Source organism: Alosa pseudoharengus, unplaced genomic scaffold, assembly GCF_046254945.1.
Source record: "Alosa pseudoharengus isolate Yale_2024_CS ecotype anadromous, Long Island Sound unplaced genomic scaffold, YU_APseudo_1.1 YU_APseudo_1.1_scf_2, whole genome shotgun sequence".
Lineage (NCBI taxonomy): Eukaryota > Metazoa > Chordata > Actinopteri > Clupeiformes > Clupeidae > Alosa > Alosa pseudoharengus.
This window is the reverse complement of record NW_027468663.1, coordinates 24325425-24590512: the sequence shown is the minus strand read 5'-3', so window position 1 is coordinate 24590512 and position 265088 is coordinate 24325425. Positions and strand designations below refer to the sequence as shown.

General features: G+C 40.9%; 3 protein-coding genes and 5 long non-coding RNA genes across 9 annotated transcripts; 4 read left to right on the top strand and 4 right to left on the bottom strand.

The window, feature by feature from the left end:
• Positions 1 to 3285: 3285 nt before the first annotated feature.
• On the top strand, positions 3286 to 4071 carry LOC143135145 (uncharacterized). Its single transcript, XR_012988813.1, has 3 exons — positions 3286 to 3432; positions 3592 to 3653; positions 3832 to 4071. It is a non-coding gene; the product is annotated as an uncharacterized LOC143135145 (long non-coding RNA).
• Positions 4072 to 24752: 20681 nt separating this feature from the next.
• LOC143135144 (uncharacterized) lies at positions 24753 to 172290 on the top strand. The gene is made up of 4 exons (XR_012988812.1): positions 24753 to 25180; positions 171494 to 171640; positions 171743 to 171798; positions 172199 to 172290. It is a non-coding gene; the product is annotated as an uncharacterized LOC143135144 (long non-coding RNA).
• Positions 27534 to 159328, bottom strand: LOC143135143 (uncharacterized). Its single transcript, XR_012988811.1, has 4 exons — positions 159094 to 159328; positions 29121 to 29270; positions 28951 to 29006; positions 27534 to 28116 (listed from the first exon to the last, which is right to left on the bottom strand). It is a non-coding gene; the product is annotated as an uncharacterized LOC143135143 (long non-coding RNA).
• LOC143135142 (uncharacterized) lies at positions 98079 to 101825 on the bottom strand. Its single transcript, XR_012988810.1, has 4 exons — positions 101759 to 101825; positions 100831 to 100864; positions 99362 to 99427; positions 98079 to 98794 (listed from the first exon to the last, which is right to left on the bottom strand). It is a non-coding gene; the product is annotated as an uncharacterized LOC143135142 (long non-coding RNA).
• An 8213-nt stretch (positions 172291 to 180503) lies between the features above and the next one.
• On the top strand, positions 180504 to 185339 carry LOC143135141 (uncharacterized). The gene is made up of 5 exons (XM_076295869.1): positions 180504 to 180569; positions 180930 to 181340; positions 182796 to 182942; positions 183045 to 183100; positions 183494 to 185339. Exons 1-5 carry the CDS (start codon positions 180533 to 180535, stop codon positions 183626 to 183628), a joined length of 786 nt encoding a protein of 261 aa, XP_076151984.1. The 5' UTR covers positions 180504 to 180532; the 3' UTR covers positions 183629 to 185339.
• Positions 185340 to 204006: 18667 nt separating this feature from the next.
• LOC143135140 (uncharacterized) lies at positions 204007 to 214935 on the top strand. 2 transcript variants are annotated; one of them, XM_076295867.1, is made up of 5 exons: positions 204007 to 204104; positions 204287 to 204637; positions 205495 to 205626; positions 205763 to 205824; positions 214274 to 214935. In XM_076295867.1, the coding sequence occupies exons 1-5, from the start codon at positions 204077 to 204079 to the stop codon at positions 214316 to 214318; spliced, it is 618 nt and encodes a 205-aa protein (XP_076151982.1). In that variant the 5' UTR covers positions 204007 to 204076; the 3' UTR covers positions 214319 to 214935. The 2 variants fall into 2 exon arrangements, with proteins under 2 accessions (XP_076151982.1, XP_076151983.1); XM_076295868.1 differs by lacking the exon at positions 214274 to 214935 and adding an exon at positions 205992 to 206357.
• A 3623-nt stretch (positions 214936 to 218558) lies between these two features.
• LOC143135139 (uncharacterized) lies at positions 218559 to 220336 on the bottom strand. The gene is made up of 3 exons (XR_012988809.1): positions 219760 to 220336; positions 219585 to 219640; positions 218559 to 218674 (listed from the first exon to the last, which is right to left on the bottom strand). It is a non-coding gene; the product is annotated as an uncharacterized LOC143135139 (long non-coding RNA).
• A 20068-nt stretch (positions 220337 to 240404) lies between these two features.
• LOC143135138 (uncharacterized) lies at positions 240405 to 244187 on the bottom strand. Its single transcript, XM_076295866.1, has 5 exons — positions 244119 to 244187; positions 243344 to 243754; positions 241730 to 241879; positions 241560 to 241615; positions 240405 to 240743 (listed from the first exon to the last, which is right to left on the bottom strand). Exons 1-5 carry the CDS (start codon positions 244153 to 244155, stop codon positions 240606 to 240608), a joined length of 792 nt encoding a protein of 263 aa, XP_076151981.1. The 5' UTR covers positions 244156 to 244187; the 3' UTR covers positions 240405 to 240605.
• Between the last annotated feature and the right edge of the window lie 20901 nt (positions 244188 to 265088).

Sequence of the window (265088 nt, the reverse complement as noted above, 5' to 3'; positions counted from 1 at the left end):
CTCCACAGGTATTGCAAAATCTGCAAAACTATTGCTTATCTCAAGTATCAAACAGCTATAGAGCTGGACAATGACATACTGTACACAGCAAGACAACAGGAAACCCACATAACCTCTGGTGCTCAAGCCTCTGCCTCTCAGTTCAACCACACACCTCACCAGTGAAGCTGCTACTCTCATGACTCTGTTTTCTGTTTCAGTACACTGTATCTTCACTTGAAGGTATTTAACAGTGTTAACTAATTCAACTAAACATTTGAATGAAGTGCAAAATATAGTTGTGGTATAAACAGAGACTAAGGATATATTATATTAAGCATTTATTGTTACCCTACGGCCTTCTTTATGGTGTAGCCTGAATGTAAGTCCTCGTAAATCACTTTGGATAAAAACATCAGCTGAGGGAGTTAATAAGTGAGTGGGTGGGTGGGTGAGTCATTGAATAAGTGTGTATGTATAAATCCAGTATGTGTGTGTGTACATATGCATGTGTATACAGTATATCATGTCTCAGCCATTTTAATCCCAGCACATGAGTCTGAATCGTTGTCTGTTTGAATAGGCTCAAGATATCTTGACTGTCCCACTGTAGGACCTAAGCTGATCTACTCAGCCCTACTCAGAGTCAGGCAGTAGGGGGGCTACTGTATGGCTGTTAGTGGGCCTCTATCCTCTAGTGGAAGTACCCTCAGTAGACACAAGATGGCAGCAAGCATTTTAACTGCTGTTAACATGAGGTGCATTATCATTGTGCTGCATTACCACCACATACTGGTGGTCTGAATGGCACAAAGTCAATTATAAACTAGATGTACCGCAGAGCGGTACAAAATATGACTGCCGCCCAGTCCAGCACATTTTTTCCACAAAAATAAGTCACATTTGTCAAATTGTGGAGGCATACAGAAACCAATCAAATCTTACGATCTCAAGATCAGCAGCTTAAGAGAATCCGACCATGGGCTTTACTACTGTAGCCTGGTCTGAGGCCATGGTAGCCTACGGAGGAAGGTCTACAACTTCAGCAAAGATGCCATTTGGGTCTCTGTCACAGGTGGGCATGTAGTCCACTTGCATACATAATACGAGTGCTGACATAGCACACGACTGATTATGAAATATGATGCTGAAATTGATAAACTGTTGCTGTAATACTTGACAAATTATCTTCAAAGGCCTGGCATATAGTAACTTTTCACATAGGCAGTGCTGTTCATAATGGAGTAGGTGATAAGTGGCATGGGATCTTTAATGACCATGGTGTGTCAGGACCTTGTCTCATCTAAAGGACAGGCATCTCATATAGCACAGTGTCCTCCTCTCTGCACTGGGATTTCATTTGATTTAGCTAGAGGGAAGAGTGCCACCTACCCAACTTCCAGCAGCAACTTAGTTTTCCCAGGAGGTCTCCCGTCCAAGTACTAACCAAGCCCACAGCTGCTTAGTTTCAGCAATTGAGTAAAGGGTATCTGGCATCAGGTTGGTCTGGCAGGTGTAAATATGCATTGTTCATGACTAAACAAACTTAGTTAATGTTTATGTTCTTTATGGACTAAAATGTAAATTAATGTTGTCAGTGTTTTTTCTCTCTCTCAATAACTCTCAAATTCATTCAGTCATCAGATATAAGACATCATTTCTCAAACAACCTCGAGGATTTAAGATACTCAAATAGGAAGAGGCCTGTGGGGGGTGGAGTCATGACTGACAGACCACACCAGACCACACAGTGATAATGAACACACTGCTACACGAGATGTGGTGCACTGCCCACCCAGTCACCCAGCCACAGCTGGCTGTAAACGCATGCAAAACAGCAGCTGTAGTGTGTGACAAGAAACCAACAAAACCAAACCAGACCAGCAGCCTGTCTTTATAAAGTCTGTCTTTATACTCATAGTACTTCAATCATGACTTACATTGCCATGACATGCACTCTGATAGCATACACAAAGTGCTGTTTGTGTGGAAACTTTTGTGGGCACTGAAAGAAGGTTACACTAGTCTGGCTATTTTCAATGATCTCTCTCGCCTGTGCAGACAAAGGCAAAGGCAGGAAACCACAATCACCTCCCTGCTTTCTGCTGTCCTCTACAGAAATAGTCTTTCTCGTTGTCACACTGTACTCTTAGCTATTGTTGGGCTTTGACATAGACTGTAAGGGGCTATTTAGAAAAAGGCTAATAAAAGTCAGCATGATGAGTTTGCGTGGCTGGTCAGCTACATTTAAACCATGGTGTGGGCATTTTGGGAGGATTACCAGGCATAACCCAACTCTAAGGTCTCCACACACTTCTGGTCATTTAACAGTAACAGTGGCTGCTACACATGCCGGGACATGAACAGAGACTACTGATGCCCACTGCTCTGCCTCAGGCTCTTGGTTCTCTGTCAACCCAGTCCATTAACAGTTTTAAACTGTGTTTTAGTCAAAATATCAGCATATGCTGAGGAAAGTTGGTCAGCATATGAAAGATGACTATGATCAATACAGTATAAGTATGTATAAGTATATATACTCTTTTGATCCCGTGAGGGAAATTTGATCTCTGCATTTATCCCAATCCGTGAATTAGTGAAACACACTCAGCACACAGTGAACACACAGTAAGGTGAAGCACACACTAATCCCGGCGCAGTGAGCTGCCTGCAACAACAGCGGCGCTCGGGGAGCAGTGAGGGTTTAGGTGCCTTGCTCAAGGGCACTTCAGCCGTGCCTACTGGTCGGGGTTCGAACCCTCCGGTTACAAGTCCGAAGCGCTAACCAGTAGGCCACGGCTGATCAATATACCACAGTGGAACATACTGTAATCTCAAATACTTTGACACAAGGCCACCTTCATGAGCTGTAATGTCACTATTGCAAATGTTTTACATACAGATTAAGAGTTGTCTTCCATAGCAAAGTGTAGATAATACAACCATAACAATCAGGCTCATGAGTGCATAAGCCACCAACTCTCAGTGTACAATCTTATGCATAACTTGTATGCGAGGTGGCAACTCCATATTGTAAAAACTTGTAATCAATATATGATGCATTCAGAATCAAGAGGAAGACCATTAGTTGCTCCCTCTTACTAAGTGCCTGTAGCTATGTGTGTTGTACTGGAACTAAACAGAAGGAAAGTAAGATGCTGGTGGTTGCATTTGACAAATGCCTATTTAATGACTTTACGTGTTGTTGTTGTTTGTTAAATCAATCTAGCAGTTTGTATTTGAGACTTTACATCCTTGTAGATGTGTGCTGTCTTTAATATTCCCTTCTGTATGTGACCTCAGGGTCCCACCCCACTCCTCCAGCCTCCAGTACTCCTCCTCCCCCTGATGGTGGTCAGTGCTGGTCACTGCTGGTCATCTTGTGTCCCGTGTGTACTCTACTCTCTGCCCTCATCTCCTCCACCTGTGTGTACTGCCACTACAACAAGGCCGGTACGGTTCAGTTCCCTCTCTCACCCAACCCTCCTTCCGCCCACTTGTCCTCTTCTTCACTACCAGAGTCATCATATGGACGCTGTCATTTCAGTCATAATCATACACCTCAATAATGTGTTAATGTCTTTTGCTGTCTGCCTAAATCTTTGGTATCAGGTGGTCCACAGTTGGAGAGCCAGAGTGACAAAGACACCAGCCAGAGCAGGAGCACAAAACAGGTTCTGCATAATATTTAATTATAGAGATCATACATGCACATGTATAATCATCAAGCTATCATCTATATATTGTGATTTTAATGTAAATATGCAAGCAAGTAGCCTTTGCCACTCCTCTTTCCTTAAACATATCCCACTATATAAAAACAAGCTTTAATATCATGCTTGCCAATTGCAGGATGAAGATAAAGATGTGTGCTACGCTGCACTGGAAATCCCTACCAAAGAGCGCAGACAGAGACCCAAGAAAAAGAGAGCTGAGAATCCTGACCTCTGTACTTACTCAGAGGTCAGGGCTTATCAGTCCCAGAGAGAGTGAACATCACAACACAACACTGTGTTTTTTATCTGAATACCAATTTCTTTGGAAATGTGTTAAAACATCAACAACAAATAATGATGATTACACTCATCTTAACATTGTGACATTTGGGAACCTTTTATCCCAAATGACCATCAAATCTCCAAAACCATGACAAAGAAATACAATAAACAGGTGTGATTTAGCATTGTATCTTGGCAGTAATTCTTGAGAAAACCAGGACGTCATATGGAACAGAAAGGGTGTATGGTTGATGGGAGTGTCACACAGGTTTGTGTAGACAAGCAGATGTGGTAGCAAATGAGCGCTGCTAAAATTAGACAGCGTGGCAAACAGGAAACCTACAACAGACCTCTCAGGCCTCTGCTGCTGTTTAGCTCTTACTGGTGGGGAAGTCTACTATGAAACAATAACAGTCATTGGGGAGGCTTAGTTTGCAATCTTAGCAAGGTGCAATACCAATGTTTTTTCTTGCCAAACTATGTAAAGGCTTTTGACTTAAATGATCTGTATCATATTTGGTATGTTACACAATTATCTTGTATTCTGTTTCAGTTATTCAAAGATAATTAGACACAGTAAGATATATTTTATGTCAAGGTGATTGACTCTTTATGAACAAGAATAACTGCAGTAATTCAAACCAAGCACTAATCTATGTTTGAACCAAACAGATTCTTGGATCCAGAATCAAGAATGACGGGAGGTGTCCATGGTACTGAAAGTACCCTTTAGAAAACAAAAGAAACTGAAGTTACACTGAAGAGAAATTTACATTACTAAATCATAACCTCCAGAGGAATTGCAAAAACTGCAAAACTATTTCTCATCACAAACAGCATTAGACTAACCTAGAAATCTAGACGCGCCCCTAGCGGCAGCGAATTACATTTGCTGCCAGGGCTAGTCTAGCAACTCTCCGTTGGCTTGTGAGCTCCAGAAATCGAAACTTAATCAGGCCAATGAAATCGTGTATAGAGTTGTAAGTGGGCTTAACATAATGATTGATGGCAGAGTTGCAACGGTTTGGCTTGAATTCCCTGCTACTTGAAAACAAATAAGATGGATGTTGCTGCTGGCGAACAGTGTGACACGAGTTAAGCTTTTATTAAGTTGGCAAACGTTGGAACTAGCCAACTAGCTCCGCTGGTGGGAAACGCATGGGACTCATAGCGCTGCCGCTGTCCTATTGCGTGCAGAGGGAAAGACAACTGATTATCCCGCCCCTCGGACTGAGCACTGCGAACGGTGAGTGTCCAGACCCAACATTTTAATGTGGGTCTGGCTCGTCAGGCTAGCATTAGACCTGAACAATGCCCAACACAGCAAGACAACAGGAAACCCACAATCACCTCTGGTGCTCAGGCCTCTGCCTCTCAGCTCAACCACACACCTCACCAGTGAAGCTGCTACTCTCATGACTCTGTTTTCTGTTTCAGTACATCTTCACTTGAAGGTATTGAACAGTGTTAATTAATTCAACTAAACATCTGAAGGAAATGCAAAATATAGTTGTGGTATAAACAGAGAGTAAGGATATATTATATGAAGCATTTATTGTTACCCTAAGGCCTCCTTTTATGGTGTAACCTGAATGTAAGTCCTCGTAAATCACTTTGGATAAAAGCATCAGCTGAGGGAATGAATAAGTGAGTGAGTCGGTGGGTGGGTTGGTGAATGAATGAATAAGTGTGTATGAAGAAATCCAGTATGTATGTGTGTGCATGTGTATACAGTAATGTCTCAATCATTTTAACCCCAGCACAGGATCTGGATTCAGGTCTGAATCGTTTTAATAGGCTCAAGATGTCCTAACAGTCCCACTGTAGGACCTAAGCTGAGCTACTCAGTCAGGCAGTTGGGGGGCTTCTGTATGGCTGTTAGTGGGCCTCTATCCTCTACTGGAAGTACCCTCAGTAGACACAAGGTGGCAGCAAGCGTTTTAACTGTGCTGTTAAAATGAGCTGCATTATCATTGTGCTGCATTGCCACCACCTACTGGGGGTCTGAATGGCACAAAGCTAATTATCAATTCAAGAATTTCTAAAAGAGGCATACCTATACACATGGTTACACATTTAGATGTCAAGCGTCTCTCTCTCTCTCTCTGTCTCTCTCTCTCTCTGTCTGTGTGGGTGGATAGTATGGATCAAGATAGAGAGCTTATCAAGATGCATGCATGGACTCCTAATAAACTGTCTGAATATGTGACTTATAGTGACAAAATAGAAACATGTTAATAGCTAACTTGTGTTACCCCCCAAACTAAAGTTTTATCAATATGATACACTTATATTTAAAGGTTTAGAGGTCCCTGAGATAACTATGCCAACACTAGAGGTTCCCGAGATAACCACTGACACTAGGGGTCCCTGAGATAACCATGGCAACACTAGGGGTCCCTCCTAGCTGGCCGCTACCTGAGTTCTCAAATGCAACAGTGGTGTACTGTACTGTAGACCTACATAACATTGTGCTACCAAGAGTTTGAGTCATCAATTAACACATGTGGTAATTGGGATTTGTTCCACAATACATAAGTTAGGTTTCAAATGGGCAAATACTTTACTTTAAAGTACTTGTACAAAGTCTAACACATGTCTAACTCATATTAGGCAGTGGGCCGTATTTGTTGGAATAAGACCTTGTATGAGCTGTTGTTGTTATGGTTATTGTCATTTTTCAGCATGAGTGTTGTTTGATGATATACTCCTTTACCCACTTATGAGCAAACAAGTACAAATCATGTACTGCTATCATATATTGCTCTTTCTCTCTTGAAATACCCTACCTTCTATATAAGTTTTGTCAGCCTTTTCCTTCCTGAGGATGGTTTGTAATGCTAGGTGTAATCAATGTATCATATCATGGAGATGTTGCTTATTACACATTGTTGAAGATTAACATGTAAGTGCAAGTGCAAGTGCAAGTGCAAGCAAACTACATTCACATCCTGTAGATATTATAATGAAACATACCTTGCAACCACAAACCACTTGTGATGGAAATATCTCGTGTTTTTCATGAAAGTGATCACAAAGGTCTCTGAAACAAATCATACCCTCCCCTTACAGTTACTGCAACCAAGGACAGGAAACCCACGTTGACACTGGCTACTGAGACACCACTGCAGTGCGGTCCTTTTGCAACGTGATAAACAGAGGACCCTGCGTTCTGGTACAAAACATTAATTCATCATATGGCATGAAAAAAAACTCATATTTAAAATGTGGGGCTGGGGTCTTTAGTTGCCAGTTATGGGGTCAACAGAGTGACCACAGCCCAAAACATCAGCATCAGGTCACAAGCAGAAGGTTCAGAGATAGGCGACATGTTTTAGATTGTTTTTAATATGACACTGAGAAAAGCAAAAAAACAAAACAAACAGGAAGCCCATAACCACCACTGAGGTTCAGGCCGCTCCTCTTCTAACCTGCACTCATACACACTGTCCTTCAACAGTTTCTGTAGAATCTACAGCAATTCAAGTGCATAAATGACTGATTATCATTATGATCATGGATATCTGTTTGCTGTAGAAATAAATGTGAAGTTCTTACTCTTAGAGGGCCTGACCTTCCTCTTTCGGAGTGTCTATTTACACCCCTGGTACGTATAGCCTTGGCCACACAGCTGAGCTATTCATATGTGACATAACAACAAAAAGACGTTGCTCACGTGCACAAAAAACATGGCGGACATTCGTTTTTTCGTCAGCAGAAAGTGAAGAATTCTGAAAGGTTTTGCCACTAATATATGTTCAAATTTAATTTTAGATAGAAAAGTTGTGTTTTATTTTCATAATCTTCGTTCAGTGAACACATACAACCTTCAGTTTGTTAGATAACAGAAATTTCATGAAATATGATGCTCAGACTCTATACATACTATCGCAAGCCGATTGAGCATTTATTCAGATATCTTGATATCAGGCATAATTGTCATGTACATGCAAGCCATTTCTGTCCACTAGTTAACTAGTGAGCCATTTCTGTGTGAACTAGTTAACTAGTGACAGCCAAAGTGCACTAGTTAACTAGTAAGGCCCAAATTCTCTCTAGTTAACTAGTTCATATGTTTCATATCTGACTAGTTAACTAGTAATGCTCTGCATGTTCACTAGTTAACTAGCGGACATTGCAATGTGCACTAGTTAACTAGTTTAAAGACTTCTATATATTACTAGTCAACTAGTAAGGTACAAAAATGTTTACTAGCTGACTACTGTATGTCAAATTCCCACTTGTTAACTTCTATGTAATTTGGCCAGCCACTTGAGCATTTATTCTGATATCTTGATATCAGGCCAACATGCAAGCCATTTTTGTCAACTAGTTAACTAGTGAGCCATGTTTGTGCACACTAGTTAACTAGTGGTAGCCAAAAGGCTCACTAGTTAACTAGTGAACACATTTTAGCTTCACTAGTTAACTAGTGAGAGCCAGAAATGTCTACTAGTTAACTAGTAAAGGCCAAAATGCATACCAGTCAGCTAGTTGAAGGCTTTTGGGTCTCACTAGTTAACTAGTGACAGCCAAAAAATTGCACATGTTTACCAGTGAAGGCAAAACACCTCACTAGTTAACTAGTTGCAGTAGGTCAATGTCACTAGTTAACTAGTGAACCATAAATGGCTTACTAGCTAGCTAGGTGATGGCAGCAGGCTCACTAGTTAACTAGTTGATGCATCATTTGTCCAAACTAGTTAACTAGTGAGGTCATAAATGTATACTAGTAAACTAGTTCGAGACAAAATTCACACTAGTCAACTAGTGGCGCAGAATTCAAATTAGGAGGCGGAGAATTCTGGAAATTGAGGCTTTCTATTGGCTCCCTATGTCCAAATAGAACATGACAACCAATCACAGTGCTGAATTTCACGAAATCCCACCCACAACATTTGCATGTGGCACACAAGTTAACATGCTGGCCAAAGGAACTCTAGCTAGTAAACTAGTGGCTTCAGTGTGACACTTACATGTAAACTAGTGAAGGCAGAACTGCTCACTAGTTAACTAGTGAAGACACAAATGCCCACTAGTTAACTAGTGAGGTCTAAAAAGTGTCACTAGTTTACTAGTGTGCACCAAAACACCCACTAGTGAACTAGTCATGGCAATTTCCATTCGACTAGTTAACTAGTGAGGTGCAAAAAGTGTCACTAGTTTACTAGTGTGCCCCAAAATGCCCACTAGTTAACTAGTGAAGGCCATTGCAGCCCCACTAGTTAACTAGTGAGATGCCAAAACGCTCACATGTTAACATGTAAAGGCCAAAATGCCCACTAGTTTACTAGTGAGGGTGTTGTGGGCCTTACTAGTTAACTAGTGGCATGCATATTTTGTTCACTAGTTAACTAGTTACACCTAAAAACACAAACAAGCTGACCGTTTTTGTCCACTAGTTAACTAGTGGAACAATTTAAGTCTCACTAGTTTGCATGTGTGGCAGTACAGCAGCTCACTAGTTAACTAGTGCGCACAAGACACACACTAGTGGCTGTTTTTGGAGCTATCTAGTTTACTAGTAATGCAAAAGGTACTCTTACTAGTTAACTAGTGAGACATTGGCCTTCACTAGTTAACTAGTTGACATGTTTGGCCTTACTAGTTTACTAGTAATGGAACAGGACATGCTTATTAGTTAACTAGTGAGCATATCTGCATTATTAATGCCTTTCACTAGCTTATAGAGGGCATTTTGAGCCTTACATGTTAACTAGTGAGGACAAAACACTGTCCATAATGAACTAGCAGGAGAAAAATGCCCCTCACACTAGTAAATTAGTGGAATTTGAATAATCCGGCTGTGTGCTGAGTCTGGTCCGGCTGTGTGCTGAGTCTGGTCTTCGCTTTCTTTTACTGTCTATGGGTCTTCGTCGCAAGCCCAGTCTGCGCAGCCTGGTCCTCTGGTCTTCGTGCGTTGGGTTGAATTGCACGGCTCGGCCCTGCACACAGCCGGATTCGAACCTGCGAACAGCTGCCCCTCGGAGCGGAAGTCGAGCGTGTTGACAACTGAGCTAAAATCCCCCGGGTTGCTCGCGAAAAAAAACCCCCACCAAGATGTGGCAGCTAACCATAGACGGCAGTTCAGGGTTTGTGGCCTTATATTTTGTGAAACGTAGCGAGATATAGGCACTATTAATCCAAAACTTTGGTTTGATAACCAAATAATACTGCTGAGCTTGTGTAAGCTACAATTTAGTTTGACCAGACCTAACTGTAGTAAACAACGTCTAAACGTCTCTCTTTAGCACCCCCGCTGGGTTGCTTGGCTAGTTTGCAACTCAGAAACGTGTCTGGTGGAACGTCTAAACGTCTCTCTTTAGCACCCCCGCTGGGTTGCTTGGCTAGTTTGCACCTCAGAAACGTGTCTGGTGGAACGTTTGGCTGGGTTTGCCAAAACGTTCCCAGGGGAACGTTTCCCTAATGAGACCAGGTTGGTACGAAGCAAGCGGTGCTCTTCATGTTTTGGTGTGAGTACATGCCTTTAAAAACATTAAAATGCCTTTTTGATTACTTTTTTCAGATCTACTGAGTATACTAATAATTACATGACCTGCTTTAATAGATGAAACCGTTGGCTCCCACATTTATACAGCTACTATAAGACCAGATGTGGCCTACTGGTTAGCACTTCGGACCTGTAACCCGGATGGTTGCCGGTTTGAACCCCGACCAGTAGGCGTGGCTGAAGTGCCCTTGAGCAAGGCACCTAACCCCTCACTGCTGCCCGAGCGCCGCTGTTGATGCAGGCAGCTCACTGCGCTGGGATTAGTGTGTTCTTCACCTCACTGTGTGTTCACTGTGTGCTGTTTGTGTTTCACTAATTCACAGATTGGGATAAATGCAGAGACCAAATTTCCCTCACAGGATCAAAAGAGTATATATACTTATACTATATGTGATATGTTTAATCTATTGCAGATGTGGGCTCCAGACTGGGTATGGTCTCAGGACTACGAGTTGAGGAAATTTCACCAGGAGGCAATATCACTCTATACTGTGATTGTCCAAAAAATGACAAAACTAAGATTGTATGGTTTGGAGAAAGCTTCCATTTAAACCGACCTCCACTGATGTTACCGTCTACCAGAGATCCACAATTCAAACCTGTCCCTCGCTACCGACCCGTCTGGAACTCCTCCAGTAACTCCTATGATCTCATGATTACAAACGTCTCTGAATCTGACCTGGGCCTCTACTACTGTGTAACCATGGACACAACAGTACAGCTTGCAGTTGGGGCACACATGACTTATATCTGTGTATCTAACCATTCTATCGTATCTTATCCAGGTAATTATCAATTAATTTTACTTCTTACAATCTTATGGTATATTCACATTGTGTCAATGCATTGTATATCTATTTGAATAAGTGTTACAGCATTTTTGGCCTTTTCCAAGACATTTGGGTTTAGCTTAATTTCACACATGAAACCTCTAAAATTAGGTAGGTGCAGAAAGATTGAAAAAACTCTCTCTGGCTCTTGGGTCTCTGTCAACCCAGTCCAGTGACAGTTTTAAACGGTGTTTTAGTCAAAATCAGCATGTGCCGAGGAAAGTTGGTCAGCATATGAAAGATGACTATGATCAATACCACAGTGGCGCTGACCACACTCCAGTACTCCTCCTCCCCCTGATGGTGGTCAGTGCTGGTCACTGCTGGTCATCTTGTGTCCCGTGTGTGCTCTACTCTCTGCCCTCATCTCCTCCACTTGTGTGTACTATCACTACAACAAGGCCGGTATGACTCAGTTACCTCTCTCACCCAACCCTTCTTCCGCCCACTTGTCCTCTTCTTCACTACCAGAGTCATTATATGAACGCTGTCATTTCAGTCATAATCACAACTACACCTCAATAATGCGTTTTGCTGTCTGCCTAAATCTTTGGTATCAGGTGGTCCACAGTTGGAGAGCCAGAGTGACAATGACACCAGCCAGAGCAGGAGCACAAAACAGGTTCTGCATCATATTTAATTATATAGATCATACATGCACATGTATAATCATCAAGCATCTATATATTGTGATTTTAATGTAATATGCATGCAAGTAGCCTTTGCCACTCCTCTTTCCTTAAACATATCGCACTATATAAAAACAAGCTTTAATATCATGCTTGCCAATTGCAGGATGAAGATAAAGATGTGTGCTACGCTGCACTGGAAATCCCTACCAAAGAGCGCAGACAGAGACCCAAGAAAAAGAGAGCTGAGAATCCTGACCTCTGTACTTACTCAGAGGTCAGGGCTAATCAGTCCCAGAGAGAGTGAACACCACAACACAACACTGTGTTTTTTTATCTGAATACCAATTTCTTTGGAAATGTGTTAAAACATTAACAACAACTGAAGATGATTACACTCATCTTTACATTGTGACTTTGTGTAACCTATGTCATTTTATACCAAATGACCATCAAATCTCTAAAACCATGACAAACAAATAAAATAAACAGGAGTGATTTAGCATTGTATCTTGGCAGTAATTCTTGAAAAAATCAGGAGGTCATATGGAACAAAAAGGGTATATGGTTGATGGAGTGTCACACAGGTTTGGTAGCAAATGAGCACTGCTAAAATTAGACAGCGAGGGAAACAGGAAACCCACAACAGACCTCTCAGCTCAGGCCTCTGCTGTTTAGCTCTTGTGGTGGGGAAGTCTACTATGAAACAACTAACCGTCATTGGGGGGACTTAGTTTGCAATTTTAACAAGGTGCAATACCAATGGTGTTTCTTGCCAAACTAAAGACTTTTGACTTAAATGATCTGTATCATGTTTGGTATGTGACGCAATTGTCTTGTATTCTGTTTCAGTTATTCAAAGATAATTAGACCCAGTAAGATGTATTTTATGTCAAGGTGATTGACTCTTTATGAACAAGAATAACTGAAGTAATTCAAACCAAGCACTAATCTATGTTTGGACCAAACAGATTCTTGGATCCAGAATCAAGAATGTCAGGAGGTGTCCATGGTACTGAAAGAACCCTTTAGAAAACAAAAGAAACTGAAGTTACACTGAAGAGAAACGTACATCATAAATCATAACCTCCAGAGGAATTGCAAAAACTGCAAAACTATTTCTCATCTCAAACAGCAGTTACCTGGACACAAACACAGCAAGACAACAGGAAACCCACAATCACCTCTGGTGCTCAAGCCTCTGCCTCTCAGCTCAACCACACACCTCACCAGTGAAGCTGCTACTCTCATGTCTCTGTTTTCTGCTTCAGTACATCTTCACTTGAAGGTATTGAACAGTGTTAATTAATTTAACTAAACATCTGAATAAAATGCAAAATATAGTTGTGGTATAAATAGAGACTATTATATTAAGTATTTATTATTACCCTAAGGCCTCCTTTTATGGTGTAGCCTGAATGTAAGTCCTCCTAAATCACTTTAGATAAAAGTATCAGCTGAGGGAGTAAATAAGTGAGTGAGTCGGTGGGTGAATGAATGAATGAATAAGTGTGTATGTATAAATCCAGTATGTGTGTGTACTGTACGTATGCATGTGTATACAGTATATCATGTCTCAGTCATTTTAATCCCAGCACAGGAGTCTGAATCGTTGAATGTTTTAATAGGCTCAATATATCCTGATAGTCCCACTATAGGACCTAAGCTGATCTACTCAGTCCATTCAGAGTCAGGCAGTGGGGGGTTTCTATATGGCTGTTAGTGGGCCTCTATCCTCTACTGGAAGTACCCTCAGTAGACACAAGGTGGCAGCAAGCATGTTAACTGTGCTGTTAAAACATGGTGCCTTATCACTGTGCTGCAGTAAAACCACCTACTGGTGGTCTGAATGGCCAATTCAATGAATGATCAATTCAACAATTTCTAAAAGAGGCATCCCTGTACACATGGTTACAAGTTTAGATGTCAGGAGTGTCTCTCTCTGTCTGTCTGTCTGTTTGTCTGTCTGTGTGGATGGATCAATAGTATGGATCAAGATAGAGAGCTTATAGACTCCCAATAAACTGTCTGAATATGTGACTTACTGTATAGTAACAGAATAGGAACATGTTAATAGTTAACGTGTGTTACCCCCCAAACTAAAGTTTTATCAATATGATACACTTAAATTTAAAGCAAAGCACCTGATATAATCATGCCAACACTAGGGGTCCCTGAGATAACCATGCCAACACTATAGGGTCCCTGAGATAACCATGCCAACACTAGAGGTCCCTAAGATAACCATGCCAACACTAGTGGTCACTGAGGTAACAATGCCAACACTATAGGGTCCCTGAGATAACTATGCCAACATGGTCCCTGCGATAACTATGCGATAACACTAGTGGTCCCTGAGATAACCATGGCAACACTAGGGATCCCTCCTAGCTGGCCGCTACCCGAGGTCTCAAATGCAACAGTGGTGTACTGTACTGTGGACCTACATAACATTGTGCTACTAAGTGTGTTTGTGTCATCAATCAACACGTGGTAATTGGGATTTGTTCCACGATACATAAGTTAGGTTTCAAATGGGCAAATACTTTACTTTAAAGTACTTGTACAAAGTATAAATACAAATACTTTAATTTAACTAACACAGGGGTGTCTAACTCATATTAAGCAGTGGGCCGTATTTGTTGGAGTAAGACCTCGTAGGAGCTGTTGTGTCATGGTTATTGTCATTTTTTCTGCATGAGTGTTGTTTGATGATATACTCCTTTTATGCCGCCCTTAGTCACAAATCCGAGGCCAGGTTCTTAATACTGATGTTTATTTTCTCCAACAAACAACGTAGAACTACACAAACAAGACAAAACATACAACAGTCAATCATACATTCACAAACACAAACTCAACCTTGAACGTTATTAAAACAATAACCAAAGCGTAACATACCACTTTGCCGGCTTGTAGACCAAGAGAGGATGTTAAGTTGTTGTTGTTGAGTTGGACATAAGGCGCTATAAACTTGAGGTAACTCTTGTAAGCATTAGAGACGATAAAAACTTGCAGTGCATCAAACAGGTAGCTCCTTGTAGCCTCACGAGCTCATTCATTAGGTTTTAAACATTGACAGGAAGTGACATAGATATAGGCATCATGGGAGATTGAGTCCGTTCAATATATTACAACGTTAATCAAATACATCATTACAATATCAATACATCTCAGATAAATCTATACATTACAACGGTATATAAAATAAGATACATTATTATATTAATTGTGCAAATATGCGAAGATGGTGCAAAATATACAAAGCTGGTGCAAAATATGCAAGACTGAGAGGAAACCATTAAACTCCTATGGCTGCAGCTACACTCCCACCATCACATAAGTGTGATTCTGGAAACCCCAAGGTAAGTTCCCTCACCCACACACACAATCTTTCACATGAATATCAAAGATATATAATGAATTTACATAATCTGTGATTTAGAAATCACTCAAGTAAAGATATTGTTTTGTGTACAGGTCTTTCTAAATACACTGGCTTAGTAGTGCGTGCACCTTTACCATCTAGTGTTGCATCACTGACTAAAAGTTTGACCTTCCTAACCCGCCCATCAGATCCCGGGAAGACTTCAACAACTTTGGCAAGCTTCCAACGGTTTTGTGGTGCCAGGTCATCTTGAAGTAGGACAACATCATTGACCTTTGTGTCTCGACGGTTCTTACTCCACTTACTCCTTTGTTGTAAATTCAAAAGATACTCCCTCTTCCATCTCGCCCAGAATTCATTGGCTAAAAATTGGACTCTCTTCCACCTCTTCTTCAGATCTTCCCTAGAGAACTCTCCAGGTGGAGACACAATAATCTCTGACTTCATTGTTAATATGTGATTTGGCGTCAACGGCTCTGATGCCAACGGATCATTCAAGAATTCAGAGGTCAGGGGTCGACTATTCACTATTGCCATGGCTTCATACATGAAGGTTCTCAGTGAGGAGCTGTCCAAGGTTCTGGCAGACTGATCCAAGATGGCTGTCAAGACACTCCGCACTGTTCGGATCTGTCGTTCCCAGACTCCACCCATGTGACTGGAGGAAGGTGGATTGAAGATGAAACGACAGCCCAGATCCTTCATGCGCTCTTGAGTAAATCCTTTCATGAGGTCCATGAACTCTTTCTTCGCACCAACAAAGTTAGTGCCTTGATCGCTACGAAGTTGACTTACGTTGCCACGGATGGAAATAAGGCAGCGCAAAGCATTCAGGAATGCATCAGAACTGAGGTCGTCAAGTACTTCAATATGAACCGCTCTCGAACACATGCAAGTGAATAGAAGGCCATATCTTTTCAATTCTCTTCTTCCATCCTTCACATAGAATGGTCCGAAACAGTCCATGCCACTGTACGTAAATGGAAGAGTAGTCTCTAACCTTTCAGGCGGTAGATTAGCCATAACTTGTTCTTGAGTGCCTTTACGAAACTTCCTGCATTTTACACATTTGTAGATGATTGAGGATACTTCACTGCTACATCCCAGAATCCAAAAGCCCTTGGATCGGATCTCATTCATTGTCATGCCTTGTCGACCTTGATGGCAAATTCGCTCATGAAAATGTTTTATGAGGAGCCGGGACACATGATGGCCCTTTGGAAGAATAGCAGGGAACTTGACATGGGGATGGAGTGCCGCTTTGGTCAATCTTCCTCCCACCCTCAGAATATTGTGCTCATCTACAAATGGGCGTAGCTTGTACAGTCTGGAGAGCTGGTTTGATTTCACCTCTTTCCTTTCTTTGAGAGCCTTGATTTCTCCACTGAAAATGTCTTCTTGGACTAGGCGGATTATGAATAGTTCAGCATCTTTCCTTTCATCAAGTTTTGTAGACTCTGATCTTTCTCCTAGCCCCTTTACATTCCTTGCCCAGCACTTCAGTCTTGCTATGGCCTTCACCATTCTTCCCCAGTCTGAAAACTTCTGCAAACGATTCAACAGAGGCGTCTGCTCTGTCACTTTGGTTGTGAGGACTTGGGCCCTTCTGAGCTCTGGGTCGCCATCACTTACTTCTGCCTTGACCTCATCTTTGGGGAGTTCTCTTTGCCACAGAAAACTTGGCCCAGTGAACCAGTTAGACTCCATAAGTTCCCTTGCTGTGAGCCCACGGGATGCATGGTCAGCTGGATTATGTTCTGTGGCCACATACCTCCCTTGACAAGATTCTGTGCTGGATTTGATCTGCTGAATCCTATTGGCTACAAAGACTTGAAACCGTCTTGCCTCGTTATTAATATAGCCCAGAACAACTTTGGAATCAGTCCAGTAGAACTGACTGAGCTGATCCAACTCCAGTTCTCTTCTAAGCAGATCACCTGTTCTGGTGGCAACAACAGCTGCTGAGAGCTCCAGTCTCGGGATAGTTGTCACCTTCGTTGGGGCCACTCTTGCCTTCCCCATGACGAGTGTGCAATGCACCTCCCCGTTCACAGTCACTGTCCTGAGGTAAGAGCAGACTCCATAACCAGTCACACTGGCATCAGAAAAATTGTGCAATTCATAACACTGAACATCTTTACATACTGGTGGCACATAACAACGTGATACCTTTATAGTGGACAAGTCTAAAAGATCACGGAGCCAGACCTCCCAGTGTGGCTTGAGGTCTTCTGGAAGCGGCTCATCCCAGCCTACCTTATCTCTACACATGGCTTGCAGGATCCTTTTCCCAATCAGAATGAAGGGTGCCACAAACCCTAGCGGGTCAAAAATTGAAGCCACTGTGGAAAGAAGGCCTCTTCTGATGAATGGGTTTTCCTTTACAGTTACTCTGAACTGGAATGTGTCAGATGCCACACACCACTGTACTCCGAGTGCCCGTTCTACCTTGGCCTGTCCTAAGTCGAGGCTCAAGTCAGCAGCACTTTCCACGCACTCTTCTGTTGGAAGAGAGGCAATCACCTGCTTGCTGTTGGAGACGAACTTGTGCAAGTGAAGCTTACCAGACTTGCAGAGGTCTCTGGCTTCTCTCACAAGCTTAATGGCCTCTGTGTCGCTTTCAACACTTGTCAAACCATCGTCGACATAAAAGTTACGTTGGATGAACCTTGCAGCGGCTTGACTGAACTCACCCTCACCTTGAGCAGCGAGATGCTTAAATCCAAAGTTTGCGCATCCAGGGGAGGAGGCAGCTCCAAAGAGATGAACACGCATGCGGAATACTGATGGTCGTGTTTCCAGCTCACCACCCTCCCACCACAAGAACCGGAGGTAGTCTTGATCTTCTTGGGCAACATGAAACTGATGAAACATGTGTTCCACATCGCACATAATGGCTACTTGACCCATGCGGAAACGACACAGGACTCCTATGAGGGTGTTTGTGAGGTCTGGCCCAGTCAATAGATGTTCATTCAGGCATGTGCCCTTAAATCTTGCGGAGCAGTCAAAAACCACCCGGATCTTGCCAGGCTTCTGAGGGTGATAAACTCCATGATGCGGGATGTACCAGACAGGCTGACTGTTAATCTCTTCATCATGAACCTTTTCTGCATCGCCACGAGCAATGATGTCCATCATAAAGGCCCTGTAATCTTTGAAGTATTGTTCATCTTTCCTGAAGCGTCTCTTCAAGCACTGGAGCCGGTGTTCAGCACAAGTTATGTTGTTTGGCAGAGCTGGTCTCTCCTCTTTAAAGGGCAGCGGCATCTCAAAATGGCCATCATTCTTTTGCTTGATGCCCTGTTTCAGTTTGGCCAAAAAACGAAGGTCCTCTTGAGACATGGCTACATCTTCACCAGTCCTTTCTGTGAAATCTGACTCAAAGATCTTCAACATGTCCACTGGGGTAAGCATTTCTTTCACTTTAGTTCGATACACAAAGTGGACTTCAGACTTAAGTGGTTGAGGTGATCGAGTGGCTGAAAAGACTTCTCTTGAGAGGATTCGATGACTGATCCCAATTTCATCTGCAAACTCATTGTCAAGGTTGCTGTAGCCAATAATGCTCCACCCCAACACAGATTTCTGAGCAAATGGTTGACCTTCCTTGCCACTGACCACATTTCTGGGAAGCAAGACTTGGGGACAGTTATAACCGATCAGCAATCCTACTTCACAATCGAGTTCAGGTGCCATCTCATCAGCTAGGTGTTCTAAATGAGGCCAACCTTTTGCGGTCTTACAGGTGGGTATGTCAGATTTATTTACAGGTATATATTCTCTAGTGTATGTAACTGGAAGGTTGATTCTTTCTTCAGACCTCAAACCTCTTACTTGTTGTCCATACAACTTATTGCTTGACACAACCATTGTCCTTGATGTAATTGTGGAGATCTTGAGCCTCACAGGATCTTGCTTTACATGCAACCGATCAGCTATATCCTTCAGAATAAAGGTAGTGTCGCTCTGAGTGTCGAGCAAGGCGTACACCAAAATATCTTCCTTGGGATTAGCTGCTGTTGACACGTACACAGGGAGAATTGATGACGTGTGGGTGTTTCTGTCATATTGAATGACCCTGTTGGAGGTTGCCAGCTGCGTCTCTAGATAGTTATTGGGTTGCTCACATTTACTTTCTGCAGATCCCTGGCTGACAGCGGATTGCATCTGACGACCTTCAAGTCTTGGGGTTTTCCCTCGGTCTTGATGTAGACAGGTTGGATGACGTTTTTTACATTTCTCACAAACACTTCTGGAGATACAGTGCCTGGAGCTATGCCCAATCTTGAGACAACCGAAGCATAATTTCTCAGAATGAACAAACTTCACTCTCTCTTCAACTGGCTTTTCCATGAATTTCCTGCATTTGTGCAAAGAATGTCCATGCCTTTTACAAAACACACACACAGGGTTGGTCTTCTCACTTGAACTTGTGGTGAAAGTTTTAGCAGTAGAGTTACGATTTCTGTGAAGCTTGTGATCTGGATCACTCTGTCTAGAGTTTTCTTGTTCTGTGGACTTCAATGCTTGGAATGAGGTAATGGGGTTACAGGCGATTCTGGCCTCTTTGTTGAGAAACTGAACAAACGACTTGAAGTCAGGAAAGGCATTGTGTTCTTCTTGGAAAACTGTAGCTGTTCTGTTCCAACGAGAGCTCAACCAGTCAGGCAGCTTGGCTGCAATTCTCTGGATTTCAACACAGTCGTTTAACGTTTGCAAGCCCTGAACATAAGGCATGGCAGTTGTGACACTGGTTAAGAAATCAGCAAACTCACGAAGATCTTTACTATCTTTAGAGGAGATCTTATGCCATGACTGCATCTTGTCTCTGTATGCTTTGCCAACTATAAAGGAATTGCCAAAACGGTCATCAAGTATGCCCCACGCAGCACAGTAGGCATCCTCTGTTCCGACTAAGGAGTATCCTTCGATAGCTCTCATAGCCACGCCTCCTACATACTTTCGCAGAAAGAAGAGTTTTTCTTGAGCTGGCAAATTCTTGCGATTGATTAAGGTGTGAAAGGACATCTTCCAGTCTGTATACTGCAATGGATCTCCAAAAAAGATGGCAGGCTCCGGAATTGGAATCCTGTTTGCTGTTATTGCCTCTGCAAGCATCTTCACAAGGTTGTTGGTGGCTTCATGTGAAGTAGTATTTGCTTGAGGTACTACTGCCTCAATACCAGAGTCTTGTGGGAGGGTAGAAGAAGATCTACTAGGTGGGACCTTACCTTGCAAAGACACAAGTGGAAGGACGACAGGGCCGGACATGTTGCCTTGAGGGGTTGACGCAAGGTCTTGTGGGTCTTCCTCAGCATAAACTTGCAGTCTGGCCTGTGCAGCATTATGCTTCTTTAACTCCTCTAACCGTTCCACCTCTTTTCTCTTTTCCTCCAATTTCCTTTTCCTTTCAGTGCCTTCTGCTATGAAGCGAGCTCTTTGCCTTGCTCTTTCTGCCTCCATTGCCCTTTCTTGTACCTCTTGCTCAGCGGTCACCTTCTTTTCTTCTGCTTCCAGTTCTCGGATCTCCTCTTAACATTGGTGTTGGGATTTCATGATTTTAATTACCTCTTGAGTTGCTGCCACTTCGGCTGCAGCTTGCTGCCTTTTCTGCACGGACTTAAGAGAGGCCCAACTGGAAGGTCTAGATGCCGGAAAAGATCGAACAGAGACAACGCTAGACTCTGTAGGATCAAACACCGAATCAGCCTCAGGCCAGGGTATATCTTCTGGATCACCTGCAGCAGTGATGAAACACTGAGCCTTTTCGTTTGCCGTTTTAGTGATAGCATAACATGAATCGTTCTTTCTCCTAATTTCAAGATCAGGGACTGCTATGGCTCTGATTCGATCATAGATGGCATTCACATCAGTCTGATGGGCATTAACAGCAGTGACAATTTCAGTAACAAATTCTGGATCTTCTTTGTGTTTCATTGATCTCTTCAACCCATTGATATGGTACTTCCACCTTTTATACATACGTTCAAAGGCTCTTTTCAAATCATTCAGTTTAGCATCTTGCAATTGCTTTCCCTTTTCTGAGAGGACGCGTGTACGTTGACTTCTCCGAATGTCAGGTGGAATAGAATCGCCGATCTCTGCATCTTCGTTTGTCTGAATTTCTGTAGGCTCTTGAACTTGCACCAAATCTTCAGCTTGTGCATTCTCATCAATCGGTCCCTTATTTAAGTCTTCTTGGACAGGAATATCTACCTTTTCTTGTGTGTACTTTAATGTGGTTTCACTAGAGTTTGACATTTTTTAACTTTCTGTATGTTATAATAACTGTGCATGAAATAAACTAATTTGTTATTAAAATGCTGCAATGCACTACAGTAAGCTACAATATAATAAAGTGTTTGAACATTAACCTTATTTATAACAAGATAAGATTGTTGTGAATTTATAGATAAACTTCAGAATTGCAATAGTCTACAAGCACAAATTTGCATTGGACTAAACTGTAATATAATATCAAGAAACACTTTAATTGTAGACAAAACAGGCAATTCAGTAGAAACAGACTTAATTAGAATTCAATGCAAGTCATGTGCAATAGGCTACAACAATACATTAATTCATTCAACATTCAAACATGAATCAAGGCAAACTGCAATTTCAAAGCAATCCCAATAGCTCACTCTTAAAGTAGTTCGATGAATCGGAATGTTCATAATCCTTTAGAACGCACGGGAGGAAAACGATAAAGGTTCTGACGGCAATTCACAGATATGCTGCGCGACTTCAAGACACCGACCTTAAGTGCTTGCTTGCTCGCTTAGCCTTACTTGTCTGCTCGTTGCTTCAGTCTCTTAAAAGAAATCCATCCCGGAATGTGTAGACCACTTCTTGCCGAACACTTGCCGCAGTCTCTTAGTGGCTTGCCGAATCCGCGTGCAGGTTTGGCTACTTCTGGTCCTCGATTTCACCGTAGTGTTCTACTATGCCGCCCTTAGTCACAAATCCGAGGCCAGGTTCTTAATACTGATGTTTATTTTCTCCAACAAACAACGTAGAACTACACAAACAAGACAAAACATACAACAGTCAATCATACATTCACAAACACAAACTCAACCTTGAACGTTATTAAAACAATAACCAAACAAAGCGTAACATACCACTTTGCCGGCTTGTAGACCAAGAGAGGATGTTAAGTTGTTGTTGTTGAGTTGGACATAAGGCGCTATAAACTTGAGGTAACTCTTGTAAGCATTAGAGACGATAAAAACTTGCAGTGCATCAAACAGGTAGCTCCTTGTAGCCTCACGAGCTCATTCATTAGGTTTTAAACATTGACAGGAAGTGACATAGATATAGGCATCATGGGAGATTGAGTCCGTTCAATATATTACAACGTTAATCAAATACATCATTACAATATCAATACATCTCAGATAAATCTATACATTACAACGGTATATAAAATAAGATACATTATTATATTAATTGTGCAAATATGCGAAGATGGTGCAAAATATACAAAGCTGGTGCAAAATATGCAAGACTGAGAGGAAACCATTAAACTCCTATGGCTGCAGCTACACCTTTACTATACCCACTTATGAGCAAACAAGTACAAATCATGTACTGCTGTCATATATTGCTCTTTCTCTCTTGAAATACCCTACCTATACGTTTTTTCAGCCTTTTCCTTCCTGAGGATGGTTTGCAATGCTAGGTGTAATCAATGTATCATGGAGATGTTGCTTATTACACATTGTTGAAGACTAACATGTAAGTTCAAGTGCAAGTGCAAGCAAACTACATTCACATCCTGTAGATGTTACCATGAAACAAAACCTTGCAACCCCAAACCACTTGTGATGGAAATATCTCATGTTTCTCATAAAAATGTTCACAAAGGTCTCTGAAACAAATCATACCCTCCCCTTACAGTTACTGCATCCAAAGACAGGAAACCCACAACTTTGACACTGGCCACTGAGACACCACTGCAGTGCGGTCCTTTTGCAGCGTGATAAACAGAGGACTTTGCGTTTTGGTACAAAACATTAATTCATCATCTGGCATGAAAAAAAGCTCTTACTAAAAACTTGCTTTATTTTCATTAGACCTGGGGCTAGGGTCTTAAGTTGCCAGTTATGGGGTCAGCAGAGGAGAGTGACCACAGCCCAAAACATCAGCACCAGTTAGCTTCCACTACTCAATCAGGAATAAGAGGAAAGATGAGTTAGCTGATGGGTGTGGAGATCTGCCAACTTGGTCACCTTTGAATAAAATGGGGGCCCTATCCCTAAAGGGGCCCTGAACAAGAAAAACCTAGGCACATGTAAAGCACAGCTTTAAAGTCCCAGGCAATGACTCAAGTACAGGTAACAACTCAAGTGCAAGTACAAGTAACAACTGAAGTAACAACTGGTCAGCTTGATGGCATGTGCTTAGGATTTTTATTCAATAGTATGTCATTTGAATATTATTGGTGTACGTGTTCAGGCTAGGTTTTTGATTGCAACTCCTTGTCAGTCAATACGGAGAAAGAAAATAACAAAGTGTAAGACTGTGTTTTGTTGTTGCCCATGAGTTCAAATAGTGCAGATGTATGCAGACCTTTTAGTAAAGTGATCTTTCGTGGACATTTTGACTGGACAAGCCCTAAATGCACTCAAACCACCAACTTACGGTTCAGAACATGTGTTTCAGACCATCAAAATAGGGCCCAAGCTAACTGCTAACTTCAACAGTTTGCTTTTGTTATTGTCTCTACATATATTTTCCCCACACTAAAGCATAATAAAGTTACTGTCTGAAATGTCTCAATTACAAACCTATGCCTTTAAACCACAGAGTTAGAGGGCATGTTATAGAAAAAAAATCAATCAAATAACTCATTGATCCGTTGTCATAATATATTCAATTTGCATAATTATGACCGCCGCTAGCGAAGCTAGCGAAGCGGTCATATAGGGATTGTCAAAGTTTTTTTTTTTTTTTTTCCCGTCATCTACTTCCTAAATTTTTGGTCAACGATGCCCGGGACACCGAACCACCGGGACACATGAAATTTGGTGGGTATGTAGCCCCACTAGACTTTTACGGAAAAATTTCGTTTCGTCCCCGGGGTCCACTCCCCCCCCGTGCTGGGCCCCCCGAACCGCAAAAAAAGCAGTTTTTCCAAAATAACTACCTGAACCGTGGCACCGAGGATGAAGACATTTTTATGGTATGTTGGTCTCAAGGGCCCACATCAATCTGGCCCATAATCACTCATTTGTGATTTGCACCCCCCCGGTAAAAAATGAAAATGCAATATTATTCTGCTTTAATCGCCCCTATCTTCAGTTAAGATGTTCAGAACTGCACCAAATTGTATCTGTATGATTGACCTGGCATTCTCTGGGGGTATGCCAAGTTTCGTAGAATTTCATCCATGGGGGGGGTCTTAAAAAAAATAGATTATGTGTACATTTAGTGACTGTACACTCATTGGCCTGTAGATGGCGGTGCACACATATACACATGCACACACACACAGGCACCCACATACTATCGGTATTAGAACGGCCGATACATAATTACAAATTCAGTAGGATTAAAAGAAAGCCAAAATATATATTCATCATCACGGCTGCATTTCCAGTATTGGCGATAAGTAGTCGTTTGTCCACTAGATGGCGCATCGTTGCAGTGAGACGTAATTTTGTTGGAAGTTAAACGTGGGTTGGAATAACAATGGACACTTCCTACAAGGACTAGTTTACCGCAGAGAACGTCTAATAAGGATAGGATGATGTTCACATGAAATGTAATTCCCATTTCTTCTTGAAGCCGAAATAAATCTGAGGATGTTTATCGGACATGCTTGGTTTTTACTGCAGGTAAGTTAATCTTATAATATCAATAAGGACCTAGGTAATGTTACCGTTAGCGTTGGTTGAGTGATGGAGGCCAATTTGATTGATTGCATTTGTAGAAAACTATAAATGCGGTTATACCAAGCAAATTGATAGCAGCACTGTAATTGTATCTTTCGACTGTCATTTGTTGCATGTGCTACAAAAATCATTCTGTGCAGTGGAAGATTTACCAACGTTACACCGGTCTGATACAGTTTTGCCTACATGCGTGAGACTGAGACGCCTGTTTATTTTGTGTATAAGTCCGTGCAGGGTGTGAGAGGGGAATCGATGTGCTTTGATTCCAGCTTGGTAGTTGTAGTCTGTGAAATTAAAAAGCACGTGTGTGTGAAGTATCCAAACAATGACACCTTCATTTCATTATGGCTGCTTTAGCAACACACCTTAAGCTACTGTGTAGTGGGTCCCATTTAGAAGTGGCTACTTCATTCGCGCTTTCCTTGACTCATGGAGCGTGAATTTTATTACAACTTTTTTGCCACGATATGGCAGTTTAAGTCCACTTGATACTGTAAGGCGTAAGCCATTGGTTTCCAAAGGAGATTTTATTTGTGTCGCCAGCATAGCCTATTGACAATTTATGTTGTAAATAGGCCTACCTTATAAGCCTACCTGTAGCTTAGGGAAGATAACAGCTTTCTATTAGGATCTAGTTTGTTAGTTACAGTTTTGTCATAACTCCCTGATGCATTTTTGCATTTAGAATAGCCAGAGCGTGAACAATATCGGGTGCCTATGGACTAGGCTTGGTGAACCCAGCGTGATCTGCCCGCTATTTATTTTTTGATTTCTTAAAAGATTGAGGTTGGTCTGGTGAAAGCCAGACTAGCCATGGACCTCAGTTACACAATGCAAGGGAACATGAATCAGCCTATATTTGCACGAACAATAACGGACAACAGCTCTTCAACTTTGGCCCGTTAAAATGTGTATGAACAGTCTAGCGACGAATTTCATCAAGGCCCATTTGGACATGTCAGTTATTTCCACTAGATGTAAAACAGCATTTCGTTTCAGACTACTGTTACTTAATTTGTGCATTAACAATAACATTTCAGACTACTGTTACTTAATTTGTGCATTGACAATAAAGTATTACATGAACTAAAGATGACTAAAATCTTATGTAGAAGAAGAAACATTCACAAAAAGTCCATCCATCCAAAAATGACCTTTGTTTTTGATAGCTGTTGAAAACGGCATGGAACTGACAGAGATGTTTTTGTTTATAAATAAATAAATAAATAAATAAATAAATAAATAACATTATGCTGATACCTTTTGCTTTTCCCAAATACAATGTAGCCTACAGGTGTAAGTGACCTTTCATCAATCCAGTTGCAATGGATGAACTGTGATGAACTGCCCTACTTGTGATTGTTTAGAGATGTTTAGAGAAGGTTTTATAACAATGCTACATCTTCTTTGGCTATTCTACAATCTATTCACCTTTTCAGCACCAGTAGGCTACTCTCTGTGCAGCCGCGCACACACACACTCAGGCATGCCAAACAAGCATACACAAAAGTTTCAAGAGTGGGGGATGGAGTAAAATATGGAGACAAATTGAAGTGTGATTTATTTTCGCGGAACGGATGTACAGGACTGAGCGGCGGTCATATTTTGTACCGCTATGCGGTACATCTAGTTTTTAACTTGATTGCAAGTATCCTGCATAGTGTCATATTTATTACATGATTTTGCAATACAGGCATTATATGTAAGTGCATTAAAAGGCATGCTAATACCTGAGATATTACAGAGCCTTGTTCTTATGTCAGTGAACTAGTGTGGACATTCATAGCCATAACTGTGGCTGGCATTTGGGCCTTGTGCTCTACACCCCACTGTACAGCAAGCCCACAGGCCAGCTCAGACAGTGATGGAAACATTTGTGGTCACAAGCGGACAGTTCAGAGACAGGCAACATGTTTAAGATTTTTTTTAATGTGACACTGAAAAATGCCAAAAAAATCTACATATATAAGCAATTCAAGTGCATAAATGACTGATAATCATGATTATGGATATCTGTGCTGTAGAAAGAAATGTGGAGTTCTAAGTTTTAGAGGGCCTGACCTTTTTTCTTTTATATACATGAAACTGAAATGTAACACTTGTCCAAGAGCACTTTGCAAAAGCTTTCTTGCAAAACCCACAAATGTTTCCATCTACCTCTTACACCGATATATAAATAGCATGTGTGATACTGCAAAAATGGGGTAAGTGACAAAAATAGCAAATATGACGACTACATGCAATTTCAATGTGGCTATACTTACAATAGTAATGCAATTGTAATGTGCATCTTTTTGTATGGTTATTATTATGATGATGAGTTGTAGTTGTAGTATTAACGTGATCAGTGGAAACATCACCAGCACTGCTGCTGCTTTGTTTGGTGTCTGATTTTGTTTCAACTTTTTGTAACATTGCTGACACAAAACATGAACTCAAGCTTCAGAAACAGTTACAAGATTTATTTGTGAATAAAAAGCAATAGAGTTAACTAGACAGCTCTTCATGGATGGACACTAGTCATGACGATCCATTCAGACTGTAAGTGAAAACCAACAAGAGGCCATGTAATGTTGATAAGCGATTACAGGCAAAATTATTACTGGTCAAATCATACTAATCATTTAAACTTTTGAGGCAAGCCACAGGTAATAAGCAAATTGTCGTATGTGTCAATGGGGCCATATTCTCCAAAGAAGTTTGATTGAACATGTCCTTTTTAATTTTCAATTTGATGAAGTTCATACATGATAACTTCGGACCTCGGAATAGGTACTGAAGTCAGAGTTTTGAGTTTGATTTCTTGTTCTCTTGGGTTTTGCTTTGTGTGCTCTGGCTGGCATATCCAATGAAGCATAACACAACTCTTTGTCTTCATCCTGAAACACAGGTAGGTAATATATCAATAACCATTCCTTTGATCTGCTAGGAACAACTAGGGAAGGGGAATTTAGAAGGCGCTAACATTTTCACAAGACATTTTATCTTCCCATCTTAACAAATTACTATCTTTATTTGAACAGACATCCATGCAGATGATAATGAAGTATACAGCTCCCTTACATATAAGACTGTGTAAGTGTCCTGGGTAAGATTATGTCTATGTGCACTGTAAGAGACATCTTAATGACCACACTATCATTCATAATGGCAAATGTCTTCTCATGGCTTATACTTTTGTAGATCAGATCAGATTGTTAAGGTATGTAATACCATACCCCAATAAAAACAAGCTTGTTATGATGTTATGGTTAAACATATCCAGCCGAGGGCAGCTGTGGCCTACTGGTTGGCTCTTCGGACTTGTAACCGGAGGGTTGCCGGTTCGAACCCTGACCAGTAGGCACGGCTTAAGTGCCCTTGAGTAAGGCACCTAACCCCTCACTGCTCCCAGAGCGCCGCTGTTGCAGGCAGCTCACTGCGGCGGGATTAGTGTGTGCTTCACCTCACTGTGTGTTCACTGTGTGCTGAGTGTGTTTCACTAATTCATGGATTGGGATAAATGCAGAGACCAAATTTCCCTCACAGGATCAAAAGAGTATATACTTATACTTATCCTACATACTTAAGATTTTATACCACATTTTAATGAAAGGAAGTTTTATGCATTAATTCTCAGGTTATTGCCTGTTAAAGACATCAACATCTGAGACACTGCTCATATTTTTATTAGGTTTACCATAAACTTCATTAGCAATCAATCAGTAAAGTACCTGTTTTCCTGTTCGACTTTCTCTCCTCTTTGAGCGCTCCCCAGGTTCCACTGGTGCTGTAGATGTTGAATAACATCAGCTTCATAGTAATGCTACGAAGTTATGCCACATGGGAATAAATGTAAATTGCAGTGGTGCTCTACAAGGATTTAGGAGATCTTGAGTCAAACCTGTCTTACAGCGGCAGAAGCAGTACACACAGGTGGAGGAGATGAGGGCAGAGAGTAGAGTACACATGGGACACAAGATGACCAGCAGTGACCAGCACTGACCACCATCAGGGGGAGGAGGACGGGTAGGTGCAGGGGAAGAAGCAGTATCTGTTCAAATAAATCAGCAGTGATATACACATGATGGCACAGGAATATGTTTACAAATCTACAAATTTACACGGAAAGGAAGACTTTTATCACATTTCACTAATTGATTAATGATTATAGTGTAATGTACCACATGATTGTTGTTTTTATTTTAACTGTGTATAGCGTGTTGTGAATAATTTATTTCTGTGAACCATTATAGTTAAATGAATGTCATGTGAACCAAAATAAGACACCAACAGAACTGGAAAAAAATAGAGAAAAATAGTCAGAAAGAGAGAATCAAATTTTTCTTGACTCTGGTTTTGATAGATCTTACTCTACTGGACAATATCCCAAATTATTGTATTATAACCAATTAGTATATGATCACTTCAAAAGTGAACTCAATATTGAAAAAATGTTGATAAGCAATTCAGGCAAACAGAAAACCTGAACTGAGGTACCATAAAACTACACACAATGTTTAATGTCCATTAAAACCCTTGGCCCCTGGTAAGAGAAAAAAGGGGGTAACACTCCATAATAAGGTGCCATAATAAATAGCAAACTAGTAATTACCTAACCCTTTGTTAATATTTGTTAATTGTTACTAACATATCTATTTAATAGTTTTTAAATAATTAATTAAATATTAGTTGTTTGCATAAAATCTGTATGTTCATGTTTTAGCAAATATATTAACTAATATTGTATTAATATGTGTTAATAGTTAACTAAATGTCTTTTTGGCACTAATTAACAGTTATTTCTTGCATCATTTAAATGTTAAATGTTTATTTGCAAACTATATGTTAATAGAAAAGTTAATGACTTATTATTATGACCGCCGCGTCATATAGGTTTAGTCAGAATTTTTTTTCTTTTTCGCATGCCCAAATTTCCGTCAATGAGTCCCGGGACACTGAAAGACCGGGGTACACGAAACTTGGTGGGCATGTAACCCCACATGGATAGCATGGAACCATCGTTTTTCGTTTTGATCTGTAGCCCCCCCGCTGGACTGGACCCCCCGAAAGGAGGGTAGGGCAGACACAGTTTTCTGTGAATATCTCGAAAACCGTAGGGTTTAGTAGGACCATTTTTTTTTTGTATGTTGATCTCAAGGGGCCATGTCAACCCATTCCATAACCTCATTTCATGTATAGCACCACCTAGTTAAACACAAAAAAGTAAAAATGAGGTGTTGTAATCACAGGTATCTGTGACCTAACATAGTCAAAACTGCACGAAATTGGAAGTGTAGGATCATTATGACACCCTCTGTATGCACGCCAAATTTTGTGGAATTCCGTTCATGGGGGGCCACACAATAAATTAATTTATGTTACTATACACCAACTGGCCTGTAGGTGGCCGGAGACAGTTTTCTGTGAATATCTCGAGAACCGTAGGGCCTAGGAGGTCCACCTTTTTTATGTATGTTGGTCTTAAGGGGGCATGTCAACCCATCCCATTACCACTTATTTCATGTATAGCGCCACCGAGTTAAAAATTAAAAAGCAAAAAATTAGGTGTTTTCATCACAATATCTCTGGCTGACAAGGTCAAAACTGCACGAAATTGAAAGTGTAGGATCATTATGACACCCTCCAAATGCATGCCAAGTTTTGTGTACTTTCGTTCATGGGGGGCCTTACAATAAAATAATTTATGTGTTCATTTAGTGACGTACACCAACAAGGATTCCCGGGACACTGAAAGACCGGGGTACCGGAATTATGAACAGGCAAGATGGAGGTGGTGTTGTATAAAATTAATTTTACATGTGAAATCTATGAACTAATCATGTTTTGGTACTTGTTGTCTAGCAGATACCAAGAATTGAGTGTGGATAATGCAATTTAGTGAGACAGTTAGAATCATATAGGCCTTTCAGCGTGATTTCTTTTTGTGGAAAAAATGTGCTGGACTGGGCGGCGGTCATATTTTGTACCGCTCTGCGGTACATCTAGTTATTTAACTAATTGTTATTAAACTGTGCTTCTGCCTATCCCAATATGAACCGCTCTCCATAGGACCCTTACAATAGATAGATAGATAGATAGATAGATACTTTATTGATCCCCAAGTGGAAATTCAAGAAAAAAACACGGAGCTACCTTGACATGCTGCCACTGTTGTCGGCGCCGGAACCGCTTGCAATAAAGTTGGTTAAGTTTAATTAATATATATTAGTAGTATATAGCTATAAGCGTGGGGCCCCTTATAATAAAGTTGGTTAAGCTTAATTAATATATTAGTAATATATAACTATCAGTATGGGGGACCCTTATAATAAAGTTGGTTAAGCTTAATTAATATATTAGTAGTATATAGCTATCAGTGTGGAGCCCCTTATAATAAAGTTGGTTAAGCTTAATTAATACATTAGTAATATATAACTATCAGTATGGGGGACCCTTATAATAAAGTTGGTTAAGCTTTATTAATATATTAGTAATATATAACTAGTCAGACGGTGAAGGGACTGAGACCAAAACTGGCTTATCACATTATTCCTTTAGGAAAAGTTAAAACAAAACAACAAGTAGTTGAATGGGCTATATTACATGTATCATTCCTATACCATCACTGTCAGCCCTACTAGCAAGGGAGACATGCGACATGGAATGTTCAGGTGCACAGAACGACAGTTTATTAATATTCTGAGACTCACTAAACACTCACAGACGTAGACCATACGGAGGTAATGCATAAACATAATGCTAAACTAAATGTACATTCATTTCCTGCTAGACTGAATTGCACTTTCCATGCACACTAAGATAAACTACACTGAATGCATGGAAAGTTGCTAGCGGAGTTTACAGCTAGTCACGTTAGACTCAGTGTGTATGAACTCGTGGTCATAATGAAAACATTAATAAATGTTCTCTAAGTTGCTAGAATTGCACCCAAATCTTAACAATACATGTAAAGTAACATAATACAGGTGGTATATCAAAGTTTTCAACTTAAACAACATTTTACAGTTACAAAATTAAAACAAAGTGGGGAGAGCTTTATACAGTCAACCAACACAATGCAAAGCATACCGCTTCTGATCGGCTATGGCAACAATACAAGGACAAAACGCAGCAGAGCTGCAGTATAGCGTTTCTCCAAAGGGGGCTCCAAAACACCAATCTCAATAAAGCTGCTTAAACTAGGCTACACACCAAAAGTTTACCTGATCTCTCTCGGTGAACGAACCGAGGCTTTTCTCACACTTTGGACACAAACAATCATACACACAAATGCACCGGTGCACCAATAAAATAAAACTTAAAGCCGGCTATAAAAGAAAACAACAAACGTTGCAGGCCTGTTAGGAGTTCTCTTAAAATGTCTTTCCCATTCGGTAGTCAGTTTTTACTCACGATACCGATGACTTGCAAACTGTAGGCAAACGGTGATGTTACCACCGCATCCAAGATGTCGTCCTGTACACACGAGCCTCCCTCGTAGCCGGGTCGCCAGTGGTGCTATCTGGGGCGCGTTGATCCCTCGTCGGTTGCTTGGTGGAACCACAGATGTGTCTGGTAGTCTGAGGCGCTAACCAAGCAACAGTCGCTGTCTAGTATTACTGTATATGCGCACCAACAACTACAACGATGCTGCACACTTTGTGTTAATCTAACTAGCTGCACATTCACTAATCTCACACCGAGCATATACTAGTGCTACACAGATAGGGAAAGCAGGGCACTCTATCACTGCCACAGCATAGACAAAATGCTCCACGTCACCTAAATATATTCTTTAAATAACCAAAACTGACGTTTTCGTAGGACTACGCAGCTATATCTCAACTCCTTGTAACTGTTTCCCGTTCTCTTCCACCCTTCTTTGTTCTGTTTCCCGCTTCTCCCTCTTGATGAACTCACGCGTTAACTTCACAAACTCACATGCATTTTCCTGTTGCCCTTACATTTAATATATGTCATCTTATTACATTCTATTTAGCATAGAGATGTTTCATTCTACTTAGTATATGAGATGTTTTTAAAACTAATAAAAATTATGTTGCTCACCATGAACTTAACCATCTATTTATTTATTGCTGAAAATGAAATGACATATTGAAGTGCAATTTAGTGACCCGTGGATTCTCCCGGGTTACATAGCCTACTATTAATAAGATAACTCATGATTAGATGATCAGGTTTCAAGATTAGATGATTAGGTGATCAGGCCAAGTATACTTGCGTATTCAAGGAACTTGGCCTCTGCATTTATTTATCCGTGAATTAGTGACCACAGAGCACACAGTGAGGTGAAACGCGCACACTAACCCAGAGCAGTGAACTGCCTTTCTACAGCGGCGCTCAGGGAGCAGTGAGGGGTCAGGTGCCTTGCTCAAGAGCACCCACCGGTTGCAAGCCCAAAGCCCTAACCAGTAGGCCACAACTGCATAGAATAGAGCCTGCAGTTGCAGATAATCAGGTACAGTGCAGCAGGATTGAGCTTGCTGTTGCAGATGCTTGGGGTCAGTGCAGTGGGACCAAGCTTGCCGTTGCAAATGTTCAGGGTTAGAGCAGAAGGAATAGAGCCTGCAGTTGCAGAAGCTCATGACACATGATTCAATGCATGGTGGCCCGATTTGGCCTGAGCCCAATCACGCACAGCCAGCACCCACACACAAGCGTCTGCAGAGCATCCCACATCCGCCTTGACTGGCCCAAGTTGGCCTGATTCGAGCAGCGGCACTAATGAGACAACCCACAAGCCCCAGACCCAAGGCACCAGCTGCACAAAAGCGACCGAGCCAAAGCCCTGGAAACAGACAAGACAAGCGAAGAAGAGATGAATAAAGTATGAATACATTTAGATAATAACCACCACCAGACATTTGCAAGAGAAAGTACATGATTACAAGACAGAATATATCCGATTTAAAGACGACCCCTAATAAAATGTGATGACCGTTTCTGTGAGCAAGCCGCATCCTGCAACAGAATGAAGCTAAAGCAGACCCAAGGGTAAGGTGAAAATGAGTGAGGTACGGTGTACATTTTAGGACATCCTCAGCTGTCAGACTCAAGTGTCAGACATCAGATGAAAAGGCAGGAAAATTCTGTCAAGTTTACGGAATTACACAGTCATGTCTCAGACATCAGATGAAAAGGAGTCAGGTCTCAGGAAAAGCGGAGTCAGACGAAAAGTTCTCAGATGAAAAGTTCTCAGAGTCAGGTTTCAGATAATTTGACATTATTGTTTATTATTGATATTCTCCTTAATGTACTCTTAGCATGTTATTGTTTTTATATTATTGATTGAATTGACATTATTGTTTTATTATTGCCTTTCCCTTTTTTTACATTGCTTTTTTATTAGGCTATTGATTGAATTGATATTATTGTGTACTACAACTATTCTCCTTACTATATTTGACCTAGTTTTTAATCTGTTCCCTGTTCATTTTTTAAATATTATTATGTTGTTTTGTATTTATATGTCGCTTTGGACAAAGGCGTCTGCTAAATCCATAACCATAACCATAAAAAGAGTCGGGTCTCAGGAAAAGCGGAGTCAGACAAAAAGTTCTCAGATGAAGTTATCAGAGTCAGGTCTCAGAAAAATGAGAGTCAGACAAAGAGTTCTCAGATGAAAAGTTCTCAGACTTTTTCTCAGATTTCTGTTAACTGGTACAACAAGCAAACTTATTTGTGATATAATAGGCTACGAAATAGTTGTTTTCTGAAAGCTAGTTCACTCGTGTGTAGGCTAAAATAAACCCACGTTGCCATGGATACTACAAACAAACTCGGCTGAAGAATCATAGAATCACGTGAACTTGAGCAGTGCTCAAACTAGCTTGCAGAAAGAAACTATTTAGTATTATATCCATACAGTCTATGATTATATCACAAATATGTTTGCTTGCTGTACCAGTTTGCTTGCTGTACCAAACCAAACGTATTTGTGATATAATAGCCTAGCCTACTGTAAGGGAAGCTACACTAGGAGAGTGGTCTATTTTTTTCGAACGTATGCGCCGCTATCACGTCTGGTGTAGCTATTTCCATTGATTATAGTGGAAGCTTTGTTGCAGCAGATGCAACGCTTCAGTTGTGTAGCTTCCCTAAAGATTGTCTTTGGCTTCCCTGTAATACGAAATAGAATTCTTGTTTTCTGCAAGCTAGTTCATGTTATGATTCTTCAGCTGGATTTGTTTGTAGTATCCATGGCAACTGGAGGACTAAACGTGGCCTACACGAGTGAACTAGCTTTCAGAAAACAACTAGCATTTTATTTCGTAGCCTTTTATATCACAAATGAGTTTGCTTGTTGTACCAGTTAACAGAAATAGCTGTTTTTCTGAAACCTGACTCTGATAACTTTTCATCTGAGAACTTTTCGTCTGACTCCTTTTCTTCTGACAGCGGTTTTCCTGAGACCTGACTTTGATAACTTTTCATCTGATAACTTTTCGTCTGACTCCGCTTCTCCTGACAGCGCTTTTCCTGAGACCTGACTCTTTTTCATCTGATGTCTGAAACCTGACTCTGATAACTTTTCATCTGAGAACTTTTCGTCTGACTCCGCTTTTCCTGAGACCTGACTCCTTTTCATCTGATGTCTGAGACATGACTGTGTAATTCCGTAAACTTGACAGCGTTTTTTTCTGAGACCTGATGCCTTTTCATCCGATGTCTGACACCTGAGTCTGACAGCTGAGGATGTCCTAAAATGTACACCGTAGTGAGGCCGCTTTTGCACCTTGCTCTTGGAAAGGCCTCCCAAAATAAGATGAGCAGCATAGGTAACGTTAGCTAAACAAGACAAGAAAACATGAATCGTCCTGCCGAGTCGTCCTTGATGAGGCCTATATGTTGATGTCGATTGAGAAGTGTTGTGCTTACTAAGAAGTGATATTGAAGAGGCATTAATTGTTGAGACTAGCTGTGCCGTGGTTTGAGCTTGCAGAAGCTGACCAGGGGCGGCGGTGCAATTGTGACTATTATGTTCGAATACTTAAACTCTGTGCCTAAGTGCCGGCTGTGTGAAGTGACTGAAATAAGAATGGCTTGGGTCGATCAAGATTAAATATGCTTTAGCTAAGCTGAAGAACCACCATGAGACCTTTGCAAGGTAGCTTACCTTAGATTCTTGAGAGCGCTACTTGAGCATCCAGAATGGTTTGATCCTGAGATCTTATATATGATTCATAAGCAGACGAGGACCACCTCTCGAACGACTTGATTGAGGAGCATCCTAGTTCAGCTGCTGTTGTGGCAGCACCAATACAAAACGAACAACCAGTATAGGCTGAGAGGCCACAACTCCCAACCATGGCAGTTAATTGAATTGTGAACCATTGTTTAGGCCTAGGCGTAGAAGAAGGGATGCATTAGTAGCATGAGGTTAGTAAACGAGACCAGAACCTTGTGAATGTAAATAAGGGAAGACCTACCGTAAATCCCATACGCACCTGGTTGAACCCATTGAACACAGAGCTGCTGAAAGAATGCTTGCAGAGCTCAGAACCAGGGTTAACTAACCAGAAGCAGACCTAAGGGCACAACATAACTTAAAACAAGACAAAATACAATCAACAGATACATAGCTGGAGTACACTGGCACTTATGGATGCTCGCTGAGGATGATTTAGCATATAACTTAAATAAGGACATGAGATAGAAGAGTAATCCTCATCATGCTGACTGGGTGAAATAAGATTAAATGAGAGCAAAGAGTAAATGGGTGTTTATTCTATGTGAACCAGCACCACTGTCCCTGTAAAGAAGTAGATAGTTAGAGTGAATTGGTGATGTAGTCTAATAATTGCTGATTGACAATTGATTGATTGATTGATTGATTGATTGATTGAGTTGATTATATGACAATTGGGAATTATGCGATTGAGATTCAGGGACATATGGATATTCAAAAGTGAATTGCAAGGTCTAATGGTTTAACAATGCAAGTTCACTATGCCACTGCTCCTACTGTGGTGGGATAAAGACATGAAGACATGAAAAGTACAGGGTTAACGTATAGCTTAGATAAGGAGGTAAGTAAGTTGTAACACCACATGATCTGGATGAAGTAAGATTAAATATGAACCAAAGCACTGTCCCTCAATTAACTTTTTGGCTATAGGCCTACGTGAACCAACCCCGCATACAGGGGGCAGCCGTGGCCTACTGGTTAGCGCTTCGGACTTGTAACTGGAGGGTTGCCGGTTCGAACCCCGACCAGTAGGCACCCGAGCGCCGCTGTTGTTGCAGGCAGCTCACTGCACCAGGATTAGTGTGTGCTTCACCTCAATGTGTGTTCACCGTGTGCTGAGTGTGTTTCACTAATTCATGGATTGGGATAAATGCAGAGACCAAATTTCCCTCACAGGATCAAAAGACTATATATACTTATACTTATACGTACTGCATCCCTGTGTGAAGTAGATAGTTACAGTGAGTTAGGGGACTAGTACTCCACTGCCGACAGATGCATACCCTTAAATTAAAGAGAGTGAGGCATTTACATTAAATGAAGAAACTGAAAGATTAAGATGTTAATGTAATTAAGAACTGGAAAGGAATGTCATCCCTGTGTTTGCGGCTGCCGTGACGTAATGGGAGATTACGAATGATGACAAGCAGAGTGCATTGTGCTAGGAAAAAAGTGTATGAGTGGGTGCAGTATTGGCCTGAAGGATTCTTTGTGCCTGCTAGAGGTGTTGCTCTTTCGGCAGAGAAAAGAGTTTGTGGAAAGCTCTAGTTCTAGTAGTCTCTACAGCAGGGGTATTCAATTAATCTTCAGCGAGGTCCAGTTACAGAAAATTTCCTTAAGCAAAGGTCCGGAGCATCATAATGTTTAACGTTTGTTTAGGCTATGTATATGTATGTATGTATAATATTAGGATGGATGGATGGAGCCTAGTTGTAGATACTTTATTGATCCCCAAGGGGAAATTTAAGAAATAGAAGATTGTAGGCCTAGGCCTAATGTTTAATGTGAAATAAAATAAGTAGCCTAAAAGGCAACATTCAAAATGAGGAGAAATAAGGCAAGATGAGAGTAAGAGTTGGGGAGAAAAACTGAGTAGCCTTGGCTATTTTTAAGATCTTAACGTGCACTTAAAATAAAATTTGAGCTGAGACAAGGATGGATATTCAACAGCTGGTTTCTTGAACCCATTAATCAAGTTAATTAATAAAAATTGAAGTTTAGTTTAGTTTAGTTTAGTTTAGAAATTTAGTTTTTTTTTATGTTGACCCGAAATCCTGGAAACCCAGGAATATCACGTTGTTGGGCAGAATGCATGTAGGCTTAACTAGATTGTGGTGGATCAATCATATTGCCTTCTTAAATTGTAAAATATTCTGTGGTCTCAGTTCACTGTTAAATGGGCCTAGCCTACCCTATGCTTGCTGAAAATATATGCTTTGTCTAGTAGAGGTGCTTCAAATTGGCACTTAAAATCGCCTGTCTCAGATAGAAGAGGTCCAGGGCAATTCCGCGCAAAACTGTCACATCCATATTTAGGTTGGCTTTACGGACGTGACAGTTTTGTGTGGTATTGCCCCCGTATCGTTTAATAAAGCTCTGTTCTCGCTGTCTAGCTTTCTCCTCTTTGAGCAATCGATGATTTGAAAATAACTTACTTATCGTTAACTTAGATATCCATCTAATTGTTTCTCGTCCCGTCTCCTCTCCTCGCTCGTTTCAGGCTATCAGTCTCTTCTCCATAGTAGGCTACTTTACTCACTGACTCGACTTTATCAGAATTCACAGATTTTACTGGCTGAGTAGCAGCAAGCGAAATGATGGTTCCTGAAGCTCCTGGAGTAAATGCTGTTATCCTAACCAACGAAACATTTAGCGCAGCTTTGAAATCTTACGTGAAAATCTAAATTAGGCTATTATGGTCTGGGTCCGGATAGGATCACGTCACGGTCCGGACTCGGACCGCGGTCCTCCATTTGATGATGGCTGGCCTAGGCAGAGCCAGGGATGGATTACTGTACGGGCCTACCAGGCCCAGGGGCCCAAGGGGTCAGGGGGCCCTGAAGCCCAAGCCATTGCATGGAATCATTGCCTCAATATCAACAAATCAGGATGTAGGCTATGAATCTGATTGAAGTTAGTATTAGCCATCCCCAAAATGCACCAGCATACAGGAAATCACATCAAACAAATTAAAACATTTCTGGGGGAGGACCCTCAAACCCCCCCTCCCACATATACGACAATAATTGGGGGGGCCCTTAATACATCTGGGCCCAGGGGCCCAAAAGTTCATAATCCGCCCATGGGCAGAGCCCGTTTACGGAGAGCCGGATCACTCCCTATTAACTCCATTGTACCTGCAATCTGCTGCAGTTCCGCTAGGGGCGATCACGAATAAGTGCAAAAACAATGGGGGTCTATGGAGCTAGACGGCTAAATGTGTCTCTTTCACCTGGTTGTCATTGAAAAATCGAAAATTGAATTGTGGTTTCTGCAAGATCAACATGGATTATAGGTCAAAAGTTGAATGAACGAGTACTTACGTCCTTTCGATTTCTTACAGGTTGGGTTGTTGTTGCCCACAACTCACTAGCTTTCTGCTAATGAATGACGTCATTGACGCATTTGAAAGGCTTTTTAGAACAAATAAGTGACTCAAAAAATATAATACTCAGCGTTGTGTATTTTCTCTGCTCCCTCTTTCGCATGCAACATTTAAATTTCTGGGCAAAAAATTATATCCTGAGAAAAGTAGATTTGAGGGGTACAGCTCCATAGACCTCCATTCATTCTGCACTTATTTGGGAGCGCCCTCATGTGGAACCAGAAAAGGAACTGCAACCAGTTCAGAAACCAGAAGTTTCCCGAGAGTGGTGGTTCTCCCCTTATTAGACATTCTCTGGCCTAGGCTTACTGCCGATCCGGTAGCGGACTACATTTCCCAGGGGCCCTGGTGAGACCGATACCAAATCCCCTTGGAACAGTTGATTAATTGTTTTTTGTTTTTTTTTAATTATTTCCTTTTTGGGCGGGAGGATACCGGCCAATGGACAATAATTTTCTTTCTATTCTTCTCTGTGTTTTGTCAATATTGTGTCCTATGTTGGTGGGCTGCAGTGCCCTGGGCAACGGGTGGAGTTGTAGTGGGCAACGGTTAAGGACCTTTTTTTAGTGTGTGGGCGTGATGTCACAAAGCATTTACTGTGTGCTGTGTCTTTGGATTGTGGAATTATAATATGTGGTGATTTGTGCTTATGACTTTTGAAGTGCCTTGTGGTTCTGAGATGGGATTGACTACATGTGTGATTTGTGTGATCGAAAACTCATGAAAACGCACAATCTCAACATTTTATCTGGACATTTTATCATAACTCGGTTGCCGCTTTGGGTCGAATCAGTGACGCATGCACGTCAGGTCAAAACCAGGCCATTTTTGTGGGTCTATTACTAGGTGGCATTCTCGCCAGGTCTCGCTGATCACTTCCCGGAAAGTTTACACAAGTAAGTAACAGGCAACACTTCATATTTCATGAAAGACGTTATATCTCCAGCAATTTTGATGAAAACTAGCCACTGTTTAGCTTGGGATTTCTCAGGAACAGAGGCGTGTAGAAATACACGGTTTACACCCAAAGAGAGCTTTAAGTCTCACCTTTTAATCGAGCTATTGTATGTGTTCATAGCTAAAACACAGAATATGCTGTGGCTGTACAAAAATCATCAACAATGGTCTAGATTGCTGGCACTCTAGGACAAAGCTCCTGAAAACAGCTTGGCATTCAATGAGTTAATTCATTGGTTAGGCTGACATTGTACATTAATGACTGCTTTGAATTAACTTTTATACATGTGTTATTTAAAACTGCTGTTGAAACATTGTGTACTAATGAATACATAATTTATTATTTACCCCCTATTTACACATGCACACCGTTAGCTCTGTGGCGCAGTGTGCTAAGGCTGGCTGACGATAGCCTGTGGTATGCAGCAATTGAAAATCCCTATCCAAGGGTTTGAATCTGGGTTTTACTACATATATTCTCACCATTGTTTACTTGTAAGTCTATTGTGCAGAGCATATTATCCCACTCCATGAAAATGTTAAAATCTAAGACAACATTCTCAACAGAATATGACCGTCAACTCATTTGAATGTCACTCAGCAACCGTATATATGTGTGTGTGTGCGTGTGTCAGACAGAGCGCCAATATGTCTGATAATCAGGTGGCGTCAAGACCAAAATAAGTTGATTTGAATAGTAGATTCATAGTTTATTGATAAAGGCAGATTGACAGTGACCCTCAGAAGGGTGAAAAGCACTTTGGCGACACCCATAGGTGTTGGGTGTCATGGCAACACTTCACAACAACACTTGCAGACTGTGAGTGTACTTTATGACTGAGTTGCTTTGATAAAGTATTTCAGGCATTACAGTTCCAGAGGTCAATTCTGCAATGCTCGTACATCTGAATAAGTAACAAAGTCTTCAGTGCTACACTTCTTCTTTGGCCTTGGCTTGCGTCCACTGGTAGGGATATCCAGTGTAGCATAATTCAAGTCTTCAACCTGTCAGAAGAACACATATTTGTTTTTTATGTATTTTTTGGGGCTTTTGCCTTTATGTAGATATGGAGAGAGACAGGACGAGGGGAGAAATGCGGCCTAGCCACATTTGGGTAATGGTGAAAGCCAAAGCTCCATGTCTGACTGATATGCTACATTCTCCATTGAAATTAGTAGCCTACATAGCATCAGTCAATGGTCCAAATAGCTATGGAATGTTACCCTGGAAATCCAGAGTTCTCGCGAGAGCACAATGGAATTGTCTCTGCGAGACATTCTGGCAATGAGCAATGATGCACGTTACTTTTACCCCTTGCATCCCAGGGAACCAGCTAAACTGATGAAGACAGCGCTGCAACGTTGGAGGACAGTTTATATTGGTCGTAGTGTTATCCGATTGCGTTGAAGTCCGAAATCATCCAGAGTAAACATGGATTAGTGTTATCCAATTGCGTGCAGTAAGATTTTTAAATGCATGCTTGTTGCTGCCCCTCGAGTTGGGCCATTACATTGTTCGTGGCCAGACCCTTAATCTTTCTAGATTATCAGGGTCTGAATTTTCCATGCTAATGGAACGTGTCATATCTTCACAAAGAAAGCCACAACAATGCTAAATAGGTAGTTTCATAAGCAGAGTAAGTGTCAGGGTAGTCCACATCTCTGTTCTCTCTCTCTCAAAATACTGTATATGATTACGTTTGATAACATTTTCAAATTGATAATCTCAAATTGAAAATGAATTAACTCATTTTTAAACTACTCCACTTCCACACATAATATTAACAAAACTTTACTATGAGCATACAATTGGACCACACCCGTATGCTACAATTATGATGTCAAAAGTAGGACAGAATTTTCATAATTTGAAAGGAAATGGTGGGTGTTATAAAATAGGCCTAGCTGAACTGGTTGAACTTATTTTGCAGAGAACATGCTCCTGATATGCATCAAACAGCCTATCAACCAAACTTACAGATACAATTTGCTCATAATAACTGATATAGTTGTACACCTGAAAGTGTAAAGGAACTATAATAAACAATTTTGTTACAATTGTTTTTTTCCTTTGACGGATGCAGACCGGTTTCAGGTCCCTAACCATCGTTAGGACGGACTCGGAGGACAAGCAAACCCAGAGCCGTATAGCAAGATATTGAAAGAAAGACACAAGGTGCTTGAAAATTGCTAACTTCTGGCTGAGAAAAGCAGACTGAATTTCCCCGGTGCGGTACAGGAGACATCTAATTTTTTTTGTGAAGTGTCAGTTCAAAGCTAAAAATGTTTAAAACACCAATAAAGTAGGCAGGCCTAGGTATTAGGCTAGGCATTTGGATACGAAGCATGCATTATGAAGCTACGAAGTTATGCCACAAATGTTATCTTCATGCTCAAGAGGAAAAACTGAAATCATGTAGGCTAAATGGCATAGGGTAGTAACATTAACAAAGTGTTTTATCATATTCTTCAGCATATAATTTTAATAAGAGACTTATCGATATGATCAATGAGAACGCTAAGCTAATCAGTCATGTAGGCTACTTTCCTGTCAGTTAATATCCTGCACAATGCATTTTGTGCATTGTATTTCAGTCAATCGTTCAATGTGTGGCCAGTGGCATAGGCTACTTTATCAAAGTAATTATCCTCTGACATCAGGGGAAATGATTGCTCACCCCTGTCATTATGTAGCCTTTGAGTAGGTAATGTTCTCACTTTAATCTAAACTAATTGTTTGTGCAGTCGAAGCCATAACATTAGCCTAGGCCTAACCTAACTTTACAGTGATTGGCCAAATGTTTAGCCCATAGACTGTAGGCCTATATATAGAACAGTCTATGGTTTAGCCTACCTTCCGTAAAACATCTGTTTCTTTTTCAAAGGGAAACCTGCTACACCTCTAGGTGAAAACAATCCAGACTTGGCTACACCGAAATATTTAGGCAATATGCTTTTATTCTTCATCTTATATCAAGTTCAGCCAGCTTGCTTTCTACGTGCTGTCTGTGTAAACAAACTAGTGCTTGTCCTCCGAGTTCGTTCTTGACTACGGTTGTTAGGGACCTGAATCCGGTCTATTAAAGAAAATATATAAATGATATTTCAAGATGTTTTGGAGAGAGTCTGACCAGTTAATCAGGTAACCTGTCCCATCTCACCAAGGCTCAACGGTGAAAGGTAAGTCTTTGAACTCTGTAACGAGGGGCACTGCTAGAGATTTTGGGCCCTATGAAAGAAAATAATTTTGGGCCCCCTAAATGCGCAAGTATTTTTTTTTTTTTAAATAATGCCTTAATGATTTCATACATCATAGCACATTACAATACAGCCTATTAGGCCTAAAGGAAATCCACACAGGTAATTACATTCAACTCATTTATAGAATAGCAAAGTAGTCTATATACTCAAGACTACCGTTAAACCATATAGGGGTGAAATATAAATGCTATCATGATTATTTTGCCAACCATGGATTTGTTTAATTTATAATATGTTTTGTTTAACAAAACAACACAAACACTACATTATTTGGCCTACTGGTTGGGGGCCCCCTATCAGTGCTGGGCCCTTCTATAGAATCCCCCTCTCACCCCCTCAATGGCATCCCTGTCTGTTACTGTCTGTCTTTAATCACTAGAAAACTAGTATTTAACAAATGAACACAATCAAATTCATCATACTGTATGAATACTCAAACACCAAACCTGTTCTTTTTGGTGCCTGGAGCCCGTAATCTTTGCATGATGACGTTGAAATTGTGATTCTGATCCTGATTGTGAAACACAACAATCACACACTCAAATGACAAATAATATGTTTTATGAAAATATAATCACTGCAAATGACAGAATGACATGATAGTATTGTATATGAGCTTATTACACGGCTCTTCATAATGCTGCAGAATGCATCTATTCACTTGAATGGGCCTTCCCAACGTTCGGTGGTCTGATATTTCTTGATCAGTATAACAGACCGTTGTCAAGGAAAATGGGTTTTGTGCTTCTAATTCACGTCTTTCATATCACTCCGCAAGTACTGGAACTTCATTCAAAAGTGAAAGCAGACGGTTGATCAGCTGTGTTCTAAAGAATGTTTGATTCAAGTTCAGCGATTCAAGTGTTATGAACTTGTTTCTCAGCATAAGCCACGCTGAAATGGTAACAAATATATGTAGGCTAAAGAGTCATATCGTGGGCAGTTTATTTTTTCGTTTCGGCAAGTAGCCGTGTAATAAGCGGGATAATGTCTGGAACACCGGTCATTATCGGGAAATAGGTCCCGACAGGGCGAACCGGACCCTGACACGCAGCGGAGGGGTCTTGTTCCGCCCTGAAGGGACCTATTTCCCGATAATGACGGGTGTTCTATACATTATCCCTTACATGTTATATGTGAAAGAGAGCCGCAGTGATAATACCAGTTCTGCTGCAGAAGCAGTAAACACAAATGGAAGCCATGAGTGCAGACAGTCCAGTGCACACAACACACATGCTGACCATCAACATCCAGCACTGCCTACAGTCAGGGGGAGGAGGACAGGAGGGCTGAGGACTTGAGGATTCTGGTGCTATAAAATAAAGAATAGATGTACTCAGGATGGGTTAAGCTATGGGCCATATCTTGCACCCGGCACAATGTGGCGCAAAGCGTGACACAAGTAATATTCATATCGTACACCCAAATCAATGATGAATTTCTCGCCATGTGCCCCACTTTCATTGAACATTGCACCCACAGATGTGTCAATGAACGAACATAGGTGTGATCTGCAGACATCCCAAGTGGTCTTTTTTTTGTACCTCCCTGAAATGGCTTTTCGCAGGTTGAGATTTGGGTCTGGCGTTTGATCCAAAAATCGCTATCTTATACCCAAGAAAAACCTGGTCTATTAGCGAAAAGCGCCCTTAACAATGAATCCCAGGCAAGACTATTTTTCAGGATGAATAGGCTATCCGTAGGATTTTTCATTCGAACATTTTTGTTTTTTTTCAAACACTTTTAGTTTTCATGTAGATGATGAATGCATTTTTAGGACCCAGCTTTTAAAGTGTGGCCTTCTGATTTTACAGTCACAATAGCCATTTATAAATAGACAGCAACAGCAAACTGAACAGATACCACATAGAACTGCAGAGGCGTCAACACATATGGTGGGATTCCTGCCCCTTGTCACCTTAGCTGAAGAGTCTATCAGATGTCTGCAGAGACATATAAGACCATGTACTCACTGTCATGAGAAACTACAGACGTTTCCATCACTGATGTGTCAGGATTGGGCCATACATTTGGGTGAAAGCAAATCAGAGGGCCACAGATCATGTTTCCATTGGCCTAGCACATTGTATTTTGATTAGGGCTGTCAAAATAACTGATTAATTTCGATTAATTAATTTGAGAAAAAATAACTGATTAAAAAAATTAGTGCAGATTAATCGATTCCGTATGCCCTTTGACCCCAAGCCGTTCTAGTCTGTAAAATGAAGGAGAGATAAGAAAACGTGCTGCCTGGATCATTGATTGGAACATTTACTTTTAAAAAATGGCCTGATGGTGTTGATAAAAATAAAGTGTTGAAAATAAAGTCCTCTGCAATCTGCAGCAAGGAATTTGCATATCACCGGAGTTCATCAACTCTATAGTCGCACATCAATGCAAAGAAATAAGTGTTGACATTGAGGGGAGTGTTAATTTATTTTCATTGTGTCCCCTAGGTTATATCTGTGGCCTGAAATGCCTTGTATGTGAAAAAAAAACTTCTTCCCAAAGCACTGTTGAATTTATTTCCTCAGCATATTAGGTCATATTATTATGGCCATTATTTGAACAGTGAAAATAACTAGATGTACCGCATAGCGGTACAAAATATGACCGCCGCTCAGTCCTGTACAGCTGTTCCGCGAAAATAAATCACACTTCAATTTGTCTCCATATTTTACTCCATCCCCCACTCTTGAAACTTTTGTGTATGCTTGTTTGGCATGCCTGAGTGTGTGTGTGCGGCTGCACAGAAAGTAGCCTACTGGTGCTGAAAAGTTGAATAGATTGTAGAATAGTCAAAGAAGATGTAGAATTGTTATAAAACCTTTGAAATCTCTAAACAATCACAAGTAGGGCAGTTCATCACAGTTCATCCATTGCAACTGACTGATGAAAGGTCATTTACACCTGTAGGCTACATTGTATTTGGGAAAAGCAAAAGGTATCAGCATAATGTTATTTATGTATTTATTTGCTTGTTTGTTTATGAACAAATACATCTCTGTCAGTTCCATGCCGTTTTCAACAGCTATCAAAAACAAAGGTCATTTTTGGATGGATGGATTTTTTGTGAATGTTTCTTCTTCTACATAAGATTTTAGTCATCTTTAGTTCATGTAATACTTCATTGTCAATGCACAAATTAAGTAACAGTAGTCTGAAACGTTATTGTTAATTAGGGCTGAACGATTTATTGCATTTGCGATAATATCGCGATATGATGAAACACGATTTTCAAACCGCAAAGGCTGCGATTTGTAATATGTGACGTCACCAAAACGCATTTATACTTGCGCTTGCCGACGCGCCACCGACTCTTTCTCCAACCATTGAAAAAGCAAAAAACGTAAACAAGGACCAGCTAACAGTGTCAAGAAAGGTCTGATCAGTAGAGCTACTTTGGTTAAAAATAAACCTCTTCATTACCTTTTGCCTGAACCTGCCATGTCCCTGGTTCTAGTTCATAATTCCCCTGTGCTGCTACTCTGGCTGGTAACTTCGTTCACTTGTCCAGCTGACGATTAAAACTCCACGACTGTTTAGGCTGCACAGCAGCCATTCACCTGTGCACTGGGGACTTTGTTTACTGGAGTACAGTGACAGTGGGGGCATTTGCGACAGGTAATGAATTGATGCATAATGTTATCCGCAAGTAGTTGACACAGCTAACCACCAAAAACCCAGCTGTTACATTAGCTTACCAGCTAAGGCTCTAGGCTACATACATGCTGCTAACTGCTGATAACTTTGCCTATTTAAAGAGTTTTGTCTTCGCTATTGGCTTTGTTGTGATATGAACAAACTAGTTAATTTGCATGCATGCGTTTTGCGCTGCGGTGTTGATGATGCTAACCTTTAGTTAACACCGAGCCGAACGGTCATTCGGCCGCATTTATTTGCGCTACAACAATCTACAGTAGTTTGTTCCAATTCACGTGCAAGTAGCCTACAGAGGAGAGGAGCGGGTCTGTGTGTGTGTGTGTGTGTGTGTGTGTGTGTGTGTGTGGGCGTGCGCGCGCGCGTGTGTATGGAGAGCACAGGACAATGAGAAGCCGTGTCAGTGCCACTGCATGTATTTGTTAACTAATGAAAGAAGGTCATATCTACATGAAATAGAAACAAAATAGAAACGAATCAGAATTATTAAATGTTTACAAGGCTGGAAGTTCAACAAATATAGGTCTACTAATGTGATTAAAATAGTTTAAATATATAGTTTAAATAAAAAATTCATCAATCTTATTCAATGACCTAATGCCATCATAACATAGGCCTGGGCTCCAGGAAAGAACAGTTTATGTTTAACTTATCTAATTTTGTGTTGGTCATACTATAGAATAATATATTGCTTGTCTTTGTTGAATAAGACAGAAGATAAAGAGCTTAAAAATAATCGCATATCGCATCGCAATCGCAATATTGGTGAGAAAAACCGCAATTAGATTTTTTTCCAATATCGTTCACCCCTATTGTTAATGCACAAATTAAGAAACAGTAGTCTGAAACAAAATGCTGTTTTACATGTAACCAGTGGTGCAAATAACTGACATGTCCAAATGGGCCTTGATGAAATGCGTCGCTAGACTGTTCATACACATTTTAACGGGCCAAAGTTGAAGAACTGTTGTCCGTTATTGTTCGTGCAAATATAGGCTGATTCATGTTCCCTTGCATTGTGTAACTGAGGTCCATGGCTAGTCTGGCTTTCACCAGACCAAGCTCAATCTTTTAAGAAATCAAAAAATAAATAGCGGGCAGATCAGGCTGGGTTCACCTGGCACCCGATATTGTTTAATTTTCCGATTGAGATATCCACGCTCTGGCTATTCTAAATGCAAAAATGCATCAGGGAGTTATGACAAAACTGTAACTAACAAACTAGATCCTAATAGAAAGCTGTTAGCTTCCCTAAGCTACAGGTAGGCTTATAAGGTAGGCCTATTTACAACATAAATTGTCAATAGGCTATGCTGGCGACACAAATAAAATCTCCTTTGGAAACCAATGGCTTACGCCTTACAGTTTTAAGCGGACTTAAACTGCCATATTGTGGCGAAAAGTTGTAATAAAATTCATGCAGCTCCATGAGTTAAGGAAAGCGCGAATGAAGTAGCCACTTCTACATGGGACCCACTACACAGTAGCTTAAGGTGTGTTGCTAAAGCAGCCATAATGAAATGAAGGTGTCATTGTTTGGATACTTCACACACACGTGCTTTTTAATTTCACAGACTACAACTACCAAGCTGGAATCAAAGCACATCGATTCCCATCTCACACACCCTGCACGCACTTAAAACGAAATAAACAGGCGTCTTAGTCTCACGCATGTATAGGCAAAACTGTATCAGTAACGTTGGTAAATCTTCCATTGCACAGAATGATTTTTGTAGCACGTGCAACAAATGACAGTCGAAAGATACAATTACAGTGCTGCTATCAATTTGCTTGGTATATCCGCATTTCTAGTTTTCTACAAATGCAATCAATCAAATTGGCCTCCATCACTCAACCAACGCTAACGGTAACATTACCTAGGTCCTTATTGATATTATAGGATTAACGTACATGCAGTAAAAACCAAGCATGTCCGATAAACATCCTCAGATTTATGTCGGCTTCAAGAAGAAATGGGAATTACATTTCATGTGAACATCGTCCTATCCTTATTAGACGTTCTCTGCGGTAAATTACAGTCCTTGTAGGAAGCGTCCATTGTTTTTTTCAACCCACTTTTAACTTCCAACAAAATTACGTCTCACTGCAACGATGCGCCATCTAGTGGACAAACGACTACTTATCGCCAATACTGGAAATGCAGCCATGATGATGGTGATGAATATTTATTATGGCTTTCTTTTAATCCTACTGAATTTGTAATTATGTATCGGCCGTTCTAATACCGATAGTATGTGGGTGCCTGTGTGTGTGTGCATGTGTATATGTGTGCACCGCCATCTACAGGCCAATGAGTGTACAGTCACTAAATGTACACATAACCTAATTTTTTTAAGACCCCCCCCATGGATGAAATTCTACGAAACTTGGCATACCCCCAGAGAATGCCAGGTCGATCATACACATACAATTTGGTGCAGTTCTGAACATCTTAACTGAAGATAGGGGCAATTAAAGCAGAATAATATTGCATTTTCATTTTTTACCGGGGGGGGTGCAAATCACAAATGAGTGATTATGGGCCAGGTTGATGTGGGCCCTTGAGACCAACATAACATAAAATATTCTTCATCCTCAGTGCCACGGTTCAGGTAGTTATTTAGGAAAAACTGCTTTTTTTGCGGTTCGGGACGCCCAGCACGGGGGTGGAGTGGCCCCCGGGGACGAAACGAAATTTTTCCGTAAAAGTCTAGTGGGGCTACATACCCACCAAATTTCATGTGCCCCGGTGGTTCGGTGTCCCGGGTATCGTTGACCAAAAATTCAGGAAGTAGATGACGGGAAAAAAAAACAAAACAAAAAAAAACTTTGACAATCCCTATATGACCGCTTCGCTAGCGGCGGTCATAATAATGAAAGAGTTTTTGAACTTTAATGTCAGTAATGCTGATTATTCAATGATTCATTTGAATTTAAATATTTAAAATACTTTCACAGCAAAGATTATATGCGATTAATTTAGATTAATTAATCACCGAGTATGCAATTAATTAGATTTTTTTTTTTAATCGATTGACAGCCCTAATTTTGATAGTATTTATTAATGCAGTGTAAAAATATATGTCTCAGATAGAGCCCCATTACCTGTAGGCCTATGTCTTGTAGTCAGGTGCTGGATAGTCAAGACCAAAATAAAAAGGTGAATTGAATAGATTCAGATTTCATTTTATTGGTTTGACATACCGAGGTGAAGTTAGTTTGATATTCGGATATTCAACAGATATTTTTTTTTTTTAAAGCCTGTGTTGCAGGTTAACCACCACTGTTGATTAATGGGTACATAAAGCACTCAATATATGTATATCATTTTAAAAAATGTCTCAATGGTGTGTAATTACAGTTTTTGTTGTTTTTAGCATTAGCGGGGTTTTTTTACGCAATTTGGTGATGACGTCATGTTGGGGACTACATGATCTGCACTTCATTAATTTCAATGCATTCCAATGGACATCACGGTTACACTTTCAACATAAAGTTTGTATATTTACACTTCGAATTTTGTCACAGCATTTATATCACAGCTACCCTAAGATCTACCAATGGTAATAACGGTGCCTGATATCAATTTAGTATTTTTTTCTGAATTTCGGGAGGTCTCGTTTTGGAGGGTATGTTTTACATTCATTCCTATGGGAAACAGTCGCGGTTACACTTTCAACAGTTTGTATATTTACACTTCGAATTTCGTTACAGCATTTATATGACAACGACCCTATGGTCTAAAAAAGATAACAATGTCTTCCGATTTTAGTTTAATGCAATTTTCTGAATTTGAGAGGCCTCGTTATGAGGCTACATAATGCACCTATTCAGTTCAATGCATTATGTTATGACACTTTTTTTGTTACTGTCAGTGAACAGCACCGAGTGAAAGTCAACATGTTCTTTATATCTAGTGATAGTGATCATGTCGTCAGTTCAGATAAGTAGGCTACCGGGTAAACTTAGTCAGAAGATCAGAATATAAAGCATCATGATAGCTAGCTATGGGCTAACTTTCCAGTCCCACCTGTAAGCCACCCCTGTTGTTGCAAACTTAGCCGCCGCCGATAAGGCTGGTCGTGTCTTCAGCATGAATATTTTCGATAACTACTCCTCGTGATTGATTGTCATTGACATCGTCAGGGTACGGCTTACCAAAGAGGGAGATAATAAGGGCTAGTCGCAGTTTTGCTGGTGCTTGTGTGGGCTGTGCCATCCCGATGGAAACTGCGGTGGAGAGCTGCAGTAACTAGGAAGCAAGTGCATTTTGGCCGCTGGTCGAGGAGCTCCCCCCGCGACCAGCATGACATGATCTATCTAGCTATCTAACTACCTGTCTATATACATATCTAGGCTATCTATATCTATGTATCTATAATCTGCGCTATCTACTGCTGAACATCCCTTACTCGACTCTCTTTACTCCTCTCTCGTTACTCTCAAGGGTCTCAAGGTGGGCTTTGGTCTGTAACCTCCCCAAGGTGACGTAATGCAATGCATTGTGGGGGAAAGGAGAATCACTTCAAACCGCTGTGAAATAGTACCTGCTTTTTCGTATTTATATTCCGTTTTGTGATACCCAACAACATCAAATACAGTGGATACCAGTTTAAATGTTTATTACCAACAAGCAAATTGTGCAAATTCGTTGGAAAATGAACCATGCAACACAGCCTTTAATGAGGCCGGTTTCACCCTAGTACAGTGTCTTGTGTAATTCCGCTGGATTTTCTTGTAAAAATTGATTTTTTTGCATATTTTGCTAGTATAGAGTCTAAGGAACAAGATTTTTTTTGTCTTCAAATTTTCACGTTCCATTTTCACACTTAGATGACATCATCATTTATATAATGCATAATTAAGACTGGGACTACTATCACTTGGGGGTCAAATGTGAGAAAACACTGGTTAAGAGGGTATTCTGCCTAATTTTTGGGTGCTGATTCTGAATATCATATTTACTTAGCTGATTTTTTAGTTTTAAACCTGCTAATTAGCATTTGCGGCCTAAAACTGGCCTCCATAGGCAACATAGAACGGGTGAATAGGGTAACAAATGTAACTCCTTGATATTCTTATGAAACTTTACTAGTTTATTTATGTAGAGACAATATTTTTTTGCATTACAAGTTTTCTGAAAATATATGTTTATGCATGTAATTTAACAATATCGTCCCTTTATCTTAGAGACGGATGCATGCCATGCAGGATTGGGAGCAGTTCTGTCACAGGAGAGGGATGGGTTACAGCGACCAATAGCCTTTGCTAGCCGGGGCTTGCGGCCAAGTGAGAGGAACATGTCAAATTATAGTGCCATGAAACTCAAACTCCTTGCAGTCAAGTGGGCAATCACAGAAAAAAATGGCAAGTATCTCCTGGGCAACACGTTCACCGTACACATGTACACTGACAACAATCCCCTCAAATACCTGCAGTCAGCAAAACTGGGCACTCTGGAACGTTGCTGGGTTTCTCAGCTTGCCCTCTTTAATACAACATCAAATATTGTCCTGGGACAGCTAATTGCAATGCCGATACCCTTTCTAGGCTTCCCACAAGCCCCACTAACACTTTGCTATCTGTGTCACATGGCCTGGACGTCCCCCTGCCGCTTGCCATAGCCAACATGCAAGCCTCGAGTGCACCTATCCAAGACTCTTGGATGACAGAATCTTGTATGGTGGACACCATCCCTGGTCGAACCAAAAGAGACCTGAAAGTCCTGCAAGGGACTGATCCCTGTATTTCCAGATACCTGTGGTTTTGGTGACAGGGACGACCACATACCCGTTAAGACAAGTGGAATGAACCAAGGGAAGTCCGCAGTTGATAAAGCAGTGGTCCCAGATACAGGAAGTGGATGGGACCTTGTACCGAGCGATCCAGGCTCCTCCTTCCAGGGATCCAGTGCTGCAGCTTTTACTGCCAAAGGTGTTGCGAGTCAAAGTGCTCACTAGCCTACACAACAACCACGGCCATCTGGGGGTGGACAGGACCACAGATTTGATATGACAGAGGTGCTACTGGCCCCAGATGTGGCATGAGGTGCAAAAGTGGTGTTCTGAGTGTGAGCACTGTGTGGTTGCTAAAGCAAGACAACCCAAGCCAGAACCTTCTTGGGAAATATGTTAGCCACTAAGCCTTTGTACATAATCTCCATTGACTTTGCTCTCTTGGATTGGGCTAGCACAGGACAAGAGAATGTTCTGGTAGTCACAAATGTTTTCTCAAAGTTTACCCAGGCCTTTCCCACCCCTAATCAGAGAGCCTCCACCGTAGCTAAGATTCTAACTGAGAGATGGTTCTATGTGTATGGCGTGCCAAGGAGAATCCACTCTGATCAGGGGCGCAGCTTTGAGGGGGAGCTGTTGAAGCACCTGTGTGACACCTACAGTACATCATAACAAAGACTAGAACCACCACTTATCATCCAGAGGGGAATGGTCAATGTGAATGTTTCAACAGGACATTTCATGACTTGCTCAGGACCTTACCCCCTGAAAAGAAGCGTAAATGGCCCCAGTTGCTCCCTCAGCTCCTGTTCGCCTATAATACCACCGTGTACCAGTCCACACAGCACTCCCCATACAAGCTGATGTTCGGTCAGAAGCCACAGTTACCAGTCGACCACCTACTTGGAAATACTCGACCACAGGGACAGTCCACCGACTGATTGGGTGGTACAACATCAAGAGTACCTGACTTCTGTCTATGCTAGTGCTAGGAGACACTTAGAAGAGGCTGCAGCATATCGTGGCGTGGTGGTCCTAACACTGTAGTCCTCTTCAAAGTGGTTGTATGCACATCCCACCTCACTGGGGCCAGGTGCAGGACAAAAAAGCTTATCAAGCAAAGAAGAGTAGTTGTCCGCACGCTGCAATCATAACACATAACGCAACGTTTCGACCCACCAGGGTCATCATCAGGCCTGATAAAGACCCTGGTGGGTCGAAACGTTGCATTATGTTTTTAACTCAATAAATGTAGTTCTTCTGGGAGATTGCAGTGTGCGGTCCTGACCCTGAACCCATATTACCACATGGCACTCTAGTGTTTTTCTAGTGGGCAGTGGTAGTGTAGTGATTAAGGAGCTGGGCTAGCGTGCAGTAGCCTGAAAGTTGTCGGTTCAATTCCCGGCTTTCACTGTTATGCCCTTGAGCAAGGCACTTAACCCCAAATTGCTCCAGGGACAATGTGATCCCTTGTAATATAGCTGACATACAGTATGAAAGTGACTTTGGTCAAGAAGTGTCTGCTAAATGTAATGTACACTCTTTTGCAAGAACCATTTCATGGTCGCTACAAAATCCAGGATACATGGGTGTCTACCAAGTATGAAATTGTGGAGTGTCTTGATGGAATTGGCACACACTATAAGATCAGGCTGTATGGGGAAAAGGGCCCCCTTAAGACGTTCCACTCATAATACTGCCAGACAGCATTCAAACCCCTTCCACCACCCACAGTCTGTTTCACATGAGGTCTCTGCCAGTGTAGCAGATGTAAATATTATCCCCGTCCCCTTCAGGCCTTGGCAGTAGATAGGTATGCTACCAGGATGGTGAAAAGCCAGGTGTGTATGCAGAAAGGCTGACCTGCAGCGCTGGCACACACGCCCACCCGTGGGTGGTGATCATATACGTAGCATCCTCTCTGGGAAAACACAGCCGGTCATTTGATATTTTTGCAGCATGCGTGTTTGTGGTTGTTGTTGGAAGAACATGGCTTTATTCTTAATTCCAAGACTTCATTGCTTCTCTCGCACGCCCGGCCTGTTGGCTGTGGATAACCCGTTGCTTTTAAAGAGAGCAAATGCATATGGTTTAGTGTCTGAGCAATATTTTCCCTTGAGTTATTTGTTTTTTGTATTAGTTCAGGCTGTGAGAGGGCCATCCATGGTTTATCTGTTTGTTTGTACCTTATATTCTTTTGTTGTTAATTTTGCCTACTGTTACCAGGGCTTGAAAACGAAATTATTTTTCAAACGTTCCGTTCCGAACGGTTCAGGTAGGCCTATGTTTAACGTTTTCGTTCTTGCATGCGTTCCGCCACCAACATATCGGTCCTGAACCGGTTCGGAACGCAAAATATCGTTCGTTCTTAAAGTTCCGGCAGTGTTTGGCGGGCCTATCAAGTCTATTTTTGTGGACTTTACCTTAGAATAGACATACTCATTATTTCCCATTGATTTAGCCTATACTGTACCGTAGCTATGCCCAAAAATAATAAATCACAGGCGGCATCAAAAAACATTCAGATGGGCTATCCATCCCATAGCCTACAGACTTACTGTAGGCCTAACCTATGCCTATAAATAATTTCTTATCAAAAATATTTCTGGATACGTGATAAACTCCTTACCTGGTTGTAGCCTAAGTTTTATCCATATGGAGATCTTCAAAGGCTTGCGCTATAATTCCAACCCTGTTTATAAACGAACCTGTCTGTTGCTGACAAGGCCTATCTCAAATTTTCCGTTTAACTCTTCTACATAGAATAGGCTATAATTGCACAAACATTTCAAATCCCGACTTTAAAACGACAAGGCGTGGACAGGCAAAATAGGCTAAAAAACCCGTTATTAACCGGTTTTGTGGATTTCAGAATAACGTTTCTGTTCCGGAACAGTTGAAGACCATTTTGTTTTCGTTTCCGTTTCCGCTCCTCGTAAAATTCCGTAAAATTCCGTTCGTTTTCGTTTTTCGTTTTCGTTCCTTGAACCGGTTCGGAGCCCTGACTGTTACTCAACTACCCATGCCTATGACACCTAGTGGTGTACTGTGTTGCCTGTACTACTATAGATTATTTCCAAGACAAATTTCTCTTAAGGTAGACAATAGAATGATATCGCAGGTCAAGAAAAGCAAAGATTAAGAAATCGTTTTTGACATAGGCAACAAGGGTGGAGGTGTTTTTACACTTTTCAGACACTCAAAGTTTGAAAACTATGGATATTGTTTTAGAACCAACAACCTTTCTACATTATCTGGGGGTTTTGTGTGCAAAAAGTGGAATTCATTGTCAAAAAATTAGAAGAAAATGTGAAAATCACTTTTCGGACTAGATATAATCGCTTATTTTAAAACATACAGAAAAAACACTAAAGATGGATCGTGAAAATTTGAAGACAAAAAAAATCTTGTTCCGTAGACTGTATATTAGCAAAATATGCAAAAAAATCAATTTTTACATGAAAATCCAGCGGGACCCTATTTTCCAAACACAGCGTACTGTACTACCCCGTGTTTGCAGACAATGTACAAACAGATGACCTGTCTACTTGCTCCCAGCCGACCTACTTAGGGACCATCTATAAAGTACCTTCTGAATTACCTTCATAGTCTTTTTTGTCAATAGCTTTGACATCATGTGACCTAGTGAATCCAAACCAATGCAAAATAGTTATCCTATATGAGACTCATCAGACACACCTCTTTTTATAGCCATTGTATGCATACTGTATTTTACATTAATATTTTAAAGAAAATACATTATTTCATATAAGAATAAGTCTCCTTTTTTTCAATACCTCCCAAGCCATGTGACCTAGTGACTCCAAACCAATGCAGAATAGTTATCCTATATGGGACTCATCAGACACACGATATATTGTCACAAGCTGGCAGAATAGGCAGAGTTTGCTGCTGATATTCTGGGGATAGGCTACAACATAGCCAATGTACGACTTTAGCCTTTTAATATATTTGCTGCATTGGATCAGTCTTTCTAGAACAGGCAAGGGCTTTCTAGCCTCACGTCAGCAGCGCTGCATCACCCATATAGCCTACATTAAAACAACCAGCGGATGGTGGGCGGGTGCGGTTTTGAAAATTGGTCAAAAAACTTTGGTGCTGATGGCTGATAAGTTTTGCTATGCAGTTATGGTTGAAATAATAGCCCATCAGCGCATATCTAGTGTGTGTGCCTCTCTCTCGCTCAGAGGGGAGGGGGAGGCTGAGGGGTCGATCAAGCATGGATTCTAAACTCTGGTGGATAGGATCTACAATTAGGTGTTAATTAATATTACTACGCTAGGTCGAAGTACTCCCAGTGCTATTGCGCCACACATTGTAGTTCTCCTGTTTATTTTCTTGGAAAATCGCCACGTTTCATGTTGTGTGACCGTAGACATTTTTATCAACTACTCGTGCAACTGTATTTAAGTCGGGAAAACGTGGATGTTTTTGATTACTTCTACGTCTGGCTACGTCTGAGCCCACTAGCATAGCATCTCCGTTGGCTTGTGAGCTCCAGAAATCGAAACTTAATCAGGCCAATGAAATCATGTATAGAGTCGTTAGGTGGGCTTAACATAATGATTGATGGCAGAGTTGCAACGGTTTGGCTTGAATTCCCTGCTACTTGAAAACAAATAAGATGGATGTTGCTGTTGGCGAACAGTGTGACACGAGTTAAGCTTTTATTAAGTTGGCAAACGTTTGAACTAGCCAACTAGCTCCGCTGGTGGGAAACGCATGGGACTCATAGCGCTGCCGCTGTCCTATTGCGTGCAGAGGGAATTTGAAAGACAACTGATTATCCCGCCCCTTTGGACTGAGCACTGCGAACGGTGAGTGTCCAGACCCTACATTTTAATGTGGGTCTGGCTCGTCAGGCTAGTAAGAACATATATTACTACTGACATTGGGTGGCGTGTTCCTTTAAGCAAACGTCATGGGCCGTTAACTGTATTAACATAGGCTAGTGGCTATGGCCGAACAACACCCATGGGAATATCCATTATCAATCCCACTCTCACTCATGCTATATTGCTGAAGTAAACCTCCGGTAATGTTATACATTTACTGAGAAGTGAAATTTCACAATAAAAATACTGAGTGGGAAAATTATTTTACAGTTGCTTACTTAAGACACTCTGTTCTTATATAGGCCTACGTATAGACCATGTCAATCTGTCCCTACAGATTGTAATGTAATGTAATGTTCAAAACCAACGCTTATACTTTGAAATTAAAATGAATCAGACTTTAGCGTAATGTTCTAAAAAATGTCCCCAAGTTACAATTAGCTCAATGTTGTTTTATGCACCACCAGAAATGCCTTAGAAACACAGCTGCTTGTTTATGCAGTTGAAAGTTTTTTTAAATTTATTTATTTTAACCTTTTCATGATACATAAAAAACTGAGAGGGGGTCTTACCTGCATAGATCAATTTAGTGTGAGTACGTCCAAATTTAAGAACAAGGAGGTCCGTCGCTTCCTGTGCTATGTTTCCATGACAGTACACACACAAATCAGACTCAGTGATGTTTGTGATCAGTAAATTAAAGCAGTCTTTGTCTTTACTCTTGATAAAGCTAAGCCTGTGTTTATCCTTTACAAAATCTTGAGTAATAACCTGAGATGGCTGACCAGAACACAACTTAATCCACACTGCACGAGATCCAGTAGTCATGGTTGCAGAACAGTCCAGGGTTATGTTTTCTCCTGGTACCACAGTCCTCTTCAGTTCTTCTCCTGTAAGCTGTTTAATAATGCAGCTTAGCAGACCTGAGGAGGAAGTTGAACTATGAAAATGGGGACTCATATGGCACATGACATAAAAGTGTCAGTATGTTAAATATTACCAGTACTGTATGTATCAGCATGCCAAAGACTATTGTGAAAACAAAGTTATGTTAAAATACACTAACAAGATTTAATATGGCAAGGTGAAAGAAGAGTTTACTCACAAAGGAACATGGCAGCAGTGATGTCCATCCTCACCCCCTCTGACAATGCGCTCTCAGAACAGACTGTGAGTGCTCATCAGAATTACACGTTTAAGTATCCTTCCAGCCCTGCCTCCAATAGGCGTTTGGATTGGTTTTTAAATGTCAGATGTTTCTAATGCTGTCTTACCACACACAATACACACATATGACAAGGAGGTATGATAGAGGGCTATTCTATCAGAAATATACATTTTCACTTTAAAAAATAAAAATAGAAAATGGGAATAAATATTCCTATTCTTGAAACTGAACACTGAATCATATGAAGAACATTTTAAACCATGAGGAACCCATTGTTCCATCTCAGGATGTTTTTATTCTTGAATAAAATAGATTCTTGGATGCATTTTTTTAAAATAACTACAGTAAGAAGGCAATTTTTCAGGCCGTGTCACAGGTTTGTCAGGCCCCATCACATTGGGCAGTATAGCAGGACTGTGACGGGGTCTTTGAACATGCTACAATCAAAACTGTTTGCATGTAAGCAGGGATTTAGTAACTTTTTAAACATGTTTTAGATATACAACAAACCCATTTTAGGGCAGAGGGTCTGCACTCACCTTACTGTTTTTGTTTTGAATGTGCATATCACATCATCATTCCAGATTTCATCCATAAAACTGTATCTCTTGTGCATAAAGTTTGTGGATAGGCATACAGGCATATTGATGGCTTCTACTTTACATGACTGAATGGGCTGAATATATTTACAGAGCGCAGTGCGTCTATCACTTAAATTGACAGATTTCCCACCCACATACAGTAGTTTTAGTTTCATTTCATATGATAGCAGTAGCTGACACGTTGCGAAACTTAATGTTGTAGATGTATGTGAAGGATCAAGCAGTCGGCATGGGACGCAGAGGCAAAATGTTGATCAAAAAGAGAATTTATTTCTCAAAATTAATCTAACAAAATAACATAGAGGTTCTGGGCCCAAAATAAGGGAACTTAAACAGAACTAAACTTAAGCAAACAAAGCACAAGATACCCTAACCACTGTCTCTCACACTGTGACAAAGGGCAAACTTAAATACTAGTGACCAAAACCATAATTAACACAAAGGGGAAATGCCTAAATCAATTAAGACTGTGAGATAATAAAACCATTTCAAAGAAACCTAAATAATTCTATGTGACGAAATAAACTATATTAAATGAAATAGATAAAGAAATACAGAATTATGTAATACAAAACATAACACAGAAAATCCCAAATCCCAACGAAAACTTCCCCATGACTAGACTAGAAGGTGGACTTGGCTGGAGCGCTCTTAAGACAGCGGAACGTTTGGCTCCGTCTTGACAACCCAATGTTCCACCCGGAGACAACATCGCGACACACCCGGCAAGTTGGCCAGACTCGGTCCAGGAATGGTGCGGTCATGGTAAAGCAAACAAACATAAATTAATGCAATGATATTAATGAAAGTGATAACGTAAATAATACTTAACAGAACATAATCAACCAAATGCGTGCACTCATTTTAGTGACCATGTAATGCTAAGAATTTTAATAAAGTTTGAATGTGTAACGAAATCAAATGTGTCGGTTTTAACTGTTTTAACATGGGCATGTTTGGATGTTTTTGTGATGTAGATGTTGAGATGTTATGTAGTGTATGTATGCCTAATGCAGTAATATAAATGCATAAATGTACAAACTTATGTGGAAACAAAAGAAACGTGAGTGAGTGCAACGGGGAGGGGTTACCGACAGGTAGGCTACTAGCGTGAGTGTGAGGATGCGGCTGCGTCCATCACAATGTAGAATGTCTAGCCTAAGCATAGCAGGCGTCTTTTCGATGGTGTCGCTGTGTCGAGTAGCCTTGAAAGTGAGTGGTTCACGGACATAACTTAGTGTTTAGAGTGTGATTCGCTTAGCACTCTTGATGGAGTACTTTAACTCCAGTTTTGTTTTTGAGTACTCCTATGAGGGAGTATATTTACAATTTAAGACAAACAAACTTTACACAGACAATAATGGGAGAATGATTGTTCTACAGACTGAAATTGAAGGTCATCCATACATTCTTGTTAACATATATGCCCCCAACTTAGATGAGCCCTCTTTCTTTAGCGCTATGGAATGCAAAATAGCTGAAATTCAAAATGGTCAGCATTACCCTATTATAATTGGAGGGGATTTTAATCAAGTATTTGATATGGTTCTAGATCGTAGCCGCCACTCTAATTTCAAACAGCGCAGATCTGTGGAGATCTTAATAAACATCTGTAAAGACTTGGGCCTGGTGGATGTATGGCGATTACTGAATCCTAATGGCAGGGACTACACTTTTTACTCTGCTTGTCACCACATCTATACTAGGATTGACTACTTCTTGATGTCTCATTCCCTTATCCCATATGTGAGCTCATGTACCATAGGGTCTATTTTGGTGTCAGATCATGCAGAGATTGCCCTCCGCATGCGGCATCCAACCAATACAAACAAATCACGAAGATGGCGTTTAAACTCCTCCTTACTTAAAGATTCTAATTTCAGATCATTATTACAGGAACAGATTGCACTGTTTAAAGACACCAATATTCCAACAGCCCCCTCTCCAGGGGTAGCCTGGGAAGCGTTGAAGGCTTTTTTGAGGGGATTCATAATTCAATATGCCTCCAGTAAAAAAAAAAGAAAAAGCAGCAGAATTCCTAAATCTAGAAAAAGAGGTTAAGGAGGCAGAAGAGCTTTTTAAAGCTAATATGTCTGAAAACAACTTGCGCAAACTTTCCCAGCTCAAATACAAATACAACAACTTATTATCTGAGAGAGTAGAATTCTCACTTTTTAGGGCTAGACAACGTTTTTTTGAAGGAGGTGATAAGGCTGGGCGTATGCTAGCCAACTATATTAAAAAGCAAGAAGAATATATGGCTATTCCAGCAGTATATGACCAACAGGGTGTGCTGCATACGAGCCCTGTAGACATTAACAGCACTTTTAAGGCTTTTTATGAGAATCTATACAGCTCAGAATCAGTGGCGAGTAAGGCTGAGACTGAGGCTTTTCTACAAAACTTAGATCTCCCAACTTTGTCACCTGAACAAAAACAACAGCTCAATAGACCAATAACTGCTTTAGAAATTCAGGAAGTTATTAGGTCCCTGACCACAGGCAAGGCACCTGGCCCTGACGGTTTTACTGCAGACTTCTACAAGTGCTTTGCTCCCGAACTAGCTCCATTGATGCTAGAAATGTATATGGATTCTCTTAAAAGGGGAACATTACCACCTACACTCTCACAGGCCGTCATTACACTCATTCTGAAGACAGATAAGGAACCCACAGATTGTCGTAGCTATAGACCTATATCCTTAACTAATTATGACAGCCGCATCTTGTCTAAAATCCTTGCTAGTAGACTGAATAAGGTCGTGCCCTCCCTGGTTCACCCCGACCAGGTTGGGTTCATACGAAATTGTCACTCCTCAGATAACCTACGCCGTCTGATAGACATAATATGGGCGGTCAGGAATGATGCAGCTCCCGCTGCGGCCCTGTCGTTGGATGCTGAAAAGGCCTTTGATGGGGTCGAGTGGGAGTATTTATTTCTGGTTCTTGAACATCTGGGTTTTGGGGGAGTTTTTCTGGATCTGCTACGCTTAATCTATAAGGAGCCCACTGCAGCTGTGACAACTAATGGTCTCACCTCCCCATATTTTAAATTGCACAGAGCCACCCGCCAGGGTGACCCTGCCTCCCCAGCCATTTTTGCCTTAGCTCTAGAGCCCTTGGCGGCTGCCATTCGCTTAGACCCTAACTTCACTGGCATACGTGTGGGGACCATTACACATAAGGTGATGCTATATGCAGATGATATCTTGACCTTTGTTAGCCGCCCTGATACCTCCATCCCAGCGCTGCTATCCCTGATCAGCTCTTTTGCCAAACTCTCAGGATATAAGATAAATTGGTCCAAGTGTGAAGCCCTGGCCTTAACAACATACTGTCCAAAAACGCTATTCCAATCAGGCAACTTCAGGTGGCCAGTTCAAGGCATTAGGTATCTTGGAATATTGTTTCCATTTAACTTGTCAGATATTATGAAAGTAAATATAGAACCATTACTTGAAACATTTAAATTAGACATAGAAAGGTGGTCACCCCTTCACCTGTCCTTATGGGCTAAGGCTAATGTTTTGAAGATGAGTGTAGCCCCTAAATTCAATTATATCTTGCAGTCCCTTCCAGTAGATGTGCCTGTGAATTTTTTCGAAGGTTTGATAAATTATGTAACCTGTTCCTGTGGAATGGAAAGCGAGCAAGAATTCACCTTAAAAAACTTCAACAAAAATGTGATCAGGGAGGCTTAGGAATTCCAAATCTACTGCTACCACTACGCATTTTTTCTACGACACCTGGCACAGTGGTACCTACCCCCAGAATGGGCTCCACCATGGTTCACTGCAGAGGCTCATTATTGCCCTGATCTCCCATTGGCTGCACATCTTACAGCCACACTTCCCCCCGCTGCGCAGGACCATCCTGTTCTCTCATGTCTTAGGGGAATCTGGAGAAAAACTGCAAACAATTTAAATTTTGACCCCTTCTTAAATATGACATCTAGCATATGGTACAATCCTTGCTTAAAAATTGGGAAATCTTCTTTCTATTGGAAAGAATGGGTACAGAGAGGAATTTTAACACTAGGCAACCTCTATGAAGGAAGAGACCTCAAAACTTTCAATGATCTACAGGTGGAATTCCACTTGCATAAGAACAATTACTGGCGATACATACAAATTCATAGTCTCTTAAAGAAAAAAATTCAACCTCCCACAGCTCCACTTAGCGCAGAGACTCCTTCCCTCATTATAAAAACATATGGAAAGGGTCATGAGGCATCTCTTTATTACTCAATGCTGCTGCAGAGACACGGCACCATGGCCTCATTAAAGAAAGTATGGGACAGAGACCTTGAAACTACGCTAACAGAGGAAGAATGGACCAATATAATTCGCAACTTGGCACGTGATCTTCGCACTAGACTTATTCAGTTCAAGATAATACATAGAATGTACTGGACTCCCTCTAAATTGTACAGGCTTAAGCTTACTGCTAACCCAGGGTGCTGGAAGTGCTCAGATGATGGCACACTAACCCATATGTTGTGGCACTGCCCAAAAGTGCAAGACTTCTGGTCATCAATTCATGAGTGCATTCAGAAAGTCGTGGGCCTAGAGGTTCCCTTTTGCATTCGATTATACATTACATTACATTACATTACATTACATTTGGCTGACGCATTTTTAACCAAAGCGACTAACAACATGGTAAACAGTTTAAGTTTTAGAGCAATTCTCAACAATATTAGGACAATTTAAATACCTAAATTATACCTATTAGGAGACCCATCTACACTAAAAGATGGCATTGCGTCTGTCTATGCAGAATGGGTCCAGACAGCTATTATGATTGGTAGGAAACTACTTGTCCAACAGTGGAAGTCAGCCCATGCCCCATCAATCACAGATTGGTACAATGCTTTGACTACAGTCGCTACATATGAACGAGTATCATTTACCCTGCTGGATAGGTTAGATTGGTACTACTTCAAATGGCAAAACTTTCATCAATTTATAAATGACCCTCAGGGGTGAACTGCAGGCTTAGCCCCCTCTTCACACCATACAAGAGCTTCTATTCACATCTAGCGCAGGCCTCCTCCCTATGTTTTTTATTTTTGTTGTTGCTGCTGTTATTTTACTTTTATTTTATTTTAGTTGTGGTCTTGTCTGGTTTCTGTGTGGGTATATACTGTGTATATATGATGCATGATTTACCCCCCATGTTTGTTTATTTGTGTAAAGAATATTTTCATGCTTTTCATTTGTGACTGGTAACTTGTACTGATGTTTAAAACCAATAAAATTTCTAATCACAAAAAAAAAAGAAAATAAACGTATTGGTGTGTTGTGCTCTTACCACATCATCTCAGAAGCACAGCAAACTTTCTTATAAACAAAGGTTTGAAATGCAGTTTTCTATTCCAAAGAAAATACAAAACCATTTCTGTTTTATCTTGTTGTCATCAGCACAGCCATTGGTTGTGTTGAATGCACTATCTGTCATCATATAAAACCTAAACCTGCATAGTATACCTTTAATAACTGCCATTAAATTCCTGACATCTTATTTATCATTTTAGCACTGCCAAATGGAAATGAACAAAGACAAACCTGTGTGACTACACAGCAATGATTGCTGCACATACTTAGTAATTGGTGTTAGCTAAATTCATTTTTATGAGTTATTTATTAGCTTGTTTTTATTTAATATGCTCATCACATGCTGCTTTGCTTGAGTCACTGTAAATGTTAGTGTGTGCAGCTGAAAGTCCATGAATCAACAGGCTCTCCCATAATAACATGTTTAGTTTTCATGTGATGAATGCAATTTTAGGACACAGCTTTTAAAGTGTGTTACAGCTTTTAAAGTGTATTACAGTCACACTATAAATAGACCCCCATTTAAGCCAACTGAACTGCTACCACATAGAACTGCAGAGGCATCAACATATATGGTGGGTTTCCTGTCCCTTGTCACCTAAACTGAAGAGTTTATCTTAGATGTTCGCAGTAGAGACCATGTGCTCACTGTCATGAGAAACCACAGATGTTTCCACAAGTTTCCACAACACAAGTTGCCTTTTGTGTATCAACATCACTCAATATCACTTTATGTTATGTGTTAATTACTAAATTTCTTCTCTAACAATTTGACAACAGCTAGTTCTGAAGTAGGTTATTCAACTAGCCTGCTTGCTTGCGAGACTCAGTGGCTGCGCAGTGTGCAGTGCACCCGTTTCCTTATTTGGATTTTGGGTTGCCAGGTTTTATGACAAAAAGGGTTGAAATTTAAAGTTAAGTGATTGTGTATGTAGGGTGTATTTGATACAGAATCTGGCAACCTGAGAAATGTCAGACTAACAAAAAAAATGAATGGAAGTTTGATGGTCATGCAAATTCCAGGAGAAATAACAAAACGGTAGGGCGCCGGGAGATGACCTTGAAATACGGAAGAAACCCGGGTAAAACGGCAGTGTTGGCAGGTATGGACCGAGCCCCATATGTCTGATAGTCAAGTAGTGGATAGTCAAGACCAAAACTAAAAGGTGATTTGAATAGTGGATTCATAATTTATTGATAAAGGCAGATTGACACAGTAGTAATAGCTTTGCCCACATTGTCTCCGAACTTCCGATTGAGCAGTACATCCATTGCGATACATTGAGATAGCAGAGCTCTATCGAGATGACTGGCATCATATGTTATGGGTCATCATAAAGTTAGGAACGTTTATTAAGGATTTTGGTGACTTAAGACATTTCTGTTATACACCTTTCCTATCTGAAGTTAGGAAAACACTGACTTTGGAGCGGCTGTTCTGTAATGGCTTTCTAAACTAGTTACCATAGTTACCAAACAGATAAGGATTTGCGAGTTTCTCCATACGATAGAAACTCGCATATGTCTACCCACTCCGTAGGGGTGAATAGCCTTGGGTAGCTAAGTACAATATTGCAATCTGACGTCCTGATGGCATTTGTCGTTTTCCTCCCAAGTTAGCCTCTCTATCCTCTTCTGCCGTGTTATCCCAATGAAGCTAAATAGACATAGCTAGCCGACCGGAAGTTTAAAGACAACGTGGAATTTAAAAAAATGGGCGGAGCTGAATAAGGTGAATAAGTAATGAAGTCTTCAGTGCTACACTTCTTCTTTGGCCTTGACCTGCGTCCACTGGCAGGGATATCCAGTGTAGCATAAGTTAAGTCTTCAACCTGTCATAAGAACAGTTATTATTATTATTATTATTTAAATGTAGCTTTTGAGCTTTTGCCTTTATGTAAACAGGACAGTGGAGAGAGACAGGAAGTCAGTGGCAGAGAGAGATGGGGTATGAAATGACCACAAGTCGGAATCAAATGGGCACTGGGACTGGGATAGTGAGTATGCATAGGGTGGAAATGGGGCCTAGTCATATTTGGGTAATGGTGAAATCCAAAGCTCCATGTCCGACTGACTATATTGAAATTAGTAATACATCATCAGTCAATGGTCCAAATAGCTGGAGTAATGTGTCATATCAAAATAAGCCAGAAGGATGCTAAATAGATAGTTTCATAATCATAGTCAGGGTAGTCCCTAAAAATATGTGATTATGTTTGATAATGTTATTATTAATGACTAGACTATTGGAAAAAAAGTATAGAAATTGTATAAAAACCTGTACGATTCCTCAGATTGATCTTTGATTCCCCGAAATTGCACTGTGCCTACTTCAAAATGCTTGACCTATTTAGAAAGCTGTGACCCTGTAGTGCAGGCGTAGCTCGAACACCCGCTGAAGCACCTTCCCACGGGAGAGCCACCTCACTTCAGAATGGTAAAATTTGCTAACACCTGAAGACACACAACGCACGTCGGCTTCCCACCGCTGTTCTCAATAAATCCATAGACAAAATAATTTTCACCGTACTTCCTCACTTTGCTGTTTGTTTGTTTGGGATTATCAGTACTTAACTTTTTAAAAATATTCATCCATTGTGGATTCTTTTCAGTATAGACTAGTAACTGTAGGCTACTAAGCGTTTTTAGACTCTGAGAGTGCTTTGACAGATTGAAGTAATGTAACAACAGAGTTTCTATTGGCCCAAAATTAAAGCGCGGGGAGTGCTGAACATAATGCGCCTGTTTAATTGGCTTTCATTTATTCATTCATTAGAATTCCAGCTGTGAGACGTGAAGTTAAAGCCTAAGGGAAATGTTTTAGCAGATTGACGTAATGTAAAAGCCGATTGCTCATTGGTCTAACGTTACACACACGAGAGTAATGACGATGGCCCCTGCACTTTCTCCGGGTATGTTTATATTTTGTAGCAAACTTTCCACGGACCTCCAGGCAGTGTGTCACGGACCCCTAGGGGTCCGCGGACCCCACTTTGAGAACCACTGCTGTAGTGTTTAGGAAACAATCAGAATAATTGTGTGAAGTACTGGTGCAGAGTTACAGAGGCTAGAATATTGTTTTTTCTTTCTACCTGGTTACGAACATCTATGAACTGACTACATTTCACTTGAGTCACTTGAGAAACACAACTGAGCTCTAGAACCAGGTAAAAGTAGATCAATATAGAGGAAAGGTAGTTTACACAATGATTTGTAAAGGTATGTCCATGCATTTTGCTATGGAGACCAGGGCTTCTGTTGTCTGGTAATTGCCGGACATTGGCCGGAAAAACAATTAAATGTCCGACAAAATTAAATCTCTCCGGTCAAATTGTCCAATTGAAATTGGCTAATAATCCTGTCCCTTTAACACAATCTGAATTTGAGAATAAGCCTAAAGACTAGCCTGAAAAGCTTTTTTCAGAGGCCAGTCGCGATGGATGATGGTAAATCGGTAACACCTGAAGTCTCAGATGTCCGGTCAGCTCCACCACCACCAGAGAAAAAGCCAAAATGTCGGGCGTATCTATCCAAATCAGTGACGTTGGAAGTGGAGGAGCAGGGGGTGTGGCTGCACCAAGACACTTGTCATTCTCAGTAGACAGACCCATGGCTACACTGGACATGCAACTGTGTTCTGTTCCCAGAGCATGCTTTCTCTGTCTATGATCTGCAGGGTTAGGGCCTCCTCAATGAGGAGATTGCTGGTCCATGGATAATTTGCAGCACAATCGAATGAAATCATTGAACCACGGACCGAAAGAAAAAGAAACTAAACATTTTCCAGAATAGGAAATATTTCTTAATTTTGTGTTATCAAATAAAGAGGCATAGCATTAGGGCAGGGGTCTCAAACTCCCGGCCCGCGGGCCAAATCCGGCCCGCTTCTGGTCCAATTCCGGCCCGCGACCTATTTCAAAATAATAATGTAATCCGGCCCTTGAGGGTATTTTTAATTGCGACAAACAACGATACTGAATAAAATAGAAGATAGATCCAAGTACTGTGACAAATCTCCTTTGTATTCTCCTCCACTATTTGTTAGACATCCAGAGCTTGATTCAAACCCAAAATCGCTGCACAAAGTTTTCAGAAAATACTTGCATTTGGACTTGCATTCAGAAAACGTGCATTTGTCCGTAATGACGCAGAAGCGATGCAGGCCATAGTTTTGCATAAATTGAGGCAGAAATAGGCCTACACCAAATGTTGAAAAACGTTGTGATGAAGTTTTGGGTAGGCTATGTTATTCACCTATTCTGATTCTGAAGGAGAATATCTGCCTTTTGGAGATTATGATCGATCGTCTATTGATAGTCACGGTACGTCTGTGAATGGAGGTCTTTGCGTGTATATGACAGTGTCCACTAAGCATACCATGCTTATTTCGATTCTCTGCCCAACATAGCTTGGAGGTTGCAGGGGTAATCGTGATGATAGTGTCCGTAATGGACGTAGTACAGACAGCAGGGGTAGTAGAAATAGGGCTCTGAAGAACTACAAAGTCACCCGCGATAGGAACTGATTTGACCAGGATACTTTATTGTAGGCCTTGTGGTTATAGGCTAGTAATAGTTTACTATTGTTGGTATACATCTTAGGCCCAGTGTTTTCCCGTTAATTTGTTATGTGGGTAATATGACAAAAAAGAAAGTAAAAAGTTTCATCCAGTATTTACGGAAAGGTGCATAATTTGAGGTGCTTGCCATCCAGTGGCAAATTAGATGGGTAAATTTACCCCCTTCATAAACTTTTGTTTATACTCAAAGATTTTTACATTTACAGTAGGACTTTATAGGACCACTTTCAAGCAATGGCCTTTTGAAATTTTGATACAAAAATCCAATGGTGTTGCTTTCTTAACCCTGACATCTAGTTTGCCAGGTTTGAAAAAGGTATGAGAGGAAAATATTTTTATTTGGTGGCTAAGGTTGCTAGCACATGTGTCTAAACATAGATAAAAAGACTGCACTTTATGTTTGTAGTTTTGTGTTACAGTATTACAGTATTTGAAAAAAAAAACATTGCATTTTAGGAAATAGCCGTTCTTTTTGTATTATTCTTTAACACTGACGTGGCCCTCCAATCAGATGACGTTAGCAGAAGTGGCCCCCAGCTCATTTGAGACCCCTGACTTAGAGAGATAGAAGCTGCTTTCAGACATAGGTGTAAGTCCACATGTTCTGCAGATATCAAGCGGTTGGGCCGTGTATCTGAACAAAATAACCAGACATTTGGAGGTCTTACACTACTCTCCTATTATGTAAAGGAGCTCATGTCTGAACAAAGCGAAAAACATGCAGAGATTCTGTTCACAGGGCCGTTGGACTGGGGGTAAAACCAGATTACTAGGGCCCCAAGGGGATGGAAGGCCTATTTCCTAATTAAATTTCATAAGTGAATACATGAAATGTTCATGTAAATGGCTAAATCACCCGAAGGGTTGGACATCCGTTTGACAAAGATCAAGACCTTTGTATAGTGCAGAGGATGTGTCTGAAAGCAGCTATAGAGAGAGAGAGAGGAGAGTGTGTGTGTGTGTGGTGCAGGGAGGGAACACTAGGCCTAAGTGTCAGTCCCTTTTTATGGCCCCCTCCCTGAGTTGCATGTCAGCTTCTTTCAATTTGTAAAAGTTTTTTTTAGAAATAACTTAGTATTTGGTATAAACAGCAAAATGGCTGTGGTTTGAATTTAATTTCACCTTTGACTCATGACTGGTCTGTGACACAACAGCCCTTTGTGATTTCCTTTCGATGTTGATTTGCACCCATAACCTCCCCACTTCTGAGAGTGGAAATATATATATATATATTTTTAAATATATTTTGTTGGCACTTTTTATGCCTTTTTATTTGATAGGACAGTGGAGAATGACAGGAAGCGAGTGCGAGTGGGAGAGGGATAGTCGTGGTGGGATTGGGAAAGGACCATGGGGCGGGAATCGAACCCAGGTAACCGGTTGTTATGGCCCCCGAAGTTACTTATGATTTACCGTTATGATTTTTGGTAGGGGTGCTGTTACCTGCCATTTTCTATGCTTTCTCCCTAAACAGGTGATCCATTAGTCAGGATGCGGTGCACCTGTCCAGCCTCTTCAAAAGGCACATTCTGGACCTGGCCTGCAGAGCATTTTCTGGATTTTTCCTGCTGGTTGCAATCACCCCGTCGTCTCCAGTTTTTCAATGCTTTTGAGCATTTTTGCCGGTTTTCAAGCCTGCTTTTTGACATTTTTAGGGAACGTAAATAAATACCCCTTTTGAGCCTTAACCCAGTTGTTGTTCTCCCATTTATATTGCGGTTTTCCTCTGGGGAACGGTAACACCGGCGTACGGTGCAGGTGCCCCAGCCAGTATTTAAGTGGAAATATTTGACCATCGACTTCATAGAGGAAAGCAGATACAGTTCATATTGTTTTACTTGGTAGTGATAGTAAAGATTCACATACAGCTGTTTCCTGTTTTTGGGGGCCAAGCAGCGAAGCTGCGAAGGCACCCATTGTGTTTCTATGATTTCTTATTAAGTGTGCTTGCAAAGCAGCACACTTATTGTTCTTCTTAAGTTTTCTTCTTCTTATTATTATTATTAATATTATTATTATTCCCGTCTCCCTTAAATTTTTTCTCCCTGTGCCTAGGCCCTTTGAGACAGAGACACCGTTCCAACTTTAAAACGTCCGGGCAGTACCGGTGTAACTTGCTCGAGAAGATGACGTCAAGTGGGCGTGTCGTTCGTCCGCCATATTGGATTAAATAGAAAGCGAAACTAAATTTTCACATGTCACAAATTTGGTCCGAACGCCACGAAACTTGACGTACATCATCATTGGACCAAGCCTCACAAAAGTTACTAGAAGGATTTTTGATTTTCGAAAGCGTTTGCCCGTCACAGCCAAACGAAATCGGCGGCGAAGCTCCGAAACAGGAAGTCGTCCATATCACAGGAACACTGTCACATATCGATACCAAATTTTGTATATGAACTGGGGACTCCAGTGTGAGGGTGCATAAGCTAAAAAAAAAAAAGAAATATTCCAAAAGTTTCCATCATTTGGCAAACCACCTAGAGGTATTTGGTAACTCTCCCCATTCACCTTTACACCATTCACCTTCTATCACAACGCCTTCCGAGTATGCTCAATCAATGCCTCTGGGTATCCACAATGTCTCCGGGCAACCTTGCCCAACCATGAAATCCTTGCTCTGCCATGGGATAGTATGGACTTACGAACTGAAATAGCAAGGAGAACGGTAGCTATATATAGCTTACATAATAGAGTTGTTTTCACATTGACGGTATTCAAATAAAATGTTTCATTATTGTTACATATCATGATGGGAGAGTATTATTAAAAATGTTACAAGTATGCAAATGCATATGTTTACGGGCATTTAGGTTTTACTGTGTTGTTTTGTTGTAAAGACATGCAAGGCATTCTGGGCCATGTAATAGACAAACAGTGGTCGGCAGCTAACTTGATTTCCATACGTATTAATATGAATAGGTGTTTCTGTAAACCTAGGGACAATAAACAGCTATCTCTGTTACAAAAACGAGCTGGTAATCGCTCATTGAAGAGGGAACTATGATAAATGGATTTGACGACAGTACTTGCAGGAAATACCTTGAAAAGACTCTCCGTTTATTTGATGTTGCCATAGCAACGCAGCCTTCAGAGCAAAGATTCTAGAAGAGCTTCAGGGAGACACGTTTTGAGTTCGTGGCCAAGTACCTAAAATATCGGTTTCCATGTGTATGTGCTGGATGGCGTGCTTCATTTATGAAAGTAAGTGTTTTATAGAGTTACAGACATAATGAGTCATGTTGTAGTGGTCAACATAAATGTGCCCCTTCTGTTATTAGAATGCTAAGCGGAGATTTAAAATCATTCATTTCTTGTGTGGCTAGAAGCTAGCTAGCTAGCTATGTCAGGGAGGAGATGTTGCTGTAACGTTAACGTTATGAGATTTATGTTGCTTGATATGCTTGTACTCGTAACTTCGTCACTCGTAACTTTAGGACTCCTATTTTTTTTTACTAAGAGTAATTCAGGAAGCATTTTAGCCCTAAGTAGCGCCTGAGTCTGTGACAGCTTAAGCGAGGACTCCTAATAAGACCGATTCACAAACAATGTTTTGTGGTGACATTTCACGTCGCGATGTTTTGAAATGCGTCTAACAATCACGAGGGAACAATTTTGCATTGTAGGCATAATAACTAAGGGATGCAGTAACACCACCAACAACAACCAAAACTAGCCTACTCATTGTTTACATGTACATTAAATGTAACGTTTCATTGTGAATCAAATTAAAAGATTCTCCTCTTTGCAAACGTTGGCATAGGCATATGGTGACAGATTAATTTAATAATGCTGCTGTATGAATCACGGTAAGCACGAATGAAGTGGCCACTTCTTAATGGGACTCACTGTATGGAAGTAGGCTAAGTAAAATAGAGATGTTTAAAATAAGATAAAGTTAGGATATGCCCGCTTGACAACAGCAGAGATAACTGTGGCCTTTGGCCATAGCAACCATCCATTTAGAACGACTGGCCTTCATAGCAACCAAGGATCTTAGCTGTGATTCATGTAGCTACAGTATGCATGCAATGTGATGCAAAGTATAGAAAGGTGATGAAATATACAGAGACAGGTCAAGAAATATAGTGCAATGTAGACAGTAGTATACAGTTGATTTACAGAAGGTGGTTTAGAGTAATATGAATTAAATATAAATATGTGCAGTGTATTAGCAGTTCTCATACTATAAGTAGAATAATGTATGTAGATGTAGCAGTAACATTATAATAGTAGAAATAATAATATAGATATATGCAGTGTATTAACAGAATACAATAAAACAGAATAAATATGGATATTCAATATGACAAATATATAACAGATATGTAGCCTACATAACATACAGCTATGTGCAGTGTGGAAACAGTGTCATTGTAGTGCAGAAACAACATTATAAGAGTAGTAAGAATAAGTCTATGTGCAGGATGAATAGTATAAAGATCAGTAGAATAACTATGTATAAATGTAATTACAGTAGGTCTATGTACATTTGTAAATAAATAGAAAACTATGGGTGAGAGGGATAAATTAATTTTATTTAATCGTAAAAGTAAATTGCATTCAATTATATTGCAATTAAAAATCTTTCCAGTAGGCTTTAATGTCACGCAAAAAGTACAACCAAAGCTGAGCTTGATCACCTAGAACGTCTAAAGAACCAGAACTTGATTGTTGTTTTTTGCTGGGTCCCAGGCCATGTTGGTCTGAGGGGAAATGAGAAAGCGGACAGTGCTGCTAAGCAAGCCCTCAATGAAGAAGTCACAGAATGTCAAATCCCTGCCCCAGACCTTAAACCTATACTGAACTCTTACATCTCAGATAAGTGGCAATCTGAATGGGATTAATGTACCAACAACAAGCAAGGAATGTGAATTTTGGCACATTTTCATGATCCACTGGGTCGTTATGGGCCACACAAAATATGGTGTTGCTAAAATTACTCCTATTGTGGCTATTAGAGACATGCGTTCATGAGTATCCAGCTACATTCAATGAGTTAAATACATTCACACACACACAAAAAACATCACTAATGTTGTGGACATTCCTTTATTCTGAGATACATCAATAGGCTCTCAAAACAATCCCAAACAGATATAAGGTCTTTATAGAGCAAATCCATATAGATTATTTGTCAAATAAACCAGTAAAACAGAATTAGGGGATGGAATATATAACATTCACACTCATAGCTCATATTTTTAAAATAAATCAGTGAAAAGTATCCTGACAAACAAGCAGCATTTTAATGCCTTAGTCATATTTTATAAATTCAAATTTTTCTCTAGGTTACCTGATAGCCCAGTTTGAGAGGTGCAAGACGCGTGACATTATTTATTTTTGCAGCCAATCACTGCTGTTGTTTTATTTGATTGATTTGATTTTAGTCATAGAAGCTAAATTCGAAGGCAGGCCACAGGTAAAAGCCAACGAACCGCATTCACCCCGCAAGGCAATAGTTGAATAGAGCTTTTGAGGTATTGCCACTGCTCCAACACTGAAAGGCACTGTTAGAATGCTTGGATCAAGCCAGGTTCAGCATAGCGTATGTCACTGTCTGCTCACGTTGGTGACCGGACCAGGGCAAGCACACTTTCGCAGTTCCCGCCGGAAATGCAGTCTAGTTATTATTTAACATCTTTCTTCCGCCATGGGAGTCTATGGCAGCCCATAGAACCGTCTGGTAAAAAGTTGTGAAATTTGGCACACCGATTAGGGACAGTCCCATGATTAATTTTACCAAGTTTCATGTCGGCACCTCCAGGACTCTAGCGCCACCAACAGGCCAAAGTTGGACGTGCGTTCACGCACGTAACTTTTGACCTGTTGACCCGATTTTGAAAAATGAGGTACCGTTGGAATCCTTGGACCAGGCCGAGTTCAACGCACCCTATGACGTCATTTTCCGCCATGATGGATTTTCCGCCATATTGGATTTTAGTGAAAGTGAAACTAATTTTTCACAGGTCACAAATTTTGTCCGATCGTCACCAAACTTGACATACATGATCTTCAGACCAAGCCTCACAAAAGTTGTGGTGTTTTGTCTTCGGAACTAAAACCGTTCGCGCGTAACAGCCAATCGAAATTTGCGGCGAAGCCGCCAAACAGGAAGTGAGCTCATATCTCAGCAACCCATTCATCTATCATAACCAAACTTAGTCCATGGACTCAGGACCCAATCACGGGGACGCTCAAGAAATCTGGTGACCTTTGACCTCTAGGGGGCGCTGTAATTAAGAAACATGCCTTTTGGCCTGTAACTGCAGTTGTGCTTAGAATTAAAACACTCTAGTGGTGTCTGGTAGTACTGTTGGAGGTCCTTAGGCCGACCCAAGCCAATTTGTGATGTCATCGTAATTGATTCGGCCGCCATATTGGATTCAATCAAAAACATCAAAAAGTTTTCGCAGGTCACAAATTTCAGCGGATCCTCGCCAAAATTGGCAGAGACCATCTTCAGACCATGCCTGATGACTGCTTTGATTTCTGGAACAATTGCCAGAAGCATTGGCCCGTAACAGCCTTTCGAACTTTGCGGCGAAGCCGCCAAACAGGAAGTGAGCTCATATCTCAGCAACGCTTAAATGTATCAAAACCAAACTTGGTACATGCACCTCTGAGCCCATCGGTAGGACGCTCAAGAAATTTGGTGACCTTTGACCTCTAGAGGGCTCTGTAATTGACAAAAATTCATTTTGGCCAGTAGTTGCTGATGTGCATTATTCTGCAATGGAAGTCAATGGCAGCCCATAGAACCGTCTGGTAAAAAGTTTTACAATTTGGCACACTGATTGGGGACAGCCCAATAATTAATTTCACCAAGTTTCATGCCGGCTCTTCAAACGCTCTAGCGCCACCAACAGGCCAAAGTTGGACGTGTGTTCACAGACGTAACTTTTGACTCGTTGACCCAAATGTCAAAATATCATTGGAATCCTTGGGCCAAGCCGAGTTCAACACACCCTATGACGTCAATTTTTGACCTTTGTGTTTAAATCACAGCAAGTGTGATCATATCTCAGTCAATCTTTTATTTTTGATGTGAAACTGATGACAGCAAGTTACATCCAGTTCATTCTAATGCGTGCGTGCAAGGGTGGGACGGGGTGGGATGGGCAGGGGCAGTTGCGGCGGTGGGCTGGCTGGGGGAGGGGGAGGCGACACTCAGCCCTGGTTCAGCCACACAAAATCAGTTATGTTTTGATGTGAAACTTGACCTTGTAACTCAGCCAATCTTGGGTTGTATGGCATGGAACTTGCTGTGACTGCTTTAGGCTATATGTCTGATGCAACGGCATTGACTTACATGGCAAATCTGGCCTGCTGAACTGCCTGCTTGGCCCCCTCATTGCTGCTTGCAGCTATATTTGGGGGCCAAGCAGCGAAGCTGCGAAGGCACCCATTGTGTTTCTATCTTTTCCTACTATTATTAGGGGTCCGAGCAGCGTAGCTGCAGGAACCCTATTGTTTCTGTACCGTTCATTTTTTGGCCAAAATTCTGTAAAAGTCATACTGCAGCCTAAACCGTAACTCCAAAACTCTTGAAATTTTCAGGTATGGTTACCAGTACCCCCCTCTACCCATAACTCAAAATTTGGGGTACTGCACCCAAAGGTGGCGCTATTGAAAAAAAAAGTTAATTATGCTTATTTCTCCTTACCAGATTCACCTAGACTCAAAATTATTTCAGAATATTAATCTCTAAACTCAGATGCATCTTTTTGGCCCTGGTCTTATGGTCTACAAATGTTTACTTTTTCCACAATTTCATGGAAAAGCCAAACATTATAAAAAGTTTCACACTCTTCAAAAATAATCGAATCTTCACCAAAATTCTCACAGACAATGTTTAGACCAAGCCTCACAAAAGTTATCGCTCAGAATTTTGATATTTTGTTCCATTTCAGAGATATAGGCCAATAAAGTTAGACCACTTAGGCCTTTTTTCCTAGATCACCTATATTCCTATAAACCGTAAGTCCTAGAAACTTGACATTTTCAAGTATTGTTACCAGTACCCCCCACTACCCATAACCCAAATTTGGGGTACTGCACCCAAAGGTGGCGCTCTTGTCAAAAACGCTTATTTCTCCTTACCAGATTCACCTAGACTCAAAATTCTTTCATCATATTAATCTCTACATTCAGATGCATCTTTTTCACCCTGGTCTTATGCTCTAAAAATGTTTACTTTTGCCACAATTTCAGAGAAAAGCCAAACATCATAAAAAGTTTCACAGGCTTCAAAAATTATCAAATCTTCAACAAAATTCTCACAGACAATGTTTAGACAAAGCCTCACAAAAGTTATCAAAAGAATTTGGATACGTTGTTCCATTTCAGAGATATAGGCCAATAAAGTTCGACCACTCAGCCCATTTCTCCTATATCACCTATATTCCTATATGAGTAATTTTTTTTTCTTGGATAACAACCATACAAACATCATTAGGTGGATACCATTAACAGTGCACATTTTCAGATATGTACTCTTTTTTATAAAGCCCTTAATTCTATTGTCAAATGTATGCTAGGAATTTTCTTGATGTTGTGTGTTTGCCAACACACATTTTCACCATTTGAATGTGACTGCTCAATGTGTATGATTGTCAGTGGCTGAGTGGGATAATGCCTAGTGCTGGTGTTTGTTAGGTTGAGAGTTCGAATCCTGCTAGAGCTTTAGGCTCAAGATGCACATGCTATTGGTTATTGAAGATTCACACTATTGAACAGCACCTGAATGACATCAGACAATTAACATTCACACTCATTAGTTGCCAAGAATCAGAATGCCGACACACTCTATGACATATAGGGGAACTTCTTTGTTTACTATTTTTCCTTCATCATTAAGTCTATCATATTTATATTTCATCCATTACTGTTCTTCTCTATAAATGTCGAATTGCCCCAGAATATCCAAAAGTTTTCAGGTGTACTCTTTCAGGAAAGCCCTTCATTTTATTGTCAAATGTATACTTGGAGTTTTTCTTGTGTGTTTACCAACACACATTTTCACCATTTGAATGTGACTGCTGAATGTGTATGATTGTCAGTGGCAGAGTGGGATAATGCCTAGTGCTGGTGTTTGTTAGGTTGAGAGTTCGAATCCTGCTAGAGCTTTAGGCTCAAGATGCACATGCTATTGGTTATTGAAGATTCACACTATTGAACAGCACCTGAATGACATCAGACAATTAACATTCACACTCATTAGTTGCCAAGAATCAGAATGCCGACACACTCTATGACATATAGGGGAACTTCTTTGTTTACTATTTTTCCTTCATCATTAAGTCTATCATATTTATATTTCATCCATTACTGTTCTTCTCTATAAATGTCTAATTGCCCCAGAATATCCAAAAGTTTTCAGTTTTCAGTTTACCAACACACATTTTCACCATGTGAATGTGACTACCCGGTATGTAGGATTGTCAGTGGCTCAGTGGGATAATGCCTAGTGCTGGTGTTTGTTAGGTTGAGGGTTCGAATCCCCGGTAGTGCTTTAGGCTCTAGCTCGAATACTATTGGTTATTGAAGATTCACACCATTGAACAGCACCTGAATGACATCAGGCAATCAACATTCACACTCATCAGTTGCCAAGAATCAGAATGCCGAGACACTCTATGACATTCAGGGGAACTTCTTTGTTTACTATTTTTCCTTCATCATTAAGTCTATCATATTTATATTTAATCTATTAGTGTTCATCTCTACAAATGTCTAATCGCCCCTCCATGCTTGGAGTTTTTCTTGTGTGTTTACCAATACACATTTTCACCATGTGAATGTGACTGGCCAACACGTAGGATTGACAGTGGCTCAGTGGGATAATGCCTTGTACTGGTGATCCTTAGGTTGAGAGTTCAAATCCCACTTGAAGCATTAGTGAGTTGTGGATGTTAGCCTACTACAATAGAATGCTGTTGGGTTGTGGAGGATAACACACTATAACATTACAGCTACTTGTCAATATGGACTTGTAGTGCAAGGCAAGTATTACTGTATAATTATAAGCTGTAGCCTATAATTATTTGTTATTCTTATAATATTTGTCATTTCTTATACATATTTAGTCGGCTCTTCCACTTGACAGAACAACTCTATATCGGTTAAGGATGTCACGCATGAAACAATGCTGCAGAAACATGAAAATACGACTTTGAGTTTAGTAGGCTATAATTTTCAGTTCCTGTTTATCTATTGCACAATGGGTAATAATTTAAAGGAATCATGTTGCAGTCTTGTAAATAGTGACCCTGCAAGATCCCTAGTCATTGCAAAATCATAGTCTGTGACTTAAAACTCTACTACTTGTCTTTAGATGTGAGAGGGTCTGAGACTGTAGTCTTTCAAAAATCTTTTCCAAATCTTTGCAAATCTTTCCAAAGTTTACCCGCTGGGAAACCCTGTAGCTCCGGAGCAGGGGCTCAGACCAGGATAAATTGTTTGCTCGCCCTCAGTTCGCTCTTTTGTTCATCTCAACCCAGCACTCCAGTGTGTCCTGCTCTGTGTGCATCTTTGAGTTAACGTAAGTCATCACTTTAATCACCCTCACTATGACTTTTGTGATGTTTATCAGTTTGTAGAGTAGCTCTGCCATCATGTGTAAAGTTAAGGTCTTTGTTTGTTGGTTTGGTGTGTTGGAGTCCCATGTGAGAGATGATTAGGTGATGTTGGTTGACTTGGGATGTCAAGTATTGTTTAGTTGTACCTTATATAGCCATATGATTTCAGTTTATTGTTCAAATGTCAATTGGTTTGTTTGTGAGTTGGGATCTGTACTGATTTACCCCATTTCACTGATTACTCCATTTTCTGTTTGTTTCCTCTTTGATGCAGCACACATACAAGTAAAGAACAAAAGAACAGATGACTTGAAACTCAAATAAAGTTAACTTGTGTTGCACCGAAACCTGCCATCTCCGTGTCATCACTCCATACCATTGAGCCTTCTGAGTCACACCATTGAACAGCACCTGAATGACATCAGGCAATTAACATTCACACTCATTACACACTGCTGGTGTTTGTTAGGTTGAGAGTTCGAATCCTGCTAGAGCTTGAAGCTCAAGATGCACATGCTATTGGTTATTGAAGATTGACACCATTGAACAGCACCTGAATGACATCAGGCAATTAACATTCACACTCATTAGTTGCCAAGAATCAGAATGCCGACACACTCTGACATATAGGGGAACTTCTTTGTTTACTATTTTTCCTTCATCATTAATTCTATCATATTTATATTTCATCCATTACTGTTCTTCTCTATAAATGTCTAATTGCCCCAGAATATCCAAACGTTTTCAGGTGTACTCTTTCAGGAAAGCCCTTCATTTTATTGTCAAATGTATACTTGGAGTTTTTCTTGTGTGTTTACCAACACACATTTTCACCATGTGAATGTGACTGCCTAATATGTCGGATTGTTAGTGGCTCAGAGGGATAATGCCTAGTGCTGGTGTTTGTTAGGTTGAGAGTTCGAATCCTGCTAGAGCTTTAGGCTCAAGATGCACATGCTATTGGTTATTGAAGATTCACACTATTGAACAGCACCTGAATGACATCAGGCAATTAACATTCACACTCATTAGTTGCCAAGAATCAGAATGCCGACACACTCTATGACATATAGGGGAACTTCTTTGTTTACTATTTTTCCTTCATCATTAAGTCTATCATATTTATATTTCATCCATTACTGTTCTTCTCTATAAATGTCTAATTGCCCCAGAATATCCAAAAGTTTTCAGGTGTACTCTTTCAGGAAAGCCCTTCATTTTATTGTCAAATGTATAATTGGAGTTTTTCTTGTGTGTTTACCAACACACATTTTCACCATGTGAATGTGACTGCCTAATATGTCGGATTGTTAGTGGCTCAGAGGGATAATGCCTAGTGCTGGTGTTTGTTAGGTTGAGAGTTCGAATCCTGCTAGAGCTTTAGGCTCAAGATGCACATGCTATTGGTTATTGAAGAGTCACACCATTGAACAGCACCTGAATGACATCAGGCAATCAACATTCACACTCATTAGTTGCCAAGAATCAGAATGCCGACACACTCGAAGACATATAGTGGAACTTCTTTGTTTACTATTTTTCCTTCATCATTAAGTCTATCATATTTATATTTCATCCATTACTGTTCTTCTCTACAAATGTCTAATTGTCCCAGAATTTCCAAACGTTTTCAGGTGTTCTCTTTCAGGAAAGCCCTTCATTTTATTGTCAAATGTATACTTGGAGTTTTTCTTGTGTGTTTACCAATACACATTTTCAGCATGTGAATGTGACTGGCAAAGATGTAGGATTGACAGTGGCTTAGTGGGATAATGCCTTGTACTGGTCATCCTTATGTTGAGTGTTCAAATCCCACCTGAAGCATTATTGTTAAAATACTGTTGGGTTGTGGAGGTTAGCATACTAGAATAGAATGCTGTTGGGTTGTGGAGGTTAGCACACTATAACATTACAGCATTACAGCTACTTGTCAATATGGACTTGTAGTGCAAGGCAAGTATAACTGTATAATTATACGCTGTTTATCTTATTGACTCCGACACAGAACCCACCACCACAAATACAATTCAATTCTGTGGGAAACACTGCCTTCCATTATCAAACCCTTCATCTTATCCACAACAAATAAATAGTCCTGTAGAATCAAGTATTGTTAGAATACTGTTGGGTTGTGGAGGTTAGCACACTATAATGTTACAGCACAGGGTAATCCTAATTTTATGCATCAAATTTATTCCAATCCAACTCAAAAGTGTTGAACGACATAAAGTGAAGGTTTTATCCAGATCAAAACCAAGAATAGATTATGTGATCTAATCCAATTTCAGGATCCTTGTTTCCCTTTGAACAACCCATTTTCAAGATTTGATCCAATCCGATAGCTGAAATCCAGTAACTGAAATCCGATAACCGAAATCCGATCACGTTTCTTTTGAACAATTGTGCCCAAACAATCAAAGCATATGTAAAACTAAAAAGCTGTGCCATCATGTTCGTTTTGCTCGGACCCCGTAAATCACCGCTTGCGGTTATATTTATTATTATTACACATCTTTCCTCTGCCATTGAAGTCTATGGCAGCCCATAGAACCGTCTGGGGAAAAGTTGTGAAATTTGGCACTGTAATTAGGCAGAGTACCATGATTAATTTCACCAAGTTTCAAGTCCGCACCACGAGCGCTCTAGCGCCACCAACAGGCCAAAGTTGGACATGCGTTCACGCATGTAACTTCTGAACCGTTGGCCCGATTTTAAAAATTGAGGTACCATTGGAATCCTTGGACCAGGCCGAGTTCAACGCACCCTATGACGTCATTTTCCGCCATGATGGATTTTCCGCCATATTGGATTTTAGTGAAAGTGAAACTAATTTTTCACAGGTCACAAATTTTGTCCGATCGACACCAAACTTGACATACATGGTCTTCCGAGCAAGCCTTACAAAAGTTGTGGTGTTTTGTCTCCGGAACTAAAACCGTTCATCCATAATATCCAATCGAAATTTGCGGCGAATCCGCCAAACAGGAAGTGAGCTCATATCTCAGCAACCCTTGCATGTATCAAAGCCAAACTTGGTGCTTGGACTCAAGCCCCAATCAGGGGGAAGCTCAAGAAATTTAGTGACCTTTGACCTCTAGGGGGCGCTGCAATTAAGAAACATGCCTTTTGGCCTGTAGCTGCTGTTGTGTTTAGAATTAAAATGCACTAGTGGTGTCTGGTAATACTGTTCGAGCTCTTAAAGCCGGCCCACGTCACCTTGTGATGTCATCGTAATTGATTCGGCCGCCATATTGGATTTAATCAAAAACACGAAAAAGTTTTTGCAGGTCACAAATTTCAGCTGATCCTCACCAAAATTGGCAGAGACCATCTTCAGACCATGCCTGATGAGTGTATTGCTTTCTGGAACAATTGACAGAAGCATTCGGCTGTAACAGTCAATCGAAATTTGCAGCAAAGCCGCGAAACAGGAAGTGAGCTCATATTTCAGCAACCTTTGCATGTATCAAAGCCAGACTTGGTACATGGACTCAGGACCCCATCAGGGGGATGCTCAAAAAATATGGTGACCTTTGACCTCTAGGGGGCTCTGTAATTGGCAAAAATGTATTTTGGCCTGTAGTTGCTGATGTGTATTATTCTGCAATGGAAGTCAATGGCAGCCCATAGAGCCGTCTGGTAAAAAGTTGTACCATTTTGCACACTGATTGGGAACAGTCCAATAATTAATTTCACCAAGTTTCATGCCAGCACCTCGAGCGCTCTAGCACCACCAACAGGCCAAAGTTGGACATGTGTTCACTGACATAACTTTTGACCTGTTGAACCGATTGTCAAAAATGTATCTTTGGAATCCTTGGACCAAGCCGAGTTCAACGCACCCTATTACGCACCCATATTGGGGGCGCTGCAATTAGCAAAAATATATTTTGGCATGTAACTGTTGACATATGTGGAATTAAAGCTTACAAATGGTGTCTTTTAATACTGTGGGAGTTCCTCAGGCCAGTTCATGCCAACTTGTGATGTAAATGTAATCAATCACCATATTGGATTCCATCAAAAATGCAAAAATGTTTTCAAAGGTTACAAATGTTGCCCGATCTTCAGCCGTGGCCTACTGGTTAGCGCTTTGGACTTGTAACTGGAGGGTTGCTGGTTTGGGTGAAGTGCCCTTGAGCAACGCAAATACCCCTCACTGCTCCCCGAGTGCCGCTGTAGCAGGCAGCTCACTGTGTTGGGATTAGTGTGTGCTTCACCTTACTGTTTGTGTTCACTGTGTGCTGTGTGTGTTTCACTAATTCACGAATTGAGATAAATGCAGAGACCAAATTTCCCTCACATGATCGAAAGAGTATACTTATACTTTCACTTATACTTAAAACTTGGCTCATGGAAGTGAGGTCATATTTCTGCAACTTTTTCTTTTATCAAAACCAATCTTAGTACATGGACTTCAAACCCCATTATGAGGATGCTCAAGAAATGACCTTTGACCTCTAGGGGCTGCTGCAGTTAGCATAAATGCATTAACTGTTGTAAAAATGTAGTAACTGTTGAATTGTCTGGAATTAAAACATATTAGTGCTGTCTGTTGGAGTTTTTAAGGCTGATACATGCCAACTTGACACGTCAATGTAATTGATCGGACAGCCGTTTTGGTTTTAATCAGAAACACAAAATCATTTTCACAGATTCAATCATTTCCACAAATGTTGTCTGTTCTTGATTACATCTGGCACAGATAATTTGCAGCCCCAGCCGTAGAATAACATTGAATAGCATTTCCCCACCAAAGCCAATCAGCAAAGCCGCCAAACACTCTGTGCATACAAAAATACGCTATATAAATAAAAGTGACTTGACTTGACAAACAGGAGGTGAGCTGATATCTCTGCAATTCCATGTATCAATACCAAACTTACTATGTGGACTCTGGATTTTGAGAACAAGACATTTGGTGACCTTATACAACCCATAGACAACTTGACATGTTTAAGTTTATTTATTTCAAGAAGTCACTTAGTAATCAGTCTTTTTCACTCAAGAATAAGGCAAAACACATTTGTACTTAATTAATCACACTTTGATTAGCATAGCCATTGTTATTTAATTCAATCTTTCACATTTAGATGAGTAAATCTCTGAGTGTGTTTAGATGGTTACCTTTCAGGCTGTTTATGGCTGAAAGTCATTACTGCAGTCATTGATAATCTGCTACAACTCTGTGGTAGACTAAAACAATATTTTTCTCATGTCATTCTCATAATACTTTTTCTATTCTATTGTATAATATATAAACATGTTGGTAACATATTTTCAGAATTATACTGGTTTGTTATCAAAACATTATTGAAACACAATGAGTGTCACAATTGAAGAGTTAGAAGTTACATGATGTTATGCAAACAAATACCCTGAAAACAAACCTGCTGGATGTATGACATTTCTTCTCAATTATTGTGTCAAATGTTATGTAAGGAATAGAAAGTTCCACAAAAAAACAATGAAACAAAAAGTAAACATGCCCAAAATTGTCTGACAAAATGCAAAAACATATATAAATACTTGACATCCCAAGGGCAAAACATGAAGTTGTTAACAGTTTAATCCTCATACTCCGCCGGCGGGACGGTTACCCCCTTCCCCCACCTCCCCCCAACATTCTAAATCAATTGTATGCACCATATTGCTATGTAGCATAGTAATGTTATACACCATTTCAAAGCTTTGGCTCTTGGGAATCCAAAAATGACAACTTTTTTCATGTACAATCTGTATAGTCCTTTACATTTTCAGATTAATTTTATTATGCCTCAATTAAATTTGATCCAAAATGCCCCTGCCCCTCCTCCGCTTTTGGTGCTACCCTGACTTCTGGCTGCAGTGTAGCTGCAGCACCATGAGTAGATGCAACATATTGGGTACTGAAATATTCACAAGAATCCATAGAAATTGAATCTTCATGTTGTATTATCCAGTATTAGTTGTACAGATGTATAGTTTATCTTATACACACTCATTGAACCAACAAAGTAAATGCAAAAATAGAGACTTTTGTAATTATTCCATATTTTGTGTAGTCAGTCTATATCAGAACACCTGACATACAATCTAAATGGTCCACAAGAAACCTCAAAGTGTTACCTCATCATTTGAGACCAGGATTATGCTTCTACACAAAGGGGTTCATGCGCAGTAAGCATTTGAGTGTCAGTATGCATTTTGGATAACAAAAAGTCCTATGGGCATTTTACAAAACGCATGAGCATACCTTGGCAAATAATGGTCTAAAGCACTCATATTTTCATTCTATATTGATTTACTTTTGCACACAACCTCACAAGACCTGGTGCTAGGGCTCAGTTGTGTTTCTAAGGGATATCAAGTGACCCAGAGGGCTGAAATGTGGTCAGTTCAGAGATGCTTGTAATCCGGCAGAAAGAAAAAAGTATATTCTAGCCTCTGTAACTCTGTGTGAGTACATCACACAATTATTTTGACTGTTTCCTACGAAAAACTACAGGTTCTCAGCTTTCTATAGAGGTCCAACATTTGATGGTAGGCCCCAGAAGAGGTGGGAACAATGCCCTTGTAAATAGGCACAGTGCAATTTCAGGCAAAAACTTGAAATTTGTATTGAGATCTATGTTAACTGGGCTTGTCAGCCCTTAGTAAGTACTGTAGATGGCTACATCTACAGCTCATTGCCCTTTGAAATGCTGTCCTGTAGTGCTGTTGTAGATTGCCAAGATCAGCTATGAGCCTCAGCAGGCCCCAAGACTGGTGAGGGTCTGTGAACCTCAACAGGTTCTCTGACTGTTACAGGTAACTACTGTTGGTTGTAAGACTGATGGAGGTCCATGAACCTGGTTGCAAGACTGGTGGAGGTCCATGAGCCTCAACAGGCACTCTGACAAGTAAAAGTCCCTCTTTACCATCACAACCACCAAGGGAAAAGGAAGATGAGTCTCAGCAGGCTCTCTATCTGGTACAGGTGGTTCGATAGGCTGTGTGGCTTGTGAATGTCCATGAGCCTCAGCAGTCCTCACCATTGGTGTGTCCCATGAAACAGACGCATGGACTGTGCATACCTGTGGCAGTGGCCACACCACAGCTTTGAAACATCTCAGCAGGTATATTCTTTGAAACTGGGCAAACATTATCTGTAAGGTAATTTTAGAGCAAATGTAAATTTACAATAAAAGTCCTACATTCTTTCGTTTCACAGGTGTAAGAAAGCAAAATGTCTATTCATTAACAGTGTATAAAATATACATCCTACTAAAATATGCATAAACATTTAGATTGCATCTTTTGGAAAAAGAAAAGCACGGATACTCACATAACGTGATAAGTTCTTGATAGGCTGAGTTGCTGGTGGATGTCCGTGATCCTCAGCAGGCCCTGTGTCTGGTGCAGGTCACTCGGAAGGCTGCGTTGCTTGCAGATGTCCGTGATCCGTAGCAGGACTGGTGCAGGTCACTTGGAAGGCTGTGAGGCTGGTGGATGTCCGTGATCCTCAGCAGGCCCTCTGTCTGGTGCAGGCCACTTGGAAGGCTGTGAGGCTGGGCCTGGGCCAACATTTTCTGTAAAGGTCTACATGCTATTTTTAGACAGGTGAAATAAAACAACATGTCTTTTTCTTAAAGTTTACATCCTGTCAAAAGTGCATGAATCACAATTAGGATGCCTGTCTTTGAAAATGTACAGTTAAATATAATGGGTACTCACATAATGTCAAGAAGATCTGATGACAGCATTTCCGACTCCACACCTCTGAAGTGGTTGGTTCAGTTTTGTCTTACAAAGTAAGACTTCTTGCACTCCATATTCAGTCCATTGTTTTGTGGTGGTAAATTTTACAGATCCAGCAGTGAAATTTAGCAATGTGTTAGTGAACAGATTCCATATATCCCATTATGAAATGAAATTCATAGAGCATCAGTAACTCTTCTTATATAATATCAATAACTCTTCCTTCTGTTTCCTTCTTTGTAATTATCCATGCCAAAACATACTTCACAATAATTGACAATAATATAACAAAACAAAACAAAATAATAATTCATGCAATATCAACAAGTGAAGTAACATATTACACACTATCTAAATGACCCTTGGTGTGGTAACAAAATACTTATAGTACAGTCATAGCAAAAACAAATCAGTCCCACACAAAAGAACAGCCTAATACAAAATCAGGCCCAAATGAAAAACAAACAACACATCACACCGGCAGAAAAAATAAAACTTAAACCATTAAATATGTCTTATTTTAAGTAGTTGTACAGGACTAATGGCTGAAAATTGTGCTGGGTTGATTATGTAGCCAGCTGAATTGTCCTCACCCAGTTTAAGACTTCTCTGAATTCTTCATGTCAAAACATAGCATTTTTACATAAACAAAATAATTATCTAAAGTCTGTCAATATATTGTTATACATTTGTAAATGAAATGATGAACTGATGCATATTTTAACAATGCAATTTAGCTTGATTCACCATGTGTATTACACCCTGTTTACAGTACAAAACTGCATACCAAGTGGACAGTGCTGAATATGTAAATGACTGCTAACATGTATTTTCATCACTCAGACAAAAATGGTAAGGTGTTTTCCTTCTACTATGTAAAGCGTCCTTGGGTTTAAGAAAGGTGCTTTATAAAATAAACGTATTATTATTATTATTATTCAGTTCAATTGGTATGAAAGATACACAGTGCTAAGATGCCACTTGTCAGTCTCGTAGACTTAGAAATCACTGCTAAAAATGGCTGTGTAGTCCGACACAGGAATAATGGCTGTTGCTTTTTTTTAATCCAAATGGTATTCTTCTGAATGTGTCCTCTGAATTTCTCCCTTTACACATCACCTGTCTCCAGCAAGCGTGTTTACTCAAATGCTTGTCTCAGCAGACTGCATTGCTGTCCATGGCTTTCATGTCCTTCAACTGCCCTGGTGCTGGTGGCAACTCCACCAAACAGAATGTCCTTGGAGAACCTGCCCTTTTCCAAGAAATATTGATGTTGCAGCGAGATGTAGGCTGGGCCTCTGACCTGTGTTATCTTAAAGGCAACAGAACTGATCCCACAGTAAATAACAGAGGTTGTCTGTAATCAGCTCTAAGTGATCTTGTACATATGGTATAATGACTTTACTGTGCCAAACCATATGTCAGTAAGACAACAATAAGGGTGAAGCAGAAACATTTTTTGTGTCACACAACTGTATATGTTGAAAACTGTAGCTTAGCTGCAAAGTGGTGATGATTTGGACACCTTTGATATGCATGATAAACAGCAATGGCATGACTGTCCACTTGGTATAATTCCATAATTCATAAAAATGTTAAACAAAAAAGTTCCCTGTATGGGGGCCATTTTCCAAAAGAAGTTGCACTTAAGATTTATTTTCTTTGTTTGTTTTCACCATTCTTACATAATCTCGAGACAATTAATTCATACATAATTTATTATTTCACTTCATTGAAGATTTAAGGTATTATTTCCTTTAACTCAGTGTTGCAATAATAATACCAGTCTTCAACTTACTGTAATATATGACTGTGTAACATAATATAGTTAATTTTATTTTACTGTTATAAAAAAAATGTTATATACTAAAATTGAACAGCTGTGTTTGCTGTTATTGACTGTTATCGTCTTAACTGTAATTCACTGATAATGTTAAGGTTTTACAATAACGGTAAAGATAAAATCATTCAATACGTTATACAGTGCTATGTCTGTCCATTCATTAAAACTTTAATTTGGATTCTTTTTAGCATTTAAAGCATTACACATAACTTGGTGTAATAGTTGGTGTAATGCAACCAAAATGAAATAATTCGACAAACATTAACAAGACATAGTCTAAAATGCTTTGGACAATTAAGGAATGATCGATCCGCTGACTTTAAAAAAAATGTTAGTTGCCTAGATAATAAATCAACTGTATAGCTTCCTGATATTTACATATTCATCTGTATATCTTTACCGTTATTTGCAACTTCTTTTGGAAAATGGCCCCCATACCCCTCCCATCCCTTGCAAGGAGCCGTCCAGTGTTACGCTCTCTCCTTGCCACCACCCACCCACCCGAACCCCACTTAGCGGACGGAATATGAAGTGAACTCATAATGACGTCATGTGTAACAGCCAGAATATAAATGCCTACCTATTCAAAGACAAATATCATTAATCGCAGAAAACATTACAACAGTGAGATCAGTATGGCTTCATGAAAACTGTAGTATGTCTGCACAACTTCAACAACAACATCTTCTGTGCCTTTAATGTAGACATGATCTATTAATGTACCTTTTTCAGTTGTAGCTGCTTGCACGTGTTGAGTGTATCCATGCCGTTCCAGTAACTTGAGAATTGTAGACGATACAAAGATGTCCTCATTGAAGTCTCCCATGATGAGTTTCCTCCCAGGATGCTTCTCAAGTTCAAAGATGACCTGTAATAACTGTTCTCGAAACATGTCAGTCTTATAAGAGCTGGGCCTGTACAACACAGCAGCAGTCAAATTTGCATGTGGTATTTCAAAATACAGACATTCCAAATTACATCTTTCTGGAATTGACACCTGCACGTCAATGTTTTCTGAAGAATAAAGACCAACTCCACCTCTTTGTTGTTCTTTCAGTGCTGCAAAGGCTGGCTCGGAGTCATCGTAACAGTTTCCTCTCGGATTGTGTTTGAAGACGTATCCTGGAAGTTGTGGCTCTTCTTCAGTGTCTACATTGAGCCACGTCTCTGTTAAGCAAATACAGTCAGCGTTCATGAGGGCTTTGTGGGCTTGAACATCCTGAATGTGAGCATTTAAACTCTGTACATTGTGAAGTGCTACTGTGCACACAGGGTTCATGTTGGATGAAACAGACATTCCAAAGTTAAACTCAGGCAAGCTTTTCATAGCCGAATCTACTTTGTTATCACAAAATATGGCAGATTCTTTGAAGTCCTCAATTATCAGCCCACCGAGAGTTCTCACGCGACTCAATGCAACGTATGCTTGCCCTGGTGCAAAGATCTTCTTGAGTGATACAACAGCCCTTTCAACAGTAAGCCCTTGACATTTATGTACAGTTACTGACCAAGCCAGGCTTATCGGCAATTGCCTTCGTACTCCACCATTATTAGCCACTTGTTCCTCTTGCACTTCCACTATCGTTGAACGTTCAGAAACCCTTTTTGCTTTTGACCTCTGGATCTTTCCTACATTAGGGTCTTCAAACTCCACATGGATAGCTGCAGGCATGTCATCGTCTTGTTGACTTTGAATGATTTCCACGACTGTGCCACATGCTCCGTTGACAAGGCCATCAGACACATCTATGTTTTTCTTCAACATGACCCTTGCTCCAACACCCAACGAAACACATTTGGGCAAGCAAGAGTTAAAAACCTTTGTGTGAAAGCCAACTTTCCGTTCCATTCTTCCAGTTTTGGAATTTCGGACAAAGTCTTGAGCACGTATGGTGATTGCATCTGGGCAGATCTCTTGCAGTCTCTTCACGTTATATTCATCAACCTCTGCATTTGTAGCATACACATGAATGTCTGTAGATTCCTCACCAGTTTCACGCTGCCTCAATGTGAGAACATCACAGTCGGTGAGAGGTTCGTTCTTTTTACGGACTCTGAGACGATTAAGCATTTCTGCAAATGCTGCATTTTCTTGTCTAACAACTTTAGTCAGTTCTGCAACCTCAAAGTTGTTGTCCCACAGGTTGGCTCCTTTGTTTTCAGCAAAAAGAGGCGTGCCTTTCACGGGCTTCAGTTGAAAAAAATCACCCACACAAATCAGGGAAACTTTTGCAAACAAGGAATAATCACCAGTCTGCTTGATTTGACGCAGTCTACCATGAATGTAAGCCAAAAGACGGTGGTCGACCATGGACACTTCATCAATGATCAGAATTTGCAAGCTGCCCATTTTGGTTCGCAAAGAATTGACTTTCTCATCACCTAGTGGTTGATATGGCAGTTTGACATTTGCACCAATGGAGAATGTATTGTGGATTGTTGCAGCGCCAATGTTATATGCAGCCACTCCTGTAGGTGCTGTTAGAAGCACAGTGAGATCCTCAGGATTTTCAGCAATCTGTGACAACAGCCTGGTAGATTCGTAATGTATCGCTTTGATTAAATGGCTTTTCCCCGTTCCTGCTCCACCAGTAATGAATAATCGCAACGGTTCAGGATTTTGTCCAAACAGTTTCTGCAAACACCACTTACGAACAGCATAGAATATGGCAGACTGTTTTTCATTTAATGATCGTAATAAATGCAATGCATCTTGTCTGGGCATTGACACATGATTTGTTTCCAAAGTGCATGTAGTCTGTGGGTTTGCTATCAGGTCAGGAATGAGTTTGTCATCATCATCACCTTCATCATCTACAACTTTTTCTTTCATCAGATCCAAACAACGAAGACGCTCCCTTTCTGTTTCAGGACATATCTGAGCCCAGGCATCTTCTAAATCAATGTTGTCTTCCAGCAACTGTTTAGCTCTGTCAATCTCATCACTTTCTTTTTCAAATAAAGCTTTGTTGGTATCCACAATCAACTGCACTCTTTGGACATCAATGCCACATTTCACTGCACCATTTTTATAGAAATGTTCATAGGTATCAAACTGGGGCGGTTTGAGGTGAAAGTCTTCATAGTAAGGCAGAAACAGTTGCAGCAACGAATGGAAGTACTTTTCAGGGTTTTTTGTGGGAGAAAATCTGGGATACCTCACGACAGCAGGTTCAGTTCGGGTCCTTCGTTTCACAAAACCACAGTTGTTGTTGAGCTGTATAATGTCATGTGAATCTTTTTCAGTCGGAACCTGTGACTTTGATAGAACTCTGTATTCAGAACAAAAACTGGCCAGGCATAAATCCTCAAATTGTTCATTCTGGGGTCTGCTCTTATATCTCTCAATCACATTGGTCATCCAAATGCTGCTTTCATCATTACACTGTTGGAATTGGGCTTTATTTTGAAGTACATGCAGAGGTAAACTCATCCTAACAGGATTATCACCAACTGGAATGAACTGTACGTCACGAGAGCATTCTTTCAAGTGCATGTGTGTTAATCGATACACTGCCTCTTGGGCTGAAACTTCTCTGTTGTGTAGGTATACACTTCCAAGCTGTTTGAATGCTGCTTTTGCATCGAGGTTGCCATTCATTGACTCGTCTTGGGCACGTTGTAAGAGCAAACCCATTTCTTGTTCTGCTTTTGTGATGTACGACAGTATGTAGACCACAACTGAAAAGGCATCTGTAACATACTGGATATCCATATTGCCTTGCCAAGCACGGAGTAAGTCTTTGTTGTATTGGTTCACCCAAATATCTCCAGGACTTCGTTTCAAGACAATGCTTTTCTTTTTGGAACATATGTTGTACACTTTTTCAAAGAAACCTTGATCTATCCCAAGAGACTCAAAAAATGCATCGGCTGTATCAAAATTCATGTCAGGCAAGGTCAACGCAGTTTTAACATTCTTTAATATTGTACTTGCACTTTTATTGTCATTATTGCCATTCAAGTCCTCACAGTTACCGCCTCTTGTGATGAAAGTACAGCTTGATGGTGGCCGTGGGAAGTTGAACCTGCACACTGTGTTTTTCTTGCGGCAAGTCTTAGAGTGTCTTGTGCTGTGCCTCTGTACGCTGCTCACAACCTCGTAAAGCTCTGCATCAGTTTCTGGTGGAATTTCACAAGTGATGTATGTATCTATGAAATGTGCCACTTCATCATCACTCTCTTTATCAATCTTGGGAGCATTTTCAACCCAAAAGAGACAGTGGACATGAGGAGAACCACGTTGTTGAAATTCAACACGATAAAAGTAGTCCTTTATTTTCCCTATGGGTTCTGCTGGCGACATGATTACATCACGGAGAAAGCAATGCCATCTGTGATCAAACATTCTTGCCGTTGTCACAGGGTTTCGACGTATGAGTCCACATTTGTCAGACCAGTCAAGATCGTCAACAGACGTTTGTTTACCTTCTATTCTTAGAATAGAGTTCAGCATTTCAGGCCATCTCAAATCTGCAGAGCTAAAAGATGCAAAGAATGTGGGTATGGAGAGTTGTCTTATCATGGCAAATAAATCTTTCTGAACTGACATCCAGTATGGAGGTGTGCCACGAATTCCTCGTAAGAACTTGTATCCTTCATCATTGCGCAATATTTTACCCAACGACTCTGAGTTCAACAACATGTCTGGTGATGCGTCTTTCAGAGAGGAGTTGCCGCCACCTTTGCGTAATGCCACTGATACACCAGATACAACTTGATGCACCTCTGATATGTATTGTGCATAAAAAATGAAGTCTGTGTTCTGTGCAAAACGGCCATCTGCATTTAGAATGCGTGTATTCAGGTACCGTGACAGAGTTATTTTGGACTCTCTTTCATCATGGAATGTAGGTCCACCAGATGGATACAAAACAGGAAAACATTTTGCCTCATTGGTTTTATCGGACAACAACCTCACTGGACTGTTACCTTCACCTGGTGCCACATTAAGTATGTCCTGAAAATTCTGATCAATGATCTCTGAACCCAGATCGACAGGTTGTAATGACGTATCTGACAAAAGCCCATTCTGGTCTTTGATATAAGTCACATCTTCCTCTGCTTGCTCTTCAGGAACATTGTCATCATCACTGTTAGCAGGTGTTTCCTGTTTGGTACTTTCCTCATGCTGGTCAGTGCCATTCAGAGAGTTTACCCATTCGTCATTCATAGTCACATCACCGTACCATTTATTGTTTGCCATCAAATACCTCAGTGCATTTCTGACACGATCAGTGTGGACATACATGTACTCGTAATGACCTTTATACGTCAACTTGCGTTTCAGTTTCACTCTTATCATCTTGTCATCACATTCATTTCTTGGGAGTATATTTGTCACATTTGCGTTATTAACAGGAACAGAGACGCAAGGACCATGGCAAGCTCTCTGGCGGCCTCGAGGCAAACACAACAGCTTCATGAAGGGAATGTGACGTGCAATAAGATGCTCTTCCAAAGAGTTCAGACATTTAAGCTCTGGTGGAATTTCATTCAAATGCATGTTGTTTATAACACTCTCCTCTGGCAGTTTTCCTCCAAGTATTTTTCGGTGACATGTATGGCAAATCCATAACTTGCTTGATGGACTATCACACAAATGGCATTCTTGCTCACATTGGACATCACACACATGTAAATATTGCAATGTTATGCATCTACTAGCCAATGCAGCCACTTCTGCTCTTTTGCTTTCATAGCTATGTCTTTTACACTCAACCACTTGTTTCCTGAAGAGTAAACGGTGACACACTGAGCATACATATTCAGGACCACGACTGACCTCCTGACGAAAATGATCAATAGCTAGATCAATATCTTCCTGTTTCTTCTGCCATGTTGAATAACTCTCACGACTTTTTTGTATTTTATTTACACGGATGTTTTCATTTTCTTGGTACTTCTTCTTGTTACGCTCATTCATTTTCTTCCGGAATCCAATGTTTTTCTTGTATCTAATATGACTGTAATCCCGGACAAGAGTCTGAAAGTTCCTGTTTGTTTTGTATTTGCTTTTAGAATAATCACGGACAGCATTCTGATGCTTCTGGTTTCTCTTGTATTTGTCCTTGGAATACTCTCGCACAGCATTCTGATGTTTCTGGTTTCTCTTGTATTTGTCCTTGGAATACTCTCGCACAGCATTCTGATGTTTCTGGTTTCTCTTGTATTTGTCCTTGGAATACTCTCGCACAGCATTCTGATGTTTCTGGTGTCTCTTGTATTTGTCCTTAGAATACTCTCGCACCTTTACTTGAAAATTTGTAATTTCCTTATATCTCTTTTGAAAATAGACACTTCGTAATGCCTGAAATTTTGGATTGATTTTATATTTTCTCTGAAAACGCTGAAGCACGAATTTCCTAAAGTCTGGATTTGTTCTGTATTTCTTCAGAAAATAGTCACGAGAGCACTGACGCTTAGTCTGTTTGGCAAACTCATCATTCTGATACTTATCTTTGTCATGCTGAAGTTTTGTCTGTCTGTAATCATCATTCTGATATCGTTGGCGCTCTTTCTTTGCTTTTACTTTTTCGGGTTCATATTTCAACTTTCTTTTCCGTTGTGGCCTCAAGTTGTCATCAATCTTGACTGGCTGGCATATTCCTGCACAATGCCTTCCTGCATCTTTGTGTTGAACACATATTACAACCTCATAATGACTGCCAGTGTGATTTAAATAAATGCAATTCTCTCTACATGTCTGTGAGTCTGTAGGTCTGTGCATATTCCATCTTCCATCATTGAAAGTAAATATAGTTGTTTGCAATAAGTCAGCAGCAGCAAAAATATCAATCTCTTTTGCCCATGAACCACAGTAGTAGATTCTTGATTTAGTCACATAGTCCTGCACAGATGTGTATTCATCCCTCAGATATGTTTCGAATTTGGTGTTGTTTCTCTGAAGATGTTGCACCACAGCACGTCTTATTTTCAAATGCTTGTCTTCATTGTGACAAATGCTAAAGGCTAGGCTACGGTAAAAGCAATTCCCATCCGGTTTTATATTTTTGATCTTACAAGGACATGCCATGTCATCGACATCGGTTGTTGCCATCAGGCCTATATCAAGGTTTTCATATTGAAGATCTAAACATGTGCACAGTGCATCCTGGTCCTGACGAGTTAAAGGTTTAAAAGCCGGTTTGTGTACTCTTGTATCACTTATGATGACATCATCAGTTGCCTGCAGATTACGCTTTAAAGACTGTTTATTTGTTTCTACATTGACAAGAATGACATCGTCTGTTGTACTTTCGTTGAATGAATGAGACTGCTTATCATGTTTGGTCTCAGGTTTCTTTACATTAGACTTACAGCTTCTGTTTTTGTCCTTTGATGCACGATTTCTGTTCAGATTTACGCCAACTTCATGTACATACATAGGCCTGCAAACGTTTTGTTTCACATCCTTACCGGGCACTCCTTTCAAAACATCACTGTAGAGTGTTCTGCTGCTTACATTGGAACGGGCATTTGTGACATTTCCTACAACCTTTGGCGGCTTATACAACCCACTTACAACTTCCTGCCGTTGGTACACTTTAGGCTTACCCTTCACAGCGTCACTGTAGAGTGGACAGCAATTCGCAGAGCTCGTTGTGCAGCTGGATGAGTCAGTCATCTGGGCGGTTGCACGAGTTACTGCTGTGACTCCAGTTACCTCAAACCGTGGTGTGCTTACACCAAAAGATCGTGCAAAGTCATAAACAAATGTGATCAGGGCCTGTACAGAGCTTAAGTATGCAACACAACTTGTCCTCTGACCTTTCTGGTTGACGTTCCTGTTTGCATGTGAATCAACAAAGGCAAACCTTGCTCCTGCATTCACTATAGCACATGTATTAGCACAAATGGTTAACAAACAAGCATCATTGCTAAACAGTGCCCGCTGCAGTGCTACATCAAAAGGCATGGCAACATCACGCAAAGCATGGTCATAGTCATCAACGTGAATAAATCCAGTGTAAGATTCAGCAAAGTTTATTGCAAAATCACAATTCCACACTTCATATTGCCTAGGTAATTCAGACACAGCAATGTAACCCCTTCCATGGTCTCTTATTTTACCCTGTGCACTCATTGACCTGTATAGAACAGTTCCCTTAATCAAAACATCATCAAGATCTCCAGTTTCCCAGCTCCACACGTTCTTCATCTTGGACTTCAAAACAGCTGTCAAACTGATGGCACCACACTGCTTGTTGCGTACATTTCCAAACCGTAAATGACCTTGATGAAAGGACCCCATCAGCACAGATCTCTCTGGAAAGTCATCAGATTGAGTCAAACAGGAACAATCATTAGTTGCAGTTTGTTCATTCACACAGTATGGAACTGAATTTCCATGAGAGGCATGAGACTTAGAGAGAGGTTGAGAGTCAGAGAGAGTGAGTGGAGAGTTTGGGAGAGAGTCAGAGAGAGTGAGTGGAGAGTTTGGGAGAGAGTCAGAGAGAGTGAGTGGAGAGTTTGGGAGAGAGTCTGAGAGAGAGAGAGGAGATTTTGGCATTTCGTTGGAGTTTTTGTTTGAATCTTTGTATGAATCTTTGTATGAATCTTTGTTTGGAAGTTCGTTTGGAAGTTCGTTTGGCAAGTTTTCAGAATATGTTTGGGCTTTTTTTTCACGAGGACGCCCAACCTCGTCACAGGACCCCTTCGCCACCGGGGACCTCCTGCTCAGCACCTGTAACACAGAAAACCCATCATAAATGACCAAGTCTAACATACCATACTTCTTCAACAACTTCATTATTAAAGCAACTAATATACACATACTTTCAGGACAGTAATATATATGTATTTAAATCATAAATATTCAGCAACTTCTTAAAGGAGACATCCGGCGAGTTTTCACAGACCCCCGTTTCTCAAGGTCACCGAGTACCATTGATACAAAACAAAATCAAAACAATCAGTTTAACCTAGATCAAGTTGCTATAACCAGCAGCTAACGGTAAAAACGATTGCTTTCATTTTGGTTCGTACCGACAGTACTTGGTGACCTCAAGAAACGTAGATCTATGTGAGAACTCGCTGGATTTCTCCTTTAACTTAAGACATGCAGCGCAGCTTTCATTAAAATCAAATACATTCAAAATGTAAGTGGCATATTTCAAGCAAACATAAAAACTACTGTAAATAAGAATTGGGAGAAACATATCAAATGTGTTCACTGTTCAACATTACATGTTTCCTATTAAACACACAATCATAATACATCAGGACATATAGTAAAGCTCAACAGCCTGACCTCAGTGGACCTCAAGTCAGCCTCTCTCTTCTTGGCCGCCCTGGACCGCTTGCTTGGACGCGGCATCTGCAAAACACACAGAAAACACATCAGAAATCTCATACAGTTAGCACTAATACTTTCATCATTTCTGATAAACAGGCAATAACAATGTACATATTTACATCATAAAGACTCTTAACTTCTGAACTTAAGACAGGGCTCTACATTTAAAAAAAATATTCCAGGAGCACTTGTGCGCCCAAGTTAAACGATTTAAGAGCACAGAAAAAAATCTGGTTGCACAGTCGGTTCTGTACTTAACTTACACATAATGTAACATTGCACTGCAGCTAACAGTTAAACATGCCAGTACACCAATTGCGAAGAATAAAAATGACTGACATACCTGCCTACTTTATTTTCAATCCGTTCTATTTTTCTGCATTTTGTTAATGTAAAATATAATGGATTGGCGTAGCCCATTTGCATTTAGCCTGTATATCAAGTATCTTGCCAAATGTAATTATTTATGAATCCATCCGTAGCAAATCCAAATATGCCTATGGTGACCTATCTGACTGCATACTGCCCACTACTACTACTAAAACCAGGACTAACGCCAATTTTCTCCTTCACAAAAACCAACATAGTCAAATCAAGGATATTTATATTTTTTTGAAATATTTGCCTTGATGGGGGCAGTAGGCAAATGTTACTTTCATTTTGCACTTCCTGCTAGGGTAGGCCACACTGCATTTATCAAAAGGGGTGATATGTAGCTTTATAGCTATTATTAATCTGCTAAACAAATTGACATCTGGAGGATTGTTACATACCACTAGGCCTACACACAAGTACCATGAAATGGAACCTATTGCACACATTTACAGCTACACCCTAGTTAGGCATACACATTCTTGACCTAAAGTACAAAGCATACAAGACATAAATAAAACTAATCCAAGCTCAGGATGAGCAACTACGTGAGCATCTCTGTCCAAAGCCCAGCAACCCACTTCAACCTGCATCCCGGTATACAAATCAGACTATTAACCAAATGTTAGGATTAACTTACAATACAGCAGTAATGTTTCCCTCTAAAACTCTTAAATCCTCCTTCCTTGCTTTCATATGCATGCCACACCACATTCATCCATAACCCAAATAATACCACACATCACCACTGAAAACTACTGCAGGTGTCCCTGCAGTGATTCTCATGACTTTCTACTCTGAGGCCATAGATATTACTCTGAATCAGCGCATATCAGTGTAATATACTAGTTTTTCTGTCCAGAACTGTAAGGCATTACACAAGGCCGAGCACAGCTGTAATTATTCCAGATCAACATATGGCATATTTTTTACTAGCATTACAGTTTTACATTTTGCAGGCAATGCAGCATAAAAGTTTCAAAATTTCCCTAGAAGTTGTAACATAAAAGGTTAACATGTTACATAAAAGCCCTAAAACATTTAACACTTACCTTCAATTAACTTGCTCAAAAAGGAATCCAAAATCTGGAAAACATTTAACATATAGTTTATAAAAGATACAAACTTAGCATTTACAATTACATAGCTATGTACTTTGAGCTTACAAACGAGTGATTTTTTGCTAGCCTCGGTCACATTCCACCCAAACAAGACCAATTTAACCTAGGCTAACTTCACATCCTCTGTTTAAGATCAATTAAATTACTTAATTTGTTAAGAATTGTACATAGTTACCTGCCTTTACACACGGTGTACATGAAATGGAGCCACATATTTGTTTAATGCTTAATCAACTCGTACGGGTTTGCTATGTTATCCCTTCAGCTATAGCTGCTAGAAGTCTGTCTCTGATTTAGCAGAGAATGTCTTAACGGGCTCTGCTAACATTAAGGTTAACTTGCATTCCAAACGGCTTTTAAGATCAGACATGACTCCAAAACTAAACCAAGGTTATAGTACCGAAAAACGTTTTCCAACAGTTATTCAAAATGAGTTTAGTTAACGTTACCACAAAGTTAATTGCTCACAATCAAACGTGCCTAACAACGTTAGCCTGCACCATGGCGTGAAGCATCATGCCAGCATGATGTAAACTTAATTCGACGATACAACGTATTTCATGAGATAATGGCCAGTTCTCAACACATTGCCTGCTTCCATCGGATAATATGTTCTAAAGTTACTAATTCATTTTTACACAATCGCTACCTTTCCTGTCTGCCTAAATTTAACGTTTGTCGTTCATAGTGTGACACTAAAACGTTAGCTGCTATCACATTTAACAAAGGTGGCTCTCCAGATGCACTTCAGCTAGACATATTTTCATATTTTTGTGTGCCTATTCTGTTATAAGTAGCTCAAAACCAAATATATAAACATATCAATTCATTTTCTGGAGACATTCACATTGCGTCTTACCTCGACAGTTGTAGTCAGCTAAAAGAAAGATGGTAGATGTCACAGACGAGTTATTGGATGATACTCGTCAAAATAAAAGTCCCTACTTCATTTGCCATTCTCGATATCAAAATATTTCCACACAGAACACAAAATACATTTGATGGAAAGGTTAGAGATTACAGGTGATAGGTTAAAAAACAAATATGACCATGAAACTTAACTACCATGAAACTTATTTACTGTCATAAAAAACATCATTGTTGTATTGCAAGTTTTCTGAAATATCATATCCAGACTCAGCAAATCAGGCAATATCTGCATAAAATGTGGTAGGTCTAATTTGCATGATTAAAAAAAAAGAAATGTGAATAAAGGATAAAGTCAGACAAAAATATTTGTATTTTATTGACATTACATAGGCTCCAACATTTGGTAACAGTCACATAATTGCACCATTGCAACATATATCTGAAAACATATCTGATGTATGCACCCAACATATCTGAAAACACATCTGATTGAAGCTTATGTTGTTTCACACATTATATATAACTGGAGAGAGTGATTAAGTCCCGCCCTCCATACAAATGAATGGCGGAGACTAGGCTAATAAATCTGGCCAATTCGTAGTCAACGCCATATTGAACACTGGGGCTCGGATCGATCCAGCGCCAGTCGGCTCTGACCATGCACCAAGTTCCAAAGCTGGAAATGACACATGGACCAACATTAATTTTTATTCGATATTCTGTAAAAAGAGAGTCATCTTCCAGTTCAGGGTGGCCATAATGCACATACCTTGCTTGCCACGTAACAAGAAGAAAAAGTTGCTAAACAGAAAGTGAGCTCATATCTCATATGCTCTGATAACTACCTCCAACTCAACATTGACAAGACAAAAGAACTGGTCATTCATGCATCAAAACCACCCCCTGGACTCACTCACATCACCATACATGGCCAACCAGTTGCACAGGTCAGCACTTTCAAATATCTTGGTCTCACCATTGACAATAAGCTTAACTTCAATGAACATGTCACCATTACACAGAAACGTGCACAACAGAGACTGTATGCAATACGCAAACTAAGATCACTGTATGTTGCCCCCCATCTCCTTCTGCTACTCTACAAAAGCATCATCCAACCCCTTCTACTCTACTGCTCCCCCTATTTCTTCACCATACTAAATGTCACCAGCAAGAACAAACTCATTAAAATCTCACACTTAGCATCCAAGATAATACAGCTTCCCACCCCCAGCCTCACTGATGCAAATGACACAGCCACCACACGCCTTGCACGCACCATAATAAGCAGCCCTGACCATCCCCTGAACCGGTTCTTCACCCTACTCCCATCTGGCCGCAGATACAGAGCACTGGACTGGAAAAAAGTGCACTATAAGAAAAGTTTTGTACCCTCAGCAATCACTGCACTAAACAAACTCCTGTGACAATTACCCATTCCCCCTATTCTTTTGTGTTTTATGTTGAGGAGGGAGGGAACTGGGGGGGGGGGGGGGTGTTATGTGTTATATGTTATATGTTATATGAGGCTGTGTACATCCTGCATGGAATGTAACAATGACATGTGTGAAAAAGAATATCCTTATAGGACAATAAAGACTCAATACTATACTTTTCGCAACGCTTTCATGTATCAAAACCAAACTTAGTACATGTACCTCAGACCCCATCAGGAGGACGCTCAAGAAATTTGGTGACCTTTGACCTCTAGGGGGCTCTGTAATTGACAAAAATGTATTTTGGTCAGTAGTTGCTGATGTGCATTATTCTGCAAAGGAAGTCAATGGCAGCCCATAGAACCGTCTGGTAAAAAGTTATACAATGTTGCACACTGATTGGGGACAGTCCAATAATTAATTTCACCAAGTTTCATGCCGGCACCTCAAGGGCTCTAGCGCCACCAACAGGCCAAATTTGGATGTGTGTTCACCACATGTGTGTGTTGTCTGTGTTGATGTGTGTTGATCTCTGTGTTTAAATCACAGCAAGTGTGATCATATCTCAGTCGATCTTTTATTTTTGATGTGAAACTGATGACAGCAAGTTACTTCCAGTTCATTCTAATGCGTGCGTGCAAGGGTGGGGCAGGGTGGGACGGGCAGGGGCGATTGCGGCGGTGGGCTGGCTGGGGGAGGGGGCGGCGACACTCAGCCCTGGTTCAGCCCCACAAAATCAGCTATGTTTTGATGTGAAACTTGACCTTGTAACTCAGCCAATCTTGGGTTGTTTGCCATGGAACTCGCTGTGACTGCTTAATGCTATATGTCTAATGCAACTGCGTTCAGTTTCGTGGCAAATCTGGCCTGCTAAACTCTCTGCTTGGCCCCCTCATTGCTGCTTGCAGCTATATTTGTGTTTATATTTTTTAGTTTAGTATTTTTGTTTTATGTTTCTACCGTGTAGCAATATGACATTTGCTTCAAATGTGAAGTGCATAACACATGACATGTATTATTGGGGGCCAAGCAGCGAAGCTGCGAAGGCACCCATTGTGTTTCTAGCTTTTCCTATTATTATTACACATCTTTCCTCTGCCATTGAAGTCTATGGCAGCCCATAGAACCGTCTGGTGAAAAGTTGTGAAATTTGGCACACTAATTAGGCTGAGTCCCCGGATTAATTTCACCAAGTTTCGAGTCCGCACCCGGAGCGCTCTAGCGCCACCAACAGGCCAAAGTTGGACATGCGTTCATGCACGTAACTTCTGACCCGTTGGTCCGATTTTGAAAAATGAGGTACTATTGGAATCCTTGGACCAGTCCGAGTTCAACGCACCCTATGACGTCATTTTCCGCCATGATGGATTTTCCGCCATTTTGGATTTTAGTGAAAGTGAAACTAATTTTTCACAGGTCACAAATTTTGTCCGATCGTCACCAAACTTGACACACATGATCTTCAGACCAAGCTTCACAAAAGTTGTGGTGTTTTGTCTTCGGAACTTAAACCGTTCGCCCGTAACAGCCAATCAAAATTTGCGGCGAAGCTGCCAAACAGGAAGTGAGCTCATATCTCAGCAACCCATTGATCTATCATAACCAAACTTAGTATATGGACTCATGACCCAATCAGGGGGAAGCTCAAGAAATTTGGTGACCTTTGACCTCTAGGGGGCGCTGTAATTAAGAAACATGCCTTTTGGCCTGTAGCTGCTGTTGTGCATAGAATTAAAACGCACTAGTGGTGTCTGGTAATACTGTTGGAGGTCCTTAGGCCGACCCAAGCCAACTTGTGATGTCATCGTAATTGATTCGGCCGCCATATTGGATTTAATCAAAAACACGTACAAGTTTTCACAGGTCACAAATTTCAGCGGATCCTCACCAAAATTGGCAGAGACCATCTTCAGACCATGCCTTATCAGTGCATTGCTTTCTGGAACAATTGACAGAAGCATTCGGCTGTAACAGCCAATCGAAATTTGCGGCGAAGCCGCCAAACAGGAAGTGAGCTCATATCTCAGCAACCCTTGCATGTATCAAAGTCAAACTAAGTGCATGGACTCAGGACCCAATCAGGGGGACACTCAATAAATATGGTGACCTTTGACCTCTAGGGGGCGCTGTAATTAAGAAACATGCCTTTTGGCCTGTAGCTGCTGTTGTGTTTGGAATTAAAATGTACTAGTGGTGTCTGGTAATACTGTTGGAGTTCCTTAGGCCAACCCATGTCAACTTGTGATGTCATCGTAATTGATTCGGCCGCCATATTGGATTTAATCAAAAACACGTACAAGTTTTCGCAGGTCACAAATTTCAGCGGATCCTCACCAAAATGGGCAGAGACCATCTTCAGACCATAACCTATCTATATATTGCTTTCTGGAACAATTAACAAAAGCTTTCGCCCGTAAACAGCCAATCGAAATTGGTGGCGAAGCCGCCAAACAGGAAGTGAGTTCATATCTCAGCAACCCTGCTATGTATCATAACCAAACTTACTACATGGATTCATGACCCCATTAGGAGGACGCTCAAAAACTTTGGTGACCTTTGACCTGTAGGGGGTGCTGCAATTAGCAATATTGCATTTTGATCTGTAGTTGCTGATGTGTTTTATTGATCTTTTATTTTTTGATGTGAAACTGATGACAACATGTTCCATCCAGTTCATTCTAATGCGTGCGTGTGTGCAAGGGCGGGGCGGGGCAGGACGGGCTGTGGTGAATAGGTGGGGGGCTTGCTGGCAGAGGCGTTGCAATACTCAGCCCTGTTTCAGCCCTACAAAATCAGCTATGTTTTGATGCGACACTTGTTGAAAGTGTTGATCACGGGTGTCTGCTGAGTTCTATCTTGTCGCCGTGGCTTCTCCGGCCTATTCTGCTTGGCTCCCTCATTGCTGCTTGCAGCTATATTTGGGGGCCAAGCAGCGAAGCTGCGAAGGCACCCATTGTGTTTGTTAGTTTTCTTATTATTAGGGGTCCGAGCAGCGTAGCTGCAGGAACCCTATTGTTTCTGTACCGTTCATTTTTTGGCCAAAATTCTGTAAAAATCATACTGCAGCCTAAACCGTAACTCCAAAACTCTTGAAATTTTCAGGTATGGTTACCAGTACCCCCCATAACCCAAAATTTGGGGTACTGCACCCAAAGGTGGCGCTATTGAAAAAAAAAGTTAATTATGCTTATTTCTCCTTACCAGATTCACCTAGACTCAAAATTCTTTCAGAATATTAATCTCTAAACTCAGATGCATCTTTTTGGCCCTGGTCTTATGGTCTACAAATGTTTACTTTTTCCACAATTTCATGGAAAAGCCAAACATTATAAAAAGTTTCACACTCTTCAAAAATAATCGAATCTTCACCAAAATTCTCACAGACAATGTTTAGACCAAGCCTCACAAAAGTTATCGCTCAGAATTTTGATATTTTGTTCCATTTCAGAGATATAGGCCAATAAAGTTAGACCACTTAGGCCTTTTTTCCTAGATCACCTATATTCCTATAAACCGTAAGTCCTAGAAACTTGACATTTTCAAGTATTGTTACCAGTACCCCCCACTACCCATAACCCAAATTTGGGGTACTGCACCCAAAGGTGGCGCTCTTGTCAAAAACGCTTATTTCTCCTTACCAGATTCACCTAGACTCAAAATTCTTTCATCATATTAATCTCTACATTCAGATGCATCTTTTTCACCCTGGTCTTATGCTCTAAAAATGTTTACTTTTGCCACAATTTCAGAGAAAAGCCAAACATCATAAAAAGTTTCACAGGCTTCAAAAATTATCAAATCTTCACCAAAATTCTCACAGACAATGTTTAGACAAAGCCTCACAAATCTATCAAAAGAATTTGGATACGTTGTTCCATTTCAGAGATATAGGCCAATAAAGTTCGACCACTCAGCCCATTTCTCCTATATCACCTATATTCCTATATGAGTAATTTTTTTTTCTTGGATAACAACCATACAACCATCATTAGGTGGATACCATTAACAGTGCACATTTTCAGATATGTACTCTTTTTTATAAAGCCCTTAATTCTATTGTCAAATGTATGCTAGGAATTTTCTTGATGTTGTGTGTTTGCCAACACACATTTTCACCATTTGAATGTGACTGCTCAATGTGTATGATTGTCAGTGGCTGAGTGTGATAATGCCTAGTGCTGGTGTTTGTTAGGTTGAGAGTTCGAATCCTGCTAGAGCTTTAGGCTCAAGATGCACATGCTATTGGTTATTGAAGATTCACACTATTGAACAGCACCTGAATGACATCAGACAATTAACATTCACACTCATTAGTTGCCAAGAATCAGAATGCCGACACACTCTATGACATATAGGGGAACTTCTTTGTTTACTATTTTTCCTTCATCATTAAGTCTATCATATTTATATTTCATCCATTACTGTTCTTCTCTATAAATGTCTAATTGCCCCAGAATATCCAAAAGTTTTCAGGTGTACTCTTTCAGGAAAGCCCTTCATTTTATTGTCAAATGTATACTTGGAGTTTTTCTTGTGTGTTTACCAACACATATTTTCACCATTTGAATGTGACTGCTGAATGTGTATGATTGTCAGTGGCAGAGTGGGATAATGCCTAGTGCTGGTGTTTGTTAGGTTGAGAGTTCGAATCCTGCTAGAGCTTTAGGCTCAAGATGCACATGCTATTGGTTATTGAAGATTCACACTATTGAACAGCACCTGAATGACATCAGACAATCAACATTCACACTCATTAGTTGCCAAGAATCAGAATGCCGACACACTCTATGACATATAGGGGAACTTATTTGTTTACTTTTTTCCTTCATCATTAAGTCTATCATATTTATATTTCATCCATTACTGTTCTTCTCTATAAATGTCTATTTGCCCCAGAATATCCAAAAGTTTTCAGGTGTATTTTTTCAGGAAAGCCCTTCATTTTATTGTCAAATATATACTTGGAGTTTTTCTTGTGTGTTTACCAACACACATTTTCACCATGTGAATGTGACTACCCAATATGTAGGATTGTCAGTGGCTCAGTGGGATAATGCCTAGTGCTGGTGTTTGTTAGGTTGAGGGTTGAGGGTTCGAATCCCCGGTAGTGCTTTAGGCTCTAGCTCGAATACTATTGGTTATTGAAGATTCACACCATTGAACAGCACCTGAATGACATCAGGCAATCAACATTCACACTCATCAGTTGCCAAGAATCAGAATGCCGAGACACTCTATGACATTCAGTGGAACTTCTTTGTTTACTATTTTTCCTTCATCATTAAGTCTATCATATTTATATTTAATCTATTAGTGTTCATCTCTACAAATGTCTAATCGCCCCTCCATGCTTGGAGTTTTTCTTGTGTGTTTACCAATACACATTTTCACCATGTGAATGTGACTGGCCAACATGTAGGATTGACAGTGGCTCAGTGGGATAATGCCTTGTACTGGTGATCCTTAGGTTGAGAGTTCAAATCCCACTTGAAGCATTAGTGGGTTGTGGATGTTAGCATACTACAATAGAATGCTGTTGGGTTGTGGAGGATAACACACTATAACATTACAGCTACTTGTCAATATGGACTTGTAGTGCAAGGCAAGTATTACTGTATAATTATAAGCTGTAGCCTATAATTATTTGTTATTCTTATAATATTTGTCATTTCTTATACATATTTAGTCGGCTCTTCCACTTGACAGAACAAAACTATATCGGTTAAGGATGTCACGCATGAAACAATGCTGCAGAAACATGAAAATACGACTTTGAGTTTAGTAGGCTATAATTTTCAGTTCCTGTTTATCTATTGCACAATGGGTAATAATTTAAAGGAATCATGTTGCAGTCTTGTAAATAGTGACCCTGCAAGATCCCTAGTCATTGCAAAATCATAGTCTGTGACTTAAAACTCTACTACTTGTCTTTAGATGTGAGAGGGTCTGAGACTGTAGTCTTTCAAAAATCTTTTCCAAATCTTTGCAAATCTTTCCAAAGTTTACCCGCTGGGAAACCCTGTAGCTCCGGAGCAGGGGCTCAGACCAGGATAAATTGTTTGCTCGCCCTCAGTTCGCTCTTTTGTTCATCTCAACCCAGCACTCCAGTGTGTCCTGCTCTGTGTGCGTCTTTGAGTTAACGTAAGTCATCACTTTAATCACCCTCACTATGACTTTTGTGATGTTTATCAGTTTGTAGAGTAGCTCTGCCATCATGTGTAAAGTTAAGGTCTTTGTTTGTTGGTTTGGTGTGTTGGAGTCCCATGTGAGAGATGATTAGGTGATGTTGGTTGACTTGGGATGTCAAGTATTGTTTAGTTGTACCTTATATAGCCTTATGATTTCAGTTTATTGTTCAAATGTCAATTGGTTTGTTTGTGAGTTGGGATCTGTACTGATTTACCCCATTTCACTGATTACTCCATTTTCTGTTTGTTTCCTCTTTGATGCAGCACACATACAAGTAAAGAACAAAAGAACAGATGAATTGAAACTCAAATAAAGTTAACTTGTGTTGCACCGAAACCTGCCATTTTCGTGTCATCACTCCATACCATTGAGCCTTCTGAGTCACACCATTGAACAGCACCTGAATGACATCAGGCAATTAACATTCACACTCATTAGTTGCCAAGAATCAGAATGCCGACACACTCTATGACATATAGGGGAACTTATTTGTTTACTTTTTTTCCTTCATCATTAAGTCTATCATATTTATATTTCATCCATTACTGTTCTTCTCTATAAATGTCTAATTGCCCCAAAATGTCCAAAAGTTTTCAGGTGTACTCTTTCAGGAAAGCCCTTCATTTTATTGTCAAATGTATACTTGGAGTTTTTCTTGTGTGTTTACCAACACACATTTTCACCATGTGAATGTGACTGCCTAATATGTCGGATTGTTAGTGGCTCAGAGGGATAATGCCTAGTGCTGGTGTTTGTTAGGTTGAGAGTTCGAATCCTGCTAGAGCTTTAGGCTCAAGATGCACATGCTATTTGTTATTGAAGAGTCACACCATTGAACAGCACCTGAATGACATCAGGCAATCAACATTCACACTCATTAGTTGCCAAGAATCAGAATGCCGACACACTCGAAGACATATAGGGGAACTTCTTTGTTTACTATTTTTCCTTCATCATTAAGTCTATCATATTTATATTTCATCCATTACTGTTCTTCTCTACAAATGTCTAATTGTCCCAGAATTTCCAAACGTTTTCAGGTGTTCTCTTTCAGGAAAGCCCTTCATTTTATTGTCAAATGTATACTTGGAGTTTTTCTTGTGTGTTTACCAATACACATTTTCAGCATGTGAATGTGACTGGCAAAGATGTAGGATTGACAGTGGCTTAGTGGGATAATGCCTTGTACTGGTCATCCTTATGTTGAGTGTTCAAATCCCACCTGAAGCATTAGTGTTAAAATACTGTTGGGTTGTGGAGGTTAGCATACTAGAATAGAATGCTGTTGGGTTGTGGAGGTTAGCACACTATAACATTACAGCATTACAGCTACTTGTCAATATGGACTTGTAGTGCAAGGCAAGTATAACTGTATAATTATACGCTGTTTATCTTATTGACTCCGACACAGAACCCACCACCACAAATACAATTCAATTCTGTGGGAAACACTGCCTTCCATTATCAAACCCTTCATCTTATCCACAACAAATAAATAGTCCTGTAGAATCAAGTATTGTTAGAATACTGTTGGGTTGTGGAGGTTAGCACACTATAATGTTACAGCACAGGGTAATCCTAATTTTATGCATCAAATTTATTCCAATCCAACTCAAAAGTGTTGAACGACACAAAGTGAAGGTTTTATCCAGATCAAAACCAAGAATAGATTATGTGATCTAATCCAATTTCAGGATCCTTGTTTCCCTTTGAACAACCCATTTTCAAGATTTGATCCAATCCGATAGCTGAAATCCGGTAACTGAAATCCGATAACCGAAATCCGATCACGTTTCTTTTGAACAATTGTGCCCAAACAATCAAAGCATATGTAAAACTAAAAAGCTATGCCATCATGTTCGTTTTGCTCGGACCCCGTAAATCACCGCTTGCGGTTATATTTGGGGGCCAAGCAGCGAAGCTGCGCGGCAACCCATAGTGATTCTACCTTTTCTTATTATTATTATTACACATCTTTCCGCTGCCATTGAAGTCTATGGCAGCCCATAGAACCGTACAGTAAAAAGTTGTGAAATTTGGCACATACATTCCATACATTCCCATATTCCATTTCACAAATTTTCAAGTCTGAACCCCAGGCAGTCTAGCGCCACCAATGGGTCAAAGTTGCCATTGCATCCATGCACTTAACTTTTGAACCGTATGTCCAATTTTGAACATCCATATACAGTTGGAACCCCTGGACTGACCTGAGTTCACTAACTCCTATTACGTTACTTTCCGCCATATTGGACCTCCGCCATATTGTATTTCATCAAAAACACTTAAAAGTTTTCACAGGTCACAAACTTCATCCAATTTTCACGAAACTTCACACAGATGATCTTCAGACCATGCCTCATAATTGCATTGCCTTTGACACCCATACTCACAACTGGTCGCCTGTCACGACCAATCAAAATTGGCGGCAAAGCCGCCAAACAGGAAGTGAACTCAGATCTCAGCAAGGCTTTCACATATCAAAACCAAACTCAGTACATGAACTCAGGACCCAATTAGGAGGAGGCTCAATAAATTTCATGACTTTTGACCTACAGGTGGCGCTATAATTAACAAAACTACGTTTTGGCCTCTATGGGGTGATGTGTTTGAAATTAAAACATATTAGTGATCTCTGTTAATACTTTGGGAGGTCCTTAGGCTGACACATATCAACTTTTGACATTAACATAATTGATTGGACCGCCATATTGAATTTCATCAAAAACACTTAAAAGTTTTCACAGGTCACAAACTTCATCCAATTTTCACGAAACTTCACACAGATGATCTTCAGACCCTGTCTCATAATTGCATTGACTTTGACACCCATACTCAAAACTGGTCGCCAGTCACGACCAATCAAAATTGGCGGCGAAGCCGCCGAACAGGAAGTGAACTCAGATCTCGGCAAGGCTTTCACATATCAAAACCAAACTCAGTACATGGGCTCAGGACCCAATTAGGAGGAGGCTCAATAAATTTGATGACTTTTGACCTACAGGTGGCGCTATAATTAACAAAAGTATGTTTTGGCCTCTATGGGGTGATGTGTTTGAAATTAAAACATATTAGTTATCTCTGTTAATACTTTGGGAGGGCCTTAGGTTGACACATATCAACTTTTGACATTAACATAATTGATTGGACCGCCATATTGGATTAAATCAAAAACACTTAAAAGTTTTCACAGGTCACAAATTTCATCCATTTTTCATGAAACTTGGCACAGATGATCTTCAGACCATGTCTCACAAACGCATTGCTTTTTTGACCTTTATTCAAAACAGGTCGGCCGTGACGACCAATCAAAATTGAAAAGCCGCCAATCAGGAAGTGAACTGTTATCTCAGCCAAGATTTCATGTATCAAAACCAAACTCGATACATGGGCTCAGGACCCAATTAGGAGAAGGCTCAATAAATTTGGCGACTTTTGACCACTATGGGGGCGCTATAATCACAGGAAGTAGGCTCATATCTCAGCAACACTTTCACATATCAAAACCAAACTTGGTATATGGACTTGGAACTCCTCCCTGAGGACACACAATCAATTTGGTGACCTTCGACCACTAGGGGGGCGCTAGAGTTACAGGAAGTTAGCTCCTATCTCAGCAACGCTTTCACATATCAAAACCAAACTTGGTTCATAGACTTGGGACCCCATCCTGAGGACACACAAAACATTTGGTGTACTTTGACCACTAGGGGCGCTATAATTAGCAATACTTTCTCGTATCAACCTCAAACTTGGTACGTGGACTCGTGGTCACAACCTGAGGACGCACAATACATTTGGTGACTTTTGACCACTAGGGGTGCCATAATTAGCAAGACTTTCTCGTATCAACACCAAACTTGGTACGTGGACTCATGAACACATCCTGAATAGCTACAATACATTTGGTGTCTTTTGACCACTAGGGAAAACTATGACATGAATTAGGCTCAAATCTTACGCTTTCATGGATTGAAATCAAACTTTGTACATGGACTCAAGACCCAATCCCAATCCAGTCCAATTCAATCCAATCCAATCAACAATCACATGAAGTAGGCTCATATCTCAGCAATCCCAATCCAATCCAGTCCAATTCAATCCAATCCAATCAACCATCACATGAAGTAGGCTCATATCTCAGCAATCCCAATCCAATCCAATCAAATCCAATCCAGTCCAATCCAATCCAGTCCAGTACAATCCAATTAAATCCAATCCAATCGACAATCACATGAAGTAGTCTCATATCTCAGTAATCCCAATCCAGTCCAATCAAATCCAATCCAGTCCAATCCAATCCAATCCAGTCCAATTAAATCCAATCCAATTAACAATCATATGAAGTAGGCTCATATCTCTGCAATCCCAATCCCAATACAGTCCAGTCCAATCCAATCCAGTCCAGTCCTGTCCAATTCAGTCCAGTCCAATCCCAATCCAATCCAATCCAATCCAGTCCAATCCAATCCAGTCCAGTCCAGTCCAGTCCAGTCCTGTCCAATTCAGTCCAGTCCAATCCCAATCCAATCCAATCCATTCCATTCCATTCCATTCCAATCCAATCCAATCCAATCAACAATCACATGAAGTAGTCTCATATCTCAGCAATCCCAATCCAGTCCAATCAAATCCAATCCAGTCCAGTCCAGTCCAATCCAATCAAATCCAGTCCAGCCCAATTAAATCCAATCTATTCAACAATCACATGAAGTAGGCTCATATCTCTGCAATCCCAATCCCAATCCAGTCCAGTCCAATCCAATCCAGTCCAGTCCAGTCCAATCCAATCCAGTCCTGTCCAATTCAGTCCAGTCCAGTCCAATCCCAATCCAGTCCAATCCAATCCAATCCAATCCAATCCAATCCATTCCAATCCAGTCCAGCCCAATTAAATCCAATCTAATCAACAATCACATGAAGTAAACTCATATCTCTGCAATCCCAATCCCAATCCAGTCCAGTCCAATCCAATCCAGTCCAGTCCTGTCCAATTCAGTCCAGTCCAATCCCAATCCAATCCAGTCCAATCCAATCCAGTCCAGTCCAGTCCAGTCCAGTCCTGTCCAATTCAGTCCAGTCCAATCCCAATCCAATCCAGTCCATTCCATTCCAATCCAATCCTGTCCAATTCAGTCCAGTCCAATCCAATCCAGTCCAGTCCTGTCCAATTCAGTCCAGTCCAATCCCAATCCAATCCAATCCAGTCCAGTCCAGTCCAGTCCAGTCCAGTCCAATCCAATCCAGTCCAGTCCTGTCCAATTCAGTCCAGTCCAATCCCAATCCAATCCAATCCATTCCATTCCATTCCATTCCATTCCAGTCCAATCCAATCCAATCCAGTCCAGTCCAGTACAATCCAATCCAATCCAGTCCAGTCCAGTCCAATCCAATTCAATCCAATCCAATCCAATCAACAATCACATGAAGTAGTCTCATATCTCAGCAATCCCAATCCAGTCCAATCAAATCCAATCCAGTCCAGTCCAGTCCAATCCAATCCAATCCAGTCCAGCCCAATTAAATCCAATCTATTCAACAATCACATGAAGTAGGCTCATATCTCTGCAATCCCAATCCCAATCCAGTCCAGTCCAATCCAGTCCAGTCCAGTCCAGTCCAGTCCAATCCAATCCAGTCCAGTCCTGTCCAATTCAGTCCAGTCCAGTCCAATCCCAATCCAATCCAGTCCAGTCCAATCCAATCCAATCCAATCCAATCCAGTCCAGCCCAATTAAATCCAATCTAATCAACAATCACATGAAGTAAGCTCATATCTCTGCAATCCCAATCCCAATCCAGTCCAGTCTAATCCAATCCAGTCTAGTCCAGTCCAGTCCAGTCCAATCCAGTCCAGTCCAGTCCAGTCCAGTCCAATCCAATCCAGGCCTCTCCAATTCAGTCCAGTCCAGTCCAATCCCAATCCAATCCAATTCAATCCAATCCAATCAACAATCACTTGAAGTAGGCTAATATCTCAGCAATCCCATTCCAATCCAGTCCATTCCAATCCAGACTTGTCTAGTCTATCTTAGTTTAGTCCAGTCCAATCCCAACTTCTGCTTATTTGCTTGGCCCCCACATTGCTGCTTGCAGCTATATTTGGGGGCCAAGCAGCGAAGCTGCGAAGGCACCCATTGTGTTTCTATCTTTTCCTATTATTATTATTATTACACATCTTTCCTCTGCCATTGAAGTCTATGGCAGCCCATAGAACCGTCTGGTGAAAAGTTGTGAAATTTGGCACACTAGTTAGGCAGTGCCCCATGATTAATTTCACCAAGTTTCAAGTCCACACCCCGAGCGCTCTAGCGCCACCAACAGGCCAAAGTTGGACGTGCGTTCACGCACGTAACTTTTGACCCGTATGGCCGATTGTCAAAAATGAGGTATCGTTGGAATCCTTGGACCAAGCCGAGTTCAACGCACCCTATGACGTCATTTTCCGCCATGATGGATTTTCCGCCATTTTGGATTTTAGTGAAAGTGAAACTAATTTTTCACAGGTCACAAATTTTGTCCGATCGTCACCAAACTTGACACACATGATCTTCAGACCAAGCCTCACAAAAGTTGTGGTGTTTTGTCTTCGGAACTTAAACCGTTCACCCGTAATATCCAATCGAAATTTGCGGCGAAGCCGCCAAACAGGAAGTGAGCTCATATCTCAGCAACCCATTCATCTATCATAACCAAACTTAGTAAATGGACTCATGACCCCATCAGGGGGACGCTCAAGAAATTTGGTGACCTTTGACCTCTAGGGGGAGCTGTAATTAAGAAACATGCCTTTTGGCCTGTAGCTGCTGTTGTGCTTAGAATTAAAACGCACTAGTGGTGTCTGATAATACTGTTGGAGGTCCTTAGGCCGACACAAGCCAACTTGTGATGTCATCGTATTTTATTCGGCCGCCATATTGGATTTAATCAAAAACATCAAAAAGTTTTCGCAGGTCAGAAATTTCAGCGGATCCTCACCAAAATTGGCAGAGACCATCTTCAGACCATGCCTTATCAGTGCGTTGCTTTCTGGAACAATTGACAGAAGCATTCGGCTGTAACAGCCAATCGAAATTTGCGGCGAAGCCGCCAAACAGGAAGTGAGCTCATATCTCAGCAACGCTTTCATGTATCAAAACCAAACTTAGTACATGTACCTCTGACCCCATCGGGAGGACGCTCAAGAAATTTGGTGACATTTGACCTCTAGGGGGCTCCGTAATTGACAAAAATGCATTTTGGCCAGTAGTTGCTGATGTGCATTATTTTGCAATGGAAGTCAATGGCAGCCCATAGAACCGTATGGTAAAAAGTTATACAATTTTGCACACTAATTGGGGACAGTCCAATAATTCATTTCACCAAGTTTCATGCCGGCACCTCAAGCGCTCTAGCGCCACCGACAGGCCAAATTTGGATTTGTGTACACGGACGTAACTTTTGACCTGTTGACCCGAATGGCAAAATGAGGTATCATTGGAATCTTTGGGCCAAGCCGAGTTCAACACACCCTATGACGTCAATTTTTGACCTCTCTGTTTAAATCACAGCAAGTGTGATCATATCTCAGTCAATCTTTTATTTTTGATGTGAAACTGATGACAGCAAGTTCCATCCAGTTCATTCTAAAGCGTGCGTGCAAGTGTGGGGCGGGGTGGGATGGGCAGGGGCGGTTGCGGTGGTGGGCTGGCTGGGGGAGGGGGTGGCGACACTCAGCCCTGGTTCAGCTCCACAAAATCAGTTATGTTTTGATGTGAAACTTGACCTTGTAACTCAGCCAATCTTGGGTTGTATGGCATGGAACTTGCTGTGACTGCTTAAGGCTATATGTCTGATGCAAGGGCATTGACTTACATGGCAAATCTGGCCTGCTGAACTGTCTGCTTGGCCCCCACATTGCTGCTTGCAGCTATATTTATTATTACTCCTCTGCCATTGAAGTCTATGGCAGCCCATAGAACCGTCTGGTGAAAAGTTGTGAAATTTGGCACACTAATTAGGCTGAGTCCCAGGATTAATGTCACCAAGTTTCATGTCGGCACCTTAAGCGCTCTAGCGCCACCAACAGGCCAAAGTTGGATGTGCGTTCATGCACGTAACTTTTGACCCGTATGGCCGATTGTCAAAAATGAGGTATCGTTGGAATCCTTGGACCAAGCCGAGTTCAACGCACCCTATGACGTCATTTTCCGCCATGATGGATTTTCCGCCATTTTGAATTTCATCAAAAACACTAAAAAGTTTTCACAGGTCACAAATTTTGTCCGATCGTCACCAAACCTGACACACATGATCTTCAGACCAAGCCTAACAAAAGTTGTGGTGTTTTGTCTTCGGAACTTAAACCGTTCACCCGTAATATCCAATCAAAATTTGCGGCGAAGCCGCCAAACAGGAAGTAAGCTTATATCTCAGCAACCCATTCATCTATCATAACCAAACTAAGTACATGGACTCAGGACCCAATCAGGGGGACGCACAAAAAATCTGGTGACCTTTGACCTCTAGGGGGCGCTGTAATTTAGGAACATGCCTTTTGGCCTGTAGCTGCTGTTGTGCTTAAAATTAAAACGCACTAATGATGTCTTGTAATACTGTTGGAGTTCCTTAGGCCGACCCACGCCAACTTGTGATGTCATCGTAATTGATTCGGCCGCCATATTGGATTTAATCAAAAACACGTACAAGTTTTCGCAGGTCACAAATTTCAGCGGATCCTGACCAAAATTGGCAGAGACCATCTTCAGCCCATGCCTGATGAGTGCATTGATTTCTGGAACAATTGAAAGAAGTATTGGCCTGTACCGGCCAATCGAAATTTGCGGCGAAGCCGCCAAACAGGAAGTGATTTCATATCTCAGCAACACTTTCATGTATCAAAACCAAACTTAGTACATGTACCTCCGACCCCATCCGGAGGACGCTCAAGAAATTTGGTGACATTTGACCTCTAGGGGGCTCCGTAATTGACAAAAATGCATTTTGGCCAGTAGTTGCTGATGCGCATTATTTTGCAATGGAAGTCAATGGCAGCCCATAGAACCGTCTGGTAAAAAGTTATACAATTTTGCACACTAATTGGGGACAGTCCAATAATTCATTTCACCAAGTTTCATGCCGGCACCTCAAGCGCTCTAGCGCCACCAACAGGCCAAATTTGGATTTGTGTTCACGGACGTAACTTTTGACCTGTTGACCCGAATGGCAAAATGAGGTATCATTGGAATCCTTGGGCCAAGCCGAGTTCAACACACCCTATGACGCCAATTTTTTACCTCTCTGTTTAAATCACAGCAAGTGTGATCATATCTCAGTCAATCTTTTATTTTTGATGTGAAACTGATGACAGCAAGTTCCATCCAGTTCATTCTAAAGCGTGCGTGCAAGGGTGGGGCGGGGTGGGATGGGCAGGGGCGGTTGCGGCGGTGGGCTGGCTGGTGGAGGGGATGGCGACACTCAGCCCTGGTTCAGCTCCACAAAATCAGTTATGTTTTGATGTGAAACTTGACCTTGTAACTCAGCCAATCTTGGGTTGTATGGCATGGAACTTGCTGTGACTGCTTAAGGCTATATGTCTGATGCAACGGCATTGACTTACATGGCAAATCTGGCCTGCTGAACTGCCTGCTTGGCCCCCACATTGCTGCTTGCAGCTATATTTGTTATTATTATTGGGGGCCAAGCAGCGAAGCTGCGAAGGCACCCATTGTGTTTCTACGTTTTCTTCCCTATTATTATTATTATTCCGTCATTGAAGTCAATGGCAGCCCATAGAACCGACTGGTGAAAAGTTTTGAAATTTGGCACAGTGATTGGACACAGTCCCATGATTCATTTCACCAAGTTTCAGGTCGGCACCTCGAGCACTCTAGCGCCACCACCAGGCCAAAGTTGGACGTGCGTTCATGCACGTAACTTTTGACCCGTTCACCCGATTGTCAAAAATGAGGTATCGTTGGAATCCTTGGACCAAGCCGAGTTCAACGCACCCTATGACGTCATTTTCTGCCATGATGGATTTTCCGCCATTTTGAATTACATCAAAATCACTTAAAACGTATCAGAGGTCACAAATTTTGTCCGATCGACACCAAACTTCCCAGATACCATCTACAGACCATGCCTCATTAATGCATTGCTTTTTGTCTTCGGAACTAAAACCGTTCGCGCGTAACAGCCAATTGAAATTTGCGGCGAAGCCGCCAAACAGGAAGTGAGCTCATATCTCATCAACCCATTCATCTATCATAACCAAACTTAGTCCATGGACTCAGGACCCAATCAGGGGGACGCTCAAGAAATCTGGTGACCTTTGACATCTAGGGGGCGCTGTAATTAAGAAACATGCCTTTTGGCCTGTAGCAGCAGTTGTGCTTAGAATTAAAACGCACTAGTGGTGTCTGGTAATGCTGTTGGAGGTCCTTAGGCCGACCCAAGCCAACTTGTGATGTCATCGTAAATGATTTGGCCGCCATATTGGATTTCATCAAAAACACTTAAAAGTCTTCACAGGTCACAAATTTTGTCTGATCGACACCAAACTTCAAAGATATCATCTTCAGACCATGCCTTATCAGTGCATTGCTTTTTGGAACAATTGACAGTAGCATTCGGCTGTAACAGCCAATCGAAATTTGCGACGATGCCGCCAAACAGGAAGTGAGCTCATATCTCAGCAACCCATTGATCTATCATAACCAAACTAAGTACATGGACTCAGGACCCAATCAGGGGGACGCTCAAGAAATCTGGTGACCTTTGACCTCTAGGGGGCGCTGTAATTAAGAAACATGCCTTTTGGCCTGTAGCTGCAGTTGTGCTTAGAATTAAAATGCACTAGTGGTGTCTGGTAATACTGTTGGAGGTCCAAAGGCTAACCCAAGCCAACTTGTGATGTCATCGTAATTGATTCGGCCGCCATATTGGGTTCAATCAAAAAAACGTAAAAATTTTCGCAGGTCACAAATTTCAGCGGATCCTCACCAAAATTGGCAGAGACCATCTTCAGACCATGCCTTATCAGTGCATTGCTTTCTGGAACAATTGACAGAAGCATTCGGCTGTAACAGCCAATCGAAATTTGTGGCGAAGCCGCCAAACAGGAAGTGAGCTCATATCTCAGCAACCCTTGCATGTATCAAAGCCAAACTGGGTGCATGGACTCAGGACCCAATCAGGGGGACACTCAATAAATCTGGTGACCTTTGACCTCTAGGGGGCGCTGTAATTGAGAAACATGCCTTTTGGCCTGTAGCTGCTGATGCGCATTATTTTGCAATGGAGGTCAATGGCAGCCCATAGAACCGTCTGGCAAAAGGTTCTGACATTTGGCACACTGATTTAAGACAGTCCATTGATTCATGTCACCAAGTTTCATGTCGTCACCTCCAGCGCTCTAGCGCCACCAACAGGCCAAAGTTGGACATGCGTTCACGCACGTAACTTTTGACCCGTCAGTCCGATTTTCAAAAATGAGGTATTGCTGGAATCCTTGGACCATGCCGAGTTCAACGCACCCTATGACGTCATTTTCCGCCATGATGGATTTTCCGCCATTTTGGATTTCATCAAAATCACTTAAAATGTATCAGAGGTCACAAATTTTGTCCGATCGACACCAAACTTCAAAGATATCATCTACACACCATGCCTCATTAATGCATTGCTTTTTGTCTCCGGAACTAAAACCGTTCGCGCGTAACAGCCAATCGAAATTTGTGGCGAAGCCGCCAAACAGGAAGTGAGCTCATATCTCAGCAACCCATTGATCGATCTATCATAACCAAACTAAGGACATGGACTCAGGACCCAATCAGAGGGACGCTCAAGAAATCTGGTGACCTTTGACCTCTAGGGGGCGCTGTAATTAAGAAACATGCCTTTTGGCCTGTAGCTGCAGTTGTGCTTAGAATTAAAATGCACTAGTGGTGTCTGGTAATACTGTTGGAGGTCCAAAGGCTAACCCAAGCCAACTTGTGATGTCATCGTAATTGATTCGGCCGCCATATTGGGTTCAATCAAAAAAACGTACACATTTTCGCAGGTCACAAATTTCAGCGGATCCTCACCAAAATTGGCAGAGACCATCTTCAGACCATGCCTTATCAGTGCATTGCTTTCTGGAACAATTGACAGAAGCATTCGGCTGTAACAGCCAATCGAAATTTGTGGCGAAGCCGCCAAACAGGAAGTGAGCTCATATCTCAGCAACCCTTGCATGTATCAAAGCCAAACTGGGTGCATGGACTCAGGACCCAATCAGGGGGACACGCAATAAATCTGGTGACCTTTGACCTCTAGGGGACGCTGTAATTGAGAAACATGCCTTTTGGCCTGTAGCTGCTGATGCGCATTATTTTGCAATGGAGGTCAATGGCAGCCCATAGAACCGTCTGGCAAAAGGTTCTGACATTTGGCACACTGATTTAAGACAGTCCATTGATTCATGTCACCAAGTTTCATGTCATCACCTCCAGCGCTCTAGCGCCACCAACAGGCCAAAGTTGGACTTGCGTTCACGCACGTAACTTCTGACCTGTTTACCCGATTGTCAAAAATGAGGTATCATTGGAATCCTTCGACCAAGCCGAGTTCAACGTACCCTATGTCGTCATTTTCCGCCATGATGGATTTTCCGCCATTTTGGATTTCATCAAAATCCCTTAAAACGTATCAGAGGTCACAAATTTTGTCCGATCGACATCAATCTTTACATATATCATCTACAGACCATGCCTCATTAATGCATTGCTTTTTGTCTTCGGAACTAAAACCGTTCGCACGTAACAGCCAATAGAAATTTGTGGCGAAGCCGCTAAACAGGAAGTGAGCTCATATCTCAGCAACCCATTGATCTATCATAACCAAACTTAGTCCATGGACTCAGGACCCAATCAGGGGGACGCTCAAGAAATCCGGTGACCTTTGACCTCTAGGGGGCGCTATAATTAAGAAACATGCCTTTTGGCCTGTAGCTGCTGTTGTCCTTAGAATTAAAATGCACTAGTGGTTTCAGGTAATACTGTTGGAGGTCCTTAGGCTGACCCAGCACAACTTGTGATGTCATCGTAATTGATTCGGCCGTCATGTTGGATTTAATCAAAAACATCCAAAAGTTTTCGCGGGTCACAAATTTCATCTGATCTTCACCAAAATTGGCACAGACCATTTTTAGACCATAACCTATCAATATATTGCTCTCTGGAACAATTGACAAAAGCATTCGCCCGTAACAGCCAATTGAAATTGGTGGTGAAGCCGCCAAACAGGAAGTGAGCTCATATCTCAGCAACCCTGCCATATATTATAACCAAACTTACTACATAGATTCATGACCCCATTAGGAGGACGCTCAAAACATTTGGTGACCTTTGACCTGTAGGGGGTGCTGCAATTAGCAATATTGCATTTTGATATGTAGTTGCTGTTATATCAATCTTTTATTTTTTGATGTAAAACTGATGACAGCATGTTCCATCCAGTTAATTCTAATGCATGCGTGCAAGGGCAGGGCAGGGCAGGGCAGGACGGGGTGAGACGGGCTGGGGTGATTAGGTGGGGGGGGCTGGCTGGCGGAGGCGGTGGCAATACTCAGCCCTGTTTCAGCCCTGTTCATCCCGGGTGTCTGCTGAGTTCTATCTTGTCACCGTGGCTACTCCGGCCTATTCTGCTTGGCCCCCTCATTGCTGCTTGCAGCTATATTTATTATTATTATTATTATTATTATTATTATTACATACCAACTCTGAGCATCTCACATCTTTACTACTGTAATGCCCTTCTACTTGGTCTCCCTCAGACCTGCCACTGACACGCAGACTCAGATATCTCAGATGTTTGTTGTTCACTTATGTTAACATCTCAGGTGGAAAAAAAAAACGACATAAAGGGGGTTTCACTTCAACAGGAGCACTAATCTGCAGCAGAGACATAGTTTTAATGCAGACATAAATACTTTAGCTGGCTTGAATGTACTTGAAGACGACTTAAAGGTGTGAAAGCGGTAAGAGAAAATACACCCATTGGTTTCGGGTAGATGTAGCCTCAGTCAACTGGCTAATGTTAGGGTCATCACCAGAGACATCAGAGAGCTCTCATGTCATCATACCCAAAGTCCTTATAGGCAAGTCCCCTCACTCGGCGGCCATCTTGGTAACATGCTTCAGGCAGTTATCGGGCAGTTATTTTCATATTCAAGTGAATAAGGGGGCATACAGGTGACACAGCCATGCCAGGTTCCCCAGTAGCCACACCCAGTCACTCACCTTCAGACTCAACAGATCCCGCGGCCATCAATCAGTCCCTCACAGCTCATGTCTCCCATTCACTTTCCCCTGATTACTGAATTCCCTACACCTGTGTTTCTCTGGATTCTGGTCTCATCAGTGAATGACACAAGAACTCTGTGCTCCCGACTTCCCGCGTTTACACCAGTTTTTCTCGGAAACTCCAGATAAGTTTATTCATTTGTTTGGACTACCTTTTGACTTGAACTCTTTAGTGAATCTTCTGTGCTTTGGACCTTTTTGCCGGACTTCCGCTAACTTTGTATCTCCTGTGTGTTTGCTAAGCCGTGGGCCTGCAACTTCTGTGTTTAACTTTGGATCATTAAATCTGAAAACCTTGAACTGTATTCTCTGTCTGAGTCAGTGTGTCCTGACAACAGGAAGGGGTGGGACATGTGTAGACTACTGCCATATTTTGCGTTACAAACTAACCCCATGCATTTCTATGGAGGATCATTTGAGTGCTGTGTCTCCTCACTAAAATGTCTCTGCTATAACTTCCCACTGTTTGCATTAAGCAAATTCAACTTTCAAGGTGAGTTATGATTAGGGGCCTAGGGGCAATTTTAAATTAAAAGGTAAACACAAACAAGGAAGTAAATGAACGAAATGAACGGTTGATAAGGCAAAATACAAGTTCAGACTGGAATGTGTTCAGCCACCATCTTGTTCAAGGAAGCGTCAAGTTTGAGTTGAGGCAGGAGTTAAGTCATTAAACATTTCTATGGCAATGGCAATCTCCACCAATCAAAGACACTGCTTTACACTTTAGGATTTGATATCCTTATCAGCATACACTCGCTTCACAGTCTCATAGCTCATGGTATGTCTATACCTGGGATGGTCTCATGGCTTATAATCGAATTGTCAAAGGAGAAAATGAAAGGGATTTAAACTCCAGAACTAAAGTGGGCGGTCACTCTTGAGCACTATAGGGCCCAGGTTGAAAACATTAAACTCTTACCTACTCCTTTCTGACGTGCAACAAAGAAAATGAGGTTTTACTCAAGTCTAATGGTGCAATGTATTCACAAGGCATTCACTCTTTTTTAAACTCCAGTGTCACACATTGCACTAGAAAATGCTTTGGAGAGCCTTAGCTGTAACCCAACAGCAATAAGTCATATTGGGGTCATTTCCAGTACAGAATGCAGTGGAATGCACCCTTGTATATTGTACTACATGTGAGAAAACATAAAAAGTGCAAACATAGGTGCTCCTCTAGTGGATAAAATGTGATGCAAGGCTGTCCTACATGCATCAATTTAGGGAAGTGTCCAAATGGATGCCCCTGCTGTGGAAAATATATGATAAAAAAGGTGCCTTTACAATGGGATAAACCTCATGTTCCCTACAGGTGGCCTTCTGATGGAAGAAAACAAATAATGAAGTGCCCTCTTAGATCGCACTGTTGCACCATTAAGTGCCCTTGCAATGGAAAGGAACAAACCCCTGTAAACAGGGTTCCTACACATTTTCCATTTCAAAATTCCATACTTTTTCCATACTCAAATTTCCAAACTTCTCGGTAGATTTTTCTGACCATATTCTCGACATTGCAGCCACTTCTGGTTTGGGATAACTCGGTGAAAACAAAGGTATGGACAACTGAAGTGAATTAAAAAATGACACTTAATATTCGACCATTTAGCTTGGTCATTTTTAGTTGTATCTTGACGATGGGGACTGACAGTTAAGCTACACAACAGTAGGAATGGTTCATTATGACCTGAGTGAAGTGATTAGTACTGCAAATGCAATAGTCTGGAAACACAAATATTTCTCCATACCCTTGTTTCTTTTTTCCATACTTATCCAGACCTGGAAATTACTAAAATCAAATTCCATACTTTTCCAGGTTTTCCATACTGCGTAGGAACCCTGTGTAAAATGAGATGTAGTACCCAGGGGGCCCTGAAGCAGCCTCTGTGTGAAGTCACTACTGTGTTCCCCACCCCACATATCTGAATAGGGCCCCTCAGTCAAATAACATGGGTTATGGGTCTTAATTGGGTTCCTCAATCATATACCATGGGTTATGTTATTCACCCCTGATATATGAATGGGGCCCCTCAGTCAAATAACACAAGTCATGCCGTTTGTGATAATCATGTTATGTAAATGCCATACTTTTTCAGAGAAAGATGCCTTAAATCTGTTGATGGTTGTGTCATATTTGTATACCTCAATCTGTCCATTTCCTTCCACAAGACCAGAGGTCATCATTTAATACTGTATGTCCCCACCAATGTCAAAACCAAACCTACACCCTTTCAGCCTGCCCTGAACTTCTCGTTGAAAAGCATGCATAGCAGCCATTATATTTTCCACTCATCAACTCGTCACTGAGCAGCACTCGTCACTGAGTTCACATCACTGACCCTCATCATATCCTGCCTGGTAGTAACTATCATTGCTCACCTGGGTAAATTTAAGTTTACAAAATATACAACTAATTATAATATAACTAAACTACATTTTTGGTCCTTTTTGATTTTTCAAGGATTTGTCTAACATTGTAATTGTCATGTCTTGTATGTATTTTCTAACTCCTGACTGCAACCCAGTGTCCCTTAGTGGGATAGTAAATTTAACATGACTGAACTTGACCTTGTGGATAAGAGGTTGATTTTGTTTCTGTTGTCTAAAGCTATCATGTCAAAAGCAATGTTTCTATCAGGTTTTGTTTAAATTCATTTGATGACATCTGACACTTCATCAACTTAATCATTCAAACCCAGATAGTAAAATAAGTACCAACTGTCATTCTCAGGTGTGATACAATCTGCTCTGAAGGTGTCAGGAACTGAATTGGATCTAACGGTCAAGCCAGGCAATAATATTAGGCTACTCTGTACTGTGACTGCAGTTAGACCACTGGTTCACATATTTTTTGGTATAGAAACTGCTCACATTATAGGCAGCCTTCACTTGTGATCTTGACCCATCAGTCAACGCAGAATGGATATGCATTACACTTCAGCTACCAATCTATATGGAACAACACTAGCAAGTCCCATGATCTACTAATCAAGAACATCACGGAGTCTGAGCTGGGGTTGTACTACTGTTCTGTTGCTATGACGAAAGTGACTGAAGTCAAAAACGAAATAACTCAACAAGTATCTCATTCTTATGGAAACCTCTACAAGTTGTCCTTTGAAGGTAAGACAATTAGCATAGTCCACTACAAATTCAAGACTCTATTCCTCAGTGGTTCCATGTTGGTGGAATGAGTTGCCCAGTGCTTTCCGTTCCTGTGGTAGTTTTGGGTCGTTTAAGGGGGGTCTAAAGACATTCCTGTTCAACATGTCCTTAGTTGTTTAATCGCTTATAAGAAAATAAAACAATATTAATAAATAAAGCACTTATTATGAAAATAAAACAATATTATACAAACCATAACACATGGTTTGTATAATATTGTTTTATTTTCATTAGGCTGTTGATTAATTTGACATTATTGTTTATTATTGATATTCTCCTTAATGTAGTCTTACCATATCATTGTTTTTATATTATTGATTGAATGGACATTTTTGTTTTATTATTACTATTCTCCTTATTATATTTGACCAACATTCTAATCTGTTCTCTGTTCAATTTTAAATATTATGTTGTTTTGTATTTGTCTGTCGCTTTGGACAAAGGCGTCTGCCAAATCCATAACCATAACCAAAACAAATTATTAGTTTTTTCATTCATGTTGAGATAATTTGGAATGTTTAAGCATGGTGATGTAATGGAAAATAACTGGCAATAAAAATCAGTTATTGTACTGTTTACCATCTCTGAACTCAGATATTGTCGATTGCACTTGGTATGGTTATGTCCTTGGAACAACATGTGTAATTAACTCTTCACAATGTTTTTGAGTGAAAGTTTGAAGAAGAAAAACTGACTGCAATAACTTAAAGGATCAGTATGTAGGAAATAATGGAAAATAAATTGTAACCATTCCAAAAATGATCACCATATGTTGTCAGAGAGTAAGGAAACACGATGAATGGAAGTAATGGCTTATTTGACAACATTAAAATGAGTTACGGGGCGGAATCTCTTGGAATTTTCGTTTATGTTTTGAACGATTAATTCTAGAATAGCGTATTAATCGCGTCTGGTAATCTTGAGAACGTTCACCAATGTTTTGATTTTGGCCTACACAACGTTCGGTAACAATCCTACAAATCGCGTCTTTAAGGATGTGAGTGTCATTTATCTGTGAACTTAAGCAAAGAAGAGCTGTGAGGCAACTGCAGACCCTTGCACCCAACTTGCATTTGGAATGTTAGTGTTACATGGCTACAAAAAGTGTACACACTAGGGGTGTAAAGATTAACCGATACGTATCGGTATCCGTTTTTAACGTGTAAGATACGGCTACATAGATATGTGAAGCCCCGTATCGGAATAAAACTGAAATGAACCGGTCGTTATATCGATTTACTTGTTACAAATCGGTTCATAACCTTTTCTGCTCGCTCAGACTCTGATTTACGTTCATCCCACTTCCTGTTTTGAAACTACACGTGGCACGGATTTGTGGGTAATGAAGTTCGTTTTGGGCTACACTCATTGCCCAAAGTAGTCAAAGGACTTCATTACCCATACATCTACTGCAACTTAAGCACGTGACAACTCTCACTCTGTCGGTGTTTGACAGTTTTTACTCTTTTGTTTGTCAAAATCCAGCGCGAAATTAAACACTTACTATAGCATTCCTGAACGGCAACGATAGTCTGTAGAGTAGCCTTACGTTTGATGAAGGGATTTCCTTAATGTTAACTCATTGAGTGCCAAAAACGTAATATTACGTTTTTCCTTCCCATGCGTTGAGTGCCAAAAACGTAATATTACGTTTTTAGCTTTTTAATTACAAAACTAGACACTCTAACACACCTTATATGTGATTTTGGAACTCTGTGATGAATGGAAATGAAATATATGACGATCGTGAAACTCATGAAAACGCACAATCTGGACATTTTATCTGGATATTTCATCATAACTCGGTTGCCGCTTTGGGTCAAATCAGTGACGCATGCACGTCAGGTCAAAACCAGGCCATTTTCGTGGGTCTATCACAAGGTGGCAGTCTCGCCAGGTCTCGCTGATCACTTCCCGGAAAGTTTACACAAGTAAGTAACAGGCAACACTTCATATAAGACGTTATATCTCCATTTCTAGCCACTGTTTAGCTTGGGATTTCTCAGGAACAGAGGCGTGTAGAAATACACGGTTTGCACCCACCGAGAGCTTAAAGTCTCACCTTTTAATCGAGCTATGGTATGAGTTCATAGCTATAACACAGAATATGCTGTGGCTGTACAAAAATGTCAAATCGGCCAAAATGAACGCCGACGCCGACTCCGACTGACAACAGCACGGGACACACCTAACCGACTCGAGTCACCCACCCCGCCCGACGGCCGATAATTGGATTGGTGTCTGAGGAAAGATATGTGCTGACCAGTCCTTTCTTAGTTAGGGCCCGAGCACCGAAGGGCGCAAGGCCCTATTGTTTTTGTAAGGATTATTATTATTATTATTATTATTATTATTATATTAACTTTGTCTCAGAGCGTTTTCCTTTTTTGAGGTGGTTAACATGGTCGAAAACGCTTGAAATTTGGCACACATATCAGGTGTCACGCAAAGCAGTTAGGTACAAGAGCTTGGCCCTGGGCGTGGCCCAGGGACTCAGTAGCGCCCCCTTAGGTGATTGAGGCAGTGGTTGGCACATACTTTCAGCTAGACGCATCAAATTCGGTAGGTATGTGTATCTCCCCAAGATGAACAACTTTCGTATGTACAATGCATTAGCCACGCCCAACAGGAAGTGAGGTATTTGGGATTTTGTGCAGACAAAAATGTGATGAATTGTGATGCCAGAAGACGTTCTTCCCATCGGTGAAAACGCATGAAATTTGGCACACACGTCAAGAGGTACCATGAATACACAGGGGAAAAGCCTTGGCATTGGGCTTGGCCCAGGAACTACATAGCGCCCCCTTATGTCACTGTGACTTGTGGTTGGAATATAGTTTTAGATACACACACCAAATTTGGTGGGTGTGTGTAACTCCCAAAAACAATCAACTTTTGTATTAACATGCCATTAGCCACGCCCACAGGAAGTGAGGTAATTGGGATTTTGTGCATTGTGGACATGATCAATTTTAATGTACTCCTCCTAGACGATTGATCCGATTCATGTGAAAGTTGGTATACATGATGCCAATTTGCTTCTGATTCTAAATTGTGAAGCTTTTTTTGATATGTTGTAATTTGACGAAATGGCGAAACTATGAATTTTAATACTCTTCCACGTTAACAATAAATGTGTCTTAATTCACCATGCATGGCTTGAAATGTTTTAAATTTCACAGGTCTTTGAATACCATGGTAGTGATGATATTCACATGCCCATAATGTATATTTGGCATAGCGCCACCACCTGGCAACAGAAAGAATGGCAATTACATTGATGTTACATGATCAATTTTAACATACTCCTCCTAGACGGTTTGCCGGATTCATGTGAAATTTGGCTAACATTATGCCAAGATGTTGCTGATGTTAAATTGCGAAGGGATTTTTGATATGTTGTAATATGTCATGATTTTAATATCTCACCATATAAACTGGAAATGTGTCATATAATCACAGTGCATTGAATGAATGGTCTGAAACTTCTCAGGTTAATAGATATTATGATTATGATGATATCTAGACACCCAATGGGCCTGCATGACATAGCGCCACCACCTGGCCAAGTAGGAAATGTGCCAGAAATGTACAATGCCTTAAGTGATTGATCTGAAACTTTATAAAATATTGGATATCATTATTGTGATGATATTCACACATATAATTCACATGCCTAGCATAGCGCCACCATCTGGCCAAACAGGAAATATGCCAGAAATGCTCTATGCTTTGAATGAATGGTCTGAAACTTCTCAGGTTAATAGATATTATAATTATGATGATATCCAGACACCCTATGGGCCTGCCTGGCATAGCGCCACCACCTGGCCAAGCAGGAAAATGTGCCAGAAATTGGTAATGCCTTTATTGGTTGATCTGAAACTTTACAAAATATTGGATATCATTATTGTGATGATATTCACATGTGTAATTCACATGCCTAATATAGCGCCACCATCTGGCCAAAAAGTGTATCAAAAATGTTCTTTGCTTAAAATGAATAATCTGAAATTTCTCAGGTTAATATATATTATGATTATGATGACACACAATGGGCCTGCCTTGCATATTGCCCCACCTGGCCAAGCAAGTAAATGTGCCAGAAAATAACATGCAAAAACAAATAACACACATATCAAATATGTACATTTTACAAATGCACCACGTCGGTGCTTTGTTGGATTCTGAAATGTCATGGGTTGCGGCCCGCAGGTGCTCGGGCCCGCCATTGCCGCTTGCGGCTATATTTAGGGCCCGAGCACCGAAGGGCGCAAGGCCCTATTGTTTTTGTAAGGATTATTATTATTATTATTATTATTATTATTATTTTTCTATATTATTATTGTTATTCTACTTTTTCGCTTTCCTGTTTTTGAGGTGGTTAACATGGTCAAAAACTCTTGAAATTTGGCACACACGTCAGGTGTCACGCATCGCAGTTAGGTACAAGAGCTTGACCCCGGGCGTGGCCCAGGGACTCGCTAGCGCCCCCTAAGGTGACTGATCCTGTGGTTGGCAAATATTTTGAGGTGGTCAACATAATCGAAAAGTCTTGAAATTTGGCACACACATCAGGTGTCACACAAAGCAGCTAGGTAAAAAAACTTGGCCCCGGGTATGGCCCAGAGACTCGCTAGCGCCCCCTTACGCCCCCTTAGATGACTGATCCCGTGGTGGGCATATACTTTCAGCTACACACACCAAATTTGGTAGGTGTCTGTATCTCCCCAAGATGAACGACTTTCGTATGTACAATGCATTAGCCACGCCCAACAGGAAGTGAGGTATTTGGGATTTTGTGCAGACTAATATGTGATGAAATATGTGATGAATCATGATGCCAAAAGAGGTGCTTCTCATGGGCGAAAACGCATGAAATTTGGCACACACATCAAGTGATACAGTGAATAGACAGGGATAAAAGCTTGGCACCGGGCGTTGCCCAGGAACTCCATAGCGCCCCCTTATGTCACTGTGACTTGTGGTTGGCATATAGTTTTAGATACACACACCAAATTTGGTGGGTGTATGTAACTCCTAAAACCAAACAACTTTTGTATTAACATGTCATTAGCCACGCCCACAGGAAGTGAGGTAATTGAGATTGTGTGCGTTGTGGACATGATCAATTTTAACGTACTCCTCCTAGACGGTTGATCCGATTCATGTCAAAGTTGGTATACATGACACTGAGATGTTCCTGATTATAAATTGTGAAGCCTTTTTTTGATATGTTGTAATTTGACGAAATGGCGAAATTATTAATTTTAATACCCTTCCACATGAACAATAAATGTGTCATAATTCACCATGCATGGCTTGAAATGTTTTACATTTCACAGGTCATAAAAGACCATGTTAATGATAATATTCACATGCCCATAATGCATGTTTGGCATAGCGCCACCACCTGGCAACAGAAAGAATGACAATTATACTGATTTCATATGATCAATTTGAACATACTCCTCCTAGACGGTTTGTCAGATTCATTTGAAATTTGGCAAACATTATGCCAAGATGTCGCTGATGTTAAATTGTGAAGGGATTTTTGAATGTTGTAATATATTTTATATGATTTTAATATCTCACCACATAAACAGGAAATATGTCATAAATCACAGTGCATTGAATGAATGGTCTAAAACTTTTCAGGTTAATAGATATCATGATTATGATGATATCCAGACACCCAATGGGCCTGCTTGGCATAGCGCCACCACCTGGCCAAGCAGGAAATGTGCCAGAAATGGAAAATGCCTTAAGTGATTGATCTGAAACTTTATAAAATATTGGATATCATTATTGTGATGATATTCACATGTGTAATTCACAGGCCTAGCATAGCGCCACCATCTGGCCAAGCAGAAAATGTGCCAGAAATGCTCTATGCTTTGAATAAATGGTCTGAAACTTCTCAGGTTAATAGATATCGTGATTATGATGATATCCAGACACCCAATGGGCCTGCCTGGCATAGCGCCACCACCTGGCCAAGCAGGAAATGTGCCAGAAATGGACAATGCCTTATGTGATTGATCTGAAACTTTATAAAATATTGGATATCATTATTGTGATGATATTCACATGTGTAATTCACAGGCCTAGAATAGCGCCACCATCTGGCCAAGCAGAAAATGTGCCAGAAATGCTTTATGCTTTGAATAAATGGTCTGAAACTTCTCAGGTTAATAGATATCGTGATTATGATGATATCCAGACACCCAATGGGCCTGCCTGGCATAGCGCCATCACCTGGCCAAGCAGGAAATGTGCCAGAAATGGACACTGCCTTAAGTGATTGATCTGAAACTTTATAAAATATTGGATATCATTATTGTGATGATATTCACATGCGTAATTCACAGGCCTAGCATAGCGCCACCTTCTGGCCAAGCAGGAAATGTGCCAGAAATGCTCTATGCTTTGAATAAATGGTCTGAAACTTCTCAGGTTAATAGATATTATGATTATGATGATATCCAGACACCCAATGGGCCTGCCTGGCATAGCGCCACCACCTGGTCAAGCAGGAAATGTGCCAGAAATGGACAATGCCTTAAGTGATTGATCTGAAAGTTTACACAAATTTTGGATATCATTATTGTGATGATATTCACATGTCTAATTTCCATGTCTAACATAGCGCCACCATCTGGCCAACCAAAAAGTGTATCAGAAATGTTCTTTGCTTAAAATGAATGGTCTGAAATTTCTCAGGTTAATATATATTATGATTATGATGACACCCAATGGGCCTGCCTTGCATTGCGCCCCCACCTGGCCAAGCAAGTACATGTGGCAGAAAATAAAATACAAAAACAAATAGCACATGCATCAAATATGTACATTTCACAAATGAACCACGTCGGTGCTTTGTTGGATTCCGACATGTCACGGCTTGCGGCCCGCAGGTGCTCGGGCCCGCCATTGCCGCTTGCGGCTATATTTAGGGCCCGAGCACCGAAGGGCGCAAGGCCCTATTGTTTTTGTAAGGATTATTATTATTAGGGCCCGAGCACCGAAGGGCGCAAGGCCCTATTGTTTTTGTAAGGATTATTATTATTATTATTATTATTATTGAGTATTATTATTGTTATTCTACTTTTTTGCTTTCCTGTTTTTGAGGTGGTTAACATGGTCGAAAACTCTTGAAATTTGGTACACACGTCAGGTGTCACACATCGCAGTTAGGTACAAGAGCTTGACCCCGGGCGTGGCCCAAGGACTCGCTAGCGCCCCCTTATTTGACTGATCCCGTGGTTGGCAAATATTTTGAGGTGGTTAACATAATCGAAAAGTCTTGAAATTTGGCACACACATCTAGTGATACAGTGAATAGACAGGGATAAAAGCTTGGCACTGGGCGTTGCCCTGCAACTCCATAGCGCCCCCTTATGTCACTGTGACTTGTGGTTGGCATATAGTTTTAGATACACACACCAAATTTGGTAGGTGTATGTAACTCCCAAAAACAAACAACTTTTGTATTAACATGCCATTAGCCACGCCCACAGGAAGTGAGGTAATTGAGATTTTGTGCGTTGTGGACATGATCAATTTTAACGTACTCCTCCTAGACGGTTGATCCAATTCATGTCAAAGTTGGTATACATGACGCCGAGATGTTCCTGATGATAAATTGTGAAGCGTTTTTTTGATATGTTGTAATTTGACAAAATGGCGAAATTATTCATTTTAATACCCTTCCACATAAACAATAAATGTGTCATAATTAACCATGCATGGCTTGAAATGTTTTAAATTTCACAGGTCATGGAAGACCATGTTAATGATAATATTCACATGCCCATAATGCATGTTTGGCATAGCGCCACCAACTGGCAACAGAAAGAATGACAATTATACTGATGTCATATGATCAATTTGAACATACTCCTCCTAGACGGTTTGTCAGATTCATTTGAAATTTGGCAAACATTATGCCAAGATGTCGCTGATGTTAAATTGTGAAGGTATTTTTGAATGTTGTAATATATTTGATATGATTTTAATATCTCACCACATAAACAGGAAATGTGTCATAAATCACAGTGCATTGAATGAATGGTCTGAAACTTCTCAGGTTAATAGATATCATGATTATGATGATATCCAGACACCAAATGGGCCTGCCTGGCATAGCGCCACCACCTGGCCAAGCAGGAAATGTGCCAGAAATGGAAAATGCCTTAAGTGATTGATCTGAAACTTTATAAAATATTGGATATCATTATTGTGATGATATGCACATGCGTAATTCACAGGCCTAGCATAGCGCCACCTTCTGGCCAAGCAGGAAATGTGCCAGAAATGCTCTATGCTTTGAATAAATGGTCTGAAACTTCTCAGGTTAATAGATATTATGATTATGATGATATCCAGACACCCAATGGGCCTGCCTGGCATAGCGCCACCACCTGGTCAAGCAGGAAATGTGCCAGAAATGGACAATGCCTTAACTGATTGATCTGAAAGTGTACAAACATTTTGGATATCATTATTGTGATGATATTCACATGTGTAATTTCAATGCCTAACATAGCGCCACCATCTGGCCAACCAAAAAGTGTATCAGAAATGTTTTTTGCTTAAAATGAATGGTCTGAAATTTCTCAGGTTAATATATATTATGATTATGATGACACCCAATGGGCCTGCCTTGCATTACGCCCCCACCTGGCCAAGCGAGTAAATGTGGCAGAAAATAAAATACAAAAGCAAATAGCCCACGCATCAAATATGTACATTTCACACACGCACCACGTCGGGGCTTTGTTGGATTCCGACATGTCACGGGTTGCGGCCCGCAGGTGCTCGGGCCCGCCATTGCCGCTTGCGGCTATATTTATGTCTTGAATTTCCTCTTGGGGATCAATAAAGTATCTATCTATCTATCTATCTATGTGACCAGACACACGCACAGAAAGACAGATGAATGGACCCGATTATAATACCTTTTTTTATCATACCAGGGGCCCAAGGGTTTTAATTACTGTATCTGATTGATGAAATGAAATGGTGAGTAGTAGCAGTTCGGAATGCAGGCAAGATGATCCTTCCCCGCCCTCCGCTCTGCTGCCTCGTGTCCAATGGCGAATTTTCCAAAGGAAATCTTTTTTTTTCTCAAATCATGCATCCAAGAAAAAACAACCTGCAGGGCAACATTCAATTACTCTATTTATACTCTCTACCAGATCTGGAAATAAAACTCATTCATGAACTGTAGTAGCTATTCTTATTTTTTGAACATTTGCATTCACTACATACAGGAAACTAGCATACCACACAGTTACACGTTACACTTTCACATAGCATGGTACTTCAAATCATTCAAACTAATGTTCAATCTCCGATTGGTTTTTAGCTTACACACATCTCATCAATAAATGTTCACTCAATATATCGAACAACTGAGTTATCAGCAAAAATACAAAGGGATAACTTTACATGCTTAAACTCATTAAACACGCTGTCTGCTAATAACACTTGAGAAACACGTATAAAACTCACCGGAGAAAAGGAATGAAAGAAAGTAAATTCCTTGTTGTAACTTAGAATATTTTCCTCTGTTGTCCCTTACTTAGACGTAAGCTTGATGGGAAAACTCGTAACTAGCTCTTAAATACGATTATTAATTTAATTTTAACCAGTGTGGAATCTCTAATTCAGCTTCAGCTTACTAGCGTTCTGCTGTTCACTTTGTCTGTGTCTTCTTCTCTAACAAAGTATAGCAGTTTCACCTCTATGCAGCACCACCACTGCCACCTACTGGACAAATGTGATGTGCAGGGAAAACATAACTAAAAGAAATCAAGAAGTTGGATGTAGTACTAAAAATAACCTAATCCTGTATGAATGCTATTTTTGAGTGGGTTTCAGTAACATTAAACATCACGTGTGGTTTCATGGCACCTCAGTTCATGTTTTCTGTTTGGCTAAATTGCTTATCAATATTTTTTCAATATTGACTTTTGAGGTAATAATATACGAATTGGTTTTATTACACGGCTCTTCAGAGTGCTGCAGAATGCTCCATTCACTTGAATGGGCCTTCCCAACGTTCGGTGGTCTGCTAATTCTCAATAACAGACCGTTGCTAAGTATAACAGACCGCTGTCAAGGAAAATGGGCTTTGCGCTTCTAATTTACGTCTTTCATATGTCAATGTCAATGTATAGAAACTTTCATGTGCTCACCTGAAACTTTCATGTGCTCACGTGAAACTTTCATGTGCGCACGTGAAAGTTTCATGTGCGCACATGAAAGTTTCATGTGAAAAGGTTTTGCGTGCGCACACGAAACTTTCATGTGCTTACGTGAAACTTTCATGTGCGCACATGAAAGTTTCACGTGACCATATGAAAGTTTCAGGTGAGCACATGAAAGTTTCACGTGAGCACATGAAACTAAACTTTAGATTTTTTTTTTTGCTCATGTCCCATGCTTAGGGCAGGGGTGGGCAACTAATTTCCCCAAGGGGCCACATGACAAACTGGGACTGTTGAGGAGGGCCGGACCCAAAATACCAAACTCAAGTCTGAACTCAATTCTGTTCAATTCTATTCTATGTGAGGGAGACAAAGGAAAAACAGCAATATTTAATCTATGTCCAGTATTTAATCCTCATTCTCCAAAATGATTTTTTGACATTGACATTTTTTTCAGTTTTCAAAGACTGATATAAAAAAGTACTACAATATCTATATAATTAGGCTAGGTCATGAAAATGTGAAGGAGTCAGTACAACCGATAGGCCTGTGCCACCATTTCATCAACACTCAGCAATATTTCATCATTAAATCATTACCATCATTAAATTAACTCTATGCAGAATTAGACTACGAAAATGTGGAGCAGACAATAGTAGGCTGTCATTAGTTAATCAACATGCACAAAGAAAACTATTTTAAAAATGTAGGCTATTTTTTTGCTTTAACTTATGCACATACTGTGATTGGTCAACTCGCTCTGTGTGTTCAGCCGGCTGCTTCAAGCAACCTGTGGGTAGTAGCATCATACTAGTTTGCTAACATAAGCTTTGCAAATAAACTCAGACATATTTTGGTTATAATTACGGGGTTATCCGATTGTAAACTGTCTATCTGCCAGTAACGTTTTGAAATGAACACTTCGTATCGCCAACAAGCAGCAGTAGGAGTTCCAGTCGTTCTAACAACCTTTGCTGTGGTGAGCGACGCAGACATAAGAGACACAAAACTTTGAAAGGTTTACGCCGACGTAAAGGTAACTGCATTGTGTCGACGCAGAAGCATACATTCTGTTCACCAGCACATCGGTGAGGGTGTTTACGTCGTATGCATCCACGCACAAATGTATGGGCGTACAAATAGCAGTCGCTTTCAAAATAAAAACAACGATATTGATTTGCATGCATTATCTCTATGCTAGGCTCTTGACTATTGTTCTTTCACGGACCTTACGCGGGCCGGTCAGGGAAAGCCCACGGGCCGGATGTGGCCCGCGGGCCGTATGTTGCCCATGTATGCCTTAGGGGCTCCGTATAATAGAGACTTCAGATTTTAAAAAATAGAATTTTCTGTCCATTATTTTTTGATTTAGGCATTAAAGGGTTAAGTATGTGGGGTATGTTTAACCATAGCATCATATAAACAAGCCTGTTTTATTGGGATATGGTATTGCATTAACCTAGCTCGGCGGAACGAAATTATCTGGCGAGAGTCAGGTTAGTATTGCATACCTTAACAAACTGATCCAATGAGAATGAGCAATGAGAAGAAATTTGCCATTTTGAATGAAAATGTGGTCATTGTCTCTTACAGTGCAAATAGACATAATCTTAACCAGGACACTGACAAAGCCGTATATCTAAGGGGGCTTTATACTTCATTAATATCTGCATGGATGCATATTGATAAAACTTTAGTTTGGGGGGTAACACAAGTTAGCTATTAACACGTTTCTATTTTGTCACTATAGTCACATATTCAGACAGTTTATTATGAGTCCATGCACACACATCTTGATAAGCTCTCTATCTTGATCCATACTATTGATCCGTCCACACAGACAGACAGACAGAGAGAGAGAGAGATGCTTGACATCTAAACGTGTAACCATGTGTATAGGGATGCCTCTTTTAGAAATGTTTGAATTGATAATTAGCTTTGTGCCATTCAGACCCCCAGTAGGTGGTGGTAATGCAGCACAATGATTATGCAGCTCATTTTAACAGCACAGTTAAAACGCTTTCTGCCACCTTGTGTCTACTGAGGGTACTTCCAATAGAGGATAGAGGCCCACAGTCATACAAAAGCTCCCCTACTGCCTAACTCTGAATGGGCTAGCTCAGCTTAGGTCCTACAGTGGGACTGTCAGGACATCTTGAGCCTATTAAAACAGACAACGATTCAGACCTGAATCAAGATCCTGTGCTGGGGTTAAAATGAGACATTATATACTGTATACACATGCATACGTACACACATACATACTGGATTTCTTCATACACACTTATTTATTTATTCACCCACCCACCGACTCACTTATTCACTCCCTCAGCTGTTTTTATCCAAAGTGATTTACGAGGACTTACATTCAGGTTACAGCATAAAAGGAGGCCTTAGGGTTACAATAAATACTTAATATAATATATCCTTAGTCTCTGTTTATACCACAACTATATTTTGCATTTCATTCCGATGTTTAGTTGAATTAATTAACACTGTTCAATACCTTCAAGTCAAGATGTACTGAAGCAGAAAAAAGAGTCATGAGAGTAGCAGCTTCACTGGTGAGGTGTGTGGTTGAGCTGAGAGGCAGAGGCCTGAGCACCAGAGGTGATTGTGGGTTTCCTGTTGTCTTGCTGTGTTTGTCGTTGTCCAGGTCTAATGCTGTTTGAGATGAGAAATAGTTTTGCAGTTTTTGCAATTCCTCTGGAGGTTATAATTTAGTAATGTAAATTTCTCTTCAGTGTAACTTCAGTTTCTTTTGTTTTCTAAAGGGTACTTTCAGTACCATGGACACCTCCCGTCATTCTTGATTCTGGATCCAAGAATCTGTTTGGTTCAAACATAGATTAGTGCTTGGTTTGAATTACTGCAGTTATTATTGTTCATAAAGACTCAATCGCCTTGACATAAAATATATCTTACTGTGTCTAATTATCTTTGAATAACTGAAACAGAATACAAGACAAATGCCTAACATACCAAATATGATACAGATCATTTAAGTCAAAAGCCTTTACATAGTTTGGCAAGAAAAAACATTGGTATTGCACCTTGCTAAGATTGCAAACTAAGCCTCCCCAATGACTGTTATTGTTTCATAGTGGACTTTCCCACCACAAGAGCTAAACAGCAGCAGAGGCCTGAGAGGTCTGTTGTGGGTTTCCTGTTTGCCACGCTGTCTAATTTTAGCAGCGCTCATTTGCTACCACATCTGCTTGTCTACACAAACCTGTGTGATACTGCCATCAACCATACACCCTTTCTGTTCCATATGACCTCCTGGTTTTCTCAAGAATTACTGCCAAGATACAATGCTAAATCACACCTGTTTATTGTATTTCTTTGTCATGGTTTTGGAGATTTGATGGTCATTTGGGATAAAATTACATAGGTCACACAAAGTCACAATGTTAAGATGAGTGTAATCATCATTATTTGTTGTTGCTGTTTTAACACATTTCCAAAGAAATTGGTATTTAGATAAAAAACACACAGTGTTGTGTTGTGATGTTCACTCTCTCTGGGACTGATAAGCCCTAACCTCTGAGTAAGTACAGAGGTCAGGATTCTCATCTCTCTTTTTCTTGGGTCTCTGTCTGCGCTCTTTGGTAGGGATTTTCAGTGCAGCGTAGCACACATCTTTATCTTCATCCTGCAATTGGCAAGCATGATATTAAAACTTGTTTTTATATAGTGCAATATGTTTAAGGAAAGAGGAGTGGCAAAGGCTACTTGCATGCATATTACATTAAAATCACAATATATAGATGCTTGATGATTATACATGTGCATGTATGATCTATATAATTAAATATGATGCAGAACCTGTTTTGTGCTCCTGCTCTGGCTGGTGTCTTGTCACTCTGGCTCTCCAACTGTGGACCACCTGATACCAAAGATTCAGGCAGACAGCAAAACGCATTATTGAGGTGTAGTTGTGATTATGACTGAAATGACAGCGTTCATATGATGACTCTGGTAGTGAAGAAGAGGACAAGTGGGCGGAAGAAGGGTTGGGTGAGAGAGGTAACTGAGTCATACCGGCCTTGTTGTAGTGATAGTACACACAAGTGGAGGAGATGAGGGCAGAGAGTAGAGCACACACGGGACACAAGATGACCAGCAGTGACCAGCACTGACCACCATCAGGGGGAGGAGGAGTACTGGAGTGTGGTCAGCGCCACTGTGGTATTGATCATAGTCATCTTTCATATGCTGACCAACTTTCCTCGGCACATGCTGATTTTGACTAAAACACCGTTTAAAACTGTCACTGGACTGGGTTGACAGAGACCCAAGAGCCAGAGAGAGTTTTTTCAATCTTTCTGCACCTACCTAATTTTAGAGGTTTCATGTGTGAAATTAAGCTAAACCCAAATGTCTTGGAAAAGGCCAAAAATGCTGTAACACTTATTCAAATAGATATACAATGCATTGACACAATGTGAATATACCATAAGATTGTAAGAAGTAAAATTAATTGATAATTACCTGGATAAGATACGATAGAATGGTTAGATACACAGATATAAGTCATGTGTGCCCCAACTGCAAGCTGTACTGTTGTGTCCATGGTAACACAGTAGTAGAGGCCCAGGTCAGATTCAGAGACGTTTGTAATCATGAGATCATAGGAGTTACTGGAGGAGTTCCAGACGGGTCGGTAGCGAGGGACAGGTTTGAATTGTGGATCTCTGGTAGACGGTAACATCAGTGGAGGTCGGTTTGAACGGAAGCTTTCTCCAAACCATACAATCTTAGTTTTGTCATTTTTTGGACAATCACAGTATAGAGTGATATTGCCTCCTGGTGAAATTTCCTCAACTCGTAGTCCTGAGACCATACCCAGTCTGGAGCCCACATCTGCAATAGATTAAACATATCACATATAGTATAAGTATAGTATAAGTATATATACTCTTTTGATCCCGTGAGGGAAATTTGGTCTCTGCATTTATCCCAATCTGTGAATTAGTGAAACACAAACAGCACACAGTGAACACACAGTGAGGTGAAGAACACACTAATCCCAGCGCAGTGAGCTGCCTGCATCAACAGCGGCGCTCGGGGAGCAGTGAGGGGTTAGGTGCCTTGCTCAAGGGCACTTCAGCCACGCCTACTGGTTGGGGTTCGAACCGGCAACCATCCGGTTACAGGTCCGAAGTGCTAACCAGTAGGCCACATCTGGTCTTATATACAGTAGCTGTATAAATGTGGGAGCCAACGGTTTCATCTATTAAAGCAGGTCATGTAATTATTAGTATACTCAGTAGATCTGAAAAAAGTAATCAAAAAGGCATTTTAATGTTTTTAAAGGCATGTACTCACACCAAAACATGAAGAGCACCGCTTGCTTCGTACACATCTTGATGTCTGTTGGCGGAAGCTTGAGAGACAGGGGTCTTTGATGCAAACGTCTTGAGGGACTGGTCAACTTTTAATTTATTTATTGAACAATGAAGAGGAAATACTGTTAACTGAGAATAATATGATGCATCTAGCATCTGCTTCACCTCTTGTGCATCTGTATCAGAAACAACTGCTTTTCTTTTTGGAGACACAAACAGGGACCCAAGTTAGAGACACATGTTTAACATTATTCTGAGTAAGACTGAGTGTGCTTTATACTGTATGTGACCTATTGACTCAAACTAATTGGTTCGTAATGAGAACTAATTTACACCAGTTATGAGGCTCCTTGACTTTGTTAACACAGGCCATCTGAACACACAAAAAATATTTTGATCATTTTCATAACAATTTGAGTGTTATGTGTTTTTCCGGTCAAAACTTACCGGCCATTAGAAATGAATGGGTGAGAAAATGGTCAGTGTATAAAATTGAGTCCAGGCACATACTTATTGATCAGATGGACTTTATATGTCTTTCTGTACATTAAAAAAACACACAAACACACCCTCACTCCCCCTCACTCCCCTCACACCCACAGCCCCCACTGAAACCTTTCCCCAATAGAATCTTCCCCTTTCTAACTTGACTTGCATGAGCTCAGGTCAGTGAGGCCTGCAGACCATTAATAGCAAATGGAAGTTCAAAAGTGGTTATATCCAATAGCACACAAGTTGATACAAAGGTATATCATAACATTAGATGATAATATGTCTGTTACTAAGGATTTATAACAAGTTATAATGCAGCGGCCATTTTTGACCGGGAACACAAAACTAGTAAACATAAAACGAACACAACAGGAGGGATAGTACCAGTATGTCTTTGCAGAACATGATACCATTCTAAAAAAAGGTTTCTGAAATCATATCTTTTTGAAATCGTTTCTATTAGTGGTTACATCATAGGGAGAGCTCAGCAATTTGTATCAGTTCACAGTTTTCTCCCATAGATAAATGTGAGAGGCCTGCCACACACACACAAACACACACACACACACACACACACACACACACCAACTGACTCCTGCAATATGGTCCACACCCTGTTGTGGCCCTCTTTGGTCACCAGCAACCCAAAGATGAGGCAGAGCAGTGGGCATCAGTAGTCTCTGTTCATGTCCCGACATGTGTAACTGTTAACTGTTACTGTTAAATGACCAGAAGTGTGTGGAGACCTTAGAGTTGCATTATGCCTGGTGCCTCCCAAAGTGCCCAACTCATCATGCTGACTTTTATTAGCCTTTTCTAAATAGCCCCTTACAGTCTATGTCAAAGCAAAGCACTTTTATTAAGCACGATTATGACCAAAATGATAATCACGATTATTTTGATCAATATTGAGATCACGATTATTTATCACGATTATTAATTAATTTTAGTGACAAAAATATTTTTTCCCTAAACATATTGGACTTGCTATCTGGCTCACCCAAATTCTTCCCCTCACATTTACTCCCCTAAATTACTGCAAATATAGATTTGACTGCGACTTCCAAACTTCCAAACAACTTCCAAACAAATGTTTTGTGCGTGCTACTTTGTTAATATTTGGGAAAACGCCCACCGGGAATCCTCCCAATGCTCCTCATTAGCCACTTAAGCTCTGCTTCGTGTTCATAAGTTTACTGTAATCGTTAGTCCAGGGGTGTCCAAACTTTTTGACTGAAGGGCCACATTGGGTTTTGAAAATTGGCCAACGGGCCACACACAAATAATAATAATAATAATAATAATAATAATAATAATAATAATAATAATAATAATAATAATAATGTTTTGTATTATTTAAATGACAAAATAATTTTGTTGTAGAAAATTAATTTCTTAAGAAATACTGTTAATTTGATGCTGTTTAATTAATTTATAAATGGTGCACTGTCACTTTAAGACTCTTTGCCAGTGGGGTGTACTACGAATCTCGATTAGTGGGTTAGCGAGGTATGTTGCGCTCAAAGCCAGGCTATGCTGTGACACGAAAGTGGATCTGTTTTAGTGTCATCACCATGGTATCTTATGCTGTCAACCAAACCTGGTCGGGAGGAGGTTATGTGCTAAGTTATAGCTCAAATCGTGTAATCTACCGCACACTGACCAATCAATTGTCTTAAAAACGAAGTTATCTCACGTGCAGTGATGGGCAGTAACTCGTTAGAAGTAACAGTTACTGTAATCCAATTACTTTTTTCAAGTAACGGGTAAAGTAAGGGATTACAATTGCAAAAACAGTAATTAGATTACGTTTACTTTCCTGCAAGCAGCCTGCGTTACTGCGTTACTAAACCGTGATTTTGCCATAGACAGTAAAAGAATTTGGGATTTTGCCATATGGATTTTGTGAGACTAACTTGTGACAATGATGTAGGCTATAGCTGCGCAATATAGATGTAAACAACAGACACAGGTGTGCAAGACATGGAGTGCAGGAGCGAGCGTGAACATGGAACATTTAATTCATTGCAGTTCAGACATTAAGAAAAAAACATTAATGCTGTACACTCTTCGTGGGAAGAAAAATGTTGTCTACAGCGAAAAATTCCACCTCAAATCTGAGCAAGCACCTAGCAAGCCGGCACAGGAATGTGAAACTCATTGAGACACCCCCAGATCCCGACATGACGGCTGCAGCAACAGGTGAAAATAGAGGACGTCGCGGGTTCCCTGTAGCCTACTGGCCCGTTATAACAGGAGCCAGGGCATTATAATATTCTGGCTGCATTCACTGTGATTTGGAAAATGGGCAAAAATATAATGTGGTCTTTGCCTTTTTGTAATGGGTCTGGTGAGTGTTGAAGTCTTCAATAATTCGTTTCCCTTAAACCAGCGTTTCTCTACTGGGTCGCGGAGACATGCCAGGTAGGGCGCGAAAAACAGGATTTTTTAAAAAAAAATTATTTTATCTGTAGCCTAGGACCAGGTAGCACCCGATGCGCAATGGACGCACTGTGTTATTCATAGGGAAGCGCTCGTGTCAAGGCAGCGTGAGCGCATGTTTGAATCTGCAAGCACGTTCACTAATGAACATTTCTTGAAGCTGGGCTATCTTAGCGATATATTTGGAAAGCTCAATGAGTTAAATCTCCAGTTACAAGGCAAAGACAAGCACCTACCTCACCTAGCAGATAAGATTACTGCATTCACCAAAAAACTTGAGGTATGGGACAGGCGCCTCGATCGCAACAGTATGCCTTTGAGAATCTGAGTGAAATCGCTGAAACGTCTGCTTCGGGAGCCACTCTTGTAATCCCATGTATTAAACAGTAGGCCTACATCACATCCCTGCAAAGTTTATTTCAAAAATATTTCCCAACCAGCAGTGCTCAGTATGACTGGATTATGGATCCATTTAATGCAGCATGTTGGTATTTCATTGAATATATTGTACAATGCTGTAAAATATTGGCCTATGCTTCCTAATATGTTGCTGGAAAACAGAAATATGTGTGTTTAATTTACAATGACACATTATGTATTTATTTTTTCATTCAACCTTTATTTATTCTCGGAGGGTCATTGAGGGAAGCCCTCATTTTCAATGAAGCCGAGATAACAGAAACAATGAAGTAACAAAATGTAAAAAGAGAGAGAGAGAAAAAAAGTATAGGTATAGGTCTAGGCCTATAAATAAAATAAAACAAAGTAAAATAAATAAATAATAAGATATACATTATAGAGGAGGGAGGGGAAAAATACATAAAATCTTAATAATAATAAAAAAAAAAATAAAAAAAAATATTATTATATCTGCAGTACCAGCTGATTTTAACTCTGCTGAAGAGGATATATTTAGAACTTGTCATTATATTTTAATACATTTGACAATTTTAAGCTTGACCTACCACTTTCTTAGAGCGATGAGGGACAGGTGGGGCTCGAAAAGGCCCCCTTGATCAAAGTGGGGAATGAAAGAAAAAGTTTGAGAACCACTGCCTTAAACTAAGCATTTACATGAAGCACAGTATGCCGATTCAAACACATTCCACTCAGATAGGTGCTACCAGGCTCATATAGGCTATCACTTTTAATTGCAAACAGAAAATGTCTAGCTAGCTGTTCAACCTAATATCATGACTATTGCTAATATAGTGCCAAATGTGGAGTTTGTGGACTAGCCATAGGCTTATATTTGAATGGAGCTGATCATTATGAGAGTTGTGTAGATGCTCTTAAAGTGACAGCGCACCATTTATAAATGAGTTAAACTGCTTCAAATTAGTAGTATTTCTTAAGAAATATTTTAAACTAACATTTCTGCTTTGGGCACCAAAATAGCCAGCAGCGGCACTGCACACACACAGTTCAAACACATACTCTTCTTGACATTAGAACAGCCTAAATGTGGCATGCAACAGCATTTTCTGTTTTGGTAAATGCATTACTCCTCTCTGCACTGCAACTGTTAAAAGATGTAAATGTTAATAGAGACTTTGGTTTTAATATTTTTTTTGCTGTATTTTATTTACATCTATTCGAATGAAGGAGTATACACACCAAAAAGTTAAGATTGAAACTAATAAAACCAAGTTTTAAAAAAGCGTATTCAGGTTGTGTATAGCTAGTGTGTTTTTGTAAAGTAACTAAGTAAAATAATTAGTAAAGTAACTAATTACTTTTGAAAATAAGTAATCAGTAAAGTAACTAGATTACTTTCTTGAATAAGTAATCAGTAATCAGTAACTAATTACTTTTTCCAAGTAACTTGACCAACACTGCTCACGTGTAGGATTCTGTCATATATCTTACAGGTGGAGCTCCGCCTCTACTAACATTTTGGATCTCGAATGCACTTTAATAGTGCTGTGCGTGCAAATATCCCACTGTGGACGTGCATACCATACAACAACTGATGACAATTGATTTATTTGATGTTAAAGGTTAGACACAAAAAATCACTGCAGTGTAGATTAAGCTATCGCTCATGAATGCGGAAGTAATTGTTTTTAAATAGAGGCGGTCTTGTGCGTCTCCACGTTACACGATTGGCCAAAGTCATCCCAACACCGAGAACGCGCACAGATCTGAGCTGAAAGCCTAGTTTGACAAATATATCACATAACTGCTATCGTTGTATCACTTACCGTATACCCCCGAGTCAAGGCTTTGTCAAGCCTCGATATGTCTACATAGCCTAGATCAGTGTTTTTCAACCTTTTTTGTGCCACGGCACACTTTTGACACTTAAAATGTCCCACGGCACACTAACATCCTGTGTGAAGAAAAAATAAACATACCATAGCCTAAAATTTCAAATAATACACAGATGGCCTTATTATGGCTTCTATGCAAGACCTGCTCAATAAAACAAGCGCCCTCTGTCATTTGTAGGTGACTATATCTAATTTAATTGTTGTTTTGAACTGGATATGTGATTATTCTGTGAATTCTGGATATGGGGCCCCCGTTGTACAATGCCTGCATACCACAAATAGTGCAATCATACAATCAATGAGAGCATGTGGTTATAAATTCTTTCATGCAACAGTTGCTTTTCTGGACCAGTGAGTGCAAGGGCGTAGGTTTGGTCTGAGCTTTGGTGGGGACACTACCCACTAATTCCCCCGGAAAACAAAGGAAAAGCCACTCAACTCTTTCACCAGCCACTATAGATATATAAAATTATTAAAATGTGCTACTGTCCAACTACCCATGATTAAAATGTGCTACTGTCCAACTTGATCTATACTGTGTAGCACATAATCTGATTTTAATATGTATACATATGTAGGCTATATTTAACATTTATTTTCTATTTGGTCTGTTATGAAATCATGCATTGACCCATTTAAGCACAGCTCAGTTTTAAGAAACTTAAATACATGCATGCTTAGCATTTTGCGAAAAGAATCATTAAGGCTACATTGACAACTCTTAAAGGAACACGCCACCCAATGTCAGTAGTAATATATGTTCTTACCTTAACTTTCACGAGTTGAGTCATACCTCTCCCGTGTCCGTACGTGCACTCAAACGCTCTGGTGCGCGGCTGGACTGTGTTAGCATGTTGCTATGCTAGCGGGCTTTGACGGCAACTAAGCGTAGAAGTAATCAAAAACATCCACGTTTTACCGACTTAAATACAGTTGCACGAGTAGTTGATAGAAATGCTACGGCCACGCAACGTGAAGCGTGGTGATTTTCCAAGCGAATAAACCGGAGAACTACAATGTGTGGCGCAATAGCACTTGGGAGTACTTCGACCTAGCGTAGTAGTATTGTTAACACCTAATTGTAGATCCTATCCACCACAGAGTTTAGAATCCATGCTGGATCGACCCTCAGCCTCTCCCTCCCCTCTGAGCGAGAGAGAGGCACACACACTAGAGATGCGCTGATGGGCTATTATTTCAACCATAACTGCATAGCAAAACTTATCATCCATCAGCCATCCATCAACACCAAAGTTTTTTGACCAATTTTCGAAACGGCACCCGCCCACCATCCGCTGGTTGTTTTAATGTAGGCTATATGGGTGATGCAGCGCTGCTGACGTGAGGCTAGAAAGCCCTTGCCTGTTCTAGGAAGACTGATCCAATGCAGCAAATATATTAAAAGGCTAAAGTCGTACATTGGCTATGTTGTAGCCTATCCCCATATATCAGCAGCAAACTCAGTCTCTGTCTCGCAAAACAGTCTCCAAATAAAACGCACATCGGCCTGTTGCCTTTTCTGCCAGCTTGTGAAAATATATCGTCCAAAATGCTTGATTGCATTGCATTCTCCACTTTTTTAGCTACATTTTCATGTACCACATCAGCATTTTTGTTCAGTGAATCTTTTGTAAATTGCTTTACAATTACCGTCGGGCCTATAGGCCTATTGCCTGGCTTGCCTCAGCTTCGGTCACGTCCTTTTACAATTTTATCATTGTAATAAAAAACGCAATTTGCCACATAATTTCAACATGCTCCTGGCCTACTAATTAATGTCTATTGTACTTTATTTTTTGCAAAAAGAAAGAAATCCTTGATAAAATAACAAGTCATTCACATTATAGGCTACTTTACACACTGTTATGTCAGGGTGACTGAAAGCCTGTTCTGAAGACCAGGCGCGCCTGCAGGTGTACGTCCGTACGCACTGTGCGTACCATCAAGCTACTCAACAACAGAACATTTCCCTTGTGTGTGTGTGTGTGTGTATTCACACCAAATTGGCCTACCATACCTTCCCAACTATGCACAGTATCCCTTTAGCTGCATGCCATTAGGCTATTTACCATTTTCTATTACGTAAAGTTAGTGAACACGTTATCAAAATTAACGTGCACGCATTTTGTTTGAGCAGGAGAGAGAATACGCACGCAGACACGCAATAGGCTACTTGTTGTTTTCTTTTACTCGGCTATCTACATATGGTTATCAGCACACAATGTTGAGCTAATTCACTAACTCAATACTCAATACAAAAGTTTAAACAACGAAAACAGAAAGGATGGAGGCAGCAAAGCTAGGAGTTATTCCAGATGGGCAAGAACAAGGTAGGCAATTGGTGTGCTTGTCAGAACGTTAGACTGCACTAAAGCCAGACGTCACGTTACGCTAGAACAAAACTAAAGGTAACTTTATCAAGTTGTCCAAATGAATAGGTCATTGTAGACATTGTCGTTGTATTATTGCATGTGGATGTTGTTATGCTATGTAGGCTACTTTTTTGCTGACCAATGCACCGACCTAAAACGGACAAATATTGTTCACAAGTGATTTTTTTTGGGGGGGGGGGAATGGGTGTGCGTACCATAGCATTAATTCCTGCAGGCGCCCCTGCTGAAGACTCCCATTCATTTTGACTGCACGGTCGCGTCTTTTTCAGACAGACAGCGCAATTCATTTCAAAGCAATTTACAAAAGATTCACTGAACAAAAATGCTGATGTGGTACATGAAAATGTAGCTAAAAATGTGGAGAATGCAATGCAATCAAGCATTTTGGACGATATATTGTCACAAGCTGGCAGTATAGGCAACAGGCCGATGTGCGTTTTATTTGGAGACTGTTTTGCGAGACAGAGACTGAGTTTGCTGCTGATATTCTGGGGATAGGCTACAACATAGCCAATGTACGACTTTAGCCTTTTAATATATTTGCTGCATTGGATCAGTCTTCCTAGAACAGGCAAGGGCTTTCTAGCCTCACGTCAGCAGTGCTGCATCACCCATATAGCCTACATTAAAACAACCAGCGGATGGTGGGCGGGTGCCGTTTCGAAGATTGGCCAAAAAACTTTGGTGTTGATGGATGGCTGATGGATGATAAGTTTTGCTATGCAGTTATGGTTGAAATAATAGCCCATCAGCGCATCTCTAGTGTGTGTGCCTCTCTCTCGCTCAGAGGGGAGGGAGAGGCTGAGGGTCGATCCAGCATGGATTCTAAACTCTGTGGTGGATAGGATCTACAATTAGGTGTTAACAATACTACTACGCTAGGTCGAAGTACTCCCAAGTGCTATTGCGCCACACATTGTAGTTCTCCGGTTTATTCGCTTGGAAAATCGCCACGTTTCATGTTGCGTGGCCGTAGCATTTCTATCAACTACTCGTGCAACTGTATTTAAGTCGGTAAAACGTGGATGTTTTTGATTACTTCTACGCTTAGTTGCCGTCAAAGCCCGCTAGCATAGCAACATGCTAACACAGTCCAGCCGCGCACCAGAGCGTTTGAGTGCACGTACGGACACGGGAGAGGTATGACTCAACTCGTGAAAGTTAAGGTAAGAACATATATTACTACTGACATTGGGTGGCGTGTTCCTTTAACCATAAGCTGCCTGTATTCTAATAGGCCTATTTACAGATATCTAGGCGATGTAAGCACAGCTCAGTTTTAAGAAATGCTTAAAGCCGAAAGACCATGTTGAATTTTTCTACAATTTATTTCAAAACCGGATTACTCTGGAACAGCTAACTATACACGGGAATGCTTTACACCTTTGTGTTCGGTAAGGTCTGCTGTTTATTCTGATATATGGGTTGTCATGTGTTGCGTGAAGAGTGTGTAGGCCTACGATATTCCACCGAGACGAATGGATGTGGAGATGGGCACAGAGAATAATTATTAAATCTCTTGAAGTTAATTTTTCTCGCGAACTGTATCACAGCAAATAGTGGCTATAGCACCGTTTAAAAGCTGAGAAAAGGCTCTTTCATGTGACACATGTGTGATGAGTAGCCTACTCGAGGAGTTCAACAGAGAAGAATGGATGAATTTGGACGCACTTCATATGCCTTGTAGTGAAGTGAAGCTGAAGCGCAGCGTCTCCTGCGGCTCACTGGATTATAGGTAACTTCAAATCAGCGCGATTTACCCTTAAAGGCTACTGCACATTACACGATCTGTACGAGATGATCCGCAGCAAAGTGAGAAAGTACCCCCCCACCCCCCCCCCCCACTTCAACCTGAATATTGGTGGGGACATTTCAGTCGTAATCTGACATTGGTGTGGACACGGCCTTCGGTCCCCACGCAAATCTACACCCCTGAGTGAGTGACATTTGGGTAATTTTCTGCGGCACACCTGATGATCTCTCACGGCACACTAGTGTGCCGCGGCACAGTGGTTGAAAAACACTGGCCTAGATATGTCTTGCTTCGTAGTATACCCCCCAGCTCCACTCAAATATAGCCTATGGCTAGTGCTGTGCCTATGGCTGTGCCCTCTCACAGTTTATAAATGGTCAGTAATGGGAACTACTGTTGCCATCGCCCTCTCTCCCACGCTCAAATGCGTCCCCAATTAAATGGACTAGCATAATAGATCTGCTGCAATGGAGGTTCTATGTATCTCGATGTGACAAGCTGTTTTGACATTGACATTGTAAACGTTCTCTAAGAAGAGTGTAAAGCAGTTTGCAGTAGCCTAAAGTTAACCACAACGTCGTCTATCGCTGGAAAAAAATAGCGAGCGGCCTATGATAAACTAATAAATGCTCGGCGGGCCGGATTAAAGTGCATGGCTGGCCGCAGTTTGGACACCCCTGGTTTAGTCATTCGTTGATATGTAAAAAACTGACGTGTAGGCTACATTTTCATTATTGTTCACTCGTTTTGAGTAGGCTGTGCCTTGAAACGCATGTAGGTTGCACATGTAGCTTATAAAATACATGAATAAAATTCACGGATCCCGTCGTTAGCTCAACTCTTATTACAGTATAGGCTATCAGAGGAAGCAAACAAGGACTAAAAGTTAACGTGATAAAAAAGGCATGTGTGGTTTACGTCATGTGATGTGTTTCACGGTGAGTTGTTGAGAGCCCTACCTTGCTTATATTTTTGGTTAACTTAACTTGCCTGAAATCCGAAATATTTTCGAACAATGGATGATCCGCTTCGAGGGACAAGCTCTTGGCCTTCTGCTGTGCCACACATTTGATTTTTGATCGTCGTTTATTGTATAGTCTAACTAGCCTACTAATAGTTAACATAATGTCACTAGTCCACAGTGCTGAACAGTGCAGGGAACAGCTGTCATTGGTAGGCTGCATGCAGGCACATTATGAAGGTATATTGGGTGCAAAAGTGGCGAGCACATTTAACTGCAGATTTTGCATGTGCACACTAAAGTCGTAAATGTGTAACAGTAAAGTTGAAGTTGTACATATTTTTTTATATCTTGTTAACACAAAATAGGGGCTACGGGTTCACAAATCCTTTTTACAGGTACACAAATCCTTTTTACAGGTACACAAATCCTATCCTGTGAGTCACAACTTTCAAGAGTCACGCACTCGACACTTTTGCTCCAATCGTTGCAGCGCAGTAGGTGCGAAACACATTTGCACATCCGTGTTTCATAATCTGAGAACATGCACAACATTCGTGCATTTGTAAACCCAAATGTGAACTAATGCATCCTAAGTTGTGCATCTGTGAAATAATTTCTCATTAATAAAATTCTACAGATCGCTTTGATTTTCTTGCACGACTACAAGTCAATTGATACAAGTGCTCGAATCTGCTTCTACGAGTGACGATACTTTTGCTCCTGGCTAGGTGATATAATAGGAGCAAAACGATTTGTATGTGTGCACGTCGAGCGAATCGATCGAGAAAACAAGGCGGCCGGATCTGGATCGCGCTCAGACTACCATTGCCTGCTCATAAGGTAAGTAACATGATAATAATATGAAGAAAGTTATCTTGTTTGTTGGTTTACATTATCATGACAGCTATGTTTAGCTTAGTTTACCTGCTTGCTAAATCCTCCAGTGCCAGATCAAGCTAGCTATCGCTAGATAAATAACTAGTTTAGAAGTACAGAAATATAACACTGCCCGTCCAAAATCGTTAGGACACACAATCTGACACAATCGTTCTGCAATTTTCGAACAGCTGACTTGTATCTTGCACGAAGACTATTGGATAGGGCAAGGCAAGTTAGCAATTGTTTGCTGTGCAGACATTATGAATAATAAGGTCGTAGAACTTAACACCGCACACCGCAACATTTTTTTCCTCGCTTTGTGCAAAGAAAAACTATAAATCGTGTGTCCTTCATTGATAAGGAAACATGCTGAGGTTACTTACTTTATGAGCAGGCAATGGTAGTCTGAGCGTGATCCAGGATCGATCCAGATCCGGCCGCCTTGTTTTCTCGATCGATTGCTCGACGTGCACACATACAAATCTTTTTGCACCTATTATATCACCTAGCTAGGAGCAAAAGTCACTCGTCACTCGTAGAAGCAGATTCGAGCACTTGTATCAATTGACTTGTAGTCGTGCAAGAAAATCAAAGCGATCTGTAGAATTTTATTAATGAGAAATTATTTCACAGATGCACAACTTCGGATGCATTAGTTCACATTTGGGTTTACAAATGCACGAATGTTGTGCATGTTCTCAGATTATGAAACACGGATGTGCAAATGTGTTTCGCACCTACTGCGCTGCAACGATTGGAGCAAAAGTGTCGAGTGCGTGACTCTTGAAAGTTGTGACTCACAGGATAGGATTTGTGTACCTGTAAAAAGGATTTGTGTACCTGTAAAAAGGATTTGTGAACCCGTAGCCCCTATTTTGTGTTAACAAGATATAAAAAAATATGTACAACTTCAACTTTACTGTTACACATTTACGACTTTAGTGTGCACATGCAAAATCTGCAGTTAAATGTGCTCGCCACTTTTGCACCCAATATACCTTCATAGCACATGGTCAGACAGGTTTAAGGAGCGCTTGATTTGTTTTGTAGCGGAGTGTTCTGTGGGTTGCCAGGTTGGTTCTATGGGTAGAGCACGCATTTGAAATATCGCTCGATCACGCAAATTTGATCGTGGGAAGCCAAAATCGTGATCGTGATTAAAATTCGATTAATTGTGCAGCCCTACTAGCTAATGGCCCTTTCCATTAGACTCGTAAATCATCGTACACCCACCCGTACAACATGTACGAATGAGTTGCTAGAGGAACGCTGGGGTTTGTAGTCTTTTTGGGAAGAACATGGATGCCATCAGGGCAGCAGCTGTCTCATTGGTGTTGGACATTGGTCTAGAACACGAGAACACATCCCTCATTCTCCCTTACTGGGTATGGTCAATGTGAATTAATAATAAAAAACCTTTTTTAGTAACTCAATTTCGCCTATTTCAATTTCAACAAGTGCTGTCGCGTTTCTGTTTAGCCACGAGGGGCATTAGCAGGAGGCTAGTCATTGTTATTGTTTTGTGCTACAGTACATGTAGCCTCTATCTAAGTGGGAAGTTATTGTGGTTTCCTGTCTTTGCCTTTGTCTGCACAGGCGAGAGAGATCAAAGATAGCCAGACTAGTGTAACCTTTCAGTGCCCACAAAAGTTTCCACACAAACAGCCCTTTGTGTGTGCCATCAGAGTGCATGTCATGGCAATGTAAGTCATGTTTGAAGTACTGTGAGTCACTGAGTATAGAAACAGACTCCTCCACACACTGTGAGGCGGTTTGGTTTGGTTTGGTTTGACTGGTTGGTTTCTTGTCACACACTACAGCTGCTGTTTTGCATGTGTTTACAGCCAGCTGTGGCTGAGTGACTGGGTGGGCAGTGCACCACATCTTGTGTAGCAGTGTGTTCAGTATCACAGTCTGTCAGTCATGACTCCACCACACAGGCCTCTTCCTATTTGAGTGTCTTAAATCATCAAGGTTGTTTGAGAAATGTTGTCTTACTATTATATGTTTTAAGTAGGCCTACCCATACCTGTCAACACTCCCGTTTTTCCCGGGTTTCTTCCGTATTTCAAGGTCATCTCCCAGCACCCTCCCGTTTTGTTATTTCTCCCGGAAAACTCCCGTAATTTGCATGGCCATCAAATGCATTCAGGTTGCCAGATTGTGTATGAAATACACCCTACACATACACGATCACTTACTTTCAATTTCAACCGTTTTGTCATAGGCTGCAGGCAGGCAGCTGGAAGTAGGCTGCAGGCAGGCAGCAGGTGGATACATAACTGGCATGCGTAAGGTAATGGTAAGGTAAAAGCAACGATCGAAATGCAGTGTTGAAACACGTGTATGAAACGTATTAAATATGCAAACACAGATCCGGTATAAACACTGCCCCCCGCCCCACCCCCACACCCCTGACAGGTATGGGCCTACCACACTGATTGCCTAGCGGGTACGTTGGCGTCTCTAGCCTCTCTGTCTGGCAAGCTATGTGTGTGTGGAGTGCTTTGGATTGCTTTGGATTTGGAGTGCATGAAAAATTTGCTATTGGGACTATATTGGGACAAAGCACAGGCAAAGCACTGCTACTTGGGCGCAGAGATTGTCCATGCTGTGGCAACTGAGAAAAGGTACTCCTGTGTTGCGAGATATATTTGCTGACAATACGATGTCAGGCTGAAAGTTTCCTAGTCATAAGGCATGGGTGACTGTTTGGAAAAATAATGTGTCTAAAAATCTTAGACTATCGTGTCAAATATTTTATGGAAAAACCCTGAGGCGTTATCTGAAATAAGAAAATGCATTAATTAATTTGATTCATTTTGAGAAAACAGTTCATTTTTAGTAATCAGACATCCTTACTTCACAGAGGAAGTTCAAGAGTGTTTCTACCCCCTGTGCCCCCTCCTGGCCCTGTTATGTCAGTGCAGCATAGACCTATTTTCTGCTCCCATTTTGGTTTGGTTTGTATGGCAGTATTCTCTGAGCCATACCATTTTTGTTTTCTCAGGCTTGGCATAGTCACAGTATAGACTGATACTGTCTCTTAGTAAAATGTCCTGGACTCATACTCCAAGCATACCCAGTCTGGAGCCTGAGGACCTCATTTCTGTCACCTTAGATGAGTTTGTAGCCTGGTATATGAGGGTTGCCTCAGTCTCTCTGTTAGGCTCAGGCTCTGTGTTTGGGGTCACCAGATACAGTAAGTTGTCCCAGGCCCAGTCAAGGAAAGGGAGAAAGACTAATTTGTATAGTTTCAAAGTGTTTGCCTTATCTTAGATACATAATGCTTGGCTTTTAATATCCAAATGCTTATTCCCTTTTTCTGACGCTTGCTTCTAGCCAGGGGCGTAGATTTGCGTGGGGGCCGAAGAACGTGTCCACACCAATGTCAGATTACGACTGAAATGTCCCCACCAATATTCAGGTTGAAATGGGGGGGGGGGGAAGCGCTCACATGCGCTACACAAAGAGTTAAATCATTTCTCACTTTGCTGCGGATCATCTCGTACAGATCGTGTGATGTGCAGTAGCCTATAAGGGTAAATCGCGCTGATTTGAAGTTACCTATAATAACTACCAGTGAGCCGCAGTCTCCTGCGCTGCGCTTCAGCTTCACTTCACTACAAGGCATATGAAGTGCGTCCAAATTCACCCATTCTTCTCTTTGGAACTCCTCGAGTAGGCTACTCATCACACGTGTCACATGAAAGAGCCTTTTCTCAGCTTTTAAACGGTGCTATAGCCACTATTTGCTGTGATAAACAGTTCGCGAGAAAAAATAACTTCAAGAGATTTAATAACTAGATGTACCGCATAGCGGTACAATATATGACAGCCGCTCAGTCCTGTACATCCGTTCCGCGAAAATAAATCACACTTCAATTTGTCTCCATATTTTACTCCATCCCCCACTCTTGAAACTTTTGTGTATGCTTGTTTGGCATGCCTGAGTGTGTGTGTGCGGCTGCACAGAAAGTAGCCTACTGGTGCTGAAAAGGTGAATAGATTGTAGAATAGCCAAAGAAGATGTAGCATTGTTATAAAACCTCTAAAATCTCTAAACAAACAAAAGTAGGCTACATTGTATTTGGGAAAAGCAAAAGGTATCAGCATAATGTTATTTATTTATTTATTTATTTATTTATAAATAAACAAAAACATCTCTGTCAGTTCCATGCCGTTTTCAACAGCTATCTAAAACAAAGGTCATTTTTGGATGGATGGATTTTTTGTGAATGTTTCTTCTTCTACATAAGATTTTAGTCATCTTTAGTTGATGTAATACTTTATTGTCAATGCACAAATTAAGTAACAGTAGTCTGAAACGTTATTGTTAAAGCACAAATTAAGTAACAGTAGTCTGAAACGCGAAATGCTGTTTTACATCTAACCAGTGGTGCAAATAACTGACATGTCCAAATGGGCCTTGGTGAAATGCGTCGCTAGACTGTTCATACACATTTTAACGGGCCAAAGTTGAAGAGCTGTTGTCCGTTATTGTTCGTGCAAATATAGGCTGATTCATGTTCCCTTGCATTGTGTAACTGAGGTCCATGGCTAGTCTGGCTTTCACCAGACCAAGCTCAATCTTTTAAGAAATCAAAAAATAAATAGCGGGCAGATCAGGCTGGGTTCATCCATAGGCACCCGATATTGTTTAATTTTCCGATTGAGATATCCACGCTCTGGCTATTTTAAATGCAAAAATGCATCAGGGAGTTATGACAAAACTGTAACTAACAAACTAGATCCTAATAGAAAGCTGTTAGCTTCCCTAAGCTACAGGTAGGCTTATAAGGTAGGCCTATTTACAACATAAATTGTCAATAGGCTATGCTGGCGACACAAATAAAATCTCCTTTGGAAACCAATGGCTTACGCCTTACAGTATCAAGCGGACTTAAACTGCCATATCGTGGCGAAAAGTTGTAATAAAATTCACGCAGCTCCATGAGTCAAGGAAAGCGCGAATGAAGTAGCCACTTCTAAATGGGACCCACTACACAGTAGCTTAAGGTGTGTTGCTAAAGCAGCCATAATGAAATGAAGGTGTCAATGTTTGGATACTTCACACACATGTGCTTTTTAATTTCACAGACTACAACTACCAAGCTGGAATCAAAGCACATCGATTCCCCTCTCACACCCTTCACGCACTTAAAACAAAATAAACAGGCGTCTCAGTCTCACGCATGTATAGGCAAAACTGTACATATCAGACCGGTGTAACGTTGGTAAATCTTCCATTGCACAGAATGATTTTTGTAGCACGTGCAACAAATGACAGTCGAAAGATACAATTACAGTGCTGCTATCAATTTGCTTGGTATAACCGCATTTATAGTTTTCTACAAATGCAATCAATCAAATTGGCCTCCATCACTCAACCAACGTTAACGGTAACATTACCTAGGTCCTTATTGATATTATAAGATTAACGTACCTGCAGTAAAAACCAAGCGTGTCCGATAAACATCCTCAGATTTATTTCGGCTTCAAGAAGAAATGGGAATTACATTTCATGTGAACATCATCCTATCCTTATTAGACGTTCTCTGCGGTAAACTATAGTTTAAATACAGTCCTTGTAGGAAGCGTCCATTGTTTTTCCAACCCACTTTTAACTTCCAACAAAATTACGTCTCACTGCAACGATGCGCCATCTAGTGGACAAACGACTACTTATCGCCAATACTGGAAATGCAGCCATGATGATGATGATGAATATTTATTTTGGCTTTCTTTTAATCCTACTGAATTTGTAATTATGTATCGGCCGTTCTAATACCGATAGTATGTGGGTGCCTGTGTGTGTGTGCATGTGTATATGTGTGCACCGCCATCTACAGGCCCATGAGTGTACAGTCACTAAATGTACACATAACCTAATTTTTTTTAGACCCCCCCCCCCCCCATGGATGAAATTCTACGAAACTTGGCATACCCCCATAGAATGCCAGGTCAATCATACACATACAATTTGGTGCAGTTCTGAACATCTTAACTGAAGATAGGGGCGATTAAAGCAGAATAATATTGCATTTTCATTTTTTACCGGGGGGGGTGCAAATCACAAATGAGTGATTATGGGCCAGATTGATGTGGGCCCTTGAGACCAACATACCATAAAAGATTGTTCATCCTCAGTGCCACGGTTCAGGTAGTTATTTAGGAAAAACTGCTTTTTTTTGCAGTTCGTGGGGGGCCCAGCACGGGGGGGGGAGTGGCCCCTGGGGACGAAACAAAATTTTTCCGTAAAAGTCTAGTGGGGCTACATACCCACCAAATTTCATGTGCCCCGGTGGTTCGGTATCCTGGGTATCGTTGACCAAAAATACAGGAAGTAGATGACGGGAAAAAAAAAAAAAAAAACTTTGACAATCCCTATGACCGCTTCGCTAGCTTCGCTAGCGGCGGTCATAATTATTCTCTGCGCCCATCTCCACATCCATTCGTCTTGGTGGAATATCGTAGGCCTACACACTCTTCACGCAACACACGACAAACCATATATCAGAATAAACAGCAGACCTTACCGAACAAAAAGGTGTAATGCATTCCCGTGTATAGTTAGCTGTTCCAGAGTAATCCGGTTTTGAAATAAATTGTAGAAAAATTCAACATGGTCTTTCGGCTTTAAGCATTTCTTAAAACTGAGCTGTGCTTACATTGCCTAGATATCTGTAAATATTAGAATCAGAGAATATACAGGCAGCTCGTGGTTAAGAGTTGTCAATGTAGCCTTAATGATTCTTTTCACAAAATGCTAAGCATGCATGTATTTAAGTTTCTTAAAACTGAGCTGTGCTTAAATGGGTCAATGCATGATTTAATAACAGACCAAATAGAAAACTAGATGTACCGCATAGCGGTACAAAATATGACCGCCGCTCAGTCCTGTACATCCATTCCGCGGAAATAAATCATATTAATGAATTTGTCTCCATCTTCTACTCCATCCCCCACTCTTGAAACTTTTGTGTATGCTTGTTTGGAATGTGTGTTTGCACACATTCCGCACACAAAGTAGCCTACTGGCGCTGCAAAGGTGAATAGATTTGTTTCTGGGCCAAAACATTTGTAGCATTGTTATAAAACCTTTAAAATCTCTAAACAATCACAAGTAGGGCAGTTCATCACAGTCCATCCATTGCAACTGGACTGATGAAAGGTACACCTGTAGGCTACATTGTATTTGGGAAAAGCAGAAGGTAGCAGCATAATGTATTTATTTATTTATTATTAAACAAAACAATCCCTGTCAGTTCCATGCAGTTTTCAACAGCTATCAAGAAGAGAGGTCATGTCATGGATTTTTGTGAATGTTTCTTCTTCTACATATGCATAAGTTTAGTCATCTAGTTCAAATGATATTCAGCTTTATTGTCAATGCACAAATTAAATACCAGTAGTCTAAAACAAAATGCCGTTTTACCCAGTGGTGCAAATAACTGACATGTCCAAAAGGGCCTTCATGAAATGCGTTGCGAGACATACACATTTTAACGGGCAAAGTTGAAGAGCTACTGTCCGTTATCGTTTGTGCAAATAATATGCTGATTCATGTTCCCTTGCATTTTGCAACTATGAGGTCCATGGTTAAGCTCAATCTTTTGACGCAATCTTTTGATTTTCACCCAGCCTAGTCCATGGTAGGCGCCCGATAGAAATATTGTTTAATTTTGCAATTGAGATATCCACGCACTGGCGCCCCCCCTGCGACATGTTCGCCCCCGGTTTTAGAGCTATTCTAAATGCAAAAATGCATAGAGGGAGTTATGACAAAACTGTGACTGTTAACAAACTATAAGCTATATAAGGTAGGCCCTATGCTAGGCCTATTACACAACACAAATTGTCACTAGGCTATGCTGGCGACCCAAATAAAATCTCCTTTGGAACCAATGGCTTACACCTTACAGTAGTATCAAGCTGCCACCTCTTGGCGAAAAGTTAATAGTTTTGCATATCAGTAGTAGGCTAATACATTTCACGTAGCTGTGTGAATCACGGAAAGGGCGAATGAAGTGGACACTTCTAAATGGAACCCAACCCACTGTACAGTAGCTCAAGGTCTGTGGCTAAAGCAGCCATAATGAAAGCGTTATCATTGTTTGGATACTTCACACACACATGTTTTTTAATCGCATAGACTACAACTACCAAGCTGGAATCAAAGCACATCGACTCCCCTCTCACACCCTAAACACGCACTTCGAACAAACAAAAAGCGCCTCAGTCTCACGGAATAGCCATAGGCAAAACTGTATCTGACCGGTGTAACGTTGCTACTAAATCATCCATCGCAAAGAATGATTTTTGTAGCACGTGCAACAAATACAGTATGTGTAGGTACAGCCCTGCCCTGAATACATCTCAACGTGCGCTCTAAAACATCTGGTTCAAATGGAGATGTAGATCATCACGGGTACGTTAATAAATCTACATTGCGGCGAGTTGACACAAATTATTCACTTTGACGAATTTATGTAGTTTCAGTTACTTTACTTTGAGCCATGCTCTTCCTTACTTGAATCACCTTTGAAAATAGAGGATTGAAGTAGCCTATATGGGTGTTTGGGAATGAACGTTGACTCAGATGCTTTTTGAGACCTTGAGCAGAAATGTTCCAGCCCGGTGTTTAGGATGCATCATAGACATGTTATCTTTCAGGTAGCCTATATATTTTCCATTAAAAAACCATCACGTAGCGAACGTGTTGTGGCTAACTCACTTAGCTCCTGTTAGTAGCCTAGGTTATGGTCATAAGCAAATGAGATGACAGTCGAAAGATACAATTAGTGCTGTTATCGATTTGCTTGGTAGCCTATAAACGCATTTATGGTTTTCTACAAATACATCAATAATCAAATTGGCCTCCATCACTCAACCATGCTAACATCAGAATGTCAGGTTAATCATACACATACAATTTGGTGCAGTTCTGAACGTCTTTACTGAAGAGAGGGGCGATTAAAGTAGAATGATATTGCATTTTCATTTTTTACCGGGGGGGTGCAAATCACAAATGAGTGATTATGGGCCAGATTGATGTGGGCCCTTGAGACCAACATACCATAAAAATTTCTTCATCCTCGGTGCCACGGTTCAGGTAGTTATTTAGGAAAAACTGCATTTTTTGTGTTTCGGGGGGCCCAGCGCGGAGGGGGAGTGGCCCCCGGGGACCAAACAAATTTTTTCCGTAAAAGTCTAGTGGGGCTACATACCCACCAAATGTCATGTGCCCCGGTGTTTCGGTGCCCCGGGTATCGTTGACCAAAATTTCAGGAAGTAGATGACGGGAAAAAAAAAAAAGAAAAAAAAAAAAAAACTTTGACAATCCCTATATGACCGCTTCGCTAGCTTCGCTAGGTAATCGCAGGTATCATCGCAGGTATAATTTATGTGTACATTTAGTGACCGTACACCAACAGAGTTTTCTGTGAATATCTTGAGAACCGTAGGGCCTAGGATGACCAATTTTTTTGCGTATGTTTGCCTCCAGGGGTCATGTTAACCAATTCCATATGCACACATGTGCATAAACAGCAGTAATCATACGTATGCCACATACACACACAGTAGATGTACGCATGCATGCACATGCATACACACAGGCACATCCACAAGCACATGCACGCACGCATACACACACACACACACACACACACACACACACACATAAACACGTACACTCACAAATGCACACAATTCAACAATTTCTCAAAATTATGAACAGGCAAGATGGGGGTGGGGTTATATAAAATGTATTTTACATGTGAAATCTATGAACTAATCATGTTTTGGTACTTGTTGTCTAGCAGATACCAGTGAGAATTGAGTGTGCATAATGCAATTCAGTGAGACAGTTAGAATCATATATGCCTTTCACCTTTTGTTTTTAGCCAGCAGACAGACCAGCAGATACCCTGACTTTGCTGAATTACTGAAGCTAAGCAGGAACAAAGGAGGAAATTAACACAATTTGCCAAGTGTGACTTATTTTTGTGGAAAACATGTGCCGGACTGGGCGGCGGTCATATTTTGTACCGCTCTGCGGTACATCTATTTTCAGTTTATATCAGCTATATTTCTGAAGAATACATTGTGTTGCCTCAGGTCTGCTGCACATCTTTTGAAATAATCAAATAGACGTCTTAAAAAAAAATAATAATATTTTTTTACATAAATTGTTATCGTATTGATTTGAAAGCCTAATAATGTGGTGGGTTCACTAGATCCGGGAACATTGGATGAGTAAGGCTGTAATGACTACAGAAGGGACCCAGAGTCTCTAAAATAGTCTACGGCTCATTAGTGCATTACTTTCAGGTGTTCAAAACTCCGGTGAGCCCGGTCGGCTCTGGAGGGAGCGTGGTCGCTGCGAATGCTTTCCCTGTGACAGCAGCGGCAGAGGGCGCAGCTCCGATGTTACAAAGGCCAGTCGTTAGTCCATCGCTCTTATTGTCAAGCGGACATTACCTAGGATTCTGATGAACATTACTGTAGCTTACTAAAATCACTATTTTACTTACCCTACTGTCATGTAACAAAGCTAAAAGCCGACCCATTCATATGTTACATTATTTCTATGTTCTAAATGTCAGTCAGATTGCTGTTTCATAGCTGTGATGCAACGTGACAATTAATTGAAACTTCAATTCATTGAAACTTCACAATTCATTTGGCGAATTAATATACAAGTATGATACGGCAAAAAAACTGGAGCTATACTTCATGTGCAAATAACCTATGGAACGTTTTAACGCAAAACAATGGGAAATTCAACCAAACAGTGATAATTAAATAGGTTCACAGGTTTGCTATGTAAAATTACATTGTAATCCAAATGCAAGAGAAAAAATATCAGAACATCACGTCAGCAATCTTAAAAGCCTTAATTCAATTAAGTATGTCTTTATCTGCCTTTAACTATTCCTCTCTGCCCCAAGATCCAACTTGTATTAGTGAGGAACTGATTGTTTTCATTAGTGATTAAGGAGAGCTCAGAAGCATGTGGGCCTAGCCTAGTTCTTATAGGCTTAAGTGGCCCCACTCGGCGGCCATCTTGGTAACATGCTTCAGGCAGCTATTATACTATTCATAAATGGGAAGGTCTACATCAGAGAGGTTATATTGACATAAAAAGTAAATCGGGTGAATCTGTGTTTAAATCTGAATTGAATGATGTAGTGAGCAGGTTTTGATATGTAATGAGCGCGCATGCGCGGGTGTTCAGATTTGAATAATGCCTCATTAAAGAGTCGACACATCTTGGTCTCTGGTCCATTTGTTATAACTTAGTATTATACAATACAAGACATGGTGTCAGAAGTCTTCGTCCTCGCCTCTGATATTAATGCAACTACCCGACGCAAGTGACCGGAATGTTCGTTGCAGTTTAGTGAAGAGAACTTTTGAATTCGCCAAGTGAACTACTAGAGCTAACGTGAAGCTAGCTGCTACGTTGATACAACGTCAATCGAGGATACAGAGAAGAGCCTTCGGAAGGTAAAACAGAATGGATTCTCTATTTTCAATTAGTCCACCAGAAGCATTTGACTTCGGAGACTTCGGTGGTTGGCCAAATTGGATCCGACGTTTTGAAAGATTCCGCATAGCGGCGGGACTTAGTACAAAGGGTGAAGAGTATCAAGTTAACTCGCTAGTATACACTATGGGAGACATGGCAGATGATGTTCTGAACACGTTAGCACTACCAGAAGACGACAAGAAAAAATATGCCAAAGTAAAGGAAGCGTTCGATAAACATTTCATTTGCAAGCATAACGTGATCTACGAGAGAGCTAAATTCAACAAACGTCGCCAGGAGCCTGGTGAGACGGCTGAAGCGTTTATCACAGCTGTGCATAAATTGGCTGAGCATTGCCAGTATGGAATTCTCAAAGATGAGATGATCAGAGACCGCCTTGTCGTAGGTATAAAAGACCATGCCCTTTCAGAGAAATTACAGCTAGATTCAGAGTTAACTCTTGTGAAGGCTATGACGAAAATAAGACAAAGTGAAGAAATTAAAAAGCAACAGCCTGTATTAAGAAGTAGCATTGATGGCACTGAGGCAAACATGGATGCAGTTAAATTCCAGTTCAAACAGAAATTCTCTCCACATGGGAAAAGTACTTTTAAACCAAAGACAGTACAACATAATGCAAATGATAAATGTGGCAGATGTGGAAGGACACATGAAAATTCATTCAATGCATGTCCCGCGCGCACTGCTGAGTGCAATAAATGTAAGAAGAGAGGGCATTTCGCCACTGTATGTAAAACTAAAATGAGAATGGAGGAAATTAAAGAAAGTGACTTGGATGGAAGCATAGAGTCATTGTTCCTGGGCACAGTGAATTGTACAAAATCCAACACATTTTGGCAGAAGTCGGTTGCAGTGAATGGCCAGCAGATGATGTTCAAGGTGCCGCAGTGACGGCTATCCCGGCACATTTTTACTCACAAAAGCTACATGGTGAGCTGTTACCGACAACCAAAAGACTGTGTGGACCAAGTAACGTTCCCATAGAGGTAAATGGAAGTTTTACTGCAGAAATTAGCCATAATGGAACTGTAGCGAAGCAGCATGTATATGTTGTGCCAGGTTTAGTGACTCCTCTGCTGGGATTACCAGCAATACAAGACCTCTGCCTGCTCAGTCCAGTACAGGCTATCACGACAGCGGAAACAAGCTACAAGGAACAATATCCCAGAGTTTTCACTGGCTTAGGTAAGCTAGAGGGAGAATACAAAATTAAACTAAAGGACAATGCCTCTCCCTTTGCCCTCGCTGTGCCACGTCGCGTGCCATTGCCCTTAAGGGGAAAAGTCCAAGAAGAGTTAAAAAGGATGGAGGAAATGGGTGTTATTTCTCCCATAGAGGAAGCTACAGAGTGGTGCTCAGGAATGGTGGTAGTACCAAAACCTAATGGAAAAATTAGAATATGTGTTGACCTAACCCGCCTGAATGAAAATGTGTGCAGGGAGCGACATATTCTTCCAGCAGTTGATGAGACACTAGCTAAACTAGCCGGAGCTAGAATTTTTTCCAAACTGGACGCCACTGCTGGTTTTTGGCAGGTGCCTTTGCACAGAGCTTCAGCCCCACTCACCACCTTCATCACGCCCTTTGGTCGTTATTGCTTTAATCGTCTCCCTTTTGGAATATCATCGGCCCCTGAGCACTTTCAGAAGCGATTGACGCAGATGCTGGACGGCCTAGAGGGAACTTTGTGTCATGCAGATGACATCCTGATATTCGGTGCCACGCCCAAAGAACATGATGAGAGGGTGCATAAGGTGTTGCATAGACTGCAGCAGCATGGCCTTACTCTAAATGACAAATGTCAGTTCGCTGTGAAGCAGGTTAAATTTCTCGGACATGTTGTCAGTGGAGAAGGCATACAGGCAGATCCCGAGAAGATTAGAGCGATTAGAGAGATGCCACCACCGAAAGACGTGTCCGACGTAAAACGCTTCATGGGAATGGTCAACTATGTGGGAAAATTCTCACCCAACATTGCAGAGCTCACAGGGCCTATCCGAGAACTTCTGAAAGTGGAAAACATGTGGATGTGGGGAGCAGCGCAGCAGAGTGCGTTTGATAAAGTGAAAGACGAGCTCAGCTCATCTGCTGTCCTTGCCCAGTACAGCCCAGAAAAACCGACGAGAGTGTCAGCAGACGCATCGTCTTACGGGTTAGGAGGGGTCTTGTCTCAGCTTCAAGACTCTGGAGATTGGAGGTCAGTGGCTTTCATATCTCGCAGCTTGACTGAGACAGAGCGCAGATATGCCCAAATTGAAAAGGAGGCCCTTGCAGTCACTTGGGCCTGCGAAAGATTTCAGACTTACCTCCTGGGTCTGCACTTTGTGATGCGAACAGACCACAAACCATTAATCAGTCTCCTCAGCTCAAGGCCGCTTGATGACGTCCCACCTCGTATCATGCGATTCAGATTACGACTTATGCGTTTTTCCTACACAATTATACATGTACCAGGAAAAAATCTTGTAGCAGCCGATGCTTTATCAAGAGCTCCACTCCAGTCTACGGCAACGGAGGAAGACCTTGTGCTTCAGAACGACGTGAGTGCTCATATCCAGGAGGTTATTCAGCAGCTCCCGGCCTCACCTGAGAAATTGCTACAAATAAGGAGAGCACAGGAAGAAGATCCAGTGTGTAAGCAGCTGTCCTCCCTGATCCAGACAGGGTGGGAAAGAAACAGTTCTGCACCACAGTTGAAGCCTTTCTGGCAATACAGAAATGACCTGCTGATGGTGGATGGCCTGTTGATGAAGGGAAATAGAATACTGATTCCATTAAGCATGCAAAAGGATATCTTGGACAAACTTCACCAGGGCCACCAAGGCATGGTGAAATGCATGGCCAGGGCCCACGTAGCAGTGTGGTGGCCAGGGCTGACTACACAGATTAAAGAGAAGGTACGTCAGTGTGAAATTTGTGCTAAAGAGAGTCAAAATGCCACAGAACCTCTGATGACCACACCCTTGCCCTCACGCCCTTGGGCACGGCTAGCAGCGGACTTATTTGAATGGAAGAAGGGTCAGTATTTAGTAGTCATTGATTACTATTCACGTTACATTGAAGTTGCCAATCTTACAGGCACTTCAGCAACAGCTGTGATTGAGAAAATAAAAGCCATCTTTAGCCGCCACGGGGTGCCGGATACACTCATCACAGACAACGGACCACAGTTTGCTGCCACAGAGTTCACAGATTTTGCTAAGGATTACAACTTTCAGCACATAACCAGTAGCCCCCGTTACCCGCAAAGCAATGGAGAAGCGGAACGGGCAGTAAAAACTGTCAAAGCCTTGTTGCAGAAGAGTGAGGACCCTCACAAAGCGCTTATGGCATACAGAGCAACTCCTCTAGCCCATGGAGTATCACCAGCGCAGCTCCTGATGGGGCGCAACATTCAAACACCCCTTCCGGTGAGTCCAAACACCCTCAAACCAGCCTGGCCGGATTTAAGAGCATTTGAGTTGAAAGACCAGGAGCTTAAAAGACAACAGGCTGAGGGATACAATAGACGACACAGAGCACGGGAAACACCATCTCTCAAGCCAGGTCAGAAAGTTTGGATACGGAACACACCACACACAGGAGTCGTCTCTGGCTCAGCAGGGACGCCACGCTCATATGTGATTCAAACCTCCACAGGCAGTCTCAGAAGAAACCGTTCTCATCTGAGAGTGGTGCCTACACCGTTTAGAGGCCAGCCAGACTCTGGACAACACACCAGGGTTGGCAGGGAAGTCAAGCCTGTTCAAAGACTGAACTTATAGTTTAGTGTTGTGAGTATATACGGAGCATAATAACCTCCATACCACAACAGAGAGGATCAGGCAGTCTACCCTACCTCTCAGTTAGGTTATGTACTTGTTTTTCTGAGTTCATGAAAAAAAAAAAAAAAAAAAAAAACTGAGATGTGATAAGATATGCAATGTGAAATGGAAGTTGATTTAACCAGTTTACATATGCTCATGTTTACAGAGATGTTTAACAGGTCATCTGTTCCCCTGCCTGGATGGTAAAATCAGTATTAGGATTTATTAACATATGATTTGAGTTTTCTATAAAGATCCTGAAAGTATTAGTTAAAAGGGGGAGATGTAGTGAGCAGGTTTTGATATGTAATGAGCGCGCATGCGCGGGTGTTCAGATTTGAATAATGCCTCATTAAAGAGTCGACACATCTTGGTCTCTGGTCCATTTGTTATAACTTAGTATTATACAATACAAGACAAATGATACAAATATATCTCCCACAAATTACTAAAATAAGGCTAAAAACGACGGTTGGTTGGTTACTTGCATTACAGGAAGGGGCGGAATGTGTAAACAACTGCCATATTGGCATTACAAACAAACCCCATACATTTCTATGTAGGATTATTTGAGTGCTGTTTCTTATAGCTGGCCTAGCTGCACTTATTTTTTTCTTCCACTATACTGGTTCCGGTATTTGTGCTCTAAATAAAAAATGAATTAGTTTTAGGATCTAACTATATCATGGTTTATTAAAGTCGACACACATTCAGAACCATGTGATGTAAATTGCTTTTTTCCTGGCTATAAAGACTCATATAAGAAGTGTGTGTGTGTGTGTCGGGGGAGGGGGGGGGGGGGGGGGCGCTTATGTCCCCACCAATGTCAAAACCAAATCTACACCCTTTCAGCCCGCCTTGCTCCTTGTTGAAAAGCATGCATAGCAGCCATGACATTTTCCACTCGTCAACTCGTCACTGAACAGGTTCACATCAGTGACCCTCATCATGTCCTCCCTGCTAGTAACTATCATTGCTCACCTGGGTAAGTATAAGTTTTTAGTATTGTTTTTTGAAGATTTGTCTTTAATGGTTTATTTGTCATGTCTTGTATATCTATGTCAACTCCTGGCTGCAAACCAGTTTCCCTTAGTGGGATAATAAATTTGACATGACCCAACTTGACCATGGAGCTAATAGGTTGATTTTGTTTGTGTTGTCTAAAGCTGTTTTTATCAGGTTTTGTTTAAATAATTTGATGACATCTGATACTTCATCAACTAAATTATTCAAACCCAGATAGTAAAATTGTTCTCCACTGTCATTCTCAGGTGTGATACAATCTGCTCTGAAGGTCTCAGGAACTGAAGTGGATCTAATCGTCAAGCCAGGGAATAATGTTACTCTCTACTGTGACTGCAGTTGGACCCCTGGTTCACATATTTACTGGTTTAGAAACTGCTCACATTATCGGCAACCTTCACTTGAGATCTTGACCCATCAGTTATCTCAGAATGAATATAATACATCATCCTCCAGCTACCAACCTATATGGAACTCCACTAGCCAGTCCCATGATCTACTAATCAAGAACATCACTGAGTCTGAGCTGGGGTTGTATTACTGTTCTGTTGCTATGACGAAAGTGATTGAAGTCATAAACGGAATATCTCAACAAGTCTCTCATTCTTATGGAAACATCACCTACAAGTTGTCCTTTGAATGTAAGACAATTAGCATAGTCCACTACACATGATTAGTTCTTTTCATACATGTTGAGATAATTTGGAATGTTTCAGCATGATGATGTAATGGAAAATACAATAACAGTTACTGGCAATACAATATCAGTTATTGTACTGTTTACCATCTCTGAACTCAGATAGATTGCCCTTGGTATGGTTATGCACTTGGAAAAACATATTAATACGTGTAATTAACTCTTTACAATGAGTAGGTGAAAGAGTGAAAGTTTGAAGAAGAAAAACTGAATACAATAACTTAAGGATGTAGAGTGTGATTTATCTGTGGACGCAAACAAGAGCTGTGAGGCAACTGCAGACCCTTGCACCCAACTTGCATTTGTAACGTTAGTGTTACATGAAAACAAGTGTACACACCCTTCACTCCATCAGTGACTTTAGTGTGTGTGTGTGTGTGTGTGTGTGTGTGTGTGTGTGTTTAGTGGTGCGTAGTTTGAGACTCCCTATAGTTTCCTCCTATAGTTTGTGTCCCACACTGTGATAGTTTTCTGTGGAAACAGACATTGTCAACCTACTATGTTGGCAGTTGAGGCTGTAAAGTAGGTGTGGAGTATTCATGTTATTAGTGAATGAATAATAAATCGTAAACATTACTTATAGATCAGTAAAACTCATAGGCCAACCTTATGAAGCATGATTATGAAACTGTTATTACTTGTAAAATGAAAGTGTAGTGATGATGATACCATTTTTTCTATGAATGTGACAAAAGCTGATGCAGTCTTCTTGACCTTTTTTGACCAAAATAATGTATACATCACTGGTGATTTATTTGAACAGATACTGCTTCTTCCCCAGCACCTACCTGTCCTCCTCCCCCTGATGGTGGTCAGTACTGGTCACTGCTGGTCATCTTGTGTCCTGTGTGTACTCTACTCTCTGCCCTCATCTCCTCCACCTGTGTGTACTGCTTCTGCCGTAAGACCGGTATGGAATTAACATTTGACAACATGTTATAATGACAAACTCTGTGTAAATGGTCATGCTGGTGATGTACATCTTTAAGTTGCTCTTATTCATCATCTACAGCACCTGTGGAACGTGGTGAGCATCTGAAAAAGAGAGACACTCAAAGAAGAGAACAGGTATTTGACTAAGTAGTTGTCAGTAGTTTATAAAGTAATTGCTGGAGAATGTGTAACCTATCCAGCTCAATTATACATGCAGGACACAAGGAACATAAATTACTTAGAATAATTATGTTATTAATTATATCAGATTTACAGGTCTTAATGAATCTACATCAACTACAGCAAACCAATGCAAATAGACAACATGACACTTAACTAGATCCAAGATAGTTTCCTGTAGATACGAATCAACATTTTTTTATTTCATAAAATTTCAAGTATTGGAAAGGATAACAGCTCTTTGCATTCAATTTCATAAATATGGTGCATGTGATTTTGTTTTTTGATTTTGACTGCTAAACGTAATTGATTATTAACATTCTGTACTATCTACTGTATTCTGTTATCATTTCAGGATGAATGCACAGGACAGTGTTGTGCTCCATTGGACATACCAACAAAAGCATCCAAAATAAAACAACAGATGAAACGGCATACAAAATTTGACTTAAGTACCTACTCTGATGTTGTGTATGAATTTTTACCATGAAATGAAAAAAAAAAACCCTTTTGCCAGTTTAGATGGTGGTTTAGATCTGTGATTTTTTTAACCTCCATCTAAAACAGCAGGTATGCTGATTAGATGCATGAGCATTTTACTTTTTTTGTGATTTCAAAACAGCACAGAGTTTTGGTCTAAAACTAGCAAACCAGCAACCGAAACAACATGCAAAACCTTGCAAACGCAACCCAGAGCCTTACAGTACTGACACTGCTCGAAGCTTGCTAACTGATGTTTTTTGGTGATATAGTCAATGTCATATTGTGAATGTTTTCTTTCATTTTTGCAGTGCAGACGCACTTGCAACGCAGAACTGCATAGGCCTAATGGGACTTGACCACTGTGATGCACTTATGAGGGGCAATGGCTAAATCTTAATGTCCCCCCAACTAAGCCCTGAACCCTCAACTAAGCCCTGAACCCTCAAAGACGTAACTGACATCTGTTGATAAGTGATTGAGTTTGAGAGACTGTAAGGGTTCAAAATGCTGATAACAGGAATAAGACAGCAACTGTGACAGTGAATCAGTGTGATCAGTTGTCTTTCAAATTCCCTCTGCACGCAATAGGATAGCGGCAGCGCTATGAGTCCCATGCGTTTCCCACCAGCGGAGCTAGTTGGCTAGTTCAAACGTTTGCCAACTTAATAAAAGCTTAACTCGTGTCACACTGTTCGCCAACAGCAACATCCATCTTATTTGTTTTCAAGTAGCAAGGAAATCAAGCCAAACCGTTGCAACTCTGCCATCAATCATTATGTTAAGCCCACCTAACGACTCTATACACGATTTCATTGGCCTGATTGAGTTTCGATTTCTGGAGCTCACAAGCCAACGGAGAGTTGCTAGACTAGCCCGCTAGGGGCGCGTCTACATTTCCAAGATAAGGTATAACAGCAACATGTACAAAATCCATTTCCATTTTTTTTAAATCTCTCACTCTTAAAGGGGGACTTGGCAACTATTTCAACGTAATAAACCCGTTTAGAAATCATTTGGATGGTTATATAGGGTGACCAGACGTCCCGAAACATTCGGGACAGTCCCGATATCCAAGCAGTTGTCCCGAATCCCGAATCCTGCCCTAATTGTCCCGAAAATTATACTCAATCAGAATACTGAGTAGTTATTTTCTGATAAACATTAAAAACTGTACGTAGAGAGTCTGAGTCGACTGCATGCAGCCCCCGACAGCAGCTAAGTGTCTGGATGCAGCCTGGCTACTTTGTTTCTTTTTGACGTTCTATAATTAGGCGCGAATATGCACTGATTTCGCGAAGCCGAGGACATTGTGCAGGCAGCGCAGCAGGCAAAGCCAGCGTGTGTGCAAAAAATACGTCGGAAGTTCGGCCTAATGTCCATGTCGTTTTAACATAATCTAGTTAATCTAACAATTATTTTGTATTCTTACTTGATGTTTGAATAAAAATGTGTTTTGGTACAGGTTTGAAAATTCGCTGTAAGCCTACCACCCCCCCCCCGAAAAAAAAAGCGTCCCGAATTTCAGCCATCTCATCTGGTCACCCAAATGGTTAAATGACCTGGGGGTCGTTTCTAGAAAGCGTCGTTTGCTAACTTGCGTCGCAACCTTGGTAGTACGCTCCATCGTTCTTGGATTTGGTGTTTCTACAAAGGGTAGTTCGAACTCTCAATCGCAAACAAGGACGCAAAGTTTGGTCGTTTGAACTACTGCCCCTAGGCAGTCGCACTTGTGTCGTTCCTTGGTAGTTCCTGTTGGTGTCCAGAGCGCCTAACCAAAAATCACAACCGCCTAAACAAAAATTGCGAAGTGGATGTTTATCTCGTGACTCAATGATTGATATATCCTGTTGCTTAATTTTGATTAAGACACTGACTCCCCTACTTAGCTCATTCTTTCTATTTATGTTAATTCGAGTATTGCCTTAGCTTTAGTATTATAATCTTCATAGACTTTTACAACAGCAGTGATAAATGGTGTAGTGGCTAGAGCAGAAGACTTGTTATCCCAACGTTGTAGGTTCGATTTTCTTATGATGTGAGATTGTCCTCTTGCTTCTCGCCACCTGCAGGTGAACTGTGTGACACATAGATTAAATTGTTTTTGACTGATGTCTTGTACCTATGGTCTCTCGATGTAGAGTAACTATATACATAAATATGTATGGTCAAATCCTATTGTTGTGTCTCGTAGGCCTACTCTTACTCAGAGATGAAAAGAAAAGAAGAAATAGGATGCGAACTCAGGCCGAGCGCGCAGTGCACCAACGCGCTGCCGTTAAGCCACGAGACAGTTGATAACCTATGGGATACCCAGATATTTGTCCAGGCTATATATTTTTTCCAACACATAGATATTTAACACAACTAATGACTCATATTGGTCTGCTTAAGTTAACTGTTTTATATGCTTGCAATAGGTTTAGGTTTTGGCTGATGGCAATGACAATACCAACATTAATCACTCGGTTTAGATTAGAAACATGTCGACATAGGCGATGACAGAACATTTCTAGGGGGTGGGGTATTACACGTTGCCACTGTTTCCACCAATGATATGTATCGCTGCATCATCAACAACGTTGTTGGAACTATGGTGTTCGAACGTCGGAGGTAGCGAATTGCTACACAGGTACGATGCTTTCTGGAAACAGGTGTAACAGTGTCGTTGTTTGGTCGCAAGTTGCGTCGTACCATGGTGGTTGAGCAACGTCGTTGCTAACTTTTCTAGAAACGACCCCCTGTTCCGGTGAAAATGGTGACTTTCCCCGCTGCGCCTAGCGTCCCCAGGCGGAAAAACAACCTTGCAACATTGAGACTACCGTCCCGGAAAGAGAAGTGAGAAACAAGAAACTTGTTTTAAATCGTGTTTCTTACCTTGTAACATCCACATAGTTCTGCCAAACTTATGCTAATCGTTCGCTAGCTTGTAAACAAATCCATGTGCTGTATCGTTGTTACCTTTTCCCACAGTTTGAAATAGCATAATGCACAATTTCTCCAGCAGAGGGGGAAATCCTGCCAAGTTTCCCTTTAATGCCACCTTAAGTGATTTGATTTCTGTGAAGTATGAAAGACCAGTATCTTGTGTATCACAGCATATATCTGTTAGCTGTACTAAAGACATGGATATTGTCTGGCTCTTTCATCCAGTTCTTTCTGGTATACTGCATTGCTTAGCATTTCAAAATAAATATTAATGCTCTTTCTGAAGTTCGGTTATTGTGTGGTTATTTAAAGCAACAGAAATGAAAGCTTAAACCTAATATTCCACCTAGAAGAGTGCAGAGGCCTTGTGTGGAGGGACAGTGGGGGTTGAGAACAACATGAAGAGCATCCTGGGAGTTTTCACCGAGGGAAATGTTTGTAATGCAACCAAATTAAAGAAGTGTGATCACCCACATGTGGCACTAAAGAGGCAGACATAGTTTCCTGGATTAAAAAAGAAACAATGTAAATGCAGCACAGACAATGGCAGAAATGTTGGGCTTTTTCAACCGCTGCAATTTCACCTGAACCCAATCAGTCTCCATTGTCCACAGCCAGGGATGATATTTTGAATTAATGAGATAATAAAGTTGTTAATGTAGAAAAACAGAGCTCTTTATGATTTTACAACATTATGATTCGGAAAGACAGTGCTGAAAGACATGTGCATGTGAGCAGTAGCAGTTGAACACAAGACAGGACCACACGAGTGATTGTGGATTTCCTGTTTTTCAACACATTTGTCAACATGCTCTGCAACACACAGTTTTAGAGATGCAGGTCTTACAATGCAAGCGTTCCATTAGTGACCTCAATGATCCACCACAGACTGAGCACGCTCTCAGTGTAGTGTGTGTGTGTATGCGTGCGTGTGTGTGGTGCAGGGAGGTAGCACTAGGCCTAAGTGTCAACTTAGAGGGATAGAAGCTGCTTACAGACATAGGTGTAAGTCCGCATGTTCTGCAGATATCAAGCGGCTGGGCCGTGTATCTGAACAACATAACCGGACATTTGGAGGTCTTACACTCCTCTCCTATTATGTAAATGAGTTCATGTCTGAACAAAGCGAAAAACATGCAGAGATTCTGTTCACAGGGCCGTTGGACTGGGTGTAAAACCAGATTACTAGGGCCCCAAGGGGATGGGAGGCCTATTTCTTAATTAAATTTCATAATACAAGGATTAAAGTTCTCCGTCATAGGACGGATTTCCGTCAATTTGATTTTAGAAATGTCATATTTGACATCGATGCAGATCCGATGAGAAAAAAAATAGGAGGGGGGGGACTGTCACCTTTGCTTTTCCTTTTTTAACGCAACTACAAATATTAGGTAAATGTTTAAAGACCTAATAGTGTTCTTGAGAACTTTCTGTGTCTCAATCAGTGACCGCTCAAGAAGATAGCCTACGTCAGCAATGAGTTATGCTTTGTATGTTGTAGCTACACACTTGTCTCGGGCGTTTGCTTAAAAAAAAAGAACACGTATGGAGGACTATAACGGTCTAAAAGTTGGATTATTGTGACACAATCGAGACAGCTGATGAGGTTGGCCAATCCGTTTAACTTTTTTTGGTATGATATTGTGAGCTCTATGTGCGAATTCGGAGAAGAAGCGTAGGCTGTGTTCTTTCCGTGCATCAATGTAGACACTTACTATCGCGAACTCTTGTCAGGGGAGGTCATTCATTTTGGGTGTCACCTATGACTTGAACAGATAGCCTGCTATGCCACCCGATGTAGGTCACTATTATTGTTACAGTTTTTAATCAATGCAACTAACATTATGTTAAAGCGACGCAATATAAACCGTAGCCTATGCAATTTATTATCCCGTCTGTTATGACATGTCCTACAACAATGTTTTTCACAATTTGCGACGGAAGGTTTTGACTGAGCGTGTCGAGTAAGGGGGTCAGTCGTGTTTGTGACGCACAGACAGCCTTGTAGCCTATTTTGCTTAGGCCTCACTTTTAACGACAGTAGGTTGTGAGTGTATGTTGACAAAAAATAACCATACAATTAAAATAGTCAACTTAAAACTTTGCTATAAAATATTATTAATTTATAGCACAAAACCATAACCAGTAGGCCTACCAGAACCTCGCATATTAGCGTCATGATTTGTGTGCGTCTATTTGGCAAGGCCACTAGCTGTCATGGATGCGTTGTTGCTAAAGGAAGGCAGGTGTCAAAAGTTAAAAAATAAATGCAGATGGGCAGCTGTTGAAAACGGGGGAGAACTAACAAGCCATGGTGTAAAGAAATTAAAGTGCCAGTGGTTTGCTTTTGCGCGGTTCGCTGCAAGAAAATTGTTTATGGATGCAATAAACGTTTTAGCACGCCACCAATCAGAAGACCGCCATAAGGTTAACGTTCGTGCACTTCAGGACATCTTCCCTACCTGGTGCAACTAGCCACCACGACAGAGGTAGGCTACGTTTATCTATGGCTGACCGTTTTTACGTTTAGAAAGTAGGCTACGCATGTTCTTTCATAGCGCAACACGACCTGTCCTTAACCATATCGCAACCTCTTGTCAACCTTATACAATCTGTTGCTGAAGACAAAAGCGCCGTCTCCAGATTATCGTTATCAAATGCGCAGACCTCCTGCATGAGCACACACAGTATTGCTGCTCATTGGAAAACTGAGTTGTCTGTAAAACTCAAAATTACCATGTTTTCATTAAATGCGGATGAGGCAACAAATGGAAATATGAACAATATCTAGAATGTTCTGATTCGTTACTTTGATGAGGAAATGGGAAGTCTTGCAAACTTGATTTTATAGATTTTACTTGGTGTTGAATTGCATATTAACAAGAAAAAAATCTCCCCTTTAAACACTTTTGGCCTGAAGTAATTAAATAAGAGTGTGTTAAAGCCTTTCTACAATATTGCTGCAGTAGAAAAGAACAGCAATGGCTAATCAGCAATAGTCAGGGATGGTACTAAAATATATTTTTGTTCATCAGGAAAACTCAATCTCAATCAAGAACACTTTCAATTCGCCTTATTCACATGGCGGCCATTGGCGGCTAAAACGAGGCTAGGGTACACAAACCATAGGATTATGTTCTATGCATTCACCTGTAGGTGGCATTAATTATATAGTAAGTGTACCCTGTAGCCTCGTTTTGGTTTAAACAATGGCCGCTGTGTGAATAAGGCGAATACTCCCTTTACTTTGCTGTTTGCATCTTTTTGTACATTAAAAACCAATAGGTCGCGACCGCAAAAGGGGTGCTATCTCTATAGGTAGATATGAACAACGTATGACTTATGGCCTGAAAAAAGTTCAGTCAAATGATTTTTTTTCACTTTAATCCCTGCATAATAAGTGTCAGATGAAATGTTAATGTAAATGGCTGAATAACTTAGTTGATTGACTGACTACATTTTGTATACAAAAAGTGATGACTATCTAAAGTCTCACCCACCCCTTTCGAATGTGCCAAATGGTTTAGTCCATCTGCACGCATGTTGTTCATGTTAGTTCAGTTGAGCATCAGGGAGGGGACACTAGGCCTAAGTGTCAGCCCCTTTTTATGACCCCTTTCCTGAGTAGCATGTCACCTTCTTTCAATTTTTATATCCTAATTTATATTCAAGTGAATAAGGGGGCATACAGGAAGGGGTGGGACATGTGTAGACTACTGCCTGTAACTGCGTTACAAACTAACCCCATGCATTTCTATGGAGGATCATTTGAGTGCTGTGTCTCCTCACTAGAATGTCTCTGCTATAACTTCCCACTGTTAAGCAAATTCAACTTTCAAGGTGAGTGTTATGACTCAATGTTAAATTGCCTAGGGGCAATTTTAAATTAAAAGGTAAACACGAACAAGGAAGTAAATGAATTAAATCTACGGATGATAAAGCAAAATACAGTTCAGACTGGAATGTGTTCAGCCACCATCTTGTTCAAAGAAGCGTCAAGTTTGAGTTGAGGCTGGGGTTAAGTTATAAACATTTCTAGGACAATGGCAATCTCCACCAATCAAAGACACTGCTTTACAATTTAGGACTTGATATCTTTATCAGCACACACTCGCTTCACAGTCTCGTAGCTCATGGTAAGTCTATACCTGGGATGGTTGGTTGAGTGGGCGGTCACTGTTGAGCTCTATAGGGCCCAGGTTGAAAACATTAAACTCTTATCTACTCCTTTCTGAAGTGCAACACAGAAAATGAGGTTTCACTCAAGTCTGATGGTGCAATGTATTTACAAGGCATTAACTCTTTTTTTAACTCCAGTGTCACACATTGCACTAGCAAATGCTTGGAGAGCCTTAGCTGTAACCCAACAGCAATAAGTCATATTGGGGTGACCCCCCATGGTTGAAATAAAAAGGTTACGGTGCCCTCAAAAGTGTCCTATTGGCTGGCCTTTACATGAGGTAAATGTTTCAGTGCCCTTTAATGAGTGCCCTTCTAGTGTTGTAAATATAATGCAAGACCCTATAAGGTGCCCCCTAAAAATGGTCTATACTTGGCGTTCCCTATGTGTGCCCTTCCATTGGAAAAGGGTATCATTATGGAGTGCCCTCTGATGCCCCTACAGTACATGCCAGTGTTCCAACGAGTGTCATTTCCGTTACAGAATGCAGTGAAATGCATCCCTGTATATTGTGCTACATGTGAGAAAACATAAAAAGTGGCAACATAGGTGCTCCTCTAGTGGATAAAATGTGATACAATGAAATGTGCCCTTGCAATGGAAAGGAACGAACCCCTGTAAAATGAGATGTAGTACCCAGGGGCCCTGAAGCAGCCTCTGTGTGAAGTCACTACTGTGTTCCCCACCCCACATATCTGAATAGGGCCCCTCAGTCAAATAACATGAATTATGTGATGTGTCTTAATTGGGTTCCTCAATCATATACCATGGGTTATGTTATTCACCCCTGATATCTGAATGGGGTCCCTCAGTCAAATAACATGCTGTTTGTGATAATCATCTTATGTAATTGGCATACTTTTCAGAGCACGATGCCTTAAATCTGTTGATGGTTGTGTCATATTTGTATACCTCAATCTGTCCATTTCCTTCCACAAAACTCACCAGAGGTCATCATTTAAGGGGCTTACTGTATGTCCCCACCAATGTCAAAACCAAACCTACACCCTTTCAGCCCGCCCTGAACTTCTCGTTGAAAAGCATGCATAGCAGCCATTATATTTTCCACTCGTCACTGAGTTCACATCACTGACCCTCATCATGTCCTGCCTGGTAGTAACTATCATTGCTCACCTGGGTAAGTTTAAGTTTACAAAATATGCAACTAATTGTAATATGTAACTACAATTATTTATTATCATTTTTTATCCTTTTTTGAACTTTCGAGGATTTGTCTTTTACGTGATATTTGTCATGTCTTGTATGTATTTTCTAACTCCTGGCTGCAGCCCAGTGTCCCTTAGTGGGATAGTAAATGTAACATGATTCAACTTGACTTGTGGATAAGAGGTGGATTTTGTTTCTATTGTCTAAAGCTGTCATGTCCAAAGCTATGTTTCTAGGTTTTGTGCTATCAAGAATCTGACAACACCTGACACTTCATTAACTAAATCATTCAAACTCAGATATTAAATTAAGTACCAACTGTCATTTTCAGGTGTGATACAATCTGCTCTGAAGGTCTCAGGAACTGAATTGGATCTAACGATCAAGCCAGGGAATAATGTTACTCTCTACTGTGACTGCATTTGGACCAAAGGTGCACAAACATATTGGTATAGAAACTGTTCACATTATAGGCAACCTTCATTTGTGATGTCAACCCAAGAAGCAATTAAGGATATAGACAAGCTCTCCACCTACGAATTTAAATGGAACACCACTAGCCAGTCCCATGATCTACTAATCAAGAACATCACTGAGTCTGAGCTGGGGTTGTACTACTGTTCTGTTGGTATGTCAAAAGTGATTGACACAACTGTAAATCATCAGAAAGTCACAAACGGAATAATTCAACAGAAAGTCTCTTATTCGTATGGAAACATCACCTACAAGTTGTCCTTTGAAGGTAAGACAATTAGCATCGTTCACTACAATGATAGTTTTTTTCATACATGTTGAGATAATTTGGAATGTTTCATGATGATGTAATGGAAAATAACTGGCAATAAAATATCAGTTATTGTACTGTTTATTATCTCAGAACTCAGATAGATTGCACTTGTTATGGTTATGCACTTGGAATATATATAATATATACTGTATGTGTAATTAACTCTTCGCAATGTTTTGGAGTGATAGTTTGAAGAGGAAAAGCTGAATGCAATAACTTATTGTAGAGTGTAGGATGTAGAGTGTGATTTATCTGTGGACGCAAACAAGAGCTGTGAGGCAACTGCAGACCCTTGCACCCAACTTGCATTTGTAATGTTAGTGTTACATGACAACAAGTGTACACACCCTTCACTCCATCAGTGACTTTAGTGTGTGTGTGTGTGTGTGTGTGTTTAGTGGTGCATAGTTTGAGACTCCCTATAGTTTCCTCCTATAGTTTGTGTCCCACACTGTAATGGTAGTTTTCTGTGGAAACAGACATTGTCAACCTACTATGTTGGCAGTTGAGGCTACTGTAAAGTAGGTGTGGAGTATTCATGTTATTAGTGAATTAATAATAAATCATAAACATTACATATAGATCAGTAAAACTCAGAGGCCAACCTTATGGAGCATGATTATGAAACTATTATTACTTGTGAAATGAAAGTATAGTGATGATGATACCATTTTTTTCTATGAATGGCATTGTGTTGTATCCAGTAGTAGTTTATATCATGTAAGAGGACAGAGATGTGGTGATCCTTTGCCTTGTTTATAACTCTGAAGTACATTGGACCAGTACAGTCTTAGTCATGTGACCAGACACACACAGAAAGACGGATGAATGGACCCGATTACAATACCCTTTTTTCTCTTACCAGGGGCCAAGGGTTTTAATGGACATTAAACATTATGTGTTGTTTTATGGTACCTCAGTTCAGGTTTTCTGTTTGCCTTAATTGCTTATCAACATTTTTTCAAAATTATTGTATTATAACCAATTAGTATATGATCACTTGAAGTGATCATATACTAATTGGTTATAATACAATCATTTTGTATATTGTCCAGTAGTAAAGTATGAAGTGTGACTCCATCATCAGTAAGATCTATTAAAACCAGAGTCAAGAAAAATTGGATTCTCTCTTTCTGACTCTTTTTCTCTTTTTTTCCAGTTCTGTTGGTGTCTTATTTTGGTTCATTTGGTTCATGATATTCACTTAACTATAATGGTTTACAGAAATAAATTATTCACAACACGTTATACACAGTTAAAATAAAAACAACAATCATGTGGTACATTACACTATAATCATTAATCAATTAGTGAAATGTGATAAAAGTCTTCCTTTCCGTGTAAATTTGTAGATTTGTGACCAAATTCCTGTGCCGTCATGTGTACATCACTGCTGATTTATTTGAACAGATGCTACTTCTTCTCCTGCACCTACCGGTCCTCCTCCCCCTGATGGTGGTCAGTGCTGTTCACTGCTGGTCATCTTGTGTCCTGTGTGTACTCTACTCTCTGCCCTCATCTCCTCCACCTGTGTGTACTGCCTCTGCCGTAAGACCGGTATGGAATTAACATTTGACAACATGTTATAATGACAAACTCTGTGTAAATGGTCATGCTGGTGATGTATATCTTTAAGTTGCTCTTATTCATCATCTACAGCACCTGTGGAATCGGGTGAGCATCTGAAAAAGAGAGACACTCAAAGAAGAGAACAGGTATTTGACTGAGTAGTTGTCAGTAGTTTATAAAGTAATTGCTGGAGAATGTGTAACCTATACAGCTCAATTATACATGCAGGACACAAGGAAAATAAATTACTTAGAATAATTTCCTATCTCAGATTTACAGGTCTTAATGAATCTACATCAACTACAGCAAACCAATGCAAATAGACAACATGACACTTAACTAGATCCAAGATAGTTTCCTGTAGATACGAATCAACATTTTTTTTATTTCATAAAATTTCAAGTATTGGAAAGGATAACAGCTCTTTGCATTCAATTTCATAAATATGGTGCATGTGATTTAGTTTTTTGATTTTGACTGCTAAACGTAATTGATTATTAACATTCTGTACTATCTACTGTATTCTGTTATCATTTCAGGATGAATGCACAGGACAGTGTTGTGCTCCATTGGACATACCAACAAAAGCATCCAAAATAAAACAACAGATGAAACGGCATACAAAATTTGACTTAAGTACCTACTCTGAGGTTGTGTATGAATTTTTACCATGAAATGAAAAAAAAAAACCCTTTTGCCAGTTTAGATGGTGGTTTAGATCTGTGATTTTTTTAACCTCCATCTAAAACAGCAGGTATGCTGATTAGATGCATGAGCATTTTACTTTTTTTGTGATTTCAAAACAGCACAGAGTTTTGGTCTAAAACTAGCAAACCAGCAACCGAAACAACATGCAAAACCTTGCAAACGCAACCCAGAGCCTTACAGTACTGACACTGCTAGAAGCTTGCTAACTGATGTTTTTTGGTGATATAGTCAATGTCATATTGTGAATGTTTTCTTTCATTTTTGCAGTGCAGACGCACTTGCAACGCAGAACTGCATAGGCCTAATGGGACTTGACCACTGTGATGCACTTATGAGGGGCAATGGCTAAATCTTAATGTCCCCCCAACTAAGCCCTGAACCCTCAACTAAGCCCTGAACCCTCAAAGACGTAACTGACATCTGTTGATAAGTGATTGAGTTTGAGAGACTGTAAGGGTTCAAAACCAAAAAATGGTTCTGTTTCTGTTTCCTTTTTATGTTTGTTTACTGATGTTTTTTCAAGCTTCCAGCCTCCCTTTCAGTAACTCTGTGTTTCATGTCACAATGCTATGAATTGTCTGTTGCATGTCTGTTAGTCTGTGAGGGCGGACTTTGATATTTACCGACTATATGATCAGCTGAGTAAGCTTAGTTAAGACAAGATCATAGTGTCCTTTTACAGTACACAGAAATTTGTCTTACTTTACAGGTATAACTAGCCTGACGAGCCAGACCCACATTAAAATGTAGGGTCTGGGCACTCACCGTTCGCAGTGCTCAGTCCGAGGGGCGGGATAATCAGTTGTCTTTCAAATTCCCTCTGCACGCAATAGGATAGTGGCAGCGCTATGAGTCCCATGCGTTTCCCACCAGCGGAGCTAGTTGGCTAGTTCAAACGTTTGCCAACTTAATAAAAGCTTAACTCGTGTCACACTGTTCGCCAACAGCAACATCCATCTTATTTGTTTTCAAGTAGCAAGGAAATCAAGCCAAACCGTTGCAACTCTGCCATCAATCATTATGTTAAGCCCACCTAACGACTCTATACACGATTTCATTGGCCTGATTGAGTTTCGATTTCTGGAGCTCACAAGCCAACAGAGAGTTGCTAGACTAGTCCGCTAGGGGCGCGTCTACATTTCCAAGATAAGGTATAACAGCAACATGTACAAAATCCATTTCCATTTTTTTTAAATCTCTCACTCTTAAAGGGGACCTTGGCAACTATTTCAACGTAATAAACCCGTTTAGAAATCATTTGGATGGTTAAATGACCTGTTCCGGTGAAAATGGTGACTTTCCCCGCTGCGCCTAGCGTCCCCAGGCGGAAAACCAACCTTGCAACATTGAGACTACCGTCCCGGAAAGAGAAGTGAGAAACAAGAAACTTTTTTTAAATCGTGTTTCTTACCTTGTAACATCCACATAGTTCTGCCAAACTTATGCTAATCGTTCGCTAGCTTGTAAACAAATCCATGTGCTGTATCGTTGTTACCTTTTCCCAGTTTGAAATACCATAATGCACAATTTCTCCAGCAGAGGGGGAAATCCTGCCAAGTTTCCCTTTAATGCCACCTTAAGTGATTTGATTTCTGTGAAGTATGAAAGACCAGTATCTTGTGTATCACAGCATATCTGTTAGCTGTACTAAAGACATGGATATTGTCTGGCTCTTTCATCCAGTTCTTTCTGGTATACTGCATTGCTTAGCATTTGAAAATAAATATTAATGCTCTTTCTGAAGTTCGGTTATTGTGTGGTTATTTAAAGCAACAGAAATGAAAGCTTAAACCTGATATTCCACCTAGAACAGTGCAGAGGCCTTGTGTGGAGGGACAGTGGGGGTTGAGAACAACATAAAGAGAATCCTGGGAGTTTTCACTGAGGGAAATGTTTGTAATGCAACCAAATTAAAGAAGTGTGATCACCCACATGTGGCACTAAAGAGGCAGACATAGTTTCCTGGATTAAAAAAGAAACAATGTAAATGCAGCACAGACAATGGCAGAAATGTTGGGCTTTTTCAACCGCTGCAATTTCACCTGAACCCAATCAGTCTCCATTGTCCACAGCCAGGGATGATATTTTGAATTAATGAGATAATAAAGTTGTTAATGTAGAAAAACAGAGCTCTTTATGATTTTACAACATTATGATTCGGAAAGACAGTGCTGAAAGACATGTGCATGTGAGCAGTAGCAGTTGAACACCAGACAGGACCACACGAGTGATTGTGGATTTCCTGTTTTTCAACACATTTGTCAACATGCTCTGCAACACACAGTTTTAGAGATGCAGGTCTTACAATGCAAGCGTTCCATTAGTGACCTCAATGATCCACCACAGACTGAGCACGCTCTCAGTGTAGTGTGTGTGTGTATGTGTGTGTGTGTGTGGTGCAGGGAGGTAGCACTAGGCCTAAGTGTCAACTTAGAGGGATAGAAGCTGCTTACAGACATAGGTGTAAGTCCGCATGTTCTGCAGATATCAAGCGGCTGGGCCGTGTATCTGAACAACATATCCGGACATTTGGAGGTCTTACACTCCTCTCCTATTATGTAAATGAGTTCATGTCTGAACAAAGCGAAAAACATGCAGAGATTCTGTTCACAGGGCCGTTGGACTGGGTGTAAAACCAGATTACTAGGGCCCCAAGGGGATGGAAGGCCTATTTCTTAATTACATTTCATAATAAGTGTCAGATGAAATGTTAATGTAAATGGCTGAATAACTTAGTTGATTGACTGACTACATTTTGAATACAAAAAGTGATGACTATCTAAAGTCTCACCCACCCCTTTCGAATGTGCCAAATGGTTTAGTCCATCTGCACGCATGTTGTTCATGTTAGTTCAGTTGAGCATCAGGGAGGGGACACTAGGCCTAAGTGTCAGCACCTTTTTATGACCCCTTTCCTGAGTAGCATGTCACCTTCTTTCAATTTTTATATCCTAATTTATATTCAAGTGAATAAGGGGGCATACAGGAAGGGGTGGGACATGTGTAGACTACTGCCTGTAACTGTGTTACAAACTAACCCCATGCATTTCTATGGAGGATCATTTGAGTGCTGTGTCTCCTCACTAGAATGTCTCTGCTATAACTTCCCACTGTTAAGCAAATTCAACTTTCAAGGTGAGTGTTATGACTCAATGTTAAATTGCCTAGGGGCAATTTTAAATTAAAAGGTAAACACGAACAAGGAAGTAAATGAATTAAATCTACGGATGATAAAGCAAAATACAGTTCAGACTGGAATGTGTTCAGCCACCATCTTGTTCAAAGAAGCGTCAAGTTTGAGTTGAGGCTGGAGTTAAGTTATAAACATTTCTAGGACAATGTCAATCTCCACCAATCAAAGACACTGCTTTACAATTTAGGACTTGATATCTTTATCAGCACACACTCGCTTCACAGTCTCGTAGCTCATGGTAAGTCTATACCTGGGATGGTTGGTTGAGTGGGCGGTCACTGTTGAGCTCTATAGGGCCCAGGTTGAAAACATTAAACTCTTATCTACTCCTTTCTGAAGTGCAACACAGAAAATGAGGTTTCACTCAAGTCTAATGGTGCAATGTATTTACAAGGCATTCACTCTTTTTTTAACTCCAGTGTCACACATTGCACTAGCAAATGCTTGGAGAGCCTTAGCTGTAACCCAACAGCAATAAGTCATATTGGGGTGACCCCCCATGGTTGAAATAAAAAGGTTACGGTGCCCTCAAAAGTGTCCTATTGGCTGGCCTTTACATGAGGTAAATGTTTCAGTGCCCTTTAATGAGTGCCCTTCTAGTGTTGTAAATATAATGCAAGACCCTATAAGGTGCCCCCTAAAAATGGTCTATACTTGGCGTTCCCTATGTGTGCCCTTCCATTGGAAAAGGGTATCATTATGGAGTGCCCTCTATGATGCCCCTACAGTACATGCCAGTGTTCCAACGAGTGTCATTTCCGTTACAGAATGCAGTGAAATGCATCCCTGTATATTGTGCTACATGTGAGAAAACATAAAAAGTGGCAACATAGGTGCTCCTCTAGTGGATAAAATGTGATACAATGAAATGTGCCCTTGCAATGGAAAGGAACGAACCCCTGTAAAATGAGATGTAGTACCCAGGGGCCCTGAAGCAGCCTCTGTGTGAAGTCACTACTGTGTTCCCCACCCCACATATCTGAATAGGGCCCCTCAGTCAAATAACATGAATTATGTTGTGTGATGTGTCTTAATTGGGTTCCTCAATCATATACCATGGGTTATGTTATTCACCCCTGATATCTGAATGGGGTCCCTCAGTCAAATAACATGCTGTTTGTGATAATCATCTTATGTAATTGGCATACTTTGCAGAGCACGATGCCTTAAATCTGTTGATGGTTGTGTCATATTTGTATACCTCAATCTGTCCGTTTCCTTCCACAAAACTCACCAGAGGTCATCATTTAAGGGGCTTACTGTATGTCCCCACCAATGTCAAAACCAAACCTACACCCTTTCAGCCCGCCCTGAACTTCTCGTTGAAAAGCATGCATAGCAGCCATTATATTTTCCACTCGTCACTGAGTTCACATCACTGACCCTCATCATGTCCTGCCTGGTAGTAACTATCATTGCTCACCTGGGTAAGTTTAAGTTTACAAAATATGCAACTAATTGTAATATGTAACTACAATTATTTATTATCATTTTTTATCCTTTTTTGAACTTTCGAGGATTTGTCTTTTACGTGATATTTGTCATGTCTTGTATGTATTTTCTAACTCCTGGCTGCAGCCCAGTGTCCCTTAGTGGGATAGTAAATGTAACATGATTCAACTTGACTTGTGGATAAGAGGTGGATTTTGTTTCTATTGTCTAAAGCTGTCATGTCCAAAGCTATGTTTCTAGGTTTTGTGCTATCAAGAATCTGACAACACCTGACACTTCATTAACTAAATCATTCAAACTCAGATATTAAATTAAGTACCAACTGTCATTTTCAGGTGTGATACAATCTGCTCTGAAGGTCTCAGGAACTGAATTGGATCTAACGATCAAGCCAGGGAATAATGTTACTCTCTACTGTGACTGCATTTGGACCAAAGGTGCACAAACATATTGGTATAGAAACTGTTCACATTATAGGCAACCTTCATTTGTGATGTCAACCCAAGAAGCAATTAAGGATATAGACAAGCTCTCCACCTACGAATTTAAATGGAACACCACTAGCCAGTCCCATGATCGATCTACTAATCAAGAACATCACTGAGTCTGAGCTGGGGTTGTACTACTGTTCTGTTGGTATGTCAAAAGTGATTGACACAACTGTAAATCATCAGAAAGTCACAAACGGAATAATTCAACAGAAAGTCTCTTATTCGTATGGAAACATCACCTACAAGTTGTCCTTTGAAGGTAAGACAATTAGCATCGTTCACTACAATGATAGTTTTTTTCATACATGTTGAGATAATTTGGAATGTTTCAGCATGATGATGTAATGGAAAATAACTGGCAATAAAATAGCAGTTATTGTACTGTTTACCATCTCAGAACTCAGATAGATTGCACTTGTTATGGTTATGCACTTGGAATATTAATATGTATGTATAATTAACTCTTCGCAATATTTTGGAGTTAAAGTTTAAAGAAGAAAAGCTGAATGCAATAACTTAAGGATGTAGAGTGTGATTTATCTGTGGACGCAAACAAGAGCTGTGAGGCAACTGCAGACCCTTGCACCCAACTTGCATTTGTAACGTTAGTGTTACATGAAAACAAGTGTACACACCCTTCACTCCATCAGTGACTTTAGTGTGTGTGTGTGTGTGTGTGTATGTGTGTGTGTGTGTGTGTGTGTGTTTAGTGGTGCGTAGTTTGAGACTACCTATAGTTTCCTCCTATAGTTTGTGTCCCACACTGTGATAGTTTTCTGTGGAAACAAACATTGTCAACCTACTATGTTGGCAGTTGAGGCTACTGTAAAGTAGGTGTGGAGTATTCATGTTATTAGTGAATGAATAATAAATTGTAAACATTACATATAGATCAGTAAAACTCATAGGCCAACCTTATGAAGCATGATTATGAAACTATTATTACTTGTAAAATGAAAGTGTAGTGATGATGATACCATTTTTTCTATGAATGGCATTGTGTTGTATCCAGTAGTAGTTTATTCAGGTGATCATGTAAGAGGACAGAGATGTGGTGATCCTTTGCCTTGTTTAGAACTCTGAAGTACATTGGACCAGTACTGTCTTAGTCATGTGACCAGACACAAAAAGACGAATGAATGGAGCCGATTACAATACCCTTTTGGTAACACTCCAAAATAAGGTGCCATAATAAATAGCAAACTAGTAATTACCTAACCCTTTGTTAATATTTGTTAATTGTTACTAAAATATCTATTTGGCACAAGTTAATAGTTTTTTCATCATTAATTAAATATTAGTTGTTTGCATAAAATCTGTATGTTAATGTTTTAACAAATCTATTAACTAATATTGTATTAATATATGTTAATAGTTAACTAAATATATTTTTGGCACTAATTAACAGTTATTTCTTACATCATTTAAATGTTAAATGTTTATTTACAAACTATATGCTAATATAAAAGTTAATGACATATTATTATTTATCTAGCTTTTCTGATTAGCTTTGTGGATAATTTATGGAATTTATGGTTTATGGCTTTATGGTCTTGTGGGGTGTATAAGGCACCCTACTGCCAGTGGTTCCACTTCATCCTTATTGGATACCTCTGTGGTTGGCTGTCCTGTAATTGGTGACTCTCTGTCTAGTGTTTGAAAGTAGTGTTCTCTTTGCCTTTGGAAGTTCTATTTGGTTGCTGCTTGAATTTGGTGAAATTCAGGGGAGGGGGGTGTAACAGAGTTAGACATGTAGTTTAGTGTTTGTATGTGATTTTCGCCGTAATTAAACACCCAGTTACCTTCTGACACAGTTTTAGAGGGGAAGTATTGATACAGTATTTGAATCCAACTTTTATGTTTGTTTCCCTAAAGGTACAAGGGGATATTTTGTAAATTGATCGGGCATATGGTAGCCACAGTTTAGAGGAATGGCCAGTAAAAAGAGGCTGATATTTGGCATTTGGTACCAGTGAAACATAACTGTAAAATTACAAGTAGGGAATAGTAAACTTATTAGATTTATTCTGTCTGTATCAGTTATCAGTGTACAGGTAATAGTATGGATTTGGGGTGGCCTCATATTTTGGAATGCTTACGGTGGGGCATATTCAATTAGATAATTTCTGTAAATGGAGAGCCGTGACATTGCCCATTGATATTGTTTGAAGCGCCTTTTGTGTTTAATAAATACTTTGTTTATTGATTGGGATTATATATCTTGTCAGACTCCACTCACTTCAGAATAAATACATGTGTGTGTACACTGTATTGCTATAGCTTAGCACGAACCCACTTTTGGTCCGCTCATTAATCTGAACGGGAATGAGAAGGGCTACAAGTATATTAATCAGTGTTTGGAATAACGCCATTTAAAAGAACGGCGTTACGACGTTATTTTTTCAGTAACGGGGTAATCTAACTAATTACTTTTCCCATCGTTATAACACCGTTAACGTTACTGGACGTTAAATGGGGTGAGTTACTATGTAGGCTATTAATTGAATAAACTGTAATCCGTACGCACCCCTGGCTCACAGCTAGTGAGGAGGTGGGTTAATAACGACATAAGCGATTATGATTGGCTAAGGCAGAGTCATGTTTCATGATAACCAATCAGAGCCAGTGTTTTTACACACTTCCCAGCACACACGCCACACACACACGCAACAGCTAAAATAGAGATTCGACGAAACAGCAGAGGTCAGGAGCAATCCGATGAAAAGTTGGCATTTTCAAGGTCGAGATATAAGCACTACTTCAAATTCATTGTGGTCAAAGGCAAGAACGTGCATGTAATGTGTACATTATGTCCAGGGGCGAAGACTTTGTCGACATACGTTGTAAGCCACTCTAATTTAATGAAGCATCTCACACACGCATTGTAAGCTAGTGGCCAAAAACACTGATACCTCCACCACAGATCATAGCTCGCCATCCACTAGCAAAGAAGGACTCGGAGCAAAGTCCTCCAAGCAGCAAAAGCTAGATCTTTCTACCTCACAACAAAAACCTATGACACAGGCTCAACCGTAGGTCTGTCGATGTGCAATATATTGAATTTCCCCTTGGGGATCAATAAAGTAGCCTATCTATCTATCTATCTAAGCTATCTATCTATCTAATAAATATCAAAAGTTATATAGCCTACAAACACCTGTCTGTTCTACTCATTTCAACTGGCTGCTCAAAAAATCCAAATTCTTTGACATATAGCAACTTTTTTAACAGTAACGCAAATAGTTACTTTCCCTGGTAACGAGTTACTCTTATCATAGAGTAATTCAGTTACTAACTCAGTTACTTCAGAGTCATCGAATACTCTTTCTTGCCTTCTCTGATTCATCTCCCGTGTTACAACATGCACTGTTTAATATTTTTATGCTTTATTTCAGAGAGGATGACCATCTAAACATTTCTGGTGGGTATCTTTATTTCTTATTCTTTGGGGGTAGGCTCCGCCACCTGCCGTCTCATTCCGGCAGGATCTGCAAGGGTCTGCACACTCAGTGACCTGGACAGAGGACGGGGCCTATGCCAAAGACTATCTTATTGTTGCTTATGTATTTTGTATATCCTTTGATGGATTAAAACATGTGTTAACTTTCATTATACTGCCCTACAAAGGCAAGGCAGTAAAATGACTTTAAAGTTTTTTGTTTTGTCTACACAAATGTATTATAAGTAGAGCAATGAAAATCTGGTGAATTGTTGCCCTGATGAAGAAATGTGTGAATATAAAAAAAACTTGTGCTCAAAGTTGACATTTGACCCTTATTTGTCAGATACTGTACTCTGCCTTTGTATTATATACTAAAAAAAAGGAGTCGGCAAAAGGCAGTAAGTGACATATCAATATTTGCTCCCAAAGGCAGAGTATGGTAACTGGACTTGTGCGTCGAAGAACAAAGCCAAAGAACAGTAACTGCAGTTGCGGCTTTCTGCCATGGCTGCTTGTATGGTTTTGGGAGTTACGGTGAACACAACTCTCTATTTTTTCAAAAAACAGTCAAATTGAGTATAGATATTTATCCACATGATCCATATGATTAACTTATTGAGTGCCAAAAACGTAATATTACGTTTTTAGCTTTTTTTTTTAAATTACGAAACTAGACACTCTAGCACACCTTATATGTGATTTTGGGAAGTCTGTGATGAATGGAAATAAAATATATGATGATCGAAAACTCATGAAAACGCACAATCTGGACATTTTCGTGGGCCATTTTCGTGGGTCTATCACTAGGTGGCAGTCTCGCCAGGTCTCGCTGATCACTTCCCGGAAAGTTTACAGGCAACACTTCATATTTCATGAAAGACGATATATCTCCATTTCTAGAAAAAAACAGCGATTTTGATGAAAACTAGCCACTGTTTAGCTTGGGATTTCTCAGGAACAGAGGCGTGTAGAAATACACGGTTTGCACCCACTGAGAGCTTAAAGTCTCACCTTTTAAACGAGCCATTGTATGTGTTCATAACTATAACACAGAATATGCTGTGGCTATACAAAAATCAACAATGGTCTAGATTGCTGGCACTCTAGGACAAAGCTTCCGAAAACAGCTTGGCATTCAATGAGTTAATATCCCAAAAATGACTAACTCATTTTTGACCAAAAATGCAGTTACTGCCTTTTGCCTTTGTAGGGCAGTATACCTCCCTGAGACTTTATAATAGAACTTGTAATCTTGATGAAAGCTCAGTCTGTTTTGAGAGCTCATTGTCTGAGGGGCTGAGGATGGACATCGCTGCTGCCATGTTCTTTTGTAAGTAAATTCTTCTTTCATCATGTTTCCCCATTAGAGGGAGAGCAGATAGCTAACAAACGTAAACAGAAAAAGTCCTGTTGGCAAACTTGAGGCAAACCTAGGGGTCCGTGACACACTGCCTGTAGGTCCGTGGAAAGTTTGCTACAAAATATAAACATACCCGGAGAAAGTGCAGGGGCCATCGCCATTACTCCCGTGTGTGTAACGTTAGACCAATGAGCATTCGGCTTTTACATTACGTCAATCTGCTAAAACATTTCCCTTAGGCTCTTCACGTCTCACTGCTGGAATTCTAATGAATGAATAAATGAAAGCCAATTAAACAGGCCCATTATGTTCAGCACTCCCCGCGCTTTAATTTTGGGCCAATAGAAACTCTGTTGTTTCATTACTTCAATCTCTCAAAGCACTCTCAGAGTCTAAAAACGCTAAGTAGCCTACAGTTACTAGTCTATACTGAAAAGAATCCACAATGGATAAATATTAAAAAAAATTAAGCACTGATAATACCAAACAAACAGCAAAGTGAGGAAGTACGGTGAAAATTATTTTGTCTTTGGATTTATTGAGAACAGCGGTGGGAAGCCGATGTGCGTTGTGTGTCTTCAGGTGTTAGCAAATTTTACCATTTTGAAGTGAGGTGGCTCTCCCGTGGGAAGGTGCTTCAGCGGGTGTTCGAGCTACGCCTGCACTACAGGGTCACAGCTTTCTAAAGAGGTCAAGCATTTTGAAGTAGGCACAGGGCAATTTCGGGGAATCAAAGATCAATCTGAGGAATCGTACAGGTTTTTGTAAAATTTCTATACTTTTTTCCAATAGTCTAGTCATTAATAATAACATTATCAAACATAATCACATATTTTTACGGACTACCCTGACTATGATTATGAAACTATCTATTTAGCATCCTTCTGGCTTATTTTGATATGACACATTACTCCTATTTGGACCATTGACTGATGATGTATTACTAATTTCAATATAGTCAGTCGGACATGGAGCTTTGGATTTCACCATTACCCAAATATGACTAGGCCCCATTTCCACCCTATGCGTACTCACTATCTATGCACATCATTATGTGTTCTGGGGGGCTGTGGCACAAGCAGCAGCACCATAATGCATTAGAGTCCCAGTGCCCATTGAAACCCATGTTTCATTCCGACTTGTGGTCATTTCATACCCCATCCCTCTCTGCCACTGACTTCCTGTCTCTCTCCACTGTCCTGTTTACATAACGGCAAAAGCTCAACAGCTACATTTAAATAATAATAATAATAATAACTGTTCTTATGACAGGTTGAAGACTTGACTTATGCTACACTGGATATCCCTGCCAGTGGACGCAGGTCAAGGCCAAAGAAGAAGTGTAGCACTGAAGACTTCATTAGGCTACTGAATATCACCTTATTCAGCCCCGCCCATTTTTTAAAATACCACTTTGTCTTTAAACTTCCGGTCGGCTAGCTATGTCTATTTAGCTTCATTGGGATAACACGGCAGAAGAGGATAGAGAGGCTAACTTGGGAGGAAAACGACAAATGCCATCAGGAGGTCAGATTGCAATATTGTACTTAGCTACCCAAGGCTATTCACCCCTACGGAGTGGGTAGACATATGCAAGTTTCTATCGTATGGAGAAACTCGCAAATCCTTATCTGTTTGGTAACTATGGTAACTAGTTTAGAAAGCCATTACAGAACAGCCGCTCCAAAGTCAGTGTTTTCCTAACTTCAGATAGGAAAGGTGTATAACAGAAATGTCTTAAGTCACCAAAATCCTTAATAAACGTTCCTAACTTTATGATGACCCATAACATATGATGCCAGTCATCTCGATAGAGCTCTGCTATCTCAATGTATCGCAATGGATGTACTGCTCAATCGGAAGTTCGGAGACAATGTGGGCAAAGCTATTACTACTGTGTCAATCTGCCTTTATCAATAAACTATGAATCCACTATTCAAATCACCTTTTAGTTTTGGTCTTGACTATCCACTACTTGACTATCAGACATATGGGGCTCGGTCCATACCTGCCAACACTGCCGTTTTACCCGGGTTTCTTCCGTATTTCAAGGTCATCTCCCGGCGCCCTACCGTTTTGTTATTTCTCCCGGAATTTTCATGACCATCAAACTTCCATTTTTTTTGTTAGTCTGACATTTCTCAGGTTGCCAGATTCTGTATCAAATACACCCTACACATACACAATCACTTACTTTAAATTTCAACCCTTTTTGTCATAAAACCTGGCAACCCAAAATCCAAATAAGGAAACGGGTGCACTGCACACTGCGCAGACACTGAGTCTTGCAAGCAAGCAGGCTAGTTGAATAACCTACTTCAGAACTAGCTGTTGTCAAATTGTTAGAGAAGAAATTTAGTAATTAACACATCACATAAAGTAGGGATGTCCGATATTGGCTTTTTTGCCGATATCCGATATGCCGATATTGTCCAACTCTCAAATTTCGATTCCGATATCAGCCGATACCGATGTCGATATGTGGGTTATTTTTCCTCAAAACTAATTTAGGTAACATCACATATCTCCTGTTGTGGAATTAACACAACATGCTTAATGTTATTGTGATGCCCCACTGGATGCATTCTTGAATGCAACAAGGCTTTCCAAATAAAAAAAGTGCCATGTTTATTTTTTATTTTTTAATTGTCTCAAACAACAGTTTGGATTACACTCTCCCTGAGATTATCTTGACAATGCCCACAACAAATAGGGCAAATTTGACTTCTTCACAAATGATAAAACATTGTACCTGAACAACTATGTGCAACATAGCAGAATGTAAAGCCAACTAAAATAACAGGCATAGTGTATGACAGGCTACCCTTTTTCTGTGTTAAATGAGCCTGCATTTGTAGGATGCTTCATGAACTGTTTCTTTAACTAAAACTCAATCACCTTAATTGAATGAATGCACAAATATGAGTCAATTACAATGTGGCAAGCAACTATACTGCACAATTTTGAAAACATTTGTTTGAGCTACAAAAAATACTTCAGGCTTGAGGTGAAGTACATAACGGGCCATACCCACAATCAGGCTTGGAATTTCACCATTTTAGGGGCAAGGCCACTTGGCCTTCAGTTGGGCATATTTGGTGGGGGGCACAAAGGCCACATGTCAGGGCACCAAGGCCAAAGTTAACTATACAGTAGTAGGCTATAAAAATTATCAAAGTTGTCACTGTATACAAAAACATAAAACATGACATATTACATATAACTGTAAATCATCTGATCATCTAATATTTTCAGATATCTAGGCTATATTTAACATTTATTTTATATTTGGCCTGTTATGAAATCATGTATTGAACAATTTAAACACAGCTCAGCTTTAAGAAACTCAAATAGCCTAGATCAGGGGTATTCAATTAATCTTCAGCGAGGTCCAGTTACAGAAAATTTCCTTAAGCAAAGGTCCGGAGCATCATAATGTTTAACGTTTGTTTAGGCTATGTATATGTATGTATGTATAATATTAGGATGGATGGATGGAGCCTAGTTGTAGATACTTTATTGATCCCCAAGGGGAAATTTAAGAAATAGAAGATTGTAGGCCTAGGCCTAATGTTTAATGTGAAATAAAATAAGTAGCCTAAAAGGCAACATTCAAAATGAGGAGAAATAAGGCAAGATAAGAGTAAGAGTTGGGGAGAAAAACTGAGTAGCCTGGCTATTTTGAAGATCTTAACGTGCACTTAAAATAAAATTTGAGCTGAGACAAGGATGGATATTCAACAGCTGGTTTCTTGAACCCATTAATCAAGTTAATTAATCAAAATTGAATTTTTTAGTTTTTTTTTATGTTGACCCAAAATCCTGGAAACCCAGGAATATCACGTTGTTGGGCAGAATGCATGTAGGCTTAACTAGATTGTGGTGGATCAATCATATTGCCTTCTTAAATCATAAAGTATTCTGTGGTCTTAGTTCACTGTTGAATGGGCCTAGCCTACCCTATGCTTGCTGAAAATATATGCTTTGTCTAGTAGAGGTGCTTCAAATTGGCACTTAAAATCGCCTGTCTCATATAGAAGAGGTCCAGGGCAATTCCGCGCAAAACTGTCACATCCATATTTAGGTTGGCGTTACGGACGTGACAGTTTTGTGTGGTATTGCCCCCGTATCGTTTAATAAAGCTCTGTTCTCGCTGTCTAGCTTTCTCCTCTTTGAGCAATCGATGATTTGAAAATAACTTACTTATCGTTAACTTAGATATCCATCTAATTGTTTCTCGTCCCGTCTCCTCTCCTCGCTCGTTTCAGGCTATCAGTCTCTTCTCCAGAGTAGGCTACTTTACTCACTGACTCGACTTTATCAGAATTCACAGATTTTACTGGCTGAGTAGCAGCAAGCGAAATGATGGTTCCTGAAGCTCCTGGAGTAAATGCTGTTATCCTAACCAACGAAACATTTAGCGCAGCTTTGAAATCTTACGTGAAAATCTAAATTAGGCTATTATGGTCTGGGTCCGGATAGGATCACGTCACGGTCCGGACTCGGACCGCGGTCCGCCATTTGGTGATGGCTGGCCTAGATGCATGCTTAGCATTTTGTGATCATTAAGGCTATATTTCACAAACTCTTACAGTCAGCTGTCCTCTGATTTACCGATATCTAGGCGACATTTGTAATATTTGTTTTGTATTTGGCCCGTTATGAAATAATGTGGAACAATTTAAACACAGTGTAAAACTTAAATCCCAAATTTGGAGACATCCATGTATGTTGAAATTTACTGCAAATTCAAAATGGGATTAGTCTGGAACGGCTAACTGTACAGGGGACTGATTTACACCTTTCTGTTCGGTAAGGTCTGCTGTTTATTCTGATATATGGTTTGTCATATGTTAAACGAAGGGTTCTGAAGTATTCCACCGAGATGAATGGGTAGAAAACCTTCAGTAGAATTTATGATTGAATGATATTATTTACTTTTCTCGCGAACCGTTCACCACAGCAATTAGCGGCTAACATCGTTTAAAAGCTGAGAAAAAGCTCTTTCATGTGATACTTGTGATGTCTGTGTGATGAGTAGGCTACTTCGCGAGTAGTTCAACTGAGAAGAATGGGTTAATTTGGACGCACTTTCTTGCGCTGTCACTTTCTCCACTGCGTAATTTGGCCATAGGCTAAATAAATATATATCGCTATTAGTAGGAAGCAAAGCAGAATATTTAATGAAGGGGGCACCAAGGCCACCGTGGCCTGTAAACCTCTGATTTTCAAAGGGGCGTCACGGCCAACTCAAGGGGCTACGACGGCCATGGCCAATTCCAAACCACAGACATAATGTTGAAACAGAGCGAGCAAGTTTGTTACTGCAGCCATCCACGCTTGTTTGTATGCTTCAAGACGCAGCTTGATGAGGTCATCATCTGTGCGCCGGTAAACGCTTCAGGAGCACATAGGCACTATTTGGGTGTAACGCAAGCATTATTTTATCGGTTTTAAGGCAAAAAAAATCCGATAACGATATTAACAGATATTACATTTTTATGCTAATATCGGGCCGATAATATCGGTGGGCCGCTTGCACCCCAAAAGAGCAGAAAGGAAGGCCACTACCGAAATTACATTTGCGCTTGCTTAGCAAGTCATAGATCCACTAGATGGAGTGGATGTACAGTAGGACTGATAGGCATCCGTGGACCAATGGCTCAGTATTGATTGCTGCTCTGATAGGACAATGCATGCAGCTGTAGTAGCAGCTCCTATCCTGAATGCACAGAGTAGCGGCCAGCGGGAACCGGATTTGACAAGGATATATATCAGAGTCTGGGACCTGTGACGAGTGATGGGTACCCTTCATCTGAGATGGCGAGAGCGGGCTAGTAGCGATGCTTGAGCTGACCGATATGAGATGTAGTGTGATGGGTATGAAGGCTGAGGATCTGAGGCAGAGTTGGATATGAATAGGAGTGTCCTTTTCGGAACTGATCAGTTTGTCTGATTGGTAGTAAACGTATTGTGTCCTGGTCTAACTCTAGATCTGCCATCGGGAATGAAATGAGACGAGGGGCATTTAGACTCACTACATCTCAGCAGCCCAAAGGAGGCCGGTAAACATGATCAGAGTGCTGTGACATGAACCCCTTGCGAAGTATAGCGAGGCAAGCGGCAAGTACACAAGAGTGGATCTTCGTTGCGCTTGCTCAGCGGCGGACATTCGTGTATTGCATAAACCGTGGGAACGATGGGTGTCAGGGTTCGGCAGAGCTGCTGCCGCGAGGGTCTAGGGGTTCAGCCGAGACGTTGCTGCATGGTCTTGGGGCTCAGCGGAGCAGTCATTAGATGGGTCCTGAACCTTGGCGGAGCTGTTCCTAAAGGTCCTATGGGCTCAGCGGAGCTGCTTCTGCATGGGTCCTGGGGCTAGTTGGAGCCGTCGTTGCCTGGGTCCTGGGGCTCGGTGGAGCCGTCGTTGCCTGGGTCCTTGGGCTCGGTGGAGCTGTTGCTGCATGGGGCTTTGGGCTCGGCAGAGCAGTCATTGCACGGATCTTGGGCCTCGGTGTAGCTGCTGCTGTATGGGTCGTGGGGCTCGGTGTATTTGTTGCATGGTTCTGGGGCTCAGCGAAGCCATCGTTTCATGGGTCGGGTTCTCGGGGCTTGGTTGAACCGACGTTGCATGGGTCCTGGAGCTCAGCGTAGCTGTTGCTGCATGGTTCTCGAGGCTTGGTGGAGCCGAAGTTGCATGGGTCCTGGATCTACGCTTAGTTGTTGCTGCATGGCTCTTGGGGCTCAGCGGAGCCGTTGTAGCAGGGGCTCAGCGGAGCAGTTGCTGCATGGGTCTCCCTGAAGCTGTTGTTGCATCGGGTCCAAGCTCATTCCGTACCATCTGTGGCAGCCTTAAATAATTCAACCTGGGCTGAAAGAATACTTTTAGAATACCATTACCTGATAAACATGACATATTCAGCATGATACGACATACAACACATAATACTGTACATGATAGGCAGATAAGGCATGAATAGCATGAATGGTGAGTATCCATATGGAATGAAATGGCTGTGGCCAATGAATAGCTGGGTAGACGGAACGGGATGTTAAAGCTGGAATGTGCAGCGTGAGGAGGTGGTCGAAGGGCCTTTGCTGTGGCTAGTGAATGGGACGTCGTGATCCGAAGCACTCGCGGAGTGCTGATAACCCGCTGCGGCGGGCTGGTCTAGCGCGGAGCCGGGGAGGGGATGGGTAGGGGTAGGGGGGAAGGGAGGGAGAGACCAGGTGCTCGCTAACTTGTAAAGAAAATAGGGAGCTAGCGAGGTGAGTTTGAATGGACGCCTCTTCATGAGTCGTGGCGTGCTGTACAGACGTGACTCCGGGAATGGAATGGGGAGGGGGAAAAAAGGGGGAAGGGAGGGAGCAGTCGTCGGAACGACTGGAAGAGGGGCAGCCCTGGACCGGGTCCTGGCTGGGGGAAGTGGGTGGGGAAGGGGAAGAGGGGGCGGAACCGGGCCGTCTCGAAGAAGTGGAGTCGAATCCGGAAGTACGGCGGAGATGCTGCGGGAAGGAAGTCGGTGGTTAAGAACCTGGGCCGCTGGCGTGGCTGTGGCTGAGGCAGCGGAGTGATACGCTCTGGAGCGTGTGGTGCAGGAAAGCGTTGTCAAGAGCAGCCTGCTTCCTGGTCAGGAGAAGAGCTTTTTTTTTTTTTTTTGATGTCAAGATTTAGCTAATATCCAAGTTGTGCCACTTCTGATTGAGGAGCACGTCAGTGCAGTGTCGTGTTTTACTAACTGTCACACGAGAAGACGGCATAAATAATTGCAGCTTGCAATAAGATAATGCATTGCGATGCGATAGAGCAAACATTTTAATAAGCTGTCAATGGGGGGGGGGGGGGGGGGGTGCCGGCGATCACTCCCTCCTGTCGATGTTGGCATGGAATGAAACAATAAACCGGTGTTCAAGGAGTGTCATTAATATATTCTGGCTGTAGACTGGGGTTTGAGGGCCTGCTGAGAGCAAACGCAACTGCCCACAAAGCACTGCTTGCTGGCGAAGTGCTAATTTTAAAACATACGAATAACCAGTCATTGTAACCAAATATGACGTGAGTTTATTTGCAAAGCTTATATCAGTGAACTAGCTTGTTGCTATACCCCGTAGAAGCTACATGAATCGTCGGCCATCGACACAGGACGAGTTGACAATCACGGTCCTTGCTGTCTGCGTCGCCTGACGCGAATTACAAAGTGTACTATGTCTTTAATAATTGCTGACGTCTGCGACGCAGCGCCATTGTTTAAACAGACTGCAGAACAAGCCAGCGAAATACTGGACACTTAAGGTTGAGGCTTATCAGTTCGTTATAAGTAGCTTGAATATCCAACAACGCTAGTATCAGTTTATGAGAAGTCACTGGACAACTATAGGAAGGGAATTAACAAGACCTGTTCGTTTCCGATGCCAACACGGATTACGGATTGAGTGATCTTCGGAAGATAGGCCTCCGCTGGATAGTGGATAGCCTACAAACTTCAGACGCTTGGCGTGCCGAGCCATGTTAGAATTTAGAGCATTTCAAGTTACCTGGATAATCTTGCGACGTGAAAACGCGAGCTTGGAGCAGCCTGATGTTAGAGCCTTGAAGTATGCTGGGGTGAGCAGGCTATAGCATAATCGATAGTTGTAGCCTAGCCTACCCTTGCTCTGTGCAGTGACCTGAAAACGCTGGTGAACCAGGTGGCTGAAGCCCATGGACTGGATGTAGCTTTCGGATGGTTAGTAGTGAAAAGACCCGGCTCCATTACGTCTGCCTACCGAAGCTTTGCGACTCCAGTAATTTTGCGAGCGCCGCGGCGTGTGACGTATGGTTTCCATCTGGCAGTGCTAAAATGATAAATAAGATGTCAGGGATTTAATGGCAGTTATTAAAGGTATACTATGCAGGTTTAGGTTTTATATGATGACAGTGCATTCAACACAACCAATGGCTGTGCTGATGACAACAAGGTAAAACAGAAATGGTTGTGTATTTTCTTTGGAATTGACAACTGCATTTAAAACCTTTGTTTATAAGAAAGTTTTCTGTGCTTCTGAGATGATGTGGTGAGAGCACAACACACCAATAATTAAGTTTAATTTCACTGATTGTTACGTCCTTGGAAGTTGTAAGTCAATGAAGTCTTTCCAGACCCACACTCAATCTCTGTTGAGATTTGAGAAGCGGTCTGGTGTTAACCAGGGGTGCGTTTTTAGAAAGTGTAGTTGGCTAACCACCGTCACAACCTTTAGTAGTTCGCTCCGTCGTTGTTGGATTTGGTTTTTCTAGAAAGAGTAGTTCGAACTCTCCATCGCAAAAAGTTTGTGATTTGTGGTTTGAACTACTGCCCCTGGGCAGTCGTACTTGTGTTGTTCCTTGATTGTTCCAGTTGGTGTCTGGAGTGCCTAACCAAAAATCACAACCGCCCAACCAAAAATTACGAGGTGGTTGTTTATCTAGTGACTCAGTGGACAGTACAGTGGTTAATGGTGTAGTGGCAAAAGCAGGTGACTTGTTATCCGAACGTTGCAAGTTAGGTTCTTTTATGAAGTGAGATTGCCATTTTGCTTCTGACTACGTGCAGGTGAGTGTGACACGTGGAAATACCAAATAAAGCGGTGTGACTATATTTGGAACAATTGTTTTTCACTGATATCATGTTCCTAATGGTCTCTTAATGTTCTGTATATGCATGCTCAATCACATTGTACTGTATGTGGGTGGGAAATCTGTCAATTTAAGTGACAGACGCGCTGCACTCTGTAAATATATTCAGCCCATTCAGTCATGTAAAGTAGAAGCCATCAATATGCTTGTATGCCTATCCACAAACTTTATGCACAAGAGATACAGTTTTATGGATGAAATCTGGAATGATGAGGTGATATGCACATTCAAAACAAAAACAGTAAGGTGAGTGCAGACCCTCTGCCCTATAATGGGTTTGTTGTATATCTAAAACATGTTTAAAAAGTTACTAAAATCCCTGCTTACATGCAAACAGTTTTGATTGTAGCATGTTCAAAGACCCCGTCACAGTCCTGCTATACTGCCCAATGTGACGGGGCCTGACAAACCTGTGACACGGCCTGAAAAATTGCCTTCTTACTGTAGTTATTTAAAAAAAAATGCATCCAAGAATCTATTTTATTCAAGAATAAAAACATCCTGAGATGGAACAATAGGTGTTCCTCGTGGTTTAAAATGTTCTTCATATGATTCAGTGTTCAGTTTCAAGAATAGGAATATTTATTCCCATTTTCTATTTTTATTTTTTAAAGTGAAAATGTATATTTCTGATAGAATAGCCCTCTATCATACCTCCTTGACATATATGTGTATTGTGTGTGGTAAGACAGCATTAGAAACATCTGACATTTCAAAACCAATCCAAACGCCTATTGGAGGCAGGGCTGGAAGGATACTTAAACGTGTAATTCTGATGAGCACTCACAGTCTGTTCTGAGAGCGCATTGTCAGAGGGGGTGAGGATGGACATCACTGCTGCCATGTTCCTTTGTGAGTAAACTCTTCTTTCACCTTGCCATATTAAATCTTGTTAGTGTATTTTAACATAACTTTGTTTTCACAATAGTCTTTGGCATGCTGATACATACAGTACTGGTAATATTTAACATACTGACACTTTTATGTCATGTGCCATATGAGTCCCCATTTTCATAGTTCAACTTCCTCCTCAGGTCTGCTAAGCTGCATTATTAAACAGCTTACAGGAGAAGAACTGAAGAGGACTGTGGAACCAGGAGAAAACATAACCCTGGCCTGTTCTACAACCATGACTCCTGGATCTCGTGCAGTGTGGATTAAGTTGTGTTCTGGTCAGCCATCTCAGGTTATTACTCAAGATTTTGTAAAGGATAAACACAGGCTTAGCTTTATCAAGAGTAAAGACAAAGACTGCTTTAATTTACTGATCACAAACATCACTGAGTCTGATGCGTGTGTGTACTGTAATGGAAACATAGAAGAGGAAGCGACGAACCTCCTTGTTCTTAAATTTGGACGTGCTCACACTAAATTGATCTATGCAGGTAAGACCCCCTCTCAGTTTTTTATGTATCATGAAAAGGTTAAAATAAATAAATAAAAAAAACCTTTCAACTGCATAAACAAGCAGCTGTGTTTCTAAGGCATTTCTGGTGGTGCATAAAACAACATTGAGCTAATTGTAACTTGGGGACATTTTTTAGAACATTACGCTAAAGTCTGATTCATTTTAATTTCAAAGTATAAGCGTTGGTTTTGAACATTACATTACATTAAAAACTGTAGGGACAGATTGACATGGTCTATACTTAGGCCAAATAAGAACAGAGTGTCTTAAGTAAGCAACTGTAAAATAATTTCCCCACTCAGTATTTTTATTGTGAAATTTCACTTCTCAGTAAATGTATAACATTACCTGAGGTTTACTTCAGCAATATAGCATGAGTGAGAGTGGGATTGATAATGGATATTCCCATGGGTGTTGTTCGGCCATAGCCACAAGGGCGGAGGCCAAGTAAGGCCTATGTTAATACAGTTAATTAGTTAACGGCCCATGACGTTTGCTTAAAGGAACACGCCACCCAATGTCAGTAGTAATATATGTTCTTACCTTAACTTTCACGAGTTGAGTCATATCTCTCCCGTGTCGGTACGTGCACTGAAACACTCTGTTGCGCAGCGTGACTGTGTTAGCATGTTGCTATGCTAGCGGGCTCAGACGTAGCCAGACGTAGAAGTAATCAAAAACATGAAAGTTAAGGTAAGAACATATATTACTACTGACATTGGGTGGCGTGTTCCTTTAAGTGACTTTATCGAGCACAAAGTGGTAGAATATCGAGTTGGAACCATATAAAACAACTATTTGGCTATTTATATTGTATTGCAAAAATATCCTCAGGTCCTCAATCCTCACATCCTCAGCCCTCCAGTTCTCTCCCTGACCAAGGGCAGTGCTGGGTGTTGATGGTCAGCATGTGTGTTGTGTGCTCTGGATTGTCTGCCCTCACAGCTTCCATCTGCTGCAAAACTGGTACAATCACTGCTGCTCTCTTTTATACATAACATGCACAATACTATATCATGCCATTCTGTCTTACACGGTATTTACATTTTCGTAAACATATTATTTGTCATGTAATTGTATGATTGTTGCATTTTCCAATCAGGATCAGAATCACAATCTAAGTGTCATGTCAAGATTTTGGACTTCAGGCACCAAAGAGAACAGGTTTGCTGTTTGAGTATTTATACAGTATGATGCACTTGTGTTAATTTGGTGAATACTAGTGTTTAAAGACAGACAGTGTCAGTTAAGTGTGATAGTAAAAGACTTACCTTTTGTCGTTGATGTTTAGTCATGAGACAGTTCAGCTGATAGATCTATTTGTCTTGTAGGTTACCACCCCATGAGGGGGAAGACATGCTAACAGCAAACCATTGAGTCAGTGGGAGAAATTGCTAGCAGTTACACATTTAACACATTTGTTTTAAATTAAGATGGACATCAGTTTGTTTCTGAACACAATGGTTTCAAGGAATTACACTGACTTAACTGTACAATGTACGATGTATTATGTATCAACATAATTCACCTTCAATTCCCCGTTGACGACAAATTTGTCTGGTAGCTAACATTCGATGTTAGCTTCATTAGCTTGCTAACTTCATACCACAAGTGTAACATAGCCATGCAGTAGGCTACACATTACTCGTTAAAAATATTCATACAGACATAATAGGGAATGTTCATTTATGTGAGAATAAATTAAGGTTAAGGAATAATTATGAGTATGTGGTGTTATGGAATAACAGGCTTAGCTTAACCAAGCTAAACAATCTGGCCATTGAAAATAGTTCTACAATGAGTCCACTCAAGATAGTTCTGGCTGTGTGGAATTAACAACACTTGGGAACATACTTTTACCCTAAAGGCCCTAAAAAACAACAACAACTTACAATTACATTTCCAAAATCTTTTTTGATGGCACATAAACTCTCATTAGGGTAAACGACACCTCTGTCACACTCTGAACAGGTCTTATCGCTTTGTAAAACAGCAACAGGAAGTTCTGTTAGGGTAGGTAGGTTTAGAAATTACATATCAATTTGAGGATGAAAAATACTAAACATTTGTATTTTTGAACTTTTTTCTGATTGTCTAGTTCAGTGATTCTTAAACTAGGGGTCGCGACCCCAAATGGGGTCGCCAAAAACTTACGTGGGGTCGCCAATTATTTTCTGTATTCAGTCTGAAATTATTATTAGGTGAAACAAAGGAAAATAATATTGGCCTTTTCTGCCTTTTTCTTATTTACACGCAGTTAAGAGAAGAGAGAGAATTTTTATGGGCTACTGGTCCGCTGATAGAAACAATGTAACTATCTGCTCCCACTATGCAAACTCAACTTGTTCCCGCTATTTTAAGTAAAACAAAACAAAAGACATAGGTAGCCTACTAGCCAAAATGGACAGGTGGCTGCTTAAAAAATTTAACAAAAGCTCGGAAGTGCCATCTACCAGTGCGTCTACTCCTCCGTGATCTTCAGATGGGACAAGTCTACAGGCTGGTGAGAATAAAAAAGAACAAACGGCGCGTCGGCTTTATCAGAAAGAATTTCTGAAATATGCATTCACCTGCCAAGTTAAAGATAACCTCGACCACCCACAATGTGTGATTTGCGGCGATGTTCTGGCGAATGAGAGCTTAAAACCTGTCAAAATGAAACGACATCTCAAAATACAGATGTCGGCTCAGCACCGTGGAGGAAAATCTCCGTGTCGCCGTATGCAGCATTCCTCCTAGAATTAACTTGCTATGTTCACGGAAGCATGCCCACCCTTCCCATTGAAAATGTTAAAGATAGTAAACCAGAAAAGGGAAATAAAAAAATATTGTTATTGTTATCGCCATAAATATAATTAATGTAACGTTGTAGGCCTAATGCTGCATGAGTATGTGTGTGTGCGTGCTTGTGTGTGCGCACGCTACGCATAACGCTCTGATCTGATATGGCGGCAGCCTACACTTGTTTAATCGTGATTGTTTGGTTTTCTCGGTTCTTGTTCATATGGAGTAAATAAAACAAATGCTTTCTAGTTTTTGCTTGATTTAGTTGTTAACGTTTGAGGGGGGTAATTGAGTAAGGACTTAGAATGGGTTTGGGGAAAGTGGGGTCGCCAGACCTCGCCATACTTTTTTGTGGGGTCGCCGGACAAAAAGTTTAAGAACCACTGGTCTAGTTGCTAAGTCTAGTCATTAATTAGAACATTATTATGACCGCCGCTAGCGAAGCTAGCGAAGCGGTCATATAGGGATTGTCAAAGTTTTTTTTTTTTTTTTTTTCCGTCATCTACTTCCTGAATTTTTGGTCAACGATACCCGGGACACCGAACCACCGGGACACATGAAATTTGGTGGGTATGTAGCCCCACTAGACTTTTACGGAAAAATTTCGTTTCGTCCCCGGGGTCCACTTCCCCCCCGTGCTGGGCCCCCCGAACCGAACAGTTTTTCCTAAATAACTACCTGAACCGTGGCACCGAGGATGAAGAATCTTTTATGGTATGTTGGTCTCAAGGGCCCACATCAATCTGGCCCATAATCACTCATTTGTGATTTGCACCCCCCCGGTAAAAAATGAAAATGCGATATTATTCTGCTTTAATCACCCCTATCTTCAGTTAAGATGTTCAGAACTGCACCAAATTACGTAATTTTGTTGGAAGTTAAACGTGGGTTGGAATAACAATGGACGCTTCCTACAAGGACTATAGTTTACAGCAGAGAACGTCTAATAAGGATAGGATGATGTTCACATGAAATGTAATTCCCATTTCTTCTTGAAGCCGAAATAAATCTGAGGATGTTTATCGGACATGCTTGGTTTTTACTGCAGGTACGTTAATCTTATAATATCAATAAGGACCTATAGGTAATGTTACCGTTAGCGTTGGTTGAGTGATGGAGGCCAATTTGATTGATTGCATTTGTAGAAAACTATAAATGCGGTTATACCAAGCAAATTGATAGCAGCACTATAATTGTATCTTTCGACTGTTATTTGTTGCACGTGCTACAAAAATCATTCTGTGCAATGGAAGATTTACCAACGTTACACCGGTCTGATACAGTTTTGCCTATACATGCGTGAGACTGAGACGCCTGTTTATTTTGTTTTAAATGCGTGCAGGGTGTGAGAGGGGAATCGATGTGCTTTGATTCCAGCTTGGTACTTGTAGTCTGTGAAATTAAAAAGCACGTGTGTGTGAAGCATCCAAACAATGACAACTTCATTTCATTATGGCTGCTTTAGCAACACACCTTAAGCTACTGTGTAGTGGGTCCCATTTAGAAGTGGCTACTTCATTCGCGCTTTCCTTGACTCATGGAGCTACGTGAATTTTATTACAACTTTTCTCCACGATATGGCAGTTTAAGTCCGCTTGATACTGTAAGGCGTAAGTCATTGGGTTCCAAAGGAGATTTTATTTGTGTCGCCAGCATAGCCTATTGACAATTTATGTTGTTAATAGGCCTACCTTATAAGCCTACCTGTAGCTTAGGGAAGCTAACAGCTTTCTATTAGGATCTAGTTTGTTAGTTACAGTTTTGTCATAACTCCCTGATGCATTTTTGCATTTAGAATAGCCAGAGCGTGAACAATATCGGGTGCCTATGGACTAGGCTTGGTGAACCCAGCCTGATCTGCCCGCTATTTATTTTTTGATTTCTTAAAAGATTGAGGTTGGTCTGGTGAAAGCCAGACTAGCCATGGACCTCAGTTACACAATGCAAGGGAACATGAATCAGCCTATATTTGCACGAACAATAACGGACAACAGCTCTTCAACTTTGGCCCGTTAAAATGTGTAGAACAGTCTAGCGACGCATTTCATCAAGGCCCATTTGGACATGTCAGTTATTTGCACCACTAGATGTAAAACAGCATTTCGTTTCAGACTAGCCTACTGTTACTTAATTTGTGCATTAACAATAACGTTTCAGACTACTGTTACTTAATTTGTGCATTGACAATGAAGTATTACATGAACTAAAGATGACTAAAATCGGTAACACTTTATTTTAATGTGTCACTGTTACAGTGTACCTACCTAATTAGGTACAGTGGTACAACCTGTGTAACAACATGTACTATCAGGTACTATCATTGTACTTGCATAATGTATTTGTGGGTACCTACATATAGTTGTTACATTGTAATACTGAGTGCTTTTACAAAACTTTGCCAATTTGCCTAAATTTTCATCAGAGGCAAAGAGCTGACCTGAGACCTGCTGGATGGGGTAAATCAGGTCATGATAGATTTGATATACAAAGCATTCTTAGCTCCAGTCAAGGCCTCATTGTCTTCAGTGTTGTGTTGCCCCCTGCAGGTAACCCCCAGAACCTAGTCAACGTCAGCCGTTTCTCAGACGTAACCCAAGGCCTAAGCGGTTAAAACCTACTATACCTCCCTAGAGGTTATTGCAGATGGCAGGGACCTACTGTCGAGTGCAGTCGCACGACTTCCCTCTATGGCGCATATAAACTAAAGCTCCTATTTTTAAATATCCCCCTTGGAAGTTGATCAGCCTTCTGTGGTGGATTTATTAAGATGTTTATGAAATAAGGAGCAACTACGCCTAGGTCTCGAACAGTTGGCTAACGTGCGAAGATGTTTGACCCTAGAGTTTATCTAGAGACACAGGTTATAGGCTACTTCTTGCTCAGGTTTTATAAGGATGGAGATTTAGTTACCGTCCAGCAGCACCTAAGTCCAACTAACCCAAGTCAAGAAAGAACAGATGAATAACCACAGAAGAAACCAGTTATCTTACCCTCCTGCTGGAATTCGTAGAAAAAACCAAGAAAAGACAAAAAATACTGCTTGAAGAATGAGATGCCAAGGTTAAATGAGTTCTTTACTTTTCAGCACTTTGGTGATGTTAACAAAATGCGGCGTAATATCCACTTACAGGTTACAAAGTTGTAGAAAATTTAAAAAGAGTAAATCCACAAAAGAGAGTACAATAAAAATAGTAATCCACAGATGATGAAGAGAATACAATAGTAAATCCACAAATGGAGAAAAAGGTATATATGAAAAAAGAGTAAGTCCTCAAAAAAAGGGAAAAATCCGCTGATAGTCGTTCGGCAGTCTCTTTACTGTCGGAGCAACAGTGCGATCCCAGCAACAGGTGGTGCGGAGTTCCGATCCGCGGCTTCAGCCTGGCACAAAGTTCCAACACTCGGTTTCTCAACGAAGTACGGACAACGAATCCTGACAATCAAGCGTAACAGCAAACAGCACGTAGCAGTAGAAGAAAAAAGAAGAAGCAGCCCCGATTGTCTAGTTCAGCCCTTATTTATACTAGGTAGACTTGACCTCCCCCACACATTCCTGAGACAAATCAATCCTATTTTCCCACGACAGTTTAGAAACTTCTAGAAGTTCCCACGAGGGCTGGGAATATTCTCACGTTAGCTGGGAATATGGCTGGGAATATTCTCACAATAGCTAATACATTCTAGAAGTCACTGATCTTAACCAACAATTTAAAATGACACGCATTCACATCCTTCTCCGGGTTACATTTCGGAGATGATACATCACATTCAGGTTTACAGATAGTTTCCAGAGGTTACACAAACAGTTTACATTCAATGGCAATTATAACCATGTGACACATTACATTTAGCAACATACACTTTTAGTCATCAAGAGAGATCGATTACATTCTCACAGGTTACATACATTTATGGCATTAACCCTTCACACAATGCAATCTGAATACATTCATTTGAACAGTTTAAGGCACTTTACTCATTTCACAGTTTTGAGACATACAATTCTTTTCATGCATAATTTCCTAGACTTTATAAGGTCATGCTACTAAAATACTTGTAATAATACATTTCATTCATCCCACTTTATTATTTATTATGAGGTCATTGGTTATGGTTCATCATCCATTCTTTTATTCACATTCAATAATCATCAAGTATTTCTGAGGTCAGGGTGATCTGGTTTAGTAATCCTGCACATTGTTCAACATCTGCTTCAACACATTCATTCACTTCCACGCTTTCAGGTGATCTTAATTCAAGAGTAGGTTGCAAAGTAATTGGTTTAACATTACGATTCAATTCCTGGTCAGTTTCTTTCCTGATTTGTCTAATCATATTTTCTAGATCATAGAGATTACCTTGATAGCTAGCGCTGAATCTAGCCTTTCTGCGTTTTCGCCTTGTTAGACGTATTGGTTTTGTGCTACCGCTCTGTGGTCCATACGGTCGGTGTCCTGGGAACACGTCAGTGTACATGTAACAGCTGTGCTGCTACAACCTTGTTACTCTTTGATACAGTGGAATAAACCTATTAAGTGTACCAGTTAATTACTTACATGTACATATGACATTTATGTTATGTCTTCGATGTCTTGGAACAGGTCTACTAATTCACTACATAGTACATATATCAACTGTGTTGGTACACACTTATTGCTCTTTGATACAGTGGCATAAACCCATTAAAATGAAGTGTACCAGTTAAGTACTTACAATTACATATTACATGTATGTTGTGTCATTGGTGTCTTGGAACATGTCTGCCATTACCTTACATACTGTAGTACATGTATCAACTGTGTTGGTACACATGTATTACTCTTTTGATACAGTGGAATAAACCCATTAAAATAAAGTGTACCAGTTAAGTACTTACATCTACATATATACATCCTGTCAATGATGTTATGCATCCTGTAATTGATGTGTTGAAACATGTCTGCTGTTACACCACACAGTACATGTGAATTAGTAGACCTGTTCCAAGACAAGACCTGTTCCAGTTTATTCCACTGTATCAAAGAGTAACAAGGTTGTAGCAGCACAGCTGTTACATGTACACTGAAGACAATGAGGCCTTGACTGGAGCTAAGCATGCTTTGTATATCAAATCTATCATGACCTGATTTACCCCATCCAGCAGGTCTCAGGTCAGCTCTTTGCCTCTGATGAAAATTTAGGCAAATTGGCAAAGTTTTGTAAAAGCACTCAGTATTACAATGTAACAACTATATGTAGGTACCCACAAATACATTATGCAAGTACAATGATAGTACCTGATAGTACATGTTGTTACACAGGTTGTACCACTGTACCTAATTAGGTAGGTACACTGTAACAGTGACACATTAAAATAAAGTGTTACCCTAAAATCTTATGTAGAAGAAGAAACATTCACAAAAAATCCATCCATCCAAAAATGACCTTTGTGTTTTGATAGCTGTTGAAAACGGCATGGAACTGACAGAGATGTTTTTGTTTATAAATAAATAAATAAATAAATAACATTATGCTGATACCTTTTGCTTTTCCCAAATACAATGAAGCCTACAGGTGTAAGTGACCTTTCATCAATCCAGTTGCAATGGATGAACTGTGATAAACTGCCCTACTTGTGATTGTTTACAGATGTTATAGGTTTTATAACAATGCTACATCTTCTTTGGCTATTGTACAATCTATTCACCTTTTCAGCACCAGTAGGCTACTCTCTGTGCAGCCGCACACACACTCAGGCATGCCAAACAAGCATACACAAAAGTTTCAAGAGTGGGGGATGGAGTAAAATATGGAGACAAATTGAAGACAAAAAAATATGGAGACAAATTGATTTATTTTCGCGGAACGGATGTACAGGACTGAGCGGCGGTCATATTTTGTACCGCTATGCGGTACATCTAGTTTTATCTATTGTGAGGGACACAGACATGTATGGATTACCCCGGGGGCTTATGTAACCTTGAACCGTGCGGTTCACTTCTGCACTCACCCAAACTCAAACCTGAAAACAGCAACACCTCCGATGGGGAGTCGAGCCCAGTGTTGCCAGATTGGGTTGAGTGATTTCCGCCCAATCATGCTCAAAAACCCGCCCTCATTAGCAAAAAAACGCCCCAAGAACGATTTTGTCATAGAGATCCATTCAACTAAAATTGTTATTTGCCCGCCTAAAGCTTATTTTCCCCCGCCCGACAAAGTCAAAAGAAGCCCAATTGTGCGGGCACCCGCCCAATCTGGCAACACTGGTTGAGCCAAATAACACAGCTGCTAGCTCTCTCACTAGCATGACTCTTAAAGCGTTAGGAGGGGTGTTACACAATGTACATACTGCAAGGCTATGTAGGCTATGTAAAAGCTGGCTACCATTACACTGATCCTGATTATGAAACTGTATTTAGTATCTTTGTGGCTTATTTTGTGGAGATATGACACGTTCCTTCAGATACATAGCTATTTGGAGCATTGATTGGTGCTATTTTACTAATTTCAATGGGAAATATATATACTGCTCAAAAAATTTAAGGGAACACTTACAGTTTTCCACAATTGTTAAAACACATTTTTTGAAACCTTCCACCCTTTTTTCAATTCTCAAACTACATTCACAGAATGTCTGACAGTTCTTGCAAAATAAAACACTCAGAACCAAACAGTGTCAGAGTACCAATCCAGTGTATGATTAAGTGTTCCCTTAATTTTTTTTAGCAGTATATACTGTATAACATCAGTCAGAATCAGAGCATTGACTTTCACTATTAACCAAATGTGACTAGCCCCATTTCCACACTGTATACTTGCTACCCATGCATATCAATCTGTGTTCTGACAGGTTGAAGACAGCACTGAAGTCTTGTTTACTTATTCAGACGTATAAGCCTTGCTGGAATCTACAGGATCTCCTTTACACTCCTAAACAAAATGTGTGTGTGTGTGTGAAATTTATTGTTGGATTAAAACTTCTATATGAAAGCAGTTTATCAAATTAACCAAATTGTAATGCCTACAATTTATGGAGTTACATTTGTGCCTCTTTTATGAGCGAACAGTAGAACAATTTGAGCATAGAAAAATGTTTTGAGCAAGCACACAAATTATATTTTGAGGAAAAATTAACTTTACTTTGTTTATCTATTCTGTGCTCCACAAATGTCTTTGCATGTTTGCTAAGTTCAATATGTATGTGCAACAACAACCCCCTTTCATTCAGTTTCACTCTACACGCTCACATAAACTGTCCCTCCGCTCGCTCTGGAGATCTCTCTCACGCTCGCTCAACTTCACCTGTCCACTCGCTCACAAACTGTAGAAAGCGTTACGTTCGTGCCACAATTCTGAAATCCAAAAGCAACATGTGTGCGGATGTAAATTACACACACATTCTAAAGGTTTTACCATGACATGTCATTACACCCAACACCTATGGGTGTCGCCAAAATGCTTTTCACCCCACTGAGGGTCACTCTGTTAGTCTGCCTTTATCAATAAACTATGAGTCCACAATGAAGTTCTTTTGTTTTGTTTTTTATTTCACTGCCTTAATAATTACTATCAAAATGCAATGGTATATGGAAACATGAGTGGTTGCCCTATGTTGTGTTTTCATCCAAATGCATGACCAAACCCTGACAGCAGTGATGGAAACATCTGTGGTTTCTCATGACAGTGAGAACATGGTCTTATATGTATCTAATGTGGACATCTAAGATAAAGCCTTCAGTGAATGTGAACATTGACAGGAAACCCACCAACTTGACTTGACACCTCTGTAGTTCAGTTTGCATAGATGGGGATCTATTTATAAACAGCTAGTGTGGCTGTAAAACCAGAAAGCCATGCTTTAAAAGCTGGGTCTTAAAATATAAGAATGCTCTTACTAGGTGTGTTATTATTTTGGGGGAAGAGCCTGTTGATTGGACTTTCAGCTGCACACACTAACAGTTACAGTGACTGACATATAGCAGCATGTGATGAGTATATATATATAGGCCTAATAAATAAGTCAATAAATAAATCATACAAATTAGTTAATAAATAACACCAAAAAGTATGTGCAGCAATTAGTGCCTTGTGATCACACAGATTTCTCTTTGTTCATTTCCATCAGGCATTGCTAATGTGATAAATAAGATTTAAAGGGACACCAGGCGATAAATGCGATGGTCAAAGGTAAACGTCATTAGCGGTTTATTCATTGAATGAAGGCTCTCTCGCCCGCCCCTACTGCCTGTAGGAAGAATATCCCACTTGCAAGTTCGGTGTATCCTACCCGCCGACCGAAGCAGGATCAGTTTACAGCACAGAGGCAGGCTAACGAAACGCTAGAGATTGTTGCAAACGTGTGTATAATGGCAAGCCGGCGAAGAAGCAGCGAAAACCCCTGACGGAAGATGCAAAGAAAAGGAAAAGAGATTCAGACCGAGCGAGGGGGAGTTTCGTAGAGAAAAAGCATCAGGCTTCCCTGGTGTCCCTTTAAGGGATGTACTGTAATGGCAGTTATGAATTTAGAGAGAAAGCTCAGGCAACTTCTGGAATAACTACATTTGAATAATTTCATCCGTGTGTATCTGTGTAAGTGTTCAATTGATAGAATTTGCATTACAATCTGCTGGTCAGCATAGAATAAGTATTTTGAGTGTTTTCTAAGAACTACAAACATATGGTTGTACTGGAGTTTAAGCTAAAATTATATGAACAAAGTATTTTCCAAACAACACATTGGTACACATTGTTATTATTACTGATGTGCATGAACATACATATTTCAACTACAACTGTAAATTATTTAACACAAGCAAACAACAGCAGTTATATGAATGTATAGAAAAATGAACATCAAAATAGTACGACGGAGTATTACAGTAGGGCCACACATGAAGAAAAAACATATTTTTGCCATGGCGAGATTAAACTCGACATGTCGACTTTAAAGTTGAAATGTCATGTCGACTTTAATCTCGACGTGTCGACTTTAAAGTCGCCATGTCGACATTAAACTCGACATTTCGAGAATAAAGTTGAAATATCATCTACTTTAATCTCGGCATGTCGACTTTAAAGTCGAAATACAGTTTAAACATAGCCTACAGTTAAGCTATGTAGCCTACACTAACACACAATATGTGACATGAATAATAGGCCTAGGCCTACTTCAAATAGGTGTTATTGATCAGATAGATTGCTAGATTGCAGATATTCAGATAGATTGCTTGTCTGTTAACTACTAATGTTTTGCATCCATTACAAACAAACATGCAATGTGAAAGTCTGGGATTGGGGAGAGCACTTAGTATGCCTAGTCTAGTGCATACGCATGAAGTTGAACCTTTAGATAAAAAACAGTCTTTAATAATAGGCCTACAATAAATGAATAAACCGCTAATGACGTTTACTTTTGACCATCCCATTTATCGCCTGTAACTCCGTGATAAACATGGATTACACGATAACAGGAAAGTATTTGGCTGAGCAACGGAGGTTATGTTCTATGTTTTGTGCACATGATGTAGGCCTATGTCTAATCATTGTTGCACTCGAAGAAAACTGGAATGTTTTATTCGTCCTCCTTTTCAATCGTCCTGAGCAGTCGTTCTCTCTCCAAACTTAGTTTAATGTCGACACGTCGAGATTAAAGTGGACATGATATTTCAACTTTATTCTCGAAATGTCGAGTTTAATGTCGACATGGCGACTTTAAAGTCGACATGTCGAGTTTAATCTCGCCATGACAAAAATACTTTTTTCTTCATGTGTGGCCCTAATACTCCGTCGTAAAATAGCCATTATTAAGAGCACATTTGAAATTATGTTGGAGTTAAAAAAAAACTCAGTAGAAGTGTCAATTTTTTTAATCCTGAACAAACAGCCAAGTAAACATTTTTGGCCTTGGTGCGATACCCTATTCACAGGAGCAGAAACCAAGCACAGGCAAAGATGCATGGTCAGACAGTCAGCCAATTGTGACATATGATAACACTAGGCCTACACAGTCAGGAGAAGGGGCTTCATTAAATAGCCTGACTGGGTCTTAAACCAACAGCAGGAGGTAGCTGCCTGGGAACTAATGGGAATACACGATGATCTAGCCCACTGCATGTTTTTCACCAAGTCTTTGCTCACCCCGTCCTGCAGCTACTAACTTGTTTGCCGTCAGTGCACTGGTGTAGCCACACATGACCATAAAAGGGTCTGACATCTGTGCTTTTGATCACCATGCCCATTGGTTGGCTCAAAGTGTGGCAACATTTTTATGTCACCAATGGACATTTCTGAGAAAGAAGACGTGCATTGTAGAGCATGGTTTTAGTATGTGTCAATGAGAAAAACAGGAAACCCACAATCACCATGATGGTTCAGGCCACTGTTGGCTGTGCATACAGTATATGCACATTTATCTTTTTGGGCAGAGCATTGATAGTGCAACATAACTGCACTAGTATGTTGTAAATGACTGATGCATGATTAGCAATACAGTGATTGGGGTGACTGATAGCATTTGCTTTAGATGGAAATGGGAGCTTGTAGCAGCAGGAGGTAAAAGGTAGCAGCAAGGGTGGAAGAGAGGGCCTAGCCTTTTGCTTTCTATACAGAGGAAACTGACAGATTGCTCAAAGATCAACAAGAGCCCTTTGTAAGGGCTGGCATACAAAACACACAAATGATATCATCTAGTCTGGCATTTGTATGAAGAACAACCTGTGGTGGGCCATGATCAATATCAGTAGCCCCTTTTACATGGACAGTTTTTTTGTCTTTCTGACTAAACTAGTCAGAATGAAATGTCATCTGTTTACAGGGGGTTTGTACAGGGGGTTTACAAGCGCTCTAGAATTGTTGATCAGAATAGCAGTTCCTGCTTTGCTTTTCCTTGAAAGCTACAGAAGGCGACCCTATTGACTGTATACATAGCTTTTTAATCAGAATAGGAATGGAATACACCACCCCGTTCATTCCAATTTTCCAGTAGATTTCCCAAGAAATATTTTAACAAAAACATATGTGCCACAATTAGTAGGGTTGAACTCTCAAACAGATTATGAAAATGTTTTATTTGTTATTATTACAGACTGTATTTTCAGGTGAACCATCCCATTGATTAAGTTCATGAGTGATGAGTTCTGACCTCAGAGTAGATGCTGAAGTCGGAGTTTTGATTTCTTTTTGTCTTGGGTTTTACTTTGTATGCTTTGGTTGGCATATCCAATGAAGTATAACATACCTCTTCATCTTCATCCTAAAATGATAACATAAGTATATATGATATGTTCTGCTTATTGTAAATAATAAAATATATCTCTATAACCTTAAACTGTACTCTTGATATTGAGTGGCAGGGAGTTGCCTATTTTAATTAGAGGGGATATATGCTCTCAGTCCCTTGAAACACTCAAAGGCTGGAAGCTTGTGGCTACCGTTCCCATCTAAACCATGTCAGAAGATTACCTTTGAATTGCCGAAGATTACCGTTACAAGTGTGTATTCAACCACAAATTTGATTACAAATGACTAATTTGCTTATGTTCCCATGAGATCATAATGACACTAAATCACTGCTTCCAAAGAAATGAGTAATGGGAATGAGTTCATATGGACTACATACCGGTAATTAAGAAATTGTATTAAAGTAAACTATTATGAAAGAAGTATAGATTCAATAAGACCTGAAAATCTCAGATAGGAAATTGTTCTAAGTAATATATTTTCCTTGAGTCCTGTATGTACAGATACTCGAAAATTAGAATATCATGGAGAAGTCCATTGTTTGTCCACACTTAGATTAAAGGTTCAGGAAACCATTGCTGACGTTTTGAGTTAATTAGCCGATCAGAGTTCTTCGCAAGTTGACATTTCTGTTATAAATTCTTTAGCCTAATATTTTGAGATACTGGATTTATTGTTTTATTTCCATGAGCTGTAAACTGTAATCAAGATCAGAATAATCAAGATTAAAACAAATATTACATTTGATGCATAATGAATCTAGATTAAATCAAAGTTTCACTTTTGCAAATAAAATATGGAGAAAAAAAAACAACTTTTCCATAATATTCTAATTTTTTTGAGACACACCTGTATAATTTATATGGATAGGTAATAAACTTTCCAGCAGTTAATAAACTATGGACAACTACTCAATGAAATACCTGCTCGGTTCCTTGGGTGTCTCTCTCCTTCAGGTGCACCACAGATTCCACAGGTGCTGTGGATGATGAATAAGAGCAAAGATAAAGGTATACTTCACCAGCATCACTATTCATGCCCAATATGACATTATAATGCATTTTCAAATGCAAATGTCTGTAAATGTAAATTCCATACCGGTCTTATGGCAGAGGCAGTACACACTGGTGGAGAAGATGAGGGCAGAGAGTAGAGCACACACGGGACCCAAGATGACCAGCACTGACCAGCACTGACCACCATCAGGAGGAGGAGTACTGGAGGGTGGAAGAGTGGGGTGGGACCCTGAGGTCACATGCAGAAGGGGATGTTAAAGACGGTGCAACTCTACAAGTAGTGAAGTATACTATGTTAGATTGCTTTATCCAAACAAAAAAACACATCACGTTTATAAATGTCATATAACCCCCAGTAAATCAACAGCAAATATGCCCATGTGCCTAATTGAACTGACTGAATGATGTATGGTTCAGCCCATATTTCTTAAACCTCTTTGCTTATTTCCCATTTACAGAAACAGAACTCTGTACCAACACAGGAAACAGAAGGAAACCTGGAAGACTTTTGGGAGCCATTTCAGCAAATTTCAAAGGTATATTGCTATAGAATTGTGAAATCCACTTTTAATGCAACAATTAACCAGGGGACCCATGGACCTCAGTATAATAAAATTACCAACATTATTCCTCATTTCTCTTACAACAATAATGTTAACTGATCATATTTATTCTTAGCTACAGCAACATCAGCAACACAATGTAGGGACTCCCCTTTTTGTTAATTTTCAACATACTGGGTACCCATCTAGCGCTAAAGGGTTACCCTATTTGTCTTAAACCGACAAATAGTGCAATACCAGGTGTTCCGGATGCACATCGACAATGTCAGAGACACCATTCTCCTTCTTGTATGTCAGTGAAACATCAAAAAGTCAATATTTTCAGGTAAAATAACTAAATTGTCTGGCTGTAAGCGAAATCAATCAAGATGTACTGACTGTAAAATGTTCACATTGTATGCCAATAAATGTGAGGGATTCCCTGGTCTATATTCAATTTAATTTAATACAATTATGCAGTCAGAGAGTGGTCATTATCTTACCTTCAAATGACAGCTTATAGGTAATTTTACTAAAATGATGAGTTTCTATTTGCTTAATTATACCTTCATCAACCAAGTTTTTCTTGGAAACTGAACAGTAGTACACTCCCAGGTCAGATTCAGTTATGTTCTCAATTACAAGATCATGAGAACTGCTTGAGGAGTTCAGATGAAAGGTGTAGCGGGGAATTTTTGAATCCTTTGTTGGTTGAGTTGACTTGGAAAATAAATGCTTGGTTGACACATTAAATGAAGGCTGTCTGTAATGTGAACAATTTCTGAACCACCAACTATGTGAACCACTGGTCCAAACACAGTCACTGTATAGAGTAACATTAGCTCCCAGTATGACTTTCAGGTCCACTTCAGTTCCCAAGACCTCCAGAACTGATTGTTTTACACCTGTGAATATCAATATTTTTACTTGTTTGATGTATTTAACAACTTTAAAAGGAAACATAGCATTAGTAAAACAAATATAATGTATTTAATAAAAAAGGCAAATTAACAATACAATCAAAATTTAGCCTCATGAAATAAAATCACATGTTATGTACTGATCAGGTGTAATGCCAAGAGAAAAAGGTAATTTAAGGTGTTTTAAACGGTCACTTACCCAGGAGAACAATGACAACTACACCTTGGCAGAACATGATAGAGCTCTTTGATGTCTCTGGTGATGACCCTGATCTTAGGCAGTTGACTGATGTTAAAGGAAAATGTTATGTCTGCATTGCGTCTTGTCACAAGGGACGGGGCGTATACTTCAATCAAAGACAAAGCAAATATAGTGGTGACAAGCTGTAGAACACTCTTTCCGATGCCTGTCTATGTCTCCCACTGTATACAAGTCTGTTGTTATACGTCTCTTGCTTTGCTTTGTTTGGCCTTTTGGACAACTGTCTTTTCATAACCTGCATACAACAATTTTCCATTTCTTCAGATTTATGGTCGAAATCACTTGTTTTTATCACAAATTCTCTGGAATTTGCCATAGGGTATATTTTCTTTACCACAGAAACAGGAAGCGACGGATGGACAGGACAGACTTCAAATACCTGTCAAGACTTCAGGGTAACAAAATATCAAGGGAGCTGAAGGCAACAAAGGAGGAGGAGCACCTCCGTCAGGTCCATAGTGATCCCAGAAAGGAGGACAGCTTGGAAGAGATGAAGAAACTCATAAAACCAGCGGGAAGTGATCATCTTTTTTAAGAAGGCCAGAGTAAAATCAGTCCCAGGGCCTAACAACATCCCTTACAAGGTGTAAGTAGGCTACTGAGAAAGGCTCAGGAAATGACTGGAAGTTACTGAGAGTGGCATGGAGGAAGGACAAGGAAGTTCAAAATGCATTTTACCTGCGGAGACTTCACCACTGACTGGCAGAGACTGGAGGTGGGCATCGTCACCGGCTGCACAATTTCAGTGATTCTGTTTTCCGCAGTGATGAACCTTCTTGTTAAGTCACCAGAGAAGTTGTCGGGGTGCAGTGCTTGCGACCGGTGTGCCAGTTTAGCTGGTGAGCATGTTAACTGGTGAATTGCATAATATCAGTTAATATTCAACAAGACCCTGCTTACTTCTTAAGAGCGTTCTGCTCTGCCTCCGCCCCTGGAGTGCTAGAGGTTCACATTTTCATGAAGTATTTGCAAGTGAGACAACATAATGGATATCGCTGAAAACATCACTAGTTTATGTGTAATACATGTCCGTTTAAAGGAGAAGTTCGGTGTGAAATTGACCTTAGCTGTACTGAAAGATGTTGCCGAGTACTTACATGTGTCCAATAGGCACCTTCGCTCACCCCCTAGCATTCCGAATTACGCCGTTTTTAGCCGAGTAGCTGTGGGGGGCATAGCGTAGCCTATGCAGCTAAATCGCTATTTTTACACAATTAAAAAGGTTCCAAGACCCTCAGAAGTCTACCAATGCAGTGTGGAGTTACTTGGAACCTTTTTAATGGTGTAAAAATAGTGATTTAGTTGCATAGGCTACGCTATGCCCCCACAGCTACTCGGCTAAAAATGGCGTAATTCAGAATGCTAGGGGGTGAGCGAAGGTGCCTATTGGACACATGTAAGTACTCAGCAACATCTTTCAGTACAGCTAAGGTCAATTTCACACCGAACTTCTCCTTTAAGCATTATCCACACAAATACGACACATATGAATGAAAAAAATAAAACGAAACAACCAGAGATCTAGCTGGGATTCGAACCTTGGATGTCATTGACAAAAAAAGTTAACAGATTAAGTTCCTACATCTTCCATACCACTACACTATGAACTGCTGTAATGATTTTGTGATTTTTTATTTACTAGTGCAGTGCCCGTTCAAACATGCCATTCCTGAAGAAAACCTGTAGCCCAATTACATGCCCACAGGTATGCCTGCTTTAAAAATAGGATGATAGGGAAACATCATTCCAGCTAAGCATTCAATAATGAATACTGAATACTATAATATATTAGCCTATAATTAATGTGGTCTCTAATACATGTGTAATAAATTTAGGCATGGCCGCATGTGACATTTCTACAGATCAGAATGACATAAGCCTAATAACTCTTTTGAGTTAAGGCTAAATGTGTTTTAAGCTTACTGAATAACTTCCTAATACTGAGGACAAATCATTTTGTGAAATGATGCATCATTGTTTGAAATTTGCAACGATGTGACTCAAAAACAGATTTTAGCATAAGTGACGTCGCTCAGTCTGCCACTTGTTGTTGTCTAGCTATGTGGCATTAGCCTATCGCTCGTTTCAATTTGGGACCTTGCAGTCGGAATTGTCGTTTGTTTAGTCAAAGTCTCAACTCCAAAGTAGCCTGGGCTATTCAAAGCGTCAGTTTATTGCACATACTTTTATTTTGAGTGCTCACTACATACCCGTGTTTGTTGCTTTAACTTTATGCACAAAACTATGATTGGTCAACTCGCCCTGTGTGTTGAGCCGGCTGCTTCAAGCAACCTGTGGGTAGTATAGCATCATACGTTAGCAAAAAGCTAACTTAAGTGCGGAAATTCCACCAGTATCTATTCGGCAAGCCATTTGTGGTCTACACAGACCATAAGCCTCTGTTGGGCTTACTACATAATACAAAGCCTATGCCTCAAGTCATGTCTCCTCCGGTTTTACGTTGAGTCTGATCCTTTATGCATATAAGTATGAGCTCTGCTATCGGCCAGGGAAGCAATTGGCCAATGCTGACGTTCTCAGCCGTTTACCTCTCCCAGCAACTTTTACAGACAATCCGCCGCCACTTGAAGTTTTGCTGTTGGAGGCAGTTCCAGACATGCCTCTTCATGCTGACCAGATTAGGGCACTGGCAGCAAGAGATCCAGTTTTGTCGCGAGTTTTGCGGTGGATTTTGCACGGGTGGCGAATTTGTGTCAGTGACAAGCGTTTCAGTCCATTCTTTATGCGGCGTCACAAAATGTCTGTCCATAAAAACTGTGTACTGTGGGGAAATCGGGTGGTGTTCCCCGAACAGTTGCGTAAAGACGTTGCTCTGCTACATGATGCCCACCCTGGAATTGTCCGCATGAAGGGCATTGCCCGCAGCTATGTCTGGTGGCCAGGGTTAGATGCCCAAATGGAGGAGATGATGAGGGGCTGCTCAACGTGTCAGCAATCACGGCATGCCCCACCCTGTGCATCCCTTAAGAAGATGGTCCAATCTCCACATAGATTTTGCAGGCCCCTTTCATGGGAAGGTTTTCCTCATTGTGGTGGATTCATATTCAAAGTGGTTAGAGGTGGAGCTGGTGAGCTCTCAGGGCTTAAAATTCATTTTTCAAAATGGGGGGGAATATATGGGGAACTCAGAGTGTATTTAGTTAATAATGTATTTTTTAATGTATAGCATTTTACTAGTAATTACTAGTAGCTAAACCATATTTAGTAATTTGAATGCTTCATTTTGACGTTTAACCTATAACACTTAGGCATATCTTTAATGTGGTGTGTAGGTCTAATTCACTGCACATTGGTGATGAGTAGGTGTAATTGAGTGCCTGTCACATTAAGAAAGTACGTGAGAGTAATTAGCCTCCCTTCAGCCTGACGGTTTTAGGCTAGTCGCTAGTGAATAAAAGTTGTGCATAGTGCATAAGGATATGTGGATGCAAATCATTATGTTTTCTATGTCATTAGATACAATAAATGTTCAAAAAACTAACAAGTCGAAGACAATCTTTCTGGGATCAAGTGTTGACGTGACCTGAGCTAGCAGGATAGTTACCAAGGAGCTCTTTCCAGATGTAAAAGTTTGCCATGGTTGCGTAGCCTATTTGCGTAAGCGCAAAGTGGTTTTCTCTCTCTCTCTCTCTCTTTCTCTCTCCGTCTGTGTGTGTCTGCATCTGCATGAGGCTTTGTTCAATTCAACTCGGTAGTTGATCCGTCCGGTCCATAGCACCGCATTTACCCTACTTCATGATTATATTAACGTCATCAGACAGGCTGTAAAAGTGTATGCGGGAATTTCTCGCATTATGATGGCTAGAGTTGCGGGACTTGAACAAATTATGCGCAATACCCGCAATCCCGCAGTGAAATTTAAGCCCTGGCTATATGTCTTCCTCAGCTGTGATTACCACATTCAGTAAGCTCATGGCGACCCATGGCCTTCCAGATGTAATCGTCTCAGACAGTGGCACGGCATTCACCTCATTAGAGTTCAAAGGGTTTGTACAGCGTAATGGCATCAGGCATAGCACTACTGCCCCATACCATCCGTCTTCTAATGGGCAAGCTGAGCGTATGGTGCAGATGACTAAGGAGGCTTTGGGAAGAATGGTTCAGGGGGATTGGCCGAAACATCTTGCCAGATTTCTGCTGGCACAACACAACCACACCTCATTCGGTGACGCAGAAGAGTCCAGCTGAAATGTTGATGGGTCGTTGCCTAACTACAGCTTTGGACTGTCTGCATCCGGACTTTGCATCAGACGTGCAACAAAAGAGACAGGAAGCTGCGGCCCTAGGTCAAAGGCCAGTGAGGCATTTTCAGGCGAACGAGCCTGTGTTTTTGAGGCACTATGGAGAAGGGCCTAAGTGGGTGTCAGGAGAGGTTGTTGGAATCACTGGCCCCCTGTCTTACAGAGTGCGAACTGAGAATGGTCAAGAGCATCGCCGTCATGTGGACCAACTCAGGAGACGACGCCCCTCAACTGCCATGCACCTGCCTTCAGGGCCAGGTTAAGGTCATCTGGGGCCCGGGCCAGAGGCCTCCCCGAGGCCCCCTGCCCCCATTTTTTTTCAATATATATTACTATTATTATTATTATCAACATACATAAGACAGAGAAAGAGAAAGAGGCAATTAAATTATGACAGATAATGTAAAAATGAAATTTGCATTTATTACATTACATTACATTTAACAGACACTTCTTGACCAAATTTATATTGTGGAACTGTTAACCAACATACAAAAAACAAGTAGCCTACAAACATGGGGCAATGCACACAAAAAAATCAACCATGAAATATTATATTATTACCATCAATGAATTACTTAAACTAAGGCTTGAAAAAAACTGCCAGTGGTACCCACACTGCAAAAAATGAATTCTAACCAAGTTTTATTAATCTTATATTAAGATTAAAAAATCTATTTGGTATTGTTTTTAGTATGAAAAGACTTACCTTGTTTTTAGGACAAATTTGCTTAACACACTGGCAGACAAATTTGCTTGTTTTCAGGATGAGATGTCTTAATTTAAAAAAAGATTGACTTATTTTAAGTCAAATGTTTTCACAAGAAAGCGCTAGGTAAGTCTCTTTATACTGAAAACAATACCAACTAGTTTTTTTTATCTTGATATAAGATTAATAACACTTGGTTAGATTTTTTTAGATAAGCAGTTTTTGCAGTGCAGGTCTAACCTGACCCTAGCCAGATGAATTTCGCTCCGCCTAGCTCCACTCATCCATCTGGAACCGATCCATTGAAGTGTTGCAGGCTGCCTTTACCTATAAGTAAAGATTTCGATGACAGCCTAAGTAGCCCTCCCTGCAACAAAGCTGACAACGAGCTGTCGGACAACAGCCAGCCTGATGTCCCACCTACTGCCCCATCCTCCACAAGCTCAGAAACTGCCACCCCAGCTCTGACAACTCAAGAGACATTCCAACGACCAGTACGCCTGAGGGTTCCCCCAAGGCGCTACCAGGATTCTGAATAGTGGGGGGAAGGTGTTATGTATTGGGGTAGTTCTCATGTGCTGACAACCGAAATTAGATAAGAATTGCAGTATACTAAGTTGTTGAGGTATACCGGCCACCGTAGTTAGGAAGAGTTCTGTTGTATGCCCGCGCTTGAAGAACTTGGCCGAGTGTGTTATGCTTGACTGTAACGATGCAGTTTTCTCCAGTAAAAGTTCCTGAACATTAAGCCTGGTGTCACCTCTTCACTCTACTACAACACTTGCAGACTTAACATGCAGCCACCATAAACGACCCTGCTCCACCAAGACACCCCTGTGAACCGCACCTATGTTCTCACCTCACTCTGCAGTCAAGTAACCTGGGTCAAGGGCCAATCAAACTCTCTTGCTCCTCATAGATTGCTACTAGTGGCCTCGCAGGAAAAAAGTATTGAACACGCCTGCTGAAATTTCTTAAATACTTTGTGGAAAAGCCTTTATTCGTTATGACAGCTTCAAGGCATTTCCTGTATGACGAAACTAATCAGTCACAGTATTCTGGTGTGATTTTGGCCCATTCTTTTAAACAGATAGTCCTTTAATATTGAAGATTCCAGGGGTCCCTCTTGTGAATCCTGATCTTTAGTTAACTTCCAAAACTGTTCAATTGGATTGAAGTCAGGGCCTTGATTTCCTTTCTCTGAAACCAATTGAGAGTTTCCTTAGCTGAATGGTTTGGATCATTGTCCTGCTGGAAAGGTCTAGCCATGTCTCATCCTCATCATCCTGGTGGATGTAAAGATTCTCCCGGAACAAAATGACTCCATTCATCATTCCTTAAACTGTATGAAGTCTGCCAGTGCCATGAGATGAAAAACAGCCCACACCATGATGCCACCACCTCCAAACCTCACTGTTGGTAGGGTATTTTTAGGGTGCACAGTGCCATTTCTCCTCCAAATATGTTGTGTAGTATGACATCCGAAAAGTTCAATTTTGCCCTCGCCTGACCAGAATACATTCTCTCAGTATTTCATAGGATTGTCCAAATGTTGTGTAGTAAACTTTCAATGAGCTTTCACATGTTTTTCTTCAGCAATAGAGTCATGCGGGATGAGCGTGCATAGAGGCCATGGCGGTGAAGTGCATTACCTATGATTTTCTCTGTACCAATTGTACCTGCTGCCTCCAAGTCTTTCTGGAGCTTTCTCCAAGTGGTCCTTGGCTCTTGGGCTACTCTTCTGACTATCCTTCTGACTTCCTGGTCAGAAATCTTGCGAGGAGATCCTGTGCATGGCCAGTTGATTATGCAGTGATGTTCCTTCCACTTGAAGATAATGGCTCCAATACTGCTTGCTGGATGATTCTGCATCTGTAACCTGTTCCATTGATATGTTTTGCAACAATACGGTTGCAAAGGTCTTGGGAGAGCTCTTTGCTTTTACCCATCATGAAATGTTTTTTGTGTGACACCTTGGTAACAAAAAACCTTTTTATAGCCCACCAGTATGTACTAACCCAGCTTATATCATTTTGCACAGATAGGAGGGATAATTTCTCTAACTACTTATAGATTCCAGTTTGTTCCTTGTCATTCCTCGCCTTTGTGTACTGCTTTTTCTTAGCGTGTTCAATACTTTTTTTCCCTGTGCCATTCCACTTTTTTACTCATAACTCTACTTTTAGACATTAATGTTTGGATTTTTATATATGTGTGGATTACCTAAGTTAATACTAATGTCCTGTGAAAATTTCATGCGAATAGCCTCACTGGAAGTATACTTACTGAAAAAAATGTTGACGTGTTCAATACTTATTTTTCCCCGCTGTATTTGTATTCAATACAATTCGATTCAATTAAGTCAGAAAAGTTGAGACAGGACCCATCCATGGGCTTATAGCGTGGGACGCTAAGGACTAGTCCCAATCAATATTTTAAGATGACAAAATTGTCCCCACCAATATTTTAGCGAACTCCTCTGTGCTATCAACAACAGAAACACTGTCGTTTGATTGGCTGAAACCGAAGGGGGTTTATCTGGCACGCACAACGTCAAAGCATAGCCTAGGTCTACTTCACTTTGTGGTGACACTGGCAGAAAATCGAGGGAGTGTGTCGGTATAGGCTAAGTTATCAGGGATGCCTACCAATACATAACTCAGAAAAGGCCAGTGTAAAACATTTTAATATTCCCTTTGCCATTCAGCATGCACATTTTGCCCCTTTTTGTGCTTTGTAGATCAGCTATGCAAAATAACTAGCCATACAAACTGGCAACTGATGACCAAGCTTTCAAATGCAGATTCTACTGTGTAAAATAGCATGTGTAAAACCTAGCTTCTGTAATCGTTCAACCAAAGTTAGGAGTCATGTTGAATAAGGATGTGCCGCACGGACAGAATAGAAGTCAACATGTCACTGACATCCATACACATAGAAATGAACATTGCGAGACACTTATCTCTTCTACGATCTCATCCCAGAAAGATTTTTTTTGACTTGTTAGTTTTTTGAACATTTGCTTTATCTAATGACATAGCAAACATGATGAATTGAAACCACATATCCTTGCACTTTTTTTTTTGGTAACGCTTTAGAATAACATGTGCTCAGTGCATAATAAGCAGTTAACAATTCATTACTAACAGTTAGTTAACTGTTGTTATCCTTTAATAACATTAACTAACTGTTAACATGCAGCTTGTAAGTGTTAATAAGCAGCCTTTTAAGTTACTTACAAGCATATTTGTTAACAGTTGTAAGTGTTAACAAGCAGCTTGTTAATGCTTGTTAATGGTGTATAAGACAAAGAGGTGGATAACTAATACGCTTATAAGACCTTTCTTACCTATTTGTAGTAAATTTTGCAGCCCCCCAATCTAAAGCGAGGACCATGTAGCCTATAGTTCCACAAGCCCAACCTTCTATCTCTCTATATACTGTATCTCTCCATCTAGCTTGGTTTAGCTGTGAGAAATGCACCTTCAAAATTGTTGCTGTGAGCAGGAATCAAACCCCGGTCTCCTGCATCAGAGAGTGCATCGCTACTTCTTGAGCTACACTACATTTCTTATACAACTGATGAAATTGTTTATGTTGATTCTATATTCCGAAGTGCTATATCACACTAGCTATGCTTTTTACAAATATGTTTCTGATGGAAAAGTGGTGTTTAATTAATGCAGAAACAGACCACGAATGTTCGCCTCTGTTTAAGGCAAACTGAAACATGTTTCAAATCGATCACGAATGTTCGCCTATGTTTGCAACTTTGAACCAGAGCTTTGAATGCACCCACTTATTGTCTTTAAGCCTCGGTTGCTAGGTAACCAAACTATATACAAAGCTGGCATATCTTTAGACTGCTGACAAACTGTTTTATGCGATCACTGAACAAAGATTAAGGAAATTAAACACCACTTTTCCATCAGAAACATATTTGTAAAAAGCATAGCTAGTATGATATAGAACATCGGAATATAGAATCAAAATGAACATTTTCATCAGCAAATTAGGAACAATAGTGTAGCTCAACAAGTAGCGATGCACTCTTTGACGTGGGAGAACGGGGTTTGATTCCTGCTCACTGCAACAATTTTGAAGGTGCATTTCTCACAGCTAAACCAAGCTAGATGGAGAGATACAGTATATAGAGAGATAGAAGGTTGGGCTTGTGGAACTATAGGCTACATGGTCCTCGGTTTAGATTGGGGGGCTGCAAAATTTACTACAAATAGGTAAGAAAGGTCTTATAAGCGTATTAGTTATCCACCTCTTTGTCTTATACACCATTAACAAGCATTAACAAGCTGCTTGTTAACACTTACAACTGTTAACAAATATGCTTGTAAGTAACTTAAAAGGCTGCTTATTAACACTTACAAGCTGCATGTTAACAGTTAGTTAATGCTATTAAAAGATAACAACAGTTAACTAACTGTTAGTAATGAATTGTTAACTGCTTATTATGCACTGTTAATACCTAATAAGCACATGCTATTCTAAAGCGTTACCTTTTTTTTTTATTTTCCACTCGCCTAAAACCTTGAGACTGAAAGCTAATTGCGTTCATGTTCTTCTTAAAGTGACAGGCACTCAATTAGAGTTACACACCACAAATGTGATGATATTAAAGACAAGTGTAGCCTAATAATTTAAATATCAATATGATGTGGACCTCACTCGATATGATTGCAACAAACCAAATCCGATTTTAAAAAATTGGATTTGGTTTGTGTGATCAAAAATGTTGGTATCATGACAACAGGAGTTGGGGATGTGTCCCCACCAAAGCTGAGACCAAACCTACGCCCTTGGACCCATCATAAAAATGTCGATGTCCACCACTCTAGTTCATCCAAAACAAACCAGAAAAGAGACTCAAAGTGCTAAATACCGGAATTATCCTTTAATTAGAACAGGTGCAAGTGGTTGAAATGCAACAATTTTGTAACTTTGTATGGGAATAGCAGGTGCAGAAAGACAACATTCCCGCACACAGACACTTACACTCGGGTACAGTAGACCTGAACACCACAGATGTAATACATGTAGTTTTGTGTAGGGGGTGTGTACCATGTGCAGTCTTTGAAAATAATAATAAATAAAATACATATATTTTTTATGTTCCTCACAGAACATTGTAGCAGGGCAAGAATGAATCAAAGGAAGAAATGCAGTGAAAACCCGCTAACGCAGGTGTGTTTATTTTGTTTCCACACTGAAGACTGGAGGTCGTGACTGTAGGCAGGCTTCGGCCTGTCGGCCTGTGAAAAACAGATATTTAAGTGGGAGTTAGAGAACCCAGAGCTCCCTTGTCCTCGACGGCGCAGCTCCTTTTGTGCTTGGACAAACGAGGGCGAATGCGAGACTGCCGTGCCTTGTTGAAGTTTGAGATGGCCATATGCTTCTGTTGACAAACACCATGGACAAGGTTTTTGCCGTGCATGCCCACCAGAGGGTGCTGACAAGACTCTTGGCAGTGTGAGCCCGGCATGACACCGACTTGAGGGCCATCTGGTCACAACATCAACCAAGGCCAATTAGTTTGAAGAATTGTTTTTTTTTTCTTTTAGCAAACCTCTTAGCAAAAACAACAAAAAAAATGAGTCCCACAAACCCTTACAAGGGTTAAGTAAGTAAAGAGGTTGTGCACGACTTAACATGCAACTAAACTTAAGACCAAGCCAGTTTGCTGTACAGTATAATAGGGAAGCAAGCGTCAGAAAAAGGGAATAAGCATTTAAATATTAAAAGCCAAGCATTATGTATCTAAGATAAGGCAAACACTTTGAAACGATACAAATTAGTCTTTCTCCCTTTCCTTGACTGGGCCTGGGACAACTTAGTGTATCTGGTGACCCCAAACACAGAGCCTGAGCCTAACAGAGAGACTGAAGCAACCCTCATATTCCAGGCTACAAACTCATCTAAGGTGACAGAAATTAGGTCCTCAGGTTCCAGACTGGGTATGCTTGGAGTATGAGTCCAGGACATTTTACTAGGAGACAATATAAGTCTATACTATGACTATCCCAGGACTGGGAAAACAAAAATGGTATGGCTCAGAGAATGTTCCCATACAAACCAAACCAAAATGAGAGCATAAAATAGGTCTATGCTGCACTGACAGAACAGGGCCAGGAGGGGGCACAGGGGATATAAACACTCTTGAACTTACTCTGTGAAGTAAGGAAGTCTGATCACTAATAGGAACACACTGCACCACACCAATTAGAGAGCTCACATCTGGGACAATGTTGAGATAATAAGAGTCAAACATTAACAACCTTGTATGTCCAAATCATGAAAACATAGGACATACCCTTAATTTTAAGCATCAAGTTCCCTGTTTGACATGAAATTATGCAGTACTTAATTTATATTAAAAATAAAATTAATTAACTCATATTAAAATTCAAATGTAGAAAAAAGGAACTCTTCTCAAAATGAATCAAATTAATTAATGCATTTTCTTATTTCAGATAACGCATCAGGGTTTTTCCATAAAATATTTGACACAATAGTCTAAGATTTTTAGACATGTTATTTTTCCAAACAGTAGGAAACTTTCACCCTGACATCATATTGTCAGCAAATATATCACGCAACACATTAGTACCTTTTCTCAGTTGCCACAACACGAACAATCTCTTCGCCCAAGTAGCAGTGCTTTGCCTGTGCTTTGTCCCAATATAGTCCCAATAGCACATTTTTCATGCACAGAGTGCAACCCAAAGCACTCCACACACACACATAGCTTGCCAGACAGAGAGGCTAGAGACGCCAACGTACCTGTTACTAGGCAATCAGTGTGGTAGGCCTACTTAAAACATGTAATAGTAAGACAACATTTCTCAAACAACCTTGATGATTTAAGATACTCAAATAGGAACAGGCCTGTGGGGGGTGGAGTCATGACTGACAGACCACACAGTGATACTGAACACACTGCTACACGAGATGTGGTGCACTGCCCACCCAGTCACCCAGCCACAGACGGCTCTAAACGCATGCAAAACAGCACCTGTAGTGTGTGACAAGAAACTAACCAGTCAAACCAAACCAGACCAGCAGCTTGTCCTTATAAAGTCTGTATTTATACTCATAGTACTTCAAACATGACTTACATTGCCATGACATGCACTCTGATAGCATACACAAAGTGCTGTTTGTGTGGAAACTTTTGTGGGCACTGAAAGGTTACACTAGTCTGGCTATTTTCAGTGATCTCTCTCGCCTGTGCAGGCAAAGGCAGGAAACCACAATCACCTCCCTGCTTTCTGCTGTCCTCTACAGAAAGTCTTTCTCGTTGTCACACTGTACTCTTAGCTGTTGTTGGGCTTTGACATAGACTGTAAGGGGCTATTTAGAAAAAGGCTAATAAAAGTCAGCATGATGAGTTTGCGCGGCTGGTCAGCTACATTTAAACCATGGTGTGGGCATTTTGGGAGGATTACCAGGCATAATCCAACTCTAAGGTCTCCACACACTTCTGGTCATTTAACAGTAACAGTGGCTGCTACACATGCCGGGACATGAACAGAGACTACTGATGCCCACTGCTCTGCCTCAGGCTCTTGGGTCTCTGTCAACCCAGTCCATTAACAGTTTTAAACTGTGTTTTAGTCAAAATATCAGCATATGCTGAGGAAAGTTGGACAGCATATGAAAGATGACTATGATCAATACAGTATAAGTATACTCTTTTGATCCCGTGAGGGGAAATTTGATCTCTGCATTTATCCCAATCCGTGAATTAGTGAAACACACTCAGCACACAGTGAACACACAGTAAGGTGAAGCACACACTAATCCCGGCGCAGTGAGCTGCCTGCAACAACAGCGGCGCTCGGGGAGCAGTGAGGGTTTAGGGAGCCTTGCTCAAGGGCACTTCAGCTGTGCCTTCTGGTCGGGGTTCGAACCGGCAACCCTCCGGTTACAAGTCCGAAGCACTAACCAGTAGGCCACGGCTGCCCAATATACCACAGTGGAACATACTGTAATCTCAAATACTTTGACACAAGGCCACCTTCATGAGCTGTAATGTCACTATTGCAAATGTTTTACATAAGAGTTCTCTTCCATAGCAAAGTGTAGATAATACAATCAGGCTCATGAGTGCATAAACCACCAACTCTCAGTGTACAATCTTATGCATAACTTGTATGCGAGGTGGCAACTCCATATTGAAAAAACTTGTAATCAATATATGATGCATTCAGAATCAAGAGGAAGACCATTAGTTGCTCCCTCTTACTAAGTGCCTGTAGCTATGTGTGTTGTACTGGAACTAAACAGAAGGAAAATAAGATGCTGGTGGTTGTTGTTGTTTGTTAAATCAATCTAGCAGTTTGTATTTGAGACTTTACATCCTTGTAGATGTGTGCTGTCTTTAACATTCCCTTCTGTATGTGACCTCAGGGTCCCACCCCACTCCTCCACCCTCCAGTAATCCTCCTCCTGATGGTGGTCAGTGCTGGTCAGTGCTGGTCATCTTGTGTCCTGTATCTGCTCCACTCTCTGCCCTCATCTCCTCCACCTGTGTGTACTGCCACTACCATAAGGCCGGTACGGCTCAGTTACCTCTCTCACCCAACCCTTCTTCCGCCCACTTGTCCTCTTCTTCACTACCAGAGTCATCATATGAACGCTGTCATTTCAGTCATAATCACAACTACACCTCAATAATGTGTTAATGTCTTTTGCTGTCTGCCTAAATCTTTGGTATCAGGTGGCGGTGACAATGACACCAGCCAGAGCAGGACCACAAAACAGGTTCTGCATCATATTTAACTATAGAGATCATACATGCACATGCATAATCATAAAGTAGTTATATATTGTGATTTTAATGTAAATATGCATGCAAGTAGCCTTTGCCACTCCTCTTTCCTTAAACATATCGCACTATATAAAAACAAGCTTTAATATCATGCTTGCCAATTGCATGATGAAGATAAAGATGTATGCTATGCTGCACTGGAAATCCCTACCAAGTGACCATCACATCTCCAAAACCATGAGGTCATCTACAGAAAGGCTGTATGGTTGATGGAGTGTCACACAGGTTTGTGTAGACAAGCAAATGTGGTAGCAAATGAGTGCTGCTAAAATTAGACAGCGAGGCATACAGGAAACCCACAAGAGACCTCTCAGCTCAGGTCTCTGCTGGTGTTTTGCTCTTGTGGTGGGGATGTCTACTATGAAACAATAACAGTCATTGGGGAGGCTTAGTTTGCAATCTTAGCAAGGTGCAATACCAATGTTTTTTCTTGCCAAACTATGTAAAGGCTTTTGACTTAAATGATCTGTATTATATTTGGTATGTTACAAAATGATGTCTTGTATTCTGTTTCATTCAAAGATAATTAGACCCAGTAAGATGCATTTTATGTCAAGGTGATTGACTCTTTATGAACAAGAATAACTGCAGTAATTCAAACCAAGCACTAATCTATGTTTGAACCAAACAGATTCTTGGATCCAGAATCAAGAATGACGGGAGTTGTCCATGGTACTGAAAATTGTTAGAAAATTGTTAGAAAGTTACACTGAAGAGAAATTTACATAACTAAATCATAACCTCAAGAGGAACTGCAAAAACGGCAAAACTGTTTCTCATCTCAAACAGCATTAGACCCGAACAACGACAAACACAACAAGACAACAGGAAACCCACAATCACCTCTGGTGCTCAAGCCTCTGCCTCTCAGCTCAACCACACACCTCACCAGTGAAGCTGCTACTCTCATGTCTCTGTTTTCTGCTTCAGTACATCTTCACTTGAAGGTATTGAACAGTGTTAATTAATTCAACTAAACATCTGAAAAAAATGCAAAATATAGTTGTGGTATAAACAGAGACTATTATATTAAGTATTTATTATTACCCTAAGGCCTCCTTTTATGGTGTAGCCTGAATGTAAGTCCTCCTAAATCACTTTAGATAAAAGTATCAGCTGAGGGAGTAAATAAGTGAGTGAGTCGGTGGGTGAATGAATGAATGAATTAAGTGTGTATGAACAAATACAGTATGTATGTGTGTTCGTATGCATGTGTATACAGTATATCATGTCTCAGTCATTTTAATCCCAGCACAGGAGTCTGAATCGTTGAATGTTTTAATAGGCTCAAGATATCCTGATAGTCCCACTATAGGACCTAAGCTGATCTACTCAGTCCATTCAGAGTCAGGCAGTGGGGGGTTTCTATATGGCTGTTTGTGGGCCTCTATCCTCTACTGGAAGTACCCTCAGTAGACACATGGTGGCAGCAAGCATGTTAACTGTGCTGTTAAAACATGGTGCCTTATCACTGTGCTGCAGTAACACCACCTACTGGTGGTCTGAATGGCACAAAGCCAATTATCAATTCAACAATTTCTAAAAGAGGCATCCCTGTACACAAGTTTAGATGTCAGGAGTGTCTCTCTCTCTGTCTGTCTGTCTGTCTGTCTGTCTTTCTGTTTGTCTATCTGTGTGGATGGATCAATAGTATGGATCAAGATAGAGAGCTTATAGACTCTTAATAAACTGTCTGAATATGTGACTTACTGTATACTAACAGAATAGGAACATGTTAATAGTTAACATGTGTTACCCCCCAAACTAAAGTTTTATCAATATGATACACTTAAATTTAAAGCAAAGCACCTGATATAACCATGCCAACACTAGGGGTCCCTGAGATAACCATGCCAACACTATAGGGTCCCTGAGATAACCATGCCAACACTAGAGGTCCCTAAGATAACCATGCCAACACAAGTGGTCACTGAGGTAACGATGCCAACACTATAGGGTCCCTGAGATAACTATGCCAACACGGTCCCTGCGATAACCATGCGATAACACTAGTGGTCCCTGAGATAACGATGCCAACACTAGGGGTCCCTGAGATAACCATGCCAACACTAGGGATCCCTCCTAGCTGGCCGCTACCCGAGGTCTCAAATGCAACAGTGGTGTACTGTACTGTAGACCTACATAACATTGTGCTACTAAGTGTGTTTGTGTCATCAATCAACACGTAGTAATTGGGATTTGTTCCACAATACATAAGTTAGGTTTCAAATGGGCAAATACTTTACTTTAAAGTATGTATCATGGAGATGTTGCTTATTACACATTGTTGAAGACTAACATGTAAGTTCAAGTGCAAGCAAACTATATTCACATCCTGTAGATGTTACCATGAAACAAAACCTTGCAACCCCAAACCACTTGTGATGGAAATATCTCATGTTTCTCATGAAAGTGATCACAAAGGTCTCTGAAACAAATCATACCCTCCCCTTACAGTTACTGCATCCAAAGACAGGAAACCCACAACTTTGACACTGGCCACTGAGACACCACTGCAGTGCGGTCCTTTTGCAGCGTGATAAACAGAGGACTTTGCGTTTTGGTACAATACATTAATTCATCATCTGGCATGAAAAAAAGCTCTTACTAAAAACTTGCTTTATTTTCATTAGACCTGGGGCTAGGGTCTTTAGTTGCCAGTTATGGGGTCAGCAGAGGAGAGTGACCACAGCCCAAAACATCAGCATCAGTTAGCTTCCACTACTCAATCAGGAATAAGAGGAAAGATGAGTTAGCTGATGGGTGTGGAGATCTGCCAACTTGGTCACGTTTGAATAAAATGGGGGCCCTATCCCTAAAGGGGCCCTGCACATGTAAAGCACAGCTTTAAAGTCCCAGGCAATGACTCAAGTAGGCTACAGGTAACAACTCAAGTGCAAGTACAAGTAACAACTGAAGTAACAACTGGTCAGCTTGATGGCATGTGCTTAGGATTTTTATTCAATAGTATGTAATTTGAATATTATTGGTGTAGGTGTTCAGGCTAGGTTTTCGATTGCAACTCCTTGTCAGTCAATACTGAGAAAGAAAATAACAAAGTGTAAGACTGTGTTTTGTTGTTGCCCATGAGTTCAAATACTGTTCAAATAGTGCAGATGTATACAGACCTTTTAGTAAAGTGATCTTTCGTGGACATTTTGACTGGACAAGCCCTAAATGCACTCAAACCACCAACTTACTGTTCAGAACATGTGTTTCAGACCATCAAAATAGGGCCCAAGCTAACTGCTAACTTCAACAGTTTGCTTTTGTTGTTGTCTCTACATATATTTCCCCCACACTAAAGCATAATAAAGTTTCTGTCTGAAATGTCTCAATTACAAACCTATGCCTTTAAACCACATGTTATAGAAAAAAAATCAATCAAATAACTCATTGATCCGTTGTCATAATATATTCAATTTGCATAATTTTTAACTTGATTGCAAGTATCCTGCATAGTGTCATATTTATTACATGATTTTGCAACACAGGCATTATATGTAAGTGCATTAAAAGGCATGCTACTACCTGAGATATTACAGAGCCTTGTTCTTATGTCAGTGAACTAGTGTGGACATTCATAGCCATAACTGTGGCTGGCTTTTGGGCTTCGTGCTCCACACCCCACTGTACAGCAAGCCCACAGGCCAGCTCAGACAGTAGTGGAAACATTTGTGGTCACAAGCGGAAAGTTCAGAGACAGGCAACATGTTTAAGATTTTTTTTTAATGTGACACTGAAAAATGCAAAAAAAAAAAAAAAAAAAGTTTCTTAAGTTTCTTTCTTTTAAGTCTTAGAGGGCCTGACCTTTCTCTTTTATATACACGAAACTGAAATGTAACACTTGTCCAAGAGCACTTTGCAAAAGCTTTCTTGCAAAACCCACAAATGTTTCCATCTACCTCTTACACCGATATATAAATAGCATATGTGTGATACTGCAAAAACGGGGTAAGTGACAAAAATAGCAAATATGATGACTACATGTAATTTCAATGTGGCTATACTTACAATAGTAATGCAATTGTAATGTGCATCTTTTTGTATGGTTATTATTATGATGATGAGTTGTAGTTGTAGTATTGAGTTGAGCGATCAGTGGAAACAGCACTGCTGCTGCTTTGTTTGGTGTCTGCTTTTGTTTCAACTTTTTGTAACATTACTGACACAAAACATGAACTCAAGCTTCAGAAACAGATTTATTTGTGAATGAAAAGCAATACAGTATTCCAGACAGCTCTTCATGGATGGACACTAGTCATGTCCATCCATAGTATAGAGCGCTGAGCTATGCTATATTATACAAGATATATACAGACAGACAGACAGACCGATAGATAGATAGATAGATAGGCCTGACAAAAGCAAATTAATTATACAATTGTATGGCACCTAGCAGAAAATACCTCCTATATTCTCATTTAACACATCAGAGTTGACAGAATCTGTTGCTAAAGATGGTCTTTCACTTTGTTAGCGTATTGTGTCAGGTGTGGGAGGCGTTTTCTAGGATCACCAGGAGTTTTGCATCCTGTCCTTCACCATCTACTCCAGCTTGGATCACACTAGAGGAGATAGTCTCAGACACAAAAATGGCAAAGATTACAAGTACATGCAATATCAATGTGGCTATATTTAATAATGCAATTGTAATGTCCACCTTTTTGTATGGTTATTATTATGATGATGAGTTGTAGTTGTAGTATTAACATGATCAGTGGAAACATCACCAGCACTGCTGCTGCTTTGTTTGGTGTCTGATTTTGTTTCAACTTTTTGTAACATTACTGTCACAAAACATGAACTCAAGCTTCAGAAACAGTTACAAGATTTATTTGTGAATAAAAAGCAATAGAGTTAACCAGACAGCTCTTCATGGATGGACACTAGTCATGCCGATCCATGGAATAGACCGCTGAGCTATGGTATAATATACAAGATAGACAAGATATACAAGGTCCTCCTATATTCTTCTTTAACACATCAGAGTTGATGGAGTCTATCGCTCAAGATGCTCTTTCGCTTTGTTAGCTGTATTGTGAAAGGGGTGGGAGGCGTTATCAAGGATCCCCAGGAGTTTTGCTAGCATCCTGTCCTCCAACTTGAATCAGTCTGGTGGCAATACTCTGCTAGTATGCTTCAGGTACACAGCGCTAAGCCCCATTCAGACTGTAAGTGAAAACCAACAAAAGGCCATGTAATGTTGATTTAATTAAGCGATTACAGGCAAAATTATTACTGGTGATGCGGTGTTGCACAGCAAATCATTTCAACTTTTGAGGCAAGCCACAGGTAATAAGCAAATTGTCGTATGTGTCAATGGGGCCATATTCTCCAAAGAAGCTTGATTGAACATGTCCTTTTTAATTTTCAATTTGATGAAGTTCATACATGATAACTTCGGACCTCGGAATAGGTACTGAAGTCAGAGTTTTGAGTTTGATTTCTTGTTCTCTTGGGTTTTGCTTTGTGTGCTCTGGCTGGCATATCCAATGAAGCATAACACAACTCTTTGTCTTCATCCTGAAACACAGGTAGGTAATATATCAATAATCATTCCTTTGATCTGCCAGGAACAACTAGGGAAGGGGAATTTAGAAGGCGCTAACATTTTCACAAGACATTTTATCTTCCCATCTTAACAAATTACTATCTTTATTTGAACAGACATCCATGCAGATGATAATGAAGTATACAGCTCCCTTACATATACGACTGTAAGTGTCCTGGTTAAGATTATGTCTATGTGCACTGTAAGAGACATCTTAATTACCACACTATCATTCATAATGGCAAATGTCTTCTCTTTTGTAAATCAGATCAGATTGTTAAGGTATGTAATACCATACCCCAATAAAAACAAGCTTGTTATGATGCTAAACATATCCAGCCGAGGGCTGGTATCCAGCCGAGAGCTGTGGCCTACTGGTTGGCTCTTCAGACTTGTAACCAGAGGGTTTCCGGTTCGAACCCCGACCAGTAGGCACGGCTTAAGTGCCCTTGAGTAAGGCACCTAACCCCTCACTGCTCCCCGAGCGCCGCTGTTGTTGCAGGTAGCTCACTGCGCCGGGATTAGTGTGTGCTTTGCCCTCACTGTGTGTTTCACTAATTCATGGATTGGGATAAATGCAGAGACCAAATTTCCCTCACAGGATCAAAAGAGTATATATACTTATACTTATCCTACATACTTAAGATTTTATACCACATTTTAATGAAATAAAGTGTAATGCATTGATTCTCGGGTTATTGCCTGTTAAAGACATCGACATCTGAGACACTGCTCATATTTTTATTAGGTTTACCATAAACTTCATTAGCAATCAATCAGTAAAGTACCTGTTTTCCTGCTCGACTTTCTCTCCTCTTTGAGCGCTCCCCAGGTTCCACTGGTGCTGTAGATGTTGAATAATATCAGCTTCATAGTAATGCTACGAAGTTATGCCACATGGCAATAAATGTAAATTGCAGTGGTGATCTACAAGGATTTAGGAGATCTTGAGTCAAACCTGTCTTACAGCGGCAGAGGCAGTACACACAGGTGGAGGCGATGAGAGCAGAGAGTAGAGTACACATGGGACACAAGATGACCAGCAGTGACCAGCACTGACCACCATCAGGGGGAGGAGGACAGGTAGGTGCAGGAGAAGAAGCAGCATCTGTTCAAATAAATCAGCAGTGATGTACACATGACGGCACAGGAATTTGGTCACAAATCTACAAATTTACACGGAAAGGAAGACTTTTATCACATTTCACTAATTGATTAATGATTATAGTGTAATGTACCACATGATTGTTGTTTTTATTTTAACTGTGTATAACGTGTTGTGAATAATTTATTTCTGTGAACCATTATAGTTAAATGAATATCATGAACCAAATGAACCAAAATAAGACACCAACAGAACTGGAAAAAAAGAGAAAAAGAGTCAGAAAGAGAGAATCCAATTTTTCTTGACTCTGGTTTTAATAGATCTTACTGATGATGGAGTCACACTTCATACTTTACTACTGGACAATATACAAAATGATTGTATTATAACCAATTAGTATATGATCACGTGATCATATACTAATTGGTTATAATACAATCATTTTGAAAAAATGTTGATAAGCAATTAAGGCAAACAGAAAACCTGAACTGAGGTACCATAAAACTACACATAATGTTTAATGTCCATTAAAACCCTTGGCCCCTGGTAAGAGAAAAAAGGGTATTGTAATCGGGTCCATTCATCCGTCTTTCTGTGTGTGTCTGGTCACATGACTAAGACTGTACTGGTCCAATGTACTTCAGAGTTATAAACAAGGCAAAGGATCACCACATCTCTGTCCTCTTACATGATATAAACTACTACTGGATACAACACAATGCCATTCATAGAAAAAAATGGTATCATCATCACTACACTTTCATTTCACAAGTAATAATAGTTTCATAATCATGCTTCATAAGGTTGGCCCCTGAGTTTTACTGATCTATATGTAATGTTTATGATTTATTATTAATTCACTAATAACATGAATACTCCACACCTACTTTACAGTAGCCTCAACTGCCAACATAGTAGGTTGACAATGTCTGTTTCCACAGAAAACTACCATTACAGTGTGGGACACAAACTATAGGAGGAAACTATAGGGAGTCTCAAACTATGCACCACTAAACACACACACACACACACACACACACACACACACACACTAAAGTCACTGATGGAGTGAAGGGTGTGTACACTTGTTGTCATGTAACACTAACATTACAAATGCAAGTTGGGTGCAAGGGTCTGCAGTTGCCTCACAGCTCTTGTTTGCGTCCACAGATAAATCACACTCTACATTCTACACTCTACAATAAGTTATTGCATTCAGCTTTTCCTCTTCAAACTATCACTCCAAAACATTGCGAAGAGTTAATTACACATACAGTATATTAATATTCCAAGTGCATAACCATAACAAGTGCAATCTATCTGAGTTCTGAGATGGTAAACAGTACAATAACTGATATTTTATTGCCAGTTATTTTCCATTACATCATCATGCTGAAACATTCCAAATTATCTCAACATGTATGAAAAAAACTAATCATTTGTAGTGGACGATGCTAATTGTCTTACCTTCAAAGGACAACTTGTAGGTGATGTTTCCATAAGAATAAGAGACTTTCTGTTGAATTATTCCGCTTGTGACTTTGGGATGAATTACAGCTCCGTCAACCACTTTCTTCATAGCAACAGAACAGTAGTACAACCCCAGCTCAGACTCAGTGATGTTCTTGATTAGTAGATCATGGGACTGGCTAGTGGAGTTCCATTTAAATTCGTAGGTGGAGAGCTTGTCTATACCCCTAATTGCTTCTTTGGTTGACATCACAAATGAAGGTTGCCTATAATGCGAACAGTTTCTATACCAGTATATATGTGCACCATGGGTCCAAATGCAGTCACAGTAGAGAGTAACATTATTCCCTGGCTTGATCGTTAGATCCAATTCAGTTCCTGAGACCTTCAGAGCAGATTGTATCACACCTGAAAATGACAGTTGGTACTTAATTTAATATCTGAGTTTGAATGATTTAGTCTTCTTAAGTGTCAGGTGTCGTCAGATTCTTGATAGCACAAAACCTAGAAACATAGCTTTGGACATGACAGCTTTAGACAATAGAAACAAAATCCACCTCTTATCCAAAAGTCAAGTTGAATCATGTTAAATTTACTATCCCACCAAGGGACACTGGGCTGCAGACAGGAGTTAGAAAATACATACAAGACATGACAAATACCACGTAAAAGACAAATCCTCGAAAATTCCAAAAAAGGATAAAAAAAATGATAATAAATAATTGTTGTTATATATTACAATTAGTTGCATATTTTGTAAACTTAAACTTACCCAGGTGAGCAATGATAGTTACTACCAGGCAGGACATGATGAGGGTCAGTGATGTGAATGCAGTGACGAGTGCTCCTCAATGACGAGTTGATGAGTGGAAAATATAATGGCTGCTATGCATGCTTTTCAACGAGAAGTTCAGGGCGGGCTGAAAGGGTGTAGGTTTGGTTTTGACATTGGTGGGGACATACAGTAAGCCCCTTAAATGATGACTTCTGGTGAGTTTTGTGGACAGATTGAGGTATACAAATGTGACACAACCATCAACAGATTTAAGGCATCGTGCTCTGATTATCACAAACAGCATGACTTGTGTTATTTGACCGAGGGACCCCATTCAGATATCAGGGGTGAATAACATAACCCATGGCATATGATTGAGGAACCCAATTAAGACACATCACACAACATAATCCATGTTATTTGTCTGAGGGGCCCTATTCAGATATGTGGGGTGGAGAACACAGTAGTGACTTCACACAGAGGCTGCTTCAGGGCCCCTGGGTACTACATCTCATTTTACAGGGGTTTGTTCCTTTCCATTGCAAGGGCACTTCATAGTGCAACAGTGCGATCTAAGAGGGCACTTCATGATTTGTTTTCTTCCATCAGAAGGCCACTTGTAGGGAACATGAGGTTTATCCCATTGTAAAGGCACCTTTTTTATCATATATTTTCCACAGCAGGGGCATCCATTCGGACACTTCGCTAAATTGATGCAAGTAGGGACAACCTTTATTTCACTGCATCACATTTTATCCACTAGAGGAGCACCTATGTTGCCACTTTTTATGTTTTCTCACATGTAGCACAATATACAGGGATGCATTCAACTGCACTCTGTACTGGAAATGACACTTGTTGGAACACTGGCATGTACTGTAGGGGCAGCATAGAAGGCACTCCATCATGATACCCTTTTCCAATGGAAGGGCACACGCCCTTCCAAACGCCAAGTATAGACCATTTTAGGGGGCACCTTATAGGGTCTTGCATTATGTTTACAACACTAGAAGGGCACTCATTAAGACACATTCTTCAAACTTATTGTTTGAAGCAGCACTCTAGATGGCACTGAAACATTTTCCTCATGTAAAGGCCAGCCAATAGGACACTTTTGAGGGCACCGTAACCCTTTTATTTCAACCATGGGGGCAACTGGGGGGGGGGGGGGGGGGGGGGTCGCCCCAATATGACTTATTGCTGTTGGGTTACAGCCAAGGCTCTCCAAAGCATTTTCTAGTGCAATGTGTGACACTGAAGTAAAAAAAGAGTGAATGTCTTGTGAATACATGGCACCATCAGACTTGAGTGAAACCTCATTTTCTGTGTTGCACTTCAGAAAGGAGTAGGTAAGAGGGCCTATAGAGCTCAACAGTGACCGCCCACTCTGGTTCTGGAGTTAAAATCCCTTTAATTTTCTCCTTTGACAATTCTATAGCCATAAGATTGCAACCATCCCAGGTATAGACTTACCATGAGCTATGAGACTGTGAAGCGAGTGTATGCTGATAAGGATATCAAATCCTAAATTGTAAAGCAGTGTCTTTGATTGGTGGAGATTGCCATTGCCATAGAAATGTTTATGACTTAACTCCTGCCTCAACTCAAACATTTGACGCTTCTTTGAACAAGATTGTGGCAGAACACATTCAAAGTCTAAGTCTAAACTTGTATTTTGCTTTATCATCTGTTCATTTCGTTAATTTACTTCCTTGTTCGTGTTGACCTTTTAATTTAAAATTGCCCCTAGGCAATTCAACATTGAGTCATAACACTCACCTTGAAAGTTGAATTTGCTTAATGCAAACAGTGGGAAGTTATAGCAGAGACATTCTAGTGAGGAGACACAGCACTCAAATGATCCTCCATAGAAATGCATGGGGTTAGTTTGTAACGAAGTTACAGGCAGTAGTCTACACATATCCCACCCCTTCCTGTATGCCCCCTTATTCACTTGAATATAAAAATAACTGCCCGATAACTGCCTGAAGCATGTTACCAAGATGGCTGCCGAGTGAGGGGACTTGCCTATAAGGACTTTGGGTATGATGACATGAAAGCTCTCTGATGTCTCTGGTGATGACCCTAACATTAGTCAGTTGACTGAGGCTACATCTACCCGAAACCAACGGGTGTATTTTCTCTTACCGCTTTCACACCTTTAAGTCGTCTTCAAGTACATTCAAGCCAGGAAAAGTGTTTGTGTCTGCATTATAGCTATGCCTCTGCTGCAGATTAGTGCTCCTGTTGAAGTGAAACCCCCTTTATGTTGTTTGATCGTTTTCTTTTTCACCTGAGATGTTAACATAAGTGAACAACATAAACATCTGAGATAAAATACATAAAATACGTTCATTCGTTCTATGACCCTTTAAACCTTTTCTCTGAGTCTGCGTGTCAGTGGCAGGTCTCAGGGAGACCAAGTAGAAGGGAATTACAGTAGTAAAGATGTGAGATGCTCAGAGTTGGTATGTAATAATAATAATAATAATAATAATAATAATAAAAATAATACATGTATTATGCACTTAACATTGGAAGCAAATGTCATATTGCTACAAGGTAGAAACATTATAAAACAAAAATACTAAACTAAAAAACAAAAACACAAAAACAGGAAACAGTTGTATGTGAATCTTTACTATCACTATCAAGTAAAACAATTCTGCTTTCCTCTATGAAGTCGAAGGTCAAATATTTCCACTCTCGGCCCCAGCCGTGGCGCAACTGGCTGGGACACCTGCACCATAAGCCAGCGACGCCCCAAAAAATTTGAGTCAAAGGTGAAATGAAATTCAAACTACAGCCATTTTGCTGTTTATACCTAATACTAAGTTCTTTCTAAAAAAAAAACTTTTAAAAAACACACACACACACACACACTTTCTCCTCCGCACTATACAAAGGTCTTGATCTTTGTCAAACGGATGTCCGACCCTTCGGGTGATTGAAATATGATGCTTACAGTACATGCGGACATTATGCAGTCATATGTGTGAATGACACCGACGCACATGAACAGAATCTGATAGTTTGCGCTCCACCACTAGCACTGATGCTCAACTGAACTAACATGAACAACATGCGTGCAGATGGACTAAACTATTTGGCACATTCGAAAGGGGTGGGTGAGACCTTCATCACTTTTTTGTATACAAAATGTAGTAAGTCAATCAACTAAGTTATTCAGCCATTTACATTACATTTCATCTGACATTTATTATGAAATTAAATTAGGAATTAGTCCTTCCATCCCCTTGGGGCCCTAGTAATCTGTTTTTACACCCAGTCCAATGGCCCTGTGAACAGAATCTCTGCATGTTTTTCGCTTTGTTCAGACATAAGCTCATTTACATAATAGGAGAGTAGTGTTATACCTCCAAATGTCCGGTTATGTTGTTCAGATACACGGCCCAGCCGCTTGATATCTGCAGAACATGCGGACTTACACCTGTGTCTGTAAGCACCTCCTATCTCTCTAAGTTGACACTTAGGCCTAGTGCTACCTCCCTGCACCACACACACACACACATACACACACACACACACTACACTGAGAGCGTGCTCAGTCTGTGGTGGATCATTTGAGGTCACTAATGGAACGCTTGCATTGTAAGACCTGCATCTAAAAGTTGCAGAGCATGTGGACAAATGTGTTGAAAAACAGGAAATCCACAATCACTCGTGTGGTCCTGTCTGGTGTTCAACTGCTACTGCTCACATGCACATGTCTTTCAGCACTGTCTTTCCGAATCATAATGTTGTAAAATCATAAAGAGCTCTGTTTTTCAACATTAAGAACTTTATTATCTCATTAATTCAAAATATCATCCCTGGCTGTGGACAATGGACAACATTTCTGCCATTGTCTGTGCTGCATTTACATTGTTTCTTTTTTAATCCAGGAAACTATGTCTGCCTCTTTAGTGCCAAATGTGGGTGATCACACTTCTTTAATTTGGTTGCATTACAAACATTTCCCTCGGTGAAAACTCCCAGGATGCTCTTCATGTTGTTCTCAACCCCCACTGTCCCTCCACACAAGGCCTCTGCACTGTTCTAGGTGGAATATCAGGTTTAAGCTTTCATTTCTGTTGCTTTAAATAACCACACAATAACCGAACTTCAGAAAGAGCATTAATATTTATTTTGAAATGCTAAGCAATGCAGTATACCAGAAAGAACTGGATGAAAGAGCCAGACAATATCCATGTCTTTAGTACAGCTAACAGATATATGCTGTGATACACAAGATACTGGTCTTTCATACTTCACAGAAATCAAATTACTTAAGGTGGCACAAAAGGGAAACTTGGCAGGATTTCCCCCTCTGCTGGAGAAATTGCGCATTATGCTATTTCAAACTGTGGGAAAAGGTAACGATAAAGCACATGGATTTGTTTACAAGCTAGCGAACGGTTAGCATAAGTTTGGCAGAACTATGTGGATGTTACAAGGTAAGAAACACGATTTAAAACAAGTTTCTTGTTTCTCACTTCTCTTTCCGGGACGGTAGTCTCAATGTTGCAAGGTTGGTTTTCCGCCTGGGGACTAGGCGCAGCGGGGAAAGTCACCATTTTCACCGGAACAGGTCATTTAACCATCCAAATGATTTCTAAACGGGTTTATTACGTTGAAATAGTTGCCAAGTTCCCCTTTAAGAGTGAGAGATTTAAAGAAAATGGTCCATTTTTGTACATGTTGCTGTTATACCTTAGCCTAGAAATCTAGACGCGCCCCTAGCGGCAGCAAATTACATTGCTGCCAGGGCTAGTCTAGCAACTCTCCGTTGGCTTGTGAGCTCCAGAAATCGAAACTCAATCAGGCCAATGAAATCGTGTATAGAGTCGTTAAGTGGGCTTAACATAATGATTGATGGCAGAGTTGCAACGGTTTGGCTTGATTTCCTTGCTACTTGAAAACAAATAAGATGGATGTTGCTGTTGGAGAACAGTGTGACACGAGTTAAGCTTTTATTAAGTTGACAAACGTTTGAACTAGCCAACTAGCTCCGCTGGTGGGAAACCCATGGGACTCATAGCGCTGCCGCTGTCCTATTGCGTGCAGAGGGAATTTGAAAGACAACTGAATATCCCGCCCCTCGGACTGAGCACTGCGAACGGTGAATGCCCAGACCCTACATTTTAATGTGGGTCTGGCTCGTCGTCAGGCTAGTTATACCTGTAAAGTAAGACAAATTTCTGTGTACTGTAAAAGGACACTATGATCTTGTCTTAACTAAGCTTACTTAGCTGATCATATAGTCGGTAAATATCAAAGTCCGCCCTCACAGGCTAACAGACATGCAACAGACAATTCATAGCATTGTGACATGAAACAGAGTTACTGAAAAGGAGGCTGGAAGCTTGAAAAAACATCAGTAAACAAACATAAAAAGGAAACAGAAACAGAACCATTTTTTGGTATCGTCAATTTACGATAGGTCACTGTCACAGTTGCTGTCAGATTCCTGTTATCAGCATTTTGAACCCTTACAGTCTCTCAAACTCAATCACTTATCAACAGATGTCAGTTACGTCTTTGAGGGTTCAGGGCTTAGTTGAGGGTTCAGGGCTTAGTTGGGGCGACATCAAGATTTAGCCATTGCCCCTCATAAGTGCATCACAGTGGTCAAGTCCCATTAGGCCTATGCAGTTCTGCGCTGCAAGTGCGTCTGCACTGCAAAAATGAAAGAAAACATTCACAATATGACATTGACTATATCACCAAAAAACATCAGTTAGCAGTGTCAGTACGGTAAGGCTCTGGGTTGCGTTTGCAAGGTTTTGCATGTCGTTTCGGTTGCTGGTTTGCTAGTTTTAGACCAAAACTCTGTGCTGTTTTGAAATCACAAAAAAAGTAAAATGCTCATGCATCTAATCAGCATACCTGCTGTTTTAGATGGAGGTTAAAAAAACCACAGATCTAAACCACCATCTAAACTGGCAAAAGGTTTTTTTTTCCATTTCATGGTAAAAATTCATACACAACCTCAGAGTAGGTACTTAAGTCAAATTTTGTATGCCGTTTCATCTGTTGTTTTATTTTGGATGCTTTTGTTGGTACGTCCAATGGAGCACAACACTGTCCTGTGCATTAATCCTGAAATGATAAGAATACAGTAGATAGTACAGAATGTTAATAATCAATTACGTTTAGCAGTCAAAATCAAAAAACAAAATCACATGCACCATATTTGTGAAATTGAATGCAAAGAGCTGTTATCCTTTCCAATCCTTGAAATTTTCATGAAATAAAAAAAAATGTTGATTCGTATCTACAGGAAACTATCTTGGATCTAGTTAAGTGTCATGTTGTCTATTTGCATTGGTTTGCTGTAGTTGATGTAGATTCATTAAGACCTGTAAATCTGAGATAGGAAATTATTCTAAGTAATTTATTTTCCTTGTGTCCTGCATGTATAATTGAGCTGTATAGGTTACACATTCTCCAGCAATTACTTTATAAACTACTGACAACTACTCAGTCAAATACCTGTTCTCTTTGAGTGTCTCTCTTTTTCAGATGCTCACCCGATTCCACAGGTGCTGTAGATGATGAATAAGAGCAACTTAAAGATATACATCACCAGCATGACCATTCACACAGAGTTTGTCATTATAACATGTTGTCAAATGTTAATTCCATACCGGTCTTACGGCAGAGGCAGTACACACAGGTGGAGGAGATGAGGGCAGAGAGTAGAGTACACATGGGACACAAGATGACCAGCAGTGACCAGCACTGACCACCATCAGGGGGAGGAGGATGGGTAGGTTCAGGGGAGGAAGCAGTATCTGTTCAAATAAATCACCAGTGATGTATACATTATTTTGGTCAAGAAAGGTCAAGAAGACTGCATCAGCTTTTGTCACATTTGACTTATTGATTAGTGATTCTAGCATAATGCACCACATAATGTTGTACTGGTAATTTATTTGTATTTATTTCATCTGTGTATAGAGCGGTGACAGAGTGTTGTCAAAGTCCTTTTATGCAAGTCCCTCCACTCGGCGGCCATATTGCAACACTTTTTGGGCACTTATCGGGCATCTATTTCGGGATAGATAGATAGATAGATAGATAGATAGATAGATAGATAGATAGATAGATACTTTATTGATCCCCAAGGCTTCACGACACCAATCTTGCACCATGGCGAGATCACAAAACATGATTGGCACGATGTCTTCACAACACACCACATTATTGGATCAATGTATTCACAACACAGCACATGATTGGTTCATTGTATTCACATGTCAACGTTTTGCTGTGAAAGGGGTGTGATATGTGTAGACAACTGCCATATTGGCGTTACAAACTAACCCTATGCATTTCTATGGAGGATTTTTTGAGTGCTGTGTCTCATTAGAAAAGTCTCTGGTGGTGTTAATTATTTATTGCTGTAAACCATTAAGGCCACTTACACCCAGTGGTGGCGTGTGACGCACGTCAAAGTGATGCCAAAGTTTAGAACTTTTAACAGAGAAAAGCTCACTAGCAACATTCTGATGCACATCAATGCCAAAGTTTAGAAAATGTTTCTATGTCTTGAGTGTCAAATTCAATCTTCAAGTGCTGGCAAACCCAGATTCTCTTAAGTAATCCTAACATTGTTAACTATGAGAAAACATGAACTGATGTATCATAAAACCCACACATAATGTTTAATGTTAATTATTCATTGTTATCCTTGCCCCCTAATGAGGAAGAAGTAGGTATTTTAATCAGGTCCAATGTGTTATCATGACACATAAAGTACTGGTCCGGTGTACTTCAGTTATATATAAGGTAAAGAATCACTACATCGTGGTCCTCTTGAGTGATCACTTTTTAACACAACACCATTCATAAAAACAATTGTAGACAATGGGATCATAGCCTATAATACGCCAACACGTTTTAAATACAAGTAATCCCAGCTTCATAATCATCATTCATAAGGTTGAGCTTTGCGTTTTACTGCTATACATTGTTATTGTTACTAGGACATACCATACAGAGTACAAATCTCAGAGACAGCACATTCTGAGTAGAAAACAGATATTTTACTGCAAGTTATTTTCCAGGATATCATCAGCTACCATGCTGAGCCATTCCCTATCATCTCAAAATGTATGAAAGATGAGACTAATTGTCTTACTTTCAAAGGACAACTTGTAGGTAATGTTTCCATAGGATTGAGAAAATGTCTGATGAATTACAGTTGTTTCAATCACTTTTGTCATAGCAACAGAACAGTAATACAACCCCAGCTCAGACTCAGTGATGTTCTTGATTAGTAGATCATGGGAGTGGCTAGTGGAGTTCCATATAGGTTGGTAGCTGGAGGATGATGGATTATTTGCCTCCATCATAAACACATGGGTTGAGATCACAAATGAGGGCTGCCTAAAATGTGAGCAGTTTCTATACCAGTAAACATATAATCCAGAGGTCCAAGTGCATTCACAGTAGAGAGTAACATTATTCCCTGGCTTGACCGTTAGATCCACTTCAATTCCTGAGACTTTCAGAGCAGATTGTATCACACCTGAGAATGAGTTTGAATGATTTAATTGGAAACATAGCTTTGGACAAGAAAATAATAATAAACATCAGTTATATATTAGTTGTGTATTTTGTCAATGTAACTTACCCAGGTGAGCAATGATAGTTACTAGCAGAGAGGACATGATGAGGGTCACTGATGTGAACCTGCTCAGTGACAACTTGACGAGTGGAAACTTGACGAGCGGGGCTGAAAGGGTGTAGCTTTGGTTTTGACAATAGTGGGGACATAAGCCCCCGCCCCCCAGTATTATATTGTAACAGAGTCATTGATCAGGGCTGTTTCTGGACAGTCTAGGTTACCCATATCTAGCAGAGTAGGCCTACGATGTGATAATACTTCAATACTTCTTATACAAGCCTTTATATCAAGAAAGAAAAATACATCTTATGATTATTTTCATGGCTTTGCATTAATGTTTCAAGTATCTTTTCATATTTCAAATTCTTCCAACCAATGGTGATGAGTCCTATCTAATGGGCCTTGGAAGACATTGCTGCAGCCACCATAAACGACCCTGCTCCGCCAGACACCCCTGTGAACCGCACCTTTGTTCTCACCTCACTCTGCAGTCGAGTTACCTGGGTCAGGGGCCAATCAAACCCTCTCGCTCCTCAGAGATCGCTACTGGTGGCAAGGCATGGCTCAGCCAGTTTACAACAGGTTTTTTTTTCAGTTTAGCCTGCATGGATGCATGAGGAAGGCACAGATACTGTATGTCTGAGATTGACAAAATGCTAAAAAAATAACAGAAGATAGGCTGGGCTGTGTGAAATGTGTGAGAATGGAAAGCCATTTAGGTCATGGTGCAAGAAAAATGAAAATGCCAGGGGGTTGCTTTTACATGGTTTACCACATGAAAATCATGGAAATTGTGGCCAATAAGTTCTAGCACACCACCAATCTAAAACTAGCCATAATAATAGGGTTTGTGTGCAATAAAAAATAAAAGTAAAACAAAAATCACAAAAATGTTGCCAAATAAAAATCCTCAGGCATTTTTGAGTAAAAGTTGGCAAATAAACTATTCACATTATCTGAAAACCGACCTAGTTTACATAGCAGGCCTCTCACATGTATCTATGGGAGAAGAAATAAGTGCAGCTAGGCCAAAGACCTTCTAATGAGACAGCACTCAAAAAATCCTTCATAGAAATGTATGGTATTAGTTTGTAACGCCAATATGACAAATGTCTACAAATTCTGCCCCCTCCTGTAATGTAAGTAACCAACCACATTTTTGTCGTTTTTAGCCTTATTTTAGTGATTTGTGGGAGATATATAGATTCACCTGATGTACTTTTTTATGTCAATATGACCTCTCTGATGTAGACCTCCCCAATTATGAATAGGAAAATAGCTGCCTGAAGCATGTTACCAAGATGTATACTAGGCTAGGCCCATATGCTTCTGAGCTCTCCCTAATCACTAATGAAAACAAGCAGTACCTCACTAATACAAGTTGGATCTCTGGGCATGCAGGAATAGTTAAAAGCAGATAAAGACATTTACTTAATTTAATTAAAACATTTAAGAGTGCTGATGTGATGTTCTGATATCTTTTATCTTGCACTTGGATTATAGGGTAATTTCACATAGCAAACCTATGAACCTATTTATTATACATTATGTATATGTGGCAAGAATGGTATTTTCGGTTAGCCTGACTACGCCACTCTGGGAATTTCACCCAGAGAAATATTAATTTAATTTTAACAGGGTGAGTATGGCACACAAGTTCGTTTACTCAGCAGGCAAAGAGACGTGGTTCCATCCATAAAAATATGTTTATTTGTAACAAAGGAGTAATGACACAAGACAAATAAGATCCACACACAAACAACTGACAGATACAGGGGAAGGATATCGGGGCTGAGGCTTACCGGCGGGGAGAGAGAGGTCACCATAGGCCAGGAGGGATCCTGGGAAACCACTCACACGTGCCCACCCACACACACGCACACGGCAAGAGGGATACCAGTCCACGAGCACACGTGATCACAGCACACAAGAAGAGGATACCACCACCTCAGGAGAGCAGCTACCCTCCCCACTTTTAGGCCCCCAGCTCCTAAGAAGAAACAAGACGGGAATTAACACTAGACCCGGACAAGCGCACACACACATCGACACACACACATACATATACACACCAAAATGACTACAGACAGAAAAAGACAGACACAAAAACCATAAATCAAACAAAAATACAATTTACAATTATGAGGCCAGCTACTATGATCACTGGTGATCTGCAGCTAACTAAGTGGCCTCCCACCAGTGTATAAATCAAAATAAAGAAATATAAGACAAAAACACACAATTCAGACACATCAAGGCAGAAAGGGACTAGTGGCTATGGCCACAACAAAGCACACGACGATAACACCTTTAACCAGCCGTAAATGTCAAGGTGTCTGCACCCGCCACTGCCGCTAGCTTATGCGCCTAAGCAACGCTAACGAGAAGCAGGAAACAGCGAGCAGTTTGCAGGGGGACACACGATCACACAGCAAAGCAGCAGTGAGCTAGCCCAGGCGGCGGTAATTGTCAACGCAGGCCTGTGATTCCTATGGCACATCAACACAGACAAGATTAAAACTATGCAAAATCAAGAAGAACTGAACTTACTAACCCAGCGGGCTACTTACCAAATAGGCAGCAGCTCGCCACTCGGAGCCAGACAATAATTTGTAGCGATTCGTCTTTCCTAGTGTGGTTGGTGGAGAGAACCATATATGTCGCCAGAGGAGTGAGGCAAAAGACTGACGGTGCTGTGGGATCATTGATAGCCAATATGAGAAACGAACACTGGATAAACCAAACAAGACAGCGACAGAGCGAGAGCAAGAGAGAGCGAGAGAGAGAGAGAGAGAGAGCAAACATATCTCTTACCGGCAACCAGGCAGAAGGGGGGGCGTAACGGGAAGTGGCAAAGGCAAGAGTCCAGGCGTTTGCCTAAGTGAACTCAACCTATCATTTTATAGTGTGACCAGGTAAACCAATTGGCTAGCCAATTACAAAGGAACTCCACCCATTAATCATGCTACAATCTGTCCCACCCTTTTGCATCGTCGTCCTGATGATGGAACTCAAAGATCCCTACGCCTTAATTCCAGGGCCTAAAGATGGCAGAGATTGCACTAGATACCGGGCCAACAGAATCACTTGCCCCACGGCTTGCAGCCTGTGGTAGATGGTGAGGATTAGAATGTTGGCCAGCTGTAGCCCTGGTGGTGCGACGTTGGGCTATTTTACTGGTACCAGGAAGGCTCTCTGGTGGGGGTGGTAATGGCACCACTGGCATGCTCGTACTTGCCAGGCACAGTTCCACTGGAACAGAGGGTGCAGCAGGGGCCTCAACAGTGGGGATGGGGTTGTGCCCGGGAACAGGAAAAGGGCAGGTGACCATAGGTGCAGGTCCCTCTTGGGGATTTTGGGCAGACACAGGGACCAAGAGGGCCAGATCACCATCTGACTCATCTTCCCCTGCAGCAAGAATCTCTTCAGCCAATAAGGCAGTCTGAAGGGGACACACAATAGGATCTGGTCCTAACCGAGCCTTCAAGAGATTGCGATGTACCCGTCTTACCCTACTCTGATCACTCACGGGTGCAATTGTGTACACCACTCCCCCAGCAGAGGGGGGTTTGATGACCTGATACACCACTGGGCTCCACAGGTCCTGGATTTTATGTCGACCTCTCACATTAAAATCCCGGAGGTAGACAAGCTGACCCTCCCCCAGTGGTGAATCATGGACATGACGATCGTGGTTTTCCTTTCGTCGGTCGGCTGCCGCCTGCAAACGGTCCCGAGCGCCGTCGAAAGCCACCTGCAGCCTGGCCTGATGTTCAAGGACCCAGTCATGTATGGTACCAGCCCTTGGCTCTTGCACCCTTCCCAACAAGAAATCAATGGGCAGACGTGGCTCTTGGCCAAACATTAGGAAGTATGGTGACTCGCCAGTAGCTGGGTGTGGGGTGGTGTTATAGCAGAAGATTAGCTGTGGAAGGCACGCCACCCAATCTCTCTTCTGTGACACAGGTAAGGTACGGAGCAGGTTGTGCAAGGTTCGATTAAAACGCTCGCATTGGCCGTTTCCAGCCGGGTGGCAAGGAGTGGCGCATGACTTCTCGATCCCATACAGATGACAAAGCTGTTGGATGAGGGATGCCTCAAAGCACCGCCCCTGATCTGAGTGAATACGAACCGGAACCCCAAACTTATAGAACCACTCGCAGACCAATACCTGGGCAACAGTTGATGCACGTTGGTCCCTGGTAGGGATGGCCAGTGTGTATTTACTGAATACATCTGTAATAACCAGAACATTTTCCAAGCCAGACCGAGACTGCTCCAACACAGTAAAATCAATTGCAAGCACCTCATGTGGCCGAGAGGCCAGCAGATGTCCCATAAAACTCAGTGTTGCGGGTTGAGTGTCTTTAGCCATCTGGCATCGATCACACACGCGGCACCAATGAGCCACGTCCGAAGACATGCCAGGCCAATAGCATCGCTTCCTGATCAACTCCATGGTGCGGTCGATGCCCTGATGTCCATGCTCCTGATGAAGCTGGGTCAATACCTCAGTTTTAAGACAGGCAGGTAAAATCAACTGAAAGCACTCCTCTGCACCATCTGTACGGAACACCCGGCGGTATACAATGCCTTCCTTCTCCACCAGCCGATCCCACTGGCGTAAAAGGACTAAAGCGGACTTTGACATCCGTTTACGCTGTTCAGCACTGGGTCGCACTTTCTGTTTCCAGTGCACAAACACCTCTTGCAGTGTGGTGTCTGCTTCCTGCATGGACCGCATCTCAGATGCGCTGTGCCCAGGTAGAGCCGTAATTGCTGCTTGGGTTACTTGAGCTAATGGCTGTGCCTCTACTGCTAATTGTAGTGATGCCGGAAGAGCAATGCCTGAAGCCCAATCTGCGGAGCCAGGAAGGGGTGGGGGATTTTGTCTGGAAAGAGCGTCCGCATTACGGTTATGCCTGCCAGAACGGTACTTCACCTCAAAATCAAAAGAGGCCAACTGGGCAGCCCAACGCTGCTCCAACGCTCCCAACTTTGCAGAAGACAGGTGGCTAAGGGGGTTATTGTCTGTATAAACCATGCAGCGATGTCCCAGCAGGTACTCCCTAAACTTCTCGGTCATGGCCCATTTGAGCGCAAGAAACTCTAACTTCATGGAGCTGTAATTCGACATGTTGCGCTCAGTGGGCCTAAGACCCCGACTGGCATACGCTATAGGACGCACCTTTCCCTCCTGCTCTTGGGAAAGTACAGCTCCCAAGCCACTGTGGCTGGCATCCACCTCTAAAATAAAGGGCAAGCTAAAATCTGCATAAGCAAGGACCGGGGCAGTGGTGAGCCTTTGCTTTAATTCATCAAAGCTCCGCTGGCACTGCTCTGACCATACAGATGCAAGACCCTGGGTTGAACCCCTCTTGGACTTTGGGCCACTCAGCATCGCCACCAGCCCGTGTAGGGGTGCGGCCAACGTTGCAAATCCCTCCACGAACCGGCGGTAATAGCTGGCAAAGCCCAAGAAGGAGCGCAGCTCTGAAGCAGTGGTAGGGCAACGCCAACTGGCAACAGCCTCAATCTTTTTGGGATCAGTAGCCACTCCTTGACTCGAGATGACATGTCCTAGGTATCCCACCTCCTGTCTGAAAAAAGCACACTTCCCCAACTTAGCCTTGAGTCCCTCTCGCTGCAGTCGCCCCAGGACTACCTCCAGTCGTTCCAGGTGTTGGGCAACTGAGGAGGAGAAGATGACTATATCGTCGAGGTAGAGGAGAAGTGTTTGACATTGTTGATCGCCAAAAAGCCGCTCCATCAGCCTCTGAAAGGTCGCTGGAGCATTACAAAGCCCAAATGGCATGCGGTTCCATTCGAAGAGGCCGAATGGAGTACAAAAGGCTGTCTTGGCACGATCTCCCTCAACAACAGGAACCTGGTTATAACCGCTGGCTAAATCCATTGTGGAAAACCAGCGGGCTCCTGCCAAGGCATCAAGGGACTCCTCAATGCGGGGGAGGGGGAATGCATCCGTGCGGGTCTTGGCGTTCAGTTGGCGGTAGTCCACGCACATGCGCAGGCTACCGTCCTTCTTGCGCACCAAGACTATTGGGGATGCGTAAGGGCTGCTGCTCTCCCTAATGATCTGTGACTCCAACAGCTGGTTAATATGGGCCTTAGCCATCTCATATTCCGATGGGGGAATCCGCCTGTGTCGTTGCCGAACAGGGGCATCATCAACTAATGGGATGTGGTGAGAAAGAAGACTGGTGCAGCCCAGGTCTCCGTCATGAGAGGAAAAGATTCCACTGAACCTCTGCAGCAAAGCCCTGACCTGAATTTGTTCTGGCTCAGACAAGATGGACAAATTGAGCGCTTCAATCTGATCTAATATGGATGGTGCCACTGTTTGTGAGGCAATAGTTGCAGTCACAGTGTCAACCTCTGTTACATTTGCGGGCAGACTAACCACCTGTACGCAACATACACTACCCAAGTCTGTACGAGGGTAAAGCAAAACATCTTCAGAACTTACATTGACTACTGGTATATAACCAGTACCACGCATCACCCTGATCAGGGCAGGGGAAGCCAGCAAGCCAGCAGGTAGTCCTGTATCTGGAGGTTCAAATAAAACAGGGTTATGGGAATACTGTTCTGAGCAAGTTGCTGCTACCATCCTCATAGTGCCCCCCGGGATACGATAAGCCCGCCTCCCCCGGACTTTCACCCTCCCAGACTTCACAGGTGGGCGGTCAGCATGATGACACAGCTGTAAGGCTTGAACAACAGAGCTATGGGCCTGAGATAGACAAGGCAAATCAAAAAGGGCAGGGCCATGCTGGCCAAAGAGTTCATGATAACATTTACTCAGAATATTCATTCCCACAACTCCTGGAGCATGGGAGCTGACCCCTCCGGGAGGATCGATCTCTGACAACCAGCACCCCACAATGCTGTATCAACTTCCCACAAAGCTCCACCTCTAGTTCAAGATAGCCAACATAGGGAATGGCAAGTCCATTCGCTGCGCGGAGCTGCAGCCATTGGCAAGATCGAAGGCGGTCTACACCCCATGGCTCAAAATGAGTAGCAAAGAAAGTTTCCGTGATCGTAGACACCATAGACCCGGTGTCTATTAAGCAGGGTACAAGGACCCCACCAATTAATACGTCTAAATGCGGGCATGAAGACATTAAACTGGACCTGACAGACAAATCACTTGAGCCAGTTGGCCCCCAACCGGAACTGTGGCTCTGCAGATCGGTGGGTGTTAGTTTTCCGCCGGCTGACGAGGGAACTGTCGTATCCCACTAGAGGGGGCTGTCAGAGAAGGCTGAGTACGAGGGGGAACCCGTTCCCCGTCGCATTCACGTGCGAAGTGGCCAGGCCGCTGACACCTTCTGCATATGATGGCATTACTACGGGGAGGTAGTCTGGGCTGCTGTAACGAAGCCACACTCTGTGCAAGCTGGTTCAACTGCTCCTGTTGGCGCATCAAAATATTTTTTAACTCCGCAAACTCAGAGCCTTCAGATACCATGCTAGAAGCCCCCCTAGACTCTCCCTGTACGCCATATTGGATGCCATATGCCATTGGGACTGAATGGCTACGAGCCCTCATACCACCTGGCATGCCCTCTCGCTCCCACCTAATTGCCTCTGTTCTTATTTCCAGCATGGTTATGGTTGGCTGGCGGCGTATCAGCTGTTTAAGCTCTCTACGCAAAGCACCGTCAACCACATGCTCTGAAAATTGATCGCGTAACAGCACCTCAGCATTTACCAAACCCTCCGGCGCACACTGTTTAATTCTCTCCATAAAATTCATCAAGGCCAAAGAAAACTCTAGCAAAGTCTCACCGTCTTGCTGTTTCCTAGAAAAGAAAGCCTCTTGTAGGGCTACATATGACTGAGAGCACCCATATAATTCCCTTAAGATGGCAATTATCTTCTCAGGGTCACTCTTGTCGGAATTTGGACGATATTTAATCTCTTCCTTAGCCTCCCCTTCTAGGTGGTCAAACAGGAAAAAGGCTTGCTCAGTGACAGAGGTGACGAGCCCGCATACAGGCCTGCGCCTCTTCAACCCACTCAATTACACCAACACCTGACCTGCCATTAAACATAGGGCACTTTCTATCGCGAGGTACAAAAACCAATCTCTCTGGGACAGAAAGACTAGCACTAACAGGGGCTGGCACAGTCAAAGGAGTGACAGGAACCCCAGAGGGCCCTGCAGTACCACTGGGCTCGGTAGGAGTTACTCGTTCCTGCCGCAACTTCTCATTATCTGCCTTTAACTGTGCTACCATATCCCTAAGCTGTTGCAATTCCTCCTCCATGATGTATAAGAAAGTTAGGCCTTAAAGCAAACAAGGGAATGCTCAATGAATAGGAGCACAAAGATTAAATTTCACAGCTATCCGAATGAAACCCACTGCTGCTTTGCTGAAGAAAAAAAAACTTACGATAAACATTCAATCAGAATATCCTGTACAGAGACACCCAGAACAACGAAAGAAAATAATGGATACAACACAAGGATTGGAACACACGTCTCTGCTCTTAGGGAGTAGATCCTGCCGACTACGCCAAATGTGGCAAGAATGGTATTTTCGGTTAGCCTGACTACGCCACTCTGGGAATTTCACCCAGAGAAATATTAATTTAATTTTAACAGGGTGAGTATGGCACACAAGTTCGTTTACTCAGCAGGCAAAGAGACGTGGTTCCATCCATAAAAATATGTTTATTTGTAACAAAGGAGTAATGACACAAGACAAATAAGATCCACACACAAACAACTGACAGATACAGGGGAAGGATATCGGGGCTGAGGCTTACCGGCGGGGAGAGAGGTCACCATAGGCCAGGAGGGATCCTGGGAAACCACTCACACGTGCCCACCCACACACACGCACACGGCAAGAGGGATACCAGTCCACGAGCACACGTGATCACAGCACACAAGAAGAGGATACCACCACCTCAGGAGAGCAGCTACCCTCCCCACTTTTAGGCCCCCAGCTCCTAAGAAGAAACAAGACGGGAATTAACACTAGACCCGGACAAGCGCACACACACAAGCACACATAGACATCGACACACACACATACATATACACACCAAAATGACTACAGACAGAAAAAGACAGACACAAAAACCATAAATCAAACAAAAATACAATTTACAATTCTGAGGCCAGCTACTATGATCACTGGTGATCTGCAGCTAACTAAGTGGCCTCCCACCAGTGTATAAATCAAAATAAAGAAATATAAGACAAAAACACACAATTCAGACACATCAAGGCAGAAAGGGACTAGTGGCTATGGCCACAACAAAGCACACGACGATAACACCTTTAACCAGCCGTAAATGTCAAGGTGTCTGCACCCGCCACTGCCGCTAGCTTATGCGCCTAAGCAACGCTAACGAGAAGCAGGAAACAGCGAGCAGTTTGCAGGGGGACACACACTCACACAGCAAAGCAGCAGTGAGCTAGCCCAGGCGGCGGTAATTGTCAACGCAGGCCTGTGATTCCTATGGCACATCAACACAGACAAGATTAAAACTATGCAAAATCAAGAAGAACTGAACTTACTAACCCAGCGGGCTACTTACCAAATAGGCAGCAGCTCGCCACTCGGAGCCAGACAATAATTTGTAGCGATTCGTCTTTCCTAGTGTGGTTGGTGGAGAGAACCATATATGTCGCCAGAGGAGTGAGGCAAAAGACTGACGGTGCTGTGGGATCATTGATAGCCAATATGAGAAACGAACACTGGATAAACCAAACAAGACAGCGACAGAGCGAGAGCAAGAGAGAGCGAGAGAGAGAGAGAGAGAGAGCAAACATATCTCTTACCGGCAACCAGGCAGAAGGGGGGCGTAACGGGAAGTGGCAAAGGCAAGAGTCCAGGCGTTTGCCTAAGCGAACTCAACCTATCAATTTATAGTGTGACCAGGTAAACCAATTGGCTAGCCAATTACAAAGGAACTCCACCCATTAATCATGCTACATATAGTACTAGGGGTTATGTAAGTATTGGTGTTGTGGATGACTTAACATGCAACTACACTTAAGACCAAGCCACTTTTCCGTACAATAGGGAAGGACGTTTCAGAAAAAGGGAATGAGCATTTGGATATTAAAAGCCTTATGTATGTATCTAAAACAATGCAAGCACTTTGAAAATATACAAATTAGACATTCTCCCTTCCTTTAACTGGGCCTGGAACAACTTAACTGGTTGTGACCCCAAACACAGAGCCTGGGCCTAATAGAGAGACTGAAGCAACCCTCATTTAGGTGGCAGAAATAAGGTCCCCAGGCTCCAGACTTGGTATGCTTGGAGTATGAGTCCAGGACATTTTACTAATAGACAGTATCAGTCTATACTGTGACTATCCCTGGCCTGAGAAGACAAAAATGGTATGGCTCAGAGAACGCTCCCATACAAACCAAACCAAGAGCAGAAAATAGGTCTATGCTGTACTGACATAACAGGGCCTGGAGGGGGTGCAGGGGTATCTTTTACTGTCTAGTAACACTCTTGAATTTACTCTCTTAAAGCTGCAGTTGGGAAGATTTTTTTATCATATTCACTGAAACCGACACTATGCTCCGACAGAACAACATAAATCAGACGGTTTTAGAAAAAAAAACCTCTATGGCTGACATCATGGGGGATAAACAGAATAACAGCCTGTTAGATGTCCTGATATACGGAATCAATGAACTTGGTGAAGAAAACATTTTGGCATATCAGGACACTTCGGCAGCCATTATCCCTTACATCAGGGCTATTCAACTTCATTACCAAGTGGGCCAGACAAGAAAACCAGTGGGTCTTCGTGGGCCACCCAAAATATTATGCTGCTAAAAATGATTCCTATTGTGGCTATGAAAGATATGTGTTCATGAGTATCCATGAGTTAAGTCAACACTGGATGTGGTGGACATTCCTTTATTCTGACATACATCAATAGGCTCTCAAAACAATTCCAAACAGACATAATGTGCTTATAAAGCAGGTCCATAGTTTATTTGTCAAATAAACCAGTAAAGCAGTTATCAGGGGATGGCATATAACATTCACACCCAACTTCTGTCATAGCTCATTTTTTTTTTTTTTTAAATCAGCGAAACAGTATCCTGACAAACAATAAGCAGCAGTTTAATGCCTAAGTCAAGTGATAGGCTAACTATCATTAACATCCAAATTCTGTCATATTTCACATTTGTAAAAAAATAAATCTCAGTGAAACGTTACTGCTGCCAATGCAGGAATGCCTGTGTAGGTTATCTGACAGCCCAGACTGAGAGGTGCAAGCCGCAAACAACCTTGTTTACTTTTGCAGCCAATCACTGCTGTCATTTTATTTTAGCGATTTTGTTGTAGTCATGGCAGCCAGATTTGAAGGCAGTTTGCGGGCGGGTCGTAAGGCTGCTAGTTGAACAGCCCTGCCTTACATCAATCCTCATGTCAAATTAGTGTCCTGTAGTGAGAATGAACATCAGCTATTAGGTACTAGGTCATGGTGTCAAAGGTCATGGTCACATGGGTCATGTCCTAATGTTCTCCCTCAGTATCTTATCTGTATCATTGTCATTGTTCAGTCCTATAGCACTTCACCCACCTGACAAATAAAGCTCCTAAAGTTAGTTACTTTTTTGTTTTGCTTTTAAGTTGTCTAGAGGGTGACATAAAATTGGGTTTACACCACATGTTGTCCTTGCAGGAGGGTGATGGAGTTGATCATTTTGGCTCCCTCAGTTGACTTTTCTTTTCATTTTTTCCAACTTCAGACATGTCCCAAGGGGATGTTAAAGAGAAATGTTGGATCTAAAACTTGGCCACAACAAATGAATTTACATTTCATGTGGTCATTCCAAAAGGGTTACGAAAATTGCATTTTTATGGACAAATCGCTATTTAGGGCAACTTTAGAGCTGAATATCGGAAATTGTCCAAGGCACCCTCCCTATTCTTATTGAGTAGGCTAACCCATAGGTAACAAGAAACAGCAAAGGAAAAGAAAAAAAAAAACTAGGTCTGTCAAAATGAATGCGTGAATCGATTAATTTTGAAATACATAACGCGTTACAAAATATTAACACAATTAACACATTTTTTTCCCTACTTCCTTTGTGGGGGGCCGATGTAACAGAAACCACAAAACCTGAAGCCGCAAGCCTAAGAGTTTATTTTACTGTCTATGAGTTACCTCAAGATAGAGAGGAACTGTGAGGAGCTTGTAGGTAAAAAGTTTCAGTTTAAAAAGTTGCCTGATGTTAAAGGCACAGTGATCAGTGCTGCTGCTACCACCACCACACGCACTGTGCGTAGGGCACCAAGAGACAGAGGAGGGAC

What these genes read in the sequence shown, in the direction of transcription:
- LOC143135138 (XM_076295866.1), bottom strand. Translation starts at nt 244,155, where the DNA reads ATGTCCTGCCTGGTAGTAACTATCATTGCTCACCTGG. An exon ending in AACTATCATTGCTCACCTGG is followed by an intron (nt 243,755 to 244,118) that starts GTAAGTTTAAGT and finishes TGTCATTTTCAG; the next exon opens with GTGTGATACAATCTGCTCTG. An exon ending in AAAGTCGAGCAGGAAAACAG is followed by an intron (nt 240,744 to 241,559) that starts GTACTTTACTGA and finishes CCTGTGTTTCAG; the next exon opens with GATGAAGACAAAGAGTTGTG.
- LOC143135140 (XM_076295867.1), top strand. Translation starts at nt 204,077, where the DNA reads ATGGACATCACTGCTGCCATGTTCCTTT. An exon ending in CACTGCTGCCATGTTCCTTT is followed by an intron (nt 204,105 to 204,286) that starts GTGAGTAAACTC and finishes CTTCCTCCTCAG; the next exon opens with GTCTGCTAAGCTGCATTATT. An exon ending in TCAGGCACCAAAGAGAACAG is followed by an intron (nt 205,825 to 214,273) that starts GTTTGCTGTTTG and finishes GTGTTCTGACAG; the next exon opens with GTTGAAGACAGCACTGAAGT.
- LOC143135141 (XM_076295869.1), top strand. Translation starts at nt 180,533, where the DNA reads ATGTCCTGCCTGGTAGTAACTATCATTGCTCACCTGG. An exon ending in CTGCCTCTGCCGTAAGACCG is followed by an intron (nt 182,943 to 183,044) that starts GTATGGAATTAA and finishes CATCATCTACAG; the next exon opens with CACCTGTGGAATCGGGTGAG. An exon ending in ACACTCAAAGAAGAGAACAG is followed by an intron (nt 183,101 to 183,493) that starts GTATTTGACTGA and finishes TTATCATTTCAG; the next exon opens with GATGAATGCACAGGACAGTG.